The following is a 288358-nucleotide window of genomic DNA, read 5'->3' on the forward strand; positions in this document are numbered from 1 at the left end:
GATCACTTGAGGTCAGGATTTCGACACCAGCCTGGCCAACATGGTGAAACTCTGTCTCTACAAAAAAAAAAAAAAAAAAAAAATTAACCGGGCGTCGTTGCGGACGCCTGTAATCCCAGCTACTTGGGAGGCTGAGGCAGGAGAATCAATTGAACCTGAGAGGCTGAGGTTGCAGTGAGCCGAGATTGCGCCACTGCGCTCCAGCCTGGGCAACAGAGCGAGACTGTCGCCAAAAAAAAAAACAAAAAACAAAAAAAAGTCCAAAGGGTACAGCCAGGTTAAACATAACCCGTTTGGTTGAGTAAGTTTCTTCAGTATAGTTATTAAAAACTACTTTAAAAAAAGGAAATTAAACTTGCTATTTTTGTTAATGTTAACATATTAGGACGGCAGGTGTGGTGGCTCACGTCTGTAATCTCAGCACTTTGGGAGGCCGAAGTGCGTGGATAACTTGAGTTCAGGATTTCGAGACTAGCCTGGCCAACATGGTGAAACCCCATCTCTATTTTTTTTTTTTTTTTTTTTTTTAAGAGAGAGTTTCCATCATCTTGCCCGGGCTGAAGTACAATGGCGTGATCTCGGCTCACCGCAACCTCCGCCTCCCGGATTACAGGCATGCGCCACCACACCCGGCTAATTTTTGTATTTTTAGTAGAGACGGGGTTTCTTCATTTTGGTCAGGCTGGCCTTGAACTCTGGACCTCAGGTGATCCGCCCGCCTCAGCCTCCCAAAGTGCTGGGATTACAGGCGTGAGCCACCGCGCCTGGCCAGCTGTCTCTACTAAAAATACAAAAAATTAGCCGGGCGTTGTGGCAGGCGCCTGTAATCCCAGCTACTCCGGAGACTGAGGCAGGAGAATTGCTTGAACCCGAGAGGCGGAGGGTGTAAGCCGAGGTCGCGCCGCTGTACTCCAATCTGGGAGACAGAGCGAGACTCCGTCTCAAAATAAATAAATAAATATTAAATATAATCATGCTTCTGCCATTAAAGTATTGAGAAAGCTAATTCTTCCTACACACTGCCATTACAGAATAGATGACTGCTATTAAGAAGCAGGGGTTGTATTCACAAAAAAATAATTACCAGTTTCCTAAGCACCTATGGATTATAAGCCATAGGGAGGTATTTAAAAATTTTAAGAATTTGTATTCTCGTATAAAAATGTCTAAACTTGACACCAGTGAAGTTATACTACCTTCCATTGTGAGTCATTGCTTGTTCCTAGCCTCAGGTATCTTCCCACAGGACACTGGAATGTCATTTCTCAATAGCTGTGTTGCTTAAGACATGATTCAGATACCGGCAGTTTCATTCATTTAATTATTTTGAATGCTACAATGTGCCATAGACAATCTTAACTATGGATTCAAAGGTAAGGAAAATCACAAGCTCTGCCCTCAAGGAGTTCATGGTCTAAAGAGATGAAGAAGCACTGAATTTCAAAACTTTTTGATCAAGCAACACTTTCAGCTTTATATATATGTATTCGAGTACACAGCTCTGACATATTTATATGTATTTATTCCTAAATTCTATATGTGTACTATCAAACTAATATGTAGTTTTGAAAATGTCAAAGTAGAAATTTTTGAAGAAAGAGAAATAATTATAAATTGAAGCTCTCACTATACATCCAGATGAAAATAAAATTGGATCCATATATTACATCATTTACCAAAAAAATAAATTCCAGGTGTATTAAAAACTCAAACCTGCCGGGCGCGGTGGCTCAAGCCTGTAATCCCAGCACTTTGGGAGGCCGAGACGGGCGGATCACGAGGTCAGGAGATCGAGACCATCCTGGCTAATACGGTGAAACCCCGTCTCTACTAAAAAATACAAAAAACTAGCCGGGCGACGAGGCGGGCGCCTGTAGTCCCAGCTACTCGGGAGGCTGAGACAGGAGAATGGCGTGAACCCGGGAGGCGGAGCTTGCAGTGAGCTGAGAGCCAGCCACTGCACTCCAGCCTGGGTGGCAGAGCAAGACTCCGTCTCAAAAAAAAAAAAAAAAAAAAAAAACTCAAACCTTAAAGACTACATATATGACCTAGAAGCAAAGGGAAACCTTGAACAAAACTGGAAACCCAAAAGTTAAACAAGAAAAAAATGGATACATTTGACTTGTTTTAAAAAGCAACTGGCCAGGCACAGTGGCTCACGCCTGTGATCTCAGCACTTTGGGAGGCCAAGGTGAGTGGATCACTTGAGGTCAGGAGTTCCAGACAAGCCTGGCCAACAATGGCCAAACCCAGTCTCTGCTAAAAATATAAAAATTAGCCAGGCGTGGTGTTGTACGCCTGTAGTCCCAGCTACCCGGGAGGCTGAGACAGGAGAATCACTTTAACTCGGGAAGCAGAGGCTGCAGTGAGCAGAGATCACACCACCGCACTCTAGCCTGGGCGACAGAGCGAGACTCTGTCTCAAAAAAAAGAAAAACAGCTCTATAGGTCAGGGTCAATCCCAAGAGCTGGTTTATAGAAAAGAATGTCACAATCTCTGGAAGTGATCCTTTAACCTATTTGGATATAGAGGTTTTTTTTCTGGTCACTATGCACTGATCTAAGAAGAATTAAACTGTTTCAAGGCTCAGAACAACCAAATATACCCCAGAGTCTATGACTGAATCAAAATAGCTCAACAATTTGTCATTGAGCACCATGGTAAAAACATTCATTCAATTGAGATTTAGATAATAAATGCAGATTAAAATGTTATCTTTTCCCAACAATATGTGCTTTTTTTTTTTCTTCTTTGAGATGGAGTCTGCCCTATTGCCCAGGCTGGAGTGCACTGGAGTGCAGTGGCGTGATCACAGCTCACTGCAACCTCTGCATTCTGGATTCAAGTGATTCTCCTGCCTCAGCCTCCCAAGCAGCTGGGATTACAGGCATGCACCACCACACCTGGCTACTTTTTTATATTTTTAGTAGCGATGGAGTTTCACAATATTGGCCAAGCTGGTCTCAAACTCCTGACCTCAGGTGATCTGGCCACCTCGGCCTCCCAAAGTGCTGGGATTACAGGCGTGAGCCACTGCGCCCGGCCCAATATGTGCTTTTATTACTAATTAAAGGAGCTTTGAAGCCAATGGGCACTGCATGCATCACTTCCTCAGGTGAGATGAAGTTGGCCCACTAACTGGTCTTAACCAGTTTTCCTGTAGCCCAACCTGTCCCAGACACATCTAGCCTCACTGTGTCTCAAAGCACTTCACCGTCCTACCCCGTGATCTTTTACCATCCATTCCTATATTCTAATGCAGAACCTCCTGAAGCTTATTTCAGTGTGTTACATTTTCTCCAGGGAGGCAATTAGAGCTGGGGGGGAAGAAAACAGAACTAGAGGAAAAGGGTCTCAACTTCCAGGAAAGATCCTTTGTAAGCTTTGCAGATTATTCAACCTGTCTCAACAAATGAGGCTGTCATTAAGCCTTATATGAGAAACAGGCTGACATAGACATTGGTCTGTTCCTACTTTACTAACCACTGGATCACAACCACCCAAGCTGACTATATATCCTACATGGTTATTATTTATTGGGCCCTTGAGATAAACCAGGCACTCCCCTGAGCATTTGACAAATGTTATGTAATCGATCCTCAAGGCTACTCTTTGAGCTGTCTACTATTGCCACTGTGAAAGGGAAGAAATTGAGACCCTGGAAGGCTGACTGTCTTGCTCAAGACCACACTGCTGGTCATTGGGCAGAGGCATATTTCCAACAAGGGTCTGTCTGCCTCTGAAGCCCATATTCTTTCTACTACAATATACAGCTTCATTGTCTACCAACATTAATGGGAGTCTGATATTTTGTTAAATCTCTATGGTGAAGGAAGCTCACGATCAGCCTTGGTCACCTCTCTTTTGCCTAATACATCTAACAATGAACAAATCTTTTTGCGTAAATAATGGCATTTATAATCCTTTAATTTCCTACTCAGAATTTGGAGGCCCAAAAAAGATAAGGAACTTTTTCAAGACCATACAGTGAGTAAGAGAGCTCTGTTTCTTTCTCTTCCATTCAATAAAAACTGCAAATGGCAGACGAAGTTTCAGTTGTTCGAGATTCTGCCAAGAAAACTGAGCCCTTAATTTGGGTCAAGAACTCTAGGATCAAATACACTAAAAATAAAAGTATTCTATTTTATTCTCACATGCCCAAATGGATTGCCCTATAATCTTCCACATTTGTTTCCAAAGCTAGCTATGCAGAACAATCATAATTCTGCTGAATAGAGCTGCAGAGGTAGAGGCTTGGGCATACATACTTTTAAACAGCTCCAATGTGAAATTTAAGAGTCACTGATCTTGTGGAGGAAACATAAATTGTATTAATTATCTAATGTGTCCTTTGTATTTCATTTTATTTATTTAACTTAATTTAATTTTTGAGACAGTCTCATTCTGTCACCCAGGATGGAGTGCAGTGTTGAGATCAGGGCTCACGGCAGCCTCAACCTCCCCAGGCTCAGGTGATCCTCCCACCTCAGCCTCTTGAGTAGCTGTGACTACAGATGCACACCACCACACCTGGCTACCTTATGTATGTTTTTTTTCTTTTTTCTTTTCTTTTTTTTTTTTTTTTGAGACAGTGTCTTGCACTGTCACCCGGGCTGGAGTGCAATGGCGCGATCTCAGCTCACTGCAACCTCGGCCTCCTGGGTTCAAGTGATTCTCCCACCTCAGCCTCCCAAGTAGCTGGGATTATAGGCGCCTGCCACCACGCCTGACTAATTTTTTGTATTTTTAGCAGAGACAGGGTTTCACTATGTTAACCAGGCTGGTCTCGAACTCTTGACGTCAAGTGATCCACCTGTCTCAGCCTCCCGAAGTGCTGGGATTACAGGTATGAGCCACCGCACCCGTCCCTTATGCATGTTTTTTTCTAGAGATGAGGTTTCACTGTGTTGCCCAGGACGGTCTTGTACTCCTGGGCTCAAGCAATCCTCCCGCCTTGGCCTCCCGAAGTTCTGGGATTACAGATGTGAGCCACCACGCCCGTCCTGTATATCACTTCCTAATACATTTCTACAAAAGTTTTCAACTTAACACAGTAATAATTTACTAGTTTATAGTTTCTGTGCATCAGGCATCCATGTGCAGCTTAGCTGGGTGCCTCTGGCTCAGATCTCTCAAAAGGCTGCTATCAAGAGATCAGCTGGGGCCTCAGTCATCTCAAGGGTTGAGTGAGACAGGCTATTTTTCCAAACTCACCTCACATGGCCATTAGTAGGACTCAGTTTCTCACAGCTGATGGAAGGAGAGCCTCAGTTCCTTGCTGAGTGTTGGTCAGAGGCTTCCCTCAGTTTCTTGCCACATGGGCTTCTCCTTAGGGCAGCTCACATATGACACTGTCTTCCCTCAGAGCAAGTGAAGGAGAGCTAGAAGGAGCAAACAGGATGAAAGCCACAATCTTTTTGTAACCTAACCTAGAAATTACATCCTTTCATTCTTACTGTATTCTATTCATTAGAAGCAAGTTGATGCTCAAGGAGAGGGGATTATACAAGGGGCATGAATACCAGGAGGCAAGGATCATTGGGGGTCACCTTAGAGGCTATCATAGAGATGTAAGCAAAGAATTAAAAAACAAGGTGGTAATATATTTCCTAGCTCTATCTTGTAAGAGAGGATAAATTCAACAATATCCTGGTCCTGGCATGGTGGCTCACACCTGTAATCCCATCATTTTGGGACGCCAAGCAAAAGGATCAGTTAAGCCCAGGAGTTTGAGGCCAGCCTAAGCAACACAGCAAGGCCCCAGGTCCATAAAAAATAAAACAATAAATTAAGTGATATCCCAGTAGCAATGAGATCATCCAGTATCTAAATCTTGGTTTCTAAATACTATTCCAGGACTTCTTGGAGAAATGGCTGATTTTAGGGCTGGGTAAGGAAAAATACAAGATAAGCGCAGAGCATCTTATAGTTCCAGAAAAAAGGAGATAATCAAAAAACAAAAGGAACACATGAACCTAGTTAAAAGAACTCCCAATGGCCAAAGCTGAAACAATTGAGTAACAGTATAAAATAAATATGCAAGTCTATATGTCTATATAAATAAATGATTGAATATAAATATAAATTAATAAATGAGGAAAGACAAATCTTCCTTTCAGAATTTCAAATAAGGTTTATCTATTGTCCACTCCAGAAGTTGAAGCTTAATCCCCATTCCATTTGAGTGTGAGCAGTATTTAGTGACTTGTTTTCAAAGAAAGGAATATGGAAAGTGGGAAAATACAACTTTATAGTGGAGTAACTAGCAAATATTACCATGTGTGAGCCTCACCAGTAATAAGGTAGAGTGATGTCATGTATCCTCTGACATAATGTGATGAGAAGGTCATCTCATCATGTGATGTTTTCCCCAAACCCTATAACCACAGTCTAATCATGAGAAAAACATCAGACAAACACAAATCGAGGGACATTTTGCAAAATACCTGACTAGACTTCAAAACTGTCATGGTCATATCAAGGTCATGAAAAACAAGAAAAGACCGAAAAACGGTCACAGATCAGAGAAGACTAAGGAGGCTTGATGGCTAAATGCAATGTGGCATCTTAGATTAGATCCTGAAACAGAAAAACAACCTTATTAAAACCCAAATGAGGTCTGGAGTTTAGTAAATAGTAATGTACCAATATTTGGCTTTTTAGTTGTTTTGTTTTTTCTTTTTATTTATTTATTTTAAAAGATAGAGATGGGGTCTCGCTTTGTTGCCTAGGCTGGTCTTGAACTCTTGGGCTCAAATGATCCTCCCAGTTTGGCCTCCCAAAGTGTTAGGATTACGGGCGTGAGCCACTACGCCTGGCTGGCTCTTTAGTTTTGTAAGTGTATCATGGTAATGTAAGATGTTAACACTAGGGAAACTGGGTGAGGAGTAGACAGGAACTTTATGTACTCTAACTTTTCTGTAAATCTAAAATAATTCTAAAATAGTTAATTAAAAACAAAAAACAAAGCATCCTGCTGACAATTTTAGAAGCGTGATGACGAGAAGATCTCCCCTAGATTAGCTTCCGGCTTTGTACATTTCAAACTCTCTTTCTCTCTCTCTCTCTCTTTTTTTTTTTTTTTTTTGAGGCAGACCCAGACTGGAGTGTAGGTGCAGTGGCGTGATCTCGGCTCATTGCAACCTCCGCCTCCCGCGTTCAAGCGATTCTCCTGCCTCAGCCTCCCGAGTAGCTGGGGACAGGCACCCGCCACTATGCCTGGCTAATTTGTGTGTGTGTGTGTGGTGTGTGTGTGTGTGTGTGTATTTTTAGCAGAGACAGGGTTTTCACCATGTTGGTCAGGCTAGTCTCAAACTTCTGACCTCAAATAATCCCCCCGTTTCGGCCTCCCAAAGTGCTGGAATTATAGGCATGAGTCACAGCGCCCAGCCCCTCCCCCCACTTTTTTTTGAGACAGTCTCCGCTCCGTCGCCCAGGCTTGAGTGCAGTGGTGCGATCTCCGCTGACTGCAGCCTCTGCCTCCCGGGTTCATGCAATCCTCCTGCCTCAGCCTCCTGAGTAACTGGAGTTACAAGCACGTGCCACCACACTCAGCTTTTTTGTATTTTTGGTGGAGACGGGGTTTCACCATGTGAGCCAGGCTGGTCTCAAACGCCTGACCTCAAGTGATCCACCTGCCTCAGCCTCCCAAATTGCTGGGATTACAGCATGCACCACCGCGCCTGGCCTCAAACTTTATCCTCCACTAGTCACATACTTCTAGGGCCAGGTGCCAAGGGACACATCCCTGTATCATAGCACTGAGTGAGATGGCAGAGCATGTCTTGCTTAAAGCCAGTCCAGCACCAGGAGAGCCAGCAGTAACTTATCACGAAGAGGCCCAAGTTCAATTCAATTCTCTTTCCCCCACCCAGATTCCCAAAATGTCCAAGGCTACTCCAGCGTATCTAGCAAGAAAGGAAGTATGAAGGAAGGGAAGTTGGAGAGGATTAAAAAAAAAAAAAAAAAAGACAGGTCTTAACCAATGCCTGTTTGAGGGGTGCTTTAAGACATTTTCCTTTTAATAAATAAGTACAAAACAACGTATGATCACGTAAACTCAGTGCTAAAGTTCCTCTATGGACTTTGGAAAGGGCTAGCGAAAGTCAGCGTGCCTGAAACACAAGCTTCATTAGCTTAGCAGTAAATACCCTCCAGAAAGATCTCAGAGGAAGAAATGAGTGCCCTTTGACAGAACCGCCACCATCCGTCGCTCCCACTCTTTCAGCTCCAAAGCTCCTGCCCTTGCACCCAGTCTCAGACAAGCACTCACTTCTCAGGAAGTATTCCCTGAGACATTATGGAGGCGCCGAGGCTCCCACCTCAATTCCATTATAATATTTGATCACGTATGTTAAGTTTGTGCTTTTGTTTAGTTTGTGTTATCTCGTCATCATGCAGGCTCACTTAGGGCGTGGCTCAAGGCTTTTACCAACCTTTCTGCTGTCATAGTGGTACCCCAACAAGCCCTTGTTGAGTAAATGAGTTAATGCTCTGGGTGAAGGAGGAAAGCCCTCACTAGGAAGAGACTTGTGTCATCCAGGGCAAGAACAGAGATCCAGTGACAGCCCAGCGACCTCCGGGATCAATTGCAATAGGAGGGTAAGAGAGACAGCCAATCAGCAACAGCCTCTTCAAAAGCCATACAGAAATACGGACAGGTTTCCTGCCCTACATGGGAATCTTTCATCAAGCCTACGCACATTACTATACTGCATAAGTTAGCTATAAATGTAATAATCATATTTTCACGATAATTATTGGAAATCCAGAGTGTCCTAGAGTATTCAAATCTTTAGAAAGCACGTTCCCCAAATGAATCTGACTGAACAGACGCTGGAACTGAACACGGTAAATTAAAATACTTATCCATGAGGCACTTTGTAATCCCCGCACTCCTTTTCTTCCTAAAGAGAAACATTCCTGATGTGAGGTCCGCACGGGCATTATATCTGCCGGGTGGACACAGGTCCCTACAGCGTGCGGTGAAATGGGCTCCACATGTTAGGTTAACAAAGGCTTACGACTCGCAGCCTCTTTCAAGGTAATACACATCTGCGACTACATTCAGAACGTGGGTGTCCCTAAACCCCTAGAGCATGAAGCTGACAAAAGCACTTCCCAGGGCAGGACAGTGAAGGCACAAAGCAAGGTACGCACAAAAGCACACGCCCCTCGCAGAGCTCCGCGCGTGCGCACACCGACTGTGAAACGCCGCAGCCGGCTTGCTGAGCGGTTGCCGCGCCCTCCGCCGGGCTTCTTGTGCCCGCCTCCGAGCCTGAGGAAACAGCTGATTGATCAGCCTGGCTCAGGCTTGGGGCGGGGATTGGCTGATTGGCAGCAACGCCACGGGACAGCCAAGCTGGAAGCCTGAGGAGCCGGAGTGGGTGCTGGCTGCCGCGCGGCGGAGGTGAGTAGTGTGGGAACACGGAAAAGCGGTTGGCGACGGGGTAATGATGTCGGCTCCAGGCCCGACGGCCATGGGATGCCCTGGAATCAGGACAGAAGCCGAAGGAGCTCGGTTCGGGAACGCAGGGAGGCCGGCGGGATCCTGGGCCGGTTGGGTGTTTGCCCCGCGGCTGGGAGGCAGAGACTGCCTCGGCTGAGGGCGCGTGGGTCCGGGGCTCCGGAGAAGCCGAGGCAAGTCGGCTGACTTGCCCTGAAGGCTGAGACTCGCCCACCCGCCTAACTACCCCTACGCCTCTTGCCCCCTCCCCCGACCTTCGGTCCATCTTTCGGACCCCCGTTTCCCGCGCCGGCCGCCAGGCGGCGGTCCTGGGGCGACCGCCCTTCGCGGCGGCTCCCATGGGGGCTGCGCCCTTCCCAGGCTCGGGAGCCCGACAGCGCGGGTGCACCTCAAGCCGGCGTCCGACAGAAGCAGTGCGCTCGGTGGTCTGCCGGAAAGTTTAACCAGCTTCGCGTGGTTGCTGTGTCACTTTTCGCCTCCTAGAACTTACCAGTGTATCTTCTGACCATGACCGGAGTTTGCAGGAAGCCCCAAAGCCGGCCTTTGGGCATTAACAACAGCAGCATTTTATTATGGAAATCTTCAAACTGGAGAAATTGAACGAAGATATAAGGAATTCACTGTACTCATTACCCAGTTTCAGTAATTATCAATACATGGGCAGTCTTGCTCCCCTAATCCGGGTTATTTTGCGTTTTTGAGACAGGGTCTCTGTCACCCAGGCTGAAGTGCAGTGGCGGGATCTCGACCCACTGCAGTCTCCGCCTCCTGGGCCCCAGCGATCCTCACGCCTCAGCCTCCCCGCCAGCTGGGACTACAGGCAGGCGTCACCAAGCCCGGCTAATTCCCCCCCCCCCCCCCACCGGCCCTTTTGTAGAGCTGGGGGTCTCGTTATGTTGCTCAGGCTATCTTTGAACTCCTGGGCTTAAGCGATCCTCCCTCCTTGGCCTCCCAAAGTGTTGGGATTACAGGCGGGAGTCACCGCACCCAGCTACCCTGGGTTATTTTGAAGCAAATCCCAGACATTATATCATTTCAATTATTTTATATATTTCTATGCTCTGTCATGATAAATAATCATACGTATAATAGCTTGCTTTCTAGAGGGGTCAAGTAAAATAAGGTACATATTAAAGTGTAGACGGTGCTTATTTAGTTTGTACTACCAGAATTCAGGTAACTGCTACAGTACAGTCTCATTATCTTGCGTTCAGGTTTTCAAAATTGGAGTTACCAGATACTCTAGACGGTAGTGCTCTTGCTGTTGAGTAGTAATAATTGTATTGATAATTTCTATTTGTAGAGTTCTTAGTATGTATCAAGGACTATGAAGTAGTTTCCACTTACTCATTTAATTTTTACAATAACCCTATGAAATAGGTATTATTATCCCCGTGTTAGAGTTAGGGGAAAGAAATTTGGAGAGGTCACAATTTGCCTAAAGTCACACTGCTGAAAAAACGGGGGTAGGGGGTAGAATTCAGAATGCTAATCTTGGCCTTTGTCATTGCAAAGTTCTTGCTCTTTTAACTGTAACTGAATGTCCTAAGAGTTGTGGAATAAATGGAACTGCTGTGGAAAATTATTTCTGTTAAACTACAGATCAGTAATGGAAAAAAAAAGCCTGAAAATTTACACAAATACAAACAATAGTGAGAGAGGTATGTTTGTTCTTTGAAAAGTTAAAGATTATTACAACTAAATTTAATGTCCTGAGAAGACACAGTTCAACAAATACAAGTGCTAAAAATTTTATTCTTGGCCAGGTGCATGGCTCAGCCCAGCACTTTGTGAAGGCCAAGGCGAGAGGACTCCTTGAGACCAGGAGTTTGAGACCAGCCTGGGCAATATAGTGTGACACTGTATTTAAAAAGTAAAAGTAAAATAAACATTTTATTCTTTAATATGTGACCAGTTAAAGGGAAAAGGAAAATATACATCAATGAGTAGTGTCTACCACTCCTTTAGCACATAGCTTATATTGGATATTAATACTAAATATTTCATCTGTATCCTTCATCCTCCCAATCTTAAACTACTAAGACAACATCTTCATCCAAATAGTGTTAGATGAATAAGGAATGAGATAGAAACAGTTGGGCCTCATCTACTTATTCAGAGGACAGTAGAGAAGGCCTATTAGCTTGGAGTTTAGGAATCCTACTGGATAGGAGTAATTCAGAAGTCCAGAAGTCAGGTCAGACTCCTTTGTGAAGGAACTTGAGCGCCACATTTAAAGAGTTTAAACTTAATGAGCAAAGAAGTGACATGATCAAAGTCATCTTACGGGAAGATAGATACAGGAAGATAGCTGGTACTGTCAAAGGTGGCTTTACCAGCTATGTGAAAGGATTAGCAGTGGGTTGACCTGATAAACATAAAGGAAATAGACATGGGAAACTGGCAAATTTATGGATATGAGGAAAGGACCAGACAAAGAAAACAGCCTGAAACAGAGAAAAGAGTATGGTATATAGTAGGATTTTTTTTGTTTTGTTTTGTTTTGTTTTGAGATGGAGTTTCACTCTTGTTGCCCAGGCGCAGTGCAGTGGCGTGATCTCGGCTCACTGCAACCTCTGCCTCCCGGGTTCAAGCGATTCTCCTGCCTTAACCTCCCGAGTAGCTGGGATTACAGGTGTATGCCACCACGCCCAGCTAGTTTTGTATTTTTAGTAGAGACAGAGTTTCACTATGTTGGCCAGGCTGGTCTTGAACTCCTGACCTCAGTTGATCCACCTGCCTTAGCCTTCCAAAGTGCTGGGATTACAGGTGTGAGCCACCATCCCCGGCCTATAGTAGGTTTTGAAGTGATGATACACTTCGTTTTCCATGGGTTTGTTTTCTTGGGCCATCCTGGTGATGAGTTGGTGATGAGTTTTTACTGTATCACTGTTCTTTGAAGTGGTAATTACCGCCCAGCTACTGAACTATTCTTTTATATACTTATTAGATACTATTGATAGAAATTACACAATTTAGATAAGCAACAAAAAAAAAGACCCTGTAATCCTACCCTTTGAAGATAACCACTGATGATGGAGAAAAGGTGGTAACAGTTTTAGTTAACATTTATTTGATTACTGTTCGACATTTTTCACATTTTATTTTCCATCTGTATTTCTACTTGTAAAATGGCCTACTCATGTACTATGCCTATTTTTCCTTTGGGCTTTTGATCATTTGTTTCTTTATTTGCAAGCACTTTATATTCATTAGGGATATAAATCATTTGTTATATTAAGTTGCAAATAGGTTTCTCAATTACATGGCTCTTCTCAAAATCTTCAGAGTGGCTAGTAAAATGAAAAATATGACAGCTGGGAGAGCACTCAGGGCTGCTGTTTCAGGGACCAGAACATGCCATCTCTGAAACAATTCCTTCATTTATGATACTGAAGTTATTGTCAGCCAGTCAATCTGCAAGTCATTTTTAGCAAATAAATTGTTTTGTGTAAATATTTGATAATCATTAAAAAGATTTTTTTTCTGCTCCCACTCCACCGGGAGATATCATTTAACAGATAATATATACAGCTGGAGTTTAGTGTGAGTTGGTTGCGGTTAAAATGTAAACAGTCAGACAAGTTAAACAGGAAAGTTAAATTAAGTCTCCATGATTGAAAAAACATACATTGTAATATACATATTAATATATATAAAGCAGTATAAGAACTTCTTAAACCTTTAAGATATTTTATTTTTTTTTAGAGACAGAGTCTTTCTTACTTTGTTGCCAAGTTGGAGTGCGATGAGGCTATCAGCTCTAAGATAATTTTTTTCACCCCCCTCCCTTAGTTACTTTTTGAAATGGATTTCTTATATACTAGCAAATACTGATTTGATATACAGTCGGCCTTCTGGATTCATAGGTTCTGTATCCGCAGATAGAAAATATTTGAAAAAACAATGATAAAGTAACAATATGACAACAAGAAACAATACAAATAGAACAATAGACAACTGTTTCCATTATATTAGGTATTATAAGTAATCTACAGATCACTTCAAGTATATGAGAGGATGTGTATAGGTTATATGGAAATACTACATCATTTTATCTTTATTTTTTTTTTTTTTGAGATGGAAGTTTGCTCTTGTTTCCCAGGCTGGAGTGCAATGGCACGATCTCGGCTCACGGCAACCTCCACCTCCCAGGTTCAAGTGATTCTCTTGCTTCAGCCTTCCGAGTAGCTGGGATTACAGGAGCCCGCCACCATGACCTGCTTATTTTTAATTTTTAGGAGAGACAGGGTTTCACCATGCTATCCAGGCTGTCTTGAACTCCTGACCTCAGGTGATCCACCACCGGAGCCTCTCAAAGTGCTGGGATTACAGGCGTGAGCCACCGCGCCTGGCCCATTTTATCTTTATTTTTATTTTTGTGGGTACATAGTATGTGTATGTATTTATGGGGTACGTGAGATATTTTAATACAGGCATATAATGTGTAATAATCACATCAGGGTAAATGGGGTATCCACCTCAAGCATTTTTCCTTTCTTTGTGTTACAAACAATCCAGTTATACTTTTAGTTATTTTTTAATGTACAATAAATTATTGTTGACTATTGTCATCCTGTGATGCTATCGAATTCTAGGTCTTATTCATTCTAACTGTATTTTTGTATGCATTAACCATCCCTACTCCATCTCCCCTACCCACTGTCCCTTGCAGCATCTGATAACCATCCTTCTGGGTTTTTTTGTTTGTTTTTGATACAGAGTCTTGCTCTATCACTCAGGCTGGAGTGCAGTGGTGTGATCTGGTCTCACTGCAACCTCTACCTCCTAGGTTCAAGTGATTCTCCTGCCTCAGCCTTCCAAGTAGCTGGGGTTACAGGCACCCATCACCACGCCTGGCTAATTTTTGTATTTTTAGTAGAGATGGGGTTTCACTGTGCTGGCCAGACTGGTCTCGAACTCCCAACCTCAGGTGATCTGCCCACCTCAGTCTCCCAAACTGCTGGGATTATAGGTGTGAGCCACCGTACCCAGCCTAATTTTTGTATTTTTAGTAGAGACAGGGTTATGCCATGTTGGCCAGACTGCTGGTAACCATCCTTATACTCTTTTTTTTGAGACAGAGTTTCACTCTGCAATCTCCGCCTCCCGAGTTCAAGCAATTCTCTGCCTCAGCCTCTTGAGTAGCTGGGATTATAGGCACCCACCATCACACCCAGCTAATTTTTTGAATTTTTAGTAGAGACGAGGTTTCACCATCTTGGCCAGGCTGATCTTGAACTCCTGACCTCGTGATCCACCTTCCTTGGCCTCCCAAAGTGCTGGGATTACAGGCGTGAGCCACCATGCCCGACCAACCATCCTTATACTCTTCTCTGCATGAGTTAAGTTGTTTTAATTTTTAGGTCCCATAGTAAGTGAGAATATGTGAAGTTTGTCTTTTTCTGCCTGGCTTATTTCACTTAACATAATATCTTCCAATTCCATTCATGTTATTTTCAAATGACAGGATCCCATTCTTTTTAATGGTTGAATAGTATTCCATTATGCATATGTATCACACTTTCTTTATCTATTTGTCTGTTGATAGACATTTATTTAGTTGCTTCCAAATCCTGGCTGTTTTGAATAGCTCTGCAACAAACGTGGCAATGCAGATATCACTTCAATATACTAATTTCCTTTCTTTTGGGTCTATACCTACCAGTGAGATTGATGAGTCATATGGTAGCTCTATTTTTAGTTTTTTGAGGAACCTCCAAACCATTCTCTATAGTGGTTGTGCAAATTTACAATCCCACCAACAGGGTATGAGGATCCCTTTTCTCCATATCCTTGCCAGCATTAATTATTGTCTGTCTTTTGAATATAAGCCATTTTAACTGGGGTGAGATGGTATCTCATTGTAGTTTTGATTTGCATTCCTCTGATGATGGGAGCACTTTTTTTATATACTTGTTTGCCATTTGTAAGTCTTCTTTTGAGAGATGTCTGTTCAGATCTTTTGGCTATTTTTGAATTAGATTATTCGATTTATTTCCTGTTGAATTGTTTGAGCTAATTATGTATTCTGGTTATTAAACCCTTGTCAGATGAATAGTTTGCAAGTATTTTTTTTTCCATTCTGTGGGTTGTCTCTTCACTTTGTTGATTGTTTCCTTTGCTATACAGAAGCTTTTTGACTTGGTGTGATCTCATTTATCCTTTTTTGCTTTGATTGCCTAATAAATACCCTATGTGGGGTGCTATTCAAGAAATCATTGCCCAGACCAATGTCCTGGAGAGTTTCCCCCAATGTTTTCTTGTAGTAGTTTCATAGTTTGAGGTCTTAGATTTAAGTCTTTAATCCATTTTGATTTGATTTTTGTATATGGCAAGAGATGGGTTGTAGTTTCATTCTTCCGTATGTGGATATCCAGTTTTCCCAGCACCATTTATTGAAGAGACTGTCTTTTCCCAATGTATGTTCTTGGCACCTTTGTTAGAAATGAGTTTACTGTAGACGTATGGATTGATTTCTGGGTTCTCTACTCTATTTCGTTGGTCTATGTGTCTGTTTTTATGCTAGGACCATGCTGTCTTGGTTACTATAGCCCTGTAGTATAATTTGAAGTCCAGTTTTTTTTCTTTTTGCTCAGAATAGCTTTGGCTATTGTGGGTCTTTTGTGGTTCCATATAATTTTTAGGATTATGTTTTCTATTTCTGTGAAGGATGTCATTGATATTTTGTTAGACATTTTGATAGACGTTTCATTGAATCTGTAGATTGCTTTGGGTAGTATGAACCTTTTAACAATATTGACTCTTCCAGTTCATGAACATGGAATATTTTTTCCATGTGTGTGGCCCCTTTAATTTTTTTTTTTTTTTTTTTTTTTTGAGGCAGAGTTTTGTTCTATCATCCAGGCTGGAGTGCAGCGGCATGATCACAGCTCATGGGCTCAGGCGGCCCTCCTGCCTCAGCCTCCCATGTATTTGGGACTACAGGCACGTGCCACCATGCCTGGCTAATTTTTTTTTGAGACGAAGTCCCACTCTGTCACCCAGGCTGGAGTCTGGGGTGCAGTGGTGCTATCTCAGCTTACTCCAACCTCTGCCTCCCAGGTTCAAGCAACTCTTGTACCTTAACCTCCCAAGTAGCTGGGATTACAGGTATGCACCACCACACCCGGCAAATTTTGTGTTTTTCAGTACAAAAATACAGGCTGGTCTCGAACTCCTGGCCTCAAGTGATCCTCCTGCCTCTGCCTCCGCCTCCCAAAGTGCTGGGATTACAGGTGTGAGCCATCACATCTAGCCCTTAATTTTTCGTTTTTTTGTAGAGGTGGGTCTCACTTTGTTATCCAGACTGGTCTCGAACTCCTGAGCTCAAGTGAGCCTCCTGCTTTGGCCTCCCAAGGTGCTGGGATTACAGGCATGAGCCACCATCCTGGCCCTCTTAAATTTCTTTCATCAGTATCTTATAGTTTTCATTGTAGATATCTTTCACTTCGATTTCACTTTGGTTAATTCCTGGGTATTTACTTTTTTTGTGGCTATTGTAAATGGGATTAATATTTGATTTCTTTTTCAGATTGTTCACTGTTGGCATATAGAAATGCCACTGAGTTTTGGATGTTGACTTTGCATCATGCAACTTTACTGAATTTATCAGTTCTAATAGTTTTTTGGTAGAGTCTTTAGATTTTTCCAAGTACAAGATTACATCTTCTGTAAACAAGGATAATTTGACTTCTTCCTTTCCTATTTGGATGTCCTTTCTTTCTTTCTCTTGCCTGATTGCTCTAGCTAGGACTTGTTACTGTGCCATTTTATATAAGGCACTTGAGTATCTATAGATTTTGGTATCCACAGGATTCCTAGAACCATTCCCCTGTGGATACTGAAGGACAACTGTATAATGTGTACTGGCAGGAGGGTAAACTACTTTCCTAAAGAGATGATTTTAGGTGGAACAAGAATCAACTTTGTATTTATTTTAGTCAGGATATCCTTTTCTGTCTGTTTTGGCTCAGATAGGGAGTGCAATGTATAGTTAAGTACTTTAAAGTATATCCTGGAACAAACTTTGATTGCTTAAATATTATTGCTTGGCAAGAGGCTAAGTTTATTTAATTTTTTAAAGATGAGTTTATTTAAGACCGGGCACGGTGGCACACGCCTGTAATCCCAGCACTTTGGGAGGCTGAGGTGGGTGGATCACCTCGATCACCAGGCAGTTCGAGACCAGCCTGACCAGTGTGGTAAAACCCCGTCTCTACCAAAAATACAAAAATTAACTGGATATGGTGGTCTGTAATCCTAGCTACTCGGGAGGCTGAGGCTCAAGAATCACTTGACCCCGGGAGGTAGAGGTTGCAGTTAGCTGTTATCATGCCACTGCACTCCAGTCTGGGCAACAGAGCAAGGCTCTGTCTCAAAAAAAAAAAAAAAAGAAAGAAAAAAAAAAAGAGTTTAATTTAAATTAAAACATTAAGAGCATCCAGATATGACAAAACTCATAAAGCAAGTATAAAGGTCTGAGAAATACTAGTATAGCCTGTAAGGGTTCCCAAAGTTTGTATATTGCTAATGTTTATTATTTACTTAGATGGTTCAAATTAGAATAACTTTTATGTTTTTACTTTTTAGATTTCAGTTATTTAATTTAGAAAACGTTACTGGACTTGAAAAATTACAAAAGTTGTCAGGGTATGGTGGCTCACGCCTGTAATCCCAGCAATTTGGGGGGCTAAAGTGGGAGAATCACTTGAAGCCAGGAGTTTGAGACCAGCCTGAGCAACATAGTGAGACCCCATCTCTACCAAAAATTACAAAGTTAGCCGGATGTGATGATATGCCTATAGTCCTAGCTACTTGGGAGGCTAAAGCAGGAGGATCACTTGAACCCGGTAGCTTAGGGCTGCAGTCAACTCTGATGGTGCCATTGCACTCCAGCCTCAGTGACAGAATGAGACCTTGTCTCTAAAAAAAAAAAAAACACACACACAAAAGTGGTACATATATCCTATTGGGAAAAAAACAACAACAACATACAAACAATACAGGAGGGCATAAGCGTATAATAAAAGTGGAGGGTCTCACCACCAAGCCCTCAGATATAGTAAGTGTTAAGTTTTGGTATGTTTTCAAATTTTTTATCTATTTCACCACTCTTTCTGTTGCTTTATTGGTTTTTAGTTATTTTTAATGGAATTACATATATGTGTTTGTAACTTTTTTCATTCAGCATTTTATTATGAAAATTGTTTCGTGTATAGCTGTATCTTTGTTATTTTAATGACTATAAGCTTAGAATGGGCATATTTAATTTATTGAATTTATTTTAACCATTTCCCTATTGATGATCATTTAGATTGCCTTTGGATTTTCTCTTTCACAGTAATGTTTCAGTAAATACCCTTACGAGCTTTCAAAAACTAAACATCTTTCTCCTTGAAGAAAGGTATAATTTACTGAGTTCTTCCAGTAAAACAGTTTTTTTGTGTGTCTTGTTGTGTTTTGAGACAGTTTCACTCTGTCACCCAGAGTGGAGTACAGTGGCACACTAATAGCTCATTGTAACCTCAAATTCCTGGGCTCAAGCGATCCTTCTGCCTCAGCCTCCTGAGGCTGCATGCAGATGAATTAAGTACTGAGGCATAAATTTTAAAACAATCTTTTGAAAACACTATTCAAATATCTTAAGTGATCCCAGGCTGGACATCAGTAGAAGCAAATAAAGTACTTGGAAGTCAACAATGACTAAAAATGTTACCCTTAGGCCCAAGGAAGTGATGAAAAATCACTATAAAGTTGATGTTGATAAGTTGTGTAATAGTTACTGTTCCCTGCATATTATATGTATAAAAAATTGCCAGGCCAGGCACAGAGGCTCATACCTGGAATCTCAGCATTTTGGGAAGCTGAAGCAGGAGAACTGTTTGAGCCAGTAGTTCAAGACCACCCTGGGCAACATAACAAGACCCCCATCTCTACAAAAGATTTAAAAAATTAGCTAGGCACAGGTGTATACCACTTCCTTGGGCCTAAGGGTAACATTTTTAGTCATTGTTGACTTCCAAGTACTTTATTTGCTTCTACTGATGTCCAGCCTGGGATCACTTAAGATATTTGAATAGTGTTTTCAAAAGATTGTTTTAAAATTTATGCCTCAGTACTTAATTCATCTGCATGTGGCTGCTTAAAATGTTCTGTGTCAGGCCGGGCGCAGTGGCTCAAACCTGTAATCCCAGCACTTTGGGAGGCCGAGACGGGCGGATCACGAGGTCAGGAGATCGAGACCATCCTGGATAACACGGTGAAACCCCGTTTCTACTAAAAAAATACAAAAAACTAGCTGGGCGAGGTGGCGGGCGCCTGTAGTCCCAGCTACTCGAGAGGCTAAGGCAGGAGAATGGCGTAAACCCGGGAGGCGGAGCTTGCAGTGAGCTGAGATCCGGCCACCGCACTCCAGCCTGGGCGACAGAGTGAGACTCCGTCTCAAAAAAAAAAAAAAAAAAATTCTGTGTCAGTCACTGTGGGGTTATATTTCAGAGATTCTCACATCAAAGTGTCAGCCTTTAGTTCAAATATGAATATGACCTCTGTCTCTAACTTCTTTTGAAGATAACATCTAAAAATGTCCTTCAGAAGTTTAATTTTATATCTAAATTGCATTAACTTGAAAGAATTTTTGCCAAGTTGGATTAGCCTGTGTTCATGGACCTCTTATCTTACTAGTTTTTGTTTTTGTTGAGAGATGTGGTATAGGTCATGAGATTTATTCCCTTGTGGACTGAAAAAATGACGTATGTCCGATCCTGTGCTGGTACTGGGAGTAGCAGTGTACTTAATTTTGCATGAACAATATAGAACATTAATTCTAAATCACTACCAGTAAATTGTACCCACAGATTGAATACTGTATTTTGTTTTATAGTATGGTAAAGTGTTTTGACTTAAGTATCAACTAGACTGATGTGAAGGACAGCAGTGGTCCCTATACTTGAATTTCAAAGTTTAATTTTCAAAAGCTAGTATAGGGGCCAGGTGCAGTGGCTAACAGCTGTAATCCCAGCACTTTGGGAGGCCGAGGCAGGTAGATAGATAACCTGAGGTCAGGAGTTTGAGACCAGCCTGGCCAACATTGTGAAACCCTGTCTTTACTAAAAATACAAAATTAACTGGTCATGGTGGTGCGCGCCTATAATCCTGGCTACTTGGGAAGCTGAGGCATGAGAATCGCTTGAACCCGGGAGGCAGAAGTTGCAGCGAGCTGAGATCACGCCAGTGTACTCCAGCCTGGGTGACAGAGACTGTCAAAAAAAAAAGTAGGATAGTGGGTTGATGTAGGGTTGACAGCTAAACATTGTGACAAGTAAGGACATTTTTAAAAAAAGTTATAGCAGGGCATGGTGGCTCATGCCTGCAATTCCAGCTACTCAGGAGGCTGAGGCAGGAGAATCGCTTGAACCTGGGAGGCAGAGGTTGTAGTGAGCCGAGATCGTGCCATTTCTCTCTAGACTGGGCAACAAGGGTGAAACTCCATCTCAAAAAAACAAAACGAAAACAAACAACATTCATCTACTGTCCCTATATGATAAAAGGAAAGTAATGTTTACACCATAAGCATCGGAAGGATATAGTCTCAAAATAAAGGACAATAACTTTATTCTTTAATTTTTATTTTATTTTTTTGTTAGAGCCAGGGTCTTGCTGTGTTGTCCAGACTGGAGTATAATGGTGCACTCACAGCTCACTGTAATCTCAAACTCCTGGGTTCTAGAGATCTTCCTCTTTAGCCTCCTGAGTAGGTAGGACTACAGGCATGTACCACCATGCCTGGCTAATTTTTTTTTTTTTTTTTTTTGAGATGGAGTCTTGCTCTGTCACCCACGCTGGAGTGCAGTGGCATGATCTCGGCTCACTGCAACCTCCGCCTACCGGAATCAAGCGATTCTCCCACATCAGCCTCCGAAGTAGCTGGAATTACAGGCACCTGCCATCATGCCCGGCTTATTTTTTTAGAGACGAGGTTTCATCATGTTGGCCAGGCTGGTCTCAAACCCCTGTCCTCAGGTAATCTGCTTGCCTCAGCCTCCCAAAGTTCTGGGATTACAGGTGTGAGCCACCACGCCTGGCTGCCTGGCTGCCTGGCTAATTTTTTAAAAATTTCTGTGGAGAAGGGATTTCAGTATGTTGCCCAGGCTGGTCTTAAACTGTAGGCCTCAAGTGATTCTCCTGCCTCAGCTTGCCATAGTGCTGAGATTATAGACATGAGCCACCACAACTGCAGGAGAGTAATTTTCAACTGAATACTTTTTTTCTCTCTTTTTTAGTTCATAATCCTCATTTATTCATTTACTTTTTTTTTTTTTTTTTTTGAGATGGAGTCTCACTCTTACTGCCCAGGCTGGAGTGCAATGGAGTGATCTCTGTTCACCATAACCTCTGCCTCCTGAGTTCAAGAGATTCTCCTGCCTCAGCCTCCCAAGTAGATAGGATTACAGGCATGCACCACCATGCCCAGCTAATTTTGTATTTTTAGTAGAGATGGAGTTTCACCACGTTGGCCAGGCTGGTCTGGAATTCCTGACCTCATGTGATCTGCCCACCTTGGCCTCCCAAAGTGCTGGGATTACAGGTGTAAGCCACTGCGCCCAGCCTATTTATTTATTTTAAACCAGATTTTATTTTTAGAGCAGTTTTTGTTTTTGTTGTTGTTTTGGTGGGGACAAACCATATTCACACTATAGCAGGGTTCAGACTAAATCAGTTATATGGTCTGAGCACAGTGGCTCATGCCAGTGCTTTGGGAGGCTGAGGCAGGAGGATTGCCTGAGCTCAGGAGTTTGAGGCTAGCCTGGGCAACATAGTGAGACCTCGTCTCTAAAAAAATTTGAAAAAATAGCCAGGCATGGTAGTGCATGCCTGTAGTCCCAGCTACTCAGGTGGCTAAGGCAGGAGGATTGCTCGAGCCCAGGAGTTTGAGGCTGCAGTGAGCAATGATCATGCCACTGCACTTCAGCCTGAGTGACAGAAGAGTGAGACTCTGTCTCCCAAAAATAAAAATAAAAAAGCACTAATTGGGTAATAATTGTCTTCCTCTGAGTGGTAGGGAGAACAATGACTTCATATTCTTTTTTTAATTTAACACGTAATAATTGTACATATTTATGGATACATCATGATGTTGCAATACATATAATGTATAGTACTCAGATCATGGTAGTCAGCATATCCATCATCTCAAACATTTATCATTGCTTTGTGTTGGCAACATTCAGTATCATAGTCCTTATTTTTATTTTCCATCATTTGGCCTTAAAATGTGGACTGTCATCTGTGTTGCAGTGATACAGTTTGCCTTATCTCTTAGTATTCTGAGAAAAGTAAACGTTATTCTAATGATGATTTAGCCAACCACATAACTAAGAATATTCTATTAATCTTCTTAGATATTTTCCCCAACTATAAAATGAGTCAAACTCATCTTTCATAATGAAAATATAGTTAAATGGCCATTTCCTTGAGTAGTTCTCAAAGACGTTCTAAAAATAAGCCCCATCATACCTTTGTAACTTCGTAAATTTTTGGCATCTTAAATGTAGTGACAACACTGTCATTATTGCTAACAGAGTTATTATGAAACTGTTTACTGCGGATAACTTTTTGTTATAACTATCTCAAAAACAGATATTACATTAGTTGAAGACAGTATTATTTTGTATTATCTTCAATTTGACTGCTGTAAATTTTAGTTGAGCTGCATACTATTATATATTTTCACAGTGTTGGTAGAAGAAAAAGAAAGTATTTCCAATATTTATCCTTGTTTCTCTTCTACCAGCTGCCAACCAAAATTAATTTGCTATTTCTTATAGTCTATGCTAGAGTAGATAGTCTAGAATATAAGCCTATACCATCTTCATAACATTTCTAGGAGTTGAATACACACACACACACACACACACACACACACACACATTTTCATTGATTCATAAGGAACCTAGAAAACAAAATGCAGCCTGATTCTTAGCAATTTTTTTTTAAACCTTATTTATTTTGAAGTGTAACACAGAAAAAAGTACAAACATAAATACAGCTCAATAAATTGCCACAAAGCAAATATCCATGTAATGACCACCCAGGTTAAGAAATAGAATGTTGTCTGCACTATGGGTAGTTTTGCTTTTGAGCAAGAGCTTTTAAAAGATCTTAGAAAAATAGTTGACAGGAAACAGCACTGATGTAAAATGTAAGAGAATAAGCAAGCAGAAACTCTTTAAGAAGGCTGTAGCTGTAGGAGAAGCAGTGTTCTAAAGGGAAGCCAAGTTTCATCAAGGGAGGAAAGTAAGCTAGGGGAGTTCAGTAGTGAGTGAATCTGTTGAAGATAAGATACGGAGTTGGGGGATATTTATAGACAAACAAGTTCCAGAGAGCACTGTGAAGAAGTTTGGAGGAAGGGGTAGCAGCAGGAGTCCACCGTCTATGTCACCTCCCTTCTGTGTTTAACAAGGACCATTACTTTTCTCAAATCCTTTCTCAAATTTTTCTTTTTTTTGATGATAATACCACTCTTATTTTTCTACTGCTATTTTGATCTTTTTTTGGTTGGTGTCTGTTGGATATAAAAATGCTCTAGGAATAAATGCTCGGTGCTGCAAAATGGAACCAGCACTCAGGCAAAAGTTTTCTCAGCAAGGCAATTTACGATTGCAGAAGGGTGCCACCCATGTCAATCAAAATCACAAAAGCACACAGAACAAAGGAGAGGAGGTTTTTGTTTTTGTTTTTTTATGTATCTCTGATGTGTAGTCCTTACCTCTGTGTTACTCCCCCATAAGCTGGGGTCGGACCGCACAGTCTGAGCTGACCCCCATTGGCTACTTGCAAATATTTTTCTAAATATGGAAGGGAAGGGGGACATGAGGTACAGTGGTGAGATGTGCAGTTTCGGGGGAACAATGGGTGCAGGTAACCAAGGGAACAGATGTGAGTTATTGATTAGATCTGACAGGAAGGGGGTAGGTTGTTTATAGTAACTAGGGGCAAGGAGGCATGTAGAAAGAGAAAATTGAGTTTGAGAACAAAGGACAAGGAAGTTAACAGGCTAAACCTTTGAAAAGAAAGATACTGATTTATTGAATCTTACAGTGTCTTTTATTTTTTTCTGTTTGTTCTACAAGTATTAATATTTCCTGAGCTTTCTATCCAGTCTTCCTTTCTTACTCTATATGATTTAACTCATTTCATCTGTGTTTTTCTAGCCAGTGCTGTGTATTCTTTATCTCTAGCCTAGACTTAAGAAACATCTTTTCCTGGCAAATCAGGATAATTTTTCAAATAATAATTTGAAAAAAACATCTGTGAGCCAGGCACGGTGGCTCACGCCTGTAATCCCAGCACTTTGGGAGGCTGAGGCAGGTGGATCACCTGAGGTCAGGAGTTCAAGACCAGCCTGACCAACATGGCCAAACCCCGTCTCTACTAAAAATATAAAAAATTAGCTGGGTAGCTGGGTGTGGTGGCACATACCTGTAATCCCAGCTACTTGGGAGCCTGAGGCAGGAGAATCTCTTGAACCCAGGAGGTGGAGGTTGTGGTGAGCCGAGATCGTGCCATTGCACTCCAGCCTGGGCAACAAGAGTGAAACTCTGTCTCAAAACAAAACAAAACAAAAAACATCTGTGGTAGTTAATTTTATATATCAACTAGACTGGTCTGAGGGATGCCCAGATAGCTGGTAAAACATCACCACTGCTTTGTATTTGTGAGGGTGTTTCTGGAAGAGATTAGCATTTGAATCTATAGACTGAATAAAGGTATCACCAATCCCTTGAGGGCCTGAATAGAATAAAAGACAGAGAGCAAATCTGTACTCTGCTTGAGCTGGGATATCCCTCAGGCCCTCCCTGAGGCCTTCTCACTCAGACTGAGATTTAACACTGTTAGCTCTGTTGGCCTCCAGCTTGCACATAGCAGATTGTGGGACTTTCTAGCCTCCATAATTGTGTGAGCCAGTCCCTCATAATAAATCTGTTTCTATGTATCTATATTCTGTTCTCTCTGGAGAACCCTGACTAAATACACTGTTTAAAAAAGGAGCAAAACTTGCACAGAGATGTTTAGAGCAGCTTTATTCATAGTTTATCAAAATGTGGACGCAACCAAAGTGTTCTCCAGTAGGGGAAGGAATAAATAAGCTGTGGTATCTCTGTAAAATTCTATGTTATTCCACACTAAAGTGAGCTATCAACCATGAGAATACATGGAGGAACCTTAAATGCATGTTACTAGGTGAAAGAAGCCATTCTGAAAAGGCTATACTGTGTGATTCCAACTTCATTACATTCTGGAAAAGGCAAAACTATGGAGACAATAAAAGGATCAGAGATGCCAGGGATTGGGAAGGAGGGTAAATTAATAGGCGGAACACAGAATTTTTAGGGCAGTGAAACTATTCTGTATGATAAAATAATGGTGGATACATACCATTATTCATTTGCCGAAACCCACAGAATGTACAGTACTGAAAGTGTACTGTTAGGTAAACTGTGGACTTTAGATGATGATGTGTCACTATATGTTCATCCGTTGGAATAAATGCACCACTCTTGTGTTTGATGTTGATAGTGGGAAGACTGCCCAATTAAGAAATCTGTACTTTCTACTCAATTTTGCTGTACATTTAAACTGCTCTAAAAAATAAACTCTGTTTTAGTCTGTAACCCCAGCACTTTGGGAGGCTGAGGGGGTGTATCACCTTAAGGCCAGGAGTTCCTAACCAGCCTGGCCAACCTGGTGAAACTTTGTCTCTACTACAAATACAAAATTAGCCGGGAGTCATGGTGCATGCTTGTAATCCCAGCTACTCAGGAGGCATGAGAATCGCTTGAACCTCGGAGGGGAGTTGCAGTGAGCCAAGATCCTGGCACTGCACTTCAGGCTGGGTGACAGAGCGAGACCCTGTCTCAAAAATAAATACATAAATACATAAATAAACTCTGTTTTAAAAAATGAGCGAAAGGCCAGGCGTGGTGACTCACACTTGTAATCCCAGCACTTTGGGAAGCGGAGGCGGGAGGGTCACTTGAGGTCAGGAGTTCAAGACCAGCCTGGATAACATGGCAAAACCCATGTTTACTAAAAATACCAAAAATTAACCAGGCATGGTGGCATGTGCCTGCAGTTCCAACTACTTGGGAGGCTGAGGTGGGAGAATCGCTTGAACTCTAGAGGCGGAGAATGCGGTGAGCTGAGATCACACCATAGCACTCCAGCCTGGGCAACAGAGCAAGAGTCCGTCTCAAAAAAAAGAATAAAAAAGCAAAAGACTTAAACAGATACTTCACAAAAGAAGATATCAAAATACCCCCCAAAATGTGAAGAAAACACTAGAATTGCTAAAATTTAAAAAGTACTAACAATACGAATTATTACTGACAAACAGGTGGAGTACCTGGAGTTCTCTTAATTACTCGTGGGAGTGTAATTGGTCCAATAACCTTGGGAAATGTTAGGCTCGCCCTTCCTCCCTCCCTCCCTCCCTCCCTCCTTCCTTCCTTCCTCTCTCTCTCTCCTTCTCTCTCTCTTTTTTCTTTCCTCCCTCCCTTCCTCCCTTCCCTCTTTCCCTCCTTCCCTCCTTCCCTGCTTCCCTCCTTCCTTCCTTCCTTCCTTCTTTCTTCCCTCCCTCTCTCCCTCCCTCCCTTCCTTCTTTTTTTTTTTTTTTTAGACGGAGCCTCACTCTGTCACCCAGGCTGGAGTGCAGTGGCACGACCTCAGCTCGCTGCAGCAAACTCTGCCTCCTGGGTTCAAACGATTCTCCTGGAGTAGCTGGGATTGCAGGCATGCACCACCACACCTGGCTAATTTTTGTATTTTTAGTAGAGACAGGGTTTTGCCACATTGGCCAGGCTGGTCTTGAACTCCTCACCTCAAGTAATCCTCCCACCTCAACTTTCCAAAGCATCAGGATTACAGGCTTGAGCCATTGCATCTGGCCATGTTAGGCAGTTTCTATTAAAACTACATATATCTTTTTTTTTTTTTTTTGAGATGGGGTCTCGCTCTGTCGCCCAGGCTGGAGTACAGTGGCACAACCTCAGCCCATTGCAACTTTCGCCTCCCGCATTCAAGCTATTCTCCTGCCTCAGCCTCCCAAGTAGCTGGGATTACAGGCACACACTACCATGCCCAGCTATTTTTTGTATTTTTAGTAGAGACAGGGTTTTGCCATGTTGACCAGGCTGGTCTGAAACTCCTAACCTTAGGTGATCTGCCTGCCTCGGCCTCCAAAAGTGCTGGGATTACAAGTGTGAGCCACTGCACCCTGCCAAAGAACTATTTGACATTTTAGTTTTTCATGCTTTTTAAAAAATTTGTTTATTTGTTTACTTTGAGACGGAGTCTCGCTCTGTCGCCAGGCCGGAGTATAGTGGCGTGATCTCGGCTCACTGCAACCTCTGCCTTCCGGGTTCAAGCCATTCTTCTGCCTCAGCCTCCCAAGTAGCTGGGACTATAGACATGTGCCACCACGCCCAGCTAATTTTTGTATTTTTAGTAGAGACGGAGTTTCACTATGTTGGCAGGATGGTCTCTGTCTCTTGACCTCATAATCCGCCTGCCTCGGCCTACCAAAGTGCTGGGATTACAGGTATGAGCCACCACGCCTGGGCTTTAATGATGGGTTTTCAAACCGCACATAAAACTGCCCTTTCTCCTTGCCTGCTTTTTGCCAGTCATTTCCAGCTTTGACCTCATTTTTGGTTCTTTGTTCTTTTTATCCACCATTGGCTCTCAGAGGATTCATTTATAAAACTAGTAATAGATCCTGGTAACATTAAAATATATCTGCCTGATCAAAGATACAATCACAGACCTTTTATAGTAATCAATAAATATATATTCCTGCCTGTGCTTAGCACTCTACTACATAGTTTCATCTAGATATACTTCTGTCATCTTAGACTCACCTTCATTGAAGAGCTTTACTCTCCAGCATTTCCTTATCTGATAGCCATAATTTCTGTCATCTCCAACCGAAACCTTGGAGTAATTTGATTTTCCTCTTCTTCCTAATTGCGCTAGCCAACCACTTTACATTTGTTGTTGTTGTTTTAAAAAGAGATGGGATCTCGCTTTGTTGACCAGGCTGAACTCCAACTCCTAAGTTCAAGGGACCCTCCTCCCTCAGCTTCCTGAGTAGCTGGGACTTCAGGCATGCAATGTCACACCCAGCTTTAGCCAGCTACTTTACCAAGTTTGGTTAATTCTTTCTTTTATTGGCATCCTGAATCCATCTATTCTTTTCCATTCCTGTTAGTATTAACCTACTTTTTTAGTATTTTTACTGAAATGACTTATGCATTATCTCTCTTAATTCCTACAACTCTGTGAGTACTGTTCCTATCTGGAGATAACTTGTTAATACTTACCATTTAGTAGGTGGCACAACAAGGGTACAGACTCAAGTCCAAAGCCTTCATACTTCAATATTTTATGTCATTAGCTTGAGAATATAAACATGTTGAAAGTTGAATGTAATCACAATATGAAAAAATTAAAATAGAAAACACCTGGCTGGGCACAGTGCCTCAGGCCTGTAATCCCAGCACTTTGGGAGGCCAAGGTGGGTGGATCACCTGAGGTCAGGAGTTCGAGACCAGCCTGGCCAATATGGGGAAACCCTGTCTCTACTGAAAATATAATAATTAGCTGGGTGTGGTGGTGCATGCCTGTAATCCCAGCTACTCAGGAGGCTGAGGCATGAGAATCACTTGAACCTGGGATGCAGAGGTTGCAGTGAGCTGAGATCATGCCACTGCAGTCCAGCCTGGGCAATGGAGTGAGACTCTGTCTCAAAAAACAGAAACAAAAACAAAACACTCAAAATTTCGAATAAGTTTTTCAAACTACTCCTCTTTTGTTTAGTTGCATGGTTATAGTGGATAAAAGCACAGACTTACGGAAACATCTAGTTTGAGTCCTAACTTTGCCACTTATAAATATGTGACCCTTACTCAAGTTACACTAACTATGCTTTAGTTTGCCCCTCTACAAATAGAAGATAATTTAATATCTACCTTAATAAGGTGGTTTGTGATAATTGAGACTTTATATGTAATGACTTAATAAGCGTACAAATGTTCCTGATAATCCCAGGTACATAACAAATGTTCTGTGAAGTTAGCTCGTTATTAATATAATTTAGTGGTGTCTGGATATTTTAGCTAAGGGCTCTCGTTTGTAATACCAATAAATAAAGGAGACTAAAAGCATTATTTCACTAATTCAAATATATATCAAAAGTTGTTTTACACTCCCTAGCACCATAATCCCTCCCATTCACTCTGTGCCCCACTTCCCATACCCAGATATACATACTGTATGTCTGGTAGAATTATACTTATAAAGGTAAGTGAAAAACATATTAGAAAGTTAGAACTTTCCGGCCGGGTGCGGTGGCTCACACCTTAATCCCAGCACTCTGGGAGGCTGAGGTGGTGGATCGCCTGAGGTGAGGTCAGGAGATTAAGACCAGCCTGACCAACAAGGTAAAACCCTGTCTTTACTAAAATACAAAATTACCCGGGCATGGTGGTGCATGCCTGTACTCCCAGCCACTTGGGAGGCTGACGCAGGAGAATTACTTGAATCTGGGAGGCGAAGGTTGCAGTGAGCCAAGATCGCACCATTGTACTCCAGCCTGGGTGACAAGAGCGAAACTCAGTCTCAAAAAAAAAAAAAGGAAAGGAAAGTTAGAACTTTCCATCATGTTAAAATTTTCTATAGAGCAAAATATGTATGCTTTTTTTTTTTTTTACAGCTTTTCAAAGGATTAAAAAATAATACTTAATTTAAACTTTGGTGAATTCAGCAAACTTTCTTCTTTTTTTTCTCTTTTTTTTGAGATGGAGTTATGCTCTTGTCGCCCAGGCTGGAGTTCAGTGGCACCATCTCAGCTCACTGCAACCTCTGCATTCTGGGTTCAAGCGATTTTCCTGCCTCAGCCTCCTAAGTAGCTGGGATTACAGGTGTATGCCACCACGCCTGGCTAATTTTTGTATTTTTAGTAGAGATGGGGTTTCACCATGTTGGCCAGGCTGGTCTTGAACTCCTAACCTCAGGCGATCTTCTTGCCTTGGCCTCCAAAGTGTTGGAATCACAGGCGTGAGCCACCACACCCGGCTGAATTCAGCAAACTTTCTAAAATAACTGTTCTACCATATTGAGTCAAACTCTTATACCTAGGTTCTAGGTTTGTCTAATAGGATTTCTGTGTCTTTTTCCCTTTTTCTCAATATAAGCTTTTAGCTCAGATTCTCATATGAACTCACACCCTATTATACTACATCCTGTCTTCCCCCACGGCTGTTCATTTTTACCCATGATGCACATCTTCCTTCTTTCATCAGCACCCAGCTCTTTTCAGTTTATTTTCACCCAGCACTTTGCACACTTGTAGCATCTTTACTTTTCTTCCTATTCTCTGTGTTATCTATAAAGTTATTCTCAAAATGTAGACCACAAACTGTTTCTGGTCATGATGAGATAAAGGGCTTACATCACTATGTAAGTCAACTATAGCATACAGCATACTGTTTTGTTTAGCTGATTTTTTAAGCTAGATTTTCTTTTTTTCTTTTTTTTTTTGAGATGGAGTCTTGCTCTGTCCCCCAGGCTAGAGTGTAGTGGCGTGATCTCAGCTCACTGCAACCTCCACCTCCCGCCTGCCTCAGCCTTCTGAGTAGCTGGGATTACAGGCGTGCTCCACCACACCCAGCTAATTTTTTTTTTTTTTTGTACTTTTAATAGAGATGGAATTTTACTGTGTTGGCCAGGCTGGTCTCAAACTCCTGACCTCAAGTGATCCGCCCGCCTCAGCCTCCCAAAATGCTGGGATTACAGGCATGAGCCACCGCACCCAACCTTTAAGGAAGATTTTCTTTTTTTCCTTTCTCTTTTTTCTTTTTTTTTTTTTAAGATGGAGTCTCACTCTGTTGCCCAGGTTGGAGTGCAGTGGTGCCATTTGCAACCTCTGCCTCCTGGGTTCAAGTGATTCTCCTGCCCCAGCCTCCCAAGTAACTGGGATTACAGGTTCCTGCCACCACGCCCAACTAATTTTTGTGTTTTTAATAGAGTTGCGATTTCGTCATGTTGGCCAGGATGGTTTCAAACTCCTGACCTCAGGCAATCCACCTCCCTTGGCATCCCAAAGTGCTGGGATTACAGATGTGAACCACCACACCCGGCCTTAAGCAAGATTTTTTAAATGAGAGAGCAGTGTATTGATTCGTATTCTGATGCAAACTCCCTTATCTTGTTAGAGACCAACACTTCCAGTAAAGTCATCTATACCATACAAGTTAACATTGTAATTCTGTCAGATATACAGTATATTGATGGGGAGTAGGGCAGATAATGAATGACAGGGGTTATGGTGCTAGTGAATATTAAAAGACTTTATTTATTGGTTTTGGTCTTTCAGCATCTGAATTTCTGTTTTGTATTTCTGGAATTCTTTCCTTTATGATTTTTGGTGGGAAACTTAACCTGCTTGTTACTATAGCCAGGTGCTTGCTTTGTCAGCCTTCCTTTTACTATGACACGTGAGCTGTGGACTTGGTCTAGCAAATACACCAGTACAGACAGCATCTTTGGAGCTGGGGACATGGAAAGGGAGGAACTGCATGGACCCTCTCTGTGGTGATAGTAACAAATGCAGTGGTGTTTTCCCAGGGCCAAGTCTGCTACAGTTTTGAACGTCCTTGGTTGTGTAGCCTATAAATTGGGTTCTCTGAAGATTGTTATCCCCCAGATATCTTTTCATAAATGTATTTTTTACTTGAATTAGCCAAACTAGGTTTTTATTGCTTCCAGCTAAGAACACTGACTGAAAAAAATACTAACAAAAGAAAACAAAACACCTTATACTGTTACAGTTACTTTAAGCAAGCTAATCACAAGCAAATCTTTTTTTCTCTTACATTACACATGAAGTTTTTTTTTTTTTTTTTTTGAGATGGAGTCTTGTTCTGTCACCCAGGCTGGAGTACAATGGTACAATGGCGCGATCTTGGCTCACTGCAACCTCCACCTCCTGGGTTCAAGCGATTCTCCTGCTTCAGCCTCCCGAGTAGCTGGGATTACAGGCATGCGCCGCCACGCCCGGCTAATTTTGTATTTTTAGTAGAGATAGGGTTTCTCCATGTTGGTCAGGCTGCACATGAAGTTTTAAAAATGTTTTAGACTTGCTCTGTGAGACATGTAGACAGTACAAATTCTAAATAATAATGATTTCATTTTAGTATTTGCATTTTAAATTTTCAGTGTGTTTTATGGACCATGTGCTGCTATGTATGCCTGAAGAAGTACTTGAAATGCAAATCTGGGGAGACTTTGCCATATAAATGCTTGGCTGGATTAAGCGCCTAATTAGGATGGTTTTTCATCAAGTTGGAGTAAGCATGCAATCGGTGAGTGCTCAGAATTCATTTTTTAAATCCCGACATTTAGATATTTTAAGAATTTTTTCTGAGAAAATGAAATAAATCTATATATGACCAACATCTTGAATTCAATATGTTTATGTACTGTTTAATTTGCTTTCTATTTAAATCATAGAAGTGAATCTTTTCTCAGTATTCAAAGTAAGGAAGTAACTTTCTGGGTTACATTGAAAACTTAACCAGTATTCATGTGACCATTAAGAGCAATATATTTGTTATTAGTGAGGAAAAGGCTTAAATAAGCAGAAAAATCATTGCATAAAATATGCTTGGCTAACACTTGGCAGCGCTCTTAATGTTGTAGAATTATTAACATTGAATGCTGTTATAATGTGTTTAAACAACACAGTTGTTTAAAAGGTAAGTCATGTCTTAAAAATAACTATTGATAAGAAGGAAAAAGTTACTATAATGATTGTTCTATGCTAGAGATGTTAGTTTTCATCTTGACATTTTTTAATAAGTATTTTCTACTAATATATAAAGTTTGTTTAGACCTATAAATTATAAGAGCAAGTATTATGCCAAGCACATTTTGTAGAATATTTTGTTTTACATTTTCAAATTCGTTTTTTTCATGGCTATGACATAGAGTTAAATTTTATTTATTGAAGATATAGGCAGGTTACATAATTTGAATATGGGTATATTTTTGTTTTTTTTTTTGACAAGGAGTCTTGCTGTATTGCCCAGGCTGGAGTACAGTGGAGCAATCTCAGCTCACTGCAACCTCTGCCTCCCAGATTCAAACAATTCTCCTGCCTCAGCTCCCTGAGTAGCTGGGATTATAGGCTCACACCACCACGGCCAGCAAATTTTTATATTTTTAGTAGAGACGGGGTTATACCATTTTGGCCAGGCTGGTCTTGAATTCTTGACTGCCCACCCTGGCCTCCCAGAGTGCTGGGATTATAGGCGTGAACCACTGTGCCTGGCAGAATATGGGTATACTTTTTAGTGCACTTTTACTTTTTTGTTTTTGTGCCTGAACTTTTGAATCTCCCCAACTTCCAAGATTACATCTGTTTTCTTCAGAGATTAAATAGTAGAAACCAAATAAAATTATCTTTGTAGCTACATAATTTTGAGATTATTAGCTTGAGGATAAGCAATAGGAAAATGACTTGTAAATTTATTGGTATTTTCATCTATTTCAGATATACGTTCCTATGTTTTAAATTTCACTTAGTGGCCAGATTCAGTGCTTCTTTGGGAGACGGAGGCAGGAGGATGGCTGGAGCCTAGGAATTCGAGACCATCCTGGGCAATATAGTGAGACCCTGTCTCTACAAAAAATTTAAAAAATTTAGCTGGGCATGGTGGCACATACCTCTAGTCCCAGCTATTCGGGAGGCTGAGGTAGGAGAATTGCTTGAGCCTGAGAGGCAGAGGTTGCAGTGAGCTGAGATTGTGCCACTGTACTCCAGCCTGAGCAATAGAGCAAGACCCTATCTTTAAAAAAAACGAAAAAACTTCACTTAGCTCAGTTTTATCATCGTGTGGATTGACATTTTAGTAATGACAGCAAAAGTTTCTTTTTCTCTTGCTTGCACAAGGAAGGGAAGTTTTTGTTATTTATGATTTCCAAAAACTAAAGCTTTATAATTTCTATTTACTGTAATTTTAATAAGAAGTATAGTTTAATGTTAAGATTGTGGGTCCTGGATTTAAACACACTTGAATCTGAAATTTGTCTCTGTCAGTTATTGCCTTCTTCTGCAAAGTAGCTATAAGAATTGCTACTGCTGAGTTACCTGTGGATTAAATGACAGTGTATGTAAAGCATCAAGCACAGTGGCTTGTACAGTGTAGGTACATTCAATAATAGTTTCTTACATTTTTGCTGTTACCAGCCTCCCACCCCAAGACAGGTCAATATGAGTAGTGCTAATTGAGGCTAAAGGACAGAATTCTGTTTCAGGCACAGATAACACGCTTTATTTAGCTTGTTCACTTTAAGCTGGAAAATGGGTGCCTTTCATCAAAGAATGGACCAGCTAAAGAAGGATTAACTTGCTCAAAATACTGTAATTACAACTGAGAGTCTTTCCTACTAATAGCAGATTAGCAAGATCTATTTTTAACTTATTGCAGCTAGCATATTATCATCAACTTTAATCAGTTAGCTGAAAATTCATATAAAAACAAATTTTCTTCTAATGTAAAGCAATGTGATCTTTTGGGGTTAACTAATTTCCAATATTTTTTAGCTTGTTGCCTAAGAATAAAAATGCAAAGGAATCTTTCAAGATTTTATATTTGGGCACCAGAAAATAAAAGAAGCTTTCTTAGCTCTACCTTTCAGTGATTAACATGTGTTTTCCCATTGATCTGATATGTACAGGCATATCTTGGAGATACTATGAGTTTCATTTCAGATCACCACAATAAAGTGATAGTGAAATACAACGAATCACTTTTTTTCTTTCTTTCAGACAGTCTCACTCTATCGCCCAGGCTGGAGAACAGTGGCGCAGTCTTAGGCTCATTGTAACGTTTGCCTTCTGGGTTCAAGTGATTCTCCTGCCTCAGCCTCCCAAGTAGCTGAGATTACAGGTGTGCGCCATCACACCAGGCTAATTTTAAAATATTTTTAGTAGAGATGGAGTTTCACCATGTTGGCACTTGATGCTTCTTCATCTTGCACTTTTATGTTATGGAGATGACTTTTTTCCTTATGCCTCATTAACCAACTTCTGCTAGCTTCAACTTTTCTTTTGTAGCTTCCTTGCTTCTCTCAGCCTTCAGAGAATTGAAGAGAATTAGAACCTTGCTCTGGATTAGGCTTTGGCTTAAGGGAATATTGTGACTGGTTTGATGTTTATTTTCTCTATATCAGAAATAAGGCCTTCTTGCTTTCTTATTCATGTGTTCACTGTAGCAGCACTTTAAATTTCCTTTAAGAACTTTCTCTTTGCGTTCACAGCTTGGCTAACTATTTCGTCCAGAGACCTAGTTTTCAGCCTGTCTGTACTTTCAACTTGCCTTCTTCACTAGGCTTAATACTTTCTAACTTTTGATTTAAAGTGAGAGACATGCAATGCTTCTTTTTACTTGAACACTTGGAGATCATTGTAGGGTTAAACTGGCCTAATTCCAGTGTTATTTTGTCTCAGAATAGGGAGGTCTGAGATTGCGGAATAGCTGGTGGGTGGAACAGTGAAAACACACGTAACATTTATCGATTAAGTTTGCCATCTTACGTGTGCTCAGTTCATGGCACCCCAAAACAATTAAAGTAGTAACAAATAACATCAAAGATCACTGATCATAGATCACCATAATAGATATAATAAGAATGCATAAGTCAGGGCCTGGCATATACGGGGACTGGGGGGCAAGGGGAGGGGGAGCATTAGGACAATGCATGCGTTGTCCTGATGCATGTGGGGCTTAAAACCTGGATGACAGGTTGATGGGTGCAGCAAACCACCATGGCACATGTATACCTATTTAACAAACCTGAACGTTCTGCACATGTATCCCAGAACTTAAAGTATTAAAAAAAAAAAAAAAGGGGGGCCGGGCGCCGTTGGCCACGCCTGTAATCCCAGCACTTGGAGAGGCTGAGGCAGGCGGATCACAAGGTCAGGGGTTTGAGACCAGCCTGGCCAATATAGTGAAACCCCGTCTCTACTAAAAATACAAAAATTAGCCAGGCGTGGTGGTGGGTGCCTGTAGTCTCAGCTACTTAGGAGGCTGAGGCAGGAGAATTGCTTGAACCCAGGGGGCGGAGGTTGCAGTGAGCTGATACGGTGCCACTGTACTCCAGCCTGGGCAACAGAGCAAGACTCCTGTCTCAAAAAAAATAAATAAAATAGTAATGCATAAATTTGAAATATTGTGTGAATCTGCAAAACATGACACAGACATGAAGTAAGCACATACTGTTGGAGAAATGGCGCCAGTAGACTTGGCTTGACACAAGTTGCCACAAACCTTAAATTTGTTAAAAGAACAATATCTCTGAATTGCAGGAAAGTGAAATGCATGCCCAGCTAATTTTGTATCTTTGGTAGGGATGGGGTTTCACCATGTTGGCCAGGCTGGTCTCGAATGCCTGACCTCAGGTGATCCGTGCACCTTGGCCTCCCAAAGTTCTGAGATTACAGGCGTGAGCCACTGTGTCAGTCCTTTTAAATGAATTTGATACTGTGCTTGAAAGCATTCCGAGAGTGAAAACTGCCTTCATCCTTTATTTTATCTTTTTTTTTTTTTAAAAGAAAAAAAGGCTGGCATAGTGATTCATGCCTGTAATCCCAGCACTTTGGGAGGCTATGGTGGGAGGATCACTGGAGTCCAGGAGTTTGAGGCCAACCTGGGCAATACAGTGAGATGCCATCTCTACAAAAATTACAAAAATTATCCGGGCATGGTGGTGTGTGCCTGTAGCACCAGCTACTTGGTAGGCTGAGGTGGGAGGATCACTTGACCCTGGGAGGCAGAGGTTGCAGTCAACTAAGATCATGCCACTGCACTCCAGCGTAGGCTACAAGTGAGACCCTGCTTCCAAAAAATAAAGAATAAAAAGAAGAAATTACAAGCTTTTAGATCAGATTTTGTTTCGTTTCATTTTTCCCATTAGAACAGCCAGTGGTGATTGGCTTATTGTCTTTGACTCTGCACACTAATATTACTATAATAGCCATCCCTGCTTGGCTTACTGTGCCAGTGCTTACTGTGGCCAGTGCTTTTATATAAATTGCCTGTATTCAATACAACATTGCACATTACAGATAAGAAACCTGAGGTTCAGAGTGTTTAACTGCCTTGACCAAAGTTACCTAAGTAGTAGAACTATAATATGAACCCAATTCTGATTGCAAAATCCTTTCTCTTTTCAGTGTACTTTGCTACCCTTAGAAGGGAAAGATGACTATTAATGTTTATTTAAAACATATATGGCCTGGTGCAGTGACTCACACCTGTAATTCCAGCACTTTGGGAGGCTAAGGCGGGCGGATCACCTAAGGTTAGGAGTTTGAGACCAGCCTGGCCAACATAGTGAAACCTTGTCTTTACTAAAAATACAAAAATTAATTGGGCATGGTAGTGCATGCCCATAGTCCCAGCTACTCGGGAGGCTTAGGCAGAAGAATCTGGCTTGAACTTGTGAGGCAGAGGTTGTAGTGAGCTAAGATCATGCCACTGCACTCCAGCCTGGGCGACAGAGCAAGACTCCTTCTCAAAAACAAAACAAAACAAAAACCATTATAAATACCTTAACTCATTTAATGCTCATAGGCTCATGAAGTAGATAGTATCTCCATTTTATAGGTGAGAAAACAGAAGCATAGAGGGGTGAATAATTTGGCCAGCTTTCTACGGGCAGTAAATTGGTAGAGGCTAATTTTAAAGCCAGGCCTCTATGCTACAATGGCCTGTTTCTCTTTACTGTCTTTTATTTTCCCTGAACATTTGAACCACATACTCACATATCTCCAAACTTTTTATGTACCTAAGCAAAAATGTTTTTAAATTGCAGGAAGTAAGAACAGTGTGACACAAGCTAATGTGATTCTGATTAATTTCAGTATTTTATATTGGAGGAAAAGTTACTATAGCAAGTATTTATAATAATTTGTATTATTGTACTCTGGTTTTCTTTTGGTGCTTTGGAGGAGGAATGTGAGTAAGGAAGAAGAGAACTGAGGGAAGTGTTAATCTTTGGTTAAGGATTTAAAAATTGTTACAGAATTTCATCTTCCCATTTTCACTCATTCCCCCTTCCCAACACACACTTTTAATTTTCCCTTAACTTAACCCTGAGAATTAAGAATTTACATTTTATTAGGTCCTGACTTTTTAAAGATCTGATTAACAGTATAGGTCCATGTGTAATTTTAGGGATACATGAACCACTGCATTAATGCATTAATATCACATAGTTTGTCTTGAAAAACATATATTTTTTTTTGTTTGTTCTTTGAGATGAAATCTTGCTCTGCCCCAGGCTGGAGTGCAGTGGCGTGTTCTTGGCTCCCTGTAGCCTCCGCCTCCTGGGTTCAAGTGATTCTCCTGCCTCAGCCTCCTGAGTAGCTGGGATTACAGGTGCCTGCCATCACCCCTGGCTAATTTTTGTATTTTTGGTAAAGACTGGGTTTCACCATGTTGGCCAGGCTGGTCTCGAACTCCTGACCTCAAGTGATCCACCCTCTTCAGCCTCCCAAAGTGCTGGGATTACAGGCGTGAGCCACCACACCCAGCCAGAATTTTCTTAGAGTTAGATTTATAGTTTTTCCTGCTAAAACTTGCCCTCAAATAATAATGTACGTTAAACTAGTCTATAATAACTGAATTACCACATACAGCTTGAGTGCAGTCATCATGGATGAGACAGATGACAGCTTCAGATTCCAGCCTCACACGTCAACACTTTCTACAATAGCATTTCACAATGTTAAAAAAGAACAAACTACTTTCCTGTTGTCATCCTCCTCCTTGCTGTCATCACTTTCAAGCACTGTTGCTAAATGTTATGGACTGTCATTACTAGACACAGACATGCATGTGCGCACACACACACAGATTCACTGTTATTTAAAAGCAGTTTTCATAGATAAAGCATGGTTTTTCTGTTTAGCTATTTCTTTTCTTCTTTTTTTTTTTGAGATGGAGTCTTGCTCTTCACCCAGGCTGGAGTGCAGTGGCACAATCTTGCTCACTGCAACCTCTGCCTCCGCCTCCTGGTTCAAGCAATTCTGCCTCAAGCCTCCTGAGTAGCTGAGACTACAGGCGTGTGCCACCACGCCTGGCTAATTTTTGTATTTTAGTAGAGATGGGGTTTTGTCACTTTGGCCAGGCTGATCTCGAACTCCTGACCTTAGATGATCCACCCGCCTCGGCCTCCCAAAGTGCTGGGATTACAGGCATGAGCCACTGCTCCTGGCCCTGTTTAGCTTTTTTTTTTTTTTTTTTTTTTTTGTTTGAGATGGAGTCTTGCTTTGTCCCAGGCTGGAGTGCAGTGGCACAATCTCAGCTCACTGCAACCTCCGCCTTCTGGGTTTAAGCTATTCTCCTCCCTTAGCCTTCTGAGTAGCTGGGATTACAGGCGTGCACCACCACACTCGGCTAGTTTTGTATTTTTAGTAGAGATGGGGTTTCACCATGTTATCCAGGCTGGTCTTGAACTTCTGAGCTCATGATCCGCCCGCCTTGGTCTCCCAAAGTACTGGGATTACAGGCGTGAGCCACCATGCCCGGCCAGCTATTTCTTAATGGCATTGGATTGTCTTATTTTCTAAATGAAATTGGATTATTTTGCCAGGGATGGTGGCTCACACCTGTAATCCCAGCACTTTAGGAGGCTGAGGTGGGCAGATCACGAGGTCAAGAGATTAAGACCATCCTGGCCGACATGATGAAATCCCGTCTCTACTAAAAATTCAAAAATTAGCCAGGTGGGGTGGTATGCACCTGTAGTCCCAACTACTGGGGAGGCTGAGACAGGAGAATTGCTTGAACCCGGGAGGCAGAGGTTGCAGTGAGCTGAGATCATGCCACTGCACTCCTGCCTGGTGACAGAGCAAGACTCCGTCTCAAAAAAAAAAAAAAAATTGGATTATCTTATGATTTTATGACCATTTTCTTCTCCCTGCCTTCTCTCTTACATCTAAAGAAATATTAAGGACAGTTTCTCTTTAGAGGAAGTCTTTCCTTCTCTAAACTAGCATACTGACAAGACATAGTTCAGCCACAAGTTACGGTAGGAGATGCACTTGGGTCATACAGCCTCCCAATGCACAGATGGTGACTTTTCAGTACCATCTGTTCACTGTTTCTGCACAGCCATTTACAATTTCTCCCCCTCTATGAGGGCTGAATAGAAAAAAATAGAAAAGTAGTCAGACCTAGTTTTAGAGTTCCTGGAAATTAGCTATTCTTTCCCGTCACTTTTTCCTACCATCCAATAAAGGTTATGGCTCTTCATTCTAAATATTTCAGTCATTAGTTTACACAGACCCTTATTTGATATTTATTGGCGCTAAGTACTATGTAATTCACAAGTGACAGAAAAACACATTATGTTAGGCTACTGTGTATGCTTGAAAAAATAATCACATAAAGCAATCTGTTCTTTCCCTTCCTTTAAGTTTGTACAAGATACCTAAATAATCTATTCCTTATAATTAAAAGCTGAATCGGCTGGGTGTGGTGACTCATGCCTGTAATCCTAGCACTTTGGGAGGCGAAAGCGATTGGATCACCTGAGGTCAGGAGTTCGAGACCAGCCTGGCCAAAGTGGCGAAACCCCGTCTCTACTAAAAATGCAAAAATTAGCTGGGCATAGTGGCGCCTGCCTATAATTCTAGCTAGACAGAATTGCTCTAACCCAGGAAGTGGAAGTTTCAGTGAGATCACGCCACTGCACTCCAGCCTGGGTGACAGAGTGAGACTTCGTCTAAAAAAAAAAAAGCTGAATCATTGGCCACTTCTCTTGTTGAAGGCACCTGGTATTTTTCTGATATTAAACAGATGGAAACATAATAGTTGACTTTTCGCCCTCAACATGTGTAGTGAAGAATGCTAAAAGCTGGCAGAAACATTAGTTCCTGACCTTGGCAAATCCTTTCTAAATTTTTCTTTGTGAGCTTTTTGTCCTCCTCATCTCCAGGCAAGACCTTTGCTTGCTGGAGGGGAGAAAGATTCACTGTAGATTGTCTAATTGTCACATTGTGATGCATAGATAGCATTCCACTTGTACTACATCATAGGAGAGTTTTGACTTGTGACTAAATAGAAGACTCAAGAAGAGAAATGACTGAATGGTGTACTTACTTTTGCCCTATGGATTTATTTGTAAAAGATCAGGATCTATTAAAATGTATAAGGTAGGGCCGCATGCGGTGGCGCATGCCTGTAATCCTAGCACTTTGGGAGGCTGAGGCAGGTGAATCACCTGAGGTCAAGAGTTCGGGACCAGCCTGGCCAACATGGTGAAACCCTGTCTCTACTAAAAATACAAAAAAATTAGCCAGGCATGGTGGCATGCACCTCTAATCCCAGCTACTGTAATCTCAGCTACTTGGGAGGCTGAGGCAGGAGAATCACTTGAACCTGGGGGGCACGGAGGTTGCATTGAGCCGAGATTGCTCCACTTCACTCCAGCCTGGGCGAAAGAGCGAAACTCCGTCTCAAAAATAAATAATAATGATAAGGTAAAGAGTTTGCTTAAATACTGTCTTAGAATTATTTGCCCATGTTTGTTCTTTTGTTGGTGGATAGTCTGATGTTGACATTGTAGAACTGCGAGGCTTCCCATGTTTCTCTAGTCAGAATGTTTTCCTTTCCCTTAGTCCTCACGTGTTATTAAGACTAGTTGTGTCATAATCCTGCATGATTATTGATGTGAATGATGTTTTCTTCTAAGCTTCAGAGTAACTTTGCTTCTTAATATTCTTTGTGTACTATTCATATTTAATATTATCTTCCTTTCTACTTACCAGTTTTCTAATCTTTGCCATCCTTTTTATTTACATTTCCAAAGCAAGAGCTATCATTTTTGTTGGTTATTGGAGTCAGTATAGGTTATAAGTACTTTTTGGAACTCTTCTAGGTAAGATTCAGTGAAACCTTGGAAAATATCTGATAAAAATTACATGAAAGCTATGGCAGGTTGCCGGGGTTATTATATATCCTTCTATGATTTCCACTTTGTTGGTTTTTTTCTCGGGGGGAGGGGGCAGCGGGGGGACATGGTCTCACTCTGTTGCTTAGGCTGGAGTGTGGTGGTGCAATCCTAACTCACTGCAGCCTGGAGCTCCTGGGCTTGAGGGACGACCTTCCTGCTTTAGACTCTCCTGTAGCTAGGACGACAGCACGCATCACCATGCTAATTTTCCAATTTTTTGTAGAGATGGGGGTCTCACAGAAAGACTCCAGGCTGGTCTCAAACTTCTCGCTTCAAATGATCCTCCTGCCTCAGCCTCTCAAAGCACTGAGGTTACAGATGTGAGCTACTGTGCCCAGCCCTGAACCCCACACTGACTCATACTGTTATCCTTGAATTAGACTTGATTGCTAAAATTTAAGAAATGAGGTAGTTTCTGTGCTTGTTTTATAAGCTGTATATGCTTTTATCTAAGGGTCTAGTTTCAGTTAGATTTTGGAGCCTCCACTGTTTACAGTGACCAGTTGTTTGGTTATGCTGTTTATATTGGGGTAATTCATTCTTTAAAGTAGAATGATCATGGATTGATCTTAAAAAATGGGTAGTATCCATTTCTCCAGAATTCATACTCAGCTGATTTGGTTTTGTTTAGTCTTTAGGATATAATTGTTTTTTGAGTTTCTTGTTTTATTTTATTTTTGAGACAGGGTCTCGCTTTGTCACCCAGGCTGGAGTGCAGTGGTGCGATCTTGGCTCACTGCAACCTCTGCCTCCTGGGTTCAAGCAGTTCTCGTGCCTCAGCCTCCTAAGTATCTGGGATTACAGGTGTGCACCACCATGCCTGGCTCATTTTTGTATTTTTAGTAGAGATGGGGTTTCGCCACGTTGGCCAGGCTGGTCTTGAACTCCTGGCCTCAGGTGATCCACCCGTTTCGGTGTCCCAAAGTACTGGGATTACAGGCGGGAGCCACTGCACCTGGCCCTATATAATTGAATGTTAAAATTTGCTGAATTAAGTATAATAGTCATATAATTCTTACTCTTTTCTTTTACAATTGCTTTTAATAGCACACGACTTTTCTTTACCTCTTCTATCCAGGCTTTCAAGTGTAGCACTCAAAACAGATGGATGGTTTTTCTCTTTAAAGAGAGATCATATACCTGGGGAGAAATTTCAAGGTACAATTTGTAATGATTTAACTAACATTCAACATGTGTGCTTTTTGTTTTTTTTTTGCTTTGAGGGTTCGTTTTTGTCTTTAAGCATAGCATAATGTCTTGTTTTATTATGATTTCATCTGAGAAATTCTGCTCAGATGAAATTTCTTACCTTTTCTCTGTGGAGTAGGCCTCCCAAGAGCAATATGCCTGGATTTCAGCCTTTGCTCACCCTTGGCCAAGCATTCTTGTGCAGCAAACAACATGAAGCACCCTGCATGGTACACATTCAGATTCTGAACTTTGTACTAATTTGGGATTGTTTTGAAAAGTCTATTACACCAAAAGTAACATATGTTTAAGAAAAATTATGTATATCAAAATTCTAAAACTAAAAATATAGCAGAAGAAATAAAGTAGTGTTTCTGTTGCAGAATAGTATGAAAACCTGATGAAAATAGAATTTTTACTCTAAGTATAGTATTTAAAAATTACTGGCTAGTTTATATTTTTATATAATACCTTACATTAAACTTTATTGAATTAATAATATCTAGATATATGTATATATATATATATATATATATTCTTTATTTTTGGATTGAGAAACAGTAGCTTATTTGCCATAACATTTAGAGCATTCTGATTCTGTAATTAATGTGTTAGTATGTCATACAAATAATTGTCTAATGCCTTGTCTTAACAGTTCTGTACATCTTGTAATTAAGCTTTCCGTTTTTCCTACTTCCTCAGGTACTTTGGTCTAGGAAGCCATATGGTTCGTCTCGAAGTATCGTAAGGAAAATTGGTACTAATTTGTCTCTGATTCAGTGTCCAAGAGTTCAGTTTCAGGTACTATATTTTATGTATTTTAAGTATTTTATTAATATGTACATTAGAAATATAAATAGGCAAGATGGTTTCAAAAGTATTTTGTTTTTGAGACTTTTTACCAATTGATGCCACTATCAATACAATAAAAGAGGATTAAAAACCACCGTTAAGCCTTTCTAATTTTAGTTTCTCTGTGAAGTGATTGAGATCTTTAAGACATTTATCCTTCTTAAGGATGCATATGTGAAGATATAGGAGCATATAATAAGCTAAGCAGTTGTTAATTCCTAGGTGACTTCAAACATAGGCTTTATATTATTTCAGGTGCTTTATGTACCACCATTATTTTTCTTCTGTAATTATACCTTCCTCTTTGGATAGCCACTCAGTTCCCCTGATTTATTTTTAGATCTCTGTGTATGCCATGTAAGTTGCTTTCCCTGTCGTTGGTTTCAAGCTCAGCATTAATTATGGGATCCATTGCCTCAGCAATGACAGTGTCAAGACAAAAAGGTAATTGTGGTTCTCTCAGTGAGGTGATAGTCAAATCATGAGTTAGAACTTTTGAAAGTCTTAGTCTTAGAACTTTTGAAGGTCTTAGTACAGTATTCTCTTTTAGCACCAAATCTGGAGCAACTCTACTCTTTGCTTGGAGATATTGCTATTTTCCTTGATTTGTGCTTTTGTTCCTTTTTTTTTTTTTTTTTTTGAGATGGAATCTCGCCTGTTGCCAGGCTGGAGTGCAGTGGCAGGATCTCAGCTCACTGCAATCTCTGCCTCCTAGGTTCAAGCACTTCTCCTGCCTTAGCCTTCTGAGTAGCTGGGACTACAGGTGCACACCCCCACACCCAGCTGATGTTTGTGTTTTTAGTAGAGATGGGGTTTCACCACGTTGGCCAGGATGGTCTTGATCTCTTAACCTTGTGATCTCCCCATCTTGGCCTTCCAGAGTGCTGGGATTACAGGTGTGAACCACCGTGCCTGGCCTTGTTTCTTATTGTTATTACAGTATTTGACATTTATCACATAACTTTGTTCTTTTTTTTTTTAGTAATTCTTTACAACCGTAATGTAACAACATTTCAGTTCAACATTGAATAATATAAAATTCAATAGATATCTCTGCCACTTTTAAATAATACATTAACATGTGGAGATGTGGAAGATGTATTTAACTCATTCAGAAGTTCAGAAGTGCCCACGTGTACCCGTTAGATAACATGTCATGTTCTTAAATCACTCCTCTTGATAAGTGGAGGTGAAATCTATTTCTTTTTCTTTTCTTTCTTTTTTTTTTTTTTTGAGAGAGTCTTGCCCTGTTGCCCAGGCTGTAGTGCAGTGGCATGATCTTGGTTCACTGCAACCTCCGCCTCCCAGATTCAAGCGATTCTCCCACCTCAGCCTCCTGGAAAATCGATTTCTAAATAAGTGGTAGAAATGAGCATTTATTCAGGTTGACGTGTATGGTAGAAATTAGCATTTATTCAGGTTGACTGACAAGATTGTTCATTGCTGTGTTTATAATCCTGCTCACAGATTGACTGGCTAAACCTTTGTGCATCAATCTAGAAATGCACAGACTGGAGCTGGGCACATGGCTCACTCCTGTAATCCTAGCACTTTGGGAGGCTGAGGCAGTCAGGAGTTCAAGACCAGCCTGACCAACATGGTGAAACCCCATCTCTACTACAAGTACAAAAATTAGCCGGGTGTGGTGGCACACACTTGAAATCCCAGCTACTCAGGAGGCTGAGGCAGGAGAATCACTTGAACCCGGGAGGCGGAGGTTGCAGTGAGCTGAGATCGTGCCAGTCCACGCTAGCCTGGGTGACAGAGTGAGACTCCGTCTCAAAAAAAAAAAAAAAAGAAAGAAATTGACAGATTGGAACTTTCCAAGAAGTAATTTTTTATTTCAGTCTAGGCTTTAAAAAAAAAACTCATGAAGTCAAACGTGCAAAGCCTTATTTATTTATTTATTTATTTGAGAGGGAGTCTCGCTTTTGTCGTCCAGGCTGGAGTACAGTGATGTGATCTTGGCTCACTGCAACCTCTGCCTCCTGGGTTCAAGCCATTCTCCTGCCTCAGCCTCCTGAGTAGCTGCGATTACAGGTGCCTGCCACCACGCCGAGCTAATTTTTGTACTTTTAGGGGAGATGGCGTTTCACCATGTTGGCCAGGCTGGTCTCAAACTCCTGACCTCAGGTGATCTGCCCATCTCTGCCTCCCTAAGTGCTGAGATTACAGGTGTGAGCCACCACGCCCGGCTGCCTTTTTTCTTTTTAATAATCAAAATGAAGAAATATGTGGTAGTAAGTCTCTCAAGTACTTTCCAAGAATTCAGTTCATTTAGACATGAACTGCTGCTTATTTGCCAGTTTCCTTCAAATAGCTATTATGTTAACTAAGGTTTAGAAACTTTTTTCTGATTGTTCAATTCCATCAGTTTCTTTCTAGTTAACTATCTTTACTAGTTAAGTTTTCCTAGTTCCAGGAAAACTTACTTCAGCGTTTGCATTCGTATAGCTAGAGACATGGAGATATCTAACGTTTTCTGATTGCAACCCCCAAGTCTACCTTGACAGTCAATGGGCTGAAGTACTAGAGTCAAGTACATGTACTTGGGAGAATTCTTTTTCTGGATGTTATCAGTCTATTAAAAGGATATGAGCAGAAAAAGAGGATTCTATTTAACTCATTTGAACTGCATTTGAAAAGAAATGGATTAACGTAAGGAGAAGAGTAAGGTAAAAGAAACATTGATGACCTACTTGAGAATGTAGTAGAGACGGAAGCCATTTGTTTATAGTGAGATTTTTATTTCCAGGTATACTGAATCTTTTTTTTTTTTGAGACAGAGTTTCGCTCTTGTTGCCCAGGCTGGAGGGCAGTGGCGTGATCTCGGCTCACTGCAACCTCCACCTCCTGGGTTCAAGCAGTTCTCCTGCCTCAGCCTCCCAAATAGCCGGGATTACAGGCATGTGCCACCATGCCCAGCTAATTTTGTATTTTTAGTAGAGATGGGGCTTCTGCATGTTAGCCAGGTTGGTCTCGAACTCCCGACCACAGGTGATCGTCTCCCTCGGCCTCCCAAAATGCTGGGATTACAGGTGTGAGCCACCGTGTCCGGCCCATACTGAGTCTTTTTAAATTCAACATCGGTGTTACAGTATTCTGTCTGGTGGCCGGGCACAGTGGCTCACGCTTATAATCCCAGCACTTTGGGAGGCCGAGGTGGATGGATCACCTGAGGTCGGGAGTTTGAGACCAGCCTGGCCAACGTGGAGAAACCCTGTACCTACTGAAAATACAAAATTAGCTGGGCGTGGTGACGCATTCCTGTAATCCCAGCTACTTGGGAGGCTGAGGCAGGAGAATCACTTGAACCTGGGAGGTGGAAGTTGCTGTGAGCTGAGATCGCACCAATGCGCTCCAGCCTGGGCAATAAGAGTGAAACTCTGTCTCAAAAAAAAAAAAGTATTTTGTCTGCTACTTAGTTAAATGTTTTACATATGCTGTCATCCTTCTGTATCTCCATTGCTTCTTTGTTTATCAGGAATATAAAAGATGTAGTCTTCAAAATGTATAGAGGATGCAGTTTTGAGTAATAATATTGAAAATGCATTTTTCCCCCTATTTTTATAGCTCAATTTAGGGACTAATTGATGTGGCATATATCCAGGCTATCTGGGAGTCCAGTGTGGGTAAATATTATTATTGAAAGTCTGAGACTGGGAGTCTACTGTGGGGCACAGGGCAAGTGGACATCATTATACTGAGACCATATCCAAGTTGAAGTGGATTAAACTGAGAACAGGACAGTCACGGGGTCAATGCAGAAAGTGAAGTTAGGTAGTCAAAACCAGTCTTCCCGTTGTCCTTGGTGATTTCACTGTCTTTTGGAGAACCCATCTGAAATGCAGCCTCCTTTTTCTTTGCTTCCTCTACTTCTGTTGACTTTCACTTTCATTCCTTTCCTAGTATTTGCATCACTGGCAACAGCTCAACCCTGTCAGCCTTGAAACCGTTTCACCTTTGAAATTTTAGACCTCAGTATATTCCTTCTAGATCACAGCATCTCCTGTCTGTACTAGCTAACCCATGTATCGTTGGTCAAGTAAGACTCTTATATAAATGATAGGCAGTACAGGCACATTCCTTTGTGTTTTGAGCATTAGATGAGATTATCCATGTGAAGTCCTGGGCATAATGACTCATAGATAGTGAGTGCAGAGTAAAAGTACTACTGCTAGTAGTGGTTTTGTTATTATCGTTATTGCCCCTTTATAGTTACAGAGCAAATTATCTTATTTGGTTTTCTAATTTAACTCCTTTGGGAGGGGGGCAAGGGATAAAAGACAGCATATATGGTGCAGGGTATACTGCTTGTGTGATGGGTGCACCTGGATCTCACAAATCACCACTGAAGAACTTACATAACCAAATGCCACCTGTACCCCAATAACTTATAGAAAAGTAAAATAATAATAAATAATTTAACTCCTCTGTTTTACAGATTGGATTTCTGTATATTTTATAGGGTCACAAATCAGAACACATACCAACACATTTAGTCACACCTTCATCCAATTAATGGGCACAGTGACTATTGTGTTGGCAATAAAATGAGGTGACATATGTAAAAAGCCCTATGAAAGACACCCAATACATGTTTCTTTGCTGTGTTATTGAAGACCAGCCTATAACCTCATAGGTTTTATTACTTCTCCTGTACTTCAGTTAGCTCTAGGAATTAATTGGCTAATTTACACTCAAAAAAGGATCTCTAGACCCTTCACATTTACTTTGGTTGAAGAAAGCTAACTTCCCCTGGCCCTTTTCTACCTTTCACATATGTGCATTTCAGCACACCTACACACTTGTGGCCATAAGCATTTTGTGTTTTTGGATATCATTTTCCTTGTGGAGGGAGGAACTAGATTAAGACACACTAGGAGAACAGACCCTTCTTTGTCTCCTAGTTCTATTCTAGATTCATGACATCAAAAGAAAATTCAGTTCATGGAGGGGCTTGCAAAAGCAGTAAACTCTGGGGGATAAGGAAGAGTGGGATGCAGAGGTTTTAATTTGCAGTGTTTTTTTTTGTTTGTTTTTTTTGGAGACAGAGTCTTGCTCTGTCACCCAGGCTGGAGTGCAGTGGCTCGATCTCAGCTCACTGCAACCTCTGCCTCCTGGGTTCAAGCGATTCTCTGTCTCACTCTCCCGAGTAGCTGGGATTACAGGCGCACACCATCACACCTAGCTAATTTATTTATTTTGTATTTATTTTTTTGAGATGGAGTTTTGATTTTGTTGCCCAGACTGGAGTGTAATGGTGCGATCTCAGCTCACAGCAACCTCCACCTCCCGGGTTCAAGCGATTCTCCTGCCGTAGCCTCCCAAGTAGCTGGGATTACAGGCATGGGCCACCACACCCAGCTAATTTTGTATGTTTAGTAGAGACTCACCAGATTCTCCAGGCTGGTCTCGAACTCCTGACTCAGGTGATCCACCTACCTCGGCATCCCAAAGTGCTGGGATTACAGGCATGAGCCACCACGCCCATCCTGTAGTGGTTCTTAACACTGGACGCATATAAATCGTCAGGAGCGTTAAAAAAAAAAACAAAAAAAAACACCCATGCTCAGGCCTCGTCCTCCAATGTGGCTCTATATGCTTCCCTACCTCTGTACTAAAATTCTTTTTTTTTTTTTTGAGACGGAGTCTCGCTCTGTCACCCAGGCTGGAGTACTGTGGCCGGATCTCAGCTCACTGCAAGCTCCGCCTCCCGGGTTCACGCCATTCTCCTGCCTCAGCCTCCCGGGTAGCTGGGACTACAAGCGCCGCCACGTCGCCCGGCTAGTTTTTTTTTTGTAGTTTTTAGTAGAGACGGGGTTTCACCGTGTTAGCCAGGATGGTCTCGATCTCCTGACCTCGTGATCCGCCCGTCTCGGCCTCCCAAAGTGCTGGGATTACAGGCTTGAGCCACCGCGCCCGGCCTGTACTAAAATTCTTAGGGAGCTTTTAAAGAAATTCAGGTCCTGTTTAATAGCTTACTAAATCTGAATTTCATGTATTTGTTTTTTAAAACCTCTTCAGGATCCTATGCAGCTAAAGTTGAGGACCTTAGACATAGTTTTGTTTTAGTGTTTTGCTACAGAAAGTTTGTGTTTACCAACACATTTAAACAGTGACATATTATCTTTTGGCAATTGTAAGTATTCACTAAAGCACTTTTGGGGTACATTTTAACGTATTTTAAGTTGTATGAATTAAAGAGAAACATAGAATGTAAGTGTAGTATATTGGGGTATTACTACATTTGAAAAAAAAACCTTAAGGCAAAATACCCCCAAAAATGTGATTCTGAGTACTACCAAGTGAGGTACTTCAGAATAACCTGGGTTGGGGACTTGGCTGTGTGGTTATAGTAGTTTGAATACCAACACTATTGGGTAATTTCACCTTTTTCTCTCGGGTAAACCTAACCCAAGCTATTTTCTTGGACTACAAGCAGTGGTTTTTGGAATTGGTGGAAAACGACTGTTCAGTAACCAAAAGAGTAATGAATGAGATACCTACTAAAGCTCACACACGGTGATTAAATCTGGAAGTAAAATGGCCATTTGTTATGGCACATCTTTATATAGCAAGTAAACTTGAAATTCATACTTTATGCTAGGTGTTGGTATTGAGTGGTGAATGAAACAGACATGTATGTCTGCCCTTATTAGTTATGTGATTCAGTGGGAGAGATATTTAAAGTCAATATGCTAATAAAGATATAATTATCATTTGTAATAAATGTCATGTAGTATGAAGTAGTATAGCCTGGGGGAGAATATCAGGAGTTCTCAGGGAAGGCCTCTCTAAAGGAATGACAATTAAGGATTACGAAGAGCCTGCTCTACAGGGTTGGGGAGACAAGTAGAGGTTGAGGGAGTCATTGTGTGCAGAGAGAATAGCATGTGCAGAGATCCTAAGGCCAGATATAAATTGTTTGAGGAACCAAGAAAAGGTTCCAGTCAGTCAGGAACTATTAAAGTGGGAGACTTAGTAATATGGTATATTGATCTTTGAACATCTGAGCTGTCTGAAGATGCGTACCTGGATTAATATGTAAAATAACTGTTAAATTTAACCGCGTGTTTCAATAACTCCTAGATAATTTGGAATATGCTAGCATGTGATGTCATACTGTATATGATGTTCATTTTTTTGTTATTTTTAGCTATAATTTTATAGTCAGTTAGCCCTTAAAGATTACTGAATTCAGCTACCAATAGTATGTTTTATAAACTTGGCATTGTGGGGCCCAGCGCAGTGGTTCACACCTGTAATCTCAGCACTTTGGGAGGCCGAGGTGGGCGGATCACCTGAGGTTAGGAGTTCAAGACCAGCCTGGCCAACGTGGTGAAACCCCATCTCTACTAAAAATAGAAAAATTAGCCAGGCATGATAGCTAGTGCCTGCAATCCCAGCTACTCAGGAAGCTGAGGCAGGAGAATCACTTTAACCTGGGAGGCAGAGGTTGCAGTGAGCCGAGATCACGCTACTGCACTCCAGCCTGGGCGAAAGAACGAGACTCCGTCTCAAAAAAAAAAAAAAGGCATTGTGAAATAGTAGTTTTGAGACTAACTGAATATGGCTGGGCACGGTGGCTCACACCTATAATCTCAGCACTTTGGGAGCCCAAGGTGGGCGGATCACCTGAGGTCAGAATTTGAGACCAGCTTGGCCAACGTGGTGAAACCCCATCTCTACTAAAAATAGAAAAATTAGCCAGGCATGATAGCTAGTGCCTGCAATCCCAGCTACTCAGGAAGCTGAGGCAGGAGAATCACTTTAACCTGGGAGGCAGAGGTTGCAGTGAGCCGAGATCACGCTACTGCACTCCAGCCTGGGCGAAAGAACGAGACTCCGTCTCAAAAAAAAAAAAAAGGCATTGTGAAATAGTAGTTTTGAGACTAACTGAATATGGCTGGGCACGGTGGCTCACACCTATAATCTCAGCACTTTGGGAGCCCAAGGTGGGCGGATCACCTGAGGTCAGAATTTGAGACCAGCTTGGCCAACGTGGTGAAACCCCATCTCTACTAAAAATATAGAAATTAGCCAGGCGTGGTGGCAAGTTCCTGTCATCCCAGCTACTTAGGAGGCTGAGGTGGAGGGAACTGCTTGAACCCAGGAACTGGAGGTTGTAGTGAGCCAAGATCACACCACTGCACTCCAGCCTGGGCAACAGAGCAAGACTCTGTCTTAAAAAAAAAAAAAAAAGTAACCAACAAATGTTTGTGGCCATTTTATTCATCTCAGGCAGTTGATCTCTTAAAGACTTATATTTCCACAAGGATACTGCTGCTTACCCTTAAAGATTATTTTCAGAAATACACACATTTTCCTCCCTCTGGTGGCTTTGTTCTCTTGCCTTCTACTATTCTAAGTGTGTTATATATGGAAACTTTTAATAAATGTTCACTTAAAATAGTGACCATGCAAGAGATACATTGACAACATGGTGACTATAGTTAACAGCAATGTATTGTATACTGAAAATCACCGAGAGAGTAGATTTTAAGTGTTTTCACCAGAAAAAATTAGTACGTGAGGTAATCCAATTCAATTGAACCACTGCACATATTTCAAACATAATAAATATATACAACTTTGTCATTTTAAAGAATACATTTTTAAAAAGTAATCACATTCAGAAATAGTAGTGACTGAGTCTGGGCTAGAATATTGAATTTAGTGTTCCGTCTTTCAGACTAGTGTTCTTTACACAGGCATATCACCTGACAAGTTGATGGTGTCACCGTATGTCACTATACTGTATTAAAATACAGAAATTCTGCTAAGTGCAGTGGCTCACGCCTCTAATCCCAGCACTTTGGGAGGCCGAGGCAGGTGGGTCATGAGGTCAGGAGATCGAGACCATCCTGGCTAACACGGTGAAACCCTGTCGCTACTAAAAATACAAAAAATTAGCCTGGCGTGGTGGCGGGTGCCTATGGTCCCAGCTGCTCGGGAGGCTGAGACAGGAGAATGGCGTGAACCTGGGAGGCGGAGCTTACAGTGAGCCGAGATCCCGCCATTGCACTCCAGCCTGGGCGACAGGGCGTGACTCCGTCTCAAAAAAGGAAGAAAACAAAAAAAAACAAAACAAAAAACGAAAAACAGGCCAGGCATGGTGGCTCGCACCTGTGATCCCAGCACTTTGGGAAGCTCAGGCGGGTGGATTACTTGAGGTCAGGAGTTTGAGACCAGCCTGTCCAACATGGTGAAACCTCAACTCTATTAAAAATACAAAAATTAGCTGGGCATGGTGGCAAGTACCTATAATCTCAGCCACTTGGGAGGCTGATGCAGGAGAATTGCTTGAACCCAGGAGGCTGAGGTTGCAGTCAGCCGAGACCACACCACTGCACTCCAGCCTGGGTGACAGAGTGAGATTTCATCTTAAAAAACAAACAAAAACCTCTGAAATTCTGGTTTTAGTTTTTCTTTTATTTTTTATTTTTTTTGAGACAGTCTCAGTCTGTCGCCCAGGCTGGAGTGCAGTGGCGCGATCTCGGCTCACTGCAAGTTCCGCCTCCCAGATTCACGCCATTCTCCTGTCTCAGCCTCCCCAGCAGCTGGGACTACAGGCGCCCGCCACCACGCCCGGCTAATTTTTTATATTTTTAGTAGAGACGGGGTTTCACCGTGTTAGCCAGGATGGTCTTGATCTCCTGACCTTGTTATCCGCCTGCCTTGGCCTTCCAAAGTGCTGGGATTACAGGCGTGAGCCACCGTGCCCGGCCTGCTTTTAGTTTTTCTTAGCGTGGAAGCAACTGATAGAAAAAAGAGAAATAATTAAATCTATGTAGGTAAAAAGCTAGAGATTATCATTTTACTATGTTGCTATTAAGAATATGTATATGTGGGCTAGGCATGGTGGCTCACACCTGTAATCCCAGCACTTTGGGAGGCTGAAGCGGTTGGATCACTTGAGGTCAGGAGTTTAAGACCACCCTGGCCAACATGGTGAAACCCCATCTCTATTAAAAATACAAAAATTAGCCAAGCATGGTGGTGGGTGCCTGTAATCCCAGCTACTCGGGAGACTGAGGCAGGACAATTGCTTGAACCTGGGAGGTGGAGGTTACAGTGACCTGAGATTGCACCACTGCATTCTAGCCTGGGCAACAGAACAAGACTTGGTCTCAAAAACAAACAACAAACAAACAAACATACAAAGAATCCGTGTATGTTATGCATTTGGCTATAAACAAATGGTAGTAAACTAGAATGAGTGTAATTTACTGTTATGCCCTTTGCAGCAAATCCTAGTTCCCAGTACTGTGTGTTTATTTTATGAAGTCACAAGAGGATGAAGTTAGTACTCCTAACATTTTTATTCTAAGCTTTTCTACTATTATACAACATTTGTATTTTACTAATATGCACTTTATTAAATGAACTGATTTTTTTTGGTATTTTACATTATCAGAATATTTTAAATTAAAGTTGCTTCAGTAAGATTTCTAAAATAAAATTGAATTTTGGGTAACTTAGTGTTATTGAATTTTTGCTCTGAATGAAATGTGATTTTGAAAAAAAATTTCTATCTCTTCACTTTTTTTTTCTTTTTCCACCGACAATAGCTGTAGTAGGACAGGACCTTGCTGGGAACCTTCAGTAAGTTGTCCTTTTCTTTCTCAAACTTTCCATCGGCCATCTATGCATGTCGTGGTGTCTACATCGTATTTCCAAGAATTTCTTACTGTCAGTCCTTGCCAGGGCTGACTTCATCTTGACTTGTACTTTACTAAGTGCATTGTCCTGGAAATTGTCCTTTGTGTCCCATGCCTGTGTCACTCAATGAATGCTTCCTTCACCAACACCTGAAATGGCCTTTTATAAAGAAGATTTTTTTCTGGTTTTATTTTGTCTTTTGAATGAGTTTGACTTAAATGCCAAAACTATTTTGTTTTGTGGGACAGGATGTCAAGTAGAAATGACATACATCTTATCAGTTTTGGAATTGGTTCTTCAGAGCATCATTAACATTTTCATCTTATTGAGCACATATTATTGACATGGTGTCATTTACATAATTAAGGCTTAAGTAAGATCCAAATTAAGTCCGTGGAATAGTTTGTTATATCTTGTTGTTTTGTTTCTTAAAAATTTGTGCAAAAACTGGCATTTTATGTTTAGCATACTAATTTTATGGAGGCATTATTTAATTTTATAGATGTAAAATTGAGAAATGTGTTTCATCCTTAATAACTATTTATGATATCCTGAAAATGAGTTAACTTCTATTTCTTTGATTATGTATTCTTAGAAAAGTAGTAGTGGCTGGGCATGGTGGCACATGCCTATAATCCCAGCACTTTGGGAGGCCAAGGTGGGTGGATCCCCTGAGCCCAGGAATTTGAGAACAGCCTGGGCAACATGGCAATATCCCCCATCTCTACCAAAAATACAAAAGATGAACCAGGTGTGGTGGCATGTGCCAGTAATTCTGGAGGCTGACGCAGGTGAATCGCTTGAACTTGGAAGGTGGGAGGTTGCAGTGAGCCAAGATGGTTCCACTGCACTCCACCCTGAGTGACAGAGTGAGACCTGATCTCAACAACAACAAAAAAGAAAAGTAGTACTTTGTTTGTTTGATTTTTCTTTTTTTCTTCCCTCCTCCCCACACTTTGTTTCCTTTTATAGATGTTTTGAAGAAAACAGCTATTTTTGTAACTTTTGTAGGAAAGTAAGAAGTCTTTGTCTTAAATATACCTAACTTTCTACCAACTAGTCATTATATTGGAACAGAATTTTTATTTCTGAACAAAGGGTCATGATCAGATTGATCATCTCACGAATTAGCACCTTAGGAAGGCACCATTCAGATTTTAGTCTTAGGATTTGTCTAACACTTGTACAAAACAGCCCATTAAATACCATCTCCGCTAGGAGCCTCACAGGGCTTGGGAACATTCCTGCTGAAAGATGGCCACATAACCCACTTAGAATCTCCTTATTACAGTATTATGGGAATATCAGGATACCATTCTGTTTTCAGTAATGGGTAAGAACAGAACATTACCTGATTTCTCAACTCTTGAGATCAAATATGATACCCAGTTATGTTATTTAAGTTGTGTGAGATACCAATTTGCTAAGTATCTGTTTGGATAAGTTTCTGAACTACATAGGGAGAAGTACAAAAATCTTCCCTTTGATCTTATACCTTGAGAATTTACTTACTGAAGTTTATACTTTTTTCCTCATCTGACTACAAATTACTTCCACTACATGCAAATTAGTATTTTGAAAGCCTTTTTATCCTAATTTCATTATTAGATTTATTTTTGTTTTTGTGGAGGGCAAGATTTTAAAATTTCTATTTTTTGAGAGAGCCTCACTCTGTTGCCCAGGCTGGAGTGTGGTGGTGTGATCACGGCTCACTGCAGCCTCTGCCTCCTGGGTTCAAATGATTCTCCCACCTCAGCCTCCCAAGTAGCTGTGACTACAGGCGCACGCCACCACGCCTGACGAATTATTTTGTATTTTTAGTAGAGACGGGTATTTCGCCATGTTTCCCAGGCTGATCTCAAGTTACTGGGGCCTCAAGCCATCCGCCATCTTGTCCTCCCAAAGTGTTGGGATTACAGGCATGAGCCACCGCACCTGGCTGAATTTAAGGTGCTTTAGATACTCGATGTTCTTAGTACTTTATTGTTAACATTTTGTTTGTGTGTGTGTGATCGAGTCTTGCTCTATCACCCAGGCTGGGTTGCAGTGGCGCGATCTCAGTTCACTGCAACCTCCACCTCCCAGGTTCAAGTGATTCTCGTACCTCAGCCTCCCTTGTGGCTGGGGTTACAGGCTCCTGCCACCATGCCCGGCCCTTAAAATGTTATTTTTAATGCTACTTTATTAAGTTGATTAGATGATCATACCAGAAGAGTACACATACCAACAGCTGATATGTTTAACGTTTTATTCATAATATTACTTTGAAGATATTTTAAACTGTCAACAATGTTAGTATTATGTGTCTGCATGATATATTTTGTGTTTAAGGAAGAGGCATTATTTCAGTATATTTTCCAAAAGTTTGACTTGGCAATAATGGCATTGAGGAGGTTTGAACAATCCATGAGTCCCAAGAGTAACTTTCTGATAAACATATTAATGACTAAATCTCTTTGGCCTTTTCATTTTTTCCTTAATTAAAAAGTATGGATTGATTGTTTTTCTTTTTTATTTAAACCTCACTCACACTTTTAGGAAGTATTAATCCGATAACTTTATTTAAAAGTTATTATTTGTTGACTTTTTGACTCAGGCATTATTATATGTATAACAAAATCTAAATTTAACTTATCTTTCTTGTTTTTCAAGATAAGTTTCAAGATATCCTGCTTGTCTTGTGTTTTATTTTTTTTTTCTTTTTCTTTTTGAGACCGTCTCACCCTGTCATGCAGACTAGAGTGCAGTGGTGCAATCTCGGCTCACTGCAACTGCTGCCTCCAGGGTTCAAGCAATCCTCCCACCTCAGCCTCCTGAGTAGCTAGGATTACAGGTGTGTGCCACCATGCCTGGCTAATTTTTTTGTATTTTCAGTGGAGATGGGGTTTCACCATGTTGGCCAAGCTGGTCTCAAACTCCTGACCTCAAGTGATCCACCTGCCTTGGCCTCCCAAAGTACTGGGATTGTAGGCAGGAACCACCGCACCTGTCTTTTTTTTTTTTTTTTTGTATTTATTTCAAAATATTCTTTGTTAGCATCCATGTTAAGTTTAGGTAGAGAATTCTGTTCTGCTGTTTGTTCTTTTGTTCTTTAATACTTTTACTTAAAATGTAGGAGATTTAAGGAGTTTTAAAAACCATTTTCAACATTATAATGTATACATATATAAAAACATTATAATAAAACAGTTCTATAATAGCCATTTAGAAATATTTCTGGATTTAGCTCAAATTGGTCTTTTGCTTGTTCTTATTTTCTTCCCCCGAGACAGAGTCTTGCTCTGTCACCCAGGCTGGAGTATAGTGGCACGATCTCGGCTCACTGCAACTTCCACCTGCCAGTTTGCTTGTTCCTATACCCCGCTGCTTACACATACCTTTTAAAATATCTTTAGAAAAAAGTGGTTTATCTTGCTTAGATTCTAAAATTTTTCTTAATTTTCTAGGATAGTTTTTAAAAAAATCAACTTATAGGCTGGGCGCGGTGGCTCATGTCTATAATCCCAACACTTTGGGAGTCCAAGGCGGGCGGATCACAAGATCAGGAGTTCTAGACCAGCCTGGTCAACATGGTGAAACCCCGTCTCACCTAAAAATACAACAATTAGCTGGGCATGGTGGTGCATGCCTATAGTCCCAACTACTCAGGAGACTGAGGCAGAAGAATCACTTGAACCCGGGAGGCGGAGGTTGCAGTGAACCAAAGATCGAGCCACAGTACTCCAGCCTGGGTGACAGAGCTAGACTTCATCTCAAAAACAACAACAACAACAAACGAACAAACAAAAAAACAGCTTATAAAATGAAAACCGAATAAACTTAAATTATAGTTCTGCAATTGTCATATACTGTTAGGCAACAATATGATTATGACTATTAATCATGGAGACCTTCAGTGGAAGAGTTAGAAACCACTCGTGTTTTTAACAGCAGAGCTGACGATTTTCCTTTAGGTGAGTAAAAAAAAATTTACTCTTAACATTTTGGTGCCAGATGAAGAACTTTCCCTATTTGTAACTTATAGATTAACAGCCATGCAACAGAATGGAGTCCCAGCCACCCAGGAGAGGATGCAGTGGCGTCTTTTGCTGATGTTGGATGGGTAGCCAAAGAAGAAGGAGAATGTTCAGCAAGACTAAGGTTAGTTTGGAAGGCTATCAGAACTGAGATGCATTATCTGTTTTTTTAAAGAATGATATTATTTGCAGTACTTACTTTTAATAGCCTAATTTTATCTCTAGTAATGCACCGTCTTCTTTTTCTTGAATAGTCTTCTTTTCTATTTATTTTCCTTTTTTTCTGAGAGGGTTTCATTCTGTTTTTCAGGCTGGAGGGCAGTGGTGTGATCTTGCTTCACTGCAGCCTTGACCTCCCAGGCTCTTGTGATTCTCCCATCTCAGCCTCCCAAGCAGCTGGGATCACAGGCATGCACCACTAACCCCCGCTAATTTTTTTTTTTTTTTTTTGAGATAGAGTCTTGTTCTGTCACCCAGTCACCAGTGCGGTGGCGTGATCTCGGATCACTGCAACCTCCAACTCACTGGTTCAAGTGATTTTCCTGCCTCAACTTCGTGAGTAGCTGGGACCACAGGTGTGCGCCACCATGCCCAGCTAATTTTTGTATTTTTAGTAGAGACGGGATTTCACCATGTTAGCCAGGCTGGTCTCGAACTCTTGACCTCAGATGATCCACCCGCCTCGGCCTCCCAAAGTTCTAGGATTACAGAGGTAAGCCACAACGCCCAGCCTGATTTTGTATTTTTTTGTAGAGATGAGTTTTCGCCATGTTGCCTAGGCTGGTGTGTTCATTTTCAAGACTTGGCTAGTATTTATAAAGTTTTTAGAGACATATAATTATGTCCTAAGTCCTCATGGACAGAATTCCTTGTCCTTCAGCAGTTTACATTCTAATATAAGAGACCAGAAAGAATGATCATTAATAATTTAGATAAGTACAATAATTACAATGGTCTCACTGGGGCAAAGGGATCAATCTGGATCATAGTAGAGAATTTTTGTATAATTGGAGAATGTTTCCTAAAAATTTTGAGTCAAAAGGAGATTGAGAAGGAAATCAGTTAATACTGTAAAGTCTATAAGGTAATTACAGATGGTCACTGCAGGATGAGAGATGTTCAGCAAGACTTCTCAGGAGGAAATGATAGAGCTCCATCATGAGGCTGAGTGGGAGCCAAGTAAATGGAAGGCTGGTATTCCTGGAAGAGTAAAGAACTTGTTTTAAGGTAATACCAGGAGACATTGTGGCATGTTTGGGAACTGCCAGATGGCTCAATGAGACTAGAGAGCAGAAAAGAAGGATAAGCTGTAGGAGATGAGGATGAGAAGTAGGTTGAGGTTTAAAAGTCTTACACGTGACAGTAAGAAACATAGAAAAGTCCACGTTTGTGGAAAGCAATATAGAACCTGAAAGCAGTGTGGAACCATGGAAGAAATTTGAGCACTAGTAAAACCAACGTGTAAACAGTATAAAGAATAGAAAAGAAGGCCGGGTGTGGTGGCTCACACCTGTAATCCCAGCACTTTGGGAGGCCGAGGAAGGTGGATCATGAGGTCAGGAGATCGAGACCATCCTGGCTAACACAGTGAAACCCTGTCTCTAATAAAAATACAAAAAAAAATTAGCCAGGCGTGGTGGCGCATACCTGTAGTCCCAGCTCCTCTGGAGGCTGAGGCAGGAGAATGGCTTGAACCTGGGAGGCAGAGCTTGCAGTGAGCCAAGATCATGCCACTGCACTCCACACTCCAGCCTGGGTGACAGAGCGAGACTCCGTCTCAAAAAAAAAAAGAAAAGAGCCAGACTAAGAGATAGACCAACTAGGAGATGATCAGAATTTAACTGAATTAAGAAACTGGCAGAAGAGGTTCAAAGCTAAATGAGATTCAGAAAAATTAAAATGACATAGAAACTTATTAGATATGGAGATTAAGGAAGGAAGAGCCTACAGAGTCAGAGTCTAGTTATCCTAAATTTTCAGGTTTCCATCTAGGATAAATATAAGGATGGTAAAACAATTTTTTTTTTTTTTTTTTGAGACGGAGCCTCACTCGATTGCCCAGGCTGCAGGCTGAAGTGCAGTGGTGCGATCTTGGCTCACTGTGACTCCCACCTCCTGGGTTCAGTCGATTCTCTTACCTCAGCCTCCCAAGCAGCTGGTATTACAGGTGCCCGCCATGATGCCCAGCTAATTTTTGTATTTTTAGTAGAGACAGGGTTTCACAACTTTGGCCAGGCTGGTCTTGAACTCCTGACCCCAGGTGATCCACCTGCCTTGGCTTCTCAGAGTGCTGGGATTATAGGCGTGAGCCACTGTGCCCAGCTGTAATTTATACGAATATAGGAAAACAGATTGTTTTGGCTGAGGAGAATAAGAGAGGGTAGTCTAGTCTAGAATATATTATGTTTGAGTTTTCTGTGAGATATTCACCTTGATCTAGAAACAGTTTATGTGAATAGATATTGGTAAGGAAGGCCTATAGTCTATAATATTTAGATAGGATGGCTGAATATGAGAGTGCCCAAGAAGCATGTATAGAACGTGAAAGAGCATTTGTACCTTGAGTGAAACCAGCATTTTGAAGTTAAAGGAAAGAAAAAGCCTCCTCCCCTGATCACCCTCCCTGCCCCCCGCCTCCCACCCAACCCATCACCCAAAGAGCAGCTAAGAGGCAGGAGAAGACCTGGTAGAGGATATTGTTATGGAAGCAGAGGAGGTAGAGTTTTTATAGAAGAGGAGTGGTGATCAGTGTCAAATACTTAGAGGCTGAGTAAATAGAAAAACTAGCACGTTTCAATTTTGTTTTTCAGTTGGAAGATTATCATTGACTTTAGCAAGAGTAATTTCATTTGAGTGGTATTAGCTGGATAAAATAAGAATCAAATAATCCAAGAGCAAAGAAGGAACTTGATTTGAGTGACAAGTAGAAATAAGGACATAGCAGTAGATAAACACAGGGATTGCAGGATTAGCAGGTAAAGAGCCTTTCTTTTTTAAGATGTTTATTTTATTTAAACTTTTTGTTTTGAGATAATTGTAGATTCTTCACATGTATAAGAAACAATACAGAGAAATTCCACATGCTTTTCACTCAGTCTCCTTCAATGGTAACATCCTGCAAAACTATAGTACAGTATCACAGCAGGGTATTGATGTTGATAAGGCAAGATGCAGGACATTTCCATACTACAGAGATCCTCCAGTTGCCCTATTATGGCCACACATACTTCTCTTCCATCCCCAAACTCAACTCCTTCTTAATGACTAGCACCTACTAATCTGTTCATTTTAACTATTTTATCATTTAAAGAATGTTATATACATTGAATCATGTAATATGTAACCTTTTTTTTTTTTTTTTTTTTTTTTTTGAGACAGAGTCTTGCTCTGTCACCCAGGCTGGAGTGCAGTGATGCAATCTTGGATTACTGCAACCTCTGCCTCCTGAGTTTAAGCAATTCTCCTGCCTCAGCCTCCCAAGTAGCTGGGGTTACAGGTATGTGCCACCATACCTGGCTAATTTTTGTATTTTTAATGGATACAGGATTTCACCATGTTGGCCAGGCTGGTCTTGAACTCCTGGCCTCAAGTGATTCATCTGCCTCGGCTTCCCAAAGTGCTAGAATTACAGGCGTGAGCCACTGTGCCTGGCCAATGTGTAACCTTTTGGGACTGGCTTTTTTTTTTTTGGAGGCAGAGACTCAGTCTGTCACCCAGGCTGGAGTGCAGTAGTGCCATCTCGGCTCACTGCAACCTCCGCCTCCCAGGTTCAAGTGATTCTCCTGCCTCAGCCTCCCAAGTAGCTGGAATTACAGGCGCTTGCCTCCACACCTGGCTAATTTTTGTATTTTTAGTAGAGACGGGATTTCACCATATTGGCCAGGCTGGTCTTGAACTCCTGACCTCAGGTTATCTGCCTGCCTCAACCTCCCTAAGTGCTGGGATTACAGGCGTGAGCCACCACGCCTGGCCAAACAAAGGCATCACTCCGAGCCGGAATCGAACCAGCACCTAAGGATGGCCACAGGCGTGCAGCTACAGTCCGCCGCTCTACCAGCTGAGCTATTGAAGGGGGCGGGACTGGCTTTTTAAACTCAGCATTGTTCTCTGGCTGTTCACCTAAATTGTTGTGTGCATCAAGAACTTGATCCTTTTTAATTGCTCAGTAGTAGTCATTGGTATGGATGTATTACAGTTTGTTTAATCATATAGTAATTGATGGACATGTAGTTTGATTCAGTTTTTGGCTGTTGAAGTTAGTATATAAACATTTGTGTATAGGTTTTTGAGTGACTGACTATAAGTTTTCGTTTTTCTGGGATAAATGTCTTTGAGTGCAGTTGCTAGGTCAAATAGTAGTTACTTAGTTTTTCAAGAAACTGACAAACTCTTTTCTAGAGCCTATTTTACATCCCTTTGGCAGTATATGGCTAATTCAGTTTCTCTGCATTATTTCCTTAATAGCTAATGATGATAAACATCTTTTTATGCCATCTGTATATTCTTTCAGGTAAAACGTATCATGTCTTTTGCTCATTTTCTAACTGGATATTTTTGAGATTTCTTTATATATTCTAGATATGAATCCTTGTCACATACATGGTTTATAAATATTTTCTCCTACTCTGTGGCTTGTCTTTTCGTACATTTAATGGAGTCTTTCATGGAGCAAAAATTTTTCATTTTGATGAAGTCTAATTCATTTTTTTTTTATTGATCATGATTTTGGTGTCAAATTTAAGAGCTCTTTGTCTAGCCCTAGATCCTGAGACTTCTTTTTCCCTAAGTGGCTTATAGTTTTATATTTTACATTTGAGCCCATGATTTTTTTTTTTTTTTTTTTCAGAAGGATCTGGCTCTGTCACCCAGGCTGGAGTGCAGTGGCATGATCAGCTAACTGTAACCTCTGCCTCCTGGGTTCAAGCGATCCCCTCACCTTAACCCCCTAAGTAGCTGGGGTTATAGGTATATGCCACCATGCCTGGCTGTTTTTTGTAAAGATAGGTTTTTGCCATGTTGCCCAGGCTGGTCTCAAACTCCTGAGCTCAAGCAATCCGCCCACCTTAGCCTCCTGAAGTGCTGAATTACAGGTGTGTGCCCAGCCTTACATTTGTGATTCTTTTCAAGTTAATTTTTTCATACGGGTTGAACAACCCTAATTTGAAAATCCAAAATCAGAAGTGTTCCAAACTCCAACTTTTTAAAAAATAGAATTAAAAAAAAAAAAACTTTTAGGTTCAGGGGTACATGTGCTGGTTAGTTACGTGGGTAAATTGAATGTTATGGGTGTTTAGTGTACAGATTATTTCATCACCCAGGTAATAAGCATAGGACTCAATAGGTAGTTTTTTGATCCTCACCCTCCACTCTCAAGTAGGTCGTGATGTGTGTTGTTGCCTTCTTTGTTTTTTGATACAGAGTTTCACTCTTGTTGCCCAGGCTGGAGTGCAGTGGCACGATCTTGGCTCACTGCAACCTCCACCTCCCGGGTTCAAGTGATTTTCATGCCTCAGCCTCCCAAGTAGCTGGGATTACAGATGTACGCCACCACGCCCACCTATTTTTTGAATTTTTGGTAGAGACAGGGTTTCACCATCTTGGTCAGGCTGATCTTAAACTCCTGACATCAGGTGGTCACCCGCCTTAGCCTCCCAAAGTGCTGGGATTATATGTGTGAGCCACTGTGCCCAGCTGTTCCCTTCTTTTTGTCCATGTGCACTCGGTGTTTAACTCTCATTTATAAGTGAGAACATGTGGTATTTGATTTTCTGTTCCTGTATAAGTTTGCTTAGGATAATGGCTTCCAGTTCCATCCATGTTGCTGCAAAGGAATGATCTCCTTGTTTTTTTGTGACTGTGTAGTATTCAATGGTGTCTATCTATCACATTTTCTTTATGCAGGCTACCATTGATGGACATTTAGGTTGATTCCGTGTCTGTGCTGTTGTGAATAGTGCTGTGATGAACACATGGGCTTTTGTCCTTTTGGTAGAATGATTTATTTTCCTTTGGGTTATATACCCAATAGAGGGATTGCTGGGTCAAATAATAGTTCTCTTTTAAGTTCTTTGAGAAATCTTCACATTCTTTTCCACAGTGACTGAACTAATTTACATTCCCACCAGCAGTGTATAAGTATTCCCCTTCTCTGCAACCTCACCAGCATCTCACGCAGTGGGCAGGGCCATAAAGCTCCCAAGCAATTATGTCCTTTGTCTTTGGAGTTCCTCGGCTTTCCCACGGAGCGTGTAGCTGCAATCCACCTCCTTCAAAGTGTCTGTGGATTCTCTGGCTTTCCTAGTATGTTCCCGCAGTAGTTCTTGGAGCAAAAGTTCGCCATGTGGGTCTGTGCACGCTGCTCTGTTTGTCCAAGTGGGAGCTGCAAGTTAGTCCTGCCTGCTCTGTGCCATTTTCCCTGAATGGGACCTACCCTTCTGTGTTTATAACTTACAGTTTAAGTTCCTATAGAAACAAATTCTATTTAAGACTGTTCATATGTTGCAGTTTGTCTGCCTCTCATATTTATATTTGTATGAAAGCTGAAGCTCTTCAGTATATTTCTTATTTCTTCCTTGAAATTTATGTTGATAACATTTCTATAACAATTATTTATAATGGCATACTATTATGTCTCTGGGAAAACAGGATACATATGAGTCTTTCATAATTGATTATTATAGAAATGATTTTTTTCAAATGCACTGAACTTCAGATTTTTATTTATAAACTAGAAGTACAGGCCAAGCACAGTGGCTCATGCTTATCATCTCAGCACTTTGGGAGGTCGAGGTGGGTGGGTTGCTTGACCCCAGGAGTTCAAGATGAGCCTGGGCAACATGGCAAAACCCCATCTCTACAAAAAATACCAAATACCAAAATTAGCTGGGTGTGGTGGTGCACACCTGTTGTCCCAGCTCCCTGAGAGGCTGAGGTGAGAGGATTGCTTGAGCCTGGGAGGTCAAGGCTGCAGTGAACCATGAATGCACCATTGTACTCCAGCCTCAGTGATGGATCGAAACCTGTCTTAAAAAAAAAAAAAAAGAAAAAAAAAGGGCAGCATATTTCTATAAAATAGAAGTATTCTACTTTGAGAAGAGAATTTTCAATAACATGAGAAAACTGTTAGTACAGTGACATGCACAAAGTAAGGCCTCATTGTTTTTTCTCTTTTCTGTACACATTTTTTAATTAACAGAAGCATTGACATCCTGATTACTGATGATCAGTAAAGTGTTCTCTTTCATAGTAGTATTCTAAGGAGAATGTATAGTCTGTGAAAGGAAAATAAACCTTGGGACGCCCAAATCACTAAGCTAAAGGGAAAAGTCAAGCTAGGAACTGCATCAGGCAAACCTGCCTCCCAAAGCTTTGCATCAGAGCAAAGCTGCCTCTGTAGCTATGTAAGATAGCTACATGGTAAAAAAGCTACATACTTCTCTTACAATTTGCCTACTAGGAAATTCCTTGTGGGCCCCAAGATCTTTACCCTAAAACAGTTCTGCTAAATTTGACTCTGACAATGTGAATTGATAGTTTTCTTCACAGGTGTCGGAAAAGGACAGAACTCAAAAATTACCCCGCTGCTCATCTGAGACAAATGCGTATCTGATTGCTTCCTCTGCCCTATGTTTATTTTATGTAAAAATGCAGATTCACTGAGCTAGAGGAATGCGTAAGTGACTAGTCCTCTACTGCCCCTCACATGTGAACAGCTAATCAGAGACTTAAAAGAATGTAAACTTTTGTCTCTTATCTACTCCCACCTTTTAAAAATTTCTTCCTTTCTCTAATATCTGCCCATTCCCCTTTAAATACTGAAGCCCTCAAAATCATCTTTGGAGAAAGGCACTGATCTGTCTCCTAGGTGCACATCTTTAATCTTGGTAAAATAAACTTCTAAATTGTTTGAGACCTGTCTCAGATACTTTTTGTTTTGTTAGTCTTTGGATAAATATACAGTATAACATTTGTCCTGTATGATGAAATTAAAGACTATAATCTCTGAGACCTTTAGTTGACATCATAGACATTGTCATCAAGCGTTTGATTGCTTCCAAAGTAGAAGAGCAGCTAAGGAGCTTTGAAATATTTAAAGTTTAAATTGTTCATTCTATATTAATATATTAATTTCTAATTGTATCCAGTTCTGTAGAATGTCACATACAATATCAAACTCATTTACTAAATAAAAATTTATGGGTTCATAATGTTTCAGATAGCAGTTTTCCTTATCCTAGGATGTTTGTAATCTAATGAGGAAGATGAACATATTTATAGAAGTCTGTAATATAAGGATAGTGAATAAAGTGAGACTGAGGTGATGATATCCAGCTTGATTTTTCAAGTTTCAGCATTAAGTATAAGATGGAATGTGCTGTTTTTCAAGGAGTGTCAGGGAAGATCCCCAACCTCATAGAGGATGACAGAGTAGCAAGAGTCCATAGGAAATACTTAACAAGCAAGCAGGCCAGCTCCACAGCTCCAGAGGTGCAAGAGTAGGCCAGGAGACTCAGTGGATCAGAGCAATCAGAGCAAGGTTTCCTACTCACAGCACATCAAACTGCAGATGTTACTGGTTTCTATTTTATTCTTCATTACTTGACAGTAGACATGAGCATACATTACTAAAACAGTATATTCAAGGAAGAAGGATTATTTTTGTTAAATATCACTTTTAGGAAGATCTAACTTCTGAAATACAAAACAACAGAAGGGTTGTGTTGAACAGAGCCTAGAACAGCTAATGAGGGAATCCCACTAGTTTTCTAGGTCTGTAGCCTACAGCACTCTTGCCTGTTCCCACTGTAGATCCTGTCATGGATTGCTTCCACTGTCAAAATAATTTCCCATTCTAGTTGTCTTTATCCAGCCACTTGCCCACTTTGAAAAGATTATTAGTTTTCTTTTCTTTTCTTTTCTTTTTTTTTTTTTTTGAGACAGTCTCGCTGTGTTGCCCAGGCTGGAATGCAGTGGCATGATCTTGGCTCATTGCAACCTCCACTTCCTGGGTTCAAGTGATTCTCTTGCCTCAGCCTCCCAAGTAGCTGGTATTACAGGTGACCGCCAACACACCCAGCTAATTTTTGTACTTTTAGTAGAGACGGAGTTTCACCATGTTGGCCAGGCTGGTCTTGAACTCCTGACCTCAAGTGATCCGCCTGCCTCAGATTAATAGTTTTCTACTCAACTTTGTATTTCAGGAAACTAAATTGCCAGTTTTTTTTTTCTCCCTGGATTCTAAGACAATAGAGTATGTTTTTTTTTTTTTTTTTTTAAACCTTCCTAGGTTGTTCTGTAAACTAAAAAGATGAAGGAGGGTCAGTAGAAATCATTTTGGGAACAGGGCACATCTAATTTAAAACTGTGTCAGATTTTGAGTTTCCCTTAACTGTGAGATGAGGGAAAGGACCCCAGAGGTGTATTATATTTAATTTAGGGTTCTTCAATATGGATGATGGAGCTAAAAAGGCCTTTGCATTTATGCAAATTGTGCTACAAAAGTGGCTTCCCTTGACAGTAACATGGAAAAAAGAGAGCTAGATAATTCAGTGTAGTGTTACTCTAAGTAAGAACCTGTGTGCCTTAGGGAATTTTGGACCCAATATAAACAAAATATGACCAAAACGAACAAACAAAACCAGTAGAAATCTCCCTAGCAGAAATTGGTATCCAGAAAATGGTTTTAAGAAACATCAGTTAACTGTTAAAAGTTTAAGGTAATGGAAAAAAAAAAAGGAAAGGGAAGGAAGAAGTATCAGGCCTGTATAATATATAATCCCAACCCTTTGGGAGACTTGAGGCCAGGAGTTCATGACCAGCCTGGGCAACATTGTGAGACCCTGTCTCTTAAAAAAGAAAGAGAAAGAAAAGAAAAAAATTAGCCAGGCATGGGTGGCACGCACTTATAGTCCTAGCTACTCAGGAAGCTGAGGCAGGAGGATCACTTGAGCCTAGGAGTTGGCAGTGTGGGCAACAGAGTGAGATCCTGTCTCAAAAAAAGAGAAACATCACCCTTTGGCTGTTTATCTTCTGCTTTTGGTACATCTATGCTTGATGTCTCTGTTATTTTATTTTTTTTTTGAGATGGAGTCTTGCATTGTCATCCAAGCTGGAGTACAGTGGCGTGATCTTGGCTCACTGCAACTGCCACTTCCCAAGTTGAAGTGATTCTTGTGCCTCAGCCTCCCTAGTAGCTGGGATTATAGGCGCCTGCCACCATACTCAGCTAATTTTTGTATTTTTAATAGAGACATGGTTGCACCCTGTTGGCCCAGGCTGGTCTTTAACTCCCTTCTCAGGTGATCCACCCTCCTTGGGCTCCCAAAGTGCTGGTATTACAGGCGTGAGCCACCCCGCCTGGCCTCTTTGTTATTTTTGTTTTTGTATTTGTTTTTATTTCTTAAAATTTCTCTGAATTACAGAAATTCTTGAAAGTCTATCTCTTATTTTGGATTTATTCTGTCTTTGTATTCCAGTTCTTAATAGCCCTCTGTTATTAAGGATGGCAAAACAGATTGGTTTTAAGAATGAATGGTTTGTTGACTGTCTTAAAAGAAAAACACAGGACTCTGTGGCTCATGCTTGTAATTCAAGTACTTTGGGAGGCCAAAGCTAAAGGATCCTTTGAACCCCAGAGTTATACCAGCCTGGGCAACATAGGGAAACCCTATCTGGGTTCTTAAACCTTCACAGGTCCTATAATGACTTTGTTTGAGCCCATAAATATTAAAGTATTTCACATAAGGAAATGCTGAATTATATAATTAAAGATAGAAAAGTAGTATAAAGTACAGTTCTTCACTGTTAATTAAATTGTCTTGCCAAAGGTCCTAAACTTTTTTGTTCTTACCCTGGCACAATAGTGTTCAAGATTAAAAAGTAATTTTTCCTTTATTTTCAGTAAAAAAAAAAAGCGAAAAGATAAAAATTCATCATGGAAGCTGTGGGGAGATACAGAAAGTTAATCCTTTTTTTTCTTTAAACACTGTCGTTTCCGCTCAGTATTTATTAATTTTCTCTTACAGTTTATTTTGCCTTGAAGATGTTTTAAAGAAAGTAAGCTGTTCAAATATGCCTTGCAATTGCTCTTAATCTAGTGTGTCTCATTATCTTGTTCCAATTCCGGAACAAGATTATTAAAGGGTCAGTGTTCATAGAATTTGAAGACTGGCTTACTTGAATGATAACATTTTAAAACAAACTTGTAAGAATTTAATACTTTGGATCCTTTAATGTCTAGGAGAATTTTAGGGGAGGGAGGATATAATCTTTATTGATGCGGCCACTAGTTTTTAAATAAATAGTACTATAACATCATTTTTCATTTATCAGTAACAAAGGTTCTGGTATCCAACATTTATTTTCTGTATATAGGCTGCATGAATCCTCTGTACATAATATGAAAGCAATCATCCTCATTTCTATTCACAGATATGAATATATTCATTCTTTTAGGTAGGTTTGGTAAACAAAGGAAAATTTTGCTTTGCGGAAATGCGAAGACGGTAGGGGTCTAGAGATACATCTTTCTCCACAGGTTCTGTTCTTCTCTCTTCTCAGTTCCACTCCCATTTGTTGTCACTTCTAGATACCTCTCATCCCTGACACCCGTTGGCCATGGCGCCAGGACATGGCGCCAGGCCTCTGTCCTGAGAACACTGCATCTGATTGCTCTCTTCCTCTAAACTCACATGGTTACTACTCTTGTTCCTTCTTTCTCCACTACGGTTTTGAATAAGTGTACTACTTGATTTCTACATTTATTTGAGAATGCTACATTTTGCATAGATCTGGTTTTAAAACTAGAATTTTATCACTCCTACTATCCTACCTACCTGCGTTTGCTTTAGTTCTTTCAAGAAATAGTTAAAAAGTCATTATTGTTCAGTTTTATTAAACCCAAAACATTACCAAGAATATATATGAAGAAGCATATTAAGAATATATTATGATGTTAAATGTAATTTAATATAAATATAAATGCTCCCTCCCTACCCCCTCAATGGTTCATTCAGTAAATTGACTAATTTTTATTTACTCGTAACTTAATGTATTTGTTGTATAGAACTATTTAGCAAAATTATTTGCACTACTCTGTGAAGGAGAGGTAGAGATCAGAATTTAGCCAGGTGTATCAACAAAGAGTCAAAGTTTTAACGACTTATTAAAAGTATTTTCCTTATTGTAGGTTGTTTAGAGCACATACATCTAATCTACAACTTCTATAACATATCTTTCAGTGTATTGATTGATATATTTTATCAGAGTATTGGTACTGTTCTTCATGGGAGTTTTTTCCTTTGCTTAATCTTCCTGTACCGCTTCCCCCCACCCCCTGATATGAGGTCTCACCCTGTCGCCCAGGCTGGAGTGCAGTAGCATAAATACAGCTCACTGCAGCCTCAACCTCCTGGGCTCAATCAGTTCTCTTGCCTCAGCTTCTGAGTAGCTGGGACCCCAGGTACATGCCACCACACCTGGCTAGTTTTAAAATTTTTTGCAGAGATAGGGTCTTGCCTTGTTACCCAGGCTGATCTTGAACTCCTGAGCTCAAGCAGTCTTTCTACCTCGGCCTCCCAAAGTGCTGGAATTACAGATGTAAGCCTCTGTGCCTAGCCTAATCTTCCTGTACTTAAAAAAACAAACAACAACAACAACAACAAAAACTGTTTTTTCTCATTGTTGGGGCTACGAAAGCAAACAGTAATTGAAGCCTTGTGAGCCAAACATTTCCCTATCCCACAAATATTCCAAATTTTAAAAGTTGATATTATAGTTGCTAGGTAAGAGCGAGGACATTTTGTATTGTATTGTTCTGAGGCAGAGTCTTGCTCTCTTGCCCAAGCTGGAGTGCAGTGATGCAATCACGGTTCATTGCAGCGTTAACCTCCCGGGCTCAGTCAATCCTCCCATCTCAGTCTCCCTAGTAGCTGGGACTACATGCTCGAGCCAGCATGCCCAGCTAATTTTTGTGTTTCTTTGTAGAGAAGGGGTTTCGCCATGTCACCCAGGCTGGTCTCAAACTCCTGGGCTCAAGTGATGCTCCTGCCATAGCCTTCCAAAATGGTAGGATTTCTTTTTTTTTTTTTTTGAGACGGAGCCTCGCTCTGTCGCCCAGGCTGGAGTGCAGTGGCCGGATCTCAGCTCACTGCAAGCTCCGCCTCCTGGGTTTACGCCATTCTCTCGCCTCAGCCTCCCGAGTAGCTGGGACTACAGGCGCCCGCCATCTTGCCCGGCTAATTTTTTGTATTTTTTTAGTAGAGACGGGGTTTCACCGTGTTAGCCAGGATGGTCTCGATCTCCTGACCTCGTGATCCGCCCGTCTCGGCCTCCCAAAGTGCTGGGATTACAGGCTTGAGCCACCGCGCCCGGCCTCAAAATGGTAGGATTACAGGCGTGAGCCACTGCGCCAAGCCTAGAGCAAGGATATTTATACTCCAGATCTTTTTGTTTAATAAAAATGTGTCAGGCAAAAAGCAGTTTGCAAGCTTCCTTTATGTATGGTAAATTCCTTAATATGGCATAAAAAATTAGTTATGAAGAAAAATACCCGAATTCAGTGCAAAATACCAAAACCTAAGCATCCCAGGATTCCCCTTTCAATACACAAGGTAGAATGAAGAAGAATTTTTACAACTGTCAAGCAAAAATAAAACACCAATATCCATTTAAAGGAAAACTAAAGTAGAATTTAATGTTGAAATGTCCTAACAGTTACAATTATGTTTGAAGCTGAAAGAGAAGCCCAAAAGAATGGTGCCTTATACAGTGGGAGTTTATATGTTTCTCTCAAGATAGTTTATTTCTCTCAAATCAGCAACATCCAAGGTTAGGTGGGCTAGAGCTGATAGAGGCCCTACAGCATCATCAGGGACCCAGCCAGGCTCTGCCATCTGTAGCATTGACTTCCATATCCTGATTAGCTTATGGCCCTGTGTGACTCTAAAACATCACCTTGCACTCAAGACTCTCAGCATGAGGAAAGGGAACTGGGGCTAAAATGGAAATGACTTTTCCATTGAGTCACGTCCCTTCAAGTGGCCTCCTAGATGCCTCATCAACATTCTGCCTACAATCTTGTTAGCCACATGAAGTCCCATGGCCACACAAAACTGCAAGGGAAACTGGGAAATATCATCCTTTAGCTGGGCACATTGCTGCCCTGAAATAAAGATTTCTTTCTTTCTACTCCTTTTTTTGGTGGTAATTTTTATAAAAGAGAAAGGAAGCGTGCTTGTTGGAGTAAGCAACTGGCGATCTCTGTCCCTAATGCATGCTGTGCACTGGAGCAAGCCTTAATTAGCACCTGGTACATGGCCTGGGTGAGGGTTACTTAGATTTTGGCTTTAGCTTGCCTTTTAGTGTAGGCTTGTAGCAGGGCCAGTCAGAGATTCTTCACCTTAGGGCCATGACTTCTGAAACTATATGAGCTGAATTTTATGAGAAGTGTGTCTGATCAATTACCTGGGAAAATCAGATTTTCAAAGGAATCTGTGACTGTGAAACCATATGAGCATGATGTATTAATGTTGATTGAGAGTGAGGAGAAGGAGGCCGGGCGCGGTGTCTCAAGCCTGTAATCCCAGCACTTTGGGAGGCCGAGACGGGCGGATCACGAGGTCAGGAGATCGAGACCATCCTGGCTAACACGGTGAAACCCCGTCTCTACTAAAAACTACAAAAAACTAGCCGGACGAGGTGGCGGCGCCTGTAGTCCCAGCTACTCGGGAGGCTGAAGCAGGAGAATGGCATGAACCCGGGAAGTGGAGCTTGCAGTGAGCTGAGATCCGGCCACAGCACTCCAGCCTGGGTGACAGAGCGAGACTCCGTCTCAAAAAAAAAAAAAAGAGAGTGAGGAGAAGGAAGTCAGTTGTGGGCTCTTTTCTCATCTTTGAAACCCCAAAGTCAAGGCATTCCTTCATTCTTTTCCCATGCATTCTTGAGTATGCTAAAGAGGGCAATCCTGGTGAAATCATTCAACCATTCCCAGTGTTGTAAAGTAGTGATAAACTAATGTGGTTAAAGTCTGACTGGAAATGGGCAGATTTCTTCCTTATAGTGTATCCTTATCCAGGTTATGGATATTTCAAAAAATATTAAGTTTTTGAATTAATGTTAAGTCACACTAATACATTTTTCATAGAAATATTGTAACATTAATAGCATGAAAAAACTTTGCAAATCTCAGTTTCAGTGTTGAGTCTTCCACACACTAACTACATGATATTGAGCCTGTATCCTCAGTAATAAAATAATAGTGTCTGCCCCACGGTGTTTAAATTAAACATGGTGACAGAGAGGAAAGCCCCAGCCTTATGTCTGACAGCAAGGTTACATTTAATGGCAGTTCCCCGTCTCTTTCAGCAACTTTCAAACAAAAGAGCCTTTTCCCAAATGGTACAGCACTAGGGCCTTACTGCTCCCAAGATAGATTCGTCTAGATTTGGGAACTATAAATGTAATTACTTCCTGTCCTTGTGTAGAGAGCTCTTTTGATATTATAGGGTTCTAAATGACTATAATGTCGAGACAGTATGCAAGAGTTTTTTGAGGACACAGATTTTTGAAGGGTGCAGGTATAAGGGAAGAGTAAGACTACGATTGTTTTCTGGAGGGAACGAATTTAAGATAGAAAAGGGCTTAAAGGGGGATGCAGGCTGGGAAAACTTCATTGTAGAAAATAAGAGGAAGTGGATAAGTATATAAACTGACAATTGAAAAGAAATACAAATTTTTTTCTCAACCCTCAACTTCATTTGGAGCTACCTCAGATGCTACACATAAATTTTTTTTTTTTACCCAAATAAACCATCTAATATAGCTGCTACATAGGTTCAGTGATAATGATTCCTTTTTCTCCTTTTAGCTTTTGATGCTGTATTTTGTCTACATTGTTATCATGTGTCGTGCAATTTGATGTATTCTGTCATACATGGAAAGCACTGACATTGATGTGTAGACGCCAGGACCCTGGGGAAAGGCTGATGGATCACTGATTTGATTTTGTTGTCAGATATAGCTAGTAATTAGCTTACCACTTTGAAGAGCATAAAAAGTTTCTTCTTAGTTCAAATCAAAAGAAAACGTGAATTAGCAAAAACTTTGCTAAAATCTGTGATGCCTCTTGATGGAGTTGTTCTATGCATATTATGTAGAGATTGACTAAGAAAAATGATGGCAGCAAGAACTGCAGCTGTGGTATGTAGCTACATAAGGTTGACAAATGCTTTGCTCTTTTTGTCCTTACATGAAGGGACTTATGTAAGATCAGCCTGAAAAGAGGTTCTTGGATGTTAATGCGGATACACTGTCAGGTGAGGATGGTGTTTCACATTCTCTTACAAAGCCTGTGACAACACACCTATGTCTTCCTTGCAGGACAGAGGTCAGATCAAGGCCACCCCTTCAGGATGACCTTCTTTTCTTTGAGAAGGCCCCAAGCAGACAGATTTCCTTACCAGACTTGTCTCAAGAAGAGCCTCAGCTGAAGACCCCAGCACTGGCAAACGAGGAAGCACTGCAGAAGATTTGCGCTCTCGAAAATGAACTTGCTGCTCTCAGAGCTCAGATTGCCAAAATTGTGACCCAGCAGGAGCAGCAAAATCTCATTGCAGGTCTGTAAGTCCTACATTTGTTAGTTTAACTTGCAAACTAGAAGTTAGGAGAATGCCACTTAACTTCTAAATTAATTAGTAAGTAACAACTATTGGGGTTCTTAGAAAACCAGGTGTGGGCCGGGTGCAGTGGCTTATGCCTGTAATCCCAGCACTTTGGGAGGCTGAGGCAGGCGGATTATGAGGTCAGGAGATCAAGACCATCCTGGCCAACATGGTGAAACCCCGTCTCTACTAAAAATACAAAAGTTAGCGGGGCATAGTGGTGTGTGCCTGTAGTCCCAGCTACTTGGGAGCCTGAGGAAGGAGAATCTCTTGAACCCAGGAGGTGGAGGTTGCAGTGAGCCAAGATCATGCCACTGCACTCTAGCCTGGCGACAGAGCAAGACTTCATCTTAAAAAACAAAACAAAACAAAACAAACCCAGTTGTCAGTCCTTCTTGCATAGTCCAAAACAACTAGGTCAGGTTTAGATGGTGTTCATTTTGAACAATCTAGGTGCTGTCAGAGAAGATGACTAGGAAGTATCTTTTGGAAAACACTGACATTCATACAGTTGAATTGCTATATAGTGGATGCTTTCCTTTCTAGTGGGAAACTTAGTTGTCTAGGATAATGGCACCAATCATATCAGACATAAGGTAATGCCATGGGTTGCCGTCTACTTAGTGAAAGGAGCCTGGGTTTTTGTGTGGTACGTGTTATACTGAGTGGTGTTTACTACCTGCATGTCTTGAGGCAAGCACTTGACATCTCACCTCCCTTTACTGCTCTAAAATGGGGATAATAGTACCTATGTTACTGAGTTATTGTGAGAATAAATGTGGAAAGTATATAAAATGCCTTTAACACACAGCAGCTATTTAATAGTTATTCTTCTTCCTTTTGCACAGAGTAAACCTGAATTCAAGTCTTCTGGTCTAACACCGTTGGGTTTATTAGTGTGACATTCTCACATTGGGGAGGAAACTGTAGCCTTGAAATCCTAGCCCACTAATCTATTGGCAAGTAGAGGTTATTTTCCTATTGTTGTTTCCAAGGCCTGGCAAGACTCAGTATTAACCAGCTCTGTTGGATCAGGACAGTTAATTACCCTGCCTCTGAGCCACTTGGCTTATACTTCTGGAGTTTAACGTAATCCAGCATGGAAACCTCATTTGACCTGGGCATGGCAGAGGTGGGTGGGGATGAAGGCACTCTGGGCGCTGATGCTGGACTGTGCTTATCCGTGTAACTTGCTAAAATCCTCCAGTCCTACCTTTTTCTTGTCTTAAATTGATTTTTCCTTTTTCTTTACCTCCCTCTTCTGGCCAACTGGGAAAGTGCTACCATAAAATTTTGAAGTTCTATTTATGAGCTGAAACTTCCGAGTAAAAGTCTTTTACATCAACACCTCCCCAATCAAACTAGTTCACCCAATAAATAACTTTCTAACCTCCAGTTATGCAGAAAGAGGATTTTTAGGTCCTTACTTCATTTCCATAACTCTTAGTTACTTCTTGTTTTAGAGACAGGGTTTCACTGTGTTGCTCAGGCTGGTCTTGAACTCCTGAGCTCAAGCGACCTGCCTGCCTTGGCCTCCTAAAGTGCTGGGATTACAGGTGTGAGCCACTGAGTCCAGCCCAGTACAGGCTTTTAATGCTTAATAAGTCTTATATGAAAGTATACTTAAAATGAGTCACAAATTTGTCAGAGTTTCCCCAAATCATTGAAATAGTACTAAATTGTCAAACTGTATGTATTGAAGATAGAGTTGTTTTTACAGTACTTTGTTTTATATTTCTGTTAAAAGTGATTACAAACCATACTACAGTCAAACTTGAACATTTGATATCACAAAAAACACCTATGTTAAGTTAAATAGAAATTTTCCATCTGGATCGTTTTGGACTGAATGATACAGTGGATGAGATTCAGGCATTTCTCATGAAGTAACTGAAACTGTCCTTCTTATATAACAGACTTTTTTTTAAGGATATTTTTTTAGGGGTACAAAAATCTTTAATATCATTTTGCTTTTAAAAACTGATATTTTCTTTGCTTAATACCAGCGAGATTAAGTTTGTTTTCCTTTGTTTCTGTAGGTGACTTAGATTCTACCACATCTGGTACCACACTACCACCCCCTCCGCCTCCTCCACCACCTCCGCCTCCCCCTCCACTGGGGCTCCACCAAAGTGTATCTGCCATTGATCTGATTAAAGAGCGAAGAGAGAAAAGAGCCAATGCTGGAAAGACTTTGGTTAAGAACAATCCAAAGAAACCTGAAATGCCAAATATGCTAGAGATCCTTAAAGATATGAACAGTGTAAAACTTCGGTCAGTGAAGAGGTGAGGATACATTTACCTTCTTTCTTCCCCATTTGTTTGTCTTATAAAATCAAAGTACCAGGCTTCTTGAGAAATTTTGATTATAACGTGACTGCCATGAATAGTTTTTTTTTTTTTTTTTGAGACGGAGTCTCGCTCTGTCGCCCAGGCTGGAGTGCAGTGGCGCGATCTCGGCTCACTGCAAGCTCCGCCTCCCGGGTTCACGCCATTCTCCTGCCTCAGCCTCCTGAGTAGCTGGGACTACAGGCGCCCGCCACCGCGCCCGGCTAGTTTTTTTTGTATTTTTAGTAGAGACGGGGTTTCACCGTGGTCTCCATCTCCTGACCTTGTGATCCGCCCGCCTTGGCCTCCCAAAGTGCTGGAATTACAGGCGTGAGCCACCGTGGCTGGCCCCATGAATAGTTTTTAGTTTAAAAAAAAAACGAGCCCCAGTGGCTTCTATACACAGTAGCTAAGAGATTAGCAAAATAAACTAACAGTTCCCAGGTGATGTTTTTAGTTTTCCCATTTTATTTAAATATCAACCTTTTCATGTAAAGTCTTCACTGCGGTTGCTCAGTGAGCATTTACTAATTCAATAAAGGCATACTATGTACCACTAGCATAGTCACTAGACATGCATGGAAGAGGGAACTCTATTTGCACTGAATGAGAGTAGAGTCCGTATTCTGCAGATACATTACGTGGCCCTTTATTGGACTCCTGTGTGCTTTTGTTGAGCATTAGCTCTAGGCTTCCATCTCACTGCTAGTAGTATTTATCAGGTTTCTATGGAGTAGCTGTGATGCTGAAGAGATGCTGTCAGGCAAAAGGTACTTCCTGAGGGTGGCCAGTGTATTGACCTGTCCCCTTGGTTTGTGTTCACTTCTCTAAGGTCAGAGCAAGACGTGAAGCCCAAGCCAGTGGATGCTACTGACCCTGCTGCCCTCATAGCAGAGGCTCTGAAAAAGAAATTTGCTTATCGGTATCGAAGTGATAGCCAAGATGAAGCTGAAAAAGGAGTTCCAAAGTCTGAATCAGAGGCCACCTCAGAGAGAGTGTTGGTGAGTTACTTGCCCAGATTTCTTTCCTGTTACGTAGAAATCCATCTCCTTGCCAAGCACTTGTATTTTGCAAGTGATTCACCTGTGTCATCTGTAAGTTCCAAAGGGAGGTGATGCAGGATTTGGTCCCTGCCTTACAAGTACATCACGGCTGGTTGGGAAAAGGATGACATCTTTGCTTAGCATTTACACTTTTACTTTTCTAACTATGAAAATAATAGTTGTTCATTTGGAAATTTGAAACCTGTAGAAGAGCAGAAAGAAGAAAGCAAAAGTTAACCCCTGAGCTCACTACTAAGTAATCTCCAATGTTACATTTTCTATGCAGGGTTGTATTTTTAAGCATAGTGAATTGAAATTCAGTATAGTAACAATGTGTATTTTGTGATATAGAAATTCAAAGTAAAGTGAGATCATTTTCTCTCAGGGCACCCTGTGAAAGTCTTCTGAAGAGGCTGAGATTTGATGTGGGCCTTGGAGGATGTGTACCATGTCAGAGGTGGAGACTGAGTACATTTCATGGAAGCTCTCACATAATAATGGATACATTCCCTTTATTAACATTACTGTCATGGGGGGTGTGTGTGCTTACCTATTCCAGAGAGGCAGGCATCTCAGAAATTCTAGCACCTTTGAAACTTCTCAAGACATTGGAAAGGAAACTTTGTACTTTCTCTCTTTACTCAGAAAAGTAAAATTTAACCAAAGCAGGGTATTGCCAAGATGATTGTAGTTTTCATTTATAGGAAGCAGTTTGACTACTTCTTTACCTTTCATTCTGTTGATATGTTCAGTGTTCATAACAACCTGTCAATTTGTAAAGGTTTTAATATTCCCAGTAGTTGCTTGGTTTTTCATGCAGAACATACCCAGCCCTCTAATCCATGATTGGGGCAGGGGCGGGGGTTGGGGTGGGGGGGCATATTGTTACTGTTACCTGAACCAGTATCTTTATTTATACTTTTTGTTTGTTTCTAGTTTGGGCCACACATGTTGAAGCCAACAGGAAAAATGAAGGCTTTAATTGAAAATGTATCAGACTCCTAATAGACAATGAGCTGCGAAAGACTCCTGGTTCCCTGTTGATTTGTGAGGGCTAAGTTTGCTAGTAGAAATCGACACTGTTTAGTAAATACCTGACTTTAGTATTCAGTGGTCTCCTTTTCAGGCTAATTGGGGATTAAGCAATAATGAAAGCACTAAGTTTGGTTTTCATTTTGTGAGATGGTCAGTGTTGGTGCTCTCCACAACTTACGTGTGTTCTGACATGTTTCTAATATGTGGCCAGGGCGTTCAGATTTCCAGTTTTGAAAACAATTGTATAGATTTCACAACACAAAAAGGACATTTGTGGATGTTACTGCACATTTTAAATTCTTAACACTAATTTATCTGTGTAAATGTTACATATGCATATTTTTGGACATAAACAGTTTATGTAAAATTAGTAATGAATGATGGCAACGAGGGCACCGTTATCTTCGTTTGTGTTCAATGATCATTTAGCATTCAATGATGGAACAGCTGGTATAACATAAGTTGTTGGCATGAAATATTTGAGATTGGAAACTTCTTGCCTTGAACAGAACTTATATCTTAGATTCTCTCTCACATTTTCTTGGAGCTGGGGTTTGAATAGGAACCAGATGATGTTCACTGCTGAAATTCTATAATGCTTCCCACTGAAGGGACTTTGAGAACCAGGAAAGCTGCTTTCACGTCATTGCCATCCAGTACTGACAGGGAAGAAAGATGTAGTTTTCCAGTAGTGATGAACCAAATTATTGAATTGAATTAAATTTCTTCTTAAGTAAAAACTCAGAATGAACCATCTTGTTTCCTTTCAGTTGATTAAATGGCATCATAAAGATGACTTTGCTAAGTTAATACTTCTGGAAATGTCAGAGTAGAGTTAAAAAAATTTTTAATATAAGCCAAAATATTAACTTTAATGAAACATAGACTTGGCAAATGAATTTCCTATAAATTGTCATTGGTCAGAACGCTGTTTTGTTTAATTATATTACACAATATAAACCATAGGTGTTATTAGAAGTGAAGAACTGCCTTTTTCATCAGGGGCTTTTAAGGACTTGCTGTAAATGATTATTTTAAAAATGCTTTATAAATCTTCATGATTTTTCTATTTCTGATACACTCAGCTATAGTTAATGCCAGAGTATCCTACCCGGAGTAAATATTTGGAATATTTAAATCTAGTAAAAGTAGAAAGTTATACTTCCTGGGATTATTAGAAGATGGGAGTAGAGATTCACTTTTAACTTCTCGAAAATACATGCATTCTCCTAAATATTAAAAATGACTTGGGGTAATGACATGGCTTAGTTATTCTGTTTAAATTTGTACTATGACTTATGTTATACATGTTCATGTTCACCTCTCATCCATCCGTTTTATGGGGTTTAAAATTCTCTTTAACAATATTCAGAAAATTCACCTGAAACGTATTTTGACCTGCTAAGAAACATATTTTTGTATAAGTATTGAATTTTGGACAGTGCCCCCATATAAGGAAGTTACTGTTTTAAAATAAAGCAAACTTTTATTTTCCTTGGACCATAGTGCCTCCATTTTTGTTTTCTTTTTTCACAGTAGGTAAGATTCTTTTGCACAAGGAGCTTCTTTAGAATAATTTTCTTTCTGCATTTTTCAAGTGGAATTATATTCCTTAAATGAAGCTCTTAAAATCACCTTTCACTTTTTCTCATATAAAGGGATCACAGCATTAAAACAGGACAGTCATGAAGTATCTGAGTTGTCTCAGGGTTCTCAAACCCATAATCTACTTCTGAGATTGGTGAAATTTGTTTTTCCAGCTTCTCCCACACCCACCTCATTCAGTTTCTGGTTCTTTCACCCAACACAACACCTGAAGTAAAAGACCTTAAGAATAGTTATACCTCAGCTAGGTATGAGAAAGAAAGGTAACTAACTTTCCTGTTTTGTCTGAGTTCTGATTGAGGGACTTTCCATATATATATAGAGAGAGAGAGAGAGAGAGAGAGAGAGAATATATGAGACAGAATGAGAAGATCTGAGTCAGAGAACACTGGACTTGGAGCTTTATATGATCCCCTGTTAAGTAAGTTATCTTTACTTTTGCATTATTTTACACAGGGTCTCTGTAGTTTCCAATAGAATGATTTCTCTGGTAGTCCCTGGCACCTGTAAAAGGCATCATCCTATGCACTTGCTTTTGCAGGCTTGGTGTAGGAGGGGTAGGACTTGCAGTCTCTAGTTCTGGTTGTTTCCCCAGTCCCAGGCCCTTCGCATAAAACGTGTGTCTTCTTTCTCTATCAGGAATGCCTATGTGTCTGTGTCTCTGGTGAAGAGGAATACACGTAGTAATAACTAGCAGAAACAAATACTTAGGAAAAACCATAGTTCTGATAACTTCTCCAGAATAGAAGTTATCTCCATGGGATAGAATCTTTCAGCCCAACAAAGTCAGCGCTGGGATTGTCAGACAGAACAGGACACTTGGTTTCAATTGTAGTAGGGTCCTGTTTCTGTGTCCTCTTTCCCTTTCTCATCCTAGAGATTTAGCATTCTTCTCTGCTACCCTATTGATCCTATTTGTTAGGATTCTTCTTAGACTTGCCCTATAAACCTTATAAACAATCTAGCTCTTCCTTGGTCTTGATCCTTAAAGCGATCCTTTAAGGATGGGATAATAAAAGTAGCATAACCAAGTAAGGATCTAGAACTTTTGCACACTTCCCCCCAAGACTGTTATCCTTAGTCCAGTTCACGTGGTCTAGAAACCTTAATGTTCCTAAAGCTGGAACTTCTCTGATACATCCTCCAGCCCCTTGTTAAGGTCACAGAGGGCTCGGCTCCTTTGTTAAGGGCAGAGTAGAACACAAGTGTCTTTTAGACATTTTCAGGAGGGTAAACGTTAAGGCAGCTCAAACAGTGCCTCCTGTTCATACCAAATGGTTATCTCAGGGCAGTCCTTCATAACCCAACTGGATAAGCCTTAATTTGGGGAGAAAGGCCAGACTCTTCATAACAAGATTTTAACCAAAGGTATAAAAACATTCTGTTAATGTTGCCTAACGACCACCCCCTTCGTTAGCCAGATACGCTTTTTATCGAAAGGTGAAAGAAGGTGTATTCCCCAGGTACTGTGTTGTGGAAACTAGGTATTTTAAGGGTGAAAAAGGATACAACTAGAGCATGGTTGGAAATCATTCTGAAATACTAGCGTGAGTACAAGGGGAGAGAAGTGCGTAAGGTACTTATCGTGAGGGCTGGGCTGTCCAGATCCCCCCAACCCCTGCCTTCCCTTCTGCAAGGGGCACGCCTGGTAATGCAGAGACTGCTCTGTAACCCAGGACACAGCCTTGATGAGCTGTTCCAATCAGGTTCTCCCTCATGAATTTGAGTAGGAAGCCTCTACAGTGAATCAGTGCCAGGAGCTCAAATAAAGATATCATGAGGTACAATTGTATCCATGCGTTTATACAAGTAGAAATTATCAAGAAATGAACTAAGAATAGCCATAGTGACCTGATTTAGCACTTACCATATGTCAATAGTTAATTTTACTTTAAGGAACAGTTTATAGGTTAGGGAGCCACTCAGAAGATTAGGTAACCTGCCTAAGGACCGAAACCTCGGTCTGACAAGCTGTAAAGACAGTGCTTACCAGAACTGACCATTCCAGCACCTGATCTCAGATTTCCAGCCTCAAGAACTGTGAGAAATAACTGTTGTTTATAAGTCACCCAGTTTCTGGTTCTTTGTTCTAACAGCCTGAGTGGACCAAGGCAAGCACTATCCTTTCTAATATTTCCTTCAAAAGGTTCATCTAGGCCGGGCGCGGTGGCTCAAGCCTGTAATCCCAGCACTTTGGGAGGCCGAGATGGGCGGATCACGAGGTCAGGAGATCGAGACCATCCTGCCTAACACGGTGAAACCCCATCTCTACTAAAAATACAAAAAAAACGAGCCGGGCGAGGTGGCGGGCGCCTGTAGTCCCAGCTACTCAGGAGGCTGAGGCAGGAGAATGGCATAAACCCGGGAGGCGGAGCTTGCAGTGAGCTGAGATCTGGCCACTGCACTCCAGTCCGGGCGACAGAGCGAGACTCCGCCTCAAAAAAAAAAAAAAAAAAAAAAAAAAAAAAGGTTCATCTTTAGATCTGTAACTTTTACTAATTTCAACTAAGTTAAGGGAACTTGGGAAATCATTACAGTCTCCTGTTTCTTTACAGGACATGGCTCAACAATAAAGAAATACTTCAAATCTGTGTTCAGAAATGTCATGTAAATAAATGTACAGCTTAAAGACAGGTGTTGTAATACAAGATGGAATGTCTAAGCAAAGACTTATTGATGGGACCAGTGGAAAGCTTCAGTAAACCAATTACATCACTGTGCTTCAATTTTAAATTATAGCCAACAAGAAATCTAACATTAAGAGGAGTGGCCGGGTGCGGTGGCTCACGCCTGTAATCCCAGCACTTTTTGGGAGGATGAGGCAGGTGGATCACCTGAGGTCAGGAGTTCAAGACCAGCCTGGCCAACATGGTGAAACCCCGTCTCTACTAAAAATACAAAAATTAGCTGGGCGTGGTGGGGCACACCTGTAATCCCAGCTACTCGGGAGGCTGAGACAGGAGAATTGCTTGAACCCGGAAGGTGGAGGTTGCAGTGAGCCAAGATCACGCCACTCCACTCTAGCCTGGGCAACAGAGTAAGAGTCCATCTCACACACACACATACACACATACACAAAACAAAAACAAAAACAAAAAAAAACGTGTTTCTCTCTTCCCCACCATTCTGTTAGACTTTAAGCTGGGTTTCAGGACAACATAGAATGTGTAGGTATGAGACTAAAATATGTAATTGATGAAAGTATTTTACCTAAAGTAGCATATTGAACATTTAAAACTATTTTAGAATCAAATTTGAAGGCTAAGTAACTTTTATCGGTTATAGATGTTAACTATTTTTGAAATGAAGTCTTATTCTGTTGCCCAGGCTGGAGTGCAGTGGTGCAATCTCAGCTCATTGTAACCTCTGCCTCTTGGGTTCAAGAGATTCTCCTGCTTCTGCCTCTCCAGTAGCTGGGATTACAGGCACCCACCACCATGCCCGGCTAATTTTTGTACTTTTTTTTTAGTAGAGATGGGGTTTCGCCATGTTGGCCAGATTGGTCTCGAACTCCTAATGTCGGATCCGTCTGCTTCGAACTCCCAAAGAGCTGGGATTATGGACGTGAGCCACCACACCCAGCCAACAATTTTATAAATACAAGAATTACTAGATATGGTGTCATTTTTATCATTACCTGAACAAAACCCTACATTCTCCCAAACAACCCAACACTACTTATATTGCATCATACAGAAATCCGCCATATTATATAACATGTTGCACATATTATTCTGTCACCCAGACAGGTTGAGAACAGAAAACAAGGTTTGTAGTTTTTAATAAATACCCCCTTTATTATATCTAGTGCTATCTTCTGCACACAACAGAAACTTGGATACTGCTTACCGCATGACTCCAGTATAGACAGAAGGGTTTCAATATAATCTCCTAGTAATAAATTGATAGCTAAAAAGGGAACACATTAATTCCAAATTAATTTGTTCAACAAACGTTTTTTAATGGCCCAATGTACACCAGCCCATGCTGAGCACAGGAGCCAGGAAGATGGAGGAGACCTGCTGGGTGCTCTCCATCAGCTCACTCCCAACTGGTGGTCATTCCACCTGTAGACCATGGGCTCTTGGGGGCCTTCCAGATGACACAAGTCATTAGCAAGGAACAGCTGCTAAGTCTTGCACAGATCTATATTACTCCGTGTTTCAACTGTATGCCAATGCTACAGTGAATAATATGCACATTCCTTTGAAAGCAATACTGAATTCCTATTAGCTATTAGTCACTGTGTATTTTCTCAGGAGATACTGACTGAGGGGATTTTAAACAACATTTATACATTAAAATATTTATACATGCTTGAAAACATTGGAAATACCTGATGTGAAAGTTTTAAGAAAATAGAAAGTTTAATAAAAACCAAAAAACCATTTTGGAAAAAGAGATCATTTTCAGAGTCTTCAAGGAATTACTAGCACCTCTAATCTGTACCTCAGGTACAAATATATTTGTTTGCAAAGGACATAAAATATGATTTTTACTTTTATACAAAGAGTATCATTACAAACCATCACATTTACATTGAGTAAAAATATTGACCAGGAACCAATTTGTTTTTCTTTTTTGAAGTTAGGACTTTTAAAATTTTCTCTCCAAGGACCTTTTACTCCTAGAGCAGAGACTCCCTCAGTCCCTGAAATGTTGAGCCAGGAGGCCCAAAGGGTGGCCATGTGTGTGAACATTTTTAGTCTCCCATGTAAAATAAATTTTGCATTCTGTTCTGTAATATTTACTTGCTTTTTAAAAAAGTAATCTTTTAAATATTTAACTGTTTCCTAAAATTTTTCTAGAAAAGAAATCAATATTCCAGTAATATAGGTCCTATTTAAGCAGCAGAGCTATAGGCCTGATGCAGTTTCTCACACCTGTAATCCCAGCACTTTGGGAGGCCACGGTGGCAGGACTGCTTGAGCCAAAGAGTTCAAGACCAGCCAAGCCAACAAAGTGAGACCTTGTCTCTGCAAGGTTTTTTCTTTTTTTTTTTTTTTTCAGACGGAGTCTTGCTCTATTGCCCAGGCTGGAGTGCAGTAGCACAATCTCTGCTCCCTGCAACCCCCGCCACCTGGGTTCAAGCGATTCTCCTGCCTCAGCCTCCCGAGTTGCTGGGATTACAGGCATGCACCACCACGCTCAGCTAATTTTTGTATTTTTAGTAGAGACGGGGTTTCACCATGTTGGCCAGGCTGGTCTCGAACTCCTGGCCTCAGGTGATCCACCTGCCTCAGCCTCCCAAAGTGCTGGGATTACAGGTGTGAGCTACCATGCCTGGCCACAAACATGTTTTTAAAAAATTAGCTGGGCGGTGTGGTGGCACTGAGGAGGCTGAGTGGGAGGATCACTTAAGCCCAGGAGGTGGAGGCTGCAGTGATCATGCCACTGCACTCCAGCCTACTTAACGAGACCCTGTCTCAAAAAAAAAAAAAAGTAGGGCTATAGAAGGTGATCCCCAAATATACATAACAAAACAACTTTTCAATGGGTTTATTATATGCATAGGCAGGAAATGGGAGCCACACCCGCAGTCGCCCTGAGAATGTGGAAATAGGATGATCTTTTGAGTTTCAAACTATAACACAAACAGTGGATCAGAGCAGAAGCAATGATGTATACAGGCAGAATGGCGCCCAGGTGAGCTCAACTGAAACAAGGCTTGAGGTAATGACGTTATCTAATGGAGGTGCCAATCAGAAGCTGATGTGGAGAAGCAACTACTGGCAGAGAATCTCTAGCACCTTCCAGGGGAAGCTGGTACCCTGGTCCACAAACATGAATATCACAGAAGATACATCCCCAGAGGGACATGGGTGCACGAGGCAACTTGCTTCCCTTGCTCAGAATCCACGCTCACCAGCTGATCATAATTTGGCTTCCCAGGAAGATTTGCCTAAAGGGAGAGAATAATTGATAATTACATTTCTCATTGTAAATTAAAATACTGATAGTGTTTTAAAAAAATAGTTACTGTGAGCTTGGTTAATGTGGGTTTGCCATGATAGTTCCACTCTCTATGTACTGAAACACTGCGCCTGAGTTTTTAAGGATCTATGAGTTTATCAGACTTTCTGTACACATTAAATATTGGCCAAGGTATGGCCATCTCGCGAAAGTGACCAGCTGACCACATTCCTCTACTACCCTCAGGACTCTATACCCACACTGTCCAATATGGTAGCCACTAGCCACATGTGGATATTGGGTGCCTGAGATATGACTAGTCCAAATTGAGATGTGCTGTTAAGTACACAATATACACTGGATTTCAAAGACTTAGTACCCCCCAAAAGAATATAAAACATCTCATTGGTTTTTATATTGACATTTTAAAATGATACAATATTTTGGATATATTGGAATAGATATTACTAAAATTCCATGTTTTCTAAATGTGGCTACTAGAAAACTGAAAATTATGTGGCTTGCATTCTGTTTCTATTGGACATCAACACTCTTCTGTACAAATAATATGTTAATGTGTTTGACTTAGAAGTTTGCACCATATCCCTTCTAATGAATTGGACCTGGGAAGATACAGGAATGGCACAGTGGTACCTTTTTTACATTGGTATCAATCAAGTAGAATGGAGTGGCCTTTTCTTATCACTTTAAAAAGGCCAATGATTGATAGAAATAAATACAACTAGTATTTTAGTACTTGAAAGAGTTGCTGATGTCTTAGGCAGTTCACCACTGTGGGAACAAAAGGCCTGGCTCAAAGCTGACCTCTCCCCTATGTTAGTCAGGACGCCGAACAGCCCTAACTAGGCTTCGGCTTACTCACTTGCAAGGTGAGACATTAGTAGATAAGCTCGGACTGAGTAAACATCTGAGGGATGAATGCAAGAGCCAAGAAGCTACCTTTGATTTCCTTGTAATTTAGCATTGTGTTTTCCAAAGGATTGAGTTAAAAGGTAAATATCAAAGATAAAAATATGAAAAGATAGGTTTTTATTCATCAAAAGTTAACAGCAACAGGCACATATTAAAATGAGTATGGCAAAGCCTTTTACAAATGGCTTTACACTCAAGCTTTCTCCCAAGAAAATGGCTGTTGCAACAAACTGTAAACAATTAATAAACAGTCTTTTACAGTAACAAGGGAAATACAAATGAACTAAAAGAAAGCACCGGTTTCTCTTAAAACTAGATTACAGTTGTGCTTACTATACATAAAACAATTTAAAACAAATTACAAAAGTGGAATGTTTGAAGTTTAAAATTAGTCCTTATAGTTTGTCCTAGAAAACATCTGTTCACATCAAAAGGCCCGTCAAAGGGTAACGTTTCATCAAAGGGAGGGACAAGAAAACAATGCACTTTTTTCAAATCAAAACAAGAAGTTTGGTCACTTAGCTATGTGCATAGTTTAAGGCAACTGGAGCAATCTGTTACAGCTTACCTACCAACCTTCCCCTCCCCCAAGTGTGGCTGCTCATTATGTCACATTCTAAAATAATAAATAAAAGCTTACATTTCAAATCTCTTCCCACATGGAGAAACATAACATGCACAGTCACACATGCACAAACATGCACGCAAACACACATCCATACATTCACACACAACATACCTCTCACTCACTGCAGCGAAAGGGACTTTAGTACCCTTGATCTGAAGGACACACTTCCCCATCCCACTTTTATTTCAGATTGGCAAATACCCTGAGCTGATTATGGTGTTTTAAACATTCCACCTTTTTCTCGCATGTGCAGGTCAAGTGTACAGTAGTGAAAACAACATGCAATGTCTTCACTGCAGAATCATAATACAGCTAGGACATTGGTGTTCTTCCCTCCCACCCCAAATTAAAAACTAATTGTTAAAAAAAAATTGCATTGCCAAACAGCACTGGAGTGAAAGCTTGGCGGTACTCTATGATAAATCTCAGTTTCCAGTGCACGAAATAAAACTATAGCAAATGGGAGGCTTTGGTGGCATCCAAAGAAGAAAAAAGGCAAACCAGGGGGAAAGAGCTGCAGTCTAAAGTTTGATCTTTAAATTTGTTTGAGTGGTTCCTTCACAATCATGCTCCAAGGCAATTTAGAACCAATATTTTCAGAGTTGATTTGTAAACATTGTCTTGCCAGAGGCAGCAGAGGCTGGGCACTTCACATTTCCATTTTCTCAGAGAGAACTTAGTGGAAGGTACAAGATACACATTGTTGCATCAGACTGGTTAAATTCCAAGAGATTGTTGCTGAACAATTCAACTTTCACGTTTTGAAGATTAGACGCTTTGAAAAAGTCGTGGCACATATCAAAACTTCCTTTGTTACTCCTTTCGGATTCTCTCCTGCTGGGCTTTGCATATTCAAGGTTCCACATGAAAGCCAAATTCATATTGCTGTATGTTCAGGTCTTACAATTAACAAGTGGGTTCAAATGATCCAACAGAGGAAATCTTGGAAATAAATAATGCTGGCTGGCATCACTCACTTGGAAACCCTGGCAGTCAAGAGTAAGTTCTCTCACCTCAAGACCCCATTTCACATTTCTGAAAACCTCCAGGAGGCAGTTTGTCCCACTGGTTCTGGGGGTTATGATAACCGATTTTCCTGAGGTAATAACTGTGAGTTCAACTCAAATGCAGCATCAGTGTCCTCACTGCTGGACTGTTCTCTCTGCAGTCCCTTCCAGCTGGCTTTATTCAGCCCCACATGTCCAAGCATTGTCTGGGATAGCCTTGTATTGGAAAACCTGGCCCATTCTGTAAATAAAGGCTCCACTAGGTAAGTCATAAAACCTTGAGAAAATAAATAGAAGAAAAAGTTATTAACATATATGCTGAAACTCTATCTTTAAAACATCATCTATACAGTGTTAACCTTCCTACGTCCTACTCCAGTATTACCTAGATCTTTTTCAAAAGATTCCTGTGTGTGTGTGTAGGTGACAGAGTCTATAAATGTACATATCTGCTTTGAAGAACTGATTTCTTGGCTGGGTGCGGTGGCTCACGCCTGTAATCCCAGCACTTCGGGAGGCTGAGACGGGCGAATCACGAGGTCAGGAGATCGAGACCATCCTGGCTAAAACGGTGAAACTCCATCTCTACTAAAAATACAAAAATTAGCCGGGCGCAGTGGCGGGCACCTATAGTCCCAGCTACATGGGAGGCTGAGGCAGGAGAATGGCGTGAATCTGGGAGGCGGAGCTTGCAGTGAGTGGAGATCGCGCCACTGCGCTCCAGCCTGGGCAACACAGCGAGACTCCATCTCAAAAAAAAAAAAAAAGATTCCTGTGTGTGTGTAGGTGACAGAGTCTATAAATGCACATATCTGCTTTGAAGAACTGATTTCTTAAGTAACTCAATGGAAATTTAAGTAAAAGTGAACTGACAAACATATCCAATCTTTTCCGGTTATCCTTCTCAGTGGCACAACTACATTCTTCTACTTAAGCAAACGTACACTGGCCATATCAACTCTGAGGATACCCGGGCATAACCCAATTTGAGGCAGAGTTGCAGGGCAACAACTGGAGGCTAAGAAGGGGTCTCCTTCAGGACTGAGGGTGATGTGGCCTGAACTGAAGTGGAGCTGGCAGTAGTCTACTGCTTTACCCCTCAGGGATGGAATCTTCATGCCTGGTCATGATTACAATTGGTCATTTTTTTTAACTCAGAATTTATAAAGCCAAAACTTATGATAAGAGTCAGTCTGAAAATAACAGGTGGGGTTAGTGAAAAAAAATAATTAAGGTGAACACCAACTGTGTACCAGAGACCTATTTGATAAACAATTCATATAATCTCCCTTAATTCACAGTCAGAAAAGGAAAATGAGTGATTTCAGGATTGTTTGCGTCTTTAGGTTATACAGCACTCCACTGCACATTAGATCTGACTTACTACTAAGTAGTATCTTACACAGGGTTAAAAGAAGCCCTCTAGAAAATAGCTATCAATCAAATCATATTATATATCGGGAACAAATAACATCTTTCTCACATTTTGATCTGTTAAGAATGGGGAAAATATACGTTCAGATTCTATCACTGCTTTAAAATTGTCTTCATATCCAAGACTCGTTGCAGCAAAAGACCATGTGGAACACAGACAACATAGGTTCCATTTATCCAACATAAGAATCTCACCAGAATTAAAGCAACTAGCATCCACTACTTTTAATCAGGAAAGTTATATATGGTCTGATGGCTGAATTTTTAAGTGTATATAATTATGGTATCTGAAATATTATGTACAATATGTGCAATAAGGCTTTCTTTCATTGATCTATTCCCTTCACACATATTTACTGAGAACCTACTATGTCCCTGGCACTGTGCCTGGGTATACAGCAGTGAATAAGACAGACAAGATCCCTGCCCTCAAGGAGCTTATGTTCTGGTAAGGAGAAAGAGATAGCAAACATAGAAAAGTGTTATTACAGTCAAAGCACACAGCGGCTTTCTGGCAGCCATCCTCACACTACAGTGTCATGTTGAGCCAGCCACCCAAAGCCCTGTCTTTCCTACGTGCCATAAAGTCATGAGCCACGAGTTGTGTACCCACATGCAGGCCCTTATTATTATAGGGTTCACACCATTCACCTTATTTCATCCCTCTCACTGTTCCAACTGGTTGAGATCCTTGGGATCTTACCTCCAACAGCCAACAAATTAGCTATCACTTCTGGCTCTATGTTAACCTAAAATTTCTTTTAGGTCTTAAATACCTGATAAAAATGAACAGGCCAGAGCCATGGACACAGCCTCTCTCTCAGAGGGCAGGACTCTCTATTAATTAGTACCTCGAACACAGCTGTTCAACCATTTGTGAATCCATTTAATTGTACTGGCCCCACAAGCCTCTACTTTATCTTCACAGATTTCACAGGACGCCTTGTCAAATGCCTTACTCTTATCCAGTACATGATATTTTCTTGTTCAACAAAATTAGTATTCCTATCAAAGAAGGAAACTGTATTAGTTCAACATGACTTGCACATACCGCCCCTATGCTGGGGAGTAGTAATCACTGCCTGGTGAGTTGCTAAGAGGCTGGGATTGGATTTGATGTCAGAAAGACCTGGATTTGAAGGCCAACACCAACACCTGTTAACTGCACGAAGTGGGCAAACCATCTGAAAATAAGGATGCTCAAAGCGCCTGTCCCCTAGGGTTGTTGTGTGTAGTCAGCAGATATCAGATCAGTGACCTTATCCCTGACAACCCATTCTAGATCTGTACAACACTGACAAGATCAATAGCTTGAGATGAACAGTCAAAGGGATCTCGTTGTTACCTTATAAAAATTGCAATGTTTTAAATCTCATTTGCAAGTTCTCCCATTAAACAAGGGAGTAGTTTACTCAGATAAAAATACATTTAATATTAAAAGTAACTGAGTTGACTACCCATTCGCCTGTCTTCGATTCAATTCTCTTTTGTCCATTTTACTTATTTATTTATTTTTGAGATGGAGTGATGGAGTTTCATTCTGTTGCCCAGGCTGGAATGCAGTGGCACAATACCAGCTCACTGCAACCTCTGCCTCCCAGGTTCAAGCGATTCTCCTACCTCAGCCTCCCGAGTGGCCATCACGCCCAGCTAATTTTTGTATTTTTAGTAGAGGTGGGGGTTTCACTATCTTGACCAGGCTGGTCTCGAACTCCTGACCTCAAGTGATCAGCTCGCCTCGGCCTCCCAAAGTGCTGGGATTACTTTTGTCCATTTCTAATGTATTCTTTTGCATTTGAAGATTATTCTACTTTAGAATCAAGACAAAGCATATCTGGTTCTAAATTGTTTCACTATCCTCCCAAAAGAAAAGCATCTGCTACCCTCAGCATTCCTGGCCAGTCTGAGCTCTCTGGGAGACTCGGCATCCCTCACACTCCTAATGTCTGGGCCACACTTCTACATGCTCTTCCCTTCTCTACCTGTCACTCTGCAGTCAAATTGGCTACTACGCACTTTTCTTCCACCAGCATCCATTGCAATCACAATGTAGCACATACTGTGTTACCTTCTGAGTTTCTGGAAACCTCATCTTTCTGAACTTTGGGCACATATTTCACTGTGTTCAGTCTGATTCTCAAAGGCCCTATTTAACACCAGCTACCCAAATCACGCTCCTCTCTCTATTCCTTGTTGAGCTACTGTCCCCACAGAATCCCCTTCCTTTATACCCAAAGCCCAACACACTCAATCCTAGTCAACCTTCCTGTGAACTTCTGCAACAAGCTACACATACTTCAGTCACAGGACACTTTCATTATGCTTTCTGTAATATTACAGTTAGTAGTTCACTCAACACATAGTTCTCAAGGGCCTCCTGCTTCCGGTGTGGCGCTAGGCTCCAGGAATACACAACCAAGTGGATCAGGCACTTTGGAATCTGGAAGAAAAGTGACTGACTCCGCCTAAAGCAAGTGGAGAGCAGCTTCTGGAGAAGGTGACATTTGAGCTGGGTCTTCAAGAAAAATAACTCTATGAGGCACATGGAAAGCACTGGCGAGGCACAAAGAGTGAAAGAACAGCGTGGACTTGGGAAACACAGAAGCGTCCCGAGATGCTGCAGGCAAGTGAGAGGAAAGCTGAGTCAAGATGGCTGCAGAGCATTTGAAGCTAGATTATAAGGGGCTGTCTAGGATGTTGAAGAGTTAGATTTAATCAACAGGCAAGTGGTAAGAGTCCGGAAAGGCAGTGGCAGAAGCTGGTCTTCATATTATGATCAGGCTCAGTGGGTCACCTATCCATTGTTATTTATCTTACTTTTGTCATTTCTTTGTTTACCTATCCATTTTTAAATGGCAGTCCTAAATGATGCAAAATAAGCTTCCACATGGGCAAATAATGGATTCTTATTTACATAAGAACAGAAACAAGTTATTGCTGCTGCCTGTTCTGCAAAAATATGCTTTTTACATCCAAAATTAAATGAGAATTAGAAAAGTCGTAACAAGGGAAAACAAGGGTAAAATTTCTTAAATTATTTTAAAAAATAGAAATGAGCATAATTTTAATATTTTATATTTCAAATATATTTCCCTTCTTGATAAAAACAGTGGCATTTTTCTAACCAGCTATATCTAAATATATATAGTTACCAATCTGGATGTTGGCAATAGATTCAGTGTGACGATCGCAAAGTGGACTCACACTCAAATGATACTTTTTTTCTATATCTCCTATAAATGGAAAAAAGAGGAGTATTAATATGAAGAATATCTACTGGTTAAATACATAAGGCTTCAACATACCTGTGCATTTCTTAGGAAAAACACACTTAATCCTCATGAGAGGACAGCTTCACAATTAGTTCTTTTTAAACTTTTAAGTTATTCACACATAGAAGAGATTGCCAAGCTGATATTTTTATTTAAATGCAAGAGGTAGAAAACTTTCACTAGATGTCATCCCAAGACTGTAATTTATAACACATTAATATACAACCTGAAAGGAAGGTTCATGAAATAAAGATTCCTGGATCTGGGCTTTAAATTACACACACACAAGTTTTTCATGTTCATATGGCCCTCCACACATGACAAGGGTAAAGCAAGTTCAGGGAAGCCTTTCTGTACAGCAAAATTCCAACCCTAACCTATCTACACTCATAAATGCATAAATACATCTGATCATTCCAAAAGAGGACTTCTAAATTTCAAAACAGGTACTCAATTTGTAGAGTACTGATTATATGTATATCTATTGTGAATTGTTACTAAAAATATCAAGACTCTACTGTTAGACCCGTATAAATACTGAGTTATTTTATTCTTATGATGTTAAAAAAATGAATTGAATAGATTAATTATCGCTCAATACTGTAACGTGCCTTGATGGAAGAATTCCTCCGTTACTTTTTCACTCCACTGCTTGCTTAATTCCCAGGTCCGACATGGGTTACAAATATCAGCACATTTCAAAGCCATCTAGCAAACAAAACATTAATATTGCTTTAAGATATATACACACTTGACAATAATACCAAAGAACCAAGTGCAAGGACTGGATTAACCATAAATATAAATAAATAAGCCAGAAATATAATTCTCCTATTTTTAGATGTAAGAATTTATGAGAATAAAATGCTATTTCTTAATTGGTACCCTAATCTTGTAAAAACTGTCTTCATCAGAAATCTTGAGTATGAAAAACACATAACCGATGGTGCCTTCCTAGGTAGCAGATTCACCAGTGATCTCCTTCTGGAAGGAGGGTGTGCTAATTGAAGGAAATTCCTTAGCTTGCCCTCAAGATTTAACCACTCTGAAAAACTACACTAGAATATTTCATTTTTTAGTTTGACAGTCACCTAATTTATCCTAGAAATAGGATGTTTCCAAGCCCCATTTTACCTGTAAAACCAAATGTCTATGTCTGGTGTCTTCTAGGCATAAATCACCTCTATCCAAATGTGACCTAAACAAAGACAGATACTCATTCTGGCGACTGATGTCTGTGGCTAGTATCAGAGCACCTATCTGTGTCTCCATTTGTTGCCTGGAATTAGAGAAATACAAAGAGAAAATATAAGACTTTCAATTAAATGTTTACTTCTTGATTTTTTTTTCTTAATCGGAAGGCTTTATAGTACCCTAAAATATCCAACTATCATTCAATTTAAAATTTATCACACAAAAAAATGAGTTTTATGGAATGCTTCAAAAAAAGCTATGAAAATAATCAAAACCAAAACCAAGAGAGTTTGTAGGAAAATACCAATATGCAAACATTCCAAAAGGAGAGCCTTTATTTTGCCAGTCAAGGTGGTATTATTTGCTTAAAAAACAAAAATCAATATAACATTGGTATGTTGTTTGAGAAAGTTCCTTGCTGGGATTCTTTGCTGGAAAACTCTTGTGCTAAGGGTAATTACACAACTTTGGTTTCCTTTTTAGTGCCTGAGATCTGAAGGCAGAAGGAAGATTCAAATAGAAAGAATAATGACCCATTCAACAGCTGACTCCTACAGACATTTTGACTAAGATGCCTGTTGCAATTCCCCTGAGCAACTTAATAAAGTTCAGAGTCAACTGTGTTTTCAAGGTTAAACTCAAGAACCAATCAGTTATCTGTAAATGAATATCCAATTTTTCTGGAAGGAAAAAGGTAACATGTTAATACAAACAGCAAATACATACATCATTTATAAAACTGCCTCAGGTCACTTAAGATAAATACACTTTAAAAAAAATTCTTGCCTTTTGTTTTAATGGGCCATAGCAAACACTATCTCTGTATAATGATCAGTAAAGAGCTGTCAAATAGATACAAAGACTCACAATATTGAATGTTAAATAAAGCAAACTCTAAATGAAGAAAACATTAAATAATGCTATTAGGTAGTATTCCTTATTTCCATTTTTATTAAATCTGAGAACTCAACAGGGTTAATCATCAAATGAAAAACATGATTTTTAAAAAGGGAATAATGAAGCAAACATTTTAATCTGTCTTAATTTTAAGATCATATTTACATATACAGTGTGTTTAAGCAATTTTCGTATTTGTACTACAGCAAAAAATGATTTTATGTACCAGAAGTATTATCATACTCCAAATGGTATCTGTGAATAAAGATTTAAAAAAATAAAAAATAAAGTCCAACTTTTTTCTCATGGTCATTACATAAAATACTTAGTTTTTTTATAAAGTTGTTTGTTTTAAATTATGAAAGGGAAACCATTGAACAGCAGGTGGAACTTAAATTTTAATACTCAAACATATTTTTATGCCTCACCACTTTTCTTGACGTGGATGGCTTTGATCCACTTTCATGGTTTCGTGACTTGCATTTTCCCTCAGTGTAACATTACTAAAAAGCTTGTGTGTGGACCACACTACGGCAATGATGTGAGATTTTATAAACCATCACCATCGTGTTATTCACATTAATGCTCTTTATTAGGTTCTAAAATAGCCCACTTATTTTTTTTTCTAAAATATTAGGGTTTTTTTCATTCATTATTGTATCCTATAGCTCCAGAAGTGTGACTCCAGGATTATGCTATTGAGGATATTAAGGCACCGTCTTTACTTTCTTGTCAGTTTTGAAAACTTCTGGGAACAGATTTTAATAAATCTATTTAATATAATAGAATGTTTACATTCCATCCACTTAACCTTTATACCTAGACCTTAAGGTTTTATTCAGCTGAGTATGGAAATATGTAATATCTATTTATGTAAATAAGCAGTATACTATGCCTGAGCCATTGTGTATTTGGAGTGATTTTATAGTATTCAAATCCATGGAATAGTCTTTTATAAAAATAACTATCCATTAAAATGTTACTGACTATACAGTAGGATAGGTCTAAATTATTAAAATTGTATATAATTTGACAAACACTGAAAACTGCAGAATACCTGAACATCACAATTTTTAAAACTTTATAAAATTACTTTACCCACTTAACTTCTATAACCAATAACAAATTAAATTTGTCTTAATCCAACCTACCTGCTTTCTAATGGCAGATGTGAGAATAAGCCTGATTCTCTCAATAAGCCCACTGCAGATCTCCAGTGGTGATTTTCCAGTACTGAGGTATTCTACAACAAAGGACGTTTCTGAGTTACTTAATGATACGTCTCTTTCTGGACATATCATTACTAACAATGCTGTTAGCAATATTAATCTGGTTAAAATTCTAATATTCACTGAGAATTTATTTTCATTACTTTCATTTCTTCAAAATATGAAACATTTTCTAGAATGCAAAAATAGTAAGTCTTGATGATAAAATTGCACTAACCTTGTATAAAGTTGCCAAGTAATGGTTAGTTTTAATAAGGAAAGGTTGATTAACACCTGGATGATCCAGATCATGAGTGGCAGCTGCAATTAAGCTCAGCAAGATATCCCAAGGAGTTACAGAATTGGCAAGCTGAAGTGTGACAAAAGAATAATGAATCACAGATATATCTAAAATAAGCTCTATGCCATCACAGTAGTTTTGAATTAGCAGCCAATGGTAGTGGTGGCAATCTCCTCCCTCTTCACGTCATTCTTCAGGCGGTTGTTCATTAGGTCCACTAAGCACACCTGCCAGGTACTGGCCTCCTCATCACCACACTGGCAAAGGCATGATACAACAGTGGCCCTGCCCACGTGGAGTTTACAGAGCTCATCCTTAGGCCATTTCATTTTTAACAAGCTTAATTAAAATGGCAGCTAAAGCACAAACCATTCTTTTTGAGAAATAATGGCTTTAAAATGACAAATACAGTTTGGCACATTTTTATTATTGCAGCCATTACTGAACAAAAGACCTAATATTTTAAGGGTGTTTATCAACAAACTGGTTATTGGATTTCAATAATGTAATCTAAAATGTAAGGTTATTCCTGTAGTCCTGATGTTTAAGGAGGCTAATGAGTAATCATGTTAAGTGGAAGTCTGTGTCAAGTCTGTGATAAAATCCTCCCTCAACGGATGGATACATTCATAACAATGACACAATGTATTCATGTCAGGGAAAGCAATCTTGTACATCAGAAATTGTAACTTTATTCTTAATAATCATTACCAAACTTACTCGATATAATAATCACAATAAATAAAAGTTTGTGATTAGCTGACAAATGTTCAATGATCAAAAAGATGACCTTGACTATATCACCTATTTTTCAGGAATCGCCTCTCATTTTCTGGCAAACTTGGCCAGATTTGTGTTCCCACAGCACCTCATGGCCTGCCACAATACCACTCATCAGAGCACGGTGTTATTTAGGTTTACGTTAGGACGGTGCTGACTAAACTGTAATGATCCTGTGCTCTAACAGTGAAAACTTTGGAGTGTACACCACTAATATTAAGTATATTTACTTATAGATTATTACAATGAACTAACATTTATATGTTATTATACAATGAATATAAAAACTGAACATTTAAAAAATGAGATAAAAAATAAATTTAGATTCAAATTCTATTATTTTCTTTCTCTGCTAGAATGAATCAATCATCTTTTTCTACTCCCTGTGTTAAGTTCATCTCAGTCAGAGAAATCACTGTCTGAGGGCTTGAATCTCCTGGAAAACTATAACCTACCTGGAAGCAGAGATGCATATTATTTATTTTTGTGTCGCATATAATTAGTACATGGAGAAGGTCAATGAATAGGAGAAGATGAAGAAAATTATTTCCTCTTTAGGATATACAAAAGTACTGAAAAAACAAAGCATTCTAAAGCACTGCTTTAATAATGAAGATGAACAGAATGCACAGGATATAAAGCAATCTCCCCTCCTTGACATACACATGAACGGCATGGGTGTCTATGTCTTATGAACATGTGATTTATCAGGCAGTGTGCAAAGGGGTGACATTCTTATTGGCAGAAGAATAGACATCCTGGGAGAATACAATAATCCCAAATTACACTGATTCGAAAAATGAACGTATGACTGCACACGACATCAAAACAATCTCAGGTATATTAAAGAGTTAACCATTAAAAATAGGAACATGAAAAAAAGCAGCTGAATTCTCAAAAATTCTGTGAAGAGAAAGTAACTTGAAAAACAAATCACACATATTCAAAAAATATTTGATATAAAAATGTAACATTTCTGCTTGTAGAAAAAAAAACCTTCCATCGGAAAGAAAATTTTCAGTATTATAACAAAGACGAGGACTTCAATAACTTAACTTTTTAAGGTGGATTAAAAGACAGATGTTATTTCCATTCTGTGATTGTATCTGGTAAGAGCTGACAACAAAGAAATGTCCAGAAAAGAAACTACAAATTATTTAACATATGTGAAGGTCAGATTTTACTTGTATCTGCAAAGCCATCATTAGTGTTCTTTTTCAATAAAACAGAAAAGTATTAAGTGGTGAGTTTTGCTGTGTTCAGTGAAAAACTTACTGTTTTCATTGCCTGCCAGCCCTTATGATTTTCCATTGTAATGGTTATCACAGTAAGTTTTGTTGGTGGTAGCTTTTTTTTTTTTTTGGCTAAATTGGCAAATCAAAAATGTAGTAGAAATACCAGAAAGAAGGTACTTGAGATACTGGTGGCTTGCTGATGGTAAAGAAGAGGTGGCACTATTATGGAGGAGAGCAGTGTAGTGAGATAAAATGTTCTGAATCAATATTGTATTTTTATTTTTCCTAATGATGCTACCTCTGAAAACAGATTCTATTTTTTTGAGACAGAGTCTTGCTGTCGCCCAGGCTGGAGTGCAGTGGTGCAATCTCGGCTCACTGCAGCCTCTGCCTCCCAGGTTCAATCAATTCTCTTACTCAGGCTCCTGAGCAGCCGGGATTACAGGCACCTACCACCATGCCTAGCTAATTTTTTCTTTTTTTTTGTACTTTTGGTAGAGACAGGGTTTCACCTTGTTGGCCATGCTGGTCTCAAATTCCTAACCTCAGGTGATCCGCCTGCCTTGGCCTTCCAAAGTGCTGGAATCACAGGCGTGAGCCGCCATGCCCTGCCTAGTGAAGACAGATTCTTGACACATTATGTCCATCCTGAGAAATTACTGAAAGAAATGAACCTCCCACACACAGAAGGCAAAAGGACAAGGCGGTCCTTGCAGGGCTCCTCAATCCCCAGGCCATGGACCGGTACTGATTCGTGGCCTGTTAGGAACCTGATAGGAACCAGTGCAGAGCAGGAGGTGAGATGCCAGCCAGTGAGCATTATTGCCTGAGGTCTGCCTTGGAAGCAGTAGATTCTCATAGGAGCACAGACCCTATTGTAAACTGTGCACATGAGGGATCTAGGTTGCGCACTTCTTTTTTTTTTTTTTTTTTGAGATGGAGTTTTGCCCTTGTTGCCCAGGCTGGAGAGTAATAGCGCAATCTTGGCTCACTGCAACCTCCGCCTCCCGAGTTCAAGCGATTCTCCTGCCTCAGCCTCCCAAGTAGCTGGGATTACAGGCATGTGCCACCACGCCTGGCTAATTTTGTATTTTTAGTACAGACAGGGTTTCCCCATGTTGGTCAGGCTGGTCTCGAACTCCCAACCTCAGATCGTGATCTGCCTGCCTCAGGCTCCCAAAGTGCTGGGATTACAGGTGTGAGCCACTGTGCCCAGCCAGCACACTTCTTTTAAGAATCTAATGCCTGATGATCTGAAGTGGAACAGTTTCATCCCAAAACCATCCCCCTCCCCATCCAAGGAAAACATGTCTTCCACGAAACTGGTCCCTGGTGCCAAAAAGGTTGGGGGCCACTGCTCTAGAGGTCTAAAAACAGAGAAGAAGGCTGGGCATAGTGGCTCATGCCTGTAATCCCAGCACTTTGCAGGACCGAGGCAGGCAGATCACTTGAGGTCAGGAGTTCGAGACCAGCCAGGCCAACATGGTGAAACCCCATCTCTACTAAAAACACAAAAATTAGTTGGCCGTGGTGGCACACGCCTATCAGCTACTTGGGAGGCTGAGACAAGAGAATCGCTCGAACCCAGGAGGCGGAGGTTGCAGTGAGCTGAGATCGTGCCGCTGCACTCCAGCCTGGGCGACAGAGCAAGACTCCATCTGAAAAACAAAACAGAACAAAACAAAAACATAAAAACAGAGAACAGTTAGAGTAAACCCAGCCAATGATAAAGCCCATATACAATATCATTCATTAACAGCTCATATTGACGAAGCACCTACCATGTGCCGGTGCTGTTTTAGGGGACAGGTAAATATTAGGGGACAGACAAAAATTCCTGTCCTGGAGGCCTGACATTCTTGTGGTTTCCCTGTCAGGTTCCCATGTTTTACAAGTAAGATTCTGGGGGCCAAAATTCCTATCTTATTCATATTTTTGTCACTAGCAATTAGCATCTACTCAGAGCATGAATAAGTGTACATTCACAAGAAAGGCAATTCAACCATTACCAGTCTCGCTGATATCAAAGGGAAGGATGCAGGGGCCAGGGAGGGATGTGGGGGGGCAGGTTCTTTTGTCAACTGCCAGGGACAAGTAGAGCAAAGTTTAAAGGTTCAATGTTAACAGTGGGTTTATGTCTGGGATGTGTAAGCGTAATTCTTATCTAGACTTAGTTTAAGTATAGTTATTAAGTAAAGTAACTAAACTCATTACAGAAACATGAAACTAAACATTAAAATAGGAAACAAAGGGAAAATCACAATCTCCTCAGCTGACAACTATGAATGTTACCAGTGTCAATCAATCAAGGAGACTTTGGACTCAACTTGAACAAAATGCTTTATAATCCACATAACTTCAGCCTTGAGGACATAAAAAATAAACACTCATTTAGTGACAATGCATATAGAGAGAGATGAGTTTGTCTCCAAAATTTCCAGTAATTTCTTTGGCTTGAAATATTTTTTTTTCATATAGACAAGAGTCCAAGAATTAGTTCTTCCATATAAATTATAAGGTATAAAAACTGAAAACAAATTTCTCACAAAATATATATACTTAAGTCTTTCTATTTACTATTCCCTCTGTACCTGGACTTTTTTATGGATGACTCCTTAGTTATGTACTGTCCACTTAAGTGATTTCTGATCACCTTATCTAAAGTTGTAAAACTCTTGCCATCCACCTGGTCATTCTCTAGCTTATTATTATTATTATTGGTCGTTCTCTAGCTTATTATTATTATTATTATTATTATTATTTTAGACTGAGTTTTGCTCTGTCACCCAGACTGGAATGCAGTGGCATGATCTCGGCTCACTGGAACCTCTGCCTCCCAGGTTCAAGTGATTCTCATGCCTCAGCCTCCCAGGTAGCTGGGATTACAGGTACCCGCCACCACGCCCAGCTAATTTTTGTATTTTTAGTAGAGATGGGGTTTCACCATGTTGGCCAGGCTGGTCACAAACTCCTGCCCTCGGCATCCCAAAATGCTGGGATTACAGGGGTAAGCCATCATGCCAGGCCACTAACATATTATTTTGATCAAAATTCTATTTATCTATTTAATGACTGCCTCCCCCACTGGGATGTACACTTCATGAAGACAGGGATCATTCCTACCCTGCTCACCACCACATTCCTAGCACCAGGATAGAGCCTGGCATGTGGCAGATGTTCAAAGAGTGTAAAACATGTGATGCTATGCAAAGGCTCAGGAGTAAGAGATACAATCTTCAGGCATCTATCTAATCCATCCTATTTATCTATCTAAAGATAGGGCATCACCCAGGCTGCAGTGCAGTTGCACTATCACTACTCTCTGCTGGACCTCTCAGGCTCAAGTGATCCTCCTGAGTCAGCCTCCTAAGTAGCTGGGACCACAGGTACATACCACCATGCCCATCTAACTTTTTTTACTTTTTTTAGAGATGGGGTCTTGCTATATTGCCCAGGTTGGTCTCAAACTCCTGGCTTCAAGTAATCCTTTTGCCCTGGCCTCCCAAAATATCAGGATTACAGGCATGAGCCACCGCACCTGGACCTACTTCAAATTTTTTAGAATTCACTTTTAAAACTTTGAGTGCCTCTGTTTTTTTTTTGTTTGTTTGTTTTTCTTTCTTTTTTTGAATAAAAGAGATGAGGTCTTACCGGCTGGTCTCAAACTCCTGGGCTCAAGCAAGCCATCCGCCTCGGCTTCCCAAAGTGCTAGAATTACAGGCGTGAGTCACCGTGCCCAGCCCTGGGTGACTCCATTTAAAAATGTTCACTATGATAAGGGACAAGGGAAATGCTTGCATTGTAGGGCTTTGTGATTTTATCTATATCCTTAATTGAAGCCTTGGGTGGTGTTCGCTGAGTATGTTAAGGATGAAAAGTGTTTAAGTATTATCAGAACTCCACAGGCAAAAAGTGTTCAAAATCATGTTTTTATTAATTTTTGTTCACATGTGTCCCTGCCCTGCTCACCTGGCATCACCCAGATTTCCTTGCCCCTGGCTTGGGTTGGGTGTGCCCAGAGGGAGATGGGAGTGCAGAAGCCTTCACTGACCAGGTTAACCCTCCTGTGTGCTGCAGAGAACTTATGGTGAATACTCATCAATCTCTCCCACAACATTCTCAAACAGAGGATGCAGTCTTGGCCCAGAGTTTTTTAAAACTTTAATTAAAAAATTGGGGTGGGCAATAGAGTGAGACCCCATCTCTACAAAAATTTAAAAAATTAGCTGGCCTCCAGCTTGAGCCCAGGAAGTCGAGGCTGTAGTACGCCATGACCACGCCACTGCACTCCAGCCTGGGCAACACTGTGAAACTCTGTCTCTTAGAAAAAAAAGCAGTTGGGTGATTGGGAGTATACATTTGTCAAAACTGTACACATAAAATGTATGCACTATATTACTGCATATAAGTTCTACCACAATAAAGCTGATTTTTTAAAAAGTTATGATACGTATACTAAAAAAAAAACTGGGGCATTTTCACATATTCTATTATCTCTTAAATAATCAGAAGATTAGCTATGTTCTTAAGTTGGCATCAACAGGCACAAGCCAGTTTGGTCATCCTGTTTCCCGCCTAACACCTTAGCCAGAACTAAGATCTAGGGAGAGAGCAGTTTTGAAACAGGGATGGGGTAGGCAGACATAATTGCAGAACTGCCAGGGATAGGAAATGTCCAGGGGCAAACATGGCTTTCATTAACATCTGCAGACAATGATTCCCAAATCCATACATGAAGTCTGATTTATCTCCTATACTTCAGACTCTTTTATGTAACTCTCCACTAGACCTCTATATTTGGATGTCAAATACATTTAACACCATCAATCCAAAATGGTGCTCATTGTCTCTACAAGCCTTACCCCCAAAACTTGTTCCTCTCTACATTCCTCCTCTCATATAAGACTTCCACCTTCTGCTCAACTGCCCAAACCAGTCTTCACTGACTTCTGTTTCTTTCCCCAAATGCATTCACATACCACATCCTGTTCATTCTAATTCCCAAGAGAACTTGCAAACTATCCACGTCTCTACTTCATCAAGGCCACTCTGATCTCTTCCATGAAACACCAAAGTAACTCCTGGCAGGTGTTCAGGCTTTTTGTCTTGATACGATTTATTTTCACACCACAGCCAGGATAATTTTCTAAAGTCTCTGGCTTCCTCTCTGTAGCTCCCCATTCATTCACTGAGTCAGACCAAGGCTGTCCTTGCCCACATGGAGCCCATGTGGAGCTCAGTGTAAATGCCAGCAGTCGAGGTTTCAAGTGACCTAGCCCTTGCTTGGGCTTCTCCAGCCTCTCTCTCAACAACCATCCAATTCTCTAGCTGTTGCACTTCGAAACACAGCCAGATTCAGAAACATGATTAGCTAGATCTCATTCTTGTGAAGGAAGCCTGTGATTTTCAGTCAAGGCAGTAACTTCAGGAGAAGTATGTGAAAGTAAATCAAAAGGAATTTTCTTATGATTTTCACCTGAAATCAATGTCAACCTCTTACCTTAGGTTCCTTTAAGTAACAGTGCATGGCCTGAGTAACATCCGCAGCGTGGACTGCGTTATGGTAAGGATTTTGACTGTGGTAATCTTCTTGAATCATAACTGCATCAAAGAAAGAGATCCCGATTTTACTGTATATGAGCAACATATACAAGTGCAAAAATTGTGATAATTATGAGTTACCCACTCATACTTTTTTCATGTAGCTATCGGTTAAAATCGTGCTGATTCGGGCAGATGATAATCACCTCACACTCACATGTATACCAAAAGAATCAGTATCAATTTGACTCCCTATGCTATCATGGAAGAACAGACTAGGCTTCGGGGTGGAGTTGTGCCCCCTGCCATCAACGTACGTGATGGCCCTACCAGCATAACACACAAATCCAGTGGTCTCAAAGGAAAGCAAGCCTACCTGTGGTGGGGAAACACAATTGCCAAGTGAGTGCGACAGACCATCAGAATTCTGCACTTGCTTCCGTCCCATCCTCTCAAATAGCCTTTTCAATACCCTTGGTTAACAGTTTTTTTTTGAGACAGGATCTCACTTCGTTGCCCAGGTTGGAGTGCAGTGACATGATCATGACTCACTGCAGCCCTGACCTCCTGGGCTCAAGTAATCCTCCCACCTCAGCCTCCCAAGTAGTTGGAACCACAGGTGCATGCCACCATGCCTGGCTCATTTTTTGTATTTGTTTGTAAAGACACGATCTTGTCATGTTGCTCGGGCTGGTTTCAAACCCCTGGGCTCAAGGAGTCCACCTGCCTTGGCCTCCCAAAGTGCTAGCATTGCAGGTGTGAGCCACTGTGCCCCACCTAATAAGCTATTTTTGTAAGTAGTTATTTATTTATTTTTGAGATGGAGTCTCGCTCTGTCACCCAGGCTGGAGTGCAAAAGCATGATCTCAGCTAACTGTGCAACATCTACTTCCCGAGTTCAAGTGATTCTCCCGCCTCAGCCACCCGAGTAGCTGGCATTACAGGCACCTGCCATCATGCTCGGCTAATTTTTGTATTTTTGTCGCGATGAGGTTTCACCATGTTGGCCAGGCTGGTCTTGAGCTCCTGACCTCAGGTGATCCACCCGCCTCGGTCTACCAAAGTGCTGGGATTACAGGTGTGAGCCACCATGCCCAGCCGTATGTGTTTTATAATTTATATTTTAGTATAGTAGTCCCCTCATATTCTTGGGGGATATGTTCCAAGACCCCCAATGGATGCCTGAAACCACAGACAGCACCAAATCCTATTTATACTGTGTTTTTCTTATACGAACACACCTACGATAATGCGTAATTTATAAGTTAGTCACAGTAAGAAATTAACAATAACTAAAATAAAATAGAACGATTATAACAATATGCCACAACTCTTGTGCTTTGGGGCCATTATGAAGTAAAATAAGGGTGACGAACACAAGCACTGTGATACCAACACGGCTGATCTGATAACCAACACGGATCAGGATGCAATGAGATGTCATCACGCTGCTCAGAATGGTGTGCAATTCAAAACTTATGAATTGCTTACTTCTGGAATTTTCCATTTAATATTTTCAGACTACAGTTGACCACGGGTAACTGAAACCACCGAAAGCAAAACCAGAGATAATGGGGTACTACTGTACAGTACTTCAGGCATACTACTTACAATTACACATTAAAAAGTTTCTCAAGGCCAGGTGCGCTGCCTCACACCCGTAATTCCAGCACTTTGGGAGGCCAAGGCTGGAGGATTGCTTGAGGTCAGGAGTTTGAGACCAGCCTAGGCCATTAGCAAGACCTTGTCCGTACTAAAAATAAAAATGCAGCGTGGTGTGGTGATGCACATCTATATTCCTAGCTACCCAGGAGGCTGAGGTGGGAGGATCACATGAGCCAAGAGGTTGAGGCTGCAGTGAACCATGATCACACCACTGCACTCAAGCCTAGGTGACAGAGCGAGACTCTCCAAAGGAAAAGCTTCTCAAAAGCCCTATGTAATAATGTTTTTTTTTTTTTTTTTTTTTTTTTTAACCAGAGTTCTAAGTAGAAGTCTGAAGTCTGAGTTAATATGTCGAGCTCTTCATTGGCTGTACATTCTTGGTATGGAGGCTTTTTTTTTTTTGAGATGTAGTCTTGTCCTGTTGCCCAGGCTGGAGTGCAGTGGCGCAATCTCAGCTCACTGCAACCCCCACCTCCCAGGTTCAAGGGATTCTCCTGCCTCAGCCCGGATGAGGTGGGAGGCTGGCTGGAGCTTGGGAAGTTGAGGTTGCAGTGAGCCATGATCATGCCACTGCATTCCAGTCTCAGCAATACAGTGAAACCCTGTCTCAAACAAACAAACAAAAAACACTTGAGTTATTATTTTCTCAATTCTCCCAAGGACAATATAGAGCCGAAGCCATTCCAGATACATTGCACAGAAAATAATCCATTGTAGCCAGTGGATTCCTTATGGCTTTAAGGCTTAATTCTCTCATAAACCTGTTCTAGTGGCTTCCAAATTAGTGGCAGCAGGCTGAGGGGAGAAACAGCCAAGTATTCATATGAACAATGTGCAAAGTGGGAGTATGCATGTTTATAATTGCCAGTATAGCTACTGGGGCTACTCACATTATATTAATTATAAACTTGAGAATTTACTACAAAATTATATCTGTACAGTTACACAAGCTTCTGTTTACCTAGACAAAGCAGTTGCAAGTTAGCAAAAATGGTTATATGAATGATTATTTCTTTTTTGAAACAGAGTCTCATTCTGTTGCCCAGGCTAGAGTACAGATGCATGATCTTGGCTCACTACAACCTCTGCCTCCTGGGTTCAAGTAATTCTCCTGCCTCAGCCTCCCGAGTAGCTGGGATTACAGGCACACGCCTCCACGCCCGACTAATTTTTGTATTTTTAGTAGAGACAGGGTTCCACCATGCTGGCCAGGATGGTCTCGAACTCCTGGCCTCAAGTGATCCACCTGCCTCAGCATCCCAAAGTGCTGGGATTACAGGCATGAGCCACTGTGCCCAGCATGTATGAAATATTAAATGTCCCTACCAGCAATATCTTATTTTATAGTTCTACAGTTTTACCATTTTCTTACAGTAATACATTACTTCCTGAATAATTTGTAATTTCTCTCTACTTAAAATTGAAAGATTTTAAAAAGATATCAAAGCAATGTGATGGTCTCTCACTATTAAGTATAGGCATACCAGTGAGATACTTAGTGTTAAGTTCCAGACCACTAAAATAAAGTGAATATTGCAATATAGCAAGTCAAAATTTTGGGTTTCCCAGTGCACACAAAAGCTATGTTTACACCATAGTCTATTAAGTGTACAATAGCATTATGTCTTTAAAAAAAAAACCAATGTAAACACCTTACTTTAAAAGATTTTATTGGAACAAAACGCTAATGATTATGTGAGCCTTCATTAAGTTGTAATCTTTTTTGCTGTATATAAGCAAAGTTTATATAACCAAAAATAAATTACAAATTAAACTATCTCTTGATCTGGGCACTATATGAAATATCACAATGAGGGTCAGAAAATGAGACCCCAAAATATGCTGCTTTGGACTTCAAACTCAGAGCAGCAAATGCAGAAGAGTACTTTCTCTGAAGTTCCCCTATCCACCTAAAGCACAAAGACTTTACCAGGAATCGTAAATTCCTTCCTCAGGTACAACCAGCCAGGAGAGACTGCTGGATATTACAAGAAGGAAGACTAGGTTGTTATCTTGTGCCTCAGTCTCCGGAGCAGCTGGGATTACAGGTGTGCACCACCATGCCTGGCTAATGTTTTTGTATTTTTAGTAGAGATGAGGTTTTTGCCATGTTGGCCAGGCTGGTCTCCAACTCGTGGCCTCAAGTCATCCACCCGCCTCGGCCTCCCAAAGTGCTGAGATTACAGGTGTGAGCCACCACACCTGGTCCCAAATAATCTTTAAAGTCTACAGTCAGAGAGATTTTAGGGCTCGGAAAAAGAAGAAACCTAACTGCAGCCTTCGAAAATTTAGAAAAGTACAGAAATTGTGTCGCCTTTGTCAGCGATCTGTGGTCAGTGTAAGAAGCACTGCAAAATGAAATCAAGTATTCACCATTCCCCATATCTATGGCTCTGCAACTTTGCAGCCTTTGCACCAACAGGTGTAGTGCATCCCTGGTCTGATTTGCTGTGGCCACTTGCTGCGGAAGTGAAGGTGGGCCGATTCTGAGCCCAGGGCTCCAGAGGCCTGGGGACATCAGCTCCCTTGGAAACCTGGCACTACTGTTTGAATAAGCTCTGCTAACTGTAAAATAAATAATTCCTTTTTGTTTTTAATGTAAATCTATTATGGTGCCAAACTCCTCTGCTTCTTTTAAATTTTACAGAAGACTATGTAGAGCCGAGATGTATCACCCTGGTATCCTAGCTGAGGTCGCTACAAAACCAACATACGGCTCACCTGCTGCTGTCTGCAGGCGCACAGATGAGCTCACCCAGACCAAAAGCAGCATTCAATAGGCCCACAGATGCAACAGTTAAATAACTGTGTGTTGTTTTAAGTCACTAATTTTGGCTGGTTTATTATAGAGCAATAGCTAACCGATATAACTGAGACAAAACTTATAAACAGGTTCTTGTATAAATGTAAATCTTGTTACTGTTAATGGGTTAGAATCACTTACCTAAAAATCTGCGAAGTTTCATCATATCTAAATGGAAATACTCAATTAATCCATGAAGACTAAATAAATGAAAGGTTAAGCTTACTAGACTATTTCCTAAAAAGAAAGAAGAGACATTACATTAGTAGGAAATACTAGTCAACACAATTACATTATGCTCTGAAATACGGATTTTGAACATAAAACATGGAAAGAGTAATAATTCCCACTTTTTGTATATCAAAAATATGCATCTTCTTGTTTTACCAGTTATGAACTTTATACATCATATCTTTGTTTCACTGTAAGAAAAATTTAATTTTTGTTGTTTTACTTTTCCACAACCAAAGAACTGAAAGCTAGACATTTTCAAATAGATTAATTTTTTTAAAGACACCAAAATAATTTAGACAATAGAAAACTTTAAAAATTGTCCCACACAGTAACCTAATTCAGTGTGGCCGCACTTGACCTTCCTCCTGACAACGCCTCTGCCATCTTGCTTTCACTGAAACAGACTGCCCCAGAGCATACACTTCAGCTGCAGCCTTGTCAGCCTTGAGAATGTGTCTACTCTCATCCATACAGGGTAAGGATGAGGCATCAATGACCTCAAGATCATCAGAATAAAAACTCTGAACTCAACCACTTGCTTTTCCAGAGTAGCTGCAGAAAATCTGAGATTTTCTTGGGGAGTAGGGAGGGGGAATCACAAAACTAGGCAGAATATCACTATAAACTCATAGTCAACACTGCCCAGCAATCATATTGTTTTTCCAGTGAACTGGCTCTTTCACTTTTTAAAATGCCTGTTTTCAAGCCTTTTATGCTCTTCTTAAACTTTCAACATACTTACTTCCCATCCACCCCTCGTTCTCCATAGCCTCATATGTCACAGAAGTAATACAAACAAGCCCTCAAGTTTCCCTTTCTTTCTTTTTTGAAATGGAGCCTTGCACTGTCGGGCTGGAGTGCAATGGTGTGATCTCGGTTCACTGCAACCTCCGCCTCCTGAGTTCAAGCGATCCTCCTGTCTCTGCCTCCCGAGTAGTGGTGATTACCAGCACCCGCCACCAAGCCTGGCTAATTTTTTGTATTTTTAGTAGAGACGGGGTTTCACTTTGTTGGCCAGGCTGGTCTCCAACTCCTGACCTTGTGATCCACTCGCCTCGGCCTCCCAAAGTGCTGGGATTACAGGCGTGAGCCACCACGCCTGGCCGAGTTTCCCTTTCTTTCAAAAGCCAACCCATCCACATCTCCTCAGAGATATTCCTTGTTCCACCAGGTACACCTATCCCCACCCGACCCCACCCCACCAATCTCTTTCTCTTTTCTATATTGTCCCAAAAAGCATCAGCATTCAGACATGCTCTAGATTCTCTCATCTCTCAAACAGTAAAGAATCACAGCCTCTCCTGGCTCCCTCCAGTTTCCCCTGCTCCATCCCCCTACAGAGGCGAGTTTTTGGAAAGAGCTGCTACATGCGATGGGGACTGTCTTCTTCCTCAACGTCCACTCCTTCATCAGTGACAAGTGGAGTCACGCCAAGAATAGAAATTAAATTTGGAAAACCCACCATTTTTATGATGTTTAGTTTCCCCTTCCATGGTATAACTCTCCATTTCTCCATTTGTTATACCTCCTATTATATTTCTCGGTTTTGTAAACTTCCATAGGACACATATACTATATTAACAAACAGACCACATGTTTTAAATAGGCTACATATTAAAAAGTCTGTTTTAAGTAGACTACATCCTTCACATAGACTCATAAATTACTGCCAACGTTCAGATAATAGCAATAAGATATACAATTCTAGTATTCTGTAAAGTCTATGATGACTCTTACAAAAATGTATAAAAGACATACTGGTCCCAAATTGAAAATGTATAATAATAATATTTATGAAGGATAATAAAGGACTGTTTGGCTAACCTTGTTATCTAAAACTGCCTAACCAACTGCCAGCAAAAGACCACGGCTGATGAAAAAGTACATTAATTGGAGCATTATTTGCATGAGCAATGACAGAAAAGATGCGGCAGGCCAAAAGAGACTATTTTTATAAACTACTTGACATATCGCCTTTATGTGGAAAGAAAAAAACATTTCAAATCTTACATTTTAAATAAATTAAGTGTTAAAATGTGTTCAGGTCCTGATATGCTCTATCGGTACAAACACGAGTCCACGTGGTGTGGAGCCATTTCTGAAGAAGTGAACAACGTATCCATTACTATTGCTGTAACAACCATCTTCGAGTATATAAATATTTTAGAATGTTTATTCATTCTCTGTATATTTAGATTATCATAAGGTTCTCCCCAAATTGTTTTTCAAATGTAACAAAACAAATTACCCATTTCTAGGATGTAGAATAAGTTTTAAGAAAGCTACAATCTAATAGGAAAATACCCTCTTTTGGAATTCAGGCAAAGTGCAGTGAAGAAACACATGTAATGTTCCCACTAAGAACTTTAAAGGAATCTGACAAGAACGAGGCTCTTAAAGTGTACTACCCATATGTAACTGAAAAGCTGCATGCAAGATACCAACTGAGGATTATAATACCAGTAAGAACACAAGTCAACAAAATATTTCAAAACAAGAGATGCTCAGCTGTGTTAAACAAAAACCAGGCACAGAAGAACTTTTTAAAAAATGGAAATGGAAACAAACACTTTCTGAAAAAGAAAACTGTATTTTAAGAAAAGCTACCCTCATAAAAATATATCAAAAGATAGAACTGCCTCTGGAAGAGTGGGCCTCAGTCATTTTCCGAAGGTGATCTCAGAAGGGATCTGGTGGAAGGAGCAGGCTACCCTGACAACGCAGGCCTGGCAGCTAGTGTCCTCATGAACCAGGTGTCTTCAGGAGTGATAAGCTTTTGCTCTGTCGCATCACTTAACTCCCTCAATCCTACAAAAGGAATTCCAAATGCATCCTACCAGACAATAACTACTTCCCTCCTTGTAGCAGACAAGCTGGGGACCATTTGTCTTGGCACAAATCACTGCATTTTGCTTCCTCCTCTGCCTTCCTGTCCTCCCCCCAATATCATCTGGGAAATTGCCAGCATAAGAAACACAAGAAAGCATTGGATCAATAAGCAAGAAGGGAAAACTATACACTTGGATACCATGAATGTATGTTATCGAGAATTCATTTCAGGTGAAGCAGTTTTAAAAGGAAAGCCATTCTCATTATATAGTATAAGCTAAAGGAATTTTCTTCTGCCCATTTGTTCCCCAATAATATCTCCTTAAGTAGAAAATTCCTGAGCTTTTGAATAGCTGTAGTTAACTGAATGTATAAATCTCAACCTCTAAAATCAAAGGTGAGTAGCTAACCATGAGTGGTTTCTACTAAACCCTAAGGATTTGGAACAAACCCTAAGGGGAAACCATGTAGCCACCCTGTCCACAAATCCTGTTTAAGGAGTGAGGTGATCAAAAGGAAAGCGAAGTGCTTAGTTAACTACTGTGGACTGCTGGCTATTTCTTCTGCCCATCCAGTGCACTGCTGAGCTCACACCGCTTTCATCACCATGCCCCCAACTAGCAGAGTATGTACTTTTTAAAAATAAAATTTAGAGAAGAACAATCAACTATTTCAATGAGTGACAAGTGTCCCAGTAGACTAATAATAGGCTATGAGCTGTGAGAGTTTATGTAAGGCTAAACTTTGAAAGTGTTAAGGGTGGCATTGTTTAATCTATATTTGTCTTGAGGTAATACCTAAAGTAATATTTGTGTTAAGTTAGGAAAGGGGAATTTCCCAGAGCAAGAAGAAGGTGGGCCACCTAATATTTCACCTACCTATATTTTCAAAAAGGAGAAGGGCCAAGGGAAGGCTAACTGTGTAAATGATATCAGAGCCTTTCCTGTGTGTACGGGCCAAGGTGGGGGCAGGGAGAAGTACAGAACACTTAATCACCAAGGGCAAAAGAAAAGTAGAAGAGAGATAGCAAAGGGGAGGAATAAAAAGGCAGGGAGGCAGGAGGGTGGCTTTGCTGATAAAGGCAAACTTCACTGTCTTCACAGTTTTTCCTAGGATCAGTCCGATTTATTTTCTGTCAACACTGCATAAGCAAACAGAAGGTATAGACAAAGGTATTTCCATTAGGTATTGCCATACAGCTTAGAGAGAATAATGGAGTGATACTAAGAGACCCACATTGATTCTTGAGAAAAATAAAGTTGTAATTTGCTTGTTCATTTTACATATTTGGCATCCTTATCAAAGACACTTCATTCCAAAGCAATAAGAAAAAGCAGGTGATTTCAAAGTATAGCAGTGGTTTCATTATTCTAAAGTCAGTACTGATTTCCTCTCAGTGTACTTTCTACTCTGGGGCAGAAAGTTGAACTACCTTTTTTTTTTTTCTTTTTTTTTGAGACAGTCTCGCTCTATTGCCCAGGCTGGAGTGAGATGGCGCAATCTCAGCTCACTGCAACCTCCACCTCCCAGATTCAAGCAAGTCTCCTGCCTCAGCCTCCCAAGTAGCTAGGATTAGGGACATGCACCACCACACCCAGCCAATGTTTGTATTTTTAGTAGAGATGGGGTTTTGCCATGTTGGCCGGGCTGGTCTTAAACTCCTGATCTCACGTGATCCACCAGCTTTGGCCTGCCAAATTGCAGGGATTACAGGCGTGAGCCACTGTGCCCGGCCTAGTTGAACTGCTTTTACCAGTGAATAAGAACATAAATCAACAAAACATTTCAAAATAAGAGATGCTTCGTTGTGTTTAAAAAAAAAAAAAAAAAAAACAGGCACGAAGGAACTTTTAAAAAAATGGAAACGAACACTTTCTTGAAAAAAGGAAATTGTATTTCTAGAAAAGCTACCCAAATAAAAATATACTAAAAGGTAGAACTGCCTAAGGTTTGGCGGTCCTCAACTGTACCACCAATAATTACGCCCACAATTTTATCCTAAATAAGAGCGATTCCCTGTTCCTTTTCCTATGGAACATTTTCCTGTTCCCAAAGAGAACAAGAAAACATGACCCCTCCATCCAGAACCAAACTAAACTCAGGAGTGGGTAAGCAGATTAGAATCACCTGTGGGCATTTTCCCCCAAATCACCCATACTCTGCAGATTCTGATAAGCCCTCCTAAAGAAGCGACAGCTCTTCCCCATACTCTATCTGAAAGCAAGGAACCAGTGCTGTTGGTCAGGATGTGCCAAAAGGTGGTTAATCCACCACTCAGCAGGGACAATCAAAACAGGCATACAATATTAGATGTCATTGTAAATGGCCACAATCTAAAAGAAACAAACAAACAAACAAAAAGAGATAATAATGTTTATTCTGGGTTATTAATAATAGCAACAGCAATTGCCAACCAATCAGCCAAGTATATGAGACTGATTCTGTAGACTTTTAGAAAAGTCACTTAAAAAGAGAAAAAATGATGCTCCCTGATATGGTTTGGCTGTGTCCCCAGCCAAATCTCATCTTAAATTGTAGTTTCCATAATTCCCATGTGTTGTGGGAGGGACCCGGTGGGAGATAATTGAATCATGGAGGTGCTTTCCCCCATACTGCTCTCGTGGTAGTGGATAAGTCTAATGAGATCTGATGATTTCATAAGGGGTTTCCCCTTTTGCTTGGCTCTCATTTCTCTCTTGCCTGCCGACATGTAAGATGTGCCTTTCACCTTCCACCATGATTGTGAGGCCTCCCCAGCCACATGGAATTGTGAGTCCATTAAACCTCTTTTTCTTTATCAATTACCCAGTCTCAGGTACGTCTTTATTAGCAGCGTGAAAATGGACTAACACACTCTCTCTTCCAGCAGAGGGCTCACAACCTTAGTACAGTAAATGAAAGCAACGCACCAGTGGCTGCACCATCAATGCAGTAATCTAGACTACATTAACTTGAGCAAGTCAAATTCTTCACTTACCATTTGTTAGTCTATCAAATAGAAAGATATCAAAATTCCAATTTCCAACTTTTTCCAGCATACACTGAAATGAAAACCAAACATTTCTAATGTCATTTAATTTCAATAACATTGTCTTTTGGAGATATTCCATAGAGAAGTTAATGAAAATGTAAAGTGATTGATTTCCTTTAAAAAATACAAGTATCATTTTTCTTTTAATCATGACTTTTTCAACTGGCTCCAAAAAATGCTCAAAGGGATAAACTCCATTTGAAAAATGAAACATTATTTTGTTTTTGAATTAATGAATGCACAGGAAGGTTATGTTTCCCAACTTATTGCTATAGTCCCGCAAACCTTTAAGAATTCTAGTATCACTTAAAATCACAGAAGTGTGGTTCAAATGTTGTATGGTTGAGAAACTTACTATTGGGTATTTACTATTCCAGGTACTGTTATAAGTGACCTTACTCACTCTTTTACTACTTGGAACAACACCATCAGATGTTTTCCCTTTTCTTTTTTTGAGACAGGGTCTCACACTCACTGTCACCGAGGCTGGAGTGCAGTGGCACAAACAAGACAGCTTACTGCAGTCTCGACCTCCTGGGCTCAAGCAATCCTCCTGTCTCAGCCTCCTGAGAAGCTGGGACTACAAGCGTGTGTTACCACAAGTGGCTAAATTTTTTTTTTTTTTGTAGAGACAAGGTCTCATCATGCTGCCCAGGCTGGTTTCAAACTCCTAGGCTCAAGTGACTCTCACACCTTGGCCTCCTAACGTGCTGGGATTACAGGCATGAGCCACTGCACCCGGCCCAGGCATTGTTTTCAATTCTCATTTTAGCGACGTAGAAACAAGCAAAAAATAACTAACTTGCTCAGCTATAAAGTGATAGAGCTGGGATTTTAAATTAGGTAGTCTGTTTCTAGAACCTAGGCATCTGACATTGATACCACACCATGCTTAAATTATTTGTTGTTCAGTTTTAAAAAAAACATTTCTAACTTATGGATATTTATTTATATTATCTAAATATGCTTATAAAATAATACAATTTACTACATTAACTTTTAGGATAATGTGTACCTCAGCCAAGCAAATAAATTCCACAAAGACCCTAAAAACCAAATATTTTTATACCATACATTCTTAACCTGAACATTCTGTGGACTTTTTCTAGGAAAAAAACTTATATTTTATATCCAAAAGTTCACTGTTGGATACATTTATGAATACACTGACATGAGCAACACTAAGATACTACTAGTAGAAATCATTAATTACGACAATACTAATAACAACAAATGACATAGAGATAGTCTCATTCTAAAAGGCAGAACTTGTAAACATTTTAACATTTAAAGCAAGCACGAACACTTTCCACTGATTTCTTTTACTAAACAGGGAAGTAATTTTTTTTACTTTCATGTAACTGTAAAGAAGACACCCCAGCTATACCTACACAACTTAAAAACTTATCTACGCAAACTCAAAAATCTGGCCTGTAAAATATTAAGTTAAAGAATAACTTAAAATACATTGAACATTTAATACTATTTAAAATCCTCATTTGGTTAAAAACAAGCTCATTTAACCCTGATGTTCAATAAGACATTTCTTTTTAAATTATATAAAAAGATGAAGTAAATAATGTTCACAATTGACAAGTTTAATTATGATACATCTAAACCCTCAAAAATCTCTCTCGATGCAAGAGACTATGAAAACTTGATTGGAAGTCACGAGACCTTTGTGAAAGATGTTACTAATACACATACACACACAGAAGACAGACAGAGACGTAACTTCCCATGCTAGGTTTACCTCTAACCAGCTGGGTGAGCGTAAACAAGTCCCTTGTGCTCTATTGGACTCAGTTTCCTTATTGATGGAATATGGACATGATGAGATCAGATAATCTCTTAAGATTCTTCCCAGCATTACAATTCTGTGAGATCTTACAGTTTAATGTTCTATTGATCTCCTTGTTACGTAATGTTATAATAAATGAAAACACTGTCACTACTTTAGTTGTTTCAGACATTTCCCTTGCTCTGGAATGTCTAATTATAAAATAAACAGCTGCTCTAAAGAAAAAAAACCTGGAAAACGGGCTTAACTGCTTTTCACAGACAGACAAAAAGACTCTATAAATCATTACTGTATGGGGAATAAAGGGCTTCAGTAAACTTATCAAAAAATTAACGTTTTCTTACAAAAACTATACATACCTTGGCTTGCCCATTATAATCATCATCTAAAATGTTTAGAGAATTTGAAACTGTAGTACCACGAAAAAAGCGTGAAGATCGAAGATATCGCTGGAAACTTAGTAGCCTTCTGATATTCCTTGCAGAGACAGACACTTCAATTTCAGATTGAGCTGAAATAAAAAGAATAAAAGGTGAGTACAGCAAGTTAAAATTATACACATGCTATCTTTGCAAAACCACTTTTAGTTATGTACAAGTATCTTTAAAAATTCATTTAAATAATTATACCACATTTTCAGGAGAGAAGTGATACTTTATTTCTTTTTTTTTTTTTTAAAGTGAGTTCCCACTCTATTACATTTCTATTTTCAATGAAAGAACTAAGGATGAAGGTCAATGGCCAATTTTGACAGCATTTAGAAAGCCAATGAAGACTGGCGAGATTAATAATCAGGGTTTGTTTTTTTTTTAACTTTAAAACGCTATCACCTCTTAACTCTTTTGCTTCAATACACCACATAAACATGGAGCAGAAACAGGAAAAAAACCTAGTTTTAAACTACTAGAAAAGCCAGGTCCTAAGTTATATATGAGATTTTAACAATTACAAAGTAAAACATTTCATATCCCAATGAGGTATCATTTCAAATATTTACTTAAGATAACTAAGAGGAAAAGGAGACAGAAGGGGGAGCAAAGTGGTTTATATCCTATAAGCGTTCTAAAGGATAGGGATAAAAATTATTTAAGATGATATGCTCTAGAAAAGATGCAGTTCTACATTAGAGACTGGAATGTTCTCTTTCAGTGAGTCTAACACAGCCATTTTTTCACTCTAGTGTTAGAATAAACCAGAGTTCCTTGGATTGGGCACCAGATAAAATGACAGATCTGGGTTAAAATCTATCTTGCAGGGAATGTACGTTATCTTTAGACTCTAAAATCAAACCAAATTCAGTAAAATGTTCACAATATAAAACAGGAAAAATCAAGACTGAGGATCAATAAATCATCTCTCTTAATTTAGAATCACCCGGTGAAATGGAAGGTAATCAAACATATTCTCTGTTGCATGTCCAGTCACTCACTCCTCTATTAACCTCTAGCCCTGGGTTTCTTTATCTGTATAATGGCAGTAATATCTAATTTAAGGGGTGCTGGATTAAATGAGATAATATATATATACAAGTCAGAGTCACAGCAGGTGTTAAATGGCAGCCATGTCGAGGGTGGTAAAATTGATGCTGCTCCCATTGCTTGGAGGTATGCTACCAGGTAATTCTCAGAAATTCTGAATCTGCTTCTCTTGCTCTAAATAAAAGCATTTCATGGCTCTTCATCATCTTAATATGAACTTCATTTCCTTAGCCTGGAAGAGAAGGCTGGCTCTTTGCAGACTTGACTCAGGTATCACCTACCCTGGGAAGCACATTTACTACACTGCCCCTATCTTGAAGAGGCAGGAAGCACCCCCTCTGGCTTCCCAAAGTTCCTTGTGCATTCATCTATAATAGTACTTCTGACATTATAATTACTTTTTTGTCTCCTTGAACAAATGATGACTTTCAGTACAGTCATGAACTATTTTTTTCCCTCTGTATTCCAAAGCAATACAGTAATGCAAAGCATATAGTGGGTAATTGTAAAATATATTAAATAAATGCATACTATTTAAAAAATATCTGATGAGCTCTGAGGTTCCCATACACACAAATAAACAAGAAGTAAAATAATGCACACTGTTGTGTGATTTACTTCTCCCATTTTTCACTCCACTGAGTAAAATGCAAGTATCTAAAACAACTGTGAATCTTTAATTTCTGATCTTTACCAATATAACTTACTTTATAAAAAGGACTAGAACCAAAATAGTAAAAACTATTAATATCAAGTGATGATTATGTTTAAACTAGAATTAGTCTGTTTGCAGAAATTTAGGTAAATTTTATGAAAGCAATGTTCCAAGTGCTTTGTAAAAAGAATCTCAATTAGTCATCAACAACTTCAGAAGATAAATAGTATCCCCCACTTTACACATGAGAACACTGAGTCTACAAGAAATTAAATAACTTTCCTAAGGTCACATACCCAACATAGGGTGACACGTGGATTTAAAAACACAGATCTGTTTATAAAGCCTGTTTACTCACAAGGGTTTTTAAATTACAACTATACAGTATTGTTTATTTACTGTTCATTACAAAATTCTGTGTACATCATTATTCAAAATAGTCTTTACTTTAGATGAAGGTATGGACAGAAAAAGAAACAGAAGGAAAAAAGCTAATGCAAAGGAATGTTAAGTATATAATGGACTCTTCAAATTTATTACTAGAAAAACATAGATCTGCAAGGGACAGAATGGCATCGCATGAATATGTGGGGAGCAGATAAGATCTAATTAATGTAACACTAGCACCACCATCTCTGTATTTGTAAAGCAAGTTACAGTTTTACAAGAGTATGTTCACATCCACTATCCCATTTAGTAATCATTACCATCCTGTGAAGAAGGCAAAGATTATCTTCTCCATTTTACAAATATAGCTTTACAAATCAAGGTAAAAATGTAATACAATTAATGCATTAGAGCCAACACACTTAGAAAACTTTTAGAAAATGTTGCAGAATAGTTGTACTGTATTTGTTATGAAAAAGTAATCTACTTTTTGATGAGGTTGTTTTTTTCTTGTAAATTTGTTTGAGTTCTTTGTAGATTCTGGATATTAGCTGTTTGTCAGATGAGTAGATTGCAAAAATTTTCTCCCATTCTGTAGGTTGCCTGTTCACTCTGATGGTAGTTTCTTTTGCTATGCAGAAGCTCTTTAGTTTAATTAGATCCCATTTGTCAATTTTGGCTTTTGTTGCCATTGCTTTTGGTGTTTTAGTCATGAAGTCCTTGCCCATGCCTATGTCCTGAATGGTATTGCCTAGTTTTCTTCAAGGGTTTTTATGGTTTTAGATCTAACATTTCAGTCTTTAATCCATCTTGAAATAATTTGTGTATAAGGTGTAAGGAAGGGATCCAGTTTCAGCATACGGCTAGCCAGTTTTCCCAGCACCATTTATTAAACAGGGAATCTTTTCCCCATTTATTGTTTTTGTCAGGTTTGTCAAAGATCAGATGGTTGTAGATGTGTGGTATTATTTCTCAGGGCTCTGTTCTGTTCCATTGGTCTATATCTCTGTTTTGGTACCAGCACCATGCTGTTTTGGTTACTGTAGCCTTGTAGTATAGTTTGAAGTCAGGTAGCGTGATGCCTCCAGCTTTGTTCTTTTGGCTTAGGATTGTCTTGGCAAAGTTGGCAAAGGATACGAACAGACACTTCTCAAAAGAAGACATTTATGCAGCCAACAGACGCATGAAAAAATGCTCATCATGGCCAGGCGCGGTGGCTCAAGCCTGTAATCCCAGCACTTTGGGAGGCCGAGATGGGCGGATCACGAGGTCAGGAGATCGAGACCATCCTGGCTAACACGGTGAAACCCCGTCTCTACTAAAAAATACAAAAAACTAGCCGGGCGAGGTGGTGGGCGCCTGTAGTCCCAGCTACTCGGGAGGCTGAGGTGGGAGAATGGCGTAAACCCGGGAGGTGGAGCTTGCAGTGAGCTGAGATCCGGCCACAGCACTCCAGCCTGGGCGACAGAGCCAGACTCCGTCTCAAAAAAAAAAAAAAATGCTCATCATCACTCGCCATCAGAGAAATGCAAATCAAAACCACATGAGATACCATCTCACACCAGTTAGAATGGCAATCATTAAAAAGTCAGGAAACAACAGGTGCTGGAAAGGATGTGGAGAAATAGGAACACTTTTACACTGGTGGGACTGTAAACTAGTTCAACCATTGTGGAAGACAGTGTGGAAATTCCTCAAGGATCTAGAACTAGAAATACCATTTGACCCAGCCATCCCATTACTGGGTATATACCCAAAGGATTATAAATCATGCTGCTATAAAGACACATGCACACGTATGTTTACTGTGGTACTATTCACAATAGCAAAGACTTGGAACCAACCCAAATGTCCATCCGTGATAGACTGGATTAAGAAAATGTGGCACACATACACCATGGAATACTATGCAGCCATAAAAAAGGATGAGTTCATGTCCTTTGTAGGGACATGGATGAAGCCGGAAACCATCATTCTCAGCAAACTATCGCAATGACAGAAAACCAAACACCACATGTTCTCACTCATAGGTGGGAACTGAACAATGAGAACACTTGGACACAGGAAGGGGACCGCCACACACCAGGGCCTGTCATGGGGTGGGCGGAGTGGGGAGGGATAGCATTAGGAGAAATACCTAATGTAAATGATGAGTTAATGGGTGCAGCACACCAACATGGCCCATGTATACATATGTAACAAAGCTGCATGTTGTGCACATGTACCCTATAACTTAAAGTATAATAAAAAATAAATAAAAGAAAAAGTAACCTAAAGCAGAGTTCAAGGTCATGAGTGCCACTTCATGAGCATTCCCTTTGATTTATCTTAAATTACACAAAAAAGGTAACAATTTTATTACTGGCAATTAAGATTGCTGTGTGTGTGTGTGTGTGTGCGCATTAGGATCACGTTGTATGTATATATGTGTATTAGAACGTGTGTGTGTGTGTGTGTGTGTGTGTGTATTTGAGAATCTCTTTGCAAGGACAACTGCATAAGGTCCAAAACATGAATTAGCCTAATTTGAGGGGAAAACTCCAACAATTCAATCCACGGTGCTCTATCACCATGGTAGGATACATACTGTCAATGGTTAAGTCAATTGGTACTGTCTGGGAGCCAAGGCCCCATCCATGAAATCATGGTTGTATCCTCCCCTGCCTAACTCTTATTTCTGGGCAACTTCTGACAAGTCATAACCTTCTGATATCTCATTTTTCTTAACTGAAAAAAAAAAAATCTGGTTCCTGTTTCACAGAGCCCTAAAGTTAAGATTCACTATCAAGAGTTCTATTTTGACCAAGTTAAGCTGCAAATGAGTATTGGATATTGACTCACATGGACATGATCACTCATCATGGGAGCCCAATGCCTTCCAAGATTAATCTCATAAAGAAACCTACATAACAGGATAAGAAATGGACCTTCACTTAATGATAGAGAACCACCCTTATCAATGACTGATTATGTCACAGACAAGAAAGGACAGGGAGCCTGTCTAGATGAAATGGCAGATCATTCAAGGAAAAGTGTTTTCTTCACCTGCAGGGTCTGAGGGCCTCATATAGGAAGCCTACATGTAACAAGATTATATTCTGGGAAAAAATGAAAATCCCATGAGATTTTGCAGAGATGCCAACTAAAACTACCTCAAAGTTTTGTCTAAGATTTAATAGAGGACCAGAACTTTCGGGGGATGTCTGGTTTGACTGTTTTCATTAATCTAATCTTTGAATATGTAATGCATTCACATTTCAAAAACAAGAAAATAACAGTGAACGATTCAACCCTCTACGTGTCCCCTATACAACCACTCGCAAGCCCTACCCCAAAATGGTAACTTTTATCTTAAAGTTTCTATTGTATCCTTCCTGAGGTTTTTTATTTTTTATTTTTTTGAGACGGAGTTTCATTTTTATTGCCCAGGCTAGAGTGCAATGGCGTGATCTCGGCTCACTGCAACCTCTGCCTCCCAGGTTCAAGCAATTCTGCCTCAGCCTCTTAGGCAGCTGGGATTATAGGCATGGGCCACCATACCCAGCTAATTTTGTATTTTTAGTAGAGACGGGGTTTGTCCATGTTGGTCAGGCTGGTCTCAAACTCCCGACCTCAGGTGATCTGCCCTCCTCGTCCTCCCAAAGTGCTGGGATTACAGGCATGAGCCGCTGTGCCCAGCCCTTCCTTTTAAAAAATTAAATATACAGAAACATAGTGCACAGACACCTTCAGTGTCAGTGCACAGACACCTTCCCCGTTCTTTTATAAGGCTGTAAAGTATTCTATAATACTGATGAATTATAATCTATTTAACCAGTCTTCTACTGAAGGGCACTGCTACAGTTTTAGTTTGCAAGAATACCTTTGTTTTGTTAAATATGCTTATATTTCTACTACTTGATTTTTCAGCTTGAGATACCATCCTTTAACTTTCAGTTATTGCACATGAGGAAGTCACTTTATAAGCCAGCTTCTTTCCCCTATCCTCTTCCAGTATTGTTAGTTACCAGAGCACATTTTTTTCCCTTTCACTCTAATCTCTTTCATTTTAGGCTTAGCTGTAGAAATTGGATATAGTCAATAATGTGAGTCCTTTTATCTTAATTTCCCCAGTTATCTATTTGCTTGTGTTCATCCTCTACTAGTATCCTAAAGTGCTCACGAAAACAAAATTATCTCACAGCAATATATTTCACTCATAATATATTATTGAATGTTCAAATTATTTTCAGTAGTCTTTTGTCTTTCTTGGTTCTCCTTTTCCTTTCTTGAATTTCTTTGAAGGTATTGGTTCATTATCTCTGGCATTGAAACTTGCAAAATCTGAGGCAAACATGTTACCTTCTCCCTTATAAGTGACTAGGTATTTTTGTATGGCCGCCCACAGAATTCTTTCTTTCTCTTTAAAGGCCAATTACTTTACTAAGATATATCTCATTGTTAACTATTTTGGGTCATTTTTGCCTGGTATGTTCTTTCAATATGCAAATTTAAATCTTCTGTTATTTCTGGAAAGTTTTCTTGACTTACATCTCTAAATATCTACTCTGTTCCACCATTTTAGCTTTTTAAAATCAGAGACTCTAAACTGCTTATGTTGAAACACCTTTATCTGTTTTCTATCTCACTTTCTCTCCAATTCTTTTTAACTATTTGCTTTTCTCATTTCTATTCACTATATCCATTATTGTGTTCAGTATAAATTCTATCTTGTCACCTTCCATATCTGTCTTCCTTTCCATGATATATTTAAATTTTACTTCTACTATTTTCTGACTCTGAATGTACATATTTAATGCAACTCAACTCCTTTTGTTGTCTTATCATCTCTTCACTGAGTTCTTAAATTTGTGCTTTATGGTAAAGCTATTGTTTCATTTAATTTTTTGAGTGGTAGGAAATTTAGTCACAATTTTCATTAGTTCTATGGCAACACTTTTACATTAAGTGCTCTCCAGTCATTAAATTCTGCTGCTCTCTTCCTCTGTTTTACTTAAATTACCTTCTGTGCCAGTTTCCTTTTTTAAAAGTCATTATTGAATGAGCATAATTTTCCTGGACCAACTCTTTGTACCAAGTTCTTAATGGGGATAAAAGGGAGGTCTTGGGAGAGAGCAGAGGAAATCCGTCTGAGCTTTACTACCCAAATGGTTCTCTCCTCTGCCAAAGAGATAGACTGCTTCTTAGGATCATGCCTCTGCTATTTCTCTAAGCCATACTGGGCCCAGAGAGACTACACTGGATCCTTTTTAACCCAGATCCTAGACCAGATGTGGAAAGTGAAATATTTAGCTTTGTACTTCAGGGTGAGCTCCCCTCCCTCACCCACCCCTAAGCTTTAAAAAAGAAAAATTAAGACTTCTTTGTGTCTTAACATATGGTCTATTCAATGCGCACTTGAGAAGAATTTGTGCTCTGCTGTTGAGTGCTGTGTCTGTTACCTCTAACTGGATTATAGTGTTGCTCAGGTGCTCGATTTCCTTATTACGCTTCTATCTGATTGTCCTATCCATTATTGAAAGTGGGGTATTCAAGTCCTCATTATTGTAGAATTGTCTCTCTCTTAAATTCTGTCAAATTTTGCTTCATATATTGTGGAAATTCATTGTTAGATATATGTATGTGTTTATAATTATTATATCTTCCTGCTGGATTGAAACTGTTATCAATATACAATGCCCTTTATCTCATAACCTTTTTTTCAAAACTTAAAGTGTATACTGTCTGCCAATAATAATATAGTCACCCCAGATCTCTTTTGCTTATTATCTGCATGGTATATTATATTAGGGTTCTCTAGATTACTTCTGTCCCTCTAACGGGGAGTTTATTAAGTATTAATTCACATGATCACAAGGTCCCACAATAGGGCATCTGCAAACTGAGGAGCAAGGAAAGCAAGTCTGAGTCTCAAAACTGAAGAACTTGGGAATCTGATGTTTGAGGACGGGAAGCATCCAGCGCAGGAGAAAGATGTGGGCTGGGAGGCTAGGCCAGTCTAGTCTTTCCATGTTTTTCTGCTCGCTTTATATTATAGCCGCACTGGCAGCTGATTAGATGGTGCCCCCCTCGACTGAGGGTGGGTCTGCCTTTCCCAGCCCACTGACTCGAATGTTAATCTCTTTTGGTAACACCCTCACAGACACACCCAAGATCAATACTTTGCATCCTTCAATCCAATCAAGTTGACGCTCAGTATTAAGCATCACATATCTCCTTTCCCATTCTTTTACTTTCAGCCTCTTTGTGTCCTTATATTTAAAGTGAAGTGAATCTCTTTAATACGGCATACAGTTTCCCCCGCTCCCCCCGCAATCTGCTCATCTCTGCCTTCAAAGAGAAAAATTTAGCTGGGTGTGGTGGTGCATGCCTGCAGTCCAAGAGGCAGAAGTTGCAGTGAGGTGAGATTCCATCACTGCACTCCAGCCTGGGCAACAGAGTGAGACCCTGTTTCTCAATGAATAAATAAAAAAAAATAAAATAGAGAAAAATGTAATCCACTGACATTTAATGCAATTTCGATAAAGAAGGATTTACTTCTGCCATTTTGTTATACATTGTCTTCTTTTTTTTTTTTTTTTGAGACAGAGTCCCACCCTGTGGCCCAGGGTGAAGTACAATGGTGTAATCTCGGCTCACTGCAATCTCTGCCTCCTGGGTTCAAACCATTCTCCTGCCTCAGGCTCCTGAGTAGCTGGGATTACAGATGCCCACCACCATGCCCAGCTAATTTTTGTATTTTTAGTAGAGATAGGGTTTCACCATGTTGACCAGGCTGGTCTCGAACTCCTGACCCCATGATCCACCCGCCTCGCCCTCTCAAAGTGCTGGGATTACAGACATGAGCCACTATGCCTGGCCACTATTTGTCTTCTATATGCCTTGTTTTTTGTTCCTTAATTCTTCCATTAGGCCAGGCGTGGTGGCTCACGCTTGTAATCCCAGCACTTTGGGGGGCTGAGGCGGGTGGATCACGAGGTCAAGAAGGTGTGAAACCCCGTCTCTACTAAAAATACAAAAATTAGCTGGGCGTGGTGGCATGCGCCTGTAGTCCCAGCTACTCGGGAGGCTGAGGCAGGAGAATCACTTGAACCCGGGAGGCGGAGGTTGCAGTGAGCCGAGATCGTGCCACTGCACTCCAGCCTGGCAACAGAACAACACTCCATCTCAAAAAAACAAACAAAAACCAACTTCCATTATTGCCTGCCTGTTTGTTTGTTTGTTTATTTTTTTGAGACAGAGTCTTGCTCTGTTGCCCAGGTTGGAGTGCAGTGGTGTGGTCTTGGCTCACGCAACCTCTGCCTCCCAGATTCAAGTGATTCTCCTGCCTCAGCCTCCCGAGTAGCTGGGACTGACTACAGGTGCGCGCCAACACGCCTGGCTAATTTTTATATCTTTAGTAGAGATGGGTTTTTGCCATGTTGGCCCGGCTGGTCTTGAACTCCTGAACTCAGGTGATCCACCTGCCTCAGCCTCCCAAAGTGCTGGGATTACAGGTGTGAGCCATCATGCCTGACACATTATTGGCTTTTTAAAATTTAGTTGATTTTGTGTGTGTGTGTGTGTGTGCATCATTTTGATTCCCTTCTTTCCTGTTTTGTGTATTTTTAAATTTTCTTTGTGGTTACTTTGGGGATTACAATTAACACCTTAAACTTATAAAGACCTAGTTTGAATAATACCAATTTAATTTCAATAGTACACAAACACTGCTCCTATGCATCTCCAATCCTCTCCTTTTCTATTGTTATTGCCACAAGTTACATCTTTATATGTGTGTGCCCATTACCACAGACATAATTATTGTTATATGCATTTGCCTTTTAAATCATATAGGAAGTAAAAGAGGTGTTATAAACCAAAAATACAATACTGGTTTACATATTTACCTGTGTAGTTACCATTACCAGTGTTCTTTATTTCCCCTTATGGCTTTGGGTAACTGTTAATACCCTTTTATGTCATCATAAAGAATTTCATTTAGCATTTCTTATTCTCTTTGAAATGGAGATCTCACCATATCACCTAGGCTGGCCTTGAACGCCTGAGGTCAAGAGATCTTCTTTCCCTAGCTTCCTGAGTAGCTAGGATTATAGGCATGTGCCACTGTGCTGAATCTACCATTTTGTGTAGGACAGGTCTACTGGTAATGAACTCCCCCCAACTTTTCTTTGTCTGGAAATAAGTTAAACTCCCCTTCATTCTTCAAGAATAGTTTTGCCAAATATAGAATTCGTGGTTGACAGTTTTTTTGTTGTTTTCAGGATTGACAATATGTTATTTTACTCCCTTCTGGCCTCCAAGGTCCTTAATAAGAAATCAGTGATTAATCTTATTGAGAATCCCTTGTACAAGACAGTTGCTTCTCTCTTGCTGATTTCAAAATTCTTACTCTTTGGGTTTCAACAATTTCACTATAGTGTGTCTCAGTGTGGTTTTCTAAGTTTGTCCTGATTGGAATTTACTGAGCTTCTTGGATGTGCATATTCATGTCTTCATCAGATTTGGGAAGTGTGTTTCTTCAAATATTTTTTTCTGCCCCTTTTATCTTTCTGGGATTCCGGTGATTCATGTATTGGTACACTTGATGGTGCCACCAGTCTCTCAGGCTCTGTTTGTTTCTTTTTTTTTTTTTTTTTCTTTCTACTCCTCAGAATGGACAGTTTGAATTGTCTTCCCTTCAGGTTTGCTGATCCTTACACTTCTCCCTGCTCAAAGGTTTCAACAGCAGATTTTTCCTTTCAGTTATTCTACTTTTCAATTCCAGGATTTCTGTTTGGTTCCTTTTTACAATTTCTTTCTCTTTACTGAGATTCTTGTTTTGTTTATACATTGTTTTCCTTATTTGTTTTTAGTTATTTGTCCATGTTTTCTTTTAGTTCAGTAAACATTTAAGATAGTTCATTTAACATCTTTGACTAGTAATTCCAATGTGTGGGCTTCCTTCGGGGTGGTTTATATCAAATTCTTTTCTTCCTGTGGGCTATACTTTCCTGTATGTTTTGTATTTTTCGGTTGGAAACTGAACATTCCAAGTTTTACACTGGGGAAGCTCTGGAAACTGAATTATTTTACTACTCCAGGATTGTTTATTTTTAAAAATTTGCTGGCTTATGATAAAGGATATTTCAAGGAAACAGATAAAGAGATGTATAGGGCAAGGTATGAGGGAAGGGATGCAGAACTTCCATGCCCTCCCTAGGCGCACCACTCTCCAGGAACCTGCAGGTGTTCAGCTATGTGGAAGCTCCCTGAACGCATTACTCTCGGGTTTTTATGGAAGCTTCATAATGTCAGCATTCCTTCCCCCAAGGTACAGGGCAAGACTCTCTCTGGGGAAGGTCTTAGGACCCACAATCAGAAAAGCGGGGAAACATTAGAGTCCTACCTTGGGGCAGGTGAAAGGAGGGCAGGAGAAGGTCAGAGAAACTGTATTTCCTGAGGCTTGCTCCTGAGGCCTGACACACTCAACATTACAACACAAGACTGTAACAAGGGCTATGGAAGTTATGAGCCAGGAATTGTGGGCACAAATATATAATATTGCAGGCCATCCCCTGGTTTTCAAACACAGATCCTTTACATCAAAAGAATATACGCAATTATTAATAACTAGTCGAGTCCATCACAGTGCATGACTGTCTCCCAGGGTGAGGCCACACAGGTTTGTAGGCTATTTTTTAGATCTTGTCAGGTTCCCAAAGTAGCAGCAGTTTGGCAAACATATAGCATTATCCTTTCAGGCATCTGGAATAATTGAGCTAAGAGATAATGTTATCTCTTGCTCCAAGACTTGGTTTTTTTGTTGTTGTTGTTTTGTTTAGACTGAGTCTTGCCCTGTCGCCTAGGCTGAAATGCAGCGGCACAATCTGGGCTCACTGCAACCTCCACTTCAAAGGTCCAAGCGATTCTTCTGCCTCAGCCTCCTGAGTAGCTGGACTACAGGTGCGTGTCTATTTTTAGTAGAGATGGGGTTTCACCATATTGGCCAGGCTGGTCTCAATCTCCTGACCACATGATCCGACCACCTCGGCCTCCCAAAGTGCTGGGATTACAGGTATGAGCCACCGCATATGGCAAACTCCAAGACGTTTAATGTAATATTTGATTTCCCTCAATTTATAACCCATTTATTCATTTATTTACCGTCAGTTATTAGTCCTCCTTTTTTCCACTTGTCATTTATTTTTACTCAAACGTTTCCACATTTGGAAGGAGCATTAAGTTTGGTCTCTGTGCTAGTCCAGATTGCTGGTTTTCATACTAGTCTAGCAAGTGCCTTTCCCTCTGTCCATTCTCATTCATAAAGGGTAGGGTTACAAAGATTCTGAACTAGTGAACCATTTTTACCACTAGGCAGTAATAGGTGTGTTCACTCTCAGGCCCAATTTTGCCAGATGGGGTGAAGGCACAACCCACCCTCCTCAGGCCCTCAGGAATTCTGGCATAAGGCTTAAAAATACAGTTATATTTTCTTGCTTAGAAATAATCCTTGCTTCCAGCACTTGTAGTCCTAGGACTACTGCATCAGGTAAGGGGAAAAAATGTTTTTAGGTGATTTGGGGAAGAAAAAAAAAAACCATAGTTGTTATACCAGTGTACTTCTCCCTTGGCAATAATTCATAGTCATTTCAGCATCCTCCCCAACCCCTCTTCACCAGATCAACCAGAAAAACAGACAAAAATCTTGTGGGGACATTCCTTTAGTCCCACTCATGCTGAATGTGAGCACACACTCAGGATGGTGAGAAAGCCAGCCTTTCGTGCTTTCATCTCCCTTTCTTATGGACAGTGTTTCAATTGCCAGTTTTACCTATCTTTCAAACTATACTCTGAGGAGGTTATCTGTCTGCCCAGTGCTGGCCATTATGGGCTGTACAGTATGTTCCTTGGTCTGACAATAGTTGGCCATCCAAATCCATGCAGTACCTTCTGTTCTAGCTCTTTAATGGTTCTCTTAAGCATTTGCATCTTCCACAGGTAAGCAAAGCCCACTCCAGAATCAGGTCTATCCGGCGTGTAGCCCCCCCGGGCTACCAGCATCAGTCTCACTTGCCAGCTATGTTCAGGGCATTCCTACCATGGAATCTGTCCTATAGCCATAGGCAGTCTCTGTCTCTCTTGAGGAGAAACAGAACTGTTCTTACCGTCATTATGTGTCTGAGAGGGGGCAAAAGGAACATGTCTTGATTCAGTCCATCTCTACACTGCTGCAGTGCCCCCAGATCCACTCATTCCATGGACCTGAGGGAGGCACTTGCTTGCATTTTACGTCTTTTCCAAACTATTTTTGCCTTTGCTTGTCTGTTTGCCTTTTTCTATTCCTTGTATGTAATCACTGAAGTTTCTGTTCCATTATCACTGCAGTTAGCCAGTGATCTGGCACAGATTTCCTTAAGTGTCTGGCTCCAAAATGGGGGTGAGGAGGTCAGGAGAGTATTATCTCCTTAAACCTCCTGATAGATGCCACTGGGGGAAACCCCTGAGGCCAAGAGGGCCAAATCTTGGGAAAACATCTGCATCAGTCCCTCAGGGATCCACCAGAATGACTAGAACACCAAGGTCCCCCCTGCCCACCCCGGCTTCAGCCAGATACTGCAAGCATATGGGCCATATCCACACAGGCCACAGGGCTGAGGAATGGGGGATGGTTACTGGTTCACCAAAGCTGTCCTGCCAAAAAACAGTGGCCACTCCCTTCAACGAGTACTCTCTTGTTGGCTCTAAGTGTCCAATCAGGGCCAGAGTGCTGAAATAGTTGATTCTGGTCATTTTTTTCTACTTGGATAGTTGTTTCAGTGGAGAGATAAACCCCTGGAGGTTCTTACTCTGTCATTTTGAATGGCATTCACCCCTTTCTTTTAAAGGGGGTTTTTCCTAAAGGTCCTTTCTGGGATGAGACATCCCAAACCCTCTTTTGCTCAGCCTGGGTTTGAGAATGGGGAAAGGTTGCACGTGAGAGCTTCACTATCTAGAAACAACCATTGTTAACACCCTGGCACTCTAGATTTTTTTTTTTAAGAATTATTTTCTATACGTATATATACATATAATTTTTCTTTCATCTAAGAAAGTTAACACTATTTTTTTCACATAAGAATTTATCAGCTGGGCACAGTGGCTCACGCCTATAATCCTAGCACTTTGGGAGCCCTAGGCAGGTGGATCACTTGAGGTCAGGAGTTTGAGACTAGCCTGGCTAATATGGTGAAACCCCGTCTGTACTAAAAATGCAAAAATTATCTGGGCGTCGTGGTGGGCGCCTGTAATACCAGCTACTCGGGAGGCTGAAGCAGGAGAATCATTTGAACCTGGGAAGTAGAGGTTGCAGTGAGCCATGATCGTGCCACTGTACTCCAGCCTGGGCAACAGAGTGAGATTCCTCAAAACAAAACTAAACAAAACAAAAATTTATCTATTATCTTTTCATGTCAATAAATATACTTATATGTGACATCACTTTTACTAGCCATGGAGTTTAGTGACATCACTTTTACTAGTCCAGGAGTTCGAGACCAACCTGGGCAACATAGTGAGACTCCATCTCTTTATATTTATATAAAAACAATGTGTTTTTATATAAATCATAGATTTATTAGTCTAATGTATGAAATTATCATCCTGTACTTAATCTTTTTGCTGTAAAACTGTTTCAAACTTTTATTTTGCTTACAAACAATTCTACAATAAAGATCCTTATAACTAAATTTTAGTACACAACCTAATAGATTCCCTTAGAATAAATCTTCAGAAGTAGAACAGGGAATAGGAGTGCACTTCAATAGTATCTAAAACCCTTGCCAAACTGGAGACTAAGTTCTAAAAGAAAATTAGAGAGATTTCCAGAACTGTCCTAGAATCGCTTCCAAAATATGATCTAAGAAAAGGGATCAGGAACTATAAATCAAGGACAAAACATAATGAGATCACTTTAAGACTGTTGGAAATTTTTAGTTTCTTCATGTTTACTCCCCGCCCCCATACCCCTCTCATCACGCAGACACTGTTTTCCTAAAGTAATTACATTTAAAATTCTTACTTTGGAAAAGCCTATAGACTCCTATTACGGGGAAAGGAAGAAGGGTAGTGCTGGGAAGGCTGCACCCAGATGTTCTGTCAGTGGGTTAGCAAAACCTGAGTGAAAAAAGCAAACAGAGGCCACCACAGACAGGAAAGATACCAAGCTGAATAATTAACATCATTTAGGAATACAGGAGAGAGGATAAATGAGGAACTGTGAACAAGAGTGACTATGAGAATTTAACCGGTACTTTCATCTGAATAATTACTAAAAAGCTCACCCTCTGGCTTTATTACACAAAATCTGACCCTCTTACCAATATTCTTTTTTTTTTGAGATGGAGTCTCGCTCTGTGGCCTAGGTTAGAGTGTGGTGGTGCAATCTCAGTTCATCACAACCTCCGCCTCCCAGGTCCTGGTTCAAGCAATTCTCCTGTCTCAGCCTCCCGAGCAGCTGGGATTACAGGCATGCACCACCACGCCTAGCTAATTTTTGTAGTTTCAGTAGAGATGGGGTTTCACCATGTTGGTCAGGCTGCTCTTGAACTCCTGACCTCGTGATCCACCCACCTTGGCCTCCCAAAGTGCTAGGATTACAGGCATGAGCCACCACGCCTGGCCCTCTTACCAATATTCTCATGAGTTCACTCCGTAACATGAGACAAATTATTTATTTCACAGCATAATACACAATAGATTAAACTTGCCTTTATTAACGCTCTGCTTCCATCAAGCCTGTACTATTTATTTTAAGTCCCAGGCTTGTGCTAGTTTACATGGTTACCTACATTCCAATCCAGCTTAGAAAGCCAACAGGGCTCAGTGAATTAATCAAGTTACTATTAAAGAGCAGTTGGCTTTGCTGGCTCTTTTCTAAAATATCACATTACCTCACTATGTGACCATGAACAAACTACCAGCCTCCACCAAAACTAAATGAACACTGTGACTTACTGATCACAGATACTACTTCCAGTTAATCATTCTTAGCTTCTCTAAGCCAAATCACAAAAAGTGGGATAGCAGACGAATGTAAATGACATGGTTTTCTCTTGCTTTTCCTTCCTCATATTAGAAAGTAGACAGGAAATACAAGCCCCAGGTCAAGGAAACAAAAGGACTGGAGAACCAACACAACCGGAGCAGTATTACTCCTAACTTTTCCAAAGATTCTTTTCTATCACCCAAATCTTCTGTTTTCCCACAACCAATGTCACAAAAGAGGCCTTTAACAGAAAAGCCTCTGGCTCTTGAGACCCGACCACTACTTGCTTTAACAATCCACAAGAGGGAGCCCTGCAGCCACAGTATCTGCCACCTTAACAATCACGTAGATACCAATCATGAATTACCCATGGAGATTACAGTTTAAATTTTTTTTTTAATTCAGTCCTACAAGGTTTTAACTCTAATCTAGGGCAAGGTCATGTTGAATGGTCCTGCTATTAAAACAAACCTGAAGACGTTCTATATTCTAACCTTCTCTTTCTTTCTCTTGATTTCCTTCAAAAAGAACAAGAGGTATCTAAAAGCCTATTGTTAACATCGGGTAATTACATTTATCCTACATCTACAGGACACATTTTCTTAGAAAAAATTTTACATTTAGCGTAAACGAATGGATGGGGGAAAATCAGCTAGGTGTCTGCAGCAATGGTCATTAGTAGAGTGGCATGTGCTGACACGGAAAGGCAGAGCAGCAAAGTACATGAGAACACAGGGGCCTAGGAATTTAGTCACATCTGAGTTTGAATCCCAATTCTGCCACTTTTACTGGTTTTGTGACATTAAACAAGTTAGTTAAGGTCTCTAATCCTCAGTTTCTTCATCTGTAAAATAGGCCCCACAAGACTGTTATAAAGATTAAATGAGATAATATATGCAGTATGTCTTCGCACATTTTTGGCAAAGAAAAAGTCTTAAAATTAATAGACATGGTCATAATTATGAATATCAAATATTTTTAAATACTTCATACCTTTTTTTTTAAACAAATCCAGACTATTTTTCATGACGATATAACTTCATCCTGAAAACGAATGTGCTAGAGAAATAACTGGACACATTTAAAATATTTCAAAATATGAATACAGTCTCATTACCATAAAACAAATATATAGGCCAGGTATGGTGGCTCACACCTATAATCCCAGCACTTTGGGAGGCCGACATGGGAGGATTGCTTGAGTCCAGGAGTTCGAGACCAACCTGGGCAACATAATATGTGTGTGTGTGTGTGTGTGTATGTGTGTGTGTGTGTGTGTGTGTGTGTGTGTGTATAAAATGAATATACAGCTTCAACTTCAGTATGAACCAAAGAAATAAACTAGCCACTTGTAATCTAAAAATTAGATCAATGTTATATGTATAACCAATATTTCCTCCCAAAAGAATTGTTTAAGGGATGGAATATTTGTTATACATATAACATTGATCTAATTTTTAGATTATGCAGAATTCAATGTCCACTTTGAAAAAATTTAATAAAATAGGGGATATGGGAGATGTAAAACCCTATAAAAAGGTTACTCAGCCAGGTATGGTGGCTCATGCTTGTAATCCCAGCACTTTGGGAGGCTGCAGCAGGCGGATCACCTGAGGTCGGGAGTTCAAGACCAGCCTGACCAACATGTACAAACTCTGTCTGTACTAAAAATACAAAATTAGCCAGGCATGGTGGTGCAGTTCTGTAATCCCAGCTATCTGGGAGGCTGAGGCAGGAGAATCACTTGAACCCAGGAGGTGAAGGTTGCGGTGAGCCAAGATCGTGCCATTGCACTACAGCCTGGGCAACGAGAGTGAACTCCGTCTCAAGAAAAAAAAAAAAGATTGATTACTCTTATTGTTATGGATTAGGCATATTTTTACTCTTCAGAGCTGGGATATGGGATATGCTGGATCCCTCTTATGCTGAGACTCAGATGCTGAACATAGCATAGCTCCTCAGTCATTAAATTCTTAATTCCCCTATTAAAGTAAGCTGAGAAAGACGAAAAAGAAAGTACACAGTCTTAATGCAGTTCCTTCAAAACTTAACATACAAAATAAAGCCTTAAGCTGAATTTCCAATTTTACCAACTTGCCAAAGCACAAGTAAATTAAACTACCGTTAAACTGTATTAAGATTAAGGTCCAATACATATCGGTCAATTCCCTAATTTATGCTATCGAGTTAGGAAAGATATTTAGGAGACAGAACATTCTGTTCCTTCAACTTTAGGGCAAACAAGAAACAAAGATTAGTGGTTCTTAAATGTAGGTACTTCTGAATCACCTGGAAACTATGTAAAAGTTTTAAAAAACTACACATACATGGGGCAGAATCCTCTGTTTCCTAATGCAATTCAATACAGCAGTGCTAATCTCTACGAGCACCCCTTTGTAAGGAATTATAATAGAAAGGACAAAGGAGCATGGGTGATAGAAAAGACGGGAAAAAGGGACATGGGATTATTGTTTCCTGGGATACTGCCATGAACTATTAAAGAAATGTTGGCTTTGAAACAACCTGATATGACTTCCAACAAAAATGAACGATTGGGGAGAAACTAAAATTTAATAGACACACCAGACAAATAAGACCTTAGTCTACAATACCACAGCCACAAGCACAGGCTGGCAAACTCGAGTGTGAATGAGAGACTAAATTACAAATGATGGATAGCTGCTTTCGCAGACCAAAAAGATAATGGTTGGAAAAAAGTATGTTTGTGAATAGGAAGCTAATGATCATGTAGTACAGTATGAAAGTTAGATAAGAGAAAAATACTATAATGAAGAAAACTGCATGGCTGAGGGAAATGCTGAGCAAACTATTTGTACGCCTAAAGAAAAGGGGAAAAGCACTAAAAGCTTCCAAATACAACAGAATCTACCCTTGTATGGGAGTTACCAGATATTAAAGACTGAGATAAACTAAGACAATATAATCAGTATGATGTGAGCTTTTAAGAAACATGTTCTTTCATGTCATAATACAACTAAGTACGAAACTTAATAATCAAAATCTAACACAGTCTTATCAGAAAAACAGGAAACAACTCCAAATCAAATATACATGAGGAACTAAGGGAAATTTAGGGAAAATTCTGTATGCTTTCATACAGTCACTGTAATAAAGACAATGAGACACATGACTCAACAGAAGGAAAGCAACGAGCCTGAACTTGGTTAACAGTTAATACAGATTATATGAAGAGAACTACAAACAGGCCCGTGTAAAATCTAACTGTAAGAGATACACAGCCATAGTCAATCCAACGCAATAAAAATATACTCAGTCTCTACTATCAGCCAGAAGCTGCCAGAGACCAGAAATAAAAAGATGAATAAAACCAAAAGCGTAAAGTGAAGAGCTTATAGGCTACAATGTAAATATCCTGAAAGGTCCCTCTGCTGCCCTAGCATGGGATGAAGCAAACTGTTAAAATGAATACAGAGCTCAAGATAATGGGCAAAACATACTTACATGGACTGGAACATTACTGTGTCCCAAGAGCAAAAAGAAAATGGAAAAAACTGCATTTACGTGGACATGAGAAACACTGTAAAGAAACATATTCCTTGTATTACATCTTGTCAGATGTTGGCAGAGAGACCAGGCCCTCCAGTCTGGATGACGTCAATGAGCTTTGGCAGATTCCATGAAGAGAACTGTCAAGCTGACAACTTCCATTACTATTTAATAATCATGCCAGAATCTTTCAAAAGAACACATCAGACTAGAAATTCTAATGGGCATGCAGAATGGGATTATACTAATTATTTTATGTTTAAAGATATTAGTATCTCTTATAAGTTAAAAATAATGTGTAACTAAAGCATGATTTGTTAAGTTTAGAGACAAATTTAGAGCAGACAAGAGTTGAATTTTTTTTTCTTTTTTTCTTTTTTTTTTTTTTGCGATGGAGTCTCACGCTGTCGCCCAGGCTGGAGTGCAGTGGCACTATCTCGACTTACTGCAACCTCCGCCTCGGGTTCATGCCATTTTCCTGCCTCAGCCTCCCGCATAGCTGGGATTACAGGCACCCGCCACCACGCCCGGCTAATTTTTGTATTTTTAGTAGAGACGGGGTTTTGCCTATGTTGGCCAGGCTGGTCTCGAATGCCTTACCTCAGGTGATCCATTCGCCTTGGCCTCTCAAAGTGCTGGGATTACAGGTGTGAGCCACCATGCCAGCCAAGATGAATTTTTGACAAAAAAATCAATATGGAATTTATTTCATGTCCACTTAATTTAGGACTCAAAATATTTTATTTCAAGAGACCAAGTATATGGCTAATTGAACAGAGGAAAATCTTTGCAGGAATATTTGAGACTCTTACTTTAGCCGACTGAAGTTACTTATTCGAAAGAGGGAACCTAAACAAGGAGCCTCCTGGTTATCTTTATGGAGCTGAGTGAAAACAGAAACTTGAGAAAGCCTAGTAAGGAGAGGCTGCCACAGTAAAAAATGATGCTTAGGAGCAACGGAGCCTAAGTCAGAGAGACAAGCTCTGGGCATCTTTCAGTGTAAACCACTCTACGGTCAGCCCAGCATTGACATCAGTCTCTTCCTCTCTCCCATGTATCACCCTCTCTCTATTTTCCCCTCTCTCCTCTTCCTCCATTATCTTTTCCTCCCAATTTGTTGGGGCTACCCATTGCTCATTGTTATTAGGTGCCTCAAACTTAAATTTTCCCAGCATCAGTCAGAAGACCAAATAGGTTAACATTAGCTGAATGAAAGGGCATCAAGAATCAGTTAATTAAATGCAGGAGGACCACAAATCTGTACCTTAATGGGTGTAATACTTAGATACAGGGCAGGTCTGAGGATTAGGAATCTTTTTAAAATGGGATGAGAGTTGAGGAAGTTTCTCAATGGGTCTTGGAGAAGTATTAATGCCAACATTTTCAGTTTAAGTATTTGTCAGAAATTACTCTGTCCATTCAAAACAACAACAACAACACCTGGACCACTACATCCAACCAAATCTTGTTTTTTAAAAAAGGTATATATTAAATGCATCATATACTTAAAAGAGTTAGCTCCTTTATTTGTGGCTGATCTTGTGGCCCTCAACACCAACACAGGATTGCATGCATAGCTTTGTGGGACAGACACAGGGCAAAGAGGTTAAACATGAAGCATGAACCTTAGATTTTTGTTACGTAAATAAATCATCAATGACCAGCATAGTATGAATGTTTATAGATTAGTTGTGATACGTTTCCAACTGCATGACCAGAGACTGTGCTTTCTGTTGTATAAGCAACCACAGTCTTCCTATCAGGTTGAATAAGTTTTTAACTAATGGGAGTGTAGTATTATGATATACATATTGGTTTTCATCCACAGTCCCAGGCTAACTCCTATACCCCTTGTTTCAGTCTTTTGTTAAAATGTTGGGTGTGTTAAGGCTAAGGAAACAATCTCTCCGATCTTCTCCTATCCTCCTTTTACCCGTTTCAATCTTCCCTGGCCTTTCTGACTGTGAGTCTTAAGAATCTCCCCAGAGAGGGTCTTGCCCCATACCCTGGGGGAATATGGGGGAAGGAATGCTGACCTCATAAAGCTTTCATAAAAAACCAAGAGGACTGGGTTCTGGTTGCTTCCACATAGCTTAACATGTGGAGGTTCTTGGAGGGTGGCCGCCCAGGGACGGCGTGGAAGTTCCGCACCCCTTCCCCCATACCTCACCCTACACATCTCTTCATCTGGATCCTTTGCAATATCCTTGATAATAAACTGGTAAATGTAAGTGTTTCCCTGAAATCTGTGAGCTGCTCCAGCAAATTAATCCAACCCAAAAAGAGGGTCCTGGGAACCGCAAGCTGAAGCTGGTCGATCAGAAGTTCCAGAGGCTGGGACTTGTGACTGGTGTCTAGGTTTGGGGGGCTGGGAGGCAGGTTCAGGAACTGAGCCCTTAACCTGTGGGATCTGACACGACCTCCAGGTAGATAGTGTTGGAACTGAATTAGAGGACACCCAGTTGGTGTCCACTGCTTGGTATGTTGGGAGAAACCTCTCCACACATTCGCTCACAGAAGTCTTCTGTGTTGATGACGACCGTGGTGATGTAAGAGCAGAGGGAAAACACAGTTTCAGGGTTTTTCCTACACAGTGAGCATCCACAAATTTAAACAGTATCTTTAATGACCTAAAATATTCCAAATCTCTTACCACAAGCCACTAGTATAATTCTGATATGGTTTGGCTGTGCCCCCACCCAAATCTCATCTTGAATTGTAACACCCAATATTCCCACGTGTCATGGGAGGGACCTCGTAGGCGGTAGTTGAATCATGGGGGTGCTAATTCTCACGACAGTGAATATGTTTCAGGACATCTGATTGTTTTAAAAAGGGGAGTTTAACTGCACAAGTTCTCTTGCCTTGTCTGCTGCCATGTGAGATGTGCCTTTCACCTTCGGCCATAATTGTGAGGTCTCCCCAGTCAGGTGGAGCTATAAGTCTAATAAACCTCTTCTTTTGTAGATTGCCCAATCTCGGAATGTCTTCATCAGCAGCAGAATAACAGACTAATACAAATTCTTACTGACATCTGTATTCTCTTTTAATCACAAAGTAGAACATTTCCTAGAGAAGAAAATACTATTTCAAGACAATACTCCAAGAATATTTCTTTTTTTTTTTTTTTGAGACGGAGTCTCGCTCTGTGGCCCGGGCTGGAGTGCAGTGGCTGGATCTCAGCTCACTGCAAGCTCCGCCTCCCGGGTTCACGCCATTCTCCTGCCTCAGCCTCCCGAGTACCTGGGACTACAAGCGCCCGCCACCTCGCCCGGCTAGTTTTTTGTATTTTTTAGTAGAGACGGGGTTTCACCATGTTAGCCAGGATGGTCTCGATCTCCTGACCTCGTGATCCGCCCGTCTCGACTCCCAAAGTGCTGGGATTACAGGCTTGAGCCACCGTGCCCGGATCCAAGAATATCTCTAGTCATCCTATAGTAATATTAACAATGACTTCTTTATGTAAAAAAATCCCTTTCTCAAACTCATAAACTATGTAAATATGTATGATAAATATTACCTTCTGTGCTACAATAATAGATAATAAAATATATAATCAATAATAACACAAAAAGGTCAAGAATGCATCAGAAAACTTCTTTAGTGACAGATGCTATCTGAGGAGTTTTTTTATTCTGGCATGAAGAGCCCACTAAAAGTAAGAGACACGGCCAGGTGAGGTGGCTCATACCTGTAATCCCAGCACTTTAGGAGGCTGAGGTGGGCAGATCACTTGAGGTCAGGAGTTCAAGACCAGCCTGGCCAACACAGTGAAACCCTGTTTCTACTAAAAATACAAAAATTAGCCAGGCGTGGTGGCGGGCACCTGTAATCCCAGCCACTTGGGAGGCTGAGGCACAAGATTTGCTTGAACCAGGGAGTTGGTGGCTGCAGTGTGCCGAGATTGCGCCACTGCACTCCAGCCTGGGTGACAGAGTGAGACTCAGTCTCAAAAAAAAGTAACAGACACATGCACATATTTTTTTCAAAAAAATTGTTAAGAAAGTCTCTGCATGATACAGCCATCTCAGAAATGACTTAAAAATTATAGAATCTATTGATTAAATCAGAATCATTGCAACAAAGCTGCCAAACTAACCATGAGAGCATATTTGTACCAGATCTTTGAGAAACACTTCTTGGCTAGAAGAATTCATAATCATCAAAATCCCTCTATCTTGTGTAACCATATATAAAAGTAAGTTTCAAAACGTCTTCCCAAAGTTTGAACTCTCTCGTTTCTTTATAAATAACCACAGAACTGGCCTAATTTCAGTTAATTAACAAATATGTGATCTAGACTGGGTGCAGTAGCTCATAACTGTAATCCCAGCACTTTGGGAGGCTGAGGCAGGCAGATCACATGAGGTCAGGAGTTCGAGACCAGCCTGGCCAACAGAGTGAAACACCATCTCTACTAAAAATACAAAAATTAGCCAGGCGTAATGGCAGGTGCCTGTAATCCCAGCTACTTGGGAGGCTGAGGTAGGAGAATCTCTTAAACCCAGAAGATGGAGGCTGCAGTGAGCCAAGACTGAATCACTGCATTCCAGCCTGGGTGACAGATCGAGACTCCGTCTCAAAAAAAAAAAAAAAAAAATAAGAAGAAGAAAGAAGGAAATATCCTGAAAGTAGGGATAATGGTTAGCTAGGAGAATAGCAGAACAGCCTCAAACAGTGGTGATAAAGGACTGGTTCAAGGAGAACAAGAGATAAGGAGGCAGAAAAGAAATAAATAGAATAGGCTATGTTAGCATACAAAAACCCAAAGGATTTAATAAGACTAGATTTAAGCAATGAAAGAACAGAAAGAGACAACAATTTTACAACAGGGAAATTAACAGTGAGATTAGGGTAAAAGTAAAGAGGTACACAAAGTAAGTGGGTTGAGGAGCTGTAAGCAGAGAACATTCTAGCTTTAATGCATTTAATACACATATCCAGAATTTTGCAATCAGAACACCTAGAAACGATTTTTATTTTGGCACGCGTGTAAATTTTTGTATCATTAGGGAAAATAGTCTTATTTTTAATTCTATACAAGGTAAAGGGCACATTATAGTCTTTCAAAGCTTCAGTACCTCTGAAGGTTTAAACAGATCCTGCAAGGTTGCTTTAGTGTTTGTACCTCTGCCAAGTCCAAGATTATAGGAGGTGAATGGCTTTGTGGCATAAATCACAGGTGTCCTAATCCAAGGAACTTCACAGGGAAGAAGAGGGATAAAAAAGAACAACTTTGCCTCCACGTAAATAAACTCCTGATATCTTCAACTAGTACAAGGGAGAAAATACCCCACAAGGAAGAAACCTCAAGATTCATAGCTGGAAAGAAAAGAAGGATAATCCCCTTGGTCATTAAGTCCAAGGCAGCTCAACTTTACTGTGCATAAACTCAAGCCTAGGGTTAAACTGTCTGGGTGTGGTGGTTCATGCCTGTAATCCCAGCACTTTGGGAGGCTGAGGCAGGCAGATCACTTGAGGTCAGGAGTTCAAGACCAGCCTGTCCAACATGGTGAAACCTTATCTCTACTAAAAATACAAAAAAAATTACCCAGGTGTCATGGCACGCACCTGTAATCCCAGCTACTTGGGAGGCTGAGGTGGGAGAATCACTTGAACTTGGGAAGCAAAGGCTGCAGTGAGCTGAGATTGTGCCACTGCACTCCAGCCTGGGTGACAGAGTGAGACTCTGTCTCAAAAAAAAAAAAAAAAAAATTAAGAAAAAGTTTTGTAAGCTAACTCTTGCAGAGAACAAGTTCAGGCTAATGTTTAGGATAATCAGAGGAGTCAGTGGAAGAAGGGAAGGCCTGAAAATGACTAATAGATTTTAGTCATAGCAGGAGCACGTGCTCATTTCTCTGATTAGATCACATTTCACAAAACACACTAGATTACAATTTCAAAAAGAATTCCAAGCTGTGTGATAAGCAGAACCTATTATAAGCAGTAACGAATAATGCATTTTTCTCTATTAAAAAAACCCTCTAAATTATATTACTATGGTGGCTTAAAGAGACATATTCTTGTTTTGTAATAACTACAGGACCAATTCTATACCAACAGTTCATTTTCAATTACAACTTACAGTCTTCCACATTTGTCATCTTTTATGAACAGCATGATGAGATCGAGAGGATAATCTGCTGCTCTTAACACTGAGCTGCCTCCAATGTTCTAAATACCATACTACAAAGCTTCCACATCACTGCATCAGGATAAAAGTATAGATACCAAAACCTCAAGTATGGTTCTGTTTCATATTATTTTGAACCTTTTTTTTGTCATTAGGTTTCATTTATTATCCAATTTGAGTTTCTTTATCTCTTAAAAGGAACATTTAACCCATTTATCTTTATTACTAACATTGGTATGTTTGGTCTTCCCTCTCTTATCTTGACTTTTAGATTTATTTTATTTGCTACTGGTTTCCTAGTGATTTAGATAGTATACATCCTATTTTAATTTCATTAGAGATATTTCTAACAATCTAATCATTTTTAATGTCCCTCCCCCACCAAAACGTCCCATTATGCCCCCTATTTAAAACTTCTAACAATTGTATTTTTCAAATTATCTTATTTCACTAAATTCAGTGAATGTTAGGGGGTAGGCTGCAGACTCCAAATACGATTGTACTTTATACAAATACAAATATTTAGACTTAACTCTTTTATTGATTTCCTTACCCATGGCCAATCCTTATTTATTACAACATCAAAACATATTTTTACTTAAACTTTCCAATGAGCAATACATTCACATGAGTCAAAATTCAAAAGGTCTACAACTAAGTTTCTTTCCCCTCAAGCCACCCAGTTTCCATCCTGGAAGCAACCAATGTTACCAGTTTCTGCTATGTTATTGCAGAAAAACTATGTATTGAATCATCCTTGCTTCCTTTTCTGAAACAACCCCACTATCGCTGAAGTATTACTCTTTCATGCTGTTGGAAATCCTTATGCTAATATTTTTAAAAGACTTTTTAGGCCGGGCGTGGTGGCTCATGTCTGTAATCCTAGCACTTTGGGAGGCCAAGGTGGGCAGATCACAAGGTCAGGAGATCGAGACCATCCTGGCCAATATGGTGAAACCCCGTCTCTACTAAAAATACAAAAAACTAGCCAGGCGTGGTGGTGGGCACCTGTAGTCCCAGCTACTTGGGAGGCTGAGGCAGGAGAATGGCATGAATCCGGCAGGTGGAGCTTGCAGTGAGCCAAGATTGTGCCACTGCACTCCAGCCTGGGTGACAGAGTGAGACTCTGTCTCAAAAAAAAAAAAAGATTTTTTGTACTGACATTTATAGTAAGAATATTATACTTATAAAAAGTTATATTTGCTTTATAAATTTACTCTGAATGGTTCCCTCTTTATAATCTGAAAGTTTAGAGAGTTTTGAAACTAATCATCAATCTTTTAAAGATCTTAAATAATTTGCCTGTAAAATCCTCTGGCCCTCAGGCTTTTAAAGAGGTAACTCTTATGCAACTTTCTCTATTATGTTAGTTTTCAGGACTCTTTCACATTCTTAACAATTATTGACAACCCAAATAACTTTAACTTTATATGGGTTATAGCTATCAATATTTACCACAGAAATTAAATATTTACCATAGAAATTAAATTTTTAATATTTAAATAGTTAATTTAAAAATATATAAAACAAAATTTGAAAACATTTAATGGCTAAATATTGTTTAAATTTATTTTTAAAAAATGTATTGCTATAAACCCATAACATGTTAACATAAATAACATTTTTATTAAAAATAACTATATTTTCCAAAATGGAGAAAAATTTAAGGAGAAATGTCGGCTGTTTCTCATATCTGCTAATATACTGAATGTACTGAGACATCATACATCATGCAGCCTTGGAAAACTCCACTGTATCCTTGAGAGAGAATAAAAGCAAAAAAGGCAAATAACATCTTAGTATTACTATGAAAATAGTTTTAACCTCACAGACCCCCAAAAGGGGCTTGAGGATCCCACACTGCACTGTGAGTACTGCTGGATTAATTTATGTTTTCTACATTCAGTTCTGATAAACTACAATTTTTAAGAAAATTTTCTGGATCATACAAGTGTTCAAATATATTTTTGGGGTCAAGCAAAAGAGTCCATTTCGATTCTTTTATTTTCTCTTTATCTGTGGTGTTTTCCCCTCTTATTTTTTGAGTATGCATGTTAGCTCTATTCAGTCTTTAAGTTAGCGAGCAATTTATCTGTTTTATTGCAAACAACAACTTTAGTTACAGAGTTCTACTTTTATTTCAGTTTACTAGTTCACTGATTGCTGTTTTTTTATCTTTAATAACTACTTTATCTTTTCTTAGGTATATTTTGATATTATTTTTCTAACTTCTTGAGTTGGACTACTTAGTTGACTTATTTCATTCTTTCTTATTTATGAATGTAAGTATTTTTTAAGGCTATGAATTTTCCTGTAAGTACTGCATTAGCTGAATTTCATAGATTTTTCCTATATAATCTTTAATTATCATCTTTTTAGGGTCTACCTCTTTGACCCAAGAAGTACTTATTTCAGAATTTGGAAAATTTCCAGGTGGCCAGGCCTTTTTGTTCTCGAACTTTGCTATTAATTTCTAGTTTCAGTGATCCCACTTCCTCTGTCAGTTGCCTCTCTTATTTCTTCCCTTTTCTTTGAGATGAAGTCTCGCTCTATAGCCCAGGCTGGAATGAAGTGGTGTGATCTTGGCTAACTGCAACCTCTGCCTCCCGGGTTCAAGCGATTCTCCTGCCTCAGCCTCCCGAGTGGCTGGGATTACAGGCACGCACCACTGCACCTGGCTAATTTTTACTATTTTTAGTAGAAATGGGGTTTCATCATGTTGGCCAGGCTGATCTTAAACTCCTGACCTCCGCCTCGGCCTCTCAAAGGGCTAGATTACAGGCGTGAGCCACCATGCCCAGCCTCTTCCCTTTTCTTTGCAGCAAAACTCTCTAAAAGAGTTGTTTGTACCTGTTATTGATTTAGCATTTCTCACCTTACCTGAATTATCAGCCTAATCTGGCAAAGTTAATCAACCAAAATTTGATTTTTTTAATGCATGGTGTGAACAGGGTCCAAGATTCATTTTTTTCCCTATATGGGTAGCTACTTGATTTAGTGAAATCGCTATTTCTACCCATTGCATTATTTATCTTCTACCTAATGCATTACCACACTTGTCACAAATCAAATATCCATATATGTGTAGGTTATTTCTAGATTCTATAGTATGCCTTTATTCTATTTGTCAGTCCTTGAATTAATATCACCTTGACTTATTACTGTTTATAATAAGTTTGATATCTATGGATGTATACTCCATAATTTCATTCTTCTTCTTCCTGTCTTGGCTATTCTTGGTTTTTTCAACTTTCGTATAAGTTTTAAAATCAGCTTGTTGATTTTATTGAAAAAAAAAAAACTGCTGGGATTTTTCACTGTGATTTCACTAAACCTATACAGATCAATTTAGGAAAGAAAAACTGACATCTTCATTGAATCCTCCAATCCATAAACAACAGTATATATACTTCTATTTAAGTTATCTTTAATTTTTCTATGTAATGACTTATAGTTTTCTATGTAGAGTTACACGTATCTTTAGTTAGATTTATCCCTATATATTTGATGTTTTTTGATGCAAATTCAAATTATATATTATGTTAATTTTGTCACTGTTACTTTACAGAAATACCACTACGTACTGAAAGGAAAACTGCTAAATTCACTTATTAATCCTAACAATTTTCTAAGTACATAACTATGTCATCCATAAAAATGATACTTTTTCTTTTCTAGTCCTTATACTTTTCATTTATTTTTCTTGCATTATTATACCGGACAGAACAACCAGCCGGTCCCTCCGTTCGGGGTCCCTGACTTCCCACAACAATACTGAATAGGAAAGATGATGAAAGATATTCTTGATTTCTCATCTCACAAAAAAAAAAAAAAAGAGAATGTTTTAATATTGCACTATTAAATATGATGTTTGCTGTGGGTTTTGTAGCTAATGTTTCAGACTCTTTAAGTTTTTCTCTGTTCCTAGCTTGCTCAGAATTTTAAGAAAGAACAAATACTGAATTTTATCAAATGCTTTTCTTTTTTTTTTTTTTTGAGACAGACTTTCGTTCTTGTTGCCCAGAATGGTGTGCAATGGCACGATCCCAGCTAACCGGAGCCTCTGCCTCCCGGGTTCAAGCGATTCTCCTGCCTCAGCCTCCTGAGTAGCTGGGATTACAGGCATGTACCACCATGCCTGGCTAATTTTGTATTTTTGGTAGAGACAGGGTTTCTCCATGTTGGTCAGGCTGGTCTCGAACTCCCGACCTCAGATGATCCACCCACCTCAGCCTCCCAAAGCGCCTCCCAAAGGATTACAGGTGTGAGCCACTGCGACTGGCCCTATCAAAAGCTCTTCTTAGCATTTGGTCATCTTGGCTTTTAGCACTGCCATTTCAGCATTAACATATTAACCTATCCATAACTTTTCTCCTTTATTTTATTAATATAGTGAATTACACTGATTTATTTTTCACTGTTAAACCAACCTTATATTCCTGGAAAAATATGAATTGGGTCAAAATATATTAATTCTCCCTTTGTGTTATAGATATAATTTGATAATATGTTATTTAGGATGTTTCCTCTATATTCATGAGCGATTTGGCTGTTATTTTTTGTTTGTAATCTAGTGTGTTTTGTGAAATGTGATCTAATCAGAGAAATGAGCACATGCTCCTGCTATGACTAAAATCTATTAGTCAAGGATGTGGATGACAACCACATCCTTGTCATGTTGTAGTATCAAGATTGCATGCTAGCCTTACGTAACAAATTGTGAAGTGTGTCCTTTTCAGAGTTTGTGGATTACATTTTTAGTTTGACATTTTTTTTTCTAGCACATCAGAGCTATGTTTCCTTTGTCTTCTACCTTTTTAGTTTCTGTGGAAAATGAAACAATCTGTTTCTGGCAACCTCATAATTGCTCCTTTGAAAGTAATATTCCACTACCCCTCATTACTTTTAATTCTTTCTCTTTGATTTTGGTTTTCATAGTTATACTATAGTACACCTGGGTGTGATTTTCTTTTAATGTTACTCTGCTTGAGATTTACAATACTTCCTGAATCTGTGCCTTAATGTCTTCTATCAACTTCTAGAGATTTCTCAGCCATTGCTTCTTTAAAGACTGCTCCTGCTACATTTACCCTCTCCTCTCCTTCTAGGACCTTAATTACTTTTTCAAAACATTTTGTGCCAGATTACAGATGGGAGATTAAAAAGGTTTTGACCTTGCATCCCTTTGACAACCAGGGTGGGGGGAGGGCTGTGTCTTCTCTCCATGACTGTGAGCAAGCTGTGTGACACGGCTAATCAACAGAATATGGAAATGTGATGTTATGCCAGGGTCTGGGCCCAGATCTTCAGACACTATGAGTCCTCACACTTCCTGTTTCTTGAAATGTTTGCTCTGGGAGAAAGTAGCTGCCATGTAATTAGTCCAACTACCCCTAAGACTTCCCTGAGACTGCCATTTATGGAGACAGAAAAATGTTGGCACCTAAGAGTGCAGAAGCCATTTTGGAGGTTCCAGCCCTGGGAGATGACATGAGATGGACCAAGACCCTGGACACAAGGCTCCAGTGCCACTATCCCAGCCATTTTTAAGCTGTCTGAACCATTCCAATCACAGACCAAGACACTGTAGAGCACAGGCAAGCCAAACCTGATACACTCTGACTGAATTCCTGATTCTCAGAATCATAAGCATTAAAAATAGTCATTGTTTTATGCCAGTAAGTTTTGGGGTCATTTGTTACTGGGAAAGTTAATCCTCCTCGGAGGCCCGGAGGGTCCCTACACATTCTTACTGATGTCTCAAGAACACAAAGCCCTGACTACTCTTTGCCTAGGACATATCCCAGGGCTGTTTGCAGCTAGCAAACTTAAGGGATGAGTAACATCTCTGTCCAGCAGGTGGCTAGAAACATGAGTCACAGATCACCTTAATGTATTCGGTGAGTGAGATATTTCAAAGTTGGGATTTATTTCTAAGGCACAGCACTTCAGGATTCCAAACGAAGCCTGAATGGCTTACCAGCACCAACCTTCCAGCCTTGCTGGGCTCTAAACACCTATTTTTGTTTCTCTATCCCTAAGTGTCCATAAAAAGTTCTGCTCATCTTCTAATCCACCTTTCCCAGAATCAGTACATGCTACTAAGAATAATAGTAGCCTGAAGTGCTGGGCTTATCTCTCTGCCTCAATAGCATTCAGATACATTTGAATACATACATGACTTTTATATTTTGAATAGTTTTTCTCATTTTTTAGATTATCAATCCAAATTACTTTAGCCAACATTACTGAAAGTGGAACTTCGCCACAAACAGATTTAATATGTTTAATACTTAAGGCGTTTAGAAGTTCTGTTTTCTCCCCTTTCCCTCCACTATAGGCTAAATCCACATAGAATGTTTGTTTTTGAAACAGACACTCGACCAAGCATCTTTAAAGGTGATACACATTTTCAAATACACCAAAAAGATAACACTTTGCTAATCTAGTGAAACACCTTCATAAAATATCATTTGCACAAAAACATTTTATTTGAAGTAGCGAAGACAAACTATTTGGAATACAACAACTTAAAAAAATATCTTTTTAAAGAAATAAAGTAATAAATCAGAGGAGAAGAGAAAAGCTATATCAACTTTCATATTTTAGTAACTTCCTCTTCTAATTGTCTCTAAGTATTTACTAAGATTACTAAGATTACTAAGATTAACAGTGTCATTTACATACATGACTTAGGTTTTAAAAACATTCCAAACATAATAGATTTTTTTTTCTGGTATTCTTTTTCCCTTGGAAAACTATGTAATTTTATTAAAATTTGTAGTGAAAGTCTGAGAGAAAAATCATGTCTACCAACACTTACAGTGGAAAATACGAAAATCAATATATGGGTGAGAACCTCTTCTTTCTGATTCAAATCCGGCTCGGCTCCTTACACGTACATCTCCTGGACAGAATCAAGAATAAAACATAAGTTTAGAAGGTTGTCGCTCAGGAAGAAGCTTCCATAAGCAACAAAGGTCCATGTGGTATCATATTCGTAAGTGACAGCCCACTGATGATATATGTGGAACAGGTAGTTAACAGCTGATTTATTTGAAAGGGTTCACAAAATTTCAGTAATGAACTGTAAGGCTGAATGAGGAGGATTTTTAAAAATCTACCCTTACAATAATTATTATAATCTATATTTTAATAAGTTAGCCTTTTGAAAGAGGATTCAAGTATACGATAAGACGACCTAACATGTTATTCACATGGGCAACTTTTTTTTTTTTAAAAAGGCCATTGGGAAACAATATCTGTTTTACAGGAGGTTGAAAATCCTCAGCACAAAACTTGAGCCGACTGTGCCTAGCACTAGAGTATGGGCTAAAAGGGATATGAAAAATGGAAAATATATTACTTATTTTCAAGCAGTTTACAATTTCATAAATTTGTAAAAACTTAAAATGTTAAAGACTTTGTTTTAAAGTCAATCTGATTAATCACTCTTTTCTTACTGACAGCGGGTACACCCAAGGCCTTTAGCTGAGTCTTAAACTTTGGTCTTTGTAAGCTCAGTGTGGTTCCTACATGTGCCCACATTACTTCCACATTTATTTTTCTACACAGCAACATAACCATAGCAACCATGGTCTAGACGCTCTTTTTTGTGTTTTGCAGGCATTGTTTTATTTTCTTCTCTCATCAACCCTCAGAGATAGGAATCTTAATCCTCATTTTACAGATTCAAAAACTCTACTTTGAGAAGTTAAATAGCATGCTCCATGCCACAAAGCTAGTACAAAGGGTGAGTCAGGATTTAAACCCAGCTCCGTGAGTTCCAAACACAGCACTTTTCCCAGTACACTTTTATAGCCTCCAAGTTCACAACCTTTAAATCTTCAGCCTCTATCCCTGTGCTCTCCCAATTTGGCTTGCCTAGAGGGCACTCCTGCTTAGTCTGTTTCTCTTAGTAAGACCATCACTTCCTCCAAGGCTCACTTCATCGACTATAATTCCATCCCACAATGACGAGTCACCTGTCCTGTGGCCATTCCTTCATGCTGCAACAAATGTTAACAAGTCAAGTACTAGAAATACAGCAGAGGGCAAAATACATAAAGTCCCTTCACTGTCCTCATGAAGCTTATCTTTTTGTGCGATGACACAAATTATAAATACCAAATTTCAGTGGAAGATGATGAGTTACATGGTCAAAACTAAAGGTAAAGAGGAATAGCAAGAGAGGAGCAGGGGAAGGTGACTCATTAGTGCAGTCAGAGAAGGCCTCACTGAAAAGGAGGCATCTGGGCAGGGACCTGAAGGAAGCAAGGCAGTGAGCCAGGGAGGAAGAGGCTTCCAGGCATGAGGAAGAGAAAGCGTAAAACTCCCTGAGACAGAAGCATGCTTGGCACGGTCAAGGGCAAGCCAAGAGGACGGCATAGCAGGAGCAAGGTGAGTGAGGGGAACCGGTGGAGGTAGGGTGGAGAGGCAGTGGGGTCAGATCGTGCTGGACCTTTGAGGCCATCAAAGACTTCTTAATAGAGGAGTCAGATTATGTCTGAAAAGGTTCACTCTAGGTGTGATGAGAACAGAGTCAGTCAGGGAACACAGGTAGACACAGGGCCTCCAGTTAAGGAGTAAGTAATAAATGTGGTGGTAACACCATTGGTGTGGTGAGATTTGGGTGTATTTAAAAGTATCAACCAGTAGGATCTGCTGATGAATTCAGTATGGAGTGTGTAAGAAATAGGAAGTTGGCCGGGCGCAGTGGCTCAAGCCTGTAATCCCAGCACTTTGGGAGGCCGAGATGGGCGGATCACGAGGTCAGGAGATCGAGACCATCCTGGCTAACACGGTGAAACCCCGTCTCTACTAAAAAATACAAAAAACTAGCCGGGCGAGGTGGCGGGCGCCTGTAGTCCCAGCTACTCGGAGGCTGAGGCAGGAGAATGGCGTAAACCCGGGAGGCGGAGCTTGCAGTGAGCTGAGAACCGGCCACTGCACTCCAGCCCGGGCAACAGAGTGAGACTCCCTCTCAAAAAAAAGAAAAGAAAAGAAATAGGAAGCAAAAAATGGACAAATAGGAAGTAAAAAATTGACTCTGAGGTTTCTGACCTAATGACAGGAAGAATGGAGTTATATTTACTGAGATGGCAAAAGACTGCAGAACAGACAGACATGGGGAACACAAATATTTTGCTTTAGACAAGTTAAGTTTGAGATATTCATGACATTTACATGGAGATGTTTTACAAAGTTAAAGAAAATATGAATGCAAAGCTCTGTCTTAAGGACAGCAGAATCCTGAACATGTTTATTAGAGAAAGATGGAGACAGCAAGGAGAAAAAAGCTGTGCATTCGTGGGGGGAAAATATGTACTGGAGTAGAAAAGAACTGAGGCAGGTAAGATACACAAGATAAAATAAAGAGGACAAAAAGAAATAGGAGTTAAAATAGAACCTTGGGGAACATTTCAGCTTAAAAGTATGAAAAGGAATTAGTGAAGGTGGCAAAGAAGAAGACAAAAGTAGGTGAAGAATAAGGATAGATCAGTATCATAAAGTTGAGGGAGGAATTCTGAGCTGAGGAGGAGTCGGAGAGTCTTCTAAAAAAAATGAATAAATGTGCCTGTTGGAATCTTAATATGCATGTTTAATACTATGAGTTGAAGTGCAAGGATGAAGGAGACATGGATGAAGACAGAAATCTGGCACAGAGAAAAAGAGAAAAAGAAAATTAGAAATATATACGCACATATCTGAATTCATTTTACCTTGTGGAATTGACTAATACATAAAAAATTTAAGCACCAGAACTAGAAGTCAAATGGTCTGCCTTGCCAGCCAGCTGAGAACAAAATACATCTAGTCACAGGATGATCTGAGCAGGTATTTCATGGCCTCACCATTGTCCATGCTGGCATTCATCTATTTGGTATTTAGCCACTGTACAAATCTAACACTATTTTCTATGTAGAATGTTCAAGATGCAATTTGAAACTGTGTACCGATGACAGTGTCTTAGTTATTAGGCCAAAGATTTCTCAATTATCTATAACTCTAAAATGCCTCTCTTGATTCACATCACATTCAGTATTTGTTTCTAGACTCTAAACTCCATGAATAGGTTATTTCTGCTACAAACAGCAATGAAAAGCTACCTAATGAAAGATACCTCAAACTCAAATAACAACAGATAATAACAAAATTAACTGATATTGGTATAAAATAAATAATGCTTACCTAGCATACGAATGTATAATGCGGTCTGATCAGAACTGTCATAGGAAATAGCTCCACGCCTCTAGAAAAAAAAAATATGCATTATAATACATGACAATTAAATATGATATAAAATTCAACTCAACAAACATGTATTCATCATTTATTATTTGTGAAGCACTGTGCAAGAGAAGCTGGGTATACAAAATGAAATTAGGTATGGTACCTGTTCTTGAAATCTCTGGGGAATGGGGACAACAAATAATTCTAATACAGTATGGTTAAGAACTACCATAAAAATGGATACAAAGAGAGACACATGCAGCCTCTCTTTGGAAATTTAATCTATTTGAGTAAGTCGGTAAAGGTTTTGGGGTGACATCTGTGTTGACTCAAAAGGGATCAATAGGAGTTGCCAAATATTAATAGAAAAGAAAGGAAAGGACAATCCACTGGCTTTCCTGCTGCATCTCTTTGGATCCCAGTCCACGCTTCACATAAAAGCAAAAGTAAGCACTTCAGCTCCTGCTCAAACTCCTCCAAAGGCTCCCTATCACACTTGGGGCTCCCCAAGCTTTACTTTCGAGAGTCCTCTGTGACCTGCCTACCTCTGTGCCCTCTTGTACTGTGGCCTCCCCCACTGCTAGGAGAGAGTCACGCTGGCCTCCTTGCTTTTCCTCATCTACACCAAATATACAACCTTTCCAATTGCTGTTCCCTCATCCTGGATCACTGCTTCACTGTTCCCTTCTTACCTTGCAGCTTCTAGACAAAGCATCATCTCTTCAGAGAGAGATTACCTGACTATGAAATCTATGGCCACCTAGAAGCCACCCTCTTCCAAAGCTCCCTACGTCAGTCCTCTGTGTAGCATGTGGCTGAAGTTGTCTTGTCTGCATGTTACCAAAAGCTCCACAAGAGCAGAAACTTTGTCTATCTTAGTCATCACTGCATCCCTGGTCTCTAAAACAGGATCTATTATTTAGTAAGTTCTAAATAAGAATTTGGTAAATAAATGACTAAATGGACTTACCACAAATAAATAATAACTAATAAATATATTGATGAATAAATCAGTGACTAACAGAATGGATATAAGTGAGGACAGATTTAAAAATGAGGAAGATAAAGTTGACCAAACCAGAGTTTAGACATAGAATCTAAGTTCTGTGGAGGCAGGGTCTTCAGTCACTGCTATTTTCCCAGATCTAGGATAAATCCCAACATTCAGAACAGTCCCTAGCATGTCAAAAGTGATCAGTAAAATCAGTTGAATTAACAAGCAAAAAAAAAAAATGTTTAAGTAGTAATAGGCCAGGCATGGTGGCACACACCTGTAATCCCAGCTATTTGGGAGGCTGAGGCAGGAGGATCCCTTGAGCCTAGGAGTTGGAAGCTGCAGTGAGCTATGATGGCACCACTGCACTTCAGCTTGAGAGACACAGTGAGACCCTGTCTCAAAAAAAAAGGGGGAGGGTGGGAAATGGACTAGCACTATGGGATATGAACAAAATAGTGTGACATTGCAAAGAAACAGAGAAAATAATCAATAGAGACTCTAGAAGCAAATCCAAGAGTACACAGTGATTCTGTATATGATAAATACAGGACTTAGAATCTGTGGAGGAAATATTGATTTTTAATAAATAATGTTAGATTAAGTGGTGCTATCTAGAAAAACATAAAGCTACACTATTACCTTCCTGCTCCAAAACATACTACACATGGAACAATGATTGAAATGTTAAAAATTAAAGCATGAAAGTATTAAAAGAAAACAGGACTATATTTTTAAAAGTCTTAAATAGGAAGGCCTTTCTAACTATCCTATAAAAATCCCTAAGTCATGAAATACTGACAAATTTGGCCACTTAAAAGTTAAATTAGGATGGTAAAAGATACCATAAACAAAGTAAAGGATAAACTTCAAACCCAGAAAAGTGAGTTCCACTGATATGACAAACGGCTAATTTTCCTCTACTATCTCCCCACCAAAAAAAAATTTTAAGTGTCTTACAAATCTAGTTAGAAAAAGGCTAAAGAGCTGTAGAAAAATAGGTAGGACATAAACATACTATTCGCAAGGGAAAAATAAATAAATACAAAAAAATGCTTGACTTCATTAACAAAAGAAATACATATTAAAGCAATGAGATTGTATTTTTACATATCAGAATAATGATCGTGTTCCCTCACAAAACTCCAGCATGGGATTTACAACTCCTCAACACATACCTACAAATCTCAAAAAAAAAAAATCACATTTTTTACTATTATCATATTGAAAATTTACTTAAAGCCCTCACTTGGATTTAGTGTACAACAACTACCCAAAACATTAAGTTATTATATCCTTAATGCTTGACTTTTAAGAGAAAAATATCAATTAAAATCTTACATGATTTCACAAGTCCTTAAAAAAACACAGTTCATGAAATATAAGAGGAACAAAAATTTAAAACAAAAATACAATTCTAACTATCACCACTGGGTGTCTCTAAGGAGGCTGAGGGATACAGAGGTAGGAGAGGGGCTTTTCAATGTTTATCTTTGTACTTTTTGAGTCTTGCAGTGTGTGTAATTATCATATATTCACAAAATAAAATTAAAATTGAAAAGTAAAATAAAAATCTACTACAAAGAAAAGCATGATCTTAAATCACCAAGGGACCAAATCATATAGACCACACTCCTGGTATCATGCTTAAAGTGTCTTCCACTAATAGAATATCCTAAGGAAGCCTCCTGCAGTATTTCATGTTATTTATTCTGGAGTAAACAGCCACTGTTAAAAGGCACCACTCACAGCTACTGTGCGAATCCCCTCCCCAACATATTTAGCTTACTAGATTACAGGTGTCTCCTCAACACCACCAATCTAGGGGTAAACCTAGTAGCCTAGGAAGGCCATATGTGGCAATAAATATTTCTATCAGCTAAAGCAAATTAATGACACTGCAGATACTATATAATAACTTGTCGTCACCTATCAATTTGATAGTATCCAGTAACAACTCAGATAAATAACTTGTTAAAATACATTTTAAGGTGTTATCTCTAACAGTTCTCTTTAGGAGGGGAGTTGACATTATTATTATGTTTTTTTTTTTTTTTTTAATGTAGGAAGGGTATTTACTATAACAGTTGCTAGTTAGAAAGGTAAAATATGTATCACTTCACACATTAATGATTGTGAAAGACTGACCAATATTATCGGCTCTCTGTTAAACATCACAAAATAATATTAAGTCAAAAACTGGGTAATGCACATAGTCTAGATAACACCACGGCATACTAAACTTATTAAGGTAATCATTTTAGCCTAATTTTAGAAGCACTAATGTAGATATTAAAATGTAGGGTCTGTATGAATCTTAATTTATTAAGCAAAAAAGGCAGAGTTTAATTTTAAAATAGATACAAATTACACAGGGCTGTGCAAAATATCCAAGTTTTTTAATTCATTATAAGGTACTAATTTAAGTAAGGCTAGTCTACAAATACTTAGCTTAAATGCTATACTGAACCACAAGACATAGCTTTTATGAAATAAATCCAAATGAGACCAAAACTGTTTTTAAAGAATGGATTTTAAAATATATATCTGAACCCATCAACAAATACATCCTGAGTGATAATTCATTCACCTACCCACTTTTTAATTTTAAGAATTAAAATTAAAATGAATATTAAGCTCTCTCACTAGGTAGAATAATCTAAAGTAGGTAGGTAGAATAATCTACAGTAACTCATTTTGGAAAAAAAACTATAAATTATGAGTTCTAACAATAAAAATTTGACCTCGGTGTTAGAATCATGTTGTTTTAAAAATAATTATATCTACTTTTATATAAGACTGCTGCACATGTAACAAAGATTTCTTTAAATATTATCATTTTAAAAACCATATACTACTAGAATTTTCTTTTTAATAACAGTAAAACAAATTTCATCAAAATCCTGTGTCACACTGTCAGTCATAAAACTCTCAGAGCTATCACGCACATTCCCACCTCACTTCACCAGTGAATGGAAATAACTGAGAGGCTTCTACTCGTGACTTTTCTAATTTAGCCATCCTGGGAACAGCTTGTAAAGCAAACTAGTATAGGTCAAAACATGGGCGAGGCTGAGCTAATCAGAAACTGACAGCAGTAGCATAAACAAGTTAAACTGTAAAGCACCAAAGGACCCACTGCCTCACTAACAGGAGTTCTGAGTGCCCTGGTAAGACTCACCTTGAATTAGGGTGAATCATGCTTCCACAAAAGATTTGACTTGAAGGTAAATGATAAAAGGTGTAAAAGTTGTTCCCAATATTAGTTAATACATAACTTTTAAAGACAGACATGTTTTAAAACCCAGCAAAGATATTTTAAGTGCCATTGTTTTTATTCTGTTCCAAGTTTTCCACTAAATGATTTATTAGCAAAAGCAAGTGCATTTCCATTACATGGTAAGAGTAATAATATATTAACTAACACTTGCTGTGCTCCTTGTGCCAAAAAAATGTTCCAAGTGTTTTCACACAAAATCTCACTTAACCCACACAAGATCTCTATAAGGTAGGCTTTATTAGTTCCATTTTGCAGATTCATCAACTGATGGTTAAAGGGCTTACACACAGGAGCACTGAATAAAATTTTTGACAACACTAGCAAAAAAACAATAATATAGCAAAAGATGAAGCCCAGCCAAAGTTGTGAAGTCAATTTTCTCTGACATAGCGAAATGAGCTTTTTCAGAGTAGTCATCTTACATATGCTAGAAAAACATGTTTGTACTTTAGTGGCTAAAGTATTCAAATATTGCATTGATCTACCAAATAGTAGCCTTCCCATTCTTCTTCCTTTTTTCAACATTTTTTTAAAAAAATAAAACATTAGCATTCTTTTTGTTTAAAAACAATGTAATTTTTTGGTAGTCATTAAAAGGGTAAAGTCTAAGAGGCCAAGTGCATTTTCTCACATCTATAGCCTCAGTTCTTCGGGAAGTTGAGGCAGGAGGATTGCTTGAGCCCAGGAGTTTGAGATCAGCCTGGGCTACATAATAAGACCTCATCTCTACAGAGGAGGGGAAAAAAAAGTAAAGTGTCTGAAAACACCCACAAGACAACTAATGCATTATTAACATTAACTTGACCTTCATTCAATAACTTGGCAAGCCAATCCTTTAAAAACAAGAAAATAGCTGTCACTGCAACAAAATTAATTCTTAACTTTTAAAACACAAAGATTTTAAAATCTGAATACATTATTTTTCTTTAAGACATTTCTTCAATCATATTCACTAAGAAAAGATCAACTTAAGAGATAATTATGCTTAAAATGTAATGTTTAAATGTGGAAAATTACATAGCAGCTATTAAAATCTTGCTTGAGAAAGAAAATTAACTTTATAGAAGCTCTGTTTCTCAGTTAAGTGATACCCTTAAAAATTCAGTTTCTCAATCTAGAAAGAAAAAAAGCTGTGTGGTAGATGAAAGATATAATCATTTTTATAGAAGAATAGAAAAAAATAATTTCAAACAGTAAAATTTTAAATATTTTTTATTTTAGTTTTAGACCCTTGTCCAGATGGCAAATGGCTAGCTAGCATTCTATCAAGAATTTCTCAAGCCTGACATTTAGAATTCAACTTCAAAAACAACATATATGTAATCCTACATTTATGTCAATATATTATAGCTAAGGCATGTATTTTAGCAGTAGCAAGACCTTAAGAGAAAATATGATAGAGGGTGGTTTTTCTTTTTAAAAAGTTTATAATTGTTTAGAAATCCTCAACATTACACTTTAAATACACAAGTGTCATTAAATTTTCTCCGAGAAAATGTTTAAAATATATACACCAAAAGTATAACTTAATTTCATAATCTTAAAAGTTAAACTTCTTTAGTCATAAAAACTTCTTTAAGGCAGTGACACTGAGGAATGCTGCTTTGATATTGGGGAAAGATGCTATAAAAAGCCCTTAAGAAGAAATAATGTGGGATAAGAATAAAAACTACAAGTAGTAAATTTAAGTGCTTTGGCCGACAGATGAAACTCACAGCTCTTTTAATCAGAGAATAAAAACTGAGGCAAAAGGCGGAGAAAATCGTCGAGCTATCTAATTCCTAACAAATATGTAAACTAATAATGATGAATGTCACCATCCTAAAAATAAAGATGGCCTACCTTAGAGGTGATCCACTTGATAAGAACCAAGGCCAGACACCAGATCAACGTAATTCCCATTGGATCAATCAAAAGCCCGCTGCATAATCTCTCTCTTCTACTAGGGAGCAAGGAAAACTTCTTAGGAGTCTGATAAATAACCAGCTGTCCCGAGGCAAAAGAGAGGGGACACTGACTGCCTTGGACCTCAAGCAGCTGCCTTCCAACAGTGATCACCTGACTCCTCTGGGAATGCACTACCCAGCCAGCCTTCTTATCCAGCGCATGCTTCATGCCACAAACCCAGGGTTGGGGTAGAACTGCCTAAGTAATGTTGGAAGAGGGGAGGGAAAAGACTTTAGTGAGGGCTGACCTAACAGTCTAACAAAATGTAGGCAAAAGAGGACTCAGGCCAGCCCCAAACACTTCTACAATCTTAATACTAACAGAGTGCCTTAAAACAACTTTCAAAAAGTATGTGGCAGTACTAAAAATGTCTTCATTCTTTTCACATAGAACGGTTTCACAAACACAGTGTCCGGTGACATTTTAAAATATTAATGCATTTTATTCCATCTTTTCAATTTTTAATTGAAATTTGTTCAACTTTTTATTTCTTTTAGGGATAGAGTTACTTTATGAATGTTAGAGGCTGTCATATTATCTGTGCTTCTTAACATTATAATTCACTCATTTTGGACTTACTGAAAAAAAGCTAGTCTAATAGCGCATTTTCAAATAATTAAGGACATATTATTTTCAAGCCCTAACTGCAATCTAACTTATATTTTTGGTACAGATCTTGTTCTCTTGGCTGTAAGTGAGCTTTCTAATAACAAAGTATGCTTCTATTCATCCGTCTTCATAACCAAGAGGCTGCAGATAATACTGCTGAGAAAATGCCTTTTGTGAAACTTTCATTCAAGTATTCGGCAAATACTTATTAAGCTGCTAATATGTACCAGGTTCTGTAACAGATGGCAGGGATATAAGCATCGAGTAGGCCGGGCGCGGTGGCTCACGCCTGTAATCCCAGCACTTTGGGAGGCCGAGGCGGGCGGATCACAAGGTCAGGAGATCGAGACCATGGTGAAACCCAGTCTCTACTAAAAATACAAAAAATTAGCCGGGCGCAGTGACGGGCGCCTGTAGTCCCAGCTACTCAGGAGGCTGAGGCAGGAGAATGGGGTGAACCCGGGAGGCGGAGCTTGCAGTGAGCCGAGATCGCGCCACTGCACTCCAGCCTGGGCGACAGAGCGAGACTCCAACTCAAAAAAAAAAAAAAAAATAAGCATCGAGTAAAAGCAGACAAGGTTCCTGCCCTTGTGGTGCTTGCAATTTGGTTGGAGTGAACATTAATAAAATTATGTAAATAAACACAAAATTGTAACTGTAAAAAGTGCAATGAAGCAGAGGTAGGAAATGCCAGCAAACCTGAATCTGACCTAGTTAAGAGGTGAAGGACTTCTTCCAGAATCCCTGAAATGACCCTGAGATGAAGTGTGATGGCCCAAGAATGTGAAGACGGAAGACAGATCGTGCAGACAGAAGAACAGGCGAGAGGACCAAAGGGTGAGACAAAACCAAGCCAAGCAAGTCTGAGAGAAAGACCAGGGCGGCTCAAGTGCAGGGAGGAGGAGTCAGATGACACTGCGGCACTGGGGAGTAAAGGCCAGGCCCTATATGGGCCACCTGGGAGTGTCTTGTCTGAATTTCAATCTACTGAAGTACTGTAGCAGATTTTGCTTTTTTAAAAAGACCACTTTGGTCAAGTATAGGGAGGTGGGTAGGGGCTGGATGGGCAGTCAGGCCACCACTGCAGAGGTCCCGGAGAGAGGTGAAGATAGCTTGGGCTGACTGAAGAAACACCCAGGAGGTGACTGCAGTCCAAGACAAGACAACATCATCTGATTATCAATGTACACAAATGATCCTAAAATATTTAAAAAGAACCAAAATAGTTCAAATAATAATATTATTTTCATTATCTAATCCTCAGTACAAAGAGCTTATTTAAAAGAGAAGTCAGTTCTAGGCTTGTCAAAATGAGGTGTAAATTAAATTTGTAGGTGTAAATCCAAATTTTCCTAACTTGAAACCATTCTTAATACATGGCCATAAACTTTTCACTTCTTGCTACGGAACTAACAAGTTATAATACTCATATTTGCACAAATCCAGATAACATTTTTATTTCTGCCATGAGACTAGCTTTAATATGAGACTGTCAAGGTCTCTGATTACTCTGCCTTCCAGTAAGGTTCTAGCAATGAAACTTGAAGGATGCTTAGGCATGAGTCAGAGCAGCAGAGTGTATGTATCTTAGGCCAATGCTCAAGGGAAACACTGGCGGTCATCTGTAAGAGGCTGTGCAGCCTGGGCCCCGGGCTTGGAGGTCATTGTCTGCCACTCTGGCCTGGGCTATCCACTCCAAATCAGCCTACTATCTTGATGCTTGGGCCAGTGATGCTACCCTTCCCACCTTCACATTTCTCTTCCAATCAACTGCTCAAAAAGAGTCAAGTTTTGAAAAGCAAATAGAAGATGGCTATTTTTGGTACAATACTTAGAAAATCATAATTGAGATGGTTTAAAAAGAGGCAGTAAGAAAGACAGTTCTAAAAGTTGTCTCACTGAAATGAATTTCTATCTAGATTATTTCTACCATCTCAAAACTCTACTGGGCTTGAAGTTGAAAGCCTAGATTTATTTCCCAGCTTTACTGCCATGAGCAAATCACCACTTCTCTGTGCCTTATTTTCCTCCCCTTCATGGGAGGTAAGTGGTATCCATAAACAAATAGCTAGCTCGTAGTGGACTCCCAACAAATTTTTGCTAAATCAGAATTAAATTCTACTGTATTTAAAACCTAGAAATGAGAATGCCCTAACCACTCTAGCTTCACCTTGACTCAACCTAACTACAATCACAATGGTCCATGAAGAGAACTCGCACTGTGTTTGCAAGTGCCCCGAGAAACCTTCTCCGATTCTCAGCAGGACGAGGCTCTTGGCTTTCATTTCTCGTGCTAGTTAATAGGTTGGCTCCCTAAAATGGTTCCCCCAGCATCCACTTCCTAATTTCTACTAATGTCTGACACGGTAATATAGAGATAATCAAGACACAATACTCCCTCAGATCAGAAAATTTCCTATTAGAACAGAAACAGCTACTGAGTTTATGCCTAAAGTCATAAAGCTTTCATTGCTAATGACACATTTACATCACTCAAATCTTACAAAAATCTCAGGCAACACAGTTTTTCTTAAAGTAGTAATCTCAACTTTCTCAGTGTCATAAACCTAATGGCTATACAACTTTTTCTTATTTTGAGATACATTTAGGACTACTTATCTTGGTGATTTATAATTAAATTTTAATAATAAAAAAATTTCAATAAGATGAAATAAAACAAATGCTGTTTCAAATTAGTATAAAATCTCTTTTACAATAAATATTATGCTTATAACTTAGATGATTCTCCTAAAAGTTTATTTTTCCAGAGTTGGATCATGTAGTTTATCATTCTATAAAGTTACCTCTTTTACACTAATAACAAATGTATTCTTTTACATTAACTGTTTTTGTAGTTGTCTCAAATCCTTAGTGAAACATGGCAAAGTAATAAATCAGGTGACTATTCTAGAAAAATTAATGCATAGGATACACTTAAAATTTTCAAAAACAGAATGTGATACTATAAGAAGAAAGTATAAAACTTTTTACCTTTCTGGGGTTTATAAGGCTAATATCAGAAAAGCTGAGTTAAAAGTAGACCTCACTATTTTATGAGTGTGATCAATAGAAAAGAAAATATGACTTTGTTCATTGTTTCTTAGAGAAGTAATCCAAGAGAAAATTTTATCCCCGGGGCTCTCTGCCACTCACAGGACACCTGTCAATCTTGGCAATAGCCTTTAGCTATCCATACAGAGACTCGGCATGTCTCTCTCTTGCCCAAATTAGGCTAACCTCGTCTGCATTGACATCAGTGTCTATAATTTTGGAATCTCATGGACAGAAATAGTCTATCACAGAGTTCTTTATACAAATATAGTGTCTGCAGAAAACTATAACCAAATTTATGACAGAAAATATGTGAACACTATAGTAAAAACCCTCCAACTGTGCTCTCATCGTTTTGAATTCCAGCCCACTTTAATAACAAGTAATAAATCAGAGTACGGTTTTGGTTTATTGCTTTTACTAAAAACAAAGGCTTATTATTCTTCAAATGGTATGAATTTTAAGTGACATGAAACTAAGAAAAAAGCTTCCATAACTAACAAAAACTTACTTAAAAGCTATGGTACTATGGGAGTTTTGCCATTCAATTAAGACCTTTCTGTAATACTGACTTAGAGCTCTGAACTTTTTGTCATGTAGTATTCGAATATTTGATAAACACGGCATGTGATTCCTCCTAGTACAAAGAAGTAAAAAAAAAAAACAAAAACCTTGACACTTTACCAATAATTCAAGCCTTCAGGTCCCAGAAAACATCATCTTATGATACTAAAAGCACTTAGAAAGTCTCTGGTGACATTCTTAAGAACCAAACAGACAAACAGAGCCCCATGCTACAATTAGGCACATTCCTAGCTGAACAAACACACCCAGAGATAATGTATTTGGGCAGAAATACTTTCCCACCCAATTCTTCAAACTAGTGGAAGAATTCTAGAAGTAACCAACAGCACTCTTCATTGGATCTTGTCTTGTTCCACAGTTTATTTACTGGCGTGTAGATCAGAAAAACACATAGCAAATCTGCATATAAAACAAAAGGTATATCAGCATGCTGAATTACAAAATTAAAAAAAATTAAAGGTATGTCAGTATGCTGAATTTCAAAAATTTTTAAAATTGTCTGCATTTGATATAAAATAAATTGCATACCTATAAAACAATGAAAATAAGTTTTAAAAGTTTTCTTAAAAAAAAGGCTAAGATGTTTAAATTCTAAATTAATGAGAGACAATAAGTGAAGACAATCTTAGGAGAGACAATGAGATCAGGTACGTTTCCAAATCAAGGATGCTCCACTAACAATACAGGTCACATAAGAAAAATGAATTCAGTTCTGAATACCACTGCAGATGATACATGATTACATGACATATTTTAATGTCGACAGGGATATAATACAAGGAATAGTTTTACAACTGAAGCTTCAGGCAAAGAAACAAAAAGAAGGACAGAATAGGTGTTAAACTGCTGTGATGTAAAATAACCTAAGGGGAAGTTTAACTTTATTTTGGGAAATTACATAAGGCAGAAGTACGACCATGGGCACAAGTTTGTTAAAAACAGAATTTGACTCTTACTTCCTAAGAACTTTCTAGAGTTTATTACAACTTTCTACAATTAAAATCATGTTAGGATCTGCCTCAAACTAGTCTCTGTTCAGGGGCTTTTCAGGTAGGCTTGAACAAATGACTTTCAAGGTCTCTGCCAATTCTAAGGCTCTACAGTACTGTAACTGACAGCTCATAAGTGCTTATAGGCCAACAATTTTAACTTTAAATTTTAAACTTAAGGCAAACTTGAACCAAATCATGACAAATTTTTGTACTAGTCATCTGAAAATGCTATCACTCACAACTCAGTGAAATGAAAAATGGAAACATTCTTTTTCCATAGACAAAAGATAAATAAGATTAGCACATCATGGATGTATCTTCTTCAATTTAATAATGAAAGAAGTCTTTCTAAGAAAGCTACTGTTATCAAAGTCTCCTCAATGGGACAGTGCACCCTCCACCACACCCCAAAAGACCAGGCCACATTAACTTTCTCAAAACTACTATGGCAACTAAGTGGTTAGTGTTTATCTTGAAAGATACTTTTTTTAATGAGACTGATTTGTAGGTGAGGGAAAACAAAAAACTTCACCTATAAGTAGTATTATAAACAGACCAATACTTGTAGGCAAATATAAATTATAACATAGACATTAAGGAGAAAAACACCAATCTTGGCAGATATAGGATACATTTTAAAAGAAGGCTTCTGAATAAATGAATGGCAACTGTCCATAATTGCCTCCCTCTCCAAACCAGAGTAGAAGTCCAAAAATTTTCTGAAGTATACTTGAGGTACTTTGAATTGAATAGTACTTCTTCATCTCCACATGTAACACTGCAAAAGAGAGAGACACACACAGAGATTGAGATCTTCACTGTGTTAGGCACAAGGGAAATAATGTGAATGAGACACAGTCCTTGCCCTTACACAGCTTAGGTTTTTGTGTGGGCTACAAACAATCAGCATAACAACAAGTAATTACAATTACATGTAAATCCAGAGTACTATAAGTACCAAGTAGGACAATTAACCCAGGATCTGGTAACATCAAAGAAGACTACCAGGAAAAATGCCACAATGTAATTTCATCCTTAAAAATGATGAATAAGAGCTTGTTAGGTACAGGCAGTGGGGAAAAGAGCCCCAGGCAGAAAAAGCAACATGTGCAAATTATCAGAGGTGAGCTAAATCTTCGCCAATGAAAAACATAAACAAGGTTCAATAAATTATAAGGTAACTGGTACTGGACTAGCTCTCCCATCATATAAACAACTAAAAAGTTAAGTTTTCAATATGAGATACATGAAACATTGTTTTCAGATGTTAGACAGCAAGTACTGCAGGACTTTGATCCCTGAGAGAATGGAAAAAACCAAGGTAAGCCCTAACATTGCCCAGGCTCCTTCCTATAGGTAGTGGCCCAACCTGAAAGCAAGGCAGAGCAATCCTGCAGAGCGCAGAGGTCTCACAAAGCTAAGGAGACAAAGACTGCAGCTCAGGGAGGCTGAGGTACCTGGAATTTGTAGGGCTGAATGCCAGAGAGGAGGGAGCTGTGAGAACAAGGAGCTCCAGAAGTCTGAGGGTGGATCCCCTTCAATCTTTGGCTGAATACTAAGCTGAGTATGTGCAGGATGAGACTCCATGAGGCCAGAAAAATAATAACTACCAGGGAAAGAGCAACTACAGAAGAGTTCAGAGTCCCAACGAACCACAGAGAAGAGACCTCGGGGAATATCTGGGACAGTCCATGGAGATTCCAGAAATGCCCTACCTTAGGAGGTACTGACAGGTGAAAATGTGCTAGCAGCCCTCACTCTTTCAGCGCCTCCTTAGTCTCCGGCCTTGGCGTCCACTCTGGCAGCGCTTGAGGAGCCCTTCAGCCCGCTAAGGCACCGTGGGATCCCCTCTCTGGGCTGGCTGAGGCCGGAGCCTCCTCCCTCTGCTTGCTGGGAGGTGTGGAGGGAGAGGCACGGACGGGAACCGGGCCTGTGCCCGCTGCGCTGGCCGGCTAGTGTGAGTTCCGGCGGGTGCGGGCGCACTCTCGGCGGGCCCCGTACACTGAGCAGCTGGCTGGCACCGGCTCAGGGCGGTGAGGAGCTTAGCACCCAGGCCAGCAGCTGCGGCGGTTGTGCCGGGTCCCGCAGCAGTGCCAGAGGGCCAGCGCTGCACTCAAATTCTGGCCGGGTTTGGCTGCCTCCCGGCGGGGCAGGGCTCTGGACCTATAGTCCGCTGTTTCTAAGCTCCTCCCCCTGCGGTGGGCTCCCGCTGGGTCCAAGCCTCCCCGACAGGTGCCGCCCCCTGCTCCATGGCGCCAGGTCCCATCCACAGCCCAAGGGCTGAAGAGTGCAGGCACAGCTTGGGAGTGGCGGGCAGCTCCGCCTGCAGCCTTGGTGCAGGATCCACTGGGTGAAGCCAGCTAGGCTCCTGAACTGGATGAGGACTTGGAGAACTTTTATATCTAGCAAGAGGATCATATGTGCACCAATCAGCACTCTGTGTCTAGCTCAGAGTTTGTGTATACACTAATCGATACTCTGTATCTACCTAACCTAGTGGAGACTTGGAGGACTAGCACTCTGTGACTCTGTGTCTAGCTCAAGGATTGTAAATACACCAATCAGCACTCTGTGTCTAGCTCAGGGTTTGTGAATACACCAATTGGTACTCTGTATCTAGCTAACCTAGAGGAGACTTGGAGGACTAGCACTCTAAGACTCTGTGTCTAGCTCAAGGATTGTAAATGCACCAATCAGCACTCTATGTCTAGCTCAAGGTTTGTAAATACACCAATCAGTACTCTGTGTCTAGCTCAAGGTTTGTAAACTCACCAATTGGTACTCTTTATCTAGCTAACTAGCACTCTGTGGCTCTGTGTCTAGCTCAAGGATTGTAATCATACCAACCGGCACTCTGTCAAAATGGACCAATCAGCTCTCTGTAAAGTGGACCAATCAGCTGTCTGTAAAATGGACCAATCAGCAGGATGTGGGTGGGGCCAGATAAGGGAATAAAAGCATGCTGCCCCAGCCAGGGGCAACCTGCTCCCGTGCCCTTTCTACACTGTGGAAGCTTTGTTCTTTCACTCTTTGCAATAAATCTTGCTGCTACTCACTCTTTGGGTCCATGCTGCCTTTATGAGCAGTAACACTGACCGCAAAGGTCTGCAGCTTCACTCCTAAAGCCAGCGAGACCACGAACCCACCGGGAAGAACGAACCACTGCAGGCGCGCTGCCTTTAAGAGCTGTAACACTCACCACAAAGATCTGCAGCTTCACTCCTGACAGCGAGACCACGAACCCACCAGAAGGAATAAGCTCTAGACACATCTGAACGTCTGAAGGAATAAGCTCCGGACACCCCATCTTTAAGAACTGTAACACTCACCGCGAGGGTCCACGGCTTCATTCTTGAAGTCAGTGAGACCAAGAACCCACCAATTCCAGACACAGTACTAGGCCCTCAGTGTAGAAAGCTCTATTGGAAACACTAACGAAACTTACAATAAGCATAAAGGGATCAGGTGGATCTGCAAGTTACTAAACTGCCTACCAGAACAGCACTTAACAACATTCTTTAAAAGATGACAAATCAAGAATTACAAATTAGTAGGAAAAATAAAAAAGTCACCTCAGAGGGGAGCGTTCAATAAAAACCCAAAAATGATTAAGATAATAGAATTGGTAGACAAAGACTTCTTAAATGTTATTGTAAATATGTCCAAAGATTTAAAGGAGTACACAATGTACACAATGAAAGAAAAAAAACTAAAAAAATGGATCATCTATAGCTGAAAAATACAGTGTCCATACTAAGAAATTCATAGTTGGGCTTAATAGCAAACAAAACACAATATAAGAAAAGATCAATAGAAATTACCTAACTTGATGCACACAGAGAGAAAAAAAGCCAAAACAAACAAACAAAAACATGAATCTGAACCTGTGAGCCTGGAGGACAACATAAGCAGTGGAGTAATTAGACTCCAAAAAGGAATGTAAAAGAGAGCAAACATACTTGAAGCAATAATAATGAAATATTTTTCTCATTTGATAACTATCAATCCATACGTCAAAGCAGGTTAAACGAACACCAAACATAATAGAAACACAAAGAAAACTATACCTAGATACATGGCAATCAAATGCTGAAAATCCAAAAGCAGATAATGACATTACAAGAAAATAAAACCATGGACCAATATCCTCTATAAACACAGATAAAACAATCATTAAGAAAATATTAGTAAATCAAATCCATTAGCATATAAAAAAGGAAATACATTATGAGAAGTGGAGAATCTAGGAATCTAAAGTTGATTTATCAAAAAACAATAAGTGTAATTCAATGTTACTAGAATTAAGAAAAATCATACAATCAGTTCAATTGGTAAGAAAAATGCATTTGACAAAATAGTCATTTATGATAAACAATCTTAATAAACTAAGAATAAAAGAAAACTTCTTCACCATATAAAGGACATCTATTAAAAAAAATCCATGGCCATCGTTGTACTTAAAATAAGACTAAATACTTTTGCTCTAAGATTACAAGCAAAGTAAGTTGCTCTACCACTTCAACGTGGTATTGAAAGTCAAAGCCAATAAATACATTAAGGCCACAAAAAGAAACAGCATAAGGCATATAAATTAGAAACAAAGAAAAAACTGTCTTTTGTGCAGACAACATGACTGTCTATGTAGAAAATCCTAAAGACCCTACAAAAGAGCTACTAGAACTAATAAAAATTAGTATGCTCAATAGACACAAGGTTGATATAAAAAAACAACTATTTCTACATATTAGTAAAAAATGATTGGAAAATGAAATTTTTAAAATACCATTTGCAATCATAACCATAAACATAAAATATTTAAAGATAAAATTAATAGGATATATGCATGATCCACACAATGAAAACCATAAAACATAGTATGGGGTTGAATTGTATCCCCCCAAAAGATATGTTAAAGTCCTAACCCCCAGGTGCCTGTAAATGTGACCTCATTTGGAAACAGGGTTTTTGCAAATGTAATCAAGTTAAGATGAGGGCATACCAGGTTAGTGTGGGCTTTAAATCCAATGACTGGTGTCCCTCTAAGAACAGGGAAATTTGGACAGACACACAAACGCACAGGGGAGAAGGCCATGTGAAGACAGAGGCAAAGATTGGAGTGATTTATTTATAAGCCAAAGAACACCAAGGATTGCTATCAACCACTAAAAAGAAGCTAGAAGAGACAACTGCCTCCTGGGAGCAAGGCCTTGCTGACAACTTGATTGCGGACTTCCAGCCTCCAGAAGTGTAAGACAGATAATTTCTGTTATTTTAAGGCACCTAGGTTTTGATACTTTGTTTTAACAGCCCTAGTTACTAATACATGTATTTACGGATTGGAAGACTCAATATTGTCAATTTTCCCTTAATTGTTCCATAAATTCAATGCCGTCTCAAAATCCCAGCAGACTTTTTTTAGAAATTTGATGCTCAACAAAGGCACCAAAGTAATTCAGTGGAAAGTATAGTCTTTTCAATACATGACACTGGAAAAACTATATAAATATTTTTAAATGAATAAAAATTTAAAATGAATCTAACACTCAATCTCATGCCATACACAAAAATTAAAAATGAATTATATATTTAAACATAAAGACTAAAATAATAAAATTTCTAAGAAAATGTATGAGAATATATCCGTAATCTAGGGTTAAGTAAAGATTTATAGACACAAGAACACTAACCACAAAAGAAAAAAAATGTGTTAACTGGACTTCACTAAAACTAAAAATCTCTGTTCTTCGAAACACAGTGTTAAGATATAAAAAGGCACAGACTCAAAGAAAACAACTGTAGTATGTAAGTCTAATAAAGAACTTGTACCAAAAAAAGGCAGAAAAAATAATTACTATCCAGAAGTTTTTTGAGATGGAGTCTCGCTCTGTTGCCCAGGCTGGAGTGCAGTGCAGTGGCATAATCTCGGCTCACTGCAACCTCCACCTCCCGGGTTCAAGCAATTCTCCTGTCTCAGCCTCCCAAGCAGCTAGGACTAAAGGCACCCACCACCATCCCAGGCTAATTTTTGTATTTTTACTAGAGTTGGGGTTTCACCATGTTGGTCAGGCTGGTCTCGAACTCCTGACCTCAGGTGATCCACCCACCTCGGCCTCCCAAAGTGCTGGGATTACAGGCGTGAGCCACCTTGCTGCCTGGCCATATTTAAAAACTCAAAACTTAATAAGACAACCCAATTTAAAAATACATGCTAAATATTTAAACAGACAAGTCACAATAGAAGATATACATATAGCCAATATGTATATGGATGCTCAACATGTTTAATCACCAGATAAATGCAAACTAATGTAACTACAAGATACTATTACCCACAAGAATGGCTAAAATTGAAAACTGACAATATCTAGTGTTGACAAGGATGTAGAGTAATTAGAACGCTTATGCAAATTAAAATGTATATCTGAAAAACAACTTGAACACAAATGTCCATAACAGTTTTATTCCTAAAAGTCAAAGCTGGTAACAACATAAGCATTCATCAACTGATGAATAGATAAGTAAACTGTGGCATATCCATACAACAGAATATTACTCAGCAATAAGATAGGGCAAACTACTAATACATGCAATGAAATAAATAAATATCAGAAACACCGAGCTAAGTGAAAGAAGCCAGGGAAAAAGAAAGTATGCGCTATGATTCCATTTATATGAAGTTCTAACAGGCAAAACTAATCAATAGTGATAGAAGTCAGATCAGTGGTTGCCTGGGGCAGGGGCTGGGGGGAACCTATGGCAAAGGGCCCCAAAAGAACTTTTTGGAGTGACTAAAAGAGTACAATATCTTGATTGGAGTACTAGTTACATGACTGTACCTGCTTGTCAAAATTAATCAAACTGTGTGTCATCCCTCAAAAAATGGAATTTCAGAAAGAGCAAAATCCATCCCATCCCCACCTCCCAGAGGAAATTGAGCATAATTACTAATAGAATTTAAAGTTAATTTGAAAGCAACAAGAGGGTTAAGACCACAGGAGTAATCAAAACTGTCAACCATAATAAGGAATTTGAATTGCATGCAAAGACAAAAGGAAGTCACCGAGAGGTTTCATCCAGGAGATTAATACACATTTTAGAAAAAATACTCTAGGTCCCGGAGTGGAATGGATTAACACAGTGGAAGACTTCACTCTTCAGGGAGATCTGTAAGAAAGCTATTGCCTTAATCCAGAAGAGAAGATGGTCTAGACTAGGGTAGTAGACAGGAGAATACAGAAATGCGATGGGATCTAAGAGGTTGATTTGTTTTAACGTCAGGAGAGGTTAAGTGTTTGGATACTAAGGACAACTAAGTGGAAATGTTCACTCGTGGCTGGGTATGGGTCTCAAGGCCTTGAAAGAGAGCTGGGCTAGAGAGAGGGACTTGGAGTAATCTTCTACCAATCAAGACTGGTAAGTAGGATTACCCAAGGAGAGAAGTGAAGATAGCTAAAACCAAAACCTTTAGGCTCACAGACAGAAAAGGACTAGGAGGGCCAAAGGCCAAAACTCACAAATGGTAACTATTTAAACTAAATAGCAGCTCCCAAAGATAGCTGTTTTTTGAGACAGAGCAGGGACTCCCTTTTTTAGGGACTCGCAAAGGAAAATCCTTAAGTTCCTTCAATGGAACTTCCAGGCATCTAGCTAGCCCCAGAGGTAGCTACTTAACCAGAACAAGAAAGTAACAGTAGCCTAAAACAATATCCAAAGAAGTTAAAGTTCCAGAGATGTTTGCTTTCCCTATAGAAACTAAAAATAACATCTGAACATACGTCCCTGAATTGTCTTTCGGAGGCTCGGACCCCCACCTAACAGATCCACTGGCACTTGGAGTCTAGATAAGGGGACAGTGAAAACTAAACTTTATAACTCGCTTTTTGTTCTAAGTTTCTTCCTGCAGCACTTGGAGAAAGTCACACCCCCTAGCCAGTTAACATTTTTCTACTGACCGTAAATTTTTAAACAAAGCTTCTCTTCCTTAACTAAAGGCAAATCAGAAGATCTTTGAATCTGCCTACAACATATAAGCCCCTGCTTCAAGATATCTCAAACGTTTAAACTTAAACCAATGTGTAATCTCCCTGTATTGATGTATGATTTTGCCTGTAGCTTCTGCTTTCCTGAAACTCACCCCTGCGTTTAAAAATCCTTGCCTGCAAGTCATTGGGGAGGCCAGCATTTAGCTGCCTGTCCTCCCTGCTTAGCACTCTGCAGTAAACACCTATTGCTATGTTCCTCTGTGTGGGTATTTGGTTTTACTGTGCCAGGTGAGTAGGCCCCAGTTTGGTTCTGTAACATTCTCTCTCACACATATACATACCAGAACATTCCTCTCCCTCTCACACCTCAGTAAGGTTGAAACCAGAAAGAAGCCACTTTGAATATAATATAAAAATAAAGCGACAAGAAGGCCCTTGCTCAACAAACATCAAACAGAATCTCCTTTTAAGACTTCAAGTTTCTTCTGGTGCTAGGCTAGAAAAAGAACATTAGGTTCAAACCCTCTCCATCTCCCCATCTGCTCCTTTAGTACCTTCAGAAGATGAAAGCAAGCTATTGCAGTTAACATCAAAAATTCTTTCATTCAGGTCTAAAACAGACACAGAACAGACACTGACTTAGTAGTCAAAAATACACGGTGGCAGAATCAGGTAGAGTCGTGCACTCCTTTTGGCCCATCAACTCAGGAGGCTGAGGCAGGAGGGCCATTTGAGCCCAGAAATTCAGGCCTATGATCGCACCTTTGACTAGCGACTCCACTCCAGCCTGGGCAACACGGTGAGACCCCTAAATGATACAAAAAGTAAAAATAAAAAAAGACTCCAAAACAAAATCTGTGTTCCTATTATTATTATTAACTGGGTGGAGTGAATGAATCTGTTTAGCAAAGTCTCTAAGAATACTTCCATTTCCAACAATGGACTAGTTTAGAGACCCAACTCTACCACTGAAAACAACTAAAAATGCTGGGAAATATTGAAAATATCTTCTGAAATGAATCCACGAACAGTTAAGAAAATAATTATTCTGGCAAAAACAGTAAAAGAAGGAATGCAACAAGTAATGAAGCTGGCTTTCAACTCAAGGTCAAATTAAAATGGGTGAGCCTGAGTTTTAGGATTTTCACAACCTCATGGGTCGATGGAACAAAAACCGACAAAGCCAAGGAACTGGCCAAAGTATAGAGCACCTCCCAGTAACTCTTACTAATGGAATACAATAAGCAATAATTACATTCTACACTCATTTTAAAAAATAGCTTGAATCAAAAATAAATAAAGAGAAAGAAATAATAGCTTGAGTCAAATCATGTGCAATTTGATAACCATCAGCTAGGAGAACATGATACAAATTTATGCAGGCTGGCAAAAAGATAGTCATCTCTTGGATTTGTTACCCATTTTGATGAGCTTAATTGCAAAGGCAATTAAGACTAACAGCAATGCAACTTAAGGAACTCTAACTAGAACAGCTTATAAAAAGCAGTTTAGTAAGGTTCAGAAAAAAACTATTTTCTCTTAACACCATTTGTTTACATTTAATAAAGTAAGAGAACACGAAGCCTTCTGTATTTAGCATATGTAATTATAACACTTTGTTTAAAATAGAAGAGACAAAAAATTAAGAAGGCAAAAATAACTTAATTTGCATTGAAGTACATGGTACTTCTTGTTCAAAAGAAATTCATTTATGATCAACACTACAAAGAAATTTAAAAGTTAAGCCATATCATCTAACATCAACAAAACTTTCTCATTAAGAAAATACTTTGTTCACAGACACAGAAAGTAGAATAGAGGTTGCCAGAGGCTGGGGAGACAGGGAATAGCAAGTTATTGTTTAAGGTGTACAGAATTTCTGTTTGGGATGATGAAAAAGTTCAGGAAACGGATAATGGTGATCACTGCACAACACTGTGATTGTACGTAATGCGACCAAAGTTGTGCACTTCCAAATTGTTAAAATGGCAAGTTTATGTTAGGCATATTTTACCACAATGAAAAAATGAAAAAGAAAAAATATTTTCATGTAATTCATTGAAGTTAGGAATTCTCTCTAGTCTGAAATTCACGCAAACAAATATGCTCTTAAAATTGGACCAGGGGAGCACTGGCTTTTGTTCATCTGATCACTGATTCAAATCCAGTGCTGACTCTTCCTAACTACAGAGTCTTCATACAAGTTATAGTCTAAACCTCAAGTTTTCTCCACCAGGATAATGGGATAGTACTTGCACACAGTTGTTATAAGGATTAAAACAGATACTGATGGTATTCATAAAGATAATCCACGAAAATAAGGTGTTTTTATCCAATTCTCTTGCAAGTCCAAATAAAGTCATCAACTAAAATTTGCAAACCTTAAAAATCATCTATCTTTACCTAGTATGATATAGTCTGGATATCTGTCCCTGCCCAATCTCATGTTGAGATGGAATCCCCAATGTTGGAGGTGAAGCCTGGTGGGAGGTGTTTGGATCATGGGGTGGATCCCTGATGAAAGGGTCTGGGCCATCCCCTTGTTGATAAGTAAGCATTTTGGGTTCACTCATCTGGTCGTTTTAAAAGTGTGTGGCACCTCCTCCTCCCCACTCTCTCACTTGCTCTTGCTTTTGCCACATAATGTGCCTGTTCCCACTTTGCCTTCTGCCATGACCGAAAGCTCCCTGACGCTTCACCAGAAGCCAAACAGATGCCAGCACCATGCTTCCTATAAAGCTTGCAGAACCGTGAGCCAAGTACACCTCTTTTCTTTATAAATTACTCAGTCTCAGGTATTTCTTTGTAGCAAAGCAAGAATAGCCTAACACACAGTGCTCTGATAGTATATTCAGGCGTATCAATGACTTGATTCAATCTTTAAAATGAGTTCTGCCTCTCTACAGAGCAGACATTACTCAACCTTGTTCCCATTGCTCCCATTTAAATGGCCAGCTTCTCTAAGTTACAGCAAGAGACAGACATGGTATTTTAAAAGGAAATAAATTGAAGATTCATTATCAAGTGAAAGTTTGACCATAGTGCTCCCCTTTTCAAGTTTTGGCTGGCCAGCACTCATTGTACTCAACGTAATAGTCAATTTTCAGTCATCAGCATCAATAGTCAGGCGTACATTTAACAATGTTAAACCAGTCAGAAATTTTCCCAAGTGTCTGAGAGTCTAAATCACAAATTTACTTTTAGGAGACAAGACATGGCCGGCATAGGTGGTGTTTAATCTTTTGAAGAATGACAAACCCCCTTTAATGGCAAAATAGCTTGTACACACCCACAAGACGGGCCTTTTTCTTCTGGTATCCACTGACTGAGAAAAGTACAAAATAACATAACATTATTGTGATTTTATGTTTAAATGGATTTAACTCATCACAGCAGTATTTATATTTGAAATATGCTTATATATATATATGTAAGAGAGTTTTTAAGTTTACTTTTTGGAATACACATGGATTGATGAAGCTCCTGTCAATTCCCAAATCCTCCAGTCTCTCAGCCTCTCGAGAAGCTGAAGTCACAACTGTGTACCATCATGACCAGCAAATTTTTGAAAATTTTTTTTGTAGAGATGGAATCTTCCTATGTTGCCCAGGCTGGTCTGGAACTCCTGGACTCAAGCAATCCTCCTGCCTCAGCCTCCCAAAGTGTTGGGATTACAGGTATAACACTGTGCCCGGCCAAAGCTGAAAGTTTTAATTCACTGTATGAACAGTTAAGAATCAGCTGGGTATAGTACAAGCAGTTCACGGGTGATGACTAATATATATTTAAAGAGCCCCTTATTTAGAACCTGGGATACAAACTGGTACCACAGTAGCTTTGCTTATTTGAGGTAATGTTTCAAGTACATTTGATTTTAAAATTATGACTCATGTTCACTGAAAAGTTTCTAAAGTGTTGGGCAGAACACAATTTTCAGTAGTAGTCAAGTAAACATTTAATTGAGCAGCAGAGACTACCCTATATAAAGAAAATGAAATATGGTGCTGTAGAGGTTAAGGCAATTCCATCTTAGATGCTAATCTACCATGTTGACTTCTGATGAACCTGTTCTGGGAAGGCCTCTAAGATTCCAGTTTATCTATTGTTTCCTGTGTAACAGCACGGACTTACCGTCAATCTTGCTCTTAGGTCAAAACAACCTTCACGTTATCGTTTTTCAGTTGTCCTACACATTCCTTCTGAATCACGTACACCCCTTCCCTATGGTGTATAAGCCCTGGTTTGAGGGATAATGGTGCTGCGATTCACCCTCGTGTCTTGCTGCTGCCTAAAACACAGGCATGCCTTCTGTTGGGAAGTCCCTATCAAATGCCTCTTTCTGAGAAACTGGATATGTTAGCCACTTTCTCAGCTCTCTCAAACTTTGGGGATAGGTTAGCACAGACCTGCCCACCACAGAACAGTCACTTACTCTATTATTATACTTTAAAACTTATATGATTCTTACATCACTGTTTGAGCAAACACTGGTGCAAACTTCTGGAATGTAATTTGGCCATGTTTATCAAAGACTTAAAGCTGCACCTAGCACTGTAACTAGTTACACTACTTCTAGGAATCTTTAAGAAAACAATGATGGGGCCGGGCGCGGTGGCTCAAGCCTGTAATCCCAGCACTTTGGGAGGCCGAGACGGGCGGATCACAAGGTCAGGAGATCGAGACCATCCTGGCTAACACAGTGAAACCCCGTCTCTACTAAAAAATACAAAAAAAAAAACTAGCCGGGCGAGGTGGCGGGCGTCTGTAGTCCCAGCTACTCGGGAGGCTGAGGCAGGAGAATGGCGTAAACCGGGAGGCGGAGCTTGCAGTGAGCTGAGATCCGGCCACTGCACTCCAGTCAGGGCGACAGAGCGAGACTCCGCCTAAAAAAAAAAAAAAAAAAAGAAAACAATGATGGATGAGCATGAAGATTTAGCAACAAAGATTTTCATTACAGCATTGTTTATAATACTGAAAAACTGTAAACACTCTAAATATTCAAAAATAAGGAATGACTGGTTGATTGATTATAAAAATAGAAACATGAAATACTTACAATCATTTAAAGTAAATGCTGCAAAACATAAATTTTCAAACTATCTTCCAACTGATAATAATGTAATTCTTGGACACTTTTAACTATTTTACATTTGTAGTAAAAAAACGATGTACCTATTCACTTTGTAAATTCTTAAAGACAGAAAGCAGATTATCAGTTGCCACGGGCTGAGGGAGAAGGGAGTGAGGAGTGCTAATGGGTATAGAGTTTATTTTTGAGGTGATAAAAAAGTTCTGGAATTAGAGTAGTAAAGGTTGCACAACTTTGTGAATAAACTAAAAACTACTTAATCGTACACTTAAAAGGGTGAATTTTATGGCATGCACATTTCTTTAAAAATGCACATATTCAAACACCTTAGAATTTTAACTTGGTGGGACTCCTACCAAAATATTAACTGATGTTGCCAGAAAAATGTGTTTATATGACTCTTAAATTAGGCTGTCCCTTGGCAGCTCTGTGCATGTATGTGAACGTTTCACACATGTTACTGATTCACAAAGTTTGGGCTCTGCACTGGCCTTCATCCAAGTTGGAGCACATGTCAGAAATTCATTCCTTTTCCATGTGGCTGTCCAGTTGTTTTAGTACAATTTGTTGAAAAGGATATTCTTTCCCCCATTGGATGGCCTTGGTACCCTTGTCAAAAATCAGCTGACCACAGACACATTCGTTTATTCTTCTACTCTCAATTCTATTCCATTGATCTACGTGTCTAAGCTTATGCCAGCACCCCACTGTCTTGATTACCATTGCCCTGTACTAAGTTCTGAAATCAGGAAGTCCTACTTTTTTTCTTTGTTTCAAGATTGTTTGTACTATTTTGGGTCCCTTGCAATTCCATATACTTTTTCAAATCACTTGTCAATTTCTATAGTAATTAGCTGGGATTCTGAAAGGGACTATATTGAATCTGTAGATCAATTTGGGGAGTACTGCCATTTTAACAATATTAAGTTTTCCAATGCATGAACATGGGATATTCTTCCATTTATTTAGATCTTCAATTTCTTTCAATATTGTTTTGTAGTTTTTCAGACAATACACTTTGCACTCCCTTTGTTAAATTTACTCCTAAGTATTTTATGCTTTTCCATGCTATTAAAACTTGAGTTGTTTCCATTTCATTTTCAGGTTATTCACTTCAAGGGTACAGAAATACAAGTGATTTCTGTATGTTGATCTTGCATCCTGCAACTTTGCTAAACTCATGTATTAGTGCTAAAATTTCTTTAGTAGATTCCTCAGTATCTTCTATATAGATAATCATATCATCTGTGACTAGAGATAGTTTTACTTTTTCCTTTCCAATCTGGATGTTTTTTATTTCTTTTTCTTGCCTAACTGACTTGGCTAAAACCTTTAGTTCAATGCTGAATACAAGTAACACCAGCAGACATCCTGATCTTGTTCCTGGTCCTACAGGGAAAGCATCCAGTCTTTACCATTAAGCACAACATTAGCTGTGGGTTTCTTGTAGATGCCCTTTATCAGGCTGAGGAAATTCCCTTCTATTCCTAGTTTTCTGGGTGGTTTTATCATAAAATGGTGTTGGATTCTGTTAAATGCTTTTCCTGCATCTACTGAGATGAGCACGTGGCTTTTTTTTTTTATTCTACTGACATGTTGTATTACAACAATAGCAAAAGAGACAGAACATGGGTCAGTGATGATGATTCTGAGCTGCTGAATTAACCATATGTGGAGCCACTAATCCCTGGGTCTTCTAGGTAAATCTTATTGTATAAAATAATTTGGTAGAAGTTTTTTGTTTCTTGCCACTAAAGAAATTCTGGCTGATACAACGAGTGACATGCTGGAGCCTGCTCACATTGGTTCAGGACAGCCAGTTCTATACATGTCTTCCCCACCCCCATTCAGTGATACTGCACTGACAGCTTCAAATCAGCCATGTTAAGAAGATGTACACTATTTAATCTTTATTGAGGAACATTCAGTGCCGGTAGTTAAAATGAGCAGAAATTGGTAAGCACCATTTTTCTTTCAGAGGTCCAGTTGCTACACATTTACCAGCATACCACTGGATACAACTCTATTTCAAAGTTTTCTTTTCATCAAATCTACCTTTTTATTCCCATAAAAGTTAATAATAATAAATAAGTTATTAAAATAAGAATTTTACCAACAAAATACTATATATATCTGGGTTTCCAATAAGACCTTACTAGAAAAAAAATCTCCTATATTTAGTTCTATAAAAGAATATTTCAGAATATGGAAAACTACCGACATTGTAAGTTTTTTTTAAAAAGAAACTGACTATGAAACATTACACACAGTAGGAGAATCTATTTCAATGAACAGATAATAGGACTGCTGAGCTAAACACCAATATGTTCACAATGTTATCTCTGGGTAGTAATATCACAAATGATTCTTATATTTTTGCATGTTCTTTCCCTTGATTTTTAATGATGAATATGTAAACTTATTAAGAGTAATAAAGAAAAATATAATTCATATTTTCAAAAGGAAGAAAAGTAAAACACAGTAATTTTTGTCCATGAGCACAAGAAGACACTTTTTTTCCTTCCATTTTATCTAGGAAGAATCTATGCAATTCCTTGCAGGTAGGAAGGCAGCACTAATTATTAAACTGGGTGATTCTTTGTTGCTATTTATAAAACAAAGTTATAAACTTGTTCTCTACCTCAAGAAAATGTAGTCATAAATTGACTTATGATATGCATTACAAGAAAAGTGCTGTATTCTTCACACATAATTGCTTTGAAAATAACGTGATCTGATTCATGAAATTGCATAACCTCTACTCCTAAAGAGGATATAGTAAAGTGAAGTAGTACTGGACCAAGAGTTAGAAGATTTGGTTTCTGGTTCTAGAGTTAAACCTTATTAGCCATGTGACCTCTGGCAAGGAGCAATCTCTCTGAACCTAAATCTTCTCATGTGTTAAATGCAGCTAATAACACCCATTCCTCTTGACAGGATGAAATGAAGTTTATGAAGACTATCAAATGAAAGACGGTATTAAAAGCACTGCTTCATTACATAAACATTGTAAGTCTTATAACAACCATATTTTGTTCCATTTTGATACAAAAAAACCAGCTTTATAATCAGGAAGTTATGATGCCAGTTTCTCTGGTAACAGGTTAATTTGCTCAGTGCTTTGAAGATCTTTGTATCAAAAAAAGTTTTAAAAATATTTTCTTCACTGCTTCACTCTTTTAAATTTATCTCAAAAAAATCCAAGAATGATGTCAACAGACTAGCATTACCACAACATGACACTAGAAAAGCCAAGGAAGCTATAGATTGATTTCAGTAAGAAATGTTGCTGTAAAAGAAACTACCATCAGAGTGAACAGGCAATCTACAGAACGGGAGAAAATTTTTGCAATCTACCCATCTAACAACGGGATAATATCCGGAATCTACAAAGAACTTAAACAAATTTTCAAGAAAAAATCAAACAACTCCATCAAAAAGTGGGCAAAGGATATGAATAGATGCTTTTCAAAAGACATTTATGCAGCCAACAGACACATGAAAAAATGCTCATCACCACTGGTGATCAGAGAAATGCAAATCAAAACCACAATGAGATACCATCTCTCACCAGTTAGAATGGCAATCATTAAAAAGTCAGGAAACAACAGGTGCTGGAGAGGATGTGGAGAAATAGAACACTTTTACACTGTTGGTGGGAGTGTAAACTAGTTCAACCATTGGGGAAGACAGTGTGGCGATTCCTCAAGGATCTAGAACTAGAAATACCATTTGACCAAGTGATTCTATTACTGGGTATATACCCAAAGGATTATAAATCATTCTACTATAAAGACACATGCACACGTGTGTTTATTGCAGAACTATTTACAATAACAAAGACTTGGAACCAATCCAAATACCCATCAATGATAGACTGGATAAAGAAAATGTGGCACCATGGAATACTATGCGGTCATAAAAAAGAATGAGTTCATGTCCTTTGTAGGGACATGGATGAAGCTGGAAATCATCATTCTCAGCAAACTATCACAAGGACAGAAAACCAAACACCGCATGTTCTCACTCATAGGTGGGACTGAACAATGAGAACACTTGGACACAGGGTGGGGAACATCACACACCAGGGCCTGTCGTGGGGTGGGGGGATGGGTGAGGGATAGCATGAGGAGAAATACCTAATCCAAATGATGAGTTAATGGGTGCAGCAAACCAATATGGCACACATATACATATGTAACAAAGCTGCACGTTGTGCACATGTACCCTAGAACTCAAAGTATAATAAAAAAAATACTGCTGTAAAAGCCCTGAATAAAATATTAGCAAGTAGAGTCATCAATAGAACAATATTTTTTTGTTTGTTTTAAAAGGACAATGTATTTTAACCAAGTGAAAATCATCCTATTTTTTAAGGATAAATTAATATTAGAATTTATCGTATTAGAGCAAAGGTGAAAAACTTAAAAGTATCTCAATAAATGACCCAAAATTATGTGAATAAAATAAACAATCACTCCCATATAAATACTCCTAATATTCAAACATATTTTAAGAAACAATCATTCCCAAATAAATAATTCCTAATAAAGAAAAAGGTAAAACTGTTATTTGCAGGTGAGTATGAAACAGACAAGAAAGGGGGCTGAAAAACTATTGGAAACAATAAATGTAGTATACAACTGATTTACAAAATTAATTCAAAAATTAATAGTTTGCCCACATACAACCAATTAGGTAGAAAACATAATGAGGGAAAAGATTTAATTTATATCTGCAATCAAATAAAAGTAAATCTGGGTATAAACAACAAAAATTGTAAAGGCCTCTATGAAGAAAACTGTAATTGAAGGATAGAGAAGACTGAAATAGGAACATTCAGTGCTAGTGGTTAAAATGAACAGGAGGAGGAAGTGCAGGAAAAAAGGAGGAAGATGAGAGCAACTTTACCAGTCAGGTTCCCAGCAGAAAACTGATGACAAACTCAAGGAGGTAACTGAAGAGAACTTCACGGAGGGACTGTTAACTGAGGTCTGGCCAGGGTGCAGCACCCAGGGGCTAGCAATAGTGGAAAGCTGTTACTACTGAACCCTAGTGAAGACTCTCACTGTGGGAGAGAAGACAAGAAGTGTGGTCTTAGGTAAACACACACAGCCCTCCAGGGGGAAAAGCTGGGAAATGTACCCTAAACTCTCTCTCCTCCCACCCGCCCATCTCCTGCTAGGCCTCCCATTAGCCAACCCAACCAGAAGTCAGATGGCATGAGAGGCTAGATGATTCCACAGAGGTTAGCCTCTTTTGGCAGAGAGCAAGATGAAGAGTAGAGAACATATTCGAAAGAGCAAAAGGAACATCTAGCACAGCAGCTATTCTCCTTTGACTGTTTATGCCAGGCACTGCTCTAAGGATTAATCCTTTTAATTCTCACATGGTCTAATAATGCCAATTAACCCTAAACTACAAATTCAAACAATTCCAGTAAAACTATTTGGTGTGTAGTTAGAGGGAAGAAGGGAGTTTTTGATAAATGATAGATTCTTCTAGAATAATAAACATACATGCAAGATCAGGGAGGGGGAAAAAAGAAAAACAGTCCTATCAAATACAAAACTAAATTATTAAACTATTAATTTAAATGGTTTGATACTGGAACATCAATAGACAGATCTATGGAAAAGAACAGAAAGTCCAGGCCAGGTGCGATGGCTCACACCTATAATCCCAGCACTTTGGGAGGCCAAGGCAGGTGGATCACTTGATCCCAGGAGTTGGAGACCAGCCTGGGCAACATGGCAAAACCCCATCTCTACAAAAAATACAAAAAATTAGCCAGGTGAGTGGCGTGCACCAGTGGTCCCAGCTACTCAGGAGTCTGAGGTGGGAGGATCGTTTGAACTCAGGAGGTGGAGGTTGCAGTGAGCCAAGAATGCACCACTGCACTCCAGCCTGGGTGACAGAGCAAGATCCTGTTTCGAAAACAGAAAAAGAAAGAAAGAAAGAAAGAAAGTCCAGGAATAGAACAAAATACATGCACAAGAATTTCACATGTGATAGAGGTGGTGCTTCAAATAAATGGAGAAAAGATGCAGTATTTAATAAATGATTTCAGAGAAACTGGCTAGTAAGTAGAGGAGGAAAGGCTAAATTCCTGCCTTATTCCTTATACCACAATAAATTCCAGATGAAGCAAAGATCAGAACATAAGAAACAAACTGTGGAAGCAGATTCATAAAGAATAATGTAAAAGAACTGTATAAGGACACAACAATGAAAGTATTATCTTAAAGCAGAAAAGACAATATTCTAAGCATGATATAGCACCAGAAGCCTTAAAAGGAGGAAAAATATGACACATTTAATTAAATAAAACCACCACACACAAAAAATCTACCATAAAAAGTCGAAAGATAGGAGATCAGAGAAAATACCGGTAATATTGTAATAAAATCTCATTTTTCTTATATTACTCTTGCAACAAGATAACGACCAGATACATATTTTTGAAAAATAGAAATGCTATTAACATAAAAACATGCAGAGCATCACTTTCAATAGAAGCAAAACAAACCTAATGAAATAGCTTTTTATTTTAACCATCACACTGGCAAGGATTAGAAAGACTGATATCTCACTGCCAGTAAGGGTATGGAGATAACGAGGAAGAAACAACAGATACCCCGCATTATTGAAAGGCTCACTAGCCAACTCAGGAACCAAACACATTAGAATAAATTTTCAAATGAACCTTCATTATCTGGACTGTCCTACACTTGCTCAGGAACTAAACAGATTTGGATAACACCATATTCCTCATCATTTGAACTCACTGTGCTAATTCAAGAAAAGGAAAATATTTGGACGGGGTAGGCATTATGAAAAATACAAATAAAAATACAAAACATACAGTTTTGTAGTGAGAATGTAAGTTTGTAAGTTAGCATAATCCTTTCAGAGATATCAAAGTTATAAATGCACACAACTTCTGACCCAAGTTCTACCACTTCTAGAAATGAATGTCACAGATATATTAGCATAGGAATGTAAATATGTATGCACAAGATATTTACTGCAGCACTATTTGAAAGCATTATTAAAAAAAACACACAAGAAACCCAACAACCAAAAAACTTAACAGCCTAAGCATCTTCATTAGTAGTGACGTGATTAAATTACAGTCCATTTACAGAAAGTTATGAAATCCTAGTTTTTCAAAGATGATTGGTATGTACTGGGAAAAGACATTTAGTGAATCTTCTTAGACCAGGAACCAAAATGTTATGTAAATATTGAAAATGATAGTTGATTTTCAAATTTTGACTTGAAAAATAAGACAAAAATATACAAGTTTAAATTATTTTATATTTGACAAAATTTAAGTTATAATTTCAACTGCAGAATTCTTAGACTAAAAGAATGAATCAAGCACAGACTTTATTTTTTAGTATAATCTTTTTGACAAAATTGTACAATAGCACTATTGGATATCCTTCATGTTTTTCTCTTATGGGACAATTACAAAGAAGATATTCTTGCAAAAATTCTGAAGGGTTCCATTCATTTTCCTACGGTCCTCTCTTTAATCATTTGGTAGTCAAATCAGGCTTCCTTACAGCATCTATTATATCATCAACCTTGATAATTTTCTATTCTTCAACTGTCTGTCAATAGCTTTGAGTTCTTTAATATCACACCCACGAACTTCATAGACACCTGCATATTTTGCAAGATGACCAATTTCAGTTTGCAAATGATTTTATTTTCTTTTATTAAAATTGTTAATAAATGGTCAGGGCAACATTTGAGTGGAAACTAATTTTAAAAGTGGTGTTTTCATTACTGAATTTCTTTTTCTGAAGACCTTGGCTTACATAACCAATGTAGTAACACAGATGCTAAGCAAGTGATTAAATGAAAATGACCTATTATACTGATATAAAGATGTTCAAGATACATTTATTTACAGAACAGTATGTAGTATGATTCCATTTGCTTAAAAAGGACTTTCATATGTGTATATATAATACATACATATATAATACATATGAAGATATCGATCTTTATATGTGAACAGATTTTCAGAAAAAGCATTCAGGAAACTATAAACATTGCTTAAATCTCAGGAACTGCTAAGAGGTTTCCTTTAATTGTATTTTATATCCTTCTAAATTATTTAATTTTGGCCAGGTGCAGTGGCTCATGCCTATAATCTCAGCACTTTTGGGAGGCCAAGGAGGACAGATCACCTGAGGTCAGGAGATCGAGACCAGCCTGACCAAGTGTAATCCCAGCACTTCTGGGAGGCCAAGGAGGATGGATCACCTGAGGTCAGGAGTTCAAGACCAGCCTGGCCAACATGGTGAAACCCCGTTTCTACTAAAATATAAAAATTAGCTGGGTGTGGTGGCGGGCACCTGTAATCCCAGCTACTCGGGAAGCTGAGGCAGGAGAATTGCTTGAAACCAGGAGGCAGAGGTTGCAATGAGCTGAGATCACACCACTGCACTTCAGCCTGGGTGACAGAGACTCCATCTCAAAAAAAAAAAAAATTAAATTTGCTACAAAGAAGTAATAATACACATTTACAATGATGCTGACAACAATATTTACAATAATGTATTTACAGTAATGGTATGTTGATGATATAATTAGGTTTTAAATTAAATACATAGTAATGATAGATAATCTATGATCCCAGCTTTCAGGAGTTTAAACTAAGCCCTAACTTGTAAGAGCCATTAAATTTAGAAATCTCAAATACTAATTAGTTAAACCATTTACATTATATTCTTATGCAACGCTCAATACAAGGCTCAATTACCCTAGCAGTTTTTTTCAAATCTAATTACTTCAGACAGAAAACCTTTGTTTACCTCTTTACACTTTAGAGACAGGATCTGGTCTCTGATTACCAAGCTGTGAAATAAAATCTGAGATTTAAGCAATAGGCAAAAGATAAGCAAAACTAACTCCCAATCATGACACAAAAATATCTGTGCTCAATGAAGCAACTTTAACTGTTCTAAAACCTCTCAAGAAAAAAGAGAGATGTGTTCATTTTATACTAAAATTCCAGTAAGTGTTAAAATCAAAATATAGTCAGATGATTCTCAAAGTGTGCTACAGGGAAACCCAATACCTTTTCAAAGGGTCTTAGAATTATACATTGTTAAAAGATCCATTGACAGAATAATGGATTTTAATGTAACAGTACAAAATATTCATTGATACGGTTTCAGATCCTACGTTATAACTAACTTTTACAAAACTATCACTTCTTGAGTTTTACTGTCATATTACAGAATATTCACCATTATATGAAAAGGCTTCTAAAATATACCTCCAACTACATCTTAGTGGGGCCTGATTTTCTTCACTTACTTCAGCCAAAGCAACACACTGCAACAAACTCAATGCAAAGTCAAAAGTGAAATCCAGCTGTTTTCTATTAAGGTAGACCTTAATGAGATTTGAGAAGGTAAAGCAATGCCACTCTCCTACTTCACTTTGGAAAATACGTATTTTCATTTAAAACATGTTATTTATGTTAACATGTAATTGGTATTTCTTGTAAATGAATAATATTTAGCTCTTTTCTCAGTTTTAATTTCTAATACAACAAATATCAGTACATAAAATCCACATAAACAAAAGCTCTTTAGAGTTCTGAGAATAATAAAAGTGGAAAGGAATCCTGAAACAAAAAGTTTCGAGAATCATTATGACAGTCTATTCTATGAATCAAAAGGCAAAGAGGTGAAAGCAATTTGCTTACAACTAGGATGAACGTGCAGAAGGTGAATGTTAGATACTAAATTTTCTTTTTAGGTAGAATTCAATGCTTTTTAAAGAGATGAGAAAAAATATATTTATAGTCTTCTATATTAACCTACATATTGACATTTTCAGTGCTCTTCATTTCTTCCTGTGGATTTGAGTTTCCATCTGGTGTCATTTCCTATCAACCTAAAGAACTTAATCTTTTAGTTCTTCTTAGTATTTCTTATAAGGTAGGTCTGATAGCTACAAATTCTGTCTTTGTGTAGGAATGTATTTATTTCACCTTCATTTTTGAAGGTTAGTTTTGCTAAATATAGACTTCTTCACAGACAGTTTTCTTCTTCCAGCACTTTGAATATGTCACCCCACTGCCTTGGGCCTCCACCAATACTGATGAGAAAGCAGCCCTTAGTCATTGCTGATGCTTCCCTCTGTGTAGTGAGTTGATTTTCTCTTGCTGCTTTCAAGATATTCTCTGTCTTTCAGGAGTCAGACTACGTCTAGGCATGGGTCTCTTTGTATTAATAATCCTAGTCACATTCACTGACCTTCTGGATGTGTAATTTAATGTTTTTCATCAAATATGTAAAGTTGTCCAAAAGGTCATTTTTCTGACCCTTTCTCCTTTTGAGACTCTCATTACACATGTTTTACACTTAATGTTTTTTACAGATTTCTGAGGCTCTGTTCAATTTTCTTCCGTCCTTTTCCTGTTTTCAAGATTGAATAATTTCTACTGGTCTGTTGTCCAAGTTCATGGATTCATTTTCTTGTCATCTCAAATCTGCTATGAACCCCTCTAGTGAATTTTTAATTTCAGATATTGTATTCTTCAACTCTAGAATTTCCATTTGATTTTTAAAACTTTTAACTTTGCAATAAATTATTTACAGAAAAGTTGCAAAGATAGTACAGTGTTCCTATATATGCTTCCCTAATGTCAACATTTTCTCCTAATGCTAATTAATATCTTACATAACTGTTATACTTACATACCATATACATATATAGACATACATCTACAAATAAACATGTCTCTATATAACACAGTTACATTAACACACAAAATAATGGAGGTGTCTTACATAACCATGGTACATTTGTCAGAAACAACAAATTTCCACTGATGCAACAAAACAAACTAAAATATAGACTTTATTTAAATGTCACCAGTTTTTCTATTGTTATTTTCTTGTCCAGAATTCAATACACAATGCCACATTGCATTTAGTCATCGTGTCTCTTTGATCTCCTCTGACCTGTAATAATTTCTCAATTTTTCCTTGTTTTCCATGACCTTGACAGGTTTGATGAGTAGTGATCAGGTGCTCTTATGGAATAACCCTGAGTTTGGCTTTACCTGTTGTTTTCTCATGATTAGACTCAGGTTATAGGTTTTAGGGGAGAACACTACAGAGGTGAAGTCCCTCTCATCATATCTCATCATACCAAGAAGTGGTTTTTTTGTTATTAAAAAAATAATTTCTATATTCTTGTTGAGAATCTCAATTTGTTGACATTGTTATACTTTAAATATAATTTCCTTTTGTTCTTTTCACATATTTATAGTAGTTTAAGTCTTTACTAAATCCAGTATTTGGGGACAGAGACAATTTCTACTGACTTTTTTTCCTTGTGTATACATCACCCTGTTTTTTTACATGTCTTGTAATTTTTTTGGTTGTTAAACCTAGGGATTTTAGATAATGTAGCAGCTCAGAATTCTGACTGTTTTCCCCATTAAAAGTACTGTTGCCATTTTGTTTCTTTTTTGTTTAGCATCATGATCAAGACAAATACGTGAAATCTGTCTCCTCTGTGGTACACAATCATTGATATCTCTGCTCAGTTTTTTTCTTAAATTTACTTTCATTTTTTGTTTTTTAAGCCTGCCTCCCTAGGAGTTGTCCCTTTGCACAATTTAGTAGTCACTGTGACACTGAACAGAGATTGTGTTCAAATACCTCAAGATAGCAAGGCTTCCATCTCTGTTGATGGGTATATGTGTGGGAAGGGAAGTGCATTCAAAGTTCAGTCTGTTTTCAAGTTTGCTCTGAGTTGAACTTCCCATAGGGAGAAATTTCAAGTCTCCTATGTGCAAGCAGGTACCTTTGGAACCAGCCAAAAGTATGTAAATACCTTAGGCTAGGTCTCTGTTGTGCATATGCACAGCCTCATCCAGGAATATTCTTGCCCCAAACACTACTGAATCTTCAGGCTATTTGAGCTGAGCCCCTGGTCTTCCCTTGTACTTCTGGAAATTCATATTCACAACATTACCTACCACTCCAAAAAACTAAGCCCCCTTCAAACTGAGGTCCTTATGTCCTGCTTCTCACTGGCAGTACCTCCATGTTAACCAAGCTGGGGCAGAATTGGGGGAATGTGAGTAGCCCCAAGCTAGAATGGCCACTGATTCCCACTGTTCTCGCTCCAAATTCAAGAGCGTAACATTTTTCAAAGTTTTATACAATTGGCCTTTAGTCAATCTCCAGAGCACTGAAATGGCTGCTTTAGAAAAGTAAAGTAATGTTGGGTGTAGTGGCTCATGTCTGTTATGCCAGCAACTTTGGGAGGCCAAGGTAAGGATTGGAGGCCAGGAGTTCAAGACCAGCCTGTGCAACATAGTGAAACACTGTCTCTACAAAAAAATATATTTTAAGTTAGCTGGGTGTGGTGGCACATGCCTGTGATCCCAGCTGCTGTGAGGCTGAGGAGGGAGGATCACTTAAGTACGGAAGTTCAGGGATGCAGTGAGCCCTGACCACACCATTGCACTCCAGCCTGGGTGACAAGAGTGAGACCTTGTCTCAAAAAAAAAAAACTTTTTTTAAGAAATAAAAATTCTATTAAAATGTTCATATTGTTTGGACCAATCATTCCACTTCTATAAAAACCATCCTTAAAGAAATAACACCAAAATATAGAGAAAACTGTAATTAGCATGTCGTTACAAAGTTATTGCTAACAGCAAGAAACTTAAAGCATGTAAGTATTTAGCAAAGAGTTAGATATTAATAAAACCATGGTACACACATCTGATACATTACATAATCCTTAAAAGTTAAAATTACAAAAATTATTCCATTGTAAACTTCTTAATTCTTCCCATTGACAAAAGTTAGTAAGATTAATTTTATTCAAGTTGTGGCACAATACTAGTTGTCTCCCAAAATATCTATTCTCATATTCTTCCTGAGCATATAATCAGCCACACAAGCTCCATTTCCCAGCCTCCCTAATAGGTAGGCATAGCCATGTCACTACGTTCTCACCAATGATGCAATGTGAGTGAAAGAAACAGCACAACTTCCTGCTCACCTCCTCAATGGCAAACTGTACTGAATTCCCTCTTTCTCCTCCCCACAGGCTGAAGTGTGAAACTGCACAACCACAACAAGTGGACCCCTGTATTACTTCATGGAGCAGAATAGACTATCTCCAACCTATTACATGACAGCAAAATCAAACGTTATCTTATTACGAAGACTAAGTAACCATAAAAATCCACATTTTAAAAAGTATTACACAGCCAGGTGTGATGGCTCACACCTGTAATCCCAACACGTTGGGAGGCCGAAGCAGGCGGATCACTTGAGGCCAGGGGTTCAAGACCAGCCTAGCCAAAATACAAAAATTAGGGACATGGTGACACATGCTGGTAGTTCCAGCTACTCAAGAGGCTGGGGTGGGAGGACTGCTTGAGCCCAGGAGGTGGAGGTTGCTGTGAGCCGAGATCATGCCACTTCACTCCAGCCTGGACGACAGAGTGAGACCCTGTTTCCAAAAACAAAAAGGAATTATATCCCCCAAAGCTATAAAATTAAATGTACCAAATGATCAAAACTACCTTAAAATATGTATATAAACATAGGAAACACATAAAAATAATATTTGGTGGTAGAATTATTCATTATTCTTTATCAGACTTTCAGTAATATTGTTTAAATTACTTTGACAATTTTAAAAGTTGAAATTCTTTTTGTTTGTTTTTTGAGATGGAGTCTCGCTCTGTTGCCCAGGCTGGAGTGCAGTGGCACAATCTTGACTCACTGCAACATCTGCCTCCCAGGTTCAAGCAATTCTCCTGCCTCAGCCTCTCAAGCAGCTAGGACTACAGGCGACCAACACCAAGCCCAGCTAACTTTTGTATTTTTTGTAGAGACAGGGTTTCACCATGTTGGCCAGGGTGGTCTCAAACTCCTGATCTCAGGTGATCCACCCGCCTCAGCCTCCCAAAGTGTTGGGATCACAAGCGTGAGCCACCGCGTCTGGCCGAAATTGTTGACTTAAATAACTGAGGATATAAGCAGTAAAACAGTGAAAAGCAGTTCCAAAACAGATTTAAGAAATTTTTATCCTATTGACTTTCACATTATAAAACATGGGTCCTCTGGCCAATATTCCAAATCCAAGGTGCTTGGTCTGCAACCCAGTGTCATTTGCATTCTTTAATAAGAATTATCTACTCATATTTCTCAAGGACACTAGCTAGTAGCCTTAACCAGTAAGACTAACTTCATATAACTAAACAAGCCTTTTCGACTTTTTCTTTTTTAAAAAAACCTTTTTTGGCCGGGCATGGTAGCTCACGCCTGTAATCCCAGCACTTTGGGAGGCCAAGGCGGGCAGATTAGGAGGTCAGATCGAGACCATCCTGGCTAACGCGGTGAAGCCTCGTCTCCACTAAAAATACAAAAAATTAGCCGGGCGTGGTGTCGGGCACCTATAGTCCCAGCCACTTGGGAGGCTGAGGCAGGAGAATGGCGTGAACCCAGGGGACGGAGCCTGCAGTGAGCCGAGATCGTGCCACTGCACTGCAGCAGCCTGGGCGACAGAGCGAGACTCCGTCTCAAAATAAATAAATAAAATAAATAAATAAATAAATAAAATAAAAAATAGAATTTTTAAAACCCTTTTTATTTGTATATGTTTTAGAGAAAATAATGCCTCAATGCAAGGAGATATGAGAAACAGACCTAAAAAGCTTTATGAAGCTTCCCTTAACCTAAAAACCAAAGGAAGGATGAGCACTGTTCCCACTGTGAAAAGCATAGCTTCTCATAAAATAGCAATTTAAGGTTAAAATTCCCTCCTCCCCAAACCAAGAAACTAAAACAACCCAACCCAAAGAAAGCAAAATAAATGTAAAACCTTTGCCATCCTCTCATATTTGAAGCTATATAATCCCTCTAAAAATATAGCCAATTTATACAGTATCTTGATGTTCCCCAAAACAATTAAGTTTTTAAGGGGAAGAAATGTGTATAACCCTGTAATATATTGCTACTGCAAATCTGTCTAATTATAGAAGTGGTACCCGACTCCCTAGCAATATGTACCGTAAATGTCCATTTTTAGAGCTGTGCTGTCCAGTGAGAATCACTAGCCATCTGTAGCTATAGAATACTTTAAATGGTGATAGTCAGAATCAACATGTGCTCCCAGTAGACAATACACACTGACTTTTGAAGACTCATTATCTAAAAACTGTAAAATATATACCTTTGTAATTTTGATTACGTTAAATTGATAAAGTTTTGCACGCAGTGAGTTAAATAAAATCAATTTCATCTGTTTCATTTTACTTTTTAAAATATGGCTACAACAAAATTAAAAATTACATATGTGGCTCACAGTATATTTCTACTGGACACCAATGGTGTCATACCTGAATGAGCTGATACAGTTTCTAATAGGCAGAATTTCACAACCATTGCCTTTTGGCTTAGCACTCTCTAGTTGCATACTTTTATGTTGAAAACAAAGAGGGCATGTTGACCTGGGGTTATGTCCCACAGATTACTAAAGATAAGGGCTGCCTACAGTCATCCCACTACTCAACAGGGACCAATCTATTAGAATAAACAAGGCCCCAGGAGAAATCCAGAGACCTCTGTAAAGTCTTCAAGGGCTGGAAACCTGCCCCTCATTCTGACCTTGCCGTCCATCAGCTTATATGAGAGACTGTGAATGCTATACCACTTCAAGAAACTCTCCAGAAATCCTTTGTCATCCTACGAAAAAACAGTAGCCACCTTGAGATGGCATATGGTACTTCAGAACAGAAATGACTGAATGCCATGGCAGAGAAAGGGGTGGCATTGTGGGAAGGAGAAAAAAGAAGGAAGTGTGGGTAGAGCAGACGGCTGGGCTCTCCATGGGACTAGGTCACTGACAGGACTTGGTAACGGTTTGATTCACTTTCTACGTTTGCTGAATACCTACTTTGCATGAAGCACTGGGCTTACGAAAGTGAAATAAACAGTGTCCACTCTTAAGAATTACATATTCTGGCCGGGCGCGGTGGCTCAAGCCTGTAATCCCAGCACTTTGGGAGGCCGAGACGGCGGATCATGAGGTCAGGAGATCGAGACCATCCTGGCGACACAGTAGACTAAATACAAAACTAGTGTCCAGTCTTCTAGGCTGAGAATGGCTAAACAGATTGCAGTGACTGCGCAAGCACTCCTAAAGAATTACATATTCTAACCAAACATACTGAAATCAGAACAGATCAGTGGACAAGGTCAACTGTGCTAAGAGTTAATCCTAGGCTGTAACCTTAAGGACTGAAACCAGAGTTGGTTAATAAAGTCAAATAAATCAGTAGAGAAAAAGCTGAGGGCAACTGGACTCAGGAAGCAAAGAAAGTTATGGATACATGGTATCCTAGGGGTATGATGAGCGCACTTCAAGAACCCTTTGAAGTGTTACAAACATTTCTACACAGGCTCCCCCACTCCCATGTTTGGAGGAGGTAGAAATAATGCATAGTATATTAACAGACTATCTGAGGCAGTAGTCTCCAAAATTTTAATGTATTTATTATCTATCTATCTATATATACATACACAAACACTCTATGGAAAATAAATAAAACTAGGATCAAAAAAATTAAAGTTAAAAATAAATACAAGTAAAATCCTCAAGTTTCATTTTTCTATTTCCAGTGGTTCTTCTTGCACAGCCCACTTGAATCCTGCTCTAAGGTGTTCTAACATTAAAATAAAGACATTTAAAAATACCACTGATGGGGAGAGGAGGGTGGAAAACCTCTACAAAGTTTGAAAAACCACACCTCAAATAGAAATGAGCTGAGGCCAACCACAAAAATCCTTAAAGTCACTTCCAGAAAGTTTTTCTCCAAAAATGAATTTGGAGAATTTTCATTGTGAGACAAAGAAAACATTAAACTGAACAATGATGTTTCTACAGATTTCAGGTAATCTGTGTTCTGTTTTTACCTTCAAATTGTCCTCTTGTATGTTAATATTATTTAAAAATCCCTTTAAATGTTTCCAAGATATATAAATTCTCCTTAAAAACTTAAAAGTTTTAGAAAAGTAATCTGTCTAAAATGGGTCTTATTTTCTATTTTTCTTACTATAACATCACAAAATTAAGAATACTTGATTTAGGGGGAGATTGTGTGGCAACTTCTTTAACCCTGAGAATGCTTCTGTAGTACATTCAGTTACATGCATAAAAAATTTTCCTCCCATTCCACATTCTTAGGTCTAGAAAAATATTTATCTTGTCACCTTTATCATATATTAAAAACATGAAGAGATAACTAGTCATTAATTACTGACAATCAGCTATGCAATATATTAAGATCTTTATCAAACTAATATATTAAAGACAAAGTTTACAAGTGGGAGATTTATAAAATACTAAAAACTTTTATTAACAATGAACTTGGCCGGGCGCGGTGGCTCAAGCCTGTAATCCCAGCACGTTGGGAGGCCGAGACAGGCGGATCATGAGGTCAGGAGATCGAGACCATCCTGGCTAACACGGTGAAACCCCGTCTCTACTAAAAAATACAAAAAACTAGCTGGGCGTGGTGGCGGGCGCCTGTAGTCCCAGCTACTCAGGAGGCTGAGGCAGGAGAATGGCGTGAACCCGGGAGGCGGAGCTTGCAGTGAGCTGAGATCCGGCCACTGCACTCCAGCCTGGGCGACAGAGCAAGACTCCATCTCAAAAAAAAAAAAAAAAAAAAATGAACTTACCCTATTATTACATCATTACAGCAACTGAAGACTTACCAGTTAACATTTGGCAGTACAGGTAGGACATTAAAAATAAGGCCAAAAAAATGGAATGTTTCCCACAAATATGATAGAATGTTCATTTTCAATAGAAAATAATTCAAAAATTGATATAAAATATACTAAGTTGACAACAGAAAAACAAGAGCTAATAGAAACAACTCACAGAAGATACAGGCATACCTTGCTTTATTGGGCTTTTCAGATACTGCATTTTTTTTTTTTTAACAAAATGAAAGTCTATGGCAACTCTGCATCTAGCAAGTCTATGGCACCATTTTCCCAACTGCATCTGCTCACTTCTTATCTCTATGTCACATTTTGATAACTGTCACAATATTTCAAATGTTTTATTTTATTTGTTATGGTGATCTGTGATAGTGATCTTTAATGACACTATTGTAATTGTCTGGGGTGCCATGAAACTTGTCCATGTAACACTCAAATTTAATGAGGAATTGCTTCTTACTGATGAGCAAAGAAAGTGGTTTCCTGAGTTGAAATTTACTCCTGGTGAAGATGCTGTGAACACTGCTGAAATGACAACAAAGAATTCAGGATGTTACATAAACTTGGTTGATAAAGCAGAGTTTGAGAGGACTGACTCCAATTTTAGAAGAAGTTCTGCCTATGGATAAAATGCTATTAAACACTATCACATGCTACAGAAAAATCTTTTATGAAAGGGAAGGTCCATCAATGCAGCAAATGTCATTGTTGTCTTACTTTAAGAAATTGCCACAGCCACTCAACCTTCAGTAACTCCCACCCTGATCAGTCAGCAGCCATCAACTGAGGCAAGACCCTCGACCAGCAGAAAGATTACAGCTTAATGAAGGCTCAGATGACTGTTAGCCTTTTTTAGCAATAAAGTATTTTTAATAAAGTGTGTATGTTGTCTTTATTAGACATAATGCTACTGTACACTTAATAGACTACAGTGCAGCGCAAATATAACTTTTATATGCATGGGGAAACCAAAAGACTCACGTGACTTGCTTTATTGTGTTATTAGCTTTATTGTGATAGTCTGAACCCACAATATCTGAGGTATGCCTATAGACAGAGCAGGTAATTCATAACAAACATATATTACAAGTTTAATATTTAACAAATTCCAGAAATGGAAACTAAATATATTGGAAATATAAATTGGCATCATCTTTCTGGACACAAATTTTACAATATGCTTTAATCTAGTAATTACATTAGGAAATGATGTCAAAATTCAAGATTTATGCATAAAAATCACAATATTTCTGCACAAAAAATACTTGATTAAAATATTCTAAAATGTTAAGAGTGGTTATCTCTCAGTGGAAGAACTATGGATGGTCTTTACTTTCTTCTTTATATTTTTGCATATATTCCATGTATTTTATAACAAGCATACATTAACTTTGGCCCAAAAAAAAATTCAAGTTACTTCTTAAAGGTTCTTTTAAAAAATATCACCCAGTTCTTCTTATAGAAACAAATAATGAATGTTTGCTATTTCTAGTCCAATGGACTGGGCTCCTATTCTAATTCTGGATTTATACCTCCCACTTACCAAGAACATCAGCCTCCACAACAGCACAGCAGAGGAGCTGTAGTTAGAGACAGATCTAAGTTTAAATCCTAGAAATACCACTTATAGCTGTGTTACTTTGGGCACCTTACTTTTCTAAACTTCAATGTATTCTTAAATAAGACTTGCATATATTATATTTATATATTTAGAGATTAAGATAGTTCCAATATTACAAAGGGCAATTCAGAAAGGGTATAAAGATGAAGGTGGAATCTTGGAGGAGGTAGGTGGGAAGAATACAATTTGGGATGCATCCAGAGGAAAGTTATGGTGACATATGTTCTGACATGGTAAGCATGAGACTAAATGAGTAAGTTTTTCTTCATTCTTTTGTAAAGAACACTTACTATGTGATATACACTAGGGACAGAACAGTGAATAGGGTAAATAGGATTCCTGTCTGCTGACCATATATTCAATGGCGGTGAAGGTGGGGGGTGAGGTGGAGGTGAATGCCAGGTAGAGACATACAAATCAAATTAGTGAGGTGTGTCATAAAGAAAGTGTAACAGGTAATGGGATAGATGGGGGATGGGAGCTATTTTGAAGGGGATGGCCAAGGAAGGCTCCTCTGCAAAGACTGAGCTGACGCTTGAATGACATGAAGCTATGGGAAGAGCTTGAGTCTGAGAAAACAGCCAGGGCAAAGACAAAGACGAGAACAAAGCTGACATGTTCACAAACAGCAGGGAGACCACTGTGAAAGGAGAAGAGATTGAAGAGGTAGCAGGGACCAGATCATGTGGGGCCGTATCATGAAAAGGAGTTGCAATTGTGTTTTACTGTGATGAGAACACGCTGATGTTTTCAATAGACTGACACAATCTTACTGCATCTTAAAAATTACTTCAACCAAACAGTGGAGGCAGAATTCTAGTGACAAGAGGCTACTGCAGCCAGCTAAATATGCTTTGAACTAGGTAGGACTGATGGCACTGCAGTGGCAGAATAAAACAGAATTCCCATGGAGGGTGATTTCAACTCTATCTTTGAAACCAAACACAAAGATCTCACTTCATAAAAACTTTCCAGGTTCTCCTAGCTTCAGGTGCCATCACTTAACTTCATACACCATTCTAGTGAGAACATGCATCAAAATGTATTGTAATTGTCTATTTACAAAGCTACTTTTTCTACTGGGTCAAATTCCAAGAATGAAGGCAGGAACAATGTCTTATGTATCTCTGTAATGCCTAGCAGAGTGCCTGGCATATAATAAGTGCTCAGTAAATTTGACTGAAAAAATGAACAAATAAATCTGAAATAATCAAAACCATCTGTAATAGTTTCCTAGGGCTGTAACACAGTACCATAAATCAGGTGGTTTAAAACAACAGAAATATATTCTCCCATAGTTCTGAAGGCTGAAGGTCCAAAATCAAGGAGTCAGCAGGACCATGCTCCCTTTGAAGGCTTTAGAGGAGAATCGTCCTTGCCCCTTTCTAGTTTCTGATGTCTCCCAGCAATCCTTGGTGTTCTCGGTTGGTGGCTGCATCACTCCAATCTCTGCCTCCATCTTCACATGATTTTCTTCCTTGAGTGTGTCTGAGTTTCTGGGACTCCAGAGATACCACTCATTGAATTCAGGACCTGTCCTAATCCCATATATTCTCATCTTAACTACATTTGCAAAGACTCACTCGTACTCCAAATAAGGTCACACTCTGAGATTCCTGGTGAACAAGAATTGTTGATAAATACTATTCAACCCCACTACACCATTAAACACAATGCATTGCCTTATAAAGTGGTAATCTTCCTGTTCCAAAAGTGTTCCATAAGGCTGAATAGTCAAAATCAGGAACATGCAACAGAATAGATTTCTGTAATGACTTTGTGTGTCCTTTAACCTCTCTAGTTTCAGCTTACTGATCTGTATGTTATGGGAACTTTACAGTATCTTCTAATAGTAATAGTCTATGATCTTAAGTTATAATTTTTCTTGATAACTTTTTAGATTTTACAAATATATTAGGCATATAGAGACCCTCAAATATTTTAGTTAATTTAAATGATAGCAGAAAGTTTACTTTCTCAGCTTTGAAGTAGGTAGAATGTTTTTTGTAAACTATCCACCGTAACACTTACTTTAATTTTCTTCATTTTTCATTAAGAATGCAGCGTATTCCTCCAAACATTATAACCCTATATAGTCATGTGCCAAATAACCACATTTTGTTCAACAATGAATAGCATGTATTAACAGTGGACCCATAAATTTATAATACTGTATCTTTTCTATGTTTAAATGCACAAATACTTACCACTGTGTTACAACTTCCTACATATCTAGTACAGTAACATGCGGTACAGGTTTGTAGCCTAGAAGCAATAGGCTATACCGCACAGCCTAGGTGTGTGGTAGGCTATGCTATCTAGATGTGTAAATATGATGTTCACACAACGATGAAATTGCCTCATGATGCATTTCTCAGTATGTATCCTCATCGTTAAGTGACACATGCCTCTATTTTCATTTTAACAGACTATACCCTCTGAACACCTTCTGCGTGCCAGGCACATAGGGATATGGCAGTGAAAACCCACTTCCAACTCACATACTTGTAACTTATTAAATTATTAACTAACTAGACCTCAGTCTCTTTATAATTTAAAAATTCCACTTATATGATATTCTGACTAACAGACATGTTACTTTTTTAATGGGAAGATTTCAAAAAATAGCTTTGTTGATTTCTGAAAGGGGTATATTTTCATTGTTTTAAAAAAAATCACATAAGTACAAAAATGGTAAAAATTATCAGAAATCTCACTACCCAAAGATAGCCACCGTTAACATTATACTGAATAACCTTCCAGATTTGGATGTTTTCACACATTGATATATAATATCTTCCATGATTTTATCCAAAAATACAGATGTAGAAAGCTGCATTAAATGGCATGTCTGTTAGATTGACAGGTATGCCATTTTGCAAGTAGTTTTTTCCCCCAAAATTGTTATGTCTATCTTTCTATGACAAATATGGCTATTTGGCATTATTTTATTGGATACAGAGTTTTCTGTTGAATTAAAATACCCATAATTTATCCCATCCCCCGCCCCCAAGAAGCACTGAAATGAATTAAAATATCTATCATTACCAATGCTGCAAACTGTTACCAAAAATCTGTATACATATATCTTAGCAAAGTTTTGCAATTGCCCCTTTGGACAAATTCCAGATCTGCAGAAAGGGCAGTATTCTAATTTAAAATTTTCATTTGCATAGCATAGACCTTCTGTCCTCTCAAAAGGTTGACTCCAATGATACTCCAACTCCACATATAAAATTACTCATTTTCTTATATCCTTCCCAACAGTGGATTTTGTCAGTCTTCACCAATATGAAGGTACTCTTCTGCCAAAACAAAACAAAGCCAAACCATCTTTTACTTGCATTTCCTTTATTATTAGATAAGCTATACATGTTTTTCTACATTTATATTTCTTCTCGGAACTGCCTGAGTCTTTTGCTAATTCTCTACTGAGTAGTCTTATACTCTTGGGGATTTGATTGTATTATCCTTGTTAAACATATATAATCTTTTCATTTTACTTTTTAGAAAAACTTCACTGTTTTTCTTAAAATATATATTCACTATGAAGAATTTACACAAAAAGTAAAATTTTTAAAAATTTAAATTACTAAAAACTTCCGGCCGGGCGCGGTGGCTCAAGCCTGTAATCCCAGCACTTCGGGAGGCCGAGACGGGCGGATCACGAGGTCAGGAGATCGAGACCATCCTGGCTAACACGGTGAAACCCCGTCTCTACTAAAAATACAAAAAACTAGCCGGGCGAGGTGGCGGGCGCCTGTAGTCCCAGCTACTCAGGAGGCTGAGGCAGGAGAATGGCGTGAAACCCGGGAGGCGGAGCTTGCAGTGAGCTGAGATCCGGCCACTGCACTCCAGCCCGGGCGACAGAGCAAGACTCCGTCTCAAAAAAAAAAAAAAAACAAAACAAAAAACAAAAACTTCCACTACTCACCATTTCATACATAACAGTGCTAGAGAGTGAGCTTGCTGTATGTTATGAATACTAACTTTGGTTCCCCAAGGTGAAAAAGGCTTCATTCATAAGTTAATTTTTAAAGGTGAGTGAGATATGTCTTTCTTTATAAAAGGTTAAGTTGCACATAAATCACATTTCAACAAATCAAATGCTATCTTCCCAAATGACCTATTATACTTTTGATAATGGCTTTGCTTTACCTGTGATTATATGTTAATTAAAAGTAACTAGATATTTTTAGAACTCAGTGTGTTTGTACTCTTAACTTTTTCACATGATTACTGGGCCATAAACAGACAGTTTCAGTGTATTAAAGAAGATATACCACCCAAATAACGTTCATTAAAGAAAGACGGCAACTAAAAGAACTCCTACAGCTCAATCCTTTTATAAGGAAGCAGGGAATACAGTGAGAAAAGCAACAGATTAAAAGTTGGAAGAACTAAATTGAAAGCCCTAACTTCTCCACTCTCTTACTGTGTAATCTGGGACATATCACTTCATCTTCTGAGCCTCAGTCGCTAAATTTCTGAAATGTTGAGAATGGAATTATTTATAAAGTCCCTTTCAAGCACTGACATTCTGATTCCATAGAGTGATGAAGTATGGAAACCCAGAACTAGTAGCAATCAAAAACCTAGAAAAAAAAATAACAGACGTATAAGGTATTATTTCTGAATACCTATGGAGAGCAGTAAAATACAGCAACAAGTAACAAAGGGAATACAGTAAACCAGCAGTCTACAAATTGTGTCATGCATACCCCTGGAAGTGTATGAGCATGGAGAGATTCAAGAGAACTGATGATTATGTTCTCAATTTCCATCTGTACCATTTTCTAGAACCATTCTGCTGACGCATGTCTGTTTTCCTTTACTTCCCCTTCCTCTTTCCCTTTACCTCTTTCCCCTCTGCCCCATCATGAAAGAAAACTGTAACTCTCACACTTTCTGAAACTTGCTGTGGAGTACTGCCTTTGGGCTAAAAACAACCAGGTGGCCAAAAGGACATTTCAATATATTCACATTGAGAAAGTTAATTACTCTAAAAACACTGACACCTTTTTCTTTTTTTTTTTTTTTAACATTTATTTTAAGTTCAGGGTTCTTTTTCAAATCAAGGTGTCACCACTTCCATGAAAATGAAAGGAGAATCAAATCCAGTTGCTACCTGACATAAGTATTAAAAATAATTTGATTATGGATTATTTTGTTTTATGCATACAACCTAGAAGAATGGGTGATACTACTAATATAAAGCAATATAAAGCACTTTTTAATAACCATCTACTAAATTCATAAGTGAGGTTTCTCAATACTTTCAAATATTAAAGTAAAAAAGGAACAGATTCAAGCAGAACCCCATCTTTTCTAATAATATTTATAAATGGATAAAATTGAAATAAACCAGCCCCATCTATCCTACTGAAAACGCATTTCTGACAAAATTTTACTTTAATACTTATTAAAATTTGTAATTAACATATGTTGTTTTGATTGTCTACTGGCTATGACTGAAGTGATAACTCAGTCCAAAATAAATTTGACACAGAGCATTATGGACATATACAATTTTCCTATTTTTGTATTATAACTGTCCATAGAACTCAGAACTGAGGGACCATTAAAATAAAGCACTTTTTATTCCCATCTATTAAATTCATGAATGAATTTCCTTTTGTTGCAGAAAAATATCACATGATGGATAAAAATGCTTTGTAGCATAAAAGAATATATTAGGATAATATGTAAAGAAAGTAAAACAAAAATAAGAGAACATATAACATGATTGATAAAAATGCTTTCCAGCATAAAAGTATACATTAGGATAATAGGCAGAGAAAGTAAAACAAAAATAGAGTTCAAAGAGAAAAAAAGACTATAAAAAATTCTGTCAAAATTAAGTCTGTTCATATATTTTTTCATGAATTGTTAAAAATCCCCTCATACACATTTAAAATTGTGATTTGAACACCACCACCAGAAATTACATCATTTACAGATATTAAAACTCAGATGAAAAACTCAAGATGTGGGAGAAGGTACATAGTTTTTTGTTTTTCCAGTTCTTTAAAGGGATATATGGGCAAAATGTTTCAAAATCGTTGTACTAAAGGTCAGAATATATCATTAGTGCTCATCTTCCTACTGGACATCTTCACCTGGATGTTCAGACACTTGAACTCTACATATTCAAAGTAAACTTATGAACTCCCCTCTACAAATACACACATTTGTTTTTGAAAGAAGAAAGAAAAACAAATCTGCCTCTTCTTCCTATTTGCATTTTTGTTACTAGCTTTATCATCTACCTGGTCTTTCCAAACTAAAAAAGTAGGAATACTTTTTACCTCCCAAAGCAAATCAGTTCCTAGGACCTTACTCCTAACTTTCTCTCTCTTCCTTCCACCAGTGCCATTGTTAAAGAACTCTTCACCAACTGTCATCAAATAGCTCTTCTTCAAAACAGTAACTACATTTAATTTTACCTCCCAGGATCTCCCACGGAAAGTAAAATTACTTTACAATAATCAGAGCTATGCAAGTGTACCTGTCATGTCATGCATATATATGACTTACCAAAAAAAAAAAAACACACAGAATCATGAAGGTGGAAGAAATCAGTCAATCCCTTGAGACTATCCTTATCTAAATATCTTTCAAGCTGCTGTCTCAACAGTCACTGGTTGAAAATTTATAATCTCATGAGCTGCCTACCCTGTACGAACAGCTTTGCCAAAGATCTGGGTTCAAATACAACTCACTTGACTTATTAGTCCTAAATTAATTTGGTTAAAGAAGAGATTTACATTAACACAAGAATATCAATAAAGTTACATACAATTATAAAGAAGTTAAAAATTACTTATAATTTCACCACCCAGAGATAGCTTCAGTTAGCATTCTGGGATACATCTAGCTTTTTTTTTATTTTTTGGCAAGCATGCATGGTATATAGATATATACGTATTTTGTGATTTATTTTTTTAAACATAATTAAGATAATCTGTAGATACTCTGGGCTTTTTCTTCACTTAATTATGTTGCTAGCATTTCTTCCATGCAATTAAAGATTCTTCAAATTCTTCAAATCATTTTAGTGGGTACACAATATAGAAATAATACTAGAATCCATTGAGCCACTTGTAAACCACATTTTTATATATCATTTAAATTCTTTAAGGCATTTAAGTGCCGACATAATACAGAAATAATGAAAAATACTATACTACATAATACTACAATCTATTTAATCATTTGCAAATTATGTTTCCAGTTTTTCACAGTGATAATGGGATGAATAAACTTGAAGATTAACCTTTATCTACATTTTTAGTCATGTCCTCAGAATAGATTCCCAAAAGCAAATTATCAAGCAAAAATACTAATTTAAGTATTAATTTTTAAAATCTTACTAATATTGTGTATGTGTAACCTTCAAACTATAAACTCACTTTGGCTGCAGTGTAGTGTAGCGTGATCACAACTCACTGCAGCCATGACCTCCCGGGCTCAAGAGATCCTCCTACCTCAGCCTCCAGCTTAGCTGGGACTACAAGCACGTGTCACCATGCCTGGCTAATTTTTAAATTTTTTTTTGTAGAGACAGGATCTCTCTGTGTTGCCTAGGCTGGTCTCAAACTCCTGAATTCAAGCAACCCTCCCACCTAAGCCTCACAAGTGTTGAGATTATAGGCATGAACCACCATGCCCAGCCAGTATCACATTTTTTAGTATGCATTTCTTTGATTACCAGTATGGTTGAACACAAGATATCCTTATTTCCCTACTGTTCCTAGCTATTGGTACTTATTTTACCCTCTGAAGTAACGTCCTTTTCCCATGTGGCAAAAGGAAGTAGAAGAGAGTACACACAGGCTTTAGAGTTAGCATGAACTAGAGTTTAACCCATTTCCACTACTTAATTGTGTTACCTTGGACAAATGACAGCTTTAAACTTATATCTTCTCCAAATTAGAGACCATTAAGACAAAGTAAGAACAGTGCACAGCAATCAAGAACACACAACCAATCAAAATCTATAACATAGTAACCCTCTTCTTCCTTTTTTTTCACATGGCAGTCCTTTAAACCCTGGAAGACAGCAATACTCTGTCACCTCTCGCCAGCTCTCCATCTCCATCCATATCCCTGCTGGCTAAAATCTGAGACTTTTTCCTTCAGAGAAATGGTTTCAAATCACCTTACCAACCTGCTCATTATCTTCAGAGAACAATTTAGCTGAGTTATATCCTCCTAGAACATGGCATTTAGAACAAAATAATCCAGATACGATTTGAAAAGATCAGAATGAAAGTTATTACTTCAAATAACTAGTCAAATTTGTTTTCCTTATCTACATCCATAAGACAACAAAATTTTTAATTTGTAAACTCAAAATTCTAACTGTAGTCCACTCATCTTCCCTGATTAGGTAGGCCAGATTAAAAGTGAAGGTCTTGGAGCACAACAGGCCTTTCTGGAAGTTCATATAATACCTTGAGCAACTTAATGTCTGGAAACTCAGTTTATTCTTTGGTAAAAATGGGAGTAACCGTACTTATCTCATAGAGTTTTTGTAATGATCAAAAACACCAACTGGGCCAGGCATGGTGGCTTATGCTTGTAATCCCAGCACTTTGGGAGTCCAAGGTGGACGGATCACTTGAGTCCTGGAGTTCCAGACCAGCCTGGGCAACATGGCAAAACCCCATCTCTACAAAAACTAGAAAAACTAGCCAGGCGTGGTGGGGCATGTCTGTAGTCCCAGTTACTCAGGAGGGTCATTTAAGGCAGAGATGCAGAGGTTGCAATGAGCCGAGATACTGCCATTGCACTCTAGCCTGGGAGACAGAACAAGACTCTGTCTCAAAACAAAAACAAAACAAAACAAAGAAACACTACACCAATTAAAAGTATCTGCCATATAGGAGTTACCCCAAAAACAGAAACAAATACAGTTGACAATTCAACATGAGTTTGAACTGCGAAGGTCCACTTACAAGCAGATTTTTTTCAATAAATATACTAAGAAATTTTGTGAATATTTATGAAAATTTAAAAAAACTTGCAAAGCATCACCCCTGAGACAGACCAATCCCTCCTCTTCCTCCTCAGCCTACTCAACATGAAGATGATGAGGTTCATGAAGACCTTTACAATGATCCCCCTCCAGTTAACGAATAGCAAACTCTTACTTCTGATATTCTTAATTATATTTTCTTTTCTCTAGCTTACTTTATCGTAAGACAGAATATAATACATATGCAAAACTTGTGTTAATCACCTGTGTATGTTATCAGTAAGGCTTCTCACCAAGAGTAGGCTATTAGTAGTTAAGTTTTTAAGAAGTCAAAAGTTATATGCGAATTTTTGACTGCACAGGGAGTTGGATCCTGCATTGTTCAAGGGTCCGCTGTAATTATAATTGCTACTAAAGCAAAACTACTGCATCTTTATTAAGCACCATTTGCCAAGTACTTTATATGGTCCTGAACTACAGTTTGTTCTACTCAAAATTCCAACAAGTAAAGCGGACTTTGCTTAAATTTAGTTATCTCAGTTAACAACTAATTTTCTCCCCCAAATTCTACCTTGACTTACCTTGGTCTTTTCCATCTCCCTCTAGCCATCACTTTCTGAAAATGAACAGCCATCCCGACCAGCAGGTGGAGGCATGGAGCAGCAATCCAAAATTGCTACTCAAAGAAAATTATAAGCAGGAGATGCTTCTGATGTCAACCATACAATCAGTGGCACAGGACCCTTATAAAAGGAACTTACCAGCAGCCAAAATAAAGCCCTGTAAGTTTAGAAGGCTCATCTACAAATCTAGTTTTTGTTCCTCTCCTCATATGCTGATCCTATGAACACTTACACCTGAATGCAAATATGCAAAAGTATTATTTGTGGATAACCTTTTGAAAAGCATGTTTGGCAACAATATAAAAAAACAACAAAGGCTATGTCACTTTTAGGCAAGAATAAGCCACTTAAATGTGGAAGAGAATAAAGTCTAAATTTTCTCTCAATTCAAATTAAACATAAAAGATAAGCAACTTCATAGCCAGAATCTAAAAGTTTTGAATTATTTTTAAATTAGAAGATTCAAAATGAATTGGAGCTTTTTGTAGTGAACACAGGGAATTTAAGAATGTCTAGATCTGAAAAGATCTTTAGTCAAGAGACTTCTAACAAAATCAGAAATAGATTTTATATAAACACATAAACAAATGTGATCGATAAAATCAAACAAAGAAAATTAAGAAAACAAAGAAAATTAAATTCCTTAAGAGGGCCTGCATGCAGTAAGACTTCTTCATCATCTAAATTTACTAGGTCTTTAATCCAGTTAAATGACTGTTTACCATCTTAGACAAAAATGAGAAGGAAGCTAAGTTTTGTCCACTCCCCCTCTCTTCAGCTCTTCTCTTCCCAAACGTGCCCCTATATTCATCCTCAGAAAACAACACAATTCTCTAAAACTGCTCTGGTCAACAGTGAAGGAAGAGGAGGGAAGAGAAGAAGAAAAGAGTTGAAAATTGCCTCAAAGAGAATGAATGGCAACCCTCCCTCTTCATAACTTCTGTGAAGGGCTTAATATTTTACCTCTTGCAGCCTTTTGTGTTTAAGAAGGAATTCCTGGGTAGACAGCATGTACAGCTGATGGAACTCTAGGCATAGCAACAAAGCAGTAAAATCTCAGCATATAAACAACATCTCCTAGACTGAATGTGTTCCTGACAACCTATAAACTAGAAATTTGAACACCCTGTTAGAACTACACTCCCACTCCAAATACACTATGGATTTATATTAATATTATGTTTGAGCATGTATCTGAAATATAAACACATATTAGCTCAGAAGTGAAAGCTAAAGTATGGTAGTATTAAATTTAGTATGAAGAATTAAAGTATGAAGCATTTCTGAAAACAGAAATGAAGCCAAGGTCCCAACAAACCAGGTGTTTTGAGAATATACAGGTAGGAAGGTCTCATAAATATAACCACTTCCCTTGGGGTATCTCACTCACTGGCCACACTATTCACTGTATCAGCTTCTGTATCTAAGTTTGCAAAGAGGCAACTATTATGCTAACGGTAATTTGGAATAATGCACATTTATATATTGATGTTGGGTAGACAAGAGCCCTTATAAATGAGCACGGGACATGCAAATAAAACTTCACAAAAGAGCAAATACAAACAGCACAAGCAATACTTCAGAAAGCACACTTGCTTACTGCAATTTAAAACAAACTCAGTGTACCACAGTGCATCTACTATAGTAGCAAAATGTTTATAAAATGTCTAATAATATGTGATTGGAGATGAAACACATAGGATCACTTATTTTGGTAATATCGAAGGATAGATCCTTTTGAGAATGTCAAAAGATGTTCTTACCTTTTGACCCACCCTAGTGATTTTAAAGACTTTATCAAGCATGCATGAAGGTGTTTATTAAACAAAGTTTTGCATACATCAACAAAAACCTAAAAACAAAAATGTTCAACATTCAGAGAATGTGTTGCTTATAGATTAACACTTCACTCTAGTTTGTAAGTAAGACAATACCTCTGCTCTGCCAACTAAATAGCTGCTAGCCATATGTAGCTATTTAAATAAAACTGAAGTAAAAATTCATTTCCTCAGTCATATTAGCCACATTTCAAGTGCCCACTAGCCACATAAGGCTAGTGACTATCATTGGATAGTGCAAAAACATTTCCATCATCACAGAAAGTTCTACTGGACAGCTCTGATCATATCTACGTGGGCCATCCTCCTTCCTCCTCCCGCTACGTTCACTCATTTGTCTAGAAACAACTGCTTAACCTTCAGTCCCCGGCCTAAGCAAGCCTCAATGATTACGTAAGGCTAACTCTGATTTAAACCAGAAATTTAGGCATACATTCCTTATCGTCTCATAACACTTTGATAACTCCAGTATAATAATTACACCACATATAATCATACCATTTTCTCTATCACAATTCTGTAAGTTTCCTGAAGGAGGAACCAACTTTTATCGAAGGTGCTTTGAACTATTCTGGCACTCACAGGACCTGGATAATTTGTCATATACTAAGAACACTGCTAAAGAGAGAATGGAAATAATGACTGTAGTTGGAAAATGGTTGTGTATAAGGAAGAGTATGCATACAAAGGAAAACTTGGTTAGGCTGGCAGTGTAACAAACAATTAAGACAACAACAACAAAAAACTACTACAGGCTCAGTATCACTATCCAAAATGCTTGGGACCAGGAGTGTTTTGGATTTCAGACTTTTTTGGTATTTGTGTATACATCATGAGCTATCTCGGAGATAGGACCCAAGTCTAAACACAAAGATCATTTAGATTTTATATACACCTTATACACATAGCCTGAAGGTAATTTTACACACTCTTTTAAATAATTCTGTGCATGAAACAAGGTTTGTGTACACTGACCCACCAGAAAGCAAAGGCATCTCATCACCCACGTAGACGAACTCATCACCCATGTGGTCGATCCATACTTGTTTGGTATCACCATCATTTCTGACTCTGAATTCATATGCTAGTGATAAGCAATCACTTCTCACACTTACTCACACAAAAGAACTTAACGGTAAACAATACGACATACCATTAATACAGTGAGAAAATACTGTGTTTAGGGTAACTAGGCAGCACAGTAGCAGCCCCAGAATACCTGCATCAGCTGCTCAACAGCAAAAAATAACAGCAGAATCTCTGCCTCCGTGTCAGCACTCAGAAAGTTTCCATTTGAGGGCATTTTGGATTTTCAGACTAGGGATGCTCAGCCTGTAATTCCTTACATATTCTCAACACATAACACAAGGAGCCTCACTCACAAGAAGGTATTCTATGAGTACATATTTGTGAAGTATTTCTTTAAAAAAAAAAAAAAAAGACAAATGCTAACTTAGAAATAATATAAATTAATGATAGATTTCTAAAAATTAAAACTCAAATTTCTAACCCATGTAAGATTTGCTTCCAGTGCACAGAAAATCTGACTGAATAATTCCAACTGCAGTGCTTTGGCATACCCATCAATATACTCACTCAACTTTCACATCTACCAAGAACCTACCTATGCAAAGTACCATAGATATGATGGTGAACAAGACACAATTTCTGCCTCCACAGTATTTTTTTCCAAATACGAATGTTATTCTCAAAGACGAATCTTTAAACTCAGCTCTCAACAACAGATATCCAAAAACGACAAAGAACAAGCTTCACCTACTTTATCATTCACTGATTCAAAAAACTCATATTAACCATTTGAAATAGTATACGTCCTACTTTAAAACAAAAAATTAATGCCTCATTTACTTGGCACCCTTGGAAGATCTGGTGTTCCGCCTAAATGAATTTTCCAGGTAACTCAAGCTTGTCCATTTCAGCACCAATACTTAAACTCTTTGGCATGGAAATCTTTTAAAAAACAAAACAAAACAAAACAAAAACAGTACAAATCTTTCAACTTTAAAAAACAGGCTCTATTAACATTATTCTGACTAAAACTTATTGTGTTGTATAACACTCAAGCCCCTGAACTAAATGTTCCAGGGTGCTTGTAAAAGTTGCTGGCTTCGAAGAGTTTTGCTTCGAAGAGTTTTTCTTCTGACCCCTGGCTTTTGGTGTGTCTGCTGTCAACCTTTGCTGCTGTCAGTGTGAACTGACTCTGGCAGCCTCCCACCCCACTTCAAATTTGCTGCTACTTGGAAAACAAGTTGTGTCAGAACTTTGCCTAAAACACACTGGCTTTGAGACGATCTCCAAATCAATTCTGGTCACTCAGTCTTTTCTGTGTATTACTGGAACTGTTATGGTCTGCAATTACAAGTTCCAAACCAAGTTTTGGATAAAAGAATTTGTGCTGTACCTTCATGCTCCCATATTGTCTTCATATTTAAAACTGATGCTCAGAGATAATTTCATTACCTATTCATTCATTCAACAAATATTTATTAAGTACCTACTATGAGCTGGGCTCCAATACTATGGTGACAATAAGGAAATGAAAAGGAAGGTTGCCAGTTTTAGGCATATTTTAAAGTACAAAAACTGTAATTATTTTACTTAAAGTCTTTTCTTTGGGGAAAAAAAGGGGGGTGTTTTTTTTCCCTAAGCCTCTTAACAATTACAAACCTGTTAAACTTTTTATAACTTCTGTACATTCAGGTTTAGGAACTAAAAATTGAAGGGTAAAGAAAGCATTTGATTAAACCAAATGCTTATTTTACAAGCTCTGAGCAGGATTCCAAGATTTTCTGTCTCCTTTCTTTTTCCTATTACAAATTCCCATCTAGGCCTAAAGAAACCAATATCAACATATGCTTTATTATTAAATGATACACAAAGTCTTGATAATAAGTATGTCCATCTCAGCATCCACTAAGTTTACATTTACCACAATGTTAATAGAAAAAAAAGTGTTAATTGAGGAAAATTTCTGTCTAAAGTTTAAGTTCCTGTATACTTCACTTTGGGGTTCAGAAATTTTTTTAAAAGTTGTAAGGGTTAGTAAAATATGGTGTAACTCTACAATATTTGCTTCATCTGCCACAATCATATTTTTAAAATTCCATTACCCATTTAAACCTAAGGCTAGAAAAATGAACCAAGAAGTGGAGCTTAAAATTGGTCTCTGTGGATTAATTAAGACATCAGGAAAAACCCCTGGCATCAGCTTCATTTTAATCTCTTGGAATCTTCCTTCTCATTCATTTTCTCCTCAGAGAGCACAAGAACTTTATTCATAATTTATAATTGTATAAATAATCAGTGATTGCCTTTATTATTCAGATATAACTGGAAATGAGTTGCTAGTCATGTGCCTGCTGATCTGAGGAAGTAAAATAATATTTAGAAGTGAAAAATGTTACTTTCATTAAAAATCTTTAACTACTACTATTAAAAACCTTCTTCAGCAGTGCATTCATATTTCCTCAACATTAATTCTGGAATCTGAACATGCTTTAAGTGGTCCTAAAAAGGCAGATCACAGGTCTAACCTTCAAAATAAATAACCATGTAATATTATTCTAAATGACACATTATAGTAATTTTCACAAGTCTGCTCTGACTTCATTAGCATACTACCTTGTGCTGTGAAATAAGTTTTAGTTTAGATAAAAAGGATTCACAGAGAAACCCAAATATAGGCTCTTGCTCCTTCTACAACCACTTTAGGCAAAGAAGTAAATGACAAATATTTACTAGACACTTATTACACTACCAAGTGCTGTCCACACTACCTGCAAACACACACACACACACACACACCTTGCTCAAGATACAATACAAATGGAGAGAGAACATACACTCCCACAAAAGATAATATTAACCAACAGGAAAAATCTGATTTTAAAAGTCATCATTAGCCATAACTTCTGCCAGCAGAGAGTGAAGGCATTCAGTTCAGATGTAAACAAAATTCTTTTTACCCCTCTGTTTTAAGTCTGGCAATCAAAATTAGCCAAATCTAAGGAAGTGGACCAACGGCATCACCACAGGAAAAAAACAGAAATGTTCAGGAGCAACTGGTATTGGACCACTCAAAGTCTTCCCATAAGTGCACATCAGTAGTTTCTCTCCTAAAATCTCCTTATCAAATTAAAAACAAAACTGATTCCTGGCTATGAACTTTGCAGACTTGTTCCTCTGATACCCAGTACAGCCCAACCACAGAAACGAAGGGGTCAGGGAGACGACAGCCACGGGGCATCTAGGCCTATTGTTCAGAGAGAACCGCAGGACCAGGCGAGCGCCGCGGGGTGCGCGGGAGCTGGGGGAGGAGAGGCGCGAACCCCATACAGGTGTGTGTATGGGAGGGGGGACAGGTATGTTGCAAGGCGGGGGAGCACAGGTGTACTCAAGGGCCACAACTAAGAAATAAAGACTCAACTTCCAGACCGAAAAAGAGGAGGGCGGTCATTCCTCAGGCTTAAACTGCTGGGCACGGAGGGTGACAAGCCTGGGGAGGGTCTGATGAGAGGACCCCGGAGCCCACTAGTGTGGGGTTTTGGGGAGGCTGGAGAACTGAGGGGGGACAGCCAGGAGGATTCAAAGAAAAGGCTCTCCAATCGAAAGGCCAGCCTAGAAATCCCCAGACAATGGACAATGCGCGGGCTGGGGGATGTCACGGAGGTGAAGCTGGGTGGGCAGAGGGAAACAAAAGAGAGAAGCCCCTAAGTGTAGGACCGGCGGCGGCGATTACCTGAGAGAGCTGCCGGGGATTGGGGCAGCCGAAGAGTGCGGAGCTGGAGCTGAAGCTGATGGCTCCTCGGCGGCTGAGGACGTGCTGGGGGACCGGCCTGTCCAGGGGCAGTACCGGCAGCTGGTAACATACTTCCATTGAATACACCCGCCCTGCCTCCGCGCGGCGCCCGCCCTGCCGCGGCCGCCGGCCCCTGCACTGGGAGGGGGCCGCGGCTCGGGGGTCTCCGGGCCGAGACGGGGGCAGGGCGGGCGGGGGCCGACCCCGGGCCGGGAAGCCGCGCTCACGCCTCCCCAACCCCAGCCCTCCGCTCGGGCCGCCGGCGGGAAGGCTCTGCGGCGGCCGCGGCGCCAATTACCAGGACCGGCGCGCGCCTAGCTCCAGGCGAGGGGCGACGGGGTGCAAGTGGGGCCAGCACTAGCAAAGTCGGAGAGGGAACCCAGCCGCCTTGGGGCTCCTCGGCCGAGAGGAGCAGGTACCCGAACTGGAGACTTCGAGCGGAGCACGGCCGGGGCAAAGCGGTGCAAGAAAAGACGGCTGGAGCCAGCGACCAGACCCAGGGGGCGGGGGGACTCTGGAGCAGCGACCAGCTCGGGCCGCTGCCGCTGCCGCCGCCGCCGCTGGAGTCCTGCCCCTCCCCTCCCCTCCCCTGGAGCCTGACTTCACTCCGCCGCCGGCGCGAGCCCGGCGTAATTCACACTTTGCAGCCGCGGACCCTGCGCCAACCACGGCTGCCGCCACCGTGACGTCACGACGCCGCGCCGCAGGCCCAGCGCCCCGCGCCGCCGCAGCGCCCAGGGAGACTGGTCAGCGACCGAGAGCGACAGTAGCCTTCCTTGTGTTCCGCACCCTAGAGCTCTGTCGGAGTCCCCTCCCGACAAACGTTTTCCCCATCTATCTCACCCGCAGTTCTCTTCACGCCCTGCCGTAACTCCCTCCCCTAGCTCCTCGCAAGCCAAGGCGCGTGCGCACGAGGCCCCACGGTTTCGGGGCATCCCCCTGAGCGCTAAACTCGTGCGTTCCAGCGCGCCGAGGGTATTGGGTGGGTTCATCCCGCGCTAGAGACGCTGTTCCGTCCTGCCGACCCCAGAAACCCAAAGCACGCGGCGCACTCGCCCTCCACAGCCCTGACCGCGGGGTCACTTCTGGCTTTTCCCTCCTTGAATTCCCATTCATGGGCTTCGCTAGAGACCGCTGCGGCAGTGACGTCAGCGGGCCGCGCGGGCATCGTCCTCCCCGCTACGTCACTGCCAGTCCCTCGGCGGGGCCAGGCTCGAGCGCTCCCCTGGCAGGTGCGGCCCCGGGGCCATCCCGAGCCCGAGGGGCGGGGAGGGGAGCCGAGAATTCGGAAGTGAGAAGGGGGCCTGGAGACAACGGGAAAAAACCAAGACTGAGAAAGAATTATGGGTGAAAAGAATGAGAAAGAATGATACTGAGAAGACAAAGGAAAAAAGTAGATTTCATGGCCCTCTACCGAAAGCGTTGTTTGTTGGCTTTCGATTTTTCGAAAGGGATAAAGAGCTCTTGACCTGATTTGTCGGCTAGATGTGTAATTTGAGTGTTCATTTTGTCACTTTTCTCACTAAACTGTCCAAGCTTTCAGCATCAACTGATTGTTTCTAACGCATTCCGGCCTTTAGGATTTCAGCCTCAACAACCTCTGCCCTGCTGGCAGAATTGTTGCTTTGGTTCAGTTCTTAGGGCACCCACCCTTCTACTGATTTGAGATGACTAGCCACTGACAAGGTGGGAGGCCTTTGAAAGCACTGCATAGCTTCCACTGATGATGAGATCACGTACCAAATGCACATAATCCGGTAAATGAGCAAAAGTAGGCCTTTTATCATCTTTGCATGGCATCTGTTTCTTTTCTCTTGCTAAAACTTTATACCTCCTACGTGGATATTTTTCTTCCTGTTTTCTACTATTAAAAGAAATATAACCCCCAACATGGTCTTGTGGAGTTTGTCTTCATTAGATGATGTAAGCTCCCCTTTAGTACAACTGCTCCAACTCATCTTTGAAATCCGAATTACTCCCACAACTTCTAGTAGATGTATTGAGCGTCTACTATATGCTTGGGATTATACTGAGTACGTTTTCCTACGTTATCACATTTACTTCTCACAAAAGCCTCATGAGGTAATTATTAGTCCCTGAATTGAGAATAGGCTTATGGAAACAAAGTTGCCCTAGACCTTACACAGATAAGTGGGAAGAACTAACCTCAAATAATGTTTGAATTCTGTGTAAATCTAAACATCCAGGAGGTGATATTGGTGTGATGTTACTGTGTGCCACAAAAAATAACTATATTACATTTAATAACATCTAAGAGACCCAGGTTGATTAAATCATTTAATGACAGAGCGCTAAGTAGATAACTAAAAAATGCATCCCCCTTCAACATAGTTACTGTTGTGCACCTGTGAACCAAGAACCGTGACAGGCATTCTACATACAATGTTTAACTTTACCCAACACGATAGCCACGTAAGTCGGGTAATTTTATCCTGATTCTACAGATGAGGAATCAGATTACAAAACTGTAAGTCATTTGCCTCAGTTAACTCTGGTCTATGATTTCAGGGCCATGCATTTTCCACCATACCACACAGTATCTCAAGACCAGAGTTTTTCAGTTGTTTACAGTGTTCTTTACTGTGTTGAGGAGCCTATTAATCAGGTTCTTCAGAGAAACACAACCCATAGGATGTACATATAGAGAGAGGGAAAGAGAGTTTTTTAAAGGAATTGGCTTACGTTTTTGTGAAGGCTGGCAAGTCTGAAATCTGTAGGGCAGGGCAGCAGGTTGGAAATTCAAGTAAGAGTTGAAATTGCAGTTTTGAGTCTGAAATCTGCACAGCAGAACCACAGGCTGAAAACTCATACAGGGTTTCTACATTGGAGTCTTGATGCAGACCTGAGTCATCCTCAGGAAACCTAAGTCTTTGCTCTTAATGCTTTCAACTCTTTGGATGAGGTCCACCCACTCTATGGAGAGTAATCTGCTTAAAACCAATGAATTATAAATGGTAGTCACATCGACACATATCTTCATAGCAACATCTAGACTAGCATTTGACCAAATGACTGAACATCATAGTTTAGCCAAGTTGATACATAAAATTAACTATCACAGGGAGCAAAGGTTAAACTTAAATAAAGAAATGCTATTACTTTCTGCAATAAAAAGAAAAGTACCTGAGAAAAAAGTAACAAAAACTGCAAAATTCTTATAAAGGAGGCTTTTACATGGTTGAAACATAAAAGCCAACTTGAATATTTAGTATTCACATGAGACACAAATATCTTCGCGTTATGTGTCCATTTAATGTTTCCAACATGTTTTCCTTCCCCAGACCTCCTTGTCACCAGTTTTCTAATCATATTCCTTCCAAGGTCCAAACCATCTATCCAAGCAGTCAGATACTGCTCATGAATCAGTATAGACCTCTACATGTAGCTATTCCCCTTTCTGGACAAAATGAACAATCAGGTACACTGCTCCAAGTTCTGCTGACTGGGAGTATTTCTCTTCACTGCCTCTAGAATCACCACAGAGAGGGGCTATCGTGTTGTAGCTGTCCACTGTCTGCACCATAAAATTCAGAACTATCTGTAAATCAGTTGCAAATATTTTTCTCAACAGGTTGTAGGGGACCAGATGCCTTAGATGCCTTCTGGCTCCAAGGTTTCTGCTGAGAAATTGAATAATAATCTCAATGAGGTTCCCACATATATAAAGAATTGCTTTTCTCTTACTGCTTTCAAAATTCTATCTTTGTCCTTTTTTTCAAGAGAGTGATAATATCTTGGTCTGGGTCTTTTTGGGTTTGTCATACTTGAATGTGGCTGATCTCAGATATCTAAACATGATTTCTATAAATTTGGGGAGTGTTCTGCCATTATTTCTTCTAATCATCTCTCTGCTTCTTTCCCTTTTCTTTCTGAAAATCCCATAATGCATTTATTAGTCTGCTTGATGGTATCACATATGTTCCTTAAACTCTGTTCACTCTTCTTTATTCCTTTTTATTTCTGTTTCTCAGAATTTATAATTTCACATGTACTATAGTCAAGTTCACTGATTCTTTCTTCTGCCTATTCAAGTCTGCTGCAGAACCCCTCTAAGAGATTTTTCAACTTGGTCATTGTATTTTTCAGCTTCAGAATTTGGTTCCATTTTATAATTTCTATCTCTTTGCCAATGATTAATTTTGTTTACATATTATTTTCCTGATTCCACTTAGTTCTCTGTCCATATTTTCCCTTAGCTCTTTTAGCATATGAAGGACAGTTATTTTAAAGCATTTGTTAGTAAGTCTAATGTCTGTGTTTTTTCAGGGAAGTTAACTGCTACTTTATTTTCTTTTCGAAAGGGACATGTTTTTCTGGGTTTTTGAAATATGTCTTGTGAGGCTTTTGTTGTTGTTGTTGAAAATTGGGCGGTTGAGAAAACAGACACCTCTTCCAGTCTTTGCAGACTGACCCTGTGCCAGGGAAGTTTTTCACTAATTAGGTGGTCCACAGTTCTAAGCCTTAGGATCAGCTTAAGGGAGAAAGCTTAAGAACTTACAAGTTCTTTTATGAGCATGCATCTTGCTCGGGCCATTGTGTGACTTTTTAAATTTCTCTGTGTACACAGCTGCTTTTTAATGTCTTATTTTCCAAATGAGTCTCTCCTTGAGGCCTTTCGTGGTCTCCACCCATAATGTCTCACCCAGGTGTCTATGGGCCAGTCTCCCTGCAACTTTCCCAAGCAGGAGCCACTGCTTCTACCTGCGAGATCTGAGTTAGGCAAAGCAGAGACCAGTCCTTCGGGCATTTCCCGGTAGGTTAGAGCATTACAAATAGAAGTCTGCTCTGTTCCTACTGATTTATAGTTTTGTTTTGTACTGTTTTTATCTGGCTTTGGTGTCGGGGCAATATTTGCCTCATAAAATGAGCTGGAAAGGTTTCATTACAGTTCCATTTTCTGAAAGTGTTGGTGTACAAAAGTGGGATTACTTCTTCCACAGATGTCTGATAGGGTTCACCAGTAAAACTCTCTGGACCTGCACTTTTTATTGTGGGAAGATTTTAAATGACTAATTCAATTTATATACCTGATGAATCTTATAAACTAAGCTCTATGTAACCCCAAAAGTAGTCTCTGAGGTTATAGGCCAAAATATTAGAAGTGGTGGGATTGTGGTTTTTCCTTTTCTTTTAAAATGTCATCCTAATCAATTTTATTTGCCAAATTTTCTAAGATAAACCTATATTATTTTATAACAAAACTTATTCATAACCTGGGCAACATGGTGAAACCCTGTGTCTACAAAGAAAATGCAAAGATTAGCCAGGTATACTGGCATGTGCCTGGAGTTCCAGCTACTCGGGAGGCTGAGGTGGGAGCATCACTTGAGTCCCGAAAGTTGAGGTTGCAGTGAGCTGTGATTGTGCCACTGCACTCCAGCTTGGGCAACAGAGCAAGCCCCTGTCTAAAAAAAAAAAAAAAAAAAAAAAAAAAACCCAGTTATTTATTAAATATATAAACTGTGAGTAAAGATAAAATGTCTATAATGTGATGATAAACACACAATAAAATAAAAGGGTACTTGAAGAAAAAATTTCACTTGAGGGTTAGTTCCCTAGACTATTTAGTAGTCCAACACTAATCAACAAGCACTTCTATAGTAGTACACTAATGAATTACCAGTCAGAAGAGTTCTAGCTACAGCAGATTGTATACATGTATTGGTCTGTTCCCTCCTCAAACTCTCCTAAATGACACTGAAAGAGAAAATAAAGCGTTAGTTCAGGACAAAAAGAAGGAGAAATGAAAACTGATGAGAAGCTCATGTTTTGGAAACTGAAGGTGATGAGTAAGTTGTACATGTCTAAGCAAAACAGAAAGCTAAATGCTGAGCTCACAAGTGGAGAGGGCTACATCCAGCTGATATCTGCTGCGGAGACCCAGGACAGTCTCAGAAATTAGAGACCCCACCCATCTTGCAAGGCAGGGATCCACGTGGGCTGAAAAAGAAAAGATCAATTGAAGTTCTTTATAACAAGTGATCAGAACCTCAGATCTCCTCCCCAAGGCTGTGCAGACAGGTAACTTGCTCTTCTTCACCTCGGCAGAAAATTGGATGGACTGACCCAAACAGGCTCTGGACTTGGATTCACCAGGCAGAACTGAGGGTGAGGTGAGAGTACCATATGCAAACAGGTGGCATAAGTGAGAGTCTGCATACTTAGTGACAGCCAAGTTTATATCCTCCAGGCAAGAGCCTGGAAGATTCCTCTTTCAAAAAAAATGAAAGTTTTGCTGGTGCTGTCAGTTGGGAGTCCTCCGACCAAGTAAATGGGTCCACACATAATTCTAAAGTAAACCCCACCCATGCACAGAGAGTTTTTAAACAGCACCTCATTCTTAAACATGAAAGAACAATCAAGCATTATCAGAATTTTGAAAAATCCTACAGCATGAGAGATGATAGAAATGAACAGAAAAAGAAACAAGGGGAAACAGAAACAACACAGAGAAATCCCTTCAAAAAAACCAATAATATTCTTAGAGAGATAAGAAGTTATAAGTTATAAGGGCAGAATGATATGAAACAAAATAGTTCTTTTAAATTAAAACTATAATAGCAAAAAATTAAATATTTAATGAATGGGTTAGATGATAAAGCTAAATATATCTTCCCAAAAGTAAAACAAAAAATTAAAGATAAAGATAATGTGAGAAAATATATTAAAATTAAAGTCCTAGTCCAGGGGGTTAAATGTCCAAATAATAATGATTTCAGAAAGAGAGAATTGAGAAAATCATGGAGAGGAAATAATTTAAGAACATTTAGCAGAACCGGAAGGCACATTTCCAGATGGAGATTGCCAAATCTGTGCTTAGAATAATGGACAGAGAAAACGTAGATAGCAAGGGATAGCGTTGTGAAATTTTAGAATATTGGGGACAAAATTAAGAACTTAAACATCTTGCAGGGAATATACGTAAAAACAGGCCACATACAAAGGACCATGAATCAGCAGAGCAAAAGCCCTCTCAATAGCAAATTTGGAGGTAAAAGGTAAAGAAAGCCTTCAAAATTCTGAAGAAACATGGTTTTCCATCTAGGAATCTGTATACCTGCCCATACTATCAATTTAGTGTGAAAGCAGAATAAAGATAATTTTCTGACATTGAAGAGCTCCAGTATGTAGCTCCCACTGCACCTTTTTTCAGGAAGCTATTAGGTAATGTACTCTAGAAGAAGGAAGAAGGATACCATGCAAGGGAAATACGACAATGGAGCAAACATGGGCATCAACACAGGGGAGAGGGTAAGGAAGTCCCAAGTGATAGTCCCTGACTCACAGCACCAGAGAGGACTGAGACAGCAACAAGGCCACATGTGAGCAGGAGGATGGAAGCTCTGGGAAGAAAATGGAACTAATAAGTGACCTGTAGTAGCTAAACACAGTGAGAGAAGCTCTGGCAGAGAGTTTGGGGATACATTATTATGATGACATAGAAAATTAAGCCAATAAATTTCAATTAATAATACTGAGAAAAACAAGTTGTAAAAGAAATTTAATCATCATACATTATACGACTAGTTTATAAACTATTCATTACATATTCACAACAATATAATCACTGAATATTGATTTAACAAACATACGGTGTTACAGCTAAATATATTGAGAGGTGGAAGGGGATGAAAAGTGTGTGTCTCCTTGAGTGATATTAGAGAGCCAAATTTTCATCTTACACGGTAGAATATTAATAGATAACATAAAAAATTGAGATGTGATATATATATTTTTTTTTTCTTTTTCTTCTTCTTCTTTTTTTTTTTTTTTTGAGATGGAGTTTCGCTCTTGTTGCCCAGGCTGGATTGCAACAGCGTGGTCTCAGCTCACTACAACCTCCACCTCCCGGGTTCAAGCAATTCTCCTGCCTCAGCCTCCCAAGTAGCTGGGACTACAGGCACCTACTACCATGCCCTGCTAATGTTTTCTATTTTTAGTAGAGACAGGGTTTCACCATGTTGGCCAGGCTGGTCTCCAACTCCTGACCTCAGGTAATCCAGCCACCTCAGCCTCCCAAAGTGCCAGGATTACAGGCATGAGCCACTGCGCCTGGCTGACATGTGATTTAATAATATGAAACTAAATCCTTGTAAGAAACAACTAAAAGCAGTATATATTCTTGCCATAGCAGAGCAAAAATTGATAGTGCATAGGGATGGGACAAGATGCTGCTAGGTTTATTATGACATCATCAACTGTTGAACTCTAAAAGCTATGTACATGCATTATGCTTTTCATTCAAAAAATAAAAATAATCATATTATGTTAGGTTGTGTCCCGCAAAAGACATGAAGGAGTCCTAACTCCTGGTATGTGGCACCTTATTTGGAAATAGGGTCTTTGCAGATGCAACCATGTTAAGATAAGATCATGCAGGATAAGGATGGACCCTATATCCAATGATGGTGCCCTTATAAAAGGAGGAAGATTTGGAGGCACTCATAAATGCAGTGAAGAAAGTCATGTGAAAACAGAGATGGAGACTCAAGTGGCAACTATATATAGACTCCATGGCAACTTGTATAGCCATGGAACACCAAGGACTGCCAGCAACCACCAGAAGCTAGGAAAGAGGCGTGATCAGATTCTCTTCTAGAGCATTCAGAGGGAACTTGGCCTGCCAACACCTCCATCTTAAATTTCTGACCTCTAGAACTGTGGGAGAATACATTTCTGTTGTTGTAATCTACCCAGTTGATGGTCATTTGTTACAGCAGCTTTAGGACACTAATATAACCACGTTAATTCTGGGTGTCTGAATTGGAGCAGGAAATGTTTCACAAAGGGTCAGTTCCTCTAAATTCATTTCTACGCTTGAGGTTAAACAACACAATAACAACAACAACAACTAATCAATTTAGTTTTTTGTTTTTTTTCTTTTTAAGGCACAGTAGAAAATTCATCTGTTTAATTAAGGGATGTGGGAGGACTAGCGATACGGAATCACAAATTTTAGTTGCTAGTTATAAATATTGAAGTGAATGCCTGTCTGAAGTTGACTTTCTGTTTTTAAAAACACCTCTCAGTTTCCCTGCTATCTCTGAAGAAGTATGTAAAGAACAAAGGGCCCTTTCCCTCACACACCATGCAATAACAACATAAAATATTGAACAGAATAAATCTTACTCAAAACAGCAAAATCTTTTACAGTGAAGCTGAAAATCAATTACTAAACAATTTTTTGCACTAACAAATATCTCTGAACTTAATTGTAATTTTTATATAAAATAGTGACAGATTTAAAGAAAGCACCTGTATTATTTATATTTTCTACACTCTTAATTCCAGTGCCCTCTATGTCTAACTATCTGCTTAAAATTAGTTTAAATAGGGCCAGGTGAGGTGGCTCATGCCTGTAATCCCAGCACTTTGGGAGGCCAAGGCAGGCAGACCACAAGGCCAGGAGATCGAGACCAGCACAGCTAATATGCTAAAACCCCATCTCAACTAAAAAAAAAAAAAATTAGCCTGGCATAGTGGCGCGCACCTGTAGTAGCAGCTACTCAGGAGGCTGAGGCAGGAGAATTGCTTGAACCCAGGAGGTGGAGGTTGCAGTGAGCCAAGATCATGCCACTGCACTCCAGCCTGGGCAACAAGAACAAGACTCCATCTAAAAAAAAGTAGTTTAAATAATGAAATATTTAAGTTATTTCATTTCTTAAATAAACAAATATTTAAGAAATATTGGTTATAGCATATTTTAATGATGAGGTAGGAGGCAGGACTAAACTCTGGAGGTGGGGCTCGGACATGGGACCAAATTGAAGACTACCTAAAACAGGGCTGGGGTGAAGCAGCTTTCCATATGACATGCCCACCAATGTGCTATGTTAGTTTACCATTGCCATGCCAACACTCGGAAGTTACTGCCCCTTTCCATGGCAATGACCTGATGACCTGGAAGTTATCATTCTTTTCCTAGAAATTTCTGCAAGAACACCCCTTAATTTGCATACAATTAAAAGTGGGTATAAATATGACTGCAAAACTGTCTCTGAGCTCCTTCTCTGAGCACACTGCCTACAGGGTAGCCCTGCTCTGCAAAGAGCAGTACCTCTGCTTCTGTACACTGCCACTTCAATAAAAGTTGCTGTTTTACACCACTGGCTTACCCTTGTATTCTTTCTTGGGTGAAGCCAAGAACCCTCCCAGGCTAAGTCCCAATTTTGAGACTCACCTGTGTTGCATCAGTGGGTTGAATTATGGTTGCCCTACCACCCCACCGAAAAATATATATGTTGAGATCCTAACCTCCAGTTCCTCAGAATGTGAACTTATTTGGAAATAGGGTCATTGCAGATGTAATTAGTTAAATTAAGGTAAGGTCACAGGATTAGGATGCACTATGCAGATGTCCTTATAAGAAAACAAGGATGGCCAGGGGTGGGGGCTTACACCTGTCATCCCAGCACTTTGGATACCCGGGTGGGCAGTTCACCTGAGGTCGGGAGCTCGAGACCAGCCTGACCAACATGGAGAAACCCCATCTTTACTAAAAATACAAGATTAGCCAGATGTGGTGGCGCATGCCTGCAATCCCAGCTACTCAGGAGGCTGAAGCAGAAGAATCACTTGAACCTGGGAGGCAGAGGTTGCGATGAGCCAAGATTGTGCCATTGCACTCCAGCCTGGGCAACAAGAGTGAAATTCCGTCTGAGAAAAAAAGAAGACAATGATGTGAAGACAGCATAATCCCCTAACGCATTATGACAGGTGTCCTTACGAGAAGACAGCAATGTGAAGGCATAGACACAGGGAGAATGCCATGTGCAGATGACACCAGAGGCTGGATTGATGCATCTATGAGCCAAGGGATGGCAAGTATTGTCTGCCATCACCAGAAGCAAGGAGAGAGGCATGGAACAGATTCTCCCTCAGAAGTGCTGGCAAGAGTCAACCCTGTTGACACCTTGATTTTGGACTTCTAACCTCCATAACTGTGATATCACAAATTTCTCTTGTTTTAAACAAACCAATCTGTGGTACTTTGTTGCCGAAACCCGAGGAAATTAATACACAGGGTTTTAATCAAAATTTTTGAAAAGTCTTTTTTTATTTCAAATCAATTTTTCATTCATTTGTTTATTCACCACATATTTATTGAATGACTACCATGTGTTAGGCAATCTGGTAGGCACTAGAGATGAGATATAGATTGGTCCCTACCCTAATGATGTTAAAATTTTAATGGCGGATAGTGGAAATAAACAAATAAATACAGTCATGCATTGCTTAAGCACAGGAATATATTCTCAGAAGTGTCCTTAGATGATTTTGTCATTGTGGGACTATCATAGAGAGTACTTACACTAACCCAGAAAGTATAACCTACCACATGCTTAGGCTACATGGGATAGCCCATTGCAGCTAGGCTCCAAACCTGTACAGCATATCATTATACTGAATACTGCCAGCAATCGTAACATAATGGTATTTATGTATCTAAATATATCTAAACATAAGAAAGGTAAAGTAAAAATATTGCATTGAAGATTTTTAAAATGATGCTCCTATATAGGACACTTATCACGAATGGAATTTGAAGGACTTGAAGTTGCTCTGGGTGAGTCAGTGAGTGGTGAGTGAATGTGAAGGCCTAGAACATTACTGTACAATACTGTAGACTTTATAGAGACTGTACACTTAGGCTACACTCCATTTATTTAAAAAATTATTTCTTCAGTAATAAATTGAACTTAGCTAACTGTAACTCTTTTGCTTTACAGACATAAAGTTTTAAAAATGTTTTGACTCTTTCATAATAACTCTCAGCTTAAAACACACGTTATATAGCTATACAAAAATATTTTCTTTATATTATTCTATAAAGATTTTTTCTATTAAAACATATGTATAGTTTTAGCTTTTTATACTTTTTTGTTAAAATCTAAGACACAAACACACACATTAGCCTAGGCCTACCCAGGGTTGGGATTATCAATATCACTGTCTTCCACCTCCACATCTTGTCCCACCAGAAGGTCTTCTGGGGAAATAATACTCATGGAGCTATTATAGCCTAAGATAAGAATGCCTTCTTCTGGAATACCTCCTCACCTCCCGAAGGACTGGCCTGAGGGTGTTTCACAGTTGACTTTTTTTTAAATAAGTACGAGAAATATACTCTAAAATAATGGTGAAAAGTAGAGTATAGCAAATACTTAGAGCAGTACATAGTCATTTATGTAAATATACATAAACTATACATAGTCATTTATGTAAATATAAAATACGTACTGTACATAATTGTGTGTGTGCTGTATTTTAATACGACTGGCAGCACAGTAGGTTTGTTTATACTGGCATTGTCATAAACACGTGAGTAACATGTTGCACTATGACATCAAGACGGCTACAACATCAGTAGGAGACAGAAATTTTTCAGCTCCATTAAATCTTATGGGACCACTGTGGTGTATGTGGTTCATTGCTGGCTGGAACGTGGTTACGCAGCATATGACTGTGCATGACATGACATAACATGACATAACACGCTAGTGTTAGGTGCCATGAAGAAAAATAAAACAGGGAGGTGTGTTAGAAAGTGGGATACAGAGGTCAGGGAAGCCTGCTTTAAGAAGATGGCATCGGGCTGGGTGCAGTGTCTCACACATGCCTAGGCTACATGGGAGAGCCCATTGCAGCTAGGCTCCAAACCTGTACAGCACGGTAGGAGGCCAAGGCCGAGGCCGGTGGATCACTTGAGCCCAGGAGTTTTGGGCAACATGGTGAAACTTCATCTTTTATGAAAAGTACAGAAATCAGCTGGTTGTGGTGTCACGGCCGGTGGATCCAGCTACTCTGGGGGATGAGGTAGGAGGATCAACTTGGGCCCAAGTCAAACTCATAGAAACAGAAAGTAGAATAGAGGTTACTAGAGGTTAGAGAAAGAGACAAATAGGAGTTAGTGTTTAATGGATATAACGTTTCCGTGTGCAGTGATGTAAAAGTGCTGGAAATCATGGTGAAGATTGCACAACACTGTCGTTGTACTTAATGCCATTGAATTGAACACTTATAAAGGACTGAAATGCTAAATTTTATGTTAGGAATATTTTACCACAAACCATTCCCCTGGCCCACCCCAGGAGATGTAGAAAGGATAGGGCCACATACGTTCTTTGAGAGTTCATTTCTTTAGCCCACCACTGTTACCTGAGCTCTGGAATGAGATCCCCACAGAGGCAGGTCACCACACCGGTTTGGAAGGCACAGCCCCTCCGGTCTCCCACTGCTCGCATTCTCAGAGCATGACCATGATTTTCCTTTGCTACAGATACCAGAGCCTGTGATACATCTCATCACAGCTCCTCTCATACTTTTTCCCTCTACTTTTTTTTCCAGAAAGCCTTGAAAAAACTTTTCAGATATTCTGACACTCACTTTCTCTTTTTATTTCAAATATTTTCAGTTGACCAAGAAAAAAGGAGTCATTCCCCAAGTTGAAGTTTGTTCACTTATGATTTTCCTTGACACTTTCTATACATGGATTCTTTAATTCAGATTGGGCCTATTGTAAGTGACATGAATGTTACCAATCATGCCTATACACTTTGTTGGCAACAATATGTCTTGAAACTCAACTCTTGGCATCTGTTTCCTTGATTAAAGCAATCTATCCAACCCCAGCAGACAAAATAATTGCAATGTACCTGCTGGCAATTATGACAAACCACACAGACTATAAGCCTCTCCGCAAGTAAAACTGTAGTACACACAAAGGAACTGATAAACCATAAGGCAAACAAAAAATAATACAATTTAAATGAAAGGAATGTTTTACAAGTAGAAGATTTTGTTTTAAACATAAAATGTCTACAAAAAATTCTGAAACAAAGCCACAAGAAACAAATTACTTTTACTATAGACAAGTTCCAGTCACATAAAAGAGATAACTGGAAGAATTATTTTCCATAACCTATGGAGTGTTTCACCTGCCAAAGAATCCTCAGTTGACCCTCCTTCACTCCATCAGTGAGACCACACTGTTCAGACCTATAATAACTGTAGCAGTGATGAAAGTTCACAAAGAAATAGAAATAAAAAGTTTGGACATGCATGAATAAAATTTGACCCAGTTTAAATGTCACATCCTTAGTGAAGCCTTTCCTGAACTCCTCAGCTGGAAGAAATCTCTCTCTTATGAAGTCCTATAGGACCATCTGTACTTCTCCTAAGGTGCCTTCCCTTCTGCATATTGTATTATATTTCTTTGTATACACATTTGGACCTCTCTGGACTCCTAAATTCAGATGTTCTTCAAAGACCAGTGCTGGAGCCCCTTGTTTTGTCAGTCTACATTACATACATACAGACACAGAGAGACACACATGTATCCCCCCACCATGACCATCCTCCCCACTGCTTCACAATCTCTTACCTCATGAACATGACTCCAAAATCTCTATTCTTTCTCCCAAAGTTCAGTTACTAATTTCTGACTACCTGCTAGATTTCTGTGCCACAATGTCCCTTTAAATCTCAAACTCACTAAGTCTACAATGGAAATATCACCCTCCTTGCCCAACTTTCTTCCTCTGATCTTCTTGTGTTAATGACACCAATACCATCCTGTTCAGTTGGGTGCAAAACTCCCCAACCATCCTCACTGCCCACATCCAATGAGTTAAAAGCCTTGCCAACTTCATTTCTGTAATATTATTGTAATTTTAACCCTGTCTACTTACACCACCTCTCTCTGCCCCATACTTCAACTACTACTGCATTTTGTCCATCGCTGTATCCACAGTATCTAGAATAGTACTTTATCTGGAGTGGAAGATCAATAAATACAAAATAAAATAATGAATGGAAGAATGAATAAATTTCCCACCTCAATGCCTTTACTTAGGCAATTCTCTTATCTTGGAATGCTCTTGTACCATATTGCCAGTATTTGCAGTATTCTTCAAGATACAGCTCAAATGCTTGCCCTCTATGAGATTTTCTCACAGAGACAAATTTCATATGTCTGTATTAGTCAAGGTTGTTCACTGGAAACAATAGTAGCCAACTCCGATAATTTTGAAGAACAGCAAAAATGATTTGTTGAATAAATGTGGAGATTCACAAAATGGATGGCTGAAAAGCAGGCGGGGTTATCTGTAGGCCAGACAGAAGCATCTGGCAAGGATGCCACCACCTTTATTGTCACCATATCCCACTGCTGCTGCTAGGTCTAGGAGCCAATATAATATCTTCTTCCTGTCCTTCATCTTTCACCACTTGCTTAAGATTTGAAGTCCAGGGTGGGTACATACATTTGTTAATCCTAAGTTAAGTACCCACAGTCAAAATGGTAGAGTTCAAGGACACAGAATAGCTGACGCCTTGACTTTCATAGTAGATGGCAAGATTCTGCCTCTCCCAAAGACCCATACAATGGGAGAGTCCCTACATTTACAAAATAATTCAGCTACTGGGAAGCCAAAATAAAGCAACAAATGTCCACTGCCCTCAAGCATACACGTCTTCACTCTTCTGCAAGATTGTAAGTCCCGTGAAGGCAGAATTTGTCTGACTCATTTTTGTATTCACTGAAGTTCCTAGAAAAGCACCTTGCACTTCTGCTAGCTGAGATTAATCCTTTCTGATTACTTCATCATATCCATCTCATCAAAAAATTTCTAATTTAAGCTACTCCATGCCACTTTAAATTTTTCAGATTCTCAAAATTTTGGTCGTTTTTGTTTTGTTTTGTTTTGAGGTGGAGTCTTGCTCTGTTGCCAGGCTGGAGTGCAGTGGTACAATCTCGGCTCACTGCAACCTCTGCCTCCTGGGTTTAAGCGATTCTCCTGCCTCAGCCTCCTGAGTAGCTGGGACTACAAGCACCCGCAACCACATCCGGCTAATTTTTGTATTTTTAGTAGAGATGGAGTTTCATCATGTTGGCCAGGCTGATCTCAAACTCCTGACCTCAAGTGATCTGCCCACCTCGGCCTCCCAAAGTGCTGTGATTACAGGCGTGAGCCACGATGCCCGGCCTTGACCATTCCTTTTATGAAAAAAACACAATTACTTTTGCACCAACCTACTATTTGTCAAATAAGAAAATGAATGATGCTCCTTGTAAGCAAAGAAGCCATAGTGTTTTACATACATTAATTTTCTCACTCACTTCTGACCAGTTTGTTAGCTGTTTTTTGCTGTAGCACTTGATACAATTATGAACACATTTAAAACTAATAAAGCACTCAAATTCTGTTATTGAAAGCTAAATCTTCAGTTTCTCCACTTAACCATACACCTTTATTTTCTGTTCTCAGTTCCTGGGGCTGAGAAACCCTACTTTGTAATTTTTCTCAATCAAATTTCCACTTACTTACTCAAAGTAGCTAACAATAAAAACATCGGCCGGGTGCGGTGGCTCACGCTGTAATCCCAGCACTTTGGGAGGCCGAGGCAGGCAGCTCACGAGGTCAGAAGACAGAGACCATCTTGGCTAACAAGGTGAAACCCCATCTCTACTAAAAAAAACAAAAACAAAAACAAAAATCAGCCGGGCATGGTGGCGGGCGCCTGTAGTCCCCGCTATTCGGGAGGCTGAGGCAGGAGAATGGCGTGAACCCAGGAGGCAGAGCTTGCAATGAGCCGTGATTGGGCCACACTCCAGCCTGGGCAACAGAGTGAGACTCCATCTCAAAAAAAAAAAAAAAAAGAAAAAGAAAAAGAAAAACAAAATCAATCTATTTCTTAAACTATACTGTGCCTCATTTAATTTCTCACTTCTTGTTACAAGCATTTCTTTCTTCTTGCTGAAAGTTCATGCACTGCATTGCTCCTTTAAATTTCAAACTCACTAAGTCTAAAATGGAAACGGTTTTTATCTTATCTATTTTGTTTGAGAGTTTTTTAGTTTAAGCTACTCCATAGCACCTTCAGATTTTCAGACTGATCACATTTCTGATGTCTGCTTTACATTTTTGTTTTCTCTAACACCTTCTATCATCTTTATGGGCAGCAACCATTTCCTGGGTTCACTGAGTACACAACACACAAATAATATTTGTCGAACAAACTGATTAATAAGAAATGAGAAGTAGTACAGCTTAAGGAATTACAGGGATGTCTGACTCAAGCACATAAATGGTAGCAATTATATTCATACTATCATTGTTAATACAATGTGGTTCAGGGGTTCTCAAAGTGTGGTTCATAGACTCTAGGGTGTCCTAGAGACTCTTTCAGAGGGTCTACAAGATCAAAACTCTTTCCTAAGAATACAAAGGCATTATTTGCCCTTTACACTGTGTTGACATTTGCAATGATGGTATCAAAGAAATGATGGTAAAACTGCTGGTTCTTAGCACAGAGCAAACTGTGCTACCAGTCATTTCATTCATTACACACTTCTATGTGAACACTGTTCAAACCTTTCTTATCATTTTCCAAACCTAACAGACTAATCCCTTCCAGATGCTTCCTTTACTTGGTTTGTAGATGGCAGCTCCTTCCTACATCAAGGATGCTGGCATGCTAGCTATACTATAGTGTCACCCCCCAACATACACACTATTGAAACCAATCCACTCCTCCTAGGCATCACCTCCCAAAAAGCTGAACCCATCACCCTCACTTGAGCTCTCACTGTAGCAGCCAGACAACAGATCAACATATATTCAAATTCTTATTATGTATTCCACATAGTGCACTCACACTTGTCCATCTGGAAAGAACGAGGTTTCCTAACTGCAAAAAACACTCCTGTCATAAATGGCTCTCTCATCAGCAAACTCAAGCTGCCAGGCTCCCACAGAAAGTTGCCATCATTCATTGCAGGGGCCACCAAACCCAGACAATCCTATATCAGCTGGAAATGCTCTAGCAGATAAGGTAGCCAAACAAGTAGCCCTACAACCTGTGCAAGGCCAGTTTCTGTCCCTGTCCTTATTGTCTCCTCTTTACTCCTCAGAAGAAAAGGAGGACTTCTGAGCCCCAAACCTTCAAAATCAAAGACCATGGTATGTCAAGGAAGGGCACTTTGTTCTTCCTCACTCTCAAACAATCCCTATTCTCCAAAGTCTCCACAACTCTTTTCATGTCGGTTACAAACCTCTCTTACAACTTCTCCACCCTATTATCACTTGTCCTCACCTTTCCAGCCATGTTCGAGAAATCACCCAGTCCTGCTCTGTCTGCCACTCAGTGTCACCCTAGGGCTCCCTCTGGCCATGGCCTTTTCCTACCTACCAAGCTTGGGGCCACAAACCTGGACAAGATTGGCAAGTAGACTTCACTCACGTCCTGCCTGATAAACAGCTCCGCTATTTCCTAGTCTTTGTCTGTGCTTTCTCTGGGTGGGTAGAAATGTTCCCAACAAATTCAGAAGGTGCAAATGTCGTCGCACAAACTCTCACCATGCATATAATTCCCTGCTTTGGACTCCCAACATCCATCCAGTCTGATAACGGGCCTGCCTTCATCAGCCAAATTACTCAAGGTGTCTCTACATCATTAGGTATAAAATGGGTTCTCCACACACCCTATAGGCCTCAAACTTCAGGCAAAGTTTAAAAAATTAACTCTGTCCTTAAAGCCCAACTCACCAAGCTGGCTCTAGAAACCTGCCAGTCATGGACAAAAAATCTCCTTTTCGCCCTCATGAGACTCCATGCAACACCAAGGCACCCTTTTTTTATAGCCCCTTTGAAATCATGTATGGCTGAAATTTTATCTTGGAGCCTCCACCCTTACCAGACCCTGAGCCACTTGAGAATTACTTCCCCTTCTTAATCCAGACACAGTCTTTCATTCGTAAAGCAGCAAATGAGGCCATGCCCCTTCCTGTCAACACCTCCTTATCCTCTCAACATAACTGTCTTGCAGGCACAGAAGTGTTTATCTGCCAACTTGACTCTCACAAAAACCTACAACTGAAGTGGACAGGCCCCTACACTGTGATACTCAGCACGCCAACTGCAGTGAGAGTCCAAGGACTCCCCCACTGGATCCATCACACCAGGGTCAAGCTCACCCCCAAGGCTACTCCTTCCTCCAAAACATTAACAGCAGGCAACACCCTTGGAGTCCCTGTATGTAATAACCTAAACAAACAAACAAATAAAAAAACAATCCTTAAAGGTAGGAGGAAGCCAAAGATGGCAACAGGATGAATGACCTCCACTATGGATCATCAAACATTACGGTCCTGCCACTTGGGCTGAAGATGGTTCATGGGGTTATCACACTCCCATATATATGCTAAATAGAATAATGAGACTACAGATGGTTCTAGAGATAATCACTAACCAAACCGCCTCAGCCCTGGAAATGCTCACACAACAACAAAACCAAATGCATGCAGCAATTTATTAAAACAGGCTAGCACTAGACTACTTATTAGCAGAAGAAGGTGGGGTCTGTGGTAAGTTTAATATCTCCAATTATTGTCTTAACATAGATGATAACGGAGAAGCGGTTCTAGAGATTGCTTCAAACATCAGAAAAGTAGCCCATGTACCAGTCCAAACCTGGAAGGGTTGGGACCCGACAAACCTTCTAGGAGGATGCTTCCCTAATTTAGGAGGATTTAAAATGCTCGTAGGGACAGTAATCTTCATCATTGGGTTCCTCCTATTTCTCCCCTGTGTTATCCCACTGATAATAAAAACCATTAAAACTCTTGTTGAAACTACAGTTAGCTGCCAGACAATCGAGAGGATGCTCCTGCTACAGAGACATGATGGATACCAACCCGTCTCTCAAGAATACCCCAAAATTAAGTTTTTATTTTTCCAAGATACCCACACCACCCCTATGTCATGTGTGAAGTAGTTATGGAGAAAGTCATCCCTTTTCCCTTTTCTGTAACCAAATAGGAATAAAAGATTCTCCCCGGGGCCTGAAAGCTTAATGGAATGAATAACTCCTCCCTCCTCAGGCCCAGTCCCAAGGTGCAAGGCCACTTGCACCAGCAGCGTAGGTCAGCAAGATAGCAGAAGCAGGAAGAGAGCTGGCCAGAAGACACATACCCCCTGAAGATCGAGAGGGAGGCCTTCTGGGTACTATGTAGCAGTCACGTCAGACTAGGACACTTCCTGTTTATAGAGGACTATAAAACCCCTGCCCCATCCTCATTTGGGGCTGACGCCATTTTAGGCCTCAGGCCCTCTGCACCCAGGTGCTTATTAAAACAGCGTGTTGCTCCACACCACTGGTGGTGTCTGTTGGCGCGCTCTTGGCGTTTGAACCGATATAAGAGCCTTGCACCTTCAACATAAAGTTTCCCTCAAAGTGGATTTTGTTTTGTTTTGGTTTTGGTAGGAAAAAAGAAAGTTATTGTTCCTGTTCTCTGCTTCTAAAATGCATTTTGTTTTTTATTTTATGAGCTTTACCTTTCTGATTTCATTGACATTTTGTTCCGTTAAGATATTTCTGGCTGATATTTCATTTAAAAAATTACCTATTAGAAGTAGAATTTTAAATAACTTGGGCTTCTTTCTTTTTTTCATTTGTTTGTTTGAGACAGGGTCTCACTCTGTCACCCAGGCTGGAGCTCAGTGGCATGATCACGGCTCACTACAGCCTTGACCTTTTGTGCTCAAGTGATCCTCCAGCCTCAACCTCCCATGTAGCTGGGATCACAGGTGTGCACCACCATAGCTGGGTTTTTTTTTTGTATTCTTTGTAGAGACAGAGTTTTGCCATGTTGTCCTAGCTGGTCTCCAACTCCTGGGCTCAAGTGATCCTCCTGCCTTGGTCTCCCAAAGTGCTAGGTTTACAGGCGTGAGCCACTGTGCCTGGCCTTGCTTTTGAAATGATGTTCAATGCCATAAAATTTTTTTTAAGTAGAAAATTAAAAGCTATTGAAATTGTCCCTTTTATTAACAAGCCTTATAGAAGTAGTTATCCCAAGGAAAAGTAAATTTTTACTCATCAAAGGTTAGGATACTTCATGTTACAATAAGATAATTCTGGGAAAGATAATCTGTTGACAATAATGTGTATAGACATTCCGGTTTTGTTTCTAAAATAAGCCACAAATGACTTATTTTCAAGGACTTTCCTACGGGGCTGTTAAATCAAGTTTAGCCTAAAGCTGTCTCCTTACATATTTTAAATTTGCCCCAAAGGTTTCTCTGTACATTGCGAACTATAACCTAAATGGAGTTGTATACAGACTGTAGTTTACTATTCTGCCAATCACCAAGTTTGGACACTCAAAGGTGGCCAACTGTTCAAATTGTGTTCAAATAAAGCAAACGGTGAGCAGTAACCAATCTGCCTGTTTCTGTCCCTCACTTTCGTTTTCTGTACATCACTTTCCTTTTTCTGTCCATAAATCTTCTCCCATGTGGTTGCACTGGAGTCTCTGTACTGGCATCCCTATTCTGGCTTGGGAGACTGCCCAACTTACAAATTGTTTTTTGCTTAATTAAACTCTTTTAAATTTAATTCAGCTAAAGTTTTTAACAGATGGCATCAGAAGTGGGATCTGAAATAGAGCTTCAAACGATCCCCTGAGGCACTGAGTGACCAAGCAAGGTACCTGCTGGACCCATTGTGTCCATTGCTCTCTCGGGGTGGCTGGGGATCATGGTAAGTTTTCTCTCAGATTCCAAATCTCCACAAATTTCTGTTTTAAGCTCTCCGAGTTTCTTTGAGCAAATTTCTGATCCAAACGGGGTTTGGAAGTCCCAGAAAATGGGCTGAGGCCAGGATTGGATTTGATTCCGTAATGAATCGGCTTGGATCGTTTAAAGTCCTCTTACTTCTGGCTGAGTCAGAAAGAAACGTAGTAAATGGCAATATTGCAGGGGATGTAACATTTGGCTTTTGGAAATTCACAGGAATTTTTGTGTTCTACCTCTTTGTTTCATTTTTCTTGCATGCTTAGGTTGGAAAAAAATCATTGGCTAAGTTGATCCAGGGAACCTGAGAGCCAAAGCCAATATTTGAGATAAAAATGGGATCCTTAATTTCTGAAGAACTGAGTTTCTTCCAGCTTATACATGCATAAGTATTAGGCCCCAGAAGCTGCAAAGTCTTACGGGAATGGCAACATCTTACTAAAGTTACAGTGAAATGTTCCAAATGAACAATATTGCACGGAATTGCATTTGAAAACGAAGGCTCCCAAATTGGGATGCCTATTGATATGCAGAAGCTTCTAAAAAGATTTCAACATTTTTATTTAAAAAATTTATAAAGGGCAAATAAAAAGCTTAAGTGGCTAAATGATTTAAAAATTTAAGTCTGCTAACCTTTTGGCTTGGTTACTATCCTGCCTCAAAGGTGGAAAGAAAGCTATCCTAGATAAAGTGTTTATAAAAGGTAGACTTCAAGTAAAATAGACTTGTTTCTTTTTCAGATCTATCCATGCTGAATCCAGGCATCCAATGCTTTATTGGCCCTGTTTCTTAATGGGCTCCACCTATTAGTCTGAACTGGGTAATTTTAGCTAAAAAACAGTAGCTAAGTTAAGAAGAACACCCTGTTAAAGCAAAATACACCTTTCTGGAATTTAATTGGCTACCTTGAATCTCTTTTCTAAAAGAAATTTACATCTATTAAGGAAATCTCCATTTTTAAGCATGTCTGCCTATGTACATTTGAAACTCTTACCACATTCTTTTAAATTTACATAAGAAGTCATACCTTTCTTTAAGGTGCTTTTCTGGCCATCTTGTCTTAAGTGAACTTTTGAGTGTTTTTTTTTCCCCTTGGTTTGAGCAAGTTTGAGCAAATAATGATGCAATATTTAGGCCTAAAATCTTAACTCTATGCTTATAAAATATAATTTTTTTTATTCCACCTAAGAGTTGTCCTTTTAGAAATGCAAATTTGTTGCCTAATTAACAACTGCTTAGGGCAATGAAATTGATCATTGTAAGACTGATAGAATGAATGGGGAAAAGAAAAATTATTTAAAAACAAATTGCCTTTTGGCAAATGAAAATCCTTTATGACAGCTATAAGATCTGCTTCTATGTGTTTGTATGTCCATATGTGTAGTGGGTATGTGATATTTGGTAAATAAATCTAGTTTTTAAATTGTTGGTAAAATAAAAGTGGTTTCAAAATTATTAATTGAGTATAATTAGATACTTGCTTGATTTGACTGAGAGCTTACATCTTTGGTTTAAGAGTCTCTGGATTCAGGGGTCTACAGAGTGACCATGGTGAGGTCTGAAGATATGTTCTTACTGCCTAGACCAGCAGCTACAAGCCAGAATTAAGCCCAACATGAGTCCTTCTTCCTCTGCTTTCCCTGTTTTGCCTTCTGGCTATTTTGGGAGGAGTTGGATCCTCCAGATGTGAAAGGCCTGTGAACCATAGCAACTCCATCTTAAATAGGGGCTGGGTAAAATGAGACTGAGACCTACTGGGCTGCATTCCCAGACAGTTAAAGCATTCTAAGTCATAGGATGGGATAGGAGGTCAGCACAAGATACAGGTCATAAACACCTTGTTGATACAACAGGCTGCAGTAAAGAAGCGGCCAAAACTCACCAAAATCAAGATGGTGAGAAGAGTGACCTCTGATCATCCTACCGCTACACTCCCACCAGTGCCATGACAGTTTACAAATGTCAGGGCAATGTCAAGGAATTACCCTCTATGGTCTAAAAAGGGGAAGCATGAATAATCCACCGTTTGTTAGCATATCATCAAGAAGTAACCATGTAAATGGGTAACCAGCAGACCTGGGTGCTGCTCTGTCTATGGAATAGCCATTATTTTATTCCTTTACTTTCTTAATAAACTTGCTTTTGCTTTGCTTTGTGGAATTGCAAGATCCAAGAACCCTCTCTTGGGGTCTGGATTGGGGCCCCTTTTCTGTAATGCAGGTATAGTCTTCACAGCTCTGTCTTCTGTCCTGATGGACTCAGACAGGCCCTCACCTTCATAATCCTCTTGGGTGCCACACGGCTACTTGGGACCTAGAATTACTGGGGGAAGACATTAGGGAAGCTAACTGTGTCATAATTTCAAAATTCTTTTCAGTAATTTAAAATTGTAGAGTCATGATATGTTAAATTAAGTAATCCATAATCAAATCCTATCTGAATCATTTGTAAGTGAAGATACTGAAATATGAATTATTAAACACGAGTTTAAGTCTATATACCTTTACACATTATTTTTATATAGTTTAGAAAAGCTAAATATATTTAGATCTCTTAGTAAATGATACTTTGAAGAACTATTGAAACAGGAGGAGTTTCCTTATCCCCTTGCAGGGCATGTGGCAAGGGGAGTGGCTCGCTTCTTCAGTGCCCCACAGCTCAAACCTCTAGGAAGAGCATGCAGATGGACAGGTTGTGAGGAGTGTTTTTGGGCTCCAACCCCATGGCAGCGTCTAGGGTTGAGTGTTTACAGCTCCCGAAGCCCCAGTGTGTGTGAGTTACAGGGTGCTCTTTCAGTTTTGCTGTCTGCATGTGGCTTGTGTTAATCAGCTCAGTTAGACCCTCTGCCTTATCACAAGGACAGAGGGCTTTCTGTATCCTGGGGTTCTTGCCCTTGTGTGCCAGAAAAATCAGATCACACGTGGGCTTGGAGAATGAGTGAGAGGTTTTTAAATTTTTTTTTTTTTACTATTATACTTTAAGTTCTAGGGTACATGTGCACAACATGCAGGTTTGTTACATATGTATTTATTGAAGGGTGGAAGTAGCTCTCAGCAGATGGATGGGGATCCAGAAGCAGGATGGAGTGGGAAGGTCATTTTACCCTGGAGTCGTACTGTTCAGCAGCCGGGCTCTCCCCTGACTGCCATCAGCTGAATTCCACATTGTTCTGCTGTCTATGGCCTGCTGGCATCTGCTGGTGCTGTCAGTGTGCTCTTTCACTTCTCTGCTCCTCTTGACGTCCAACTGCTTGTGTGTGTGCCTGCTAGGGTCTCAGGGTATTTACAGGCACAGGGTGGGGGACATAGTGGGCCAGAGTGGTCTTGGAAAATGCAACATTTGTGCATGGAAACTGGAGTGCCTGTCTCTATTTAGGTCCGTGAGCACAAGCCTGAGCTTGGAGCCCTCACCAGGGAGCCCACCTTTCTCTACCCAGCACTTCCCTGCCCCCTTCCCATATTATTTTTCTAAAAAATTATAAAATGGTTTTTATCTACAAATGCTGAAAAGACCATTCAAAATTACTTTCTAGGGTTTTCACTAGAAATTAGGGTTACTAAGAGTTAAAAACTACTAGATATGAGAGAAACAATTCTGTATACATAATGTATAAGCAAAAGCAAAATATGCATTTGGTAAAGAAAGTTATAAAGGCATAAAAATGTGTGTTAAAACTCTTGTCTGGTTTAAAGTTACTTAAAGGTTTCCAATTGAAGAAATAAAAGAATAGATAAAACAAGATAAATATAGAAAGGGAAAAATATAAAACAAAAGTTTTATGGAAATCTTGTGGTTAAAAGATGACAGACTTGATCAATTTATTTATGTTTTATTAAAACTAGTGTTAATAGTGATAATACACTAATAAAAAAGTAAAACTTGGTTTTCTCTATTCAATAAAAATTCTGTGAAATATTAATATGACACAGTAAAATATTTTCATTCACCTTTTAAGTAAACTGCAAAAAGGAAAAAATAAAGAGAGAGAAAAGAAGAAGAGACAGATTCTGTCTTGGGTCTTTTGATTGTTTGGGAAACTGAGTTTCCCTTATCAAAGAGTACAAGTTTTTGTTTTCAAAAATCTTTGGTTTTTAAAAATCACTTTGGTTAAATAAATGACTTGTTTTTTGGTGGCCTGTGATCCTGTTTTGGTCAAGTATTTTAAACCTTTGACATATTTGACAGGTTTCCCAAAATCAAATCTTAGCTTCAAAATTCTTTTCTGACCTCTAACTTTAGGGTGGTGCAGAGGGTCCGTGAAGCATCCAAAAGAGAGGTAAAGAGGATTATCTGGCATGTTAAGTTTACATGGGAAGCACTGACAAATCAAAAATAATGTTTCATTTTCTTCAGCTTATATTTTAATGAATATGATTAACATGTTTCAAAATTGTATGAGATTTCTAAAATTCTAATGTGTCTGAATGTATGCTATCAATAATAATCATGGTTATTAGGTTAAGTTATTGTAGACCACAGAAATAATAAAATTTCCGTGTCAATTGTATCTTTATGACTATTTAAAGTCATTCGCAGCTGGGCATGGTGGCTCACACCTGTAATCCCAGCACTTTGGGAGGCCAAGGAGGGCAGATCACAAGATCAGGAGTTCAAGACCAGCCTGACCAACATAGTGAAATGCTGTCTCTACTAAAAATACAAAAATTAGCTGGGTGTGGTGGTGTGCACCTGTAATCCCAGCTACACAGGAGGCTGAAGCAAAGAATCGCTTGAATCCAGGCAGTGGAGGTTGCAGTGAGCCAAGATCACACCACTGCATTCCAACCTGGGTGACAGAGCGAGACTCCATCTCAATAAAAAAATAAATAAATAAATAAATAAATAAATAAATAAAGTCATTCCCATACCTAATTGCTTAATTCTGATGCAGTTTCTGAAAACTTCACAAGCACAGAAAATTCTAGAATATGGTATCTTTAAGGAGGTACATGAAAGGATGGAAAGGACTCTGAAAAGCACTCTTAAATACAGGTTTCTGATAACTTTAGAACCATATCATTTGAACTGGATAAAAATTTCTGGAACTTTAATGAAAAGACTCACTGGTTTATAAAACTACTAACCCAAGTAGAACAAAAATTAATTTAATATGAAGAAAATATTTTGCCAAATTTTCATGCTAAATAAGCCAATACTGAAACTGTTTAGATACACAATTTGAATGAACTCCCTGGTCTAATTTAAATTACCTATGATAACCCATCAGTTATCAGTGCTATGTACCTAATTGGAGACACAACTGGTATTCAAGAGGACAAAAGTCTAATGTTAAACATGGACTCATGGAGAATCAGGATGGGCACCTTAATCCCCATGAGTCCTTAAATCTTTTGTTTTTAAAAGTTCTGCATTCCATGACTTATCATGGAAAAGATAAAATGATCCAAATTAAATATATATTGGTGTGGTGACTTCTAAGTTGCTAAAATAGTTTATGACCAATGTTTGGCTTGTCAAACCCATATTCCTGGGAAGACAATAAAAACTTCAGGTTCATGGAGCCTCAGTGAGAGTCCATGGGGGAGGAGGATGCCTACTTCCTGGTCCTTGACCAGAAACTTTTCTAGGTGCAGGGAAACTTGAACCATGTCTGTCAGACCCACGACTGCCACAAGAAGGTGTCTCAAGACCTGACCCATGAACTGAAGAAGGACACTTCCAGTTTTCAGAGGGAGATGTTCTTCCATGATAAATGGCCCGGAAGGGCTGGATGGCCACCACAACCACTGAGAGAGTGCTCCAGGTGCTCCAGAAAGAAAATGATAGCAACAGGCAGAAGCTGGCTGACTGCAAGTCTAACTTCCAGTCTTTCCTGAGAGGTCCTTTGGCTCCTGGGGCTCTGCCCGGAGCCCACAGGGGCCTGGAAGTACCAGGGGGACTGTAGACCCCCAGAGCCCCCAGGAGGGATGTGAGTCACAATGTGAGGTCTTGGTTCCAGAGCACCTGCTGGGTTGATTCTGTTTTCCCTGTAGCTAGGCCCTGAATGCCCGGAGACTCTGCAGAACATCAGCTGGTGCTGCTACCTTTACAGCATTTGTAATTGATCTCTTGTTTAGCTACGATTCATTAGTTGATGCTGAAATTGCTCTTATTGGAGTTTGATAGATTGCATTAGGATTGTTAAGTACTGTTTTTCAAATACAGATTGTTTAATATAAAAAACCCAAAGGCTGCTAAAAGAAATTCTAATCTTTTATTTGTGTAATACTTTTCTCATATGAGACTCAAAACTCTTTTATGTATTTTCCCTTATGTGTGGTTTTGTAAAGAAATCCTGGCCTAGCATCCTGGCTTAGGAGATATGGTCTCTGACAAAGTCTGTACAGGGTAGGGTAAAGTCACTTCTGAAAGGTCTCAGCTTTAATTACAGTTTCTCCCTGTCACGGATCTTAACCACTAACATACACATAGTGGTAACCTAATGCTATGCTATCTCAGAGAAGAGATAACTTGGAGGAAATTATGTATAGATAGATAAGAAGAAAGGAAGGAAAACAGGAGAACAGAAAGAGAAAGACAAAACAGAAAGAATGCTTTAAGTCTATCATCTTTTTTTTTTTTTTTTTTTTTTGAGACTGAGTCTCGCTCTGTCACTCAGGCTGGAGTGCAGTGGCGCGATCTCTGCTCACTGCAAGCTCTGCCCCCCGGGTTCACGCCATTCTCCTGCCTCAGCCTCCCGTAAGTCTATCATCTTAACAAGAGATAAAATCATCAGAAGTATTCCAGAAACAGACAAGACTTGAAAGGCAAACTGCAAACACAACTTTGAGTCAAATTTCTACTAATTCATGAAGTATGATTTAAACTCCTTTATAGTTTCCTCGTTCCAAGTCTTTACTCTTGATTAATACAATTATGCCTTTAAATGAAATAACACTATATTATTTCTTAAATTCAAAATTATACAAATGCTTTAGTCAAGTGACATTATGCTATTTTTACTTCTTCAGTACTGTTTTCTCTTTTCTAACCTTTAATAAATGTAATTGCTCATTTATTATTTTAACAAAATCTCACCAAGTCCCCAAGTTTGTAGGTGGTTCTCTAGACCTTGGCATTAAGGCCCCTATGGCATCTGTTATAGGTGGTTGTGGCTGGGAGGAGACTCAGTCTTCCTGCTACCAGGCAAAAAGGAACCTCTGAGGCAGTTTGGGAGAGGCGTTAAGCTTATAAAATTATTGCTGTGACTGTTTCCTTCCTAGTGAGCTATTGAAATAAATTATCAGATTTAATTCTTCCTTTGAGAGTGAAGTCACTGTCCTGTAGGTTTTCCAAGACACAGGGCCCAAAGGTTGCAGCCAAGGGCACACCCTGCCAGCAAACAGACTACCTGCCTCTCCTTCTAACGCGATGATGTACTCATTTTCAAATAACTGTTATTGAGATGCCAAGAGAACAAAATTAAAAACTTTTTTGAAAAAAAAATCACTCTCTCACCCAAAGCACTCCAACTCTTTTTTATTTTTGCATATAACTTTCCAGTCTTGTTGGTAGGTAAATCTATTTTACGTAGTTGTAATTTCATATCCTCTTTCTTAAAAATAATGTTATTTAGAATCTGTTGCTTTCAAAAGCCACAGTTGCTGTTTACCTCTGTAGGTGACTTTTCATGAAGCCTGTGTTCATGCACCCCAAGTACAAAGGACCAGAAGAGAGAGCGTTATCACTACATAATCTTGGCACTGATTTCCAAAATCTCTAGCATGTTATCTGGCCTTCTCAGATTGACCTAAATTTCAATCTGTGCTTACGCATTAAAGTATCCCCTTCTGCAGTATTTCATTCAGTGTCATATGAAAATAAATAGATATCTAACATTTTAAGTGGATATGTAATCTTTTTTTTTTTTAAAGCTACCAAGAATTACTTTAGCTTATTAACAATAAACTGGCAAAATGTTGCCATGGAAGATGTGACGTCACCAGGACAATGATTGTGAGAACCTTGTCTGGAGAATGATATTCACAGAGAAAAATGAAAAAGAAAGAAAAGCTTTCATTTGCCAACAGATTGAATAACCCAACAAAAGAAAGTAGTAGGTACCGTTGAAATTCCATAACTTTTCTCTTTTAGTGTTCTAAGGATCATTAAAGCTGTAATTTTTATCAAGAGACTTATTGCAAAAGAAATTTTGGTTTTCCTAGCTTAATTGCTTGTTACGAATTCAGATTTTACAAATTACTTAAGCATATTTGCAAAATTCTGTTTTATTCCTATTCACATGAAAATGGAAAAAAGACTTCAAAAGAATCTATTAGGAAATATCAGGGAATAATATTTTGGTGATTTTTCTATGTTTTTTTTCAAGGCACATTTAAAATTCTTATAGCTTTTTTTCTGTTTGAGTGGGAAAATGATAACATTTTAAATATTGAAAGGCTCAGCTTATGTGATTTATAAAGAGCATTTTTATTTTACAAATAAGAAAAGATATTTTTTATTTGTGGAATCACAAATATTGTAGATATATTTTCTTTGAAAACATATTTTCATCCTTCCTTCCTATTATATCATAGATCAATGAATAATGACTTAAGAAGTCATCCAATCACTCCTCTGCTGTATTAGTGTTCTCACACTGCTAATAAAGACACATCCAAGACCAGGTAATTTCTAAAAGAAAGAAGTTTAATGGACTCACTGTTCCAATGCCTGGGGAGGCCTCACAATCGTGGTGGAAGGCAAAGGAGAAGAAAAGGCACATCCTACATGGTGGCAGGCAAGACAGTATGTGCAGGAGAACTCTCCGTTATAAAACCATCATATCTGCTGAGATTCACTATCAGAGAACAGAACAGGAAAGACCCAGCCCCATGATTCAATTCTCTCCCACTGGGTTCCTCCCACGACACATGGGGGTTATTACAATTCAAGGTGAGATTTGGATGGAGACACAGAGCCAAACCATATTATCTGCCTTCAGGCACAAATAAGTCTTGATCTAATGGAAGGACAACTTTCTTCTAGGAAGTTAAAACACCTTTCTCTCTGTCTGTCTGTGTATCTGTCTCTCTCTTGCTCTTTCTCTCTTTTTTTTTTTGACAGATCTGGACTCCAGGCTGGAGTGCAGTGGCACAATCTCAGCTTACTGCAGCCTCCTTCTCCTGGGCTCAAGCAATCCTTCCACCTCAGCCTCCCAAGTGGCTGAGACTACAGGCGCCTGCCACCATGCCCGGCTAATTTTTTTTTGTACTTTTTGTAGAGACAGGGTTTCGCCATATTGCTCAGGCTGGTCTCAAACTCCTGGGCTCAACTGATCCACCTGCCTTGGCCTCCCAAAGTGCTGGGATTACAGGCATGAGCCACCCGGTAAGATCTGTCGCAGGCATAAACTGTCAAGATAGCACAGTGATGTTTGGCATTTTCCATTTCCCCTTTTGAGGTCTCTTTTCCTCTAGTCCCCAGGTGCTGCCCTGCCTGCCACACACCCATGATAGCAGCTCTGAGCCAACAGTGCTGGGTGGCCACTCAGATCATTGTCCTGATTCATTGGGCCTGGATTTCATTTCCATGGCATTTATTCCTTCTTCTCTTCAATAGGTAATTTCCCTTTATTGTCCCAAGGCCACTTTATTGAGGATTCCTGAAGACTCACAGGAATACAGCTCTAATTGTAAAGTAAAGTTTGTTCACCATAATAGAAAGTGAACTTTTTGTTTTCTTCTGGTAAAGCCGCCCTAACTCCTTTCGGATCCTGTGATTTCTTTCCATGTGGAGTTGTAGGTGTCTCTCTGTGTTTTGCTCACACAGTAGGCCCTCCCTAAGTGGGGCAAGAGGAGGTCAGGAGCAGATGGACTGAGCTGCTGAGGCTGAATTATCAGGCTCCCTTTTAAAAACAGCTCCTCCTAAGGCTTTGGTACAGACCTTAGCAATGTATTCACGTGTCATATGCTTTGATAAATTTGCGCACAGAAAAAGATATTTTAGCCACCCTCAGTCAACAGTGCTCTCTTACCTCTCTGACTTGCCCTTGTGTTTAGTGGTGTTGGAGAGGGAATGTTGTATATTTTAGGGTACTGATAAGAGAAAATTAAGTTGGTGATATACTTAATTTACATTTCATGGGTTATATTTATGTGGTTTGTGATCATTTCTGTGATTAGTAGTTATAGCTAGGTGTCCCAGCAAATGAATAGTTTTCAGGAATACTTCTACCACCCACTATGCTGAGCCACCTAGCGCCATGATATAAAGGTGCCAAGCCAATGTTCGTACGTCATGAATGTGTCCCATTGCAGGGGCCCCCAACCCCCGGGCTTCTGATTGGCACCAGCACATGACCTGTTAGGAACCGAGTCGTGCTGCAGGAGGTGAGTGGCGGGCAAGCATTACTGCCTGAGCTCTGCCTCCTGTCAGATCAGCAGCAGCATTAGACGAACCCTATTGTGAACTGCGCATGCGAGGGATCTAGGTTGTTGTGGGCTCCTAGGAGATTCTAAATAATGCCTGATGATATGAAGATGAAACCATTCCATCTGTCCCTTCCAGCCCACGGAAAAATTCTTTTTCACGAAACCAGTTCCTGGTGCCAAAAAGGTTGGGGACTGCTGTCCTATTACACCTCTTACCAGGAGTGTGTAGGTAAGGGGTAGAGAAGCATGTTTAAAATGTCATAAGTTAGTCTATGAAAAATTCCTCCTATTCTCAGATGTAGAAAATTGTAAGCAGAGGATTTGGTTTGCACTGAAGCCTGTGCATAACTGTAGCATTCTAGTTGGAGTGCATAAGATAATGCAACATCTCCAATGATCAGCACACGAATATACTTATTTTTCTTTTGGGATGGGAATTGTGTGAAATAGAATCAATCAGAATATTTTGATTTTTAGGGCAAACACCTGTAGCTGTACTAAAAACGATGAGTATGTCTGTGTACGAGGTTGAATGACTTATATATCCCAAACCTCAATATGGAAAACAAATTTTGATCAACTATACTACAAAAAAGACTGAAGTGTTTTTCTAGTTGCATTACAGAAGATGATACTACAAAATAGCTATTGTATAAAGAAGCTACCAAAGAGCATTAAACCAAAAAAATGAAACAGAAAACAATTATAAAGGTATATTATTAGGCAGCTAGTTAATGAAATTATGTCAATTTCCTAGAGTTGTAATATTTATAGTATTTGTCAGCATTTAATTTTTTTAAATTTATTGTGATTTCTATTATCATTCTAATTTTCCATATTCTTGTATTTTGTAATTTTGTATTATTTTCTGTAAAGAGAGCCCCCAAATTGTATAAGCTTTTGACCTTACAAAACTTGGATCTGCCTTTGAAAGAGATGAGATGAGCTAAGTCAAGCTGATACCTGGCATCTGACATAATGAATTAATCAAATAAGAAATGAATTTAGTAAGAAAAGGAAAAAATAGTCAAAGTACTATAAGCTAGACAAGGAGAACGTGTATTTTTAAAAATAACATATTTTCTGATGGTGGATATGATGTGCATAGGTGTAGATGGGATTATTTAAGGGAAAGTATGTGGATTGGTTGTATATTTTAATTTTTACTATGTTTATTTGGCTCCACTTCCTTCTCTCATTCTGAAATATCCTATTAGTTGCTTAGCAATGGAAGAATATTAATGCTAAGCATTTTTTAAAGCCTAGCTGTGAACTCGGGTTATATTTTGTTTCGTTTTCTTTTTTTTACCAGCTAGATTTTAAAAATAGACTCTTCCATTTATATTAGAGGAATTTTCTCCAGTCCACACAATCCCAAAACATGTATGGTAAGATACTCAATAAATAACTGAATTGAATTGTCTTTCCTATCTACTTATCCAGGGCTTTGTCCAGGGGAGCATACTTTTCATCTCAAGTATATTCATAAATTTCGCTCCTTAGAAAGTATAACTAGTGTCAGGGACATGTCAAGCTACAGATTATTACATTGTCCTAGAACCAGTTTGTTTTTGGTGCTGGCTGTATAAATTCTTGTTACGATGATTAGTTAATTTTAGTCTTCATTCCAAATGTCTGAAATTCTGCGGCAAGCAAAGGCACATTGCTGGTGGTAGATTCTTGTCTCTGGAATTTGCATTCCTTGTTAACTCTTCAAGATGGGATGTCTCTGATCCTTTCTATCCCAAACACATACCCAAAGTCCTCATAAAGTGCTATTCGCTCTTGTTGGTTTCCTACTGACTGACTTTCATAATGAAGGTTATTGCAGAAAAAGTGTGGAGACACTCTTCTACTTCCACTGCTGCTTGAATTTTGTTTTGTTTTGTTGAGACAGAGTCTTGCTGTGTTGCCCAGACTGAAGTACAGTAAGGCAAACACAACTCACCTCAGCCTCGACCTCCTGGGCTCAAGTGATCCTCCTGCTTCAGCCTCCTGATTAGCTGGGACCACAGGCGTGCACCTTCATGCCCAGCTAATTTTATTTTATTTTTTTAGAAATGGGGTCTCCCTATTTTTCCCAGGCTGGTCTTAAACTCTTGGGCTCAAACAATCCTCCCACCTCGGCCTTCTAAAGTGCTGGGATTGTAGGTGTGAGCCACTGTACCTGCCCCTTACTCAATGAATTTTTGTCATTCTTAGTGAGATCCTTTTTCTGTAGTATTTATTAGATTTGTATTCTCCAGTATAAATCTTACAGGCAGTATATAGTTAATTAGTGGTAATAACTGGATTGAGAGAACTTTAAGATCCTGCTCTGTTGCTTCTCTCTCTTTCTGTCTCTTACTTGCGCTCTGCTATAAAACCACAGGAAAGTTTGCTCACACAGTAAGGAACAACATGGTCCTTGACAAATCAAATTATGTAACAGATTGAAGTTTTGAGAGAATGTATAAAAGAAGCATTGAGTTTTAGTTTTCAACAATTTCATGAATTTTATCCCCTTTAAGACCTGTATTTAATCTACATGCTTGTATTGCTATTAAGCATTTGGAATTATTTAAATTTATTGTGCTCCTTGTACTGGAAGAATAACTCAATAAAGGTTTGTGAACTGTTAAACAAGTGTGAGTGATTCTTTATAGATTGTTACACCAGATCAGAAAATTCAGCTCCCAGAAGCATGGCAACAAATCTGCCAAGTGGCACAACCTGTGCTTACTTGAGCTGATTGAGTCCTAAGCCTTTTTTGTTTATTAAACTATGTTCAAGGATTGCAAGGAGAGTATGACCCACCATATCTCTAATGCATTTTGATAACACACACACACACCAAACTTCTTCCAGCCAAATGATCCATAGCCTGAAAACACTGGTAGTGTAACACCTTTATTCAAACATTTCAGCCAATCATTAGCCATAGTATAGCACTTTCCACAGAATACTCAGACTTCATTTAGCCAGATTTGGCCCTGCTAGTTTTTAAGTATTTATATATATATAATATTATAAATGTGTTATCTAATATCAACATTATATATATATATATATATATATCTGTGAGTTTGCATATTTATATAATCTTTATGCACAGAAAGACTTTAACCCAAACTCTCAAAAGAATTAACAACAACAAACAATGCCTGGAAATCAGGAAACAGCTAGCCAGGCATGGTGGTGTATGTATGTAATCCCAACTACTCCAGAGACTGAGGCAGGATAGCTTGAGTTCAGGAGTTTGAGGCTGCAGTATATCATGATAGCACCTGTGAATAGCTATTGTGCTGCAGCCTGGGCAACACAGCAATACCTTGCCTTTAAAAAAAATATGAGAAGACAGAGAGTTTCTCATTTTGTTTTTGACATTTTCCTTTATTAATGTAATACATATTCATACACTGCTCCTTTTAACAATAGCTGAATATAAAGTTAATAGTGTCTTTCCTTTTTCTTCCTTACTCTTTACTTTCAGTAACCAAGAGTAACAATTAGTTAGATATCCTTCCATATCTTTCTCTAAAACAATACATCTCTGCAGATCAGATTTTGCCTCTGACTAGCTGGGACACACAGCATAAGACTCAAGTCTTCAGTTTGCTCGTACCAAAAATAAAGGTGGCCCCAAATCATAGTTAAATATCTTTACACTTACTAGGGTGGCTAAAATAAAAAAGACAATAGCAAGTGTTGTCAAGGATGTGCAGAAATTGAAACTCTTGTATATTGCTGGTGGAAATGTAAAATGGTGCAGCTACTTTGGAGATGGTTTGGCAGTTCATCAAAATATTCAACATAGAGTTACCATATGAACCAGCAGTTCTATTTCTAGGTATGCATGCAAGAAAAATGAAAACATATTTCCATGGTGAAATGAGTGTTCATAGCAGCATTATTCATGATTGCCAAAAAATAGATACAACACAAATGTCCATCAGTTGATTAACAGATAAACAAAATATGGTATATCCACACAATGAAGTATTACTCAGCCATAAAAAGGAATGAAGAATGGATACATGTTACAATATGGATGAACCTTGAAAACATGCTAAATGAGAGAGCCCAGTCACAAAAGACCATATATCATATGGAGTCATATGATACATGTGAAATGCATAGTAGATAGGTAAATATGTGAAATGCATGGTAAATAGGTAAATAGGCAAATCCATAGTGTCAGAAAGCAGATTAGTAGTTGCCTGCGGCTGGGGAATGACTGCTAATGATTTTATTTTTGGGGTGAGAAAAATGTTCCATAATTAGATTCTGGTTACAGTTGTACTACTCTGAATATACTCAAAATTACTGAACTGAGCACTTTAAAGGATTGAATTTTAGGGTATGTGAAATGTATCTCAATAAAGCTACAAAAATAAAAATAAGCATGCTTAACTTAGATGTTCTCCAAATTTTCTTTAGATTTTAGAAATGTGGAGACACTCCATTTTCTTACCTTCGTTGACAATTTATTTCAAGTTCTTAACCTTAAATCCTATTAAATTCCCCATTCTTTTAAAATGGTTCATTGTAATTTTAATATTTATTTTATGATATGAATGTCAACTTTTAGTTATGACAGTATAGAATCCTAAACTTCTTAGTAAAGAGAAAAAAATGTGAATTTCCAGTTGTCATAACCAGTGTCTTTCTGGCTTTATATTTATCCTAGCCATTGCTAAAACAATCAAGAAAGGAAAATATTAGGCTTTGGTTGCTAACATTTTAATATGATTACCATATGTTATATCCTCAAAGTGAAATATGCCAAGAAAGAAACCTAAATTGGTTATAATTTTGGCCATGGCAAATATTTAGCAAATGTACCATTCCTGTACAGACCTTCAGGCCACTCCAGGATATCTCAGAAAGCAGGGAGCTTACAGGCTGCAGCCTGCCTAGAAGTGGGAGGAGACTATGTTTGCTTAAATTTGAGAAAATCCCAGGTGTCATTTATGTTCTATGTACATTAAGAAAGATGGAGGTTAGTTATTGCAGGTCTGAAGCATGGCCAAATACTCTCTACCACCCTTTTCCTGGTGCTGGCATCGACAGCATTTTCTTAGTACCAGAAATAATTTTCTCCTTGCCTGTACTTCCTACATAGAAAAATTGCCCTATTTATACTCAGAAAAGGCAAACCTTGGCATAACCACGACTCCCAGGTTGTGTCCAACTAAACCTGGGCTAGGCCTTTGATTCAAAATGAGACTCTCTCTTCTTGGAGTTCCTACTTCTTAGAACTGAGACAAGAGATGGAATCAGTTACCTATGAGGTTACACATTAGACTAAAGTTAAGTAATGATTTAAAGTAAGGGAGACTTGGAAAATAAGTCTGGAAAAATAATGCCAGAAGACTTCAGCACTTGTCATATTAAAGGACTTTGACTAGTATGTTAGAGGAAGAAGTGAACAAGGAGGAAAAGATTTCAGAGGCATTAGGTGAAAAAAAATCAATACCAATTTGTGGCTGATCTGATATGGGAGTAGTGAAATGAGGGCAAAGGATCAGGCAAGTATAAGGGCAATGTTCAATCTTAGTGCTGCTGGCTTGTTGATGCCATAACATAAACAGGAAGTCTGAGGGGAGAAGGAGTTTGGGGACTAGATTAATGATTTCATTTCTTGATAGCAATGATTGCCAGACATCTGAAATGAAGTGTCCAGCAGGCAATTGAAGCTAGGGTACTGGAGCCAAAGACAGGTTATAGTTATACTGTAAGTCTTCAAAGTGTGACAGCAGGTGCTCTGAAACAGAACAAGATTTCAGAGGGAGGGATGAAGAGGGGAAGGGGAAAATGTCTGGGAACTTGGACACCCACCACTATTCTGGAACAGGAAGAGTCAAGGAAGCAATAGCCGGAGGAGGAGATATACTTGAATCTCATCATTTTTTTTCCTGAAAACTAGGGACACAAGGGCTTCAGGGAAGAAAGAGGAGAGTAAACTGTTTCAAAAGCTACTGAGAAAATAGGAATGGAATTTAGTGAAAAGACGACTTAAAGTACATGGTTACAATGAAGACCTGAAGCCAGAATTCAGATAATAAGGGACTAAAAGGAGAGCCATAGAGAGAAAATAGCAGCAGAATGTGGAATCATTCCTTGAGAATTTAGCAATGAAAAAAATCAGCCAGGTGTGGTGGCATGTGTCTGTAGTCACAGTGACTCAGGAGGCTGAGGTGGGAGGATCTCTTGAGCCCAGGAGTTTGAGGCTGTAGTGAGCTGTGATAGCACCACTGCACTCCAGACTGGGTGACAGAATGAGATCCTGTCTTTAAAAAACAAACAAAAAGATAATTTAGCAATGAAAGGAAGTAGCAAAAATTGTAAATTATCTGGGAGGTTCAGGAGGAGATAAAATTTTGAATATTACCAACACAAAGAAATGATAAAGGCTGTAAGTGAGATGCAAGTTACCCAGATTTGATCGTTATACGTTGTATACATGTATCAACATTTCATACTCTAAATATTACACTGTAAATATGTAAAATTATTATGTGTCAATTAAAATTTCTTTTTTATAAAAAGAAAAGTTGCCTTGTTTCATCTTCCCCTCCTTTAGAGAGGAGACCTTCATGTATGAAGATGGCCAGAAGACAGCAAAAGCTGAAACTACTTAAAAAGAAAAAAAACTAGAGAGGTAGCAAGGTCCACATATTTCAGCAGTTTTCAACTTGTGTTAGCCATAGAGCTGTTTCTTCAAACCAATCTTGCTGGGAAGCCTAATATATAAAACTAATACAAGTGGAGTCACTCTACTGAAGGTCGCTATGTGTGTGCATGTGCATGTGTGTGCATGTGCATACGTGTGTTTGTACACGTATATGCACACACATGTGTATGTGTCAGCAGTTGTGAGATGCTTCTCTAGGAGTTCTCTGTTTCTTTTATGACAACCAATGGCCTACATGATCCCATTTGCTCCACATCAGTGATGAAGGTGTTTCTATCGTTTCTAGTTGATTCTTGAAGAAACTGACTGAGAATTTAGTGACTTATTCAAAGTCACACAACTAGTTTGAGACAGAGTCAGGACCAGCACCAGGATCTTATGGCCCCCAATTCCATCTTCTTTCTGATACACCACTTCAAAGGCCTTCCTCTTCTGCACAGCACAATCACATATTCCTTTTTACAGGAAAGTATTTGAAGAGACTACGAGCAACAAAAAGAAAGATTTGGGGGGAACATGTGGTATTCAACAGCTCTGTAAGACCAACTCATTTATCTGATTAGTCAGATAAATTCGTAAAGAAAATGGGACTTCTAAGATAGAGGTCCCAAAGGGTAGTCTATTTAAGAAGAGAGCTGTAGTCCCATAGCATTTATTTATTTATTTATTTATTTACTTACTTACTTACTTACTGACTTACTGACTGAGACAGGATCTCACTGTGTCACCCAGACTGGAGTGTAGTGACATAATCATGGTTCACTGCAGCCTCGACCTCCCAGGCTTAAACTATCTTTCCACATCCACCTCCCAAGTAGCTGGGACCACAGGCACATGCCACCACGCCTGGCTAATTTTTTCTTTTTGTAGAGATGGGGTCTCACCATGTTGCCCAGACCAGTCTTGAACTCCTGGGCTCAAGCAATTCCCTTGTCTCAGCCTCCCAAAATGCTGGGATTACTGGCATGAACCACTACTCCCAGCCTCCATAGCATCTTTTAAAAATAATTCCTTATTGCAAAACATAAGTTTTCTTCTTTTAGGAAGAGAAGGGTATTACTGATGGGCATGTAAAATGGTGCAGCCAGATAGAGGATTAAGATGGCAGATAGGAAGCAGGACTAGCTTGTAGCTCCTGCTCAGATGGACAGAGCAGTGTGTGGAGACTCGCATCATGAACTTTTGCTCCAAGAACTACTGCAGGAACATATCAGGAAAGCCGAGAGAATCCACAGACCCTTTGAAGGAAATGGATCGCCACTGTAGGCTCCCTGAGACACTGAAAAACTGTGCTGATATCCACTGCTGAAAGACCTGAAGATGGATTATATCACAGGACTTGTGGCAGACACTCCCTCATAACAGCCTGGATCCCAGTAGCTCCACTAGGAGGCTAGACCCAGAAGAGCAAAAATAATCACTGTCTTTTGGCTTTCAGGAAGCCCCATCCCTAGGGAAAGGAGGAGGACACCACATCAAGGGAGCACCCTGTGGGACAAAAGAATCTGAGCAGCAGCACTTGAGTCCCAGATCTTCCCTCTGATGTAGTCTACCAAAATGAGAAGGAACCAGAAAAACAATTCTGGTAATATGACAAAACAAGATTCTTTAACACCCCTAAAAGATCACAACAGCTCATCAGCAATGGATCCAAACTAAGATGAAATCTCTGAATTGCCAGAAAAAGAATTAAGAAGCTTAATTATCAAGCTATTCAAGGAGCACCAGAGAAAGGTGAAGTCCAGCTTAAAGGAATAAAAAACATGGTGCAGGATATGAAATATCAGTGAAATTGATAGCATAAATAAAAAACAATCACAATTTCTGGAAATGAAGGACACACTTAGAGAAATGCAATATTCTCTGGAAAGTCTCAGCAATTTAATAGCAGAAGAAAGAACTTCAGGGCTTGAAGACAAGGCTTTTGAATTAGCCCCATCTGTCAAAGACAAAGAAAAAAGAATTTTTAAAATTAAGCAAAGTCTCCAAGAAGATTGGGACTGTTTTGAACATCCAAACCTAAGATTAATTGGTGTTCCCAAGGAAGAATAGAAATCTAAAAGTTTGGAAAACATATTTGAAGGAATAATTGAGGAAAACTTCCTCAGCCTTGCTAGAGATCTAGACATCCAAATACAAGAAGCTCAAAGAACACCTGGGAAATTCATGGCAAAAAGATCATCACCTAGGCACATAGTGATCAGATTATCTAAAGTAAAGATGAAGGAGAGAATCTTAAGAGTTGTGAGGCAAAAGGATCAGGTAACCTATTTAAAAAAAAACTTATCAGATAAACAGCATATTTCTCAGCAGAAACCCTACAACCTAGAAGGGATTGGGGTCCTATTTTAGCCTCCTTAAACAAAACAACTGTCAGCTAAGAATTTTGTACCCAGTGAAACTAAGCTTCATAAACAAAGGAAAGATACAACCTTTCCCACACAAACAAATGCTGAGAAAATTCACCACTACCAAGCCATCGCTACAAGAACTGCTAAAAGGAGCTCTAAATCTTGAAGCAAATTCTTGAAATACACCAAAATAGAACTGCCTTAAAGCGTAAATCTCACAAGACCTGTAAAACAATAACACAATAAAAAAACCCAAGGTATTCAGGCAACAAATAGCATGATGAATAAAATAGTACCTCACATCTCAATACTAATGTTGAATGTAAATGGCCTGAATGCCCCACTTAAAAGATGCAGAATGGCAGAATGGATACAAATTCACAAACCAAGTACCTGCTGTCTTTAAGAGACTCACCTGACACATAGGACTCACATAAACTTAAGGTAAAGGGGTGGAAAAAGATATTCCATGCAAATGGACACCAAAAGTGAGCAAGAGTATAGCTTCTTATATCAGACAAAACAAACTTTAAAGCAACAGCAGTTAAAAAAAGACAAAGGGATATTATGTAATGATAAAAGGACTAGTTTTACAGGAAAATATCACAATCCTAAATATATATGCACCTAACACTGGAGCTCCTGAATTTTGAAACAATTACTTCTAGACCTAAGAAATGAGATAGAGGGCAACACAATAATAGTGGAGGATTTTAATATAACATTGATAGCACTAGACAGGTCATCAAGACAGAAAGTCAATAAAGACTAGAACAAGGGACTTGACAGATATTTACAGAACATTCTACCTAACAACTGCAGAATATTAATTCTATTTATCAGCACATGGAACTTCTCCAAGATAGACCACATGATTGGCCACAAAACAAGTCTCAGTAAATTTAAGAAAATTGAAATTATATCAAATACTCTCTCAGACCACAGTGGAATAAAATTGGAAATCAACTCCAAAAGGAACCCTCAGAACCATGTAAATTCACAGAAATTAAATAACCTGCTCCTGAATCATCATTGGTTCAACAATGAAATCAAGATGGAAATTAAAAAATTATTTGAACTGAATGATAATAGTGACAAAACCTATCAAAACCTATGGGATACAGCAAAATTGGTGCTAAGAGGAAAGTTCATAGCATTAAATGCCTACATCAAAAAGTCTGAAACAGCACCATAAACAGTCTAAGTTCACACCTCACAGAACTGGAGAAACAAGAACAAACCAAATCCAAATGCAGCAGAAGGAAAGAAATAACGAAGATCAGAGCAGAACTAAATGAAACTGAAACAAACACACAAAAATACAAAAGATAAATGAAATGAAAAGCTGGTTCCTTGAAAAGACAAATAAAATTGATAGACCATTAGTGAGATTAACCAAGAAGAGAGAAGATCCAAATAAGCTCAATTAGAAATGAAACGGGAGGTAATACAACTGATACCACAGAAATACAAAAGATTATTCAAGGCTACTATGAACACCTTTATGCTGATAAACTAGAAAACTTAGAGGACATGGATAGATTCCTGGAAATATATAACTCTCCTAGATTAAACCAGGAAGATATAGAAACTCTGAACAGACGGATAACAAGCAATGAGATTGAAATGGTAAAAAAAAAAAAAAAAAAAATTGTCAACCAAAAAAAGTCCAGGACCACAGAGATTCACAGCTGAATTCTATCAGACATTCAAAGAAGAATTGGGACCAATCCTACTGACACTATTCCAAAAGACAGAGAAAGAAGGAATGCTCTCTAAATCATTCTATGAAGCCACTATTACCCTAATTCCAAAACCAGGGAAGGACATTACAAAAAAAGAAAACTACAGACCAATATCCCTGATGAACACAGATACAAAAGTCTTCGAAAAAATGCTAGTGAACTGAATCCAACAGCATATCAAAAAAAATAATCCACTGTGATCAAGTGGGTTTCATACCAGGGATGCAAGGATGGTTTAACATACGTAAGTCAATAAATGTGATGTGCCCCATAAACAGAATTAAAAACAAAAATCACATGATCATCTTAATAGATGCAGAAAAAGCATTTGATAAAATCCAGCATCCCTTTATTATTAAAACCCTCAGCAAAATCAGCATAGAAGGGACATACCTTAAGGTAATAAAAGCTATCTATGACAAACCCATGGCCAACATTATACTGAATGGGTAAAAGTTGAAAGCATTTCCCCTATGAACTAGAATAAGACAAGGATGCCCATTCTCACCACTTCTATTCAACATAGTACTGGAATTCCTAGCCAGAGCAATCAGACAAGAGAAAGAAAGAAAGGGCATCCAAATCAGTAAAGAGGAAGTCAAGCTGTGGCTCTTTGTTGATGATACGATTGTATACCTAGAAAACCCTAAAGACTCATCCAAAAAGCTCCTGGAACTGGCAAATGAATTCATCAAAGTTTCAGGATATAAAATTAAGGTACACAAATCAGTAGCTCTGCTATACACCAACAGTGACCAAGCTGAGAATCAAATCAAGAACTCAATCCCTTTTATGATAGCTGCAAAAAAGAAAATACTTAGGAATACACCTAATCAAGGAGGTGAAAGACCTCTACAAGTAAAACTACAACACACTGCTGAAAGAAATCAGACAACACACAAAAAAATGGAAACACATCCCATGCTTATGGATAGGTAGAATCAATATTGTGAAAATGACTATACTGCCAAAAGCAGTCTACAAATTCGACGTAATTCCCATCAAAATACAACCATCATTCTTCACAGAACTAGAAAAAACAATCTTAAAATTCATATGGAACCTAAAAAGAGCCCTCATAGCCAAAGCTAGACTAAGCAAAAACAACAAATATGGAGGCATCACATTACCCAACTTCAAACTATACTAGAAGTCTGTAGTCACCAAAACAGCATGGTACTAGTATAAAAATAGGCACATAGACCAATGGATTAGAATAGAGAACACAGAAAAAAAACCCAAATGCTTAAAGCCAATTGATCTTTGACAAAGCAAACAAAAACATCAAGTGGGAAAGGACACCCTATTCAACAAACGGTGCTGGAAAAATTGGCAAGCCACAGTAGAAGAATGAAACTGGATCCTCATCTCTCAATTTATGCAAAAATCAATTCAAGATGGATCAAGGACTTAAATCTAAGACCTGAAACCGTAAATATTCTAGAAGATACATTGGAAAAACCCTTCTAGACATTGGTTTAGGCAAAGACTTCATGAGCAGGAACCCAAAAGCAAATGCAGCAACAACAAAAAATAACTAGATGAGACTTAATTAAACTAACAAGATTCTGTGCAGCAAATAATAATAATAATAATAAGCAGAGAAACAGACAACCCACAGAATGGGAGAAAATCTTCATAGTCTATACATCTGACAAGGGACTAATATCCAGTATCTACAAAGAACTCAAACAAATCAGCAAGAAAAAAACAAACAATCCCATCAAAAAGTGGGCCAAGGACATGGATTGACAATTCTCAAAAGATGATATACAAATGGCCAACAAGCATATGGAAAAATGCTCAACATCACTAATTATCAGGGAAATGCAAATCAAAACCACAATATGATACCACCTTACTCCTGCAAGAATGGCCATAATCAAAACATAAAAAAAAAAATAGATTTTGGCATAGATGTGGTAAAAAGAGAACACTTTTACACTGTTGGTGGTAATGTAAACTAATACAATCACTATGGAAAGCAGTGTGGAGATTCCTTAAATAACTAAAAGTAGATCTACAATTTGATCCAGCAATACCAATACTAGGTATCTACTCAGAAGAAAATAAGCATTATAAGAAAAAGATAATTGCTCATGCATCACATGCATGTTTATAGCAGCACAATTCGCAATTGCAAAAATATGAAACCAGCCCAAATGCCCATCAGTCAACTAGTGGATAAAGAAAATGTAATACACACACACACACACACACATACACACACACACACACCATGGAATGCTACTCAGCCATAAAAAAGAATGAAATAATGGCATCTGCAACAACCTAGATGGAACTGGAAACTATTATTCTAAGTGAAGTAACTCAGGAATGGAAAACAAAAATCATATGTTCTCACTCATAAGTGGGAACTAAGCTATGAGGGCTCAAAGGCATAAGAACGATACATTGGACTTTGGGGACTTCAGGGGAAATGGTGGGAGGGTGGTGAGGGATAAAAGACTACATATTGGGTACGGTGTACACTGCTTGAGTGATGGGTACATCAGAATCTCATAAATAAAAAAACTAAAAAAGAATGGTGCAGCCCATGTGCAAAACAGTATGGCAGTTCCTCAGTAAAACAAAAACAAAAACAAAAACAAAAACCATATAATTACAATATAATCTAGCAATTCTGCTTTGGATGTTTACCCCCAAATAATTGAAAGCAGGGACTCAAACAGATACTTGAACACTCATGTTCATAGTAGCCTTATTCACAATAGCCAAAAGATGGAAACATCCCAAATGTCCATCAACAGATGAATGGCTAAGCTAAATTAGAATATACATACAATGGTATTATTCAGCTTTACAAAAAAACAAGGTTCTGATATATGCTACCACATGGATGAACCTTGAAAACATTATACTAAATTAAATAAGCCAAACACAAATGAACAAATATTGTTTGATTCCACTTATATGAGGAAACTAGAATAGGCAAATTCACAAATGTAAAAGTAGAATATTGATTAGCAGGGGTTGATGGGAATGGGGAATGGGGAGTTAGTGTTTAGTGGGTACAAAGTTTCAGTTTGAGGTAATTAACGAATGTAAGAGTTTTGAAGATGAATTGCGGTCTGGTTGCACAACAATGTGAATATAATTAATGACATCAAATTGCACACTTAAAATGGTTAAAATGATAAATCTTAAGTTATGTATATTTGACCAAAATGAAAAAAGAGAGAGAGGTCATTTTGTTCTCACTGCCTTTTGTGCACATTTAAAGCAACTTCTTGGCTACTATAATCACCGTTCTAGTTGAAAAGCAAAAGACATTTTGTTTTTCCTTGTGATAGGCATGTTTTTGTTCTCATTCATTTTTGTTTTTCTTACCATTCCTGAGAGATCCTTGAATGCATGATTATCAAAACCTCTATATTAAGAATGATTCTTACTAGATTTTTCTGTGGCAGAAATATGCCCCTTATTTTGGGGTCAAGAAATGTAGGCTAGGTGCGGTGGCTGTTGCCTGTAATCTCAGCACTTTGGGCGGCCGAGGCAGGTAGATCACCTGAGGTCAGGAGTTCAAGACCAGCCTGACCAATATGGTGAAACCCCATCTCTACTAAAAATACAAAATTAGCTGAGCACGGTGGTGCGTACCCGTAATCCCAGTTACTTGGGAGGCTGAGGCAGGAGAATCGTATGAACCCGGAAGGCGGAGGCTGCAGTGAGCTGAGATTATGCCACTGCACTCCAGCCTGGGCCACAGAGTGAGATTCCATCTCAAAAAAAAAGGAAAATCAAACATTAACAAGTGCTAGACTTTACATCTTTCTAGGAAGCATGGAGATACATCCTAATATTAGCTAACTCTCATTCTGACATGAATAGCAGGTTGACAACATTAATAAACCAGCCAGATCATCACTTGAAGTGTGGTCTATGGACCAATGGTGACAGCACTCCTGGATCAGCTTATTAGAAATGCGTAATCTTAGGCACAATCTGAGACCTACTGAATTGGAATCTGCATTTTACCAAAACCCCAGGTGTTTCCTATGCACATTGAAGTTTGTGATGCACACTGAAGTTTCCTATGCACACTGAAGTACTGATCTACACTACTTTTAAATGCAACACGATTTTTTTTTCTTTTTTGTGAGATGGAGTCTTGTTCTGTTGCCGAGGCTGGAGTGCAGTTGCCGGCGATCTCGGCTCACTGCAATCTTCGCCTCGCGGGTTCAAGCGATTCTCCTGCCTCAGCCTCCTGAGTAGCTGGGACTACAGGCATGTGCCACCACGTCCTACTAATTTTTTGTATTTTTAGTAGAGACAGGGTTTCACTGTGTTAGCCAGGATGGTCTCGATCTCTTGACTTCGTGATCCGCCCGCCTTGGCCTCTCAAAGTGCTGGGATTACAGCGTGAGCAACAGCACCTGGCTTTCTTTCTTTTTTTTTTTTTTTTAAATTTTTTTTTTACCTTTTTTTTGTTTGTTTGTTTGTTTTTGAGATGGGGTCTCACTCTGTCACCCAGGCTAGAGTTCAATAGCACCATCATGGCTCACTGCAGCCTCAACCTCCTGGGCTCAAGCCATCCTCCCACCTTCACCTCCCAAAGTGCTGGGACTACAGGCATGAGCTATCATGTCCAGCTAGAAGTTTCTTTCTCTTTGAAGAAAGAGTTAAAAGTAGAGAACAAACATTTGCTGAAGATCTGTTGTGTAAGAGATACTGACATATAAACCAATGTTATCTCATTTAATTCTTAAAATAACAATAGAGGTATAGATTATTGATTCCATTTAACAGATGAAGAAACTGAGGCTTAATCATTCCATTGTCACCCAGCTAGGAAGTGCCAGGACTGGCATTTGACTCTGGGTGTTTTTAAATTCGAAGTTTTTTTCCGTTACACCAAGATACATTTTAAGCATATGAAAGAATACATTCTAAAATCGTTTGGAATAAAAAATTACTTAAGAATTTCACTAAGAAAAACATGGTATGACTCAGAACTATAAAGCTATCAACACTGAGCATTTATTTTATCTTGCAATGTGCTTTTCCTCGTTAATCTTCACAATAACCAGGTGAGGAAAAAGTTATCTTCATTCTGCAAATAAAATACCCTGAAGCTCAGAGTGGCTAAAGGTTCGCCCACAGTCATAAAGCAGTGAGTCAGAATTGGAATTAAGGGGAAAAGGCTTAACTGTTAACTACCAATACATGGACAGTCTACTCGAAGCCATTTAGACACTTAGAAAGCCAAGGTAACTCTTTTGCAGATGTTAGCCGTTGTAGTTTGGAGCCAGCTGGATTAATATTTGGGGCATTCTACTTTCCTTAATGTGTCTAAATGAAAACATGTGGACCCTACCCATTGTATTACGTCTGGCTTTGCCTAACATTATTGACCAATACTTATTTTTGTTATTATTATTTTAGAGACAGTGTTTCACTCTGTTGCCCAGGCTGGTGCAGTGGTGCAAACACAGCTCACTGTAGCCTTGAACTCCTGGGCTCAAGTGATCCTCCTGCCTCACCCTCCTACGTAGCTAGTACTATAGGTGGCAGGTAGTGCCACCATGCCTGGCTGTTTGTTTGTTTTTTGCATAGATGGAGTCTCATGATGTTGCCCAGACTGGTCTAAAACCAGTGGCCTCAAGTGATCCTCCAGTGTAGGCCTGCCAAAGAGCAGAGATTACAGGTGTGAACCACTGTGCCTGGCCCTCTAATGCTTATGAATGTGTGAGGTTCTGTGGTCAAATCCTTAGAAGGCTGTGGTCTGCGAGACTGAAAGTGACGTGGCCCTGAGTCTCCTGGCCCATTCTCTTGCCTTTTATGTGACTTGTCTCATGGCTCTGGGTGCCCAGTCATCCTGTCGTGCTGTCATCATTTCCTAGAGTAGGCTGTGCCCCTTTCCCACTCAGCTGCTTTGCACAGGCTGTTTCCTTGGGCTCTAAGGCTCATTCTCCTCTTTGTTGTCTAAAGCTTATTCATTCATTCTCAGGTCTCAACCTGCATCTCACTTCCTCAGGGAAGCTTTCCCTAACCCTCTTGTTTAGTTCAGACTCCCCTGTTGGCCACTCTCATAATCCCCTGTATTTCTCTATTATGGCACCTATCACAAGTATAATTTATTAATTATTTCTTTAATAATTTCTTTAAGGTATAGCTTCCCCCACTATACTGTAAGTTCTAAGAAGGCAAGAATCATATTTTATTTTATGTTACTGTCTCCTAGCAAACGTATCTGGCACATAATCAATGTCTACTAAATATCTGTTGAATAAGGCCAGGTGCAGTGGCTCACGCCTATAATCCCAGCACTCATGGGAGGCCAAGGCAGGAGGATTGCTTTATCCCAAAAGTTCCAGAGCAGCCTGAGCAACATAGTGAGAACCCTTCTTTACAAAAAAATGAAAAAATTAGCCAAGTGTGGTGGCACATGCTTGTTGTCCCAGCTATTTGGGAGACTAAGGTGGGAGAATCACTTGAGCCCAGGTGTTAGAGGTTACAGTGAACTGTGACTGCACCACTGTACTCTAGTCTGGGTGATAGAGTGAGGCCCTGTCTTTAAAATATATGTATATATAAATATATGTATATGTGTACATATATGTATATAATATATACACATAGATAATACACACATATATTAAACCCATATATACACATACTATTTATACTTATAAAATATGCATATAATATACATCTTATATATACATATATGTATATACGATGTATATATGCATATGTACCTATATATACAATTATATACATTTGTTGAATAAACCAATGCATTTAATGTTTGTAAAATATTTTTGTGAACTAGAAAGCTTTATACAAATGACATTGCCATTATCATTATTTATACTTTGATTACTTGAAGTTTATTTTGTATGTTAATGATGTTGATGATAAGTGATGAATTTGTATGTGTTAAACGAATTGTAATAACTTTTTATTGTAATAGCTGAGCCTAACTTTGGCCTGCGTTGTAGCTTTATATGACATGTTTGGGAGGGGCCTAGTTAACTGGGCACAGGCAGGATGATTTTCATTTGATCAACTGGATCCTGACAGGAATCTGAGCTGGGTGAGAAGTCTCTGAATTTTTTACCTGACCTTTTCCCCATAAGGTGGATGAGTTAATCCTAAGAGATTCACAGTCAAACCAGAAGAGTTTTGGCAATCTTTCTGGTTCTACTTGTTCCCAGGAGAAAGTTTGTGTTTGCAGACAAATGCGTTTGCTTTATTTTTGGTCAGGAAACAGACCAAGTTACGCAAGGTGCTTTCAATTTCTGCCAGAGTTGCCAAAACATGAAAATAAATTTAGTGTCGAAATTTATAAAATAGTTTTATAAATGCCTTGAACCCTAGTATCTGCTACTCTTCTGCTTTTTAAGAGATTTATGTTGTTTTTATTCCTAATCTCCTGTTTTACAGCATATTAAGCAGACTCTAATCCTTTTGGGCAGTAGGCATCATTTACATTTTAAAAAAATATTACATGCCTTTTGCCTGAGCTATCAGCAATTCAAGAAATAATCACATTTAAAAGGAGGATCTGGCATAAACAAAGGGGGCTATCATCCTCACTGCAGTAATGGATTTCATACACTATGGCATTTGGGTTAGAGAAATATACCGTACATTAAGCTTTCTTTAGTGTTTCTCAAATTAAAATCATATATAACTCACTTTTTGACTAAAATGAGGCTATCTTAACTACAGAATCTCTAACGACTAGCCACTTTTTAAAAGTTCATGGTATACATTCAATAATGTGAGGGAAAGCACTTAGTAAACATGTTAAGGTACTTAATAAAGATCTCTCCAAGAGTAATTACTGTGGTTATAGGTATTTTATTTTAATTGATGCATAATAGATGTACATAGTTTCAGAGGGTCATAAGTTTTCTTACTCTAATTTCATAGAAATCATTTTAGCTATTAAGTGTACTGAATCTTGAATCTGGGCATATTGAGTGTCTTAAATAGGTACGTATATTCTAAATCCACATTATGAGTTTAGGCAAATAGGGTTAGGATTAGGGTTTGGGTTAGGGTTCAACTGCTGAACTGCTGTATTTGTGTTTGATCAACTGCTGTAGGGCCGCTGCATTACCCAGACAAAGCCAGAGTCTGTCATTAGCTTGGATGGAGACTGTGGTTGTTCACTCATCAATGAGTACTCATTGAACATATATTATGTTCAAGCCACTATCCTAGGCTTTTGGGATGTTTGGTACAGGGATGCACAAAACAGACCCTGTCCCTCAGGAACTTACATTCTAGCAAAATAGTGATGATATTAGTAGTAATAGTAATAGATAAACATTCATTGAGAGCTTATTATGTCCTAGGTACTGTGTTAATAAACCTTATGCAGATTATCTCATACAATTCTCACAACCCTATGAGTAGGAACCATTATTATTATTTTGACTCTCATTTTAAGATGAGAAGAGGGGTTAGGTAACTTATGGGAAGTCGAATCTGAAGGTTTTTTTTTTTAGCTATAAACCAGAGGGATGTTCAAAGGCTTAACAGCAGATATGAAAAGAATATCCACCAATGGAAAAGGACCACAATCACAGCCCTGTAGCAGGGTCCAGGCGACCAATAAATTATCTTAAGTTCCTGAATTCCAGGCAGGTCCCAGTGTTTGGGGGGGATCAGAGAGTCTGAGAAATTAGCCTGTAGGCTGAATATCAGGTTTAAACATAAAACAAGATGTTTGCAAGAACTTGGTAAATAAATATTAAGCTGAGAATTCAATTCAGCAGATAATTTACTCTGTGCCAGACACCATGTAAGACTCTCAGGGTAGAGAACAGAAATGAGGAAGACATGAACTCTTATCTCTCAAGTAGTTCAGAATCGGGAGAGACCCAAGTTTAGTTTTGGTTCCTGTTTGAGGAGCTTGGTGACCCTCAGAGAGTCACTAGCTTCCTGGAGCTTCTTGGAAAACACTAGTTTTCTAAGCTGTGGAACTCAGGAAGGGAGCAGCGCAATTAATTTTTAAGGGACCTCAAATCATTAGTGACCACTTCTAAAAGATGTGCAACTTCCTTCACATCCATGTTGTATTCCATTTAGCTAACACTGTTTTCTTTTTGGTGATATTGTATTAGTCTGAAATTTGAAACTCTACAAGGCAGTAAAATTGATTTTAACTGTTAAATAATTTAGTGTAAATAAGCCCTGTACATAAACATGCAATTATGTGAATTGCTGTTATTGATGTTGAAATGTAACTGTTTACCCAATGAAAGTTAAAGATGTTCCCTAAAGTCTTTTAAATTCATGCTGATATTTGTATTGTTCGAGATGCCATAATTATGTTCAAATGAATTATTGGCGCTTCAGAGAACATATGGCTATAGAAAATAATAATGTTGCTATAATTATTTTGTGTTTATTTAATGACATGATGATTTATGCAATGCTAATGTTCAGGTACAACTGATTGTTAATGATGTGAGTGTTTAAAACAGTAAACTATGTTATAAAAAGAATCTTCTGTGATGGGGAAATTGTATTTTTTGTTGCATTATACTAAAGCACTATTTTTTCACATGTTGGATGATAAATATCATGTACTGCTTTGATACCTAATTCATATGTAAGTCTGGTGAGATATGACTGTCAAAGGTTCATGCTTAGTGGGCACTTAGAATGTACACACTCTGGTCTTTATCCATCTTCATAGATAATACTTCTGAATATTCTCAGCAACTGGCACACTGGTAAGTGGAGCAACAGAAAGTAGAGAGATGGGTAAACAGAAGGGAAAGACTGACGTGAACATTTCATCTTTCACCCAGTTTCTTAACTACCTATAGCACTGAGAGAGCACGTAACTCCACACACTTGGGTTTGTGGGTTTTTTTTTTTTTTCTAAGGCCTGAGTGAACTCTATTCAATGAAACCTTCCATGAAACAACTATAGCTGCTAAAACTACTGAACAAGATGGCTTTGTCCAAATCACCAAGGCACAGTTCTCTGGGAATTGGGCATTGCATCTTCAGAATAAAGAGGCCAAAGAAGTCCTCATTTAGTTCTGCATTAATATACTCATGGAAAAGGACATTAGGTTTTGCTTGTCATGGGAAAAGCACACAGTTTGGCAGAGTTAGAAAGTGTCCGGAATCCAAAGTCAGGTGGACCTGGGTTCAAATCATAGCTCGATAACTATTAGCTGTGATTATGGTCAAGATACTTATTGATATTTTTGGCTCTGTGTCCGCACTCAAATCTCATCTAAAATTGTAATTGCCATAATCTGCAGTGTCAAGGGAGGGACTTGGTGGGAGGTGACTAGATCATGGGGACAGCTTCCCCCAGGCTGTTCTTATGATAGTGAGTGAGTTCTCATGAGATCTGATGGTTTTGTAAGTGTCTGACATTTCCTCCTTAACACTCGCTCTCTCTTGCCTGCTGCCATGTAAGATGTGCCTGCTTTCCTTTCATCTTCCACCATGACTGTAAGTTTCCCATGGCCTCCTCAGCCATGCAGAATTTGTGAGTCAATTAAACCTTTTTCCTTTATAAATTACCCAGTCTCAGGGAAGTTCTTTATAGCAGTGTGAAAATGGACTAATACAGGAAATTGGTACCAGGAGTTTGGGGGCACTGCTATAAAGATACTTGAAAATGTGGAAGTGACTTTGGAAATTTGGAAGCGACTTTGGAACTGGGTAATGGGCAGAGGTTGGAACAGTTTGGAGGGCTCAGAAGAAGACAGGAAGATGTGGGAAAGTTTGGAACTTCCTAGTGACTTGTTGAATGGTTTTGACCAAAATCTTGATAGTGATGTGGAGAATGAAGTCTAGGCTGAGGTAGTCTCAGATGGAGATGAAGAACTTATTGGCAAATGGGGTAAAGGTCACACTTGCTATGCTTTAATAGACAGACTGGCGGCATTTTGCTCCAGCCCTAGAAATCTTTGGAACTTTGAACTTGAGAGAGATGATTTAGGGTATCTGGTGGAAGAAATTTCTAAGCAGCAAAGCATTCAAGAGGTGACAGAACATAAAAGTTTGAAAAATTTACAGCCTGACCATGTAGTAGAAAAGAAAAACCCATTTTCTGGGGAGAAATTCAAGCCAGTTGCAGAAATTTGCATAAGGAATGAGGAATTGAATGTTAATCACCAAGACAATGGGGAAAATGTCTGCAGGGCATGTCAGAGTCCTTCATGGCAGCCTGTCTGATATGGTTTGGCTGTGTCTCCACCCAAAACCTCATCTTGAATTGTAATCTGAATTATAATTGCCACATGTTGGGGGAGGGACCTTCTGGGAGATGATTAAATCATGGGGGTGGTTCCCCCATGCTGTTCTCGTGATAGTGAGTGAATTCTCATGAGATCTGATGGTTTTATAAGAGGCTTTTCCACCCTTCACTCTGTACTTCTCTCTCCTGCCACCATGTGAAGGACATGTTTGCTTTCCCTGCCACCATGATTGTAAGTTTCCTGAGGCCTCCCCAGCCATCTGGAACTGTGAGTCAATTAAATCTCTTTCCTTTGTAAATTACCCAGTCTCGGGCAGTTCTTTATAGCAGAAAAAAAAAATAGACAAATACATCCTCCCATCACAGACCCAGAGGCCTAGGAGGGAAAAATGATTTCCTGGGCCAGGTCCAGGGCCCCACTGCTTTGTGCAGCCTCAGGACATGTCCCCCTGCGTCCCAGCCACTCTAGCTCCAGCTGTGGCTGAAAGGGGTCAACGTACAGCTTGGACCATTGCTTCAGAGGGTGCAAGCTCCAAGTCTCAGCAGCTTCCACATGGTGTTGGGCCTATGGGTGCACAGAATTCAAGAGTTGAGCTTTGGCAGCTTCTGCCTAGATTTTAGCGAATGTATGGAAATACCTGGATGTCCAGACAGAAGTCTGCTGCAGGGGCAGAGCCCTCATGGAGAATCTCCTCTAGGGCAGTGTGGAAGGAAAATGTGGGGTTGGAGCCCCCACACAGAGTCTCCACTGGGGCACTGCCTAGTGGAACTGTGAGAAGAAGGCCACCATCCTCCAAACTCCAGAAAGGTAGATCCACCAAAAGCTTGCACTGTGTGCCTGGAAAAGCCACAGTCACCCAATGCCAGCCCATGAGAGCAGCCATGGGGGCTGAACCCTGCAAAGCCACAGGGATAGAACTGCCCAAGGCTGTCGGAGGCCACCTCTTGCATCAGCATGCCCTGGATGTAAGACATGGAGTCAGAAGAGATTATTTTGGAGTTTTAATATTTAATGATTGCTTCACTGGATTTCAGACTTGCATGGGGCCTGTAGCCCCTTTTTTTGGCCAATTTCTCCCATTTGGAATGGGAGCATTTATCTAATACCTGTACCACATAGTATCTTGGAAGTAACTAACTTGTTTTTTATTTTACAGGCTCACAGGCAGAAGGGACTTCCCTTGTCTCAGATGAGACTTTGGACTTGGACTTTTGGGTTAATGCTGGAATTAGTTAAAATTTTGGGGGACTGTTGGGAAGGCATGCTTCGTTTTGAAATGTAAAAAGGACATGAGATTCAGCAGGGGGCAGGGGCAGAACGATATGGTTTGGCTCTGTGCCCCCAACCAAGTCTCATCTCAAATTGTAATTGCTACAATTCCCACATGTTAAGGGAGGGACATGGTGGGAAGTGATTGGATCATGGCGGTGGTTTCCCCCATGATGTTCTTGTGATAGTGAGCTGTCACGAGATCTGATGGTTTTATTAGTGTTTGACAGTTCCTCCTTCACAGTTGCTCTCTGTCTCCTGCCACCACATAAGATATGCCCACCTCCCCTTCATCTTGTACCATGATTGTAAGTGTCCTGAGGTCTGCCCAGCCATGTGGAACTGTGAATCAATTAAACCTCTTTCCTTTACAAATTACCCAATTACCCAGTCTCAGGAAAGTTCTTTATAGCAGTATGAAAATGGACTAATACACTTATCTTCTTCAAGTCCCAGGGTTTTTTATAGAGGGTTTTCTCAATAGCAGCACTATTGACATTTTAGGCCAGATAATTTTTTGTTGCAGGATGCTGCCTTGTGTATTGTAGAATGTTTAGCATCTCTACCCACTAGATACCAGTAGCACTTTCTCCCAGGCATTAAAAACCAAAAATGTCTCTACCCATTTCACACTGTACTAGGATAAATCACCCCTAGTGAGAACCACTTCTTTAGGTGTCAAATTATGGATAACAGAACCCATTTCACAGGTAGTAGGCAGAATACTACCCTCTGAAGATGTTCACATCCTAATCCCCGGGACCTGTGAGTATGTTACCTTACATGGTAAAGGGAAATTAAGGTTGCATTGGTGACCCTAAATTCAAAGATTATTCTAGATTATTTGGGTAGATCCAATGTAATCACTAGGGTCCTTAAAAGTGAAAGAGTGAAGCAGAAGAAGTTGGACTGATGTGATGTGAAAAGGACTTGAATTATTTTTTCAGAGTTTAAAGATGGATGAAGTGGTCCATGAGTCACAGACTGTGGACAGCCTCTAGAAGCTGGAAAAGAGAAGGAAACAGATCCTACCAAGGAAAGAACACAGTCTTGTTGACCCCTTGATTTTAGCTCAGTGATACTCATGTCAAACTTCTGACTTACATAACTGTAAGATAATAAATGTGTTTTAAGCCACCAAGGTTGTGGTAACTTGTTATAGCAGCAATATAAAACTAATACAATAGGGCTACTGTGAAAATTTTGAGATAATGCACATAATTTATTGTCATCTGGAAATAGTAACTGCTTAATAAATTTTAGTGATTTTGAAAATTATCTTAGCAAAAAGACTGGGTCATAAGGCAGTAATCTACAAGTTTTAATGGTGTTCTAAGGCTGTTAAGTAGATTAATGGGTTTTATGCAGTATGCTATCTAGAAATGCCACTTGTTCAAGTGTAACAGGAAATCCCTCACTGTGCCTTGGCATTCATGCTCCTGCTGGCATGTTTCACCTCAAAATTCTGTACTCTATGTTCTCAGCTCTCTGTGTCGTTGACTCCATTCTCCTCTTTGGCCTGCCTTCTTGTGGCCATTGCTCTAGACATGCAAATTTGGGTCTGCTCCTTGGAGCTCTCTCCTGAATGTTTTTTTTCTTTTCTTTTCTTTTTGTTTTTTTTTTGTTTTTTGTTTTTTGTTTTCATCTTCTGGCTCCTTGCAAAGCAGCTGTGATTGAGCAGGTAAGTCTTATCATGAACCCATTGTATCCACACAAGTTGTTCTACACACTGATACTGGTAGCACTTTCTCCCAGCCATTAAAATAACAAAAATATCTGTACACAGTGCACATTTCAGTAAATCACCCCTAGCTGAGAACCAGTCCCTTCCAGTCAGTCCCATTTCTGGGGTGAAGATAGGACAACTGGGGTAGCTTCGTTTCAGGTATTTTGATGCTGTCGTTTGGTGCCATTACATTTAGGATCATTATGTCTACCCTGTGATTGATCCTTTTACTGATGTAAAATATTCCTCTTTGTTGCTAGTAATTTTCTTTTTGTTGAAGACTAATTTATCTGATATTAGTATAGTCGCTACTGCTTTTTAAAATGAATTCTTGCATGATATATCTTTTTTCATCCTTTTTCCTTCAACCTACCTATATCATTGTATTTGAAGTGACTTTCTTTAAGAAACATATGGTTGGATCATGTTTTTTCATCCACTCTGCCTATTTCTGTCTATTTACTGATGTAATTAAACTATTTACATTTGAGGTAATTATTGATATGTTAGGGCTGAAATCTACCATTTTATTATTTTTAGTTTTTGTTTTATTATTTATCATTTCTTTGTTTCCTTTTTCTTACCTTTCTGTATGCTATTTCAATATTTTTAGCTTCTTATTTTGATTTACATATAGTCTTTTGTAGTATATTGCTTTGTATAGTTTTCTCAGTTGTTGCTCTAGGTATTATTACAATACACACATGTAATTTATCATCATCTATTAATATCAACTTTTTACCATTTTGAATGAAGTATAGAAAATGTACTTCCTTTTAGACACATTTACTCACCATTTAAATCTAGTTACCTTTTTTTTTTTTTTTGAGATGGAGTCTGGCTCTGTCGCCCAGGCTGGAGTGCGGTGGCTGGATCTCAGCTCACTGCAAGCTCCACCTCCCAGGTTTAAGCCATTCTCCTGCCTCCGCCTCCCAAGTAGCTGGGACTACAGGCACCCGCCACCTTGCCCGGCTAGTTTTTTGTATTTTTTTTTTTTTTGAGACGGAGTCTCACTTTGTCGCTCAGGCTGGAGTGCAGTGGCCAAATCTCAGCTCACTGCAAGCTCCGCCTCCCGGGTTCATGCCATTCTCCTGGCTCAGCCTCCCGTGTAGCTGGGACTACAGGCGCCCACCCACCACCACGCCCGGCTAGTTTTTTGTGTTCTTTAGTAGAGACGGGGTTTCGCTGTATTAGCCAGGATGGTCTCAATCTCCTGACCTTGTGATCCGCCCATCTCGGCCTCCCAAAGTGCTGGGATTACAGGCTTGAGCCACCACGCCCAGCCTATAGTTACCTTTAAATATTGTTGTCCTGAGTGCCACAATTTATTGTGTCCCACATCAGATCATGCTACACTTTTTTCATCGACTATAAAATATTATTTAAGAAGTGCATGAAGCATAAGGATAACATATAGATTGATGGAATAGAATTGAGAGTTCAGAAATAAACCTTGACAATTATGGTCAACTGAATTTTAACAAGGATGCCAAGACATTTCAATGAGGGAAAAATAGTCTTCTCAACAAACGGTGTTGGGACCACTGGATATCTGTATGCAAAAGAATGAAGCTGGAACCCTTACCTCACACCACATACAAAAATTAATATTTCTCCCAAAAAGATATACAAATGGCCAAAATGCACAGGGAAAGATGCTCAACATTATTAGTCATTAGAAAAGTACAAATCAAAGCCACATGAGATACCACTTTATATCTACTAGGATGGCTATAATTAAAAAGTCAGATAAAATCAGCGTTGTTAAGGATACACAAAAGTTGGAACCCTTGTTTGCTGCTGTGGAATGTAAAATAATTCAGCCACTTTTAAAAGTATTTAGAGTTACCAGACAAACCAGGAATTCCATTTCTAGGTATCTACTGAAGAGAATTAAAAACATATGTCTTTACAAAAACTTGTACATGAATGTTCATAACTGCACTATGCGTGAAAGCCTCAAAGTGGAAATACTCAAATATCCATCAACTGAAGAATGAATAAAGGTGGGGCCTAGCTATAATCTCTAGAAAGAAAAAGTTTTATAATGAGATGGTCAGTAGAAAAAGCCACAGTCCCCGTTCCTACAGCTGTTCCAAAGGCCATAACTGATATACTTCTTTTTCTTCCTCTCCATAACCCATTTTCTATTTTCTCCACCCTTGGATAGCATTTCAGTCTCTCTGGATTCCTTGCTTGATGGAACGACCTACACTGTCACCTCTAGACTGAGGCTTTCGTTGGCTTCCCCTCATCAGGCGATTTTTACTGCATTTGCCTGTTTGTTTTTATGTACTTGGAATAGTAGCACTAAGGGATGTTCCAATGAGTCCTTTGATTTGCAGGTTCTTCCCTGACCCACAAAGTAGTGGCAACCTGATTTCTTCCTTATAATCAGTGCCAGTTGGCCCTGCTGATTGAGTAACCCTTTTCACCGCCTGTTGGTTCATTAACATGAGGAGTGACCAGACATTAGTTGTAGTTTTGAGTTTAGTGAAACATCATATCCCTAGTGAAAGTATTATCTCCTTCCTGAGAACCAGAACCTTGAATCCAATAGGCCACAGAGTTGCAGAGATGGAAAATAAAAATTCTGCAAGTTGGATCATGGGAGTCATGCAGTGTGGAGCCAATCTTATTTCTACCCCTTGGTTCCTGACCCTGTGCAGTGAACTTGCCAGGAATAAGGCCGAATATTATGCAATTGTTGAATGCATATATAACATCCTGAAGGACTGTGCAGCACCACTGCAGGATGTTGTCTACAAATGGCCATCTTAACAGAACCTTTCCAAAGTTCTATCAGGCTAATGCACTGGGAAACATAGTATGTGATAAGACCTAGGTCCCATGGACCTATGCCCACTATCCCATCTTGTTTTGCTGTAAAATGACTCTTTTGGCCTGTGGCAGTGTTACACAGGATCTATGTTGCTAAAGTACATTATAATCCCATGGAGACTGGTGCCATCAAAGGTACTGTAGGCAGAGAAGTCACACCCTTATCCAAAGTTAGCATCAAAGATGAATTATACCCTTTCAGGATTGAAAAGATGCAAGATATTCCATTTATCCAAGATGCTAGCTGGCCTCCTTAAGGGGTACTGTATTGACAACACATTTGGTCCCCAGTGCTTCCCAGTTTGGTATTCAGCAATAGAAATAAGTGGGTCAGCCATGGTGAAAGAGAACCTGTGATACTGAGCCCATGCACAACCTCTAACCCCATCACCATGGCTACCCTGTATGTAGCATGCTATTTCCTAGCACTGGAACAGCTAAGAAGAGTTACTCAGTCTGCCTTGTTGTTGAATCTCTCCTCTACAGTTGGTGTTTTCTGGTGGGTATTACAGTGAAACACAAAGATCTCCACTCCTTGTGCCCACTCTCTAAAGTCCATCCACACGTATCTTCCCCAGACCTTCTTGTCTCTGATTTTCCATTTCCACTGTTTCTAGGCCCTGAGTAACCTACCAGGCCATTTACCACTACCTATTCCCCTACTGGGGCTGAAGACAGCAAATATAGAAAACATGTAGAGCGATTTTCTATAAAAAGGAACAGGGACTAGGGGAATGATTGGAGAGAGAAAAGCGATCAAGATAGTTTTTCTTTTGAGATAAGAAGAAATTAGAGTGTGTCAGTATGCTGATGGAAATAATCCCAATGAAATAGAAACTATGATGTAGTACACGGATAATTACTGGAGATGGATTTCAGTAGCCTTGAAATGCACTGTAAATGGTAATATATTATTTGAAGCCAAATTATGACATATTTTAATCATTTCTACATAAATTTAATGGGATTATATAAATTAATTATTCAAGTAACATATATTAAGCATCTACTGGGAGCTAAGGGTGTGCTATTTCTAGGGGCATAAAGGTAAATAAGAACTTTTTAAGGAATTTACAATGAGAGAGATGGTTGTGGAAAAAGTTAATTGCAATTCAATGTGAGAAAAGCTATAATAGAAGCCTGGGTAGAAGGATCTTCATTTTGATATCACATACCTCAAATACTCAAATAACTGCTAACATATATAGAACCTAAGTGCAAAAGATACACAACTTGTTCTTTCAGGATTTTAAAATATCTTTTATCTGTTGTTCTTGTACTCACAGGAGAAAATCAAAAGAGAAGCTACTTCTTTTTAATTTGCCCTCTTTTTTTCTTACTGCAAAATGGATAGAGAGACGATGTAAATGTAAATGTGGTTATAAAAAGTTACAATTATGAATAATTGGTACTGCCAGTTACAGATTCTGATGAATTGCTGATATGTAGAATCACTAAGATAACTGACAAAGGAATGTTATAAAATCAGATAATGCTTCCCTAGGAAATTATTAGGGAAAAATAGCATTAGAATAGAGAAAATGAAGCTGATGTTTTTGGGCTTTACTGTCTTTTACTGAGCATGCATTATGCATAAAATTGCATGTCATAAGTCAATTTCTAGAAGGTTTACTTTGAAGGGGAAAAGAGTGCAATTCTAAGAAGAACAACGTAAGTCCAAAGCCAAAAAAATCTGTACATTTTAAAAAGTTGCATTGCATTTCTCATATCTATGCCACTGAGATATAACATCTTCAGAGGAAAACATGGATGAGGACCAAATGGAGCTCACTCTTGGCAATAGACAACAATGGCATTTACAAGTAACCAGAGTTGCTTAGAGCCAAACCAAGATCTATCTCCTCCCCAGCATTCAATTAACTTCATTAAACTGCACCCATGTCCTATACAAAAATATACTCTTTTTTGCCTTAAGAAATTAAAATAACTTTTCTAATTTTTCAATTTTATTAGATATAAATTATTTTTATTCTCATTATATAAATTATATTAATATATAATTAAATAAGTATTGAGCCAAGTTAGATCTCATTGACATGGAGGTGGCCAAGCAAGATGGCTGAATAGAAGCCTCCACCAATCATTCCTACCATGGGAACAACAAATTTTAACAACTATCTGCACTCAGTAAAGCACCTTCATAAGAACCAAAAATCAGATAAGCAATCACAGTACCTGATTTTAACTTCATATTGCTAAAAGATGCACTGAAGAGGGTAGGAAAGATGGTCTTGAATTGCCGATGCACTCCCTCCCCCATGCCCCAGCAGCAGTGGCATAGCACAGAGAGAAAATCTGTGTGCTTGAGGGAGGGAGAGCACAATGGGGGACTTTGCACTGAACTCAGTGCTGCCTGTGGCAGAGGAAAGCAAAACTGTGCTGAACTCAGCCGGCACTCACCCATGGAGGGAGCATTTTGACCAGAACTAACCAGAGGAAAAGTGCCCATCCCAGCAGTCAGAACTTGTGTTTCTGGGCAAGCCTTGCCACCATGAGCTAAAGGGCTCTGGGGTTCTAAGTGAACTTGGAAAGGCAGTCTAGGACACAAGGACTTCAAGTCTTTAGGCAACCAAGTGCTAGGCTGGGCTTAGAGCCAATGGACTGGGGTGGCACATGACCTAGTGAGATATCAGTTTGGTTAGGGAGTGCTTGTGCTACCCCTCCCTGAATACCAGGCAATGCAGCTTGCAACAATGAAAGTGACACCTTTCTTTTGCTTGAAGAGAGGAGAGAGAAAAGTAAAAAGGAATTTGGTCTTGCATCTTGGATACCAGCTCAGCCACAGTAGAATAGGGCACCAGGCCGAGTCTTGAGGCCCCCATCCCAGGCCCTAGCTCCTGGATGACATTTCTAGACACACCCTGGGAAAGAAGGGAATCACTGCCTTGAAGGGAAGGAACCAGTCCTGGCAGGATCCATCAGCTACTGACTAAAGAAACCTTAGGCCCTGAATAACTAACAGCGACACCCAGGTAGTACACTGTGAACCTTGCGTGAGACCCTGAGACATGCTGGCTATAGGTAACAGCTTGGCCACATGGTGGGAGAGCACCAAGTGGGTTCTTAGAGCCCCTGAGTCCAGCCCTAGGCTCTTAGACAGCATTTCTGGGCCTGTGAGGAACAAGAAGGGAGCCACTGCCTTGTAGGATAAGTTCCAGACGTGGCATCATTCACCAAAAGCTGACTGAAGAGCCCTTGGGCCTTAATTGAACATTGGCAGTGGCCTGGCAGAACTCTCCATGGACTGGTGGTGGTGGTGCCATGGGGAGAGGATCCTCTGCCTATGGAAAAGGGAGGGAAGAGTGGGAATGATTTTGTCTTGTGGCTTGAGTGCCACATTAGCCATAGTAGAATAAAATACTAGGTAAAATTTTAAGGTTTTAGCTCCAATCCCTGGCTTCCAGACAATATCTCTGGATCCACCTGGGGTCTGGGGGAACTTGCCACCCTGAAAAGGACATAAACCTGGCTAGCTTTGTTACATGCTGATTCCATAGGGCCTTGAGTGAACATAAGTGGTAACCAGGTAGTGGTTACAGTGGGCCTTGGGTGAGACCCAGTGCTGTGCTGGCTCCAGGTCTGACCCAGGACAGTCCCAGTGGTGACCACAGGGGTGCTTGTGTCACACCATCCCCAGCTCCAAGTGGCTCAGTACACAGAGAGATAATCTATTTGTTGGGAGAAAGTAAGTGAAGAGAGCAAGAGTCTCCACCTGATAATCCAGAGAATTCTTCTGGATCTTATTCAGGACCACCAAGGTAGTACCTTTATGAGTGTGCAAGAATCATAGCATTACTGGGCTTGGGGCCCAAGTCCCTTCTAATACCTGGAAAGCCTTCCCAAGAAGGATGGGCACAAACAAGCCCAGATTGCAATAATATCTAACTCTTCAATGCCCAGACACTGACAAACATCCACAAGCATCAAAACCATCCAGAAAAACATGATCTCACCAAATGAACTAAACAAAGTACCAGGGATGAATTCTGGAAGAACAGAGATCTGTGATCTTTCAAAGAGAGAATTCAAAATAGCTGTTTCGAGGAAACTGAAAGAAATTCAAGATAACACAGAGAAAAAATTCAGGATTCTATCAGATTCCTGTGATTTCAGCACTTTGAGAGGCCAAGGTGGGAGGATCACTTGAGGTCAGGAGTTCAAGACCAGCCTGGGCAACATGGTGAAACCCCATCTCTACTAAAAATACAAAAATTAGCCAGGCGTGGTAGTGCACACCTGTAGTCTCAGCCACTTAGGAGCCTGAGGCACAAGAATCACTTGAACCCAGGAAGCAGAGGTTGCAGTGAGCTGAGATTGTGCCACTGCACTCTAGCCTGGGTGATAGAATGAGACTCTGTCTCAAAAAAAAAAAAAAAAATTATATCAGATACATTTAACAGAGATTGAAATAATGAAAAGGAATCAAGCAGAAACTCTAAGAGTTGAAAAATGCAGTTTACATGCTGAATAATGCATGAGTCTCTTAATAACAGAACTGACAAAGCTGAAGAAAGAATTAGTGAGCTTGAAAACAGGCTATTTGAAAATACACTCAGAGGAGATGAAAGCAAAAAGAATAAAGAATGAAGCATGCCTACAACATCTAGAAAATAGCCTCAAGAGGGCAAATCTAAGAAGTATTGATCTTAAAGAGGAGATAGAGAAAGAGATAGGGGTAGAAAGTTTATTCAAAAGGGTAATATTAGAGAACTTCCCAAACCTAGAGAAAGGTATCAATATTCTACTACAAGAAGGTTATAGAACACCAAGCAGAGTTAATCCAAAGAAGACTACATCAGGCATTTAATAATCAAACTCCCCAAAGTCAAGGACAACAAAAGGGGCTAGGTGTGGTGGCCCATGCCTATAATCCCAGAACTTTGGGAGGCTAAGGCAGGTGGGTCACTTGAGGCTAGGAGTTTGAGACCAGTCTCGCCAACATAGCAAAACCCTGTCTCTACTAAAAATACAAAAAACTTGTCAGGCATCATGGCATGTGCCTGTAATCCCAGCTACTTGGGGGGCTGAGGCATGAGAATTGCTTGAGCCCGGGAGGTGGAGGTTGCAGTGAGCCAATATCATGCCATTGCACTTCAGCCTGGGCAACAGAGCAAGACTTTCTGGGAAAAAAAAAAAGAATAAAGAAAGGATCCTAAAAGCAGCAGGAGAAAAGAAACAAATGATACATAATGGAGCTCTAATAATTCTGACAGCAGACTTCAGGGAAAACCCTACAGGCCAAGAGAGAGTGGCATGACATATTTAAAGTGTTGAAGGAAGAAAACTTCCACCCTAAAATAGTATATCTAGTGAAATTATCCTTCAAACATGAAAAAGACAGATAAAGACTTTCCCAGACAAAGGCTGAGGAATTTCATCAATGCCAGACCTGTCCTACAGGAAATGCTAAAGGGAGTTCCTCTATCTGAAAGAAAGGAACATTAATGAGCAATAAAAAATCATCTAAAGGCTCAAAACTCACTGGAAATAGTAAGCACACAGAAAAACAAGGAATATTATAACACAGTAATTGTGGTGTGCAAACTACTCATATATATATATATATATATATATACATATATATATATATATATTTTTTTTTTTTTTTTTGAGATGAAGTCTCACTCTGTCACCCAGGCTGGAGTGCAGTGGTGTGATCTTGGCTCATGGCAACCTCTGCCTCCCAGGTTCAAACAAGTTTCCTGCCTCAGCCGCTCAAAAACTACTCTAATCTTAAGTAGAAGGACTAAACAATAAACCAATCACAAATAATAATTACAGCAACTTTTCAAGACATAAACAATATAATAAGATATAAAGACAAACAAAAAAAGTTAGAAAGCAGGGGAACAAAGTGTAGAGTTTTTATTAGTTTTCCCTTTGCTTGTTTGTTTATGCAATCAGTGTTAAGTTTTCATCAGTTAAAAATAATGGGTTATAAGGTATTATTTGCAAGCCTCATGGTAAACTCAAATTTAAAAACATACAATGGATACACAAAAAATAAAAGCAAGAAATTAAATCACATTGCCAAAGAAAATCACTTTTGCTAAGAGGAAGACAAGAAAGATGACTACAAAATAACCAGAAAACAAATATCAAAATGGCACAAGTAAGTCCTTACTTACCAATAATTACATTAAATGTAAATGGGCTAAACTCTACAATCAAAAGATATAAAGTGGCTGAATTAATTAAAAAAAAAAAAGAGACCCAGTGATCTGATGTATATAAGAAACACACTTTATCTACAAAGATACATACAGGTTGAAAATAAAGGGATGGAAAAAGATATTCTTTGCTAATGGAAACCAAAAAAGAGCAGGATACTTATATCAAACAAAATAGATTTCAAGTCAAAAACTGTAAGAAGAAACAAAGAAGGTCATTATATAACGATAAAGGAGTTAATTCTGTAAGAGGATATAACAATTATAAATATATGCACACAACACTGGAGCTGCCACATATACATAGAACTAAAGAGAGAAATAGGTCCCAATATAATAGTAGCTGGAGACTTCAACACCCCACTTTCAGCATTGGGCAGATTATCCAGACAGAAAATCAACAAAGAAACATTAGATTTAATCTATACCATAGAACAAATGGACCTAATAGATACTTACAGAACATTTTACCCAATGGCTGCAGAATACACATTCTTCTCCTCAGCACATGGATCATTCTCAAGGATAGACCATATACGTTAGGTCACAAAACAAGCCTTAAAACATTAAACAAACAAACAAACAAAAAACCCTGAAATAGTATCAAGCATCTTCTCTAACCACAACTGAATAAAACTAGAAATCAATAACAAAAATAATTTAGGAAACTATACAAACACATGGAAATTAAACAATATGCTCCTGAATGACCAGTGGGTCAATGAAGAAATTAAGAAAGAAATTGAAAAATGTCTTGAAACAAAAGATAATGAAAACACAACATACCAAATCTATGTGATATAGCAAAGGCAGTACTAAGAGGGCAGTTTGTATCTAAAAGTGCCTATATCAAAAAAGACAAAAAATTTCAAAGAAGTAACTTGATGTTGCATCTTAAAGAACTAGAAAAGCAAGAACAACCCAAACCCAAAATTAGTAGAAGAAAAGAAATAATAAAGATCAGAGCATAAATAAATAAAATTGAAATGAAGAAGGCAATGCAAAAGATCAAGGAAACAAAAAATTGGTTATTTGAATAAATAAGCAAAATTGACAAAATGTTAACCAGACTAAATAAAAAAGAGAGAAAACTCAGATAATATCAGAGATGAAAAATGAAACATTACAATGGATACCACAAAAATTCAAAGGATCATTAGTAGCTATTACGAGCAACTATGTGCCAATAACTTGGAAAATCCAGAGGAAATGAATACATTTCTAGACATATATGACCTATCAAAATTGAACCATGAAGAAAACCAAAATCTGATCAGATCAGTAACGAGTAATGAGACTGAAGCCATAATAAAAATCTTCTAGTAAAGGAAAGCTTGAGACTCAATAGCATCACTTCTGAATTCTACCAAACATTTAAATAATGCCAATTCTACTCAAATTATTTTAAAAAATAGAGGATGAGGGAATACTTCTAAACTCATTATGTGAGGCCAGTATGATGCTGATACCAATACCAGACAAAGACAAATCTAAAAAAGAAAATTATAGTCCAGTATCTCTGATGAATATCGATGCAAAAATCCTCAACAAAATACTAGCAAACTGAATTCAACAATGCATTAGAAAGATGATTCATCATAATCAAGTGAGATTTATCCCAGAGATGCAAGGATGGTTCAATATACACAAATCAATAAATGTGATACATCATATCAACAGAATGAAGGACAAAAAATCATATAATCATTTTAATTGATACTGAAAAGACATTTGATAAAATTCAACATCACTTCTCGATAAAAACTCTTAAAAATCTGGGTTTAGAAGGAACATACCTCAACATAATCATAGCTATATGTAACAGACACAGCTAGTATCATACTGAATGGAGAAAACCTGAAAACCTTTCCTCTAAGATCTGGAACATGAGAAGGATGCCCACTTTCACCACTGTTATTCAACATAGTACTAGAGGTCCTGGCTGGAGCAATCAACAAAGAGAAAGAAATAAAGAGCATCCAAATTTGAAGAGAAGAAGTTAAATTATTTTTGTTTGCAGATGATACAATCTTATATTGGAAAAACCTAAAGACTCCACGAAAAAACTATTAGAACTGAAAAACAAATTCAGTAAAGTTGCAGAATACAAAAATCAACCTACAAAACCCAGCAGTGTTTCTATATGCCAACAGTGAACTATCTGAAAAAAAAAAATGTAGTCCCATTTACAATATCCACAAGTAAAATTAAATAACTAGGAATTAAACAAGTAAGAGAAAAAACTCTATAGTGAAAGCTATAAAACACTAAAGAAAGGAATTGAAGAGAACACCAAAAAATGGAAAGCAATGTCATCTTTGTGGATTGGAAGAATCAATATTTTTAAAATGTCCACGTGACCCAAAGCAATCTACAGATTCAATGCAACCCCTATCAAAATACTAATGACATTCTTCACAGAGATAGAAAAAATAATCCTAAAATTTATATAGAGGAACAAAAGATGCAGAATATCCAAAGCTATTTTGACCAAAAAGAATATAAATAGAGAAATCACATTGCCTGACTTCAAATTATACTACAGAGCTATCTATAGTAACCAAAACAGTACGATATTGACATAAAAACAGACACATAGATCAATGGAATAGAATAGAGAACCCAGAAACAAATATATATATCTACAGTGAACTCATTTTTAATAAAAGTGCCAAGAACACATATTGGGAGAAAATCAGTCTCTTCATTAAATTTTGCTGGGAAAACTGAATATCCATATGCAGAAGAATGAATCTAGACCCCTATTTCTCATCACATACAAAAATAAAATCAAAATGGATTAAGGCTTTAAATTGAAGACCTCAACCATGAAACTAGTACAAGAAAACACAGGGTGAACTCTCTGAGACACTGGTCTAGGCAAAGGTTTCTTGAGTAATACCCCACATGCACAGGCAACCAAACCAAAAATGGACAAATAAGATCACATCAAGTTAAAAAGCTTCACACACAAAGGAAACAATCAACAAAGTGAAGAGACAACCCACAGAATGGGAGAAGATATTTGAAACTACCCATCTGGGCCAAGCATGGTGACTCACGCCTGTAATCCCAGCCCTTCGGGAGGCCGAGGCAGGTGGATCACGAGGTCGGGAGATTGAGACCATCCTGGCTAACACAGTGAAACCGAGTCTCTACTAAAAAATACAAAAAAAAAAATTAGCCAGGTGTGGTGGCAGGCACCTGTAGTCCCAGCTACTTGGGAGACTGAGGTAGGAGAATGGCGTGAACTCAGGAGGTGGAGCTTGCAGTGAGCCAAGATCTTGCCACTGCACTCCAGCCTGGGCGACAGAGTGAGACTCCATCTCAAAAAAAAAAAATTTTTTTTAATTAATTTAAAAGAAAAATGAAAAGAAACGACTAATCTGATAAGAGATTAATAACCAGAATATATAAGGAACTCAACTCAATGGGAAAAATATCTAATAATCCAATTAAAAATCGGCAATAGAGGCTGGGTGTGGTGGCTCATGCCTGTAATCTCAGCATTTTGGGAGGCTGAGGTGGGCAGATCACTTGAGGCCAGGAGGTCAAGACCGGCCTGGCCAACATAACGAAACCCCATCTCTACTAAAAATACAAACATTGCCAGTCATGGTGGTGCACACCTGTAATCTCAGCTACTTGGGAGGCTGATACATTAGAATTGCCTGAACCTAGGAGGGGGAGGTTGCAGTGAGCCGAAATCATACCCCTGCACTCCAGTCTGAGTGACAGAGCAAGACTCTCCCTCAAAAAATAAAATAAAATAAAAATAAAAATAAAAATTGGCAGAAGATCTGAATAGACATTTCTCAAAAGGAGGCATACAAATGGCAAACAGGCATATGAAAAGGTGCTCAAAATCATTGATTATCAGAGAAATGCAAATCAAAACTACAATGAGATATCATCTCACCCCAGTTAAAATGGCTTATATCCAAAAGACAGGCAATAACATATGGTGGCCAGAATGTGGAGAACAGAGAATCCTCATACACTGTTGGTGGGAGAGTAAATTAGTACAATCACTTCAAAGAACAGTTTGGAGGTTCCTCAAGAAATTAAAAATAGAGCTACCATACAACCCAGAATCTCACTGCTGGGTCTGTACTCAAAATGAAGGAAATCAGTATGTCAAAGAGATACCTGGGCTCCCACGTTTGTTTCAGCACTTTTCACAATAGCCAAGATTTGGAAGCAACCTAAACATCCATGAAGAGATGAATGGAAAAGAAAATTGGTACATATACACAATGAAGTACTATTCAACCATTAAAAAGAATGCAATCCTGTCATTTGCAACAACATGGATTGAACTGGAGGTCACTATGTTAAGTGAAATCAGCCAGGCACAGACAGACAGACATTGCATGTTCTCACCTATTTTGGGGAGCTAAAAATGAAAACAATTGAATCCCTGGAGATAGAGAGTAGAAGAATGGTTACCAGAGGCTAGGAAAGGTATTGGAAGTGAGGTGGGGAGGAAGCGGGGATGGTTAATGGGTACAGAAAAATAGAAAGAATGAGTAGGACCGAATGTTTTTTTCCTTTGAGATGGAGTCTCACTCTGTTGCCCAGGCTGGAGTGCAGTGGCACGATCTCAGCTTACTGCAACATCCACCTCCCGAGTTCAAGTGATTCTCCTGACTCAGCCTCCGAGTAGCAGAATTACAGGCACCTGCCACCACACTCAGCTAATTTTTGTATTTTTAGTAGAGATGGGGTTTCTCCATGTTGACCAGGCTGGTCTCAGACTCCTGACCTCAGGTGATCCACTTACCTCGGCCTCCCAAAGTGCTGGGATTGCAGGTGTGAGCCACTGTGCCTGGTCAGGACCTAGTATTTGATAGTATAACAGGGTAACTATAGTCAATAATAATTTAGTCGTACATTTAAAAATAAAATAATATAATTGGATGTTTGTAACAGAAAGGATAAATGTTTGAGGGGATGGATATCCCATTTTTAACCATGATGTAATTATTACATATTGCATGCTTGTATCAAAAGTATCTCATGTACCCTATAAATATATACGTCTATTATGTACCCACAAAAATTAAAAAATTTTAAAAAAATTGGAGGCAGTATTATTTTTATTTTTATGTGTGAAACAGCTCATAGGCCCTTAGAAATGTCCCAACCCCTTCAAGACCAGCCTGGCCAATACAGTGAAACCCCGTCTCTACTAAAAATACAAAAATTAGCTGGGCGTAGTGGTGGATGCCTGTAGTCCCAGCTACTCGGGAGGCTGGGGCAGGATAATTGCTTGAACCTGGGAGGCGGAGGTTGCAGTGAGCTGTGATCGTGCCATTGCACTCTAGCCTGGGTGTTACAGCAAGACTTTGTCTCAAAAAAAAAAAAAAAAAAAAGAGAGAAATGTCCCAACCCCAGGCACTTTGCCAATAATGCCTGGTGGATAAAATTTACATGGCACATGGAAAAAAAACCATGGATTCTGGGTTCGCCCCACCCCCACCCATCTTATTCAGGAATGCCTCTCCCATTTTAGGATTATGAAGTTATTCTGTGTTCATTTAATTTATCTGGAATTCTTTTGTGTAGAGTGTACAAACCTAACTTCATTTTTATAAATGCAAATATCAAATTGCCTTATGTATTTGATTATTAGTGGAACACTTGTTACAGGGACTTGTTTATGTTTAGAAATTCAGTTGGCTATCAGGACTACAGAGAGAGTCCAGGTTAGGAAAACAGATGAGAGAGGTAAAATACAGGTAAAGAATGGAGGAAATTATCCTCCTTTTCCCTTAGTGGAAAAAATACCAATCGTTCAAAATATCTTCAGATGACTTTATATTGTATGTTATAAAGGTATAATGATTATAACTAATGACTATTTTTAATGAGATAACTGCCTAGTAGCACATGAGTAAAGAAATTCTAGGTAAGAGGACAAAACTGAAAACCAGAGTGGATCAATTTTTAGTTTCAAGATGTCAATGATCTCTTCTTTACAAAACAGCTGCATGTTAGAAGCATGTCTCAGGTAGGAACTTCCTAAAGGCAATCATAAAATTTGAAGTCAAGTGTGTACTGAATCTGATTCTGGACCCAGGAGGCAGCAGCCTTCAATGAAGCCTTCTGTGTGGGGGCTTCTTGGCTGTGCGTGAGAATTGGCTCCTGTGCGGATTCACAGTAGTTGGTCTTTACCCAGCTTCACCGGAAGTCTGATCCTGCTTTCAAATGTGCACAATGTGGAACACAGAGGTACCTACAGGACATGAGAGTGCAGGAAGAAAGTGGAGCCCCCAGCTTTCTCCTTGATGGTGGCTGTAGATTGGCTGTGTTCTCAGGCAGCCCTCTTCAAGTAGTTTGCTTTCTCTGGATTCTGGCAACGATGCGTTTACACACAGCCAGCACCATGATTCTGCCCCATCTTTTGTTGGATTCCCTAAACCCTGACCATACCTTTATAAATAGGCTTCTTATTAAACTCTGTTCAATTCCCTTGTTGAGTTGTGCAGTTTCCTGCTGGGATCTAAAGAATACACTCATTCTGTTCATTGTTGAGATTCAAAATAAATGATTCTCTTTGCAGTCCCTGGGAAAAGAGAATGCAGGTTTATTTCTACTTTACCGTTATTCTGAGGGTATAGCTTTTTAATGTCCCAGACTTATGGAGAAGGAACGCCAATTGGACTTACCTTGGCTAGAACCTGGGCTTTAGCTCTTCATCCCTACACCCTAAGTCCTTGAAAACTGAAGGTCCAGCTCATCAAGTTCAGCAAAGACCCTCACAGCAAAAGTGAGCAGCTCCACTTGTCTCTTGAGTTCCAGTGTCATTGGCCTGAGAACTTTTTTTTTTTTTGAGATGGAATCTTGCTCTGTTGCCCAGGCTGGAGGGCAGTGGTGCAATCTTGGCTCACTGCAACCTCTGTCTCCTGGGTTCAAGCAATTCTCCTGCCTCAGCCTCCTGAGTAGCTGGGATTAAGGTGCATGCCACCACGACCAGCTAATTTTTCTGTATTTAGTAGAGACAGGGTTTCACCATGTTGGCCAGGCCAGTCTTGAACTTCCGACCTCAGGTGATCCACATGCCTCAGCCTCCCAAAGTGCTGGGATTACAGGTGTGAGCCACTGCA

The 288358-nt window shown here is 39.3% G+C and overlaps 2 protein-coding genes and 2 long non-coding RNA genes across 9 annotated transcripts in view; 1 reads left to right on the top strand and 3 right to left on the bottom strand.

Annotated features, from left to right (window-relative positions):
* The first annotated feature begins 8501 nt into the window (after positions 1-8501).
* MTFR1 (mitochondrial fission regulator 1) lies at positions 8502-98255 on the top strand. 4 transcript variants are annotated; one of them, XM_033202617.1, is made up of 8 exons: positions 9093-9410; positions 32742-32887; positions 44442-44540; positions 59281-59396; positions 75650-75885; positions 77970-78216; positions 79091-79259; positions 80238-81836. In XM_033202617.1, the coding sequence occupies exons 2-8, from the start codon at positions 32822-32824 to the stop codon at positions 80304-80306; spliced, it is 1002 nt and encodes a 333-aa protein (XP_033058508.1). In that variant the 5' UTR covers positions 9093-9410; positions 32742-32821; the 3' UTR covers positions 80307-81836. The 4 variants fall into 4 exon arrangements, with proteins under 4 accessions (XP_033058506.1, XP_033058508.1, XP_033058507.1 ...); XM_033202616.1 differs by lacking the exon at positions 80238-81836 and adding an exon at positions 96806-98255 and having other exon boundaries at positions 9279-9410; XM_033202615.1 differs by lacking the exons at positions 9093-9410; positions 80238-81836 and adding an exon at positions 8502-8602 and having other exon boundaries at positions 79091-79373.
* Positions 87429-216368, bottom strand: PDE7A (phosphodiesterase 7A). 3 transcript variants are annotated; one of them, XR_004435241.1, is made up of 14 exons: positions 215218-216368; positions 155025-155085; positions 151657-151740; positions 119007-119158; positions 116793-116856; positions 110894-110989; positions 106244-106344; positions 98666-98797; positions 98371-98462; positions 96263-96407; positions 95740-95836; positions 95009-95089; positions 89527-90699; positions 87429-87843 (listed from the first exon to the last, which is right to left on the bottom strand). XR_004435241.1 is itself a non-coding variant. In XM_033202612.1 (14 exons), the coding sequence occupies exons 2-14, from the start codon at positions 161240-161242 to the stop codon at positions 90494-90496; spliced, it is 1371 nt and encodes a 456-aa protein (XP_033058503.1). In that variant the 5' UTR covers positions 161243-161279; positions 215218-215343; the 3' UTR covers positions 88882-90493. The 3 variants fall into 3 exon arrangements, 2 of the variants coding, with proteins under 2 accessions (XP_033058503.1, XP_033058502.1); XM_033202612.1 differs by lacking the exon at positions 87429-87843 and adding an exon at positions 161183-161279 and having other exon boundaries at positions 88882-90699; positions 215218-215343; XM_033202611.1 differs by lacking the exon at positions 87429-87843 and having other exon boundaries at positions 88882-90699.
* LOC117079003 lies at positions 197601-206563 on the bottom strand. The gene is made up of 2 exons (XR_004435242.1): positions 203453-206563; positions 197601-202322 (listed from the first exon to the last, which is right to left on the bottom strand). It is a non-coding gene; the product is annotated as an uncharacterized LOC117079003 (long non-coding RNA).
* Positions 216369-287135: 70767 nt separating the features above from the next.
* Positions 287136-288358, bottom strand: part of LOC117078925 — an 11917-nt gene continuing 10694 nt past the window's right edge. The window contains exon 3 of the long non-coding RNA XR_004435200.1: positions 287136-287817. This is a non-coding gene — a long non-coding RNA (uncharacterized LOC117078925). The remainder of the gene's footprint in view (positions 287818-288358) is intronic.

The sequence above is a fragment of the Trachypithecus francoisi genome, unplaced genomic scaffold (genome assembly GCF_009764315.1).
Source record: "Trachypithecus francoisi isolate TF-2019V2 unplaced genomic scaffold, Tfra_2.0 Lachesis_group7, whole genome shotgun sequence".
In the NCBI taxonomy this organism is placed as follows: Eukaryota; Metazoa; Chordata; class Mammalia; order Primates; family Cercopithecidae; genus Trachypithecus; species Trachypithecus francoisi.

Coding starts and splice junctions, on each gene's coding strand:
- MTFR1 (XM_033202615.1), top strand. CDS start 32,822: ATGCTTGGCTGGATTAAGCGCCTAATTAGGATGGTTTTTCATCAAGTT. Junction 32,888..44,441: donor TTGGAGTAAGCATGCAATCG/GTGAGTGCTCAG, acceptor CTACTTCCTCAG/GTACTTTGGTCTAGGAAGCC. Junction 78,217..79,090: donor AAACTTCGGTCAGTGAAGAG/GTGAGGATACAT, acceptor CACTTCTCTAAG/GTCAGAGCAAGACGTGAAGC.
- PDE7A (XM_033202611.1), bottom strand. CDS start 215,355: ATGGAAGTATGTTACCAGCTGCCGGTACTGCCCCTGGACAGGCCGGTC. Junction 116,857..119,006: donor ATTATAATGGGCAAGCCAAG/GTATGTATAGTT, acceptor TTTTCATTTCAG/TGTATGCTGGAAAAAGTTGG. Junction 106,345..110,893: donor GAAACTTCGCAGATTTTTAG/GTAAGTGATTCT, acceptor TCTTTGATGCAG/TTATGATTCAAGAAGATTAC.